Source organism: Patiria miniata, unplaced genomic scaffold (genome assembly GCF_015706575.1).
Source record: "Patiria miniata isolate m_02_andy unplaced genomic scaffold, ASM1570657v1 HiC_scaffold_20, whole genome shotgun sequence".
Lineage (NCBI taxonomy): Eukaryota > Metazoa > Echinodermata > Asteroidea > Valvatida > Asterinidae > Patiria > Patiria miniata.
Genome location: NW_024037059.1, coordinates 605,235 through 855,461, shown reverse-complemented (window position 1 = coordinate 855,461; position 250,227 = coordinate 605,235). Strand labels below are relative to the sequence as shown.

The following is a 250,227-nucleotide window of genomic DNA, read 5'->3' as shown; positions in this document are numbered from 1 at the left end:
CGACTGGGACACAGTTGCTTTTCGACCTTGTGGCCAGTACCCAGCTGTCAGCAAGTTAATGATTGACATACTTGATGATCACAATCTTCATCAGCTAGTGAAAAAGCCGACGAGGGATCAAAACATCCTCGACTTGTGCCTTACCAACAGCCCATCATCTGTAGACTACGTTCGGGTACAGTGCGGAATTAGTGACCACGATATGGTCATCATGGGAGTGAAAATCAACCCCAAGATCTCCAGATCACCCAAGCGTAAAGTGTTCTTCTACAGCAAGGCAAATTTTGCTGGTGTAGATGAAGACATGTCAAAATTCAACAAAGGACTAACAGATAACATATTGAACTCTCACAGCATTGACGAACTGTTCGCCTCATTCAAGGAATCCCTGAGGAACTCTATTGATAAACATATTCCATCTAAAATGAGCTCCTCCCGGTTTACCTACCCCTGGGTCAACAGTTCCATCAAACGGGACATAAACATCAAAAAGCGACTCTACAACCGAGCAAGAAAGCATGGTACTACCTCCCACTGGTCAAAGTTCAAAAAATTCCGTAGACAAGTTGACAGAAAGATCAGGAGAGCCCACAAATCCTACATCAAAGACGTCATCGGGGCCAGTCTTAAATCAGAAAACACCAAACCATTTTGGAACTATGTCAAGTCTAAGAAGCAGGAAATATCTGGTGTCTCACCACTTCACATTGCAAACCGTATCATCTCAAGTGCAAAAGATAAAGCTGATGCTCTAAACCACCAATTCTGCTCAGTATTTACACGTGAGGATCGAACCAACATCCCAAACCTAGATGAAAGCCGTTTTCCTGACATCTCCGACCTGGTCTTCACCACCGAAGGAATCCAGAAACTACTGGCTGACCTAAAACCTCACAAGGCACCAGGCCCAGACGGTATAACAGCTCGAGTGCTGAAAGCCTGTGCAACAAGCATAGGACCAATACTCCAGAAACTTTTCCATAAATCCATCTCCACAGGAACTTTGCCTTCCGACTGGTTGACTGCAAACATCACACCCATCCACAAAAAGAATGACCGGTCTGATCCTGCAAATTATCGCCCAGTTTCTTTAACATCGATTATCTGCAAGATCCTTGAACACATTATTCATGGACATATCATGGGTCACTTTGAACAGCATGGGATTCTAGCCGACCAACAACATGGTTTTAGAAAAGGCAGGTCCTGTGAAACACAACTGTCAGCTTTGGTCAACGATCTACAAGTAACCTTAGATAAACGCAGTCAAATGGATCTCATCATCATGGATTTCAGCAAAGCCTTTGATACTGTTCCTCATCACAGACTCCTGGCCAAACTTAATCATTTAGGAATCCGGAATAACATTCATACTTGGATTGACTGCTTCCTCACCAAACGACACCAGAAGGTGGTCGTTGATGGCGAATCTTCACAACCATCACCAGTTGTGTCGGGGGTCCCACAGGGAACAGTGCTGGGGCCCTTGTTATTCTTAGTCTACATCAACGACCTGCCGAATGAACTATCGTCATGCGTCAGACTTTTTGCTGATGACTGCATTTTTTATCGGGAAATAAAGTCTCCTGAGGACTCTCAAATCCTGCAAAAGGACATTGACCACCTATGTACTTGGGAATCTATCTGGCAGATGGGTTTTAATCGGTCCAAATGCTTCTCCATGCGAGTGACACATAAACGGAAACCAACCTCCAACCAGTACACGATGGGTGATGATATACTTAGCGAAGTCGATCATCACACATACTTGGGAGTTGAACTTACTTCTGATATGACTTGGAATCGACACATAAACCAAATTGCAGTCAAAGCAAACAGAACCCTTGGTCTACTCAAAAGAACATTATCCAGCTGTGATAAACACACCAAAGAAATAGCATATAAGGCACTTGTTCGACCACTTCTGGAATATTGTCAAGTCATATGGGACCCCCACCAATCGAATACCATCAGCGTGCTTGAAAAAGTTCAGAGACGTGCAGCCAGGTTCGTCCTGAGGGACTACAGTTACTCATCGAGCGTCACTGCAATGCTCAAAGAACTAGGCTGGGACCCCTTGGAAGATAGACGCAACAGAGCCCGACTATGCACCATCTACAAAGAAATTCACGGTATAATTCCAAGTAATATCTCCCACCTGCAAATTCATCTACCCAGTGACCAGCAAACCACCAGACGTACTACCAGACAATCCAATAGCACTTTAAATCTCCAACGCATCCAGTCAAACAAAAACAACTATCTCCACTCATTATACCCATGGACAATCCCAGAATGGAACCTCCTACCTGACGCTACTAAAAACCAACCCACACTGAACGCCTTCAAAACCCAACTAGACAAGATAAACATCGGCCAACTCTCCACCCATGCGCACTTCAAAATTTAGTCATCAACCAGCACCATGACAGCGTTACCTGCACGTGATAGCCCCACCATAGGCGTTTGTGCAGTAGCATACAGATACAGAAATATCCCCGCCCGCCGCGCCGATTAAGTGAACTGTTTTTTACTTGTTTTCGTCTGCTGAGTTTTAACCAATCAAATTGATCAGAATAAGAAGCCGCGGTCAATCTTCACACTTCTGACCAATCGCAATTGCCCGTTAGCATTACGTCACCGGCCTTCCATTGTCTGACTCTGATTCCGAAAAAAATAGAGCCTAAAGTTTGGTGAAATAAATGTTATTCATTATAAATTTTACGATTTTTCTTATTTTCTAATCGACGGCATTCATAACTTAATTTATTTAAATATTTCATTAAAAAATGTACTTTAAAGACAAAATAATTGTAAAAACTGCATACGCGGAGTAATACACTCTGGACCGTTAGCCCTATAGGTACGTGTGCAAAACAAAACTGCCCGTCTTGTCACTTTTATCTCACTCCGCAGATGAATTTCAACGGGACAGGACCTCAGAAAGTTTGCTCCTCGTTTCGGGCTCGAATTTTTCGCTTCATCTCAAATTGTGCACACAAATCCGTTAATTCATCCTGGCATCCTCCATTGTCTTTTCTTAACTGCTGGCTGGTTTTCTCTTCAAAAAGCATCGTTCAAGCCGCCGTACCAACACAGTTTTCTCCCGGCGGAGAATCCCGCCCGGGCCTGGTGAGTCGGCACGTTTACAAGCTCAGAGCGGAGTCCGGAGATAGACCACCAAGTTTTCCATTCTTTGAGATTTTACCGAGCATCACAAATTGCGTAAAATTGAACTTGAATTGAACTTTGATGAAACGTGAAACAAAGTAGGCCTACTAAAGATGTTGAACTTGAACGTATACCATGTGTATACCCACTGAACCGACGAATGGAAATATACTGTGGATCTTTTTGTCACGATTTTGGAGGATGATCCATCTTCACGCATGAATATGACCGCCAGGGATTAGTCTGTAAAACAGACTCGAGGTGAGTGAAACCTAATTTTTTGTTGTCTGCGAAATAGGGTCATGCGTTGAATTTTTCTTATGAACACGTTTTGTGCAACTTTCTAGATTCTACTCCTCTTAGCCCAGGCCTATGAAAACTATTTGACATCCCCTTTTTTGTTAATTTTATTGAAAAGTGCAGTTCTTTAAACATTAAAAAATGTCCATACTTTTCCGGACACGGTCACTTTTGCTGTGATGTCATTTCAGGAAGACATGTTCAGTTTAGAGATTTCTGTTCAAATTTTCCCAATGATACCATTTGTGAGAAAGTTTTGCTCATTGGCGTATGGCCATGTACTTACACAACAAATCACCAAAGAAAAGACAATTTATGACGGCAAAATATCCAAAACCTTTTGTGCTAAAATAGCTGTAACATTGTAGGTTTCTGCCCAAAATTGCATCACAGTTTTGCTCATGAATATTGAAATTAGAATTAGCATAAAAAACAAAAAGGCACTAAAACCCCCTTCAAAATGGCAAAACAAAAATTGAAACAAAGTTGAATGGGACAAAAAAAATCCATTTTCAAGGATAGAATTTAAAATTACATTACATGCCCCTTTAAACTTTAATAGGCAACAGTTTTACTTACATTCCCCTTATTTTGTGTCATAGTGTTAGACTGCTACTACTTTTACTAGCTAGTGCCAAAATTGAAGTCAATGGTCATGGGTCTACATTTGCTGTTAGCTTTCATTTGCATTGCCAGGCATTAATTGCACAATACAAAATCCATCCTTGTAAACTAAGTTTCATACCATTGAGTATCTAAAGCCAGCTCTTGGGCCTTCCTCAAATTAACTTGTAAAGGAAAAGAAAAGTTATTTTAAAATATATGGATTTTTTCTTATGTAAACATGTCAAAACACCCCTTATTTTGTGCTTGTGTTACACTGTTTCCATCCATGGGCCTCCATTTTTAAAATTGTCAGTTGCATTGCAAAGCATTAACAATACAGATTCTTCTCAGTGATTTTATGGAACTCTTTAGGCCTTTGTACTGTGTAGAGTATCAAAAGCAACTCTGTAGCCCTCTTCAAGTAATTTGCATATGAATAAGTCTGGCGCGTGCGATGACTGTAATTGTGTTGGCACGTGCGAACAAACTTGTAGGCGTGGCTACATCCCAGAAAGTTTTTGAAGTTATGCCAAGACTTTGGAATGTGGCCACAGGTGGCCAGGTGATGTTTATATGCTGGCCTAGGAAATATATTTGTCCGGGGGCGGGGGGGGGGGGGGGCGAAATAATTGACTAAAAAAACTAAACCCCAAGCATGTTGTAAAAATAATCAGTTGGTCAACAAAGACAGAGAACTACTTAACATTTATTGTGATGTCTATAAATTTATTACTAATTAGTTTGTATATTTTTACTGTTTGGCTATTAATTTACAGTTCTAAAAACGTTAAATCAACTGTTACTTTGGGTCGATTCTATACTTTGAATTCTCTACAGTACTTAGAATAGCAACAGGTAGAGAATTCCTGTGGAAATTATAATTTTATGTAGGATTTTCGATTGCTGCCTTTGAAATTATAGCTTGTAAAAAAATCATTTGATAGCATCAGTACTTGTACAGCAGTTACTTCAAATAACTAGCAAAAATATATTAATTAATTCTAGGTACTTCTAGATAATGGCATTAAAATTCCTATACAGATAATTAGCGGTAGGACATTAGGCAGGACAGTCAGCGAAACTCGGGAAACTAAGAAAAAATGTTGTGAAATTAGTGGACAATGCTGAAACTTGAAAGCAAAGTGACAATGTCTTCGGTATAGTCACTTCATTTCTTGCTTAAAAGTTCTTGTAGTCAGGCCCATGTTTTTTTAGTACACTATTTGAAACTCTTAGGATTTAGTATGAATACCTCAACAAGTTCAATATCACTTGATACCATTTTTTTCTGACCATTGTTATGAGCAGGGACATGCCAACATTAAAACGTGGGGGGGGAGGCTTTCGCCCGCAAAACCGATTCCAATAACATTTTATATAAATCGGGGAGGGCAAATGATGTTTACAGAAAATCTTGCAGTAACAGGCAATCTTGAAAATGCGTTTTCAAGGATAGCATTACAAAAAATCACATTGCATGCCCTTTAAACTTAGGCAGCAGTTTTACTTATATTACCCTTATTTTTGGTTAGTGTTAGACAGCTACATGTAGTACTTTTACTATAGCTAGTGCTAAGATTGAAGTCAATGGCGCCATGGGCCTAGTATTAGCTGTCATTTGCTTTGGCATTAATTGCACAGTAAGAAAATTTCATCCTCGTAAACTGAATTTGCAATACTATAGCATATCTAAAGTCAGCTCTTGGGCTGTCCTCAAATTAAGTTGTGAAGGAAAAGAAACGTTATTTAATATAAGATTCTTTTCTTATCTAAACATGTGAAAATACCCCTTATTTTGTGTTTGTGTTTCATTGTTTCCATCCATGGGCCACCATTTTTTCCCCTTCAAAACTAAGTTGTCAGTTGCATTGCTTAGCATTAACAAACTCCTCAGTGATTTTATTGAAGTGTAAACCAGTTTAGGCCTTTTTACTACATGTGTAGAGTAGCAAAAGCAACTCTGGAGCCCTCTTCAAGTTAATTTGCATATGAATAAGTCTGGCGCGTGCGATGACTGTAATTGTGTTGGCACGTGCGAACAAACTTGTAGGCGTGGCTACATCCCAGAAAGTTTTTGAAGTTATGCCAAGACTTTGGAATGTGGCCACAGGTGGCCAGGTGATGTTTATATGCTGGCCTAGGAAATATATTTGTCCAGGGTGAAAAAATAATTGACATTAAACCAAACCTCAAGCATAATGTGAAAATAATCAGTTGATCAACGAAGACAGAGAACTACTTAATATTTATTGTGATGTCTATACATTTATTATGAATTAGTATGTACATTTGTTTGGCTATTAATTTACAGTTCTAAAAATGTTAAAGCAACTGTTACTTCGGGTTGATTCTATACTTTCAATTTGTCACAGTACTTAGAAAAGCAAAAGGTAGAGAATTCCTGTGGAAATTATAATTTTATGTAGGATTTCCGATGGCAGCCTTTGAAATTATAGCTTGTAAAAATGACATCTGATGGCATCAGTACTTGTACAGCAGTTACTTCAGATAAACCAAAATACAGAAATTAATCCTAGGTGTATAAATTGGCATTAAAATGTTGTGAAATTAGTGGACAATACTGAAAGCAGAAATCGGTGACAATGACTCCTGCATTGTCACTTCACTTCTTGCTTAAAGAACCTTCTTGGTAGTGAGTGGACTTGTGAGGCCCATGTTTTTTAGTACAATATTTGAAACTCTTAGGATGATTAATGGATACCTCAAAAAAGTTAAATATCACTTTATACCATTTTTTTCTGACCCTTGTTGTGAGCAGGGACATGTTAACATTAAAAGGGGGGGGGGGGGCCTTCGCCCGCAAAACTGATTCCAAGATAAAACCTTATTTTTGTATTTGGACAGCTTTCCCAAATGCTACATCATGTATAAATATTTCTAGAATTGTACCTCTGTTGGAGGTGGGGCAACATTTTATATAAGTGGGGGAGGGCAAATGATGTTAACAAAAAATTCTAGCAGTAACAGGCAATCTTGAAAATGCGTTTTTAAGGATAGCATTACAACAAAATTGCATTGCATGACCCTTTAAACTCTTTTTACTTATATTTCCCTTATTTTGGGTTAGTGTTAGACAGCTACATGTAGTACTTTTACTAGCTAGTGCTAAGATTGAAGTCAATGGCGCCATGGGGCTAGTATTAGCTGTCATTTGCATTGCCAGGCATTAATTGCACAATACAAATTATAACATTGAGTATCTAAAGCCGTCCTCAAATTAAGTTGTAAAGGAAAAGAAAATTTATTTTATATAAAAAAAAAAAATCTTATCTAAACATGTGAAAATACCCCTTATTTTGTGTTTGTGTTACACTGTTTCCATCCATGGCCCTCCATTTTTTTGTCAAAAGTTGTCATTTGCCTTGCTAAGCATTCACAAATTCCTCAGTGATTTTATTGAAGTGTAAACCATTTTAGGCCTTTTGACTGCATGTGTAGAGTAGCAAAAGCAACTCTGGCGCCCTCCTTCAAGTTAATTTGCATATGAATAAGTCTGGCCCGTGCGATGTTAGTAATTGTGTTGACACGTGCGAACATACTTGTAGGCGTGGCTTCAGGCTCATTATCCCAGAAAGTTTTTGAAGTTATGCCAAGACTTTGGAATGTGGCCACAGGTGGCCAGGTGATGTTTATATGCTGGCCTAGGAAATATATTTGTCCAGGGTGAAAAAATAATTGACATAAAACCAAACCTCAAGCATGTTGTGAAAATAATCAGTTGATCAACGAGGACAGAGAACTACTTAATATTTATTGTGATGCCTATACATTTATTATGAATTAGTGTGTACATTTGTTTGGCTATTAATTTACAGTTCTACAATTTTTAAAGCAACTGTAACTTTGGGTTGATTCTATACTTTCAATTTGTCACAGTACTTAGAAAAGCAAAAGGTAGAGAATTACTGTGGAAATTATAATTTTATTGTATGATTTTCGATTGCTGCCTTTGAAATTGTAGCTTATAAAATGTCATCTGATGGCATATGTACTTTTACATCAGTTACTGCAGATAACTAACTAAAATACAGAAATTATAGGTGTCGAAAATGGCATTAAAATTCAAATGCAGATAATTAGCAGTATGACATTAGGCAGGACAGTTCAGGATTTTTTTTGTGTAAATTTTTTGGACAACACTGCAAGCAAAAAGCAGTGACAATCTTCTGCATTGTCACTTAACTTCTTGCTTAAAAGAACCTATCTTGGCAGTCAGTAGACTTGGGAGGCCCATGCTTTTTGGGGTGCACTGTTTGAAACTCTTAGGATCACTAATGGATACCTCAAAAAGTTCAATATCACTTTATACCATATTTTCTGACCCTTTTATGGGCAGGGACATGCCAATATTAAAAGTGTAAGTGTGTGAGTGGGGGGGGGGGGAGGGGGGGGGGGACTTCGACTGCAAAAAAACCCCTGATTTCAATAATTTACTTTTTTGTTATTTGTACAGCTTAACCAAGTGCTACATCACGAATATTTCCAGAATTGAGATTGAACAGTTAAGGGTCCTCTAAACAACTTTCAGGAGTTGTCTTGTAGCATTAACCCTCAGGTCTGTAAATTCATTGTAAAATTTAAGTCTATAATGACTGAATTGATGCGTAAAAATGTTGGAATATACTAGTTCTGCTCACGATGATCAAATTTACCGACTTTTCTTATTTTTGTTGTTGAAAATTACAAATCACTGGAATGCCGCCCTCTGCAGTTTACGAAGTAGGTCAAAGGCATAATTTCAAGTGCGCTCGTTGAACAAGAAAAGTTATGATTGTATTATTGTAGTAATGATTGAAAAATGATACAGCCTAATGTAACTTGAATAACAATATATTCGAAGGAAAATTTAATTGTATGTAGAAGGGATCCACTTAACAGTACCACTATGACAGTGTCTGGCATGTATAACCTGTTCACATAATTAGCGGTAGGACATTAGACAGGACAGTCAGCCACACTCGGGAAACTAAGAACAAATGTTGTGAAATTAGTGGACAATACTGAAAGCAAAGTGACAATGTCTTCTGCATAGTCACTTCACTCTTACCATACTTTCATTGGGGGCGCTGTTCAAATCAGACGATAATAAATTAAAGGGTAAATACAACATTTGCAAACATAAAAAAACCGAAATGATCAAATTTTCACGAAATACCTTACTGAATTGTTAGGGACTGACAGTCTAAAGCATCCTTTAAAATCGTGGCTCCTGGTGGGCTGACATTTTCAAGAAAAACTGTATTTTTTCCAACGCTGGTCGGCCGACCAGCGTTGGAGAAAACTGGCTTTTTTCAAAACTGTTCTTAATTTTTCATATTTAGTTATTCTGACTTTTCTTTGCAATTGATCACACACCTGTGAAGGGGTACAAGCCTGCTAGACTGATTCTCTGACCAATTCCCCAAAGTGTATTAATTGCTTCGTTTCATCTTAAGTGGTGTCAGGGAACCAGACTACAAGAACATGATAGGTTTTCTTGGTTTTCCAGCATCTACAAGCCCAAAACATGAAACAAGTCAGTTTAACAATGTTTTATATAACATACTAATCCTCCAAATCCATTTATTTCTGAAAATTGCAGCAAAAACAAATGTTGTACATTCCCTTTAACACTATACAGAGTAGTGTACAATTACACCCTAACCAAGCTGGCTCTGTCCGTATTTTGTGTAGTAGGCGGACATCATTACATTTCATTGTTTTTGGTGTCAGAGCGGGGGGGGGGGGTGTTTTGCCATTTTTAAAAATGAATTTCTATGTAAAAACAAATAATATTTTGACGGGGGGGGGGGGGGCGCTCAATTCATATGCCAATCTTTACTCGTGTTAAATGTACTCCAGGTGGTGATTATGAAAGGAGCTAGGTCAGTCTCCGTTCAGACAAAAGATATTGATTTTCTGTCACTCTGTGGGAGGAAACCTATACTGAAATGAAGTCAATAGCTGGAATTTAAAGTCTCTTTTTTAAAGAGTGAAGAGTTAAAGGGCATGCAATATCATTTTTTAATATAAAATGCTTAAAGGGAATATACAACATTTGCAAACATCGAAAAATAAAACTACCAAGTTTTTACGAAATACCTTACTAGGATGATGGTAAATGACAGTCTAAAACATTCTGTAAAATTATGGCACCTTATGTCAAGTCATTTTCAAGAAAATGGTATATTTGTATACATTTCCAACGATGGTCGACCGACCACCGTTGGAAAAAACTATTTTTCAACTACTGCTCCAAATTTACAAAATTTTTTCAGTCCAAATTTTGTTTGCTATTGGTTACACGTTCATGAACGGGTGCAGGCCAGCTAGACTGGTTCCCTTACCTTATAATTTTCCGACATCTATAAATTGATCCATTTTATCTTTAGTGGAGTCAGGGAACCAGACTACTTAAACAATTTTGTTTTTCTTGGTTTTTCAAGCATTTTCGAACACGAAACTTCAAACATGTCAGTTACACAATATTTGATCTATTATACTAACCCCTCAATTTCTGAAAATTACAGCAAAAGCCAATAATGTACATTCCCTTTAACAGTGCAACTGTTAAACCTTATTTAACCTTATTTTCGTTTTGCATATTCAAGGTTATTTGGTGCTTTTACGTTTTTATGCTCATGCGAATTTCCATATGCATGAAAAAAAAGTTTGATGTCATTTTAGGTAGAAATCTCGCAGCTATTTCAGCTCCAAAAGTTGCCAAATGAGCAAACTTTTCAAACAAAATGTTTTGAAATTGAGCACATTTTGGGTTCACAATTTGAACAGAAATACTAAGCATAACAGTGTCTTCCTGAAATGATATCCCAGTAACAGCGCCCTCGGGTTTCCGGAAACTTATGGATTTTTTTTTATAGGTTTGAAAAAGTGCACTTTTCCAATAAAATTCACCAAAAAAGGGATGTCAAGTCATACATTTAAGAGAAGAAAGTTGCAAAAGATGTGTTCCTCAGGAAAAGTAAACTCATGTACCCTTAAGGGATCCTCTCAATGTAGGAGTCGTCTTGTGGTATCCACCCTCAATTATAAAAAATATATCATATATTTCTAAAATAAGTATACAAGTGTAAGAACTGCATGGTGCCTTTTTTGTTTAAGCTCATTAAATTTACTGACTTTTCTTCGTTTTTGGTTGAAAATTACAAACCACTAGACTGCCGCCCTCTGTTGACGAAGTAGATCGTAAGGTGAATTTCAAGTGCGTTCAACAAGAACAAGAAAAGTTCTGATTAAGCTATCCATATTTGAAATAAGTGGTACAGCCTAAGCTGGCTTGAATAACAAGATATTAAGAGATAAATATATGTGGAAGGGAGTCACTTTAAACTAAACTACAACAGTGTCTGGCACACTGTTGCATGCATGGAGAGAAAAACCCAACTAAGAACACAAGAATCATCCATTATAATTGTATAAAATGATGTCATATCAAGACTAGTTTTCACTCTTCTGGTCAGGTTTCCTCTTGCAGAATGAAGTGCGTCTCTTGCCAATCCTGATTTTGAACTGTTTTCTTCTCTCTTTATTTTTGATTTTTTTTTTATAGAAAACGGAGCCTGTCATACCTGGGCGAGAGTGGTCAGATGAAGAGGCTTCTGGTTGAGGCCATTGCTGCCAGGAGGAGGACGCAGGGAGGAGAACCTACGGAGCTAGGAACTGTGGACTCTGCTTGCTGAGCTTGCCAGGAATTCCTACAAACTTCGGACACGATTCTTTATGGAGTGAAAACCCCACTGAATAATTGGGCAAGAAACTTCATTATTATTAATTAAAAAGTTATTTTAAGAAATGAAATGAACTATAGTGACATGCTTCTGGATGAAGGTCAGACGCCCTGAGCATTGCCAGAGAAAAGGCTTTATGCCTTATATGATTTACTATTGAACTGTCAGTGATACTCCAATGAATAAAATTCAGTGAAGACGAACTGCAACGAACATTAGTCACACTACTTGGAATATGATCCAGCAGTCAATAATTAACAAAACGTATATGACTTATTCCATGAGGAATGCAAAGAAGAACTGAGAGATCACAGCGTCTTAATTCAGTGAAGACGAACTGCAATGAACATTATACTACTTGGAATATGATCCAACAGCCTTATAATAAGGTTGATCATAAGTCAATAGTTAACAAAACAGGACTACTTATATGACTTATCCCATGAGGAATGCAAAGAAGAACTGAGATATCACAGCGTCTCAATTCAGTGAAGACGGACTGCAGTGAACATTAGTCACACTACTTGGACTATTATACAAAAGCCTTATAATTAGAAAACGACTACATGTGTGACTTATTATTCCACGAGGAATACAAAGAAGAACTGAGATGTCACAGCGTCTGGGGCGCTGTCCTTATACACATTTAAAGATATAATATATATTATATAACGTTCCAAAGCAAACAAGAGTAACAACTATGAGTCATTAATACGGGCATTGGCTGATATTTTGTTTCTATAAATGTAAAGAAAGAAACAGATACCATCCTGCCCGATAATCAACATGAAATTCATTAGAGAGTCCAACTATAATTTGTGACCTGAAGAAAAAGAGGTTGCTCTTTGAAAAGGTGATGATTGGAAGTAAGGAAGAAAAAAACCAATCATCACTTTATAGCCCAGAGTAATGACTTTGTTTCTGAATTGCTCCCTGTGTATGATGTGATTTTCCCTGTGTACGGTGTGATTATTTCTTGTGTACGGTGTGATTATTTCTTGTGTTCGGTGTGATTATTCCTTGTGTGCCGTGTGATTATTTATTGTCTAAGTGTGATTATTTCTGCGTATGGTGTGATTATTTCTGTGTACGGTGTGATTATTTCTTGTGTCGTGTGTTTTCTTCTAGTGATTTTTTGATATAGGCCTACCCAAACGAAAATAGCGCAAAATCAAAACTGTAGAGAAAGAAATAATACTTGAAATCAGTGTTATTTATTTTCTCAAAGTAACAATACGATACGATACGACACGATACGATACGATTGGGTACGAAACGATACGAAACGATACAATACGACACGATGACGTTGGTGAGACAAACAAATATTTCGAAAAGTGTTATTCTCACCCACAAAAAAGACGGCCAAAAAAAAAAAATGATTTACGGTACGATACGATTATACGAGAGCGGTGAACTTCGAAATTTTTTTGTCGAAAAACGCAGCCGTGAAAGTTAAAGAAATTAAACTGGAAATCATGCAAACAAAAGAAAGAAATGCGAGGAAAAATTTAATTTCGGTATATTAAAACAAAGCGGCGGTGAGACGAAATGCATTGAAAAAAAGTAAAGGAGTTATGCCACAATACGACACGATACGAAACGACACGAAAGCGGCTGTTAGAAAAGAAAAAAAATGTTTGGAAAAAAGTGTCATTTTTCTCACCCATAAAAAATGTAGAGAAAGAAATATTACTTGAAAATCAGTGTTATTTATTTCTCAAAGGTACGATACGATCCGACATGATCCGACACGATACGATAGCGGTGGTGTGAAAAATAATATTAGGAAAAAGTGTGAGATTTCTCACCCATAAAAAATGTAGAGAAAGAAATAATACTTGAAAATCAGTGTTATTTATTTCTCAAAGGTACGATACGACACGATACGATCCGACACGATACGATACGACACGATACGATACGACACAATGCGATACGACACGATACGATACGACACGATACGATACGATACGACACGATACGATACGACACAATGCGATACGACACGATACGATACGATACGACACGATACGATACGACACAATGCGATACGACACGATACGATACGATACGACACGATACCGGTCGTGAGAAAAATGATATTTGAAAAAAGTGATACTCACCCAAAAAAAAATGTAGGGAAAGAAATAATTCTTGAAAATCGGTGTTATTTATTTCTCGAAGTGAGAGATGACACGCCACGCCACGATACGACACGGTACGATACGACACGATGCGATACGACACGATACGCGTTATTAAAAGTGTTATTATTCTCACCCACAAACAAAATACAAAATGAAAAAAAAAATGCCTTTAGAAACGACTTTAAATGATTTGCGATATGACACGAAATGATACGAAACGAGAAAATTCCGAATTTTTCGAGTTATTATTATTATTTCTTTCCTCAGCGAACTCGGCAAAAAAAATTCGGCCGGACAAAATCATGCAACCAACAAAAGAAAATAAATAGGACGAAAATTGAAATTATGGTAGAATAAAAAAGCGGCGGAGCACGGCACAAATAATAATGGCCACAAAAATAACTGATTCCAGATTGCAACTCAAGAGAAAAAAAACAGAATTTTTTAAATCAGTAAGATTTTTACTGCAAAAAAGTGAAACGAAATAAATAAGGACAGACTAAAAAAGTCGGCTACGAATTTATTTTACTGGTAAAAAAGCGGTAGTGACAAGAAAAACCAGTCATGCCGCATGTTTATTGTCAAGTGTATTGCCAAGCCGTCTCTCGCGAATTGTTTCTTCGTCGAAATGTTCAGATTTCTTCCTCCATTTTTGGTCTGCATCTCATGACATGTCACGTGTCACCTTCAAAAGATTTAGTTTAGCTGTGTCTTTTAATTTTTAATTGAAATTAGTAAGTCCGATCTATAAATGCATCGGCAGAGATTCCTGTGGCTTATAGTCACCTTCAATTTTTTTTCCAGCCGTGTCTTGATTTTAAACCAGTAAGTCCGATGTTCAACGATCGGCAGTAAAACTTCTGATATTTGTCTCCTTCAGAATGTTTAATTTTGTTGATAAGTGTAATGGCACTATGCAGTCTCCAAAAGTAACTTTTAACATTTTGAATTAGAAAAACATTGTAAGTCCGATCTTCAACGATCGGCAGGGAAACACTTGTGGCATTATGTCGCCTTAACCGTCTTCGATTAAGAGTAAATTCAGTGTGCAAAGGTTGGCAAAAACGCGTTAGACTTTATTGTCTTCAGTATTCATACATGTATGTTCATGTATTGATAGCATTAATGGATTTATCAAAGTGAGCCTCTTTGTTTCTCCCTCCCCCCTCAAAATAACTATGACTATTTTGTTGGCCGGGTTTAAAATAAGTACCGGGAGTCTTTTCTAACCATCTGTGGAGATACGGTGTGACCTAGCTAGGCTGGGTCGAGTTTTCTTTCTCCCTGTAGCTCATTCAGCCGAGAGATGAACATCTACAAGCCTAAGACTGACTGGATGAGGAGAGGCTGCTTTTTCAAGATGGAAACGAATCCCTCTGAGGAACCGGAAGCAGGGAGGAGGACCGACGGATGAACGGATGACTCTGCTTGCAGGGCTACCCATTTCTGATTCCTAAGGTAAGTTTAAAAACAAGTTCCTCTCATTAATGAGTGCATCTGTGATCAATTCTTTTTCTTTAAGTCTCCTTTCCTCTTTCTTTTTGATTTTCTTAATAGAGGATGGAAACTAGAATACCTGGATGAAAATGGATAGATGAAGAAGCTTCTGGTTGAGGATGACCTTCCCTCCCCACCCCACTTCAGCTGGAACTAAGGAGCCGGAAGCAGGGAGGAGGACCAACAGATGAACGGATGACCTGCTTGTCGGGCTTCCCATTACTTATTTTAAAAGTAAGTTTCAAACAGGAAAACAGTTGAATGCTAATCTGTCATAAAAAGACAATTTTTCACTAGTCTGGTGAAGTTACCACTCACAGGATGAATTACATTTCCCGTCAATCCTGATTCTGAAATGTTTTCCTTTCTCTTTGGTTTGATCTTTTAATAGAAAATGGAGTCTGGTATACATGGATGAGACTGGCTGGATGAAGAAGCTGCAGGTTGAGGATCCCCTTGCCCTTCCCACCCCACTTAAGCTGGAACTAAGGAGCCGGAAGCAGGAAGGAGGACCAACAGATGAACGGATGACCTGCTTGTCGGGCTTCCCATTTCTGAGTTTGCAGTAAGTTTTAAAAAGGAAAGCAAATGAACAATCATATGGTAAACTGTCATAAAAGACTAGTTTTCACTCGTTTGGTCAAGTTCCCCCTCAGAATGAATTAAATATCTCGTCAATCCTGATTCTGAAATATTTTCTTTTCCCTTTTTTTTTTTTTTTATCTTTAAATAGAAAATGGAGCCTGGATGAGAGTGGCTAGATGAAGAAGCTTTTGGTTGAGGATGACCTTTCCCTCCCCATCCCACTTCAGCTGGATCTAAGGAGCCGGAAGCAGGGAGGAGGACCAATAGATGACTGTTGACTCTGCTTATTGAACTTGCCGTTTGAGATTTGTGAGGTAGATTTACTAAACCAAAATTACTGGTCACACATTGATGTAAAAAGGACGGCAATGCCTGGAGCATTGCCTTCACAGCTACAATCATGAAACAAAGTGCAAGAGTTTTTTTAAAGGACATAGATAAGGAAGCACAACTTACACAAGAAAATATCAAAATAAATGAAAGTCTCTTTTACTTTGTTCCTAGCCAAATAAGAATTGTTACTAATGTGACCTAGTTCGCCTAGGCCGAGAAGCTTTTTTTATTTTACAGGATGGAGATTGTTATAGGAAACATCTCAAGCCATTACTTCAGGAGAATGAAAGATGTCTGGCAACCGGAGGCAGGGAATGACTGATGAACCTACTTGCTCAACATTACATCTGTGATACATGAGGTAAGTGTACTCCCCACCCCAACAAAAATTGTATTTTGAATTTTGACACTTGAAAAGTTTGACAGTGTGACAAGCCTGCTTAAATTGTCAATTTAATGCTGTGCCTTTTGGTTTTTATACTTATTTGCAGATTCGCCAAGATGTCAGCCATCAACGACATAGGAAGATGGCTTACCGGCTACCGCTGCCAAGCCCACCACTTACCAGAACAAGAAATTAATTAAAACCACCAACCCCACCCCTTAGCAGAACAAGAAATTGATAAAAATTCACTGCAACAAATGAAATTAGAATATAATTCCTGACTTTGGACTAAGTACTTTTTTAAGGCTATGGGACACCCCCGTCCTGCCTAGTTGAATCAGCCTGTCTCATGCACTAAAAAACGGTGCTCAAACCTTTGAGAATTCTTTTCAGTCAAAAATCATCAAGACATGGAAATTACACTGTGCTTATGTTGTTGCTTTTGTTTGCATGTTCGCATGATTTCACTGTTCCATTTTGGCATGTGTTGTTCCTGCATGTTTTATCAGATCGCACCTTTTTGTTTTTAAGAAGCAAAAAGATAACCACAGTGTATGGCCATAGTCTGACAATTATTACATTAAAAAACTCAAAACATATTAAGCTAAATTTAAAACTAATCATTGAAAATAACTAAAATGAAATCAACAGCATTTCATTGCATAATGTATTTTGAGGGGGGGGGGGGTCATCCCATAGCCTTTGCCTCCCTTTCGCACCTAATTCTTTGATGTCACCAAAAGCATCGACATAAAAAAAAATCTGGAAAAAAGCAGAACTATTTTGGTCACGTTGGTGGTATTGATATTTTTTCAGGGAAGTTGCTTTTTCATTGAAAAGTCTCCCTTTCGACAATGAAAAACCACTGACTTATTAAAATATTTAAATAATTGTTTGAAGTGAGGTTCCTTCTATCATTTTCCTTAACTTACTATTGACCATCCTAAATCAAACGAGGATGACAACGGATACCTCTGATGAGGAAGAAGCCACTGGTTGAGGATGACATTGCACTCCCCGTCCCAGGAGCCAGAAGCAGGGAGGAAGACCAACAGATGAACTGATGATTCTGCAGTGAGCTAGCCATTTCTGATTCTCAAGGTTAGTTTCCTCTATAAGAAGAGAAAAGAAAAGAAGATGATGCCACAAAATGAAAAGGCTAGTTTATCTCCTTTTCAGCTTAATTGCCTCATATGATAATGACACGAGTGCAGATTATTTTGCAATTAAACTAAACTTTGTTTCGCTATATTTTTTTTAGTTTTATTTTGAAATTAAACTTAACTTTGTTTCGCTATATTTTTCTTTCTATCATGTTTAGAAGTGTGGATGAGTCTTGGATTGATGGAGACTTGGAGATGCCGAATTTGGAGACACACCAAACCACCATCACAGATGTACCTTTAGAAACCGGAAGCAGTGAGGAGGACCGACAGATGAACTGAAGACCCTACTCACTGAGCTAGCCATTTCTGATTTTCAAGGTTAGTTTCCTCCAAAGAAAAGGAAGATGGTGTTATAAAGTAAAAAGAACCATCGGTAACTCAACTGGTGGTATTTTGCTGCTGTATTGCCTTGCAAGATAAAATGTCCCGAGTTATCCGAGTATTACATTAAAGTGTTTTGGCATTTTGTTCTCCTAATAATTTATTCTATTTAGAAACCTGGCTGAGTATTGATGAAGACCTGGATGGAGAGTCTGTTTGTTGACTTGACGCCTGAAACCATCATCACATATGACTGAGGAACCGGAAGCAGGGAGGAAGAACGACAGAAGAACGGAAGACCCTGCTTGCTGGGCTCTCCTTTTCCGTTTTTTAAAGTGAGTTGAAAAAGAGCTACAAATAGATAATAGAATAATGTCATATCAAGACTAGTTTTCACTCTTCTGGTCAGGTTCTCTCTTGCAAAATGAAGTGCGTCTCTTGCCAATCCTGATTCTAAACTGTTTTCTTCTCTCTTTGTTTTTGACATTTTAATAGAAAATGGAGCCTGTCATACCTGGATGAAAGTGGTCAGATGAAGAGGCTTCTGTGTTTACGGCTGACTTTGCCCTCCTCACCCTACTTCTGCTGACACGAAGGAGGAGGAAGCAGGGAGGAGAACCTTTAGAGGACTGAACATTAGCCACACTACTTGGAATATTATCCAAAAGTTTATCACAGGTTTATAGTTAAAAAAAACTACTTATGTGACTTATTATTCGAAGAGGAGGACAAGGAAGAACTGAGATGTCACAGCGTCACAATTCAGTGATGACGAACTGCAGTGGACATTATATAGTCACGCTACTTGGAATTAATCTAAAAGCCTTATAATTGGGTGTATCATAAGTCTTAAGTTTAAAAAAAGACTGCTCATGTGATTTATTATTCGATGAAGAAGACAAGGAAGAACTGGGATGTTACAGCGTCTGGGGCGCTGTCCTTATACACATTTTAAAAGAAATATAAAACCTTCCAAAGCAAACAAGATTCAAAAACTCTTGAGTCATCAAAACGGACATTGGCTGATACTTGTTTGTATGAACATTAAGAAAGAAACAGATACCATCTTGCCCGAAAATCAACATAAAATCATTAGAGGGTCAAACTATAATTTGTGACCTGAAGAAAAAGAGGTTGCTCTTTGAAAAGGTGATGATTGGGAAGTTAGAAAGAAAAAGTCAATCATCACTTTATAGCCCAGAGTAATGACTTTGTTTCTGAATTGTTCCCTGTGTATGATGTGATTTTCCCGGTGTACGGTGTGATTATTTCTTGTGTTCAGTGTGATTATTTCTGTGTACAGTGTGATTATTCCCTGTATAGTGTGTTTTCTTCTAGTTATTTTTGATATACTCCTACAAAAATAGCGCAAAATCAAAACTGTAGAGAAAGAAATAACGATGACGTTGGTGAGACCAAAAATATTTCGAAAAGTGTTATTTTTCTCACCCACAAAAAAGACGGCCAAAAAAAAAAATGATTTACGGTACGATACGATTATACGAGAGCGGTGAACTTCGAAATTTTTTTGTTGAAAAACTCAGCCGTGAAAGTTAAAGAAATTAAACTGGAAATCATGCAAACAAAAGAAAGAAAAGCGAGGAAAAATTAAATTCCGGTATATTAAAACAAAGCGGCGGTGAGACGAAATGCATTGAAAAAAGTAAAGGAGTTATATGACACGCCATGCCACAATACGACACGATACGAAACGATACGATAGCGGTGGTTAGAAAAAAAATAATGTTTAAAAAAAGAGTCATTTTTCTCACCCATAAAAAATGTAGAGAAAGAAATATTACTTGAAAATCAGTGTTATTTATTTCTCAAAGGTACGATGCGATCCGACATGATCCGACACGATACGATAGCGGTGGTGTGAAAAATAATAAATGTATTAGGAAAAAGTGTTATTTTTCTCACTCAAAAAATGCAGAGAAAGAAATATTACCTGAAAATCAGTGTTATTTATTTCTCAAAGGTACAAAACGCGAGGGTACGATACGACTCGATACGATACGACACGATACGATACGACACAATGCGATACGATACGACACGATACCGGTCGTGAGAAAAATGATATTTGAAAAAAGTGATACTCACCCCCCAAAAAATGTAGGGAAAGAAATAATTCTTGAAAATTGGTGTTATTTATTTCTCGAAGTGAGAGATGACACGCCACGCCACGATACGACACGGTACGATACGACATGATACGTGTTATTAAAAGTGTTATTATTCTCACCCACAAAAAAAGTACAAAATGAAACAAAATGCATTTAGAAAGACTTTAAATGATTTGCGATATGACACGAAATGATACGAAACGAGAAAATTCCAAATTTTTCGAGTTATTATTATTATTTCTTTCCTCAGCGAACTCGGCAAAAAAATTCGGCCAGAAAAAAAATCCTGCGACCAACAAAAGAAAATAAATGGGACGAAAATTGAAATTATGGTAGAATAAAAAAGCGGCGGAGCACGGCACAAATAATAATGGCCACGAAAATAACTGATTCCAGATTGCAACTCAATAGAAAAAAACCAGAAATTTTTAAATCGGTAAGATTTTTACTGCAAAAAAGTGAAACGAAATAAATAAGGACAGACTAAAAAAATCGGCTACGAATTTATTTTATTGGGAAAAAAGCGGTAGTGACAAGAAAAACCAGTCATGCCGCATGTTTATTGTCAAGTGTATTGTCAAGCCATCTCTCCTCGCGAATTGTTTCTTCGTCGAAATGTTCAGATTTCTTCCTCCATTCTTGATCTGCATCTCATGACATGTCACGTGTCACCTTCAAAAGATTTAGTTTAGCTGTGTCTTGTAATTTTTAATTAATTAGTAAGTCCGATCTATAAATGCATCGGCAAAGATTCCTGTGGCTTATAGTCACCTTATAATTTTGTCCAGCCGTGTCTTGATTTTAAACCAGTAAGTCCGATGTTCAACGATCGGCAGTAAAACTTCTGATATTTGTCTCCTTCAGAATGTTTAATTTTGTTGATAAGTGTAATGGCACTATGCCGTCTCCAAAAGTAACTTTTAACATTTTGAATTAGAAAAACATTGTAAGTCCGATCTTCAACGATCGGCAGGGAAACACTTGTGGCATTATGTCGCCTTTAACTCTCTTCGATTAAGAGTAAGTCCAGTCTGCAACGATTGGCAAAACGCGTTAGACATTATTGTCGTCAGTTTTCATACATATATGTACATGTATTGATAGCATTAATGGATTTATCAAAGTGAGCCTCTTGTTTCTTCCCCCCCCCCTCCCCCTCAAAAGAACTATGACTATTTTGTTGGCCGGGTTTAAAATAAGTACCGGAAGTCTTTTCTAACCATCTGTGGAGATACGGTGTGACCTAGCTAGGCTGGGTCGAGTTTTCTTTCTCCCTGTAGCTCATTCAGCTGAGAGATGAACATCTACAAGCCTAAGACTGACTGGATGAGGAGAGGCTGCTTTTTCAGGATGGAAACGAATCCCTCTGAGGAACCGGAAGCAGGGAGGAGGACCGACGGATGAACGGATGACTCTGCTTGCAGGGCTACCCATTTCTGATTCCTAAGGTAAGTTTAAAAAGAAGTTCCTCTCATTAATGAGTGCATCTGTCATCAATTCTTTTTCTTAAGTCTCCTTTCCTCTTTCTTTTTGATTTTCTTAATAGAGGATGGAAACTAGAATACCTGGATGAAAATGGATAGATGAAGAAGCTTCTGGTTGAGGATGACCTTCCCTCCCCATCCCACTTCAGCTGGAACTAAGGAGCCGGAAGCAGGGAGGAGGACCAACAGATGAACGGATGACCTGCTTGTTGGGCTTCCCATTACTTATTTTAAAAGTAAGTTTCAAACAGGAAAACAGATGAATGGTAATCTGTCATAAAAAAAGACCATTTTTCACTAGTCTGGTGAAGTTACCACTCACAGGATGAATTACATATCCCGTCAATCCTGATTCTGAAATGTTTTCCTTTCTCATTTGTTTTGACCTTTTAATAGAAAATGGAGTCTGGTATACATGGATGAGACTGGCTGGATGAAGAAGCTGCAGGTTGAGGATCCCCTTGCCCTTCCCACCCCACTTGAGCTGGAACTAAGGAGCCGGAAGCAGGAAGGAGGACCAACAGATGAACGGATGACCTGCTTGTCGGGCTTCCCATTTCTGAGTTTGCAGTAAGTTTAAAAAAGGAAAGCAAATGAACAATCATATGGTAAACTGTCATAAAAGACTAGTTTTCACTCGTTTGGTCAAGTTCCCCCTCAGAATAAATTACATATCTCGTCAATCCTGATTCTGAAATATTTTCTTTTCCCTGTTTTTTTTTTATCTTTAAATAGAAAATGGAGCCTGGATGAGAGTGGCTAGATGAAGAAGCTTTTGGTTGAGGATGACCTTTCCCTCCCCATCCCACTTCAGCTGGATCTAAGGAGCCGGAAGCAGGGAGGAGGACCAATAGATGACTGTTGACTCTGCTTATTGAACTTGCCGTTTGAGATTTGTAAGGTAGATTTACTAAACCAAAATTACTGGTCACACATTGATGTAAAAAGGAGGACAATGCCTGGAGCATTGCCTTCACAGCTACAATCATGAAACAAAGTGCAAGAGTTTTTAAAGGACATGGATAAGGAAGCACAACTTACACAAGAAAATATCAAAATAAATGAAAGTCTCTTTTACTTTGTTCCTAGCCAAATAAGAATTGTTACTAATGTGACCTAGTTCGCCTAGGCCGAGAAGCTTTTTTTATTTTACAGGATGGAGATTGTCATAGGAAATATCTCAAGCCATTACTTCAGGAGAATGAAAGATGTCTGGCAACCGGAAGCAGGGAATGACTGATGAGCCTACTTGCTCAACATTACATTTGTGATACATGAGGTAAGTGTACTCCCCACCCCAACAAAAATTGTATTTTGAATTTTGACACTTGAAAAGTTTGACAGTGTGACAAGCCTGCTGAAATTGTCAATTTAATGCTTTGCCTTTTGGTTTTTATACTTATTTGCAGATTCGCCAAGATGTCAGCCATCAACGACATAGGAAGATGGCTTGCCGGCTACCGCTGCCAAGCCCACCACTTACCAGAACAAGAAATTAATTAAAACCACCAACCCCACCCCTTAGCAGAACAAGAAATTGATAAAAATTCACTGCAACAAATGAAATTAGAATATAATTCCTGACTTTGGACTAAGTAATTTTTTTTAAGGCTATGGGACACCCCCGTCCTGCCTAGTTGAATCAGCCTGCCTCATGCACTAACAAAACGGTGCTCAAACCTTTGAGAATTCTTTTCAGTCAAAAATCATCAAGACATGGAAATTACACTGTGCTTATGTTGTTGCTTTTGTTTGCATGTTCGCATGATTTCACTGTTCCATTTTGGCATGTGTTGTTCCTGCATGTTTTATCATATCGCACCTTTTTGTTTTTAAGAAGCAAAAAGATAACCACAGTGTATGTCCATAGTCTGACAATTATTATATTAAAAAACTCAAAACATATTAAGCTAAATTTAAAACAAATCATTGAAAATAACTAAAATGAAATCAACAGCATTTCATTGCATAATGTATTTTGAGGGGGGGGGGGTTCATCCCATAGCCTTCGCCTCCCTTTCGCACCTAATTCTTTGATGTCACCAAAAACATCGACATAAAAAAATCTGGAAAAAAAGCAGAACTTTTTTGGTCAAGTTGGTGGTATTGATATTTCTTCAGGGAAGTTGCTTTTTCATTGGAAAGCCTCCCTTTTAACAATGAAAAACCACTGACTTATTAAAATATTTAAATAATTGTTTGCAGTGAGGTTCCTTCTATCATTTTCCTTAACTTACTATTGACCATCCAAAATCAAACGAGGATGACAACGGATACCTCTGATGAGGAAGAAGCCACTGGTTGAGGATGACCTTGCACTCCCCGTCCCAGGAGCCAGAAGCAGGGAGGAGGACCAACAGATGAACTGATGATTCTGTAGTGAGCTAGCCATTTCTGATTCTCAAGGTTAGTTTCCTCTATAAGAAGAGAAAAGAAAAGAAGATGATGCCACAAAATGAAAAGGCTAGTTTATCTCCTTTTCAGCTTAATTGCCTTATATGATAATGACACAAGTGCAGATTATTTTGAAATTAAACTTAACTTTGTTTCGCTATATTTTTCTTTCTATCATGTTTAGAAGTGTGGATGAGTCTTGGATTGATGGAGACTTGGAGATGCCGAATTTGGAGACACACCAAACCACCAACACAGATGTACCTTTAGAAACCGGAAGCAGTGAGGAGGACCGACAGATGAACTGAAGACCCTACTCACTGAGCTAGCCATTTCTGATTTTTAAGGTTAGTTTCCTCCAAAGAAAAGGAAGATGGTGTTATAAAGTAAAAAAGAACCATCGGTAACTCATCATTTTGCTGCTGTATTGCCTTGCAAGATGTCCCGAGTGACCCGAGTATTACATTAAACTGTTTTGGTCTTTTGTTCTCCAAATAATTTATCCTATTTAGAAACCTGGCTGAGTATTGATGAAGACCTGGATGGAGAGTCTGTTTGTTGACTTGACGCCTGAAACCATCATCACATATGACTGAGGAACCGGAAGCAGGGAGGAGGAACGACAGAAGAGCGGAAGACCCTGCTTGCTGGGCTCCCCATTTCCGATTTTTAAAGTGAGTTGAAAAAGAGCTACAAATAGATAATAGAATAATGTCATAATTATCAAAACTAATTTTCACTCTTCTGGTCAGGTTTCCTGTTGCAGAATGAAGTGCGTCTCTTGCCAATTCCGATTCTGAACTGTTTTCTTCTCTCTTTGTTTTTGACATTTTAATAGAAAATGGAGCCTGTCATACCGGGATGAGAGCGGTCAGATGAAGAGGATTCTGACTGAGGGTGACTTTGCCCTCCTCACCCACTTCTGCTGACACTAAGGAGGAGGAAACAGGGAGGAGAACAAACAGAATGACTGTGGACTGTACTTGCTGAGCTTGCCAGGAATTCCTACAAACTTAGAATTAGGACAGTGTCTGACACACTTCATTATGGAGAGAAAACCCCATCGAAGAATTGGGCAGGAAACTTCATTATTACTAAATAAACTTATTCTAAGAGATGAAATGAACCTCAGTGGCATGCGTCTAGAACAAAGTCAGACGCCTGGAACATTGTCAGGATGAAAAAGCTTTATGCCTTAAATATTTTACAATTGAACCGTCAGTGACATTTCAGCAATTCAGTGAAGACGAGCTGCAATGAACATCAGTCACACTTTACTTAAAATATTATCCTGAAAGCTCATGCATTAGGTTTGTCATAATTATAAAGTAAATGAGACACAAACTACTGATAAAACTTGTAATTCCTGGAGGAAGACGAGGAAGAACTGAGATGTTTGTTTTCATAAAGTTTTCCAAAGCAAACACGATTTACAAAAAGAACCCCGGAGCAATCAAAACGGACATTGGCTGGTACTTTGTATGACCATTGAGGAAGTAACGGATTCCATCCTGTCCAATAAACTCGCCCCCCACCCCAAAAAAACCCCAAACACAATACAATCGGTTTCTTATAACTGTCTGTTAACCAAATAAAGTGAAGTTACTCTGTGAAAAAGTGGTGATTGAAAGTCAAAAGAAAACAAAAGAATCTTCAATCGTCACTTCCAATCATCATTTTACGCCCCGATTCGCATGCTCTCTGTACTGCATGTACTGTGTGATTATTTCATTTGTACGGTGAAATTATTTCTTGTGTACAGTGTGATTATTTGATGTGTTGTGTACTTTCTTCCAGTAATTTTAGAAATTTCGAGTTTCTGACTATTCACAGATCTGCAATACTCGGACAAAACCAAACAAAGTCAAAGTTTTAGAGAAATAAATAAAATCAGTGTTATTATTTATTTCTCAAAATTTAAGGTGCTATACGATACGATACAATAGCGGTAGTGTGAGGGAAATAGTATTTAAAAAAGTAATACTTTACTCACTCAAAAACGAAAGAAATTAAATGATATACGATACGATACGATACGAAGTGATACAAATAATTTCGATTCTTCATTGAAAATTTCAGCCACAAAAATGATTAAATGACGCGTGTGAAATAAATAATACTTGAAATTTTATAATCGACAAAAGAAAGAAATATAAACGCAACAAAAATAAATATTGAGGTTAAACAAAGCGGAGGTGAAAAAAAAATTGAAAAAAGGGTATTTTTTTTCTCATCCCTCCAAAAAGGGAGAGAAAGAAATTATACTTGAAAATCGGTGTTATTTATTTCTCAAAGGTGCAATACGACACTTTACGATACTACAAAATACGATACATACAACACGATGCGGTACGCCACTACACGATACGTTACGATACGTTACGATACGATAATAGCGGTGGTTAGAAAAATGCTATTAAAAAGTGTTATTTTTCTCAGTACCCACTAAAACAGTTACGAAATGATACTAAATAAAAAACGAAATGATTTACGATACGATTCGAAATGATACGGGGAAGGGGGGGGGGGGGGGGGGGTAAATACCCCCCCCAATATTTTGTAAAGACTGCCTTTTTCCATTCAAATGCCCCTTTTTTTCAAGGGGCTTACCCCCCCCCCCAATGATTTTTAAAGAGTGCCCTTTTTTTACGAAGTGCCCTTTTTTTTACGAAGTGCCCTTTTCAAAAAAGAAGTGGTGCCCTTTTTTGTGGCATCTGCCGTTTTGGGTGACTTTTTCAGAATTTCGCACATGTATCGCCCTGAAAAGCACCATATATTGGCCCTTTGTGTGCATAATTGTCGGTTTTGAACAGCGCCCCCATCGACAAAACCCCCTCCCCTGCTTTTTTTATTTTACGGAGGCCAAGTGTCCGGAGAAAAAAAAAAATTCTACATTTCACAACGGATGTACAAGTGCCCTTTTCAAAAAAAATTGTCCCCCCCCCCCAATAAAAATGACCGTGCTACGCCCCTGCAAGCCATCTCGATGCTCGCGAATTTTTTCTTCGTCGAAATGTTCAGCTTTCTTTTTCCAGTCTTGATCTGCATCTCATGACATGTCACGTGTCACCTTCACAAGATTTAATTTCAGCTGTGTCTTGTAATTTTTAATTGAAACGTAAGTCCGATCTATAAATGCATCGGCAGGGATTCATGTGGCGTATGTCACTTTTTTCCTAGCCGTGACTTGATTTTTTTTTCAGTAAGTCCGATGTTCGACGATCGGCAGTAACACTTCTGATATTTGTCTTCTTCAGAATGTTTAATTTTGTTGATAGGTACTGTGGCACCATGCCATGCCGTCTCCAAAAGTAACTTTTAGCCCCATTTTGAATTAAAAAAAACCGATCGGCAGGGAAGCACTTGTGGCATTATGTCGCCTTAATTGTCTTCCGGATTTAGAGTAAGTCCAGTCTGCAACGAGTAGCAAGCCGCGTTCGACATTATTGCCTTCAAAAGTCATACATGTATGTACATGTATTTGTAGCTTGATAGATTTATCAAAGTAGGCCTGATCGCTAAGTATGCAGCTTTTTTGACACACTTGTTTCTTTCCCTTTTTTTCTCAAAATAACTATTTTGTTGGCCGGGCCAAAATAAGTAGGCTAAGTCTTTTCTAACCATCTTTGGAGATACGGTGTGACCTAGCTAGGCTGGGTCGAGTGTTCTTTCTCCCCGTAGCTTACTCAGCCAAGAGAATATGAACTGACTGGACTAGAGGCTACTTTGAAGGAAGGAAAAGAATCCCTCCGAGAAACCGAAGGCAGTGAGGACAGGCGGACGAACTGGCGACCGTTCTTGCCATGCAAGCCATTTTTGACAGGTTGGTCAGAGGTGTGCAAAGGTCATTTGTATTTAGAGGGGGGCCAGACGTGAAAAAAGGGCGTTTCTCCTTCTCCATGCTCGCATCATTCGTGCTAAAGACTTTTTAAAAGAGTTTCAGAGGCCCCTTACTAAAACAAACATGAACTGAGTATCTTGGGAGACCGCTTAGAGGGAAATGCGCCCTCTCTGTCATGCACGGAGCGCATTATCTCAACTCGAATTGTTGGCACTTGAGGGCGCTACCGCTCATGTACGATACCGTCGTCGGCTTGTTGTTTCTAAGGTAATCAAATCTTGCATTTACTATTTTTGGATTCGTTTCTGAATCCTATTCGGGTCCTTTATGATATGAATGTGATAATGGGATGCTTTTACGAATTTCGGAGTGTGTGAATATGAATATGAGCATGTCAGCTGGAGTTACTCTAGCCCCATAATGTGGCCTATTTACTGGACTGCCTCCGTAAACATAGGCCACACGTCCACATGTACAAAAAACGTGTCGACTTTGCCAAATTTTGATTTTCACATTTAGGCTTAGTTTGTAGGATTTTTTTGCTTTAGAAGCATACTCACCCACTTTATAGGCTAGTCAGAAAGTGCTGCCTTTTTCAGATGTCTAATTTTTGTGAAATTTCATGTTGAAATTTTGATACGCAAACGTGTAAAAATGAATCTGGAAATTTCACGAAAAATATACATCTGAAAAAGGCAGCACTTTCTGATTAGCCTATAAAGGGGGTGAGTATGCTTCTAAAGCAAAAAAATCCTACCAACTAAGCCTAAATGTGAAAATCAAAATTTGGCAAAGTCGACACGTTTTTTGTACATGTGGACGTGTGGCCTATGTTTACGGAGGCAGTCCAGTAAATAGGCCACATTTATGGGGCTAGAGTTACTCAAGCTAGCGGCTCGGCACACTGATTAGGGCCTAGTGACTAGCGCCATAAATGTGGCCAATTTACTGGACTAGCCTAGGCCTACCGCTGTAAATAAAGTCCACACTAGAAACATGTACCCGAAAATGTAGAACTTTGTCAAACTTTTATTTTCACATTCAGACTTTGTTTGTAGTTTATTTACGCTTTAGAAGCACACTCCCCTCTTTAATTATTAAAGCGATAGAAAATTAGTGCCCCCTTTAATCAGATATCTATATTTTGCGTATTTTCCAGGTTCGTTTGTGCACGCTTGCTTCTCTAAATTCCAACACAAAATTACACGATAACTAGATGTCTGAAAAAGGGGGGACTAATTTTCTATTGCTATAAAGAGGGTGAGTATCCTTCTAAAGTGTAAATAAACTACAAATAAATTCTAAATGTGAAAATCCAAATTTGACAAAGTTTACATATTCAGGTACATGGTCCAAATGTGGCCTTTATTTACGGAAGTAGTTCTGTAAATTGGCCACATTTATGGGGCTAGCTCAGCACCCACTGCCAACTCAGCACATCGCGAACTCGGCACCTACCAACTCAGCACCTTGCCAACTCGGCACCTGCCAACTCGGAACCTGTACAAGAACAAGTCAGCATGAAGCAACAATCTGATTGTGCACCCGGCCAACTCGGCATCTCTGGTGTGGTATCCAGTATCACAGCGTTCTTCGGCAGTGCAGTTAGGCCATGAGAATAAAAGTCTCAGCGTCCACCGCCCGCACCTTCCTGCGAGAACCACACGATAATTTTGCAAAACTTCCATTTTATTTCAAAAAATACTATTTTCAATTACAAAAGACACCCCAAAACATAAGTTAGTCTAAAAATTCTTACTAAAGCATATTTGCATGTACATGTACATGTACTATGGGTGTTTGGTGTGCATGTTTGATGCCATGCTAGAGACTTAGGCCAGCACACTCCAACTTCGTGATCCTATCTGCAAAGCGCAGTACAGTACACATCCTGTGTATGTACATTCTGTGTGCTGACATCATATTTAAAACGGACTCCTGTGAAAATCGGACACATTTTCCCTTTCATTGATTAATCCCTCACACGTGACCAGTCACTCTAATTGAGTGCCACGTTAGCAGACTCTACTATTCTAGGATCCTTTTTATTAAGACTAGTAAAACAAAAGCAGCCAGACAGCTTCAATAAAAGCCTATTGTTACTTTGTAATGGCCAAATGTTGCATGTTTTACTTTTTTCCCACAACAGTTCCCTGAATTGCCCTCAAGATGGACCTGCCTGGTGGAGGAATCACAGCACTTGCACAACTTCTCAAACCTCCTGACCAAGAAAGTGGTGATGAGGATGACAAGGTGGCTCAAGTATTATGGCTCAGAAGCCGTTTGACGGATACCGTCATTTTAAACTTTTTTGGGGGGGGGAGGCATTACAATGAAAATACGTCCCACCATGCAACTGTAGTAGAGCATGATGGGAAGTATTGTCATCATAAACCCCCCCCCAATTTTAAAGATGGTGCTATCCACGAAACGGCTTAATGCAAATAAGTTCTCAGTTGGCTTATTTACCCGTTTACACCTGTATTACACTGTACTGCATTGTATTACTTTGAATTGCGCTGTGTTTATTCCCTGTGTATGTCTTTTGGAAAAAAATAGTACTGGGGCTGTTTAACCAGTTCGCGCCAGGATTATTTTTGCCAAAAATGTACAAGACATAGCAGCCAACTTTTGATTACAGCCAAACACCACAAATGCTGATTTGCAAGAGTCATTTCAGCAGTATTTGTACGATATTTCTTACCGCAACCTCACATCTTTCAACACTCCGAGTTGTGCCCATGGAGCATGAATGCCATTACAAATGGAAAAATACTGTTTAAAGTCTGATGTGGTTTAGAATTTCCATGTTTTTTTCAAAAATGCCAGTTGCATAGCGTGACCACAATTGTGTGTGTGTACAAAACTAATAGGGGATTAGCATGTGAAGACATCGTCTGGAGATGGGTCTAGGCACGCTTGACGTTTAAACCCGTCAGCCGTGCCTGTGCATAGAAACAGCCAGATTGTGTTAACGCGTCATCCGATGCGAACTGGTTAAAACATTGGTTAGGGACCAACGGGTTAAGTTGAATGGGTGTGTATGTAACTTCACATGCTGTAGTTATGCACGGGTACGCTCCCAAAGTTGCCTGTATTTTTATGATAAATAGGTGCCACCTGATGAAGTCTGCCTTCATTTCCCATGATATGCTAAGGATTGATGACAGTTTTCTGTCTTTGCAACTTCCTTTTAGCCAGTGACTGCTTCAGCCAAACTCGGCCCAGGAGCAATAGGCCTATCTGCCAAGAGTCAAGCCGCTACAAAACGTAAGAATGGTGTTTCCAAAATTAATAAAATATGGATTTATTTATTTGTTTTCTTTGAAGTATTTTAACGTTTCTATTTTATATATTGTAGACCAAGACACTTCGAAAAAGGAGAGCAAAGACATCTGGGATGCTGATGAGGTTCCCGAGGGAGCAGAGTTTGATGACACTGATGACCCAAGACCTCAACCAGAGTAAGTGAACATCCACTCCCTCACCCTATCTCCCTACCAACAACGTGCCTCCCACTGCCTTGTTTTATTAATGGTTGAGCCTGGAAATCAAGCATGACCTTCACAAAGAAATTGGAATAATGAGGGTTTGCGGCTCACAATGCATATTTTAGTGTTATTAAGGGGCATGCCTCCTGTGAGGTGCAGGCACACAACTTTGACCGAGACAAAGTGTCTATGTTAATAAGGTTGAATTTACATTGGGGTGATGTAAATTCAATATTGGGTTTGCCCTTCACCGACGTATTTAAAAAGAAACCACTGTATACTCTGTGTTTTTTTGAGTGATTGTGAGAAAAAAATCACTCGGGTTGGACATAAACCCACGACCTCCTCCTTACTAGTGCCGACGTCTTAGCACTCGACCACCGAGCTTGCTGGGGTCAGCTGGCTGGTTCAAATCTGAATTATGAATAGTTTGGCTTTGGTAGCCGCTGCTATATCAGGTTCGAACCAGGCAATTGACCCTGGCAAGCATGGTGGTCAAAGTGGTAAGACGTCTTCAGTAGTAAGCAGGAGGTCATTGGTCTGAGACCAACCTGAGTGATTTTTTTCTCACCAGCACTCAGGAAAACACTGAGTATATGGTGTTTATAAAAATGTAAAAAAAATACTGTATTTTGATGTTGTCTTCCAGATATGATATTATCTTCAAGCAAGCAGTTACGACAGAAGACATGTTTCTGCAGATGAGCAACAAGACACCGAGCTCAGTCAGCTGTGAAGATATGGTGGTGAGTCTTGAATACATCCTGCTCCAGATTTGTAGACAAGTCACCACAAGCAGCAATATATGCCTCGCTTGTTTGTTTGTGTTTTGCTTCCATTTATTTCCATAAATGTTGGATCCGCACTGAAGACTCAATCAGAAGTCATCAGGATACATCATGTCATCCACAAGTGGTCACATGTCATTATGCCTAGGGAGTTCAGACTACCATAATTTCATTAAAAAAAATTTAGTTGTTAATTCATGGAAGGCTTTTGTTTCGTGAAACTTTGTTGCATATATTTGTCATTGGTTGCATCATACAGATAAAGATAAGTTTGCCAGACACAAAGATGGCTGATGTCGACCTGGATCTCAAAGACAAGTTTCTCAGCTGCAGAACACCAAACTAGTAAGTAATTCAAAATTCAAAAGCTCCCAAACTGTTGAATTGTGAGAAAAACCTCAAAATCCATACTTCATTTTGTTTGCCGGTTTGAAGATAAAACCATGTCATCCAATACAGTTATTTAATCAAAAAGTTACAACATTGCTTTGACAATCTTATTGAAATTTACAGGTATCGCATTCACCAAAAGAGGTGCACTTCATTTTTTTTCTGTTCTTACAGCAAGCTCGGTCTTCACCTACCACACCCCGTGGACAGCAAGAATGGCAAAGCCCAGTGGATCAGCGACAAGCAAACGCTGGTTGTAACATGCAGGATGGTTCGAGAGTATGACTTCCTGACTGCGTGACCAACACATGGCGCTATATAAGATATTGGCAGTTAATTGTGTGAATGCTAAATTGGGCATTAGCAGCACATAGAATCACCATTTACATAAAATGGTTCATTGTCATTTCTGTGTACAAGGGTTTGATAACAGAGTGTCAGAATATCTGCTTTGTTCACCAAAGGAACATTCGAAGTGAAACGGAACTTGAGGTATCAAGTGTCCAGACAAGTTCTTTGTAGCTTTGAGTGATTCTATCGTATCATTTCTTTCCTTGTGTATACACAAAACAGGACTATTTTGATGAAACTGTTTTCGCATTTGAGATTTTTTCTAAAGATTGGTTTTAAGAAATAAAAGCTCAAGTGTAGAGGTGAACTTCATAAACCCCTTAGTTTACTTATTTTGGTTTATATTACTGACAAACATGTAATTTAAAAGCCTAAAAATAGTGGCAATTCATTCAAATCCGTCCTTTTTTATGAAAATGGAAGCAGTTTTGTTTTTATAGTGGTTTTTGTACATGTATATATTTGAACATTGAAAAAAAAAGCACAGAAAAGAAATTTGAGTTGTCTTTCATTTATTCAAAGAAACTGAGATTAGAAATTATTGATCAGCCATATTTTGGAAATAGATTCTTATCCAAATGTCTCAAAGACAAGAACTTAAAGGGAATATACAACATTTGCAAACATAAAAAAACCCAATGATCAAATTATCACGAAATATCTTTCTGGATTGTTAGGGAATGACAGTCTAAAGCATCCTGTAAAGTTGTGGCACCTGGTGTGCTGATATTTTCAAGAAAAACTGTATTTTTCCAACGCTGGTCGGCCGACCAGCGTTGGAGAAAACTGGCTTTTTTCAAAAAGTGCTCCTAATTTTCCATATTCAGTTCGTCCGCATTTTCTTTGCAATTGATTACACACCTGTGAAGACTACAAGCCTGCTAGACTGATTCTCTGATCTAACAATTCCCCAAAGTCTGTAAATTGCTCCGTTTTATCTTAAGTGGGGTCAGGGAACCAGACTACAAAAATATGATTGGTTTTCTTGGTTTTTCCAGCATCTACGAACCCAAAACGTGAAACAAGTCAGTGTTACAATATTTTCTATAATATACTTATCCTCCAAATCCATTTATTTCTGAAAATTGCAGCAAAAGCAAATATTGTACATCATCCCTTTAAGACGAGCTTTTCAACAGAAGTTCAGGATTATTCCTAAATTATAATCATAACTTCAACCCCTTTTAAAAATCTTAGACAAGCCACGCCCATAAGAACTGTATGAATTAATATTAGAATGAGAAAAGGTCTTATCCTGATGTAACAATGGTGATTGTGTTCGCCACTGACTGGCAAGAATAACAAATTGACCCCAAAATCCAATATTTTAATATTTTTAATAAATAAAGACGTAGAATACGTTTTGGCCCTTTTTACGACCCGTCTCTGATTAAAATTCAAGAACGATTAAAGTAAACTTTAGACCAATCACCGCCGTCCTTAGAGAAGGACAAATCGGCCATCTTGAATTCAGGCTCAAGGGTGCGGACCAGTAAATAGGCCCAAATTGCCCACGCAAGCCAAATCACGATTTGCATGCCCTCAATTGTTTTTGCTGTTGGAGCATTTTGGGGGCCATCAACTTGAAAGTCTGTAAAAAAAAAAATAGAAAGGTGGAAGCCGCGCACGGGACTACAAGCTGATATTTCTGTGAAATTGGGCCCGAAAATTGCTCTATTTTGCAAAATGGCAATGAGCTAAACGACTACTTTTAAGGACGAGCATTTTTGGATGGAATGTTTTCCAAAAAAGTCATTGCATAACCCCTTAAAATTGAACAGAATACGAAAGATGATGAAATGAGCATTAATTCGATTGGTGTCTCAAAGACCTTGGAGAGTTGTGAGCATTTGAAATATTTTTGGAACTGCGCGTAATTATCACTGAGGTCTATTACGGCGGTCGATTTGCATTTTGCTTGCACCGCCCTCCCCTCCCCACCTTTTCGATATTTTGCAGTTTGCATCTTGGGCAGTTTCTCCATCCAATTGAGGAGGAGGAATGTTCTTGCACAAACAGACAAACTAAACAAACGGACAGCGAGTGGGTAAATACTGCTGCTGTGTTGCTGTCCATATCACGACCTACCACCATGCCATTTATATTTAACAATGGGATTAATAAGTAGATATGAATGACATCGCATGAGGTGGTGTAAACATTACAGTTCAAACAATAATCCCATTCCGAGGTACCGGTGGCTACAAATAATAGTATGTAAGTCCCCCCCCCCTCCCAAAGAGTTTCTCCACCTATTTCGGCATTGCAGGCAGTGATCTTACAGTCTTTCCGTGTAATTCTTTATACTGTACACAGTCGATGAGAAATTATTTGAACGCCAATTTTGAGATTTGCTTCTGGTACATTTAACGCTAGCATTTACAGATTGAAATTATTTTTTTTAAAGTATAGGTCTTTTAAATCTGCCACTACCAGGCTGTTGCTTCCTGTAGTAGTTAGGGCTAATTCAATTGATGAATTTGTGCATGTCGTAATGTTGATAGAATACGAGAAACGGTTTGTATAAAATCCAAATTTCTCCTTAAGGAAAAAATCGTATTTAATTCCCACACTGATTTAAACTTCTTTGTTGGGGTAGCTTATTATGACCGAACCTAATCCCAGACGACGTTATCTTTCTAATAATTTGTTTTTCTTTGTGAAGACCTGTTTCTGATAAAGCATTTTATGGTGCTAGACATGGCGTTTAGTGCCCTAATTTTGTTGTCATGATTATATCAGTGTGTCATTAGGCCTACTTTTGAAGTCGATCTATCCGTAAAATCCGCCACTCCACCAAGCTTTTCGACAAGGTGACACCTGTACATGAACACAGTGTACTTTGGTCACCTGGGATACAACCACCAGTCGCCTATGAATGTTGACATTTTTTATGTTGACAATCTTTGCTTATCACCATCAGAAATCAGCTGCAAGTAGCGGAGCAACATGATAAGGCATGTTGCCTATCTCGGAAACGATCCGTCGTTAAATGACAGCTCAAGTTCGGGACTTTTGAATCGGTTTGGGCATTTGACATTTTCGCTTCAGGGAATAAGTGTGCAGCGTAGTATTCCCTCCTCCCCCCCCCAACCCCCCCCCCCCCAACTGCATTGCTTATGCTTGGAATTAAAGGAAAAAGGAAAACTCTGTATTGTCGCTATTCTATCTTACAAAAGCATGTGGTTGGTATCTCGGCCTATTAGATTTTGCCCCAGAATAAGAAGTTTAGGAGAACTGCAGCAATTTCTGATTGAAATTAGCGGGTTTGCAAACCCAAATAATTGTACCCCTCGCGTTAAGTTATTGCTTTATTTCAAGAACTATTTTGTGCAAATATCGCCAAGGATGCAGCACCTCAAACTGCCACAAGGACTGTCGCCCTCGGTCCAAAAATAGACCCAAATCTTTTCAAATAAAATGTCTTAAACACTTAACAGAAGCATTTCACTGTCAGTCAATAGTTGTTGTGATTGAGAAGACAAACACTTGTGACCGCGTTTATCGAGTGGGCATGCAGGATGGGGGGCGGGGGGGGGGGGGGCATGCCGGGGGACGAAATGGGCCACTAATCCGATAGCTGAGGGGGTAACACCGTTACCTGGGGAGCAGGGTAGTTGTGTGACCGACGGCAGTTCTATGGAGCGTTTTTTTTAAATGCATTGTAAAATATTTCATTTTCAAGACTGAATTATCCTGTACTTACACCAGTAAAATTATTTTTATTGACACTTAAAATGAGAACAATCTTGAAGGATTTCAAAGAAATGTATTCCATGAGTACAATTTGTTTTGTATCAAGCGCCTGGTAACACAATCATACATCGGCCGTCGGAGTTGGTGACCGCCGCAACCTCACAACCGACAAATTTGCCATCATTGCTATCATGACTTTATTAGCTGATCTATTACTGATGCATCTCGGCCGGCCATGATCGTTTTTCGTTTTGCTCTTCAAATAATGTGGCATGAAATACCGTAGTTCTTGGGATTTTGAGAATTCCAGAAGAATGTCAACTGTGTACGCTTTCATCATCAAATGATCTTATACAAAGGATTTGGCGGCATGGTGCTAAAGTTTTCTGCAGTAGCCCCTCAGGCACATGTTGCGGAATGTATTCTATACTTGGCAACCTTACAAGTGTCATGGACACGGTCTTTCAGCCAAGAGGGAGCAGTGGATGGAGAGACTAAATTATGCCTCATTTAGGCCAATCAAAAGGCGACATGGAGCTGACAAGGAACGCTGATACGAGACGATGCCATTGTTGAGCCGAGTCACACATCACCGAGGAGAGGGGAAATGGGAAGTTGGATCTAAGAATCGTCCTCGGACACAATAATTATTTCGCTGACAGCCAGAAAACTGATTATTACGGAGAAAGCAATCTGTAGGTTGAGGAAAGACGAAAATGTTTTCAATTTCTACCCAATGCTGAGAAAGGTAACATTTGAAACCTCTTTATATATCCATGTTTTTTTCCGAACACGATTCCAATTGATGACGATGTCGTTAACCCGGACACGCCAGGTTTCGGTTTGATTTTTGAAAATTTTGGAAATTCGCCGCTCCGACTTGATTAACTAGTTCATTCATATCTAGCATGGATGGGGAGCGACTCTACAGGAAGGAGGGATATTGGATCACCGTGCCTTTCATTGAAACCGTTTAATCCGCACAGCACAGGCTACAAGTTGGTTTTCAGTAAACTTGAATGAGCTTTTGTTGTGCAATAGCCTAGATATTTACCTGATATTAAGGTGTCGATGTTGCTGATGTATACGCGGTCTGAAATTTTCTAAAGGGATTTGGCGGCGTTTGTAATAGACCTTTTCCAAACCTTTTTGTCATCCATGTTGCACTTTTTACCAGACTTTGTATGTTGGTCCCACAGATCCTGTTTCAATCCCGAAATGGATTCCGAACTTCACATGAAGTGACGCAAAAGTGAACACAGCCGCCCCATGCACCCGGATTCAACATGATAATAGAGTGTTTTTATCGAAGTGTCAAATAGCACACGATATGACAATACCGGGTGAATATCCGGTTTGGTTCCAATTTTGTGAACGACACAGGGTGTCTAGCCAATGACCTCTCGCTGAAGTATCCATTTCGGGGATTTCAAAGTCTCACCATGAAAGAATCAGGCACATTAGTTACCGACAATCCAAACTTGAATGGGCGACTCAGTGCCAGTTTGTCCAATGCCAAGGAGAAGTCGGCAAGCAAAGCTCTGATGGGGCTGAAACACCTGAAGGCAGACGACATCGGTGTGTTAAGGTACACCCGATCGTCGGAGTTTGGCACGCAGGTGAAATGCAGCAATCACGCCCATGATGTCTCTTCTCGGAAACAGGTGAATATGTGGCACCGAGATCAGCGGATTGCCGTGGACAAACTGGCTCGCGGGCAGCAGAAGATGTTCCGCAATCTGATCCGCGTCCAGAATGAGAAGAGACGCATACAGAGACAGGCTCGCATCAGGAAACAACGAGAGATGCAGATTGAACTGAGGGAGAGAGCAGTGCGAGAGAGGGAGGAGGCACAGAAAAGACTGAGAGATATGATCATGACGGAGGTACACAGCAAAGAGGTTCCAGAAGATGATGAGAAAACATCACCTCGGCCGTTACCTGGGATCAGAGAGGAAATCGACACGGAGATGGGAGATGTAAGCAAAGGGGATGCAAACAACTCGGCCTTGACTGACTGGTCCATTAACTCAATCAGATCTTCTCTCTCTGGTGATAACTCACCAGTTAAAACCACGAGACAGAGCTCAACCACGCCCAAGACGACATCAAGCCGGTCGCCATCTGCAACTCAAACTCGAGAAGTGTCACAGGTACTTGAGACAGTCAGCAAAGCCAACTTGTCTCTTTTCCAATATGACAAAGAAAAGTCTGTCATTAAAGAAAGTGGTATGGGACTCGTTTCCAGGCCTCATTTCTCCAGAGAAGCCAAACAATCAATGGACTATAATTCAAACGTAGCTGGTGACACAGATGTTAGACATTCCGTCCTCGATTTCGAAAAAGATGACAAGGTGCTCGAATTAAATTCAAACATAGTCCTACCCGGGATTGTCACCAAAATCCCCAAAGACCCTCCAAGCCAAACATTTGAGGATGGAGCGTCTTATGAAAGCAATGATTCGGTTTTTGAGGGAGATGTCCCAACAGCGGCATCTAGAGCCAAAGATCAGACAACAACTGAGAAAACAAAACGCAAACCAAGCGAACGGGCTGGACCGAAGAGCAAGTATCACATCGGTATCGCTAACCGGACCTTCCGCCTGCCTGAGTATCAAGCCCCGGTCGTGACGAGCGTGGTGCGGTATCAGCGCAACAGCGCGGGGAGTTTGGTACCGAGTGAAGTGGCAGTCAAGCCGGCATCGGAGGAGTACAAGTTACCGTCCCGGCGGGCTGAGTACATGGTGGAGAAAGCTTTGGAATGGGAGAGGAGGAGAGAAGATGTCCGAGAGAAGAAGCTACAGGGATTCTTGGAGAGGATGAAGGAATTAGGTAAGATTAAGAAGAAGCCTTTGAATGAGTGGATCCGGGGGGAAAAGGAAGTGGCTAAAAAGTCAACTTATACAGTCTATTCAGATGAGTACAGGAACAACAAATAATTGTTTGCACATCCTGGGTTCCATCCAATGTGTTAAAGACATTCCTTTATTAACCCCTTTAATTGCGTGTCTTGCAAAAAGTTAATGAATTTCACTCTTGTTGTTTAGTGTAGACTGCTGTTATCAATATTTGTATAAATCCTGTTATAATTAGTTAAGGGAAAAGATCTACATGTATTTTCAAAACGCGTTAACAGTTCAATACGCAATTTCATCTCATCCGTATATCATCAACGTCTCGCTTTACAGTAGGGACCGCACGCACGAGGGAATGTTTTCGCCGTATAATTTTTCACCAGACAACAGCGCTAAATGGAAATATTTACTGCCCGTCTGGTTTCAATCAACAAAAGAAAAGTGAGGATATTTTTGGCAATTTGGCTGCAGTTCGATGAAACAGTGTGAGACGAGGTCGTCTCTCCGACCCACCCTTTGATAGCTTTGCGATCTTGTTTCAGACCTTGGGGATAATTGCTGTTGTCGCATCCGGGTTTGTTTTTTACGAGTACTGAAAACGAAATCTTGGATTCAGTTCCAAGCTATGATGTAAACAAATGTTTATAAATACATTTCTGCATGTCTGGCTGCATTAGTAAGCCAACCTTTATCGCATCTGCCATGGTTTACGAGCTGGTGCACTTTCAAGAAATACTTTCGAAACTAAACATTCCGAGTTTTTTGTGTTATACTTTCTAATTTAGCCCCCCCCCCGTCCCAAATACACTGTGACTGTTGACCACTATATTATACATTATTTCATATTGCACATTATAGTTTTGGCTTGATTTGCAACCTCTAATTATTCCTGCATAGTAAGTGTGGAGATATTCCGAATTCACAATGCTTGCTCCTGTAGAGTCCATCCCTTCTTAATTAAATCCTACATTATCGATTTTTGAAAAGCAGTTATTTCAAATGACCATGCAACCATCTGAACTATACAGCAGATCCTTAAAGTCAATATTGTGAATTAACTCATCAAACTTTCACCGAGAATATCATCTCGAAGTAATTACAGAGTGTTTGCTGCAATCGATGCACTGATTGCTACCTCATTTTTAATTAAACAAGAGCTTGATGCCTCGTTTACGTGCTATCAAGTCTTTATGTTCTCCTCTTGCCATCAATTAACGCAACGAATTTGCTTTCTGATTGAACCAGAGTTTGGACAAATTAACATGTCGGCGATGAAAGTGATGCAACTGAGATCATGGGTGGATCGGGACTGGGGGCAGATGGATCCAAACCACTTTTATTTGGTTAATTTGTATTTACAAAAAAAGGAAGTAAAAATGGAATAGAGACAGTTCTTTGATGCGCATAATTAAGCCCATACACATTCAAAAATGCAGTTTTAACACCTTCAAACCTATTTTACTCCACGGGGGCGGAGTTAGGAGAAACTGAACTTGTGGGGAGTCCGGAATTTGGAGTAAGATCTGAAGTACATTCTGATCCTGATTTTTTTCTTATTTGCAGAGCGAAGAGAGAAGATGGAATCCCGGCTTGCTACGAGTCTAGACTACGCAAGACACGATGCATTTCACCATCATCATCAAGCCCACCATACCGTGGATCGGGCCACAAGCCCCCCGCATCCGCCGACGTACCGCACGCTCCACCGATCAGCAGGCGAGGCACTGGAGAAGTATCACCTTAAAGGAGATGTGCAGGACGTGAAGAATTGCCGGTATCTACGGCTGAACGACAAGGGGGAGGCATCGAGAGAAGACAGGGGAAAGATGGGTGGGGAGAGGGGTAGAAGGGGTCGGCGAATGTCCAGCTGGGGGATGGTGGGTGCGCCTCACGGGGATGGCTTGTCAACGAGCAAACTGCCACCCAAGCGTGGAGGACAACATAAGGGTCTTGGATTTTGAATACGACAGTATTATACTACTACATTTGTATCTAGTATTTTTTGGCATGGGTGTGACTCCACGGACTGAAACGGGGATCAATATGGAGTGGCGTTTTTTAAGAAAAGAATGAAATCTAACAAGTTATAAGGCTTAAACCATTATGTGTCCAAAAAAATAATCGTTTTAGTTCTTAACTTCATAGGCAGTGTGTGTGTGTGTGTGTGTGTGGGGGGGGGGGGGGGGGGGAGGGGGTATCCCCGGAAAAATATTCCACTTTTTAGGTTGGGGTGAGCTCAATGGTATCCACCTACGCCAATTTGTACTGTTAAGTGTATTAAAATTGAAAATTCGTCTGGTCATAATGACATTTACGTTCAATGAAAGAACAAATAATGAACATCCTGTCGGTCACTCAAATTCCTATTTAACAGTGCAAATTATCAGTGCAGACTGCCTGGAATATATAGGTACAGTTCATGTAATGAACAGCGCCCCCAGCCTACCTTTGAAATTATCCCCCAGTCGACTAGTCTGCGGCCTTGCCTTCCCCTTTTAAAATCTGGAAATCATGAACTCCCTCCCCTGCAAAAAATATGCTGAAACTGCAACTCATCATGTGAGAGAACAATCATTAAACCTTGGACTGGAATAATTTTACTTGGGACTTCAATACTTGTATTTAGCCCTTATTAATCAAATTATAGGCTTTGCCCTTCATTATGTTCATTAAGCCCTTATTAACTTAAAAAAAAGGAAGTGAAGGAATTAAAATTTTGATCAGTCATGTTATCTACGCAATAAGAAAGGCTGACAGTACGCTTTTTCAATATTTGTTGTGTTTTTATTTCTATTTTCTACACTGTACATTGTATTCAGTGATAATAGACTGTACAATTTTTATTTCAAATACTTGTCAATGTAATATGAAAATAAGCACAATTAATGCCAATGCCAAAGATGTAGGACATACATGTATGTGTGGATGTGTTTGTATATAGCAACAAACTTAAGTAAACAAAATACTAATAGTAATAATCAGTTTCAGATCTTCTTGGTCTATCCTTGCATTCTGCGGCCTGCCTCAAAAATTGAAAACTCGATTTTGATCCCACGATACAGCTGGTAAGAAGTGTCTTCTTCATAAAAAAAAACCCAAACAGTTAAATGTCAAATTCAAGGCAGCTGCAATTGTACACAATAAAAGTGTAACAATTTAACAAGACAAACGTTAACAATCATTCTGAAAGAAAAGAGTTTAAAATGAAATTCATCCACATTTGTGTCTAAACAGTAGATTGTGTGATTTCATTTTACACTTTGACTTATACATCTTTTTGGCAACAATGGATTCGATTTTGTGCTCAGTTAAAAATGTGTCATTGTTTTGCTTAATGACACCTGTTTTGACAGTTGTTAAGAAAATAATTATACATACATGTATGTTGCCAAATGAACATTAAATGTTTACACTAAACGAGGAAATTCAAGATTTGATTTGTCAAATGGATGTTTTTCACATGAATGCAACATGGTGTCAAATATAAACCCCACATTTATTACAGACAATACTGCGACACAAGCTATGTTTAGAATGATGAATGTGTATAAGCATAAAATAGTGACAAAATACATGTACGGAATACTAAAAAAGGATGACCCACATATCAGAAATGAATGGAACAAGGGAGGAAATTCTGGAGAAACCATTTAATATGACTGTTATTGCTAACCTAAAACTATCCCCCAAAGTATCCTATGAAACTTTTATGTTTGAGGAAGGCTTGAAAGAGCATGTGCATTATACTGCTGGCCGATTGTATGTCTGATCTTCACCACCAGAGGGCAGCATTCAAATTGTACAGTGGCAGGAAACACCAAATCCTAGCTTGCAGGAAAACAAGTTTAAGATGGAATTTAACCAATGTTAAATCCATATCAACGTCAATTAATGGAAAACATAATTCATTATTTTAACAGTAAGTGAATAAAATTTTGTCCAATCAAATAATAGAAAACAAGCTGTATTTCCCAACATGGCAAAACATTGAATTTACTAAAAGTGAATGTCTGAAAATATTTCAAACTCATTGTAATTATTGCGAACAGCACAACCTCAAAACAAATTTACCATTGAATGAAATGAACTCCAACCTGTGTGCTACATTCCAATTTCATTTGATTTATATTGCCTGGAACTTATACGAAAAATTATTTTCATTTTTCTGTCTTGCCTTTTTTCTCGGATTTTAATTTGGATACTGTCGTCAGTTCAGAAGAAATGTATAAATTCAATTTAAATGGAAAAGTTACATATATACAATTAATTACTATTAATATATAGTACAAAAAATAACTATGGTTGTAAACGAAACCCTCGCTACTTTTTCTTTGCGTCTTGCGCTGGTCGACATCTTGGACAGTACCATTTTCCCTTGGGTTTGAGGGTGAGTCCGACACAACCGAAGTGAAACCATTCAAATGGACAGTCTTTGTTGTCACATCCGACCATTTCACCATAGGAGACTTGGTTGCACAGGCAATAGGTAGGTTCGTTGGGATCTATTGGTGGATCAATGGGGGATGCTGCCCTCTCAGCCTTGTTGACTTTAGACCTCTTCTTCTTCTTGGCTGGCTTGACAACCTCATTGGTAGACACTCCTATCTCTTTATCTTTACCATTATCATGGCTACGCTGTCTCCTGGGTCGCTTCATGGCTTTCTCCTGGTTCCCCTCCACAACTTTCTTGACTACTTTGTTGTATGTCGCCTTCCCATAACCCGGTTTACCATAACCTGGTTTACCATAACCAGGTTTATTGTAGCCCTGCTTAGTGTAACCTGGTTTAGTATAGGCAGGTTTGGTGTAACCAGGTTTAGTATAGGGAGACTTGATGCTGACTTTGCTTGCTTCTTGGGCGCGTTGTTCCGTTCGTTCCCGTATGACCAAGCTTTCTGAGTTGGTCTCCATCTGTCTGAGTCGGTTCTCAGTCAGCTCTACAATCTGCGATGCTAGATGAAGCTTCTCATCGCCGAGTTCTTGGCTGCGGACGAGGGCATGTTGCATCTGTAGCAGACATCGACGACGAGCTGCTGCGTCTAGTTCCTTGTTGCTCAGAGTCTCATAGTGTTGATGAATCTCTTTCAGAATGGCTGTGAAAAAAATTTAAATAACACAATATTTTATTTCTTCCGTTATAAGTTACTTAAGGAGAATCATTTAAAACCAATACCTCCGGTACCATTCTTTTCTTGATAGCATTCCTTTTTTACTTAGACTGAGACTCATTTGGAAAGAATGTTGCAACCTGATGCCACTTTTTTTCTTCATGCATCACCTCAATAAAGGTCAGTGATTGCAAAAATGTTTAAAAGACATGAATGTTGGGCTGAGAAACATTTCCAATTTTGTAAGGAAATACAATGTACTTAGCAAACTTTCTTGACTTTCCATAGACTTTGTACGCAACTGCTGAAGTGGCGCGTCTGACTCTGAATACTACATGTGTATTCTTTCCCTTTTTTAATTATTTTATGACTATGCAAATAATTAATAGCGATATCTTCTTTGCGACTTTGGTCTTCTTTCCTTTTTAAACATCACTAGACAGACAAAACAGGAAAAAGTCCAACCCAAATAACCGATGCTCTATGATTATGTTTCAAAAATATGAGAAATCAACCACCATCATGACCATCGGCCCTGCCACCATCTTTAAAATTATTGCAAATGCAATGAAATTTATTGAAAATGAATGAACATCACAATCGTCGTATTCGAACGTCCAGAAAATCTTGTTCTATCTGAATTGTATAAAAACAAACATTCGTTACTTAGCACCACCTACTTTGTCCATTGAAGAAACAACTCTTTGACAAAAATTCAATGTCCACACCCCTGTAATTCAGACATTTTTGAACGTTTTACTGACTTACATTGATACAAACTGTCCACTTCCCGCATTTGCGAGACATTCCGCTGTAAATCGTTGGGCAGCGATTCTATGCAGTCCAAATAATCCTCAACGTACACCGTTGATTTGGCGGTATCCAGGGAGCCTTGACCAAACATGGCTTCTTCACTTCGTTGATAAAAGCTGAAAAAATAACTTCGAAATGGAAAATGTTCTTTGGGCAGATTTTTGAGGCAGACAACACACAAATTCGTAAACGACATTCACACAAACAGTACCGCTTCTGCTTGTTTAGCCTGGATTCCGACCCTCTTTGTTCGTACGCGCGAGGTTAACTAGGGCACAATATGCACATGCAATTTCTGTGCGGAGGCGGGGATACGACGTACATAATTTTTTTCCCCCAATGTTATTTAACCGAGCATGCGCTGTGACCTTAAGATTATCCTCGTCGAGTTGGGCTGTACTATTATTTCATACAGAGGGATGATATTTAAAAAATATTATTGAACATGACAAGTAGTATGAATATCTGTTCTGAAATTAGTTAATTTAATTTTTTTTTATTTATAAATACAAAAAAAAGCTTATTTTCCTAAGTTTTTATGTCCTATTTTGTATTATGCTTTATAATAAATATACTTTTTTTCGTAAACATCAGCTCAATAAAAATCGATTCGTCAGGGTCATTCAGCTGGCTGATGACCTCAAGGTCAATTCATTTACCAGTAAAACCTATGCCGAAGACGTGACCGATGTGGGAATGGGCGGCTAAAAATGTCAAACATTCCGACTGAAAACATCATTAATTCGCAACTAAATTAGACTTAAGCAGTGAGAGATGATACCCCGGGTACCTAAAGGTACAATTTGGACCGCTAGGCATGTTTGTAAGTTGCTAAACGTGGGGCAAACATCAGGCGGCGGACGGCCATGGTGTTCCCCGTCAAGTTTCAGCAGACAAACCATTTCGTGCGTGCATGCAGCAGCATCCTGTTCGACATGTTCGAGAAGTCAACTTGACGTCCATTTGGTTCAGAAGTTCACTCCCCAGCGGAAGGGGCTTACGAATCGTGAACAAGGTCACGCAGGTGCTGTGTACATACATCGAAGACACCACAAACCTTACCCTATACGATGCAGTTTGGCAAGGAACTTGAACATGTTGAACCTGAAAAAAATAACAAATTGTGTTCGATATTTGAGCACCAGTAACCATGGAAATGTCAGACCGCTTTTGTCTCAGAAACAAAGTAGTGATGTTGTCAGTGTGAATGTTAAAACTCGCAAGCAGGGCGGAAACCTTAGCAGAGAACGGACACTCGAGCGTGAGAAACTAGCTGACTTGAAGAGATCGTCTCCAGTCATTGCTGGACCTAGTTTGGCGAGTGGAGATGTCGTCCTTGAACGAGATGGCCACAACACAGAAATTATGGTTGTGAACTCGCTAACAAAACAACTACTGAAAAAGGAGCCTTTGGTTTTACGGAATCAAAATGTGGCAACTTGGTAATCAAACATTTTTTTTTTTTAAATAAATATTTTCCTGAAGCGTGCCTTTTGAAAGGAAAAAGCCCTTAAAAGGCTAGCTGGAGTTACCTCAGCCCTATATTTTATTTTTGATAAAATATAGGGCTGAGGTAATTCTAGCTACCTCAAAGCCAAGCAGGTGACAGTGTTATCAGCATTCAATGTTATTGCTAAAAATGCTTGTGAATGATCTTAAAAATCCATGTATATGTTCCAGTCATTCCGGTGTCAAAAAGAATGCATTATCCCAACACACGAAACATGTTTTTATAATGAAGGACATTCCTCAGAAATATGTTGACGAAAAGTTGAATTTTTACACTGAGAAACGTTGGCAATTTTTGGAGAGAAAAACTCTTGTGGCAGTGTAACTTGGTCTCTGCAATTTGAAGTTTTGTTGTAAAACTCGGATATCTCCAGCATTCTGCAAAGATAAGCATGAGAACTTGGGTTTTCCAAACTGCACTGACCAACACATACAGTCATACAGACATTATTTTAAAGGGGACACGGCTGGTTGACTATGCTGTCTAAGTGTTATTATTAAAAAATATAAAGAAAAAGTTGCCATCCTCTTTCACAATTTCCATTAATTAGAATGTAAACAAACTTGTTATTTGTTGAGCGAAGGTGTTCGTAACACAGCCACCAGCCCTGGATGATATATGATACACATACATCGAGACATTAATTAATAATGGGATTTCCCAGCTGCTATTTCTCACACTGGCATTTCCCAGCCAACATTAAGCATATTTCAGTTTCCTGGAATCGCAACTTGTGCAAAAAAAAGTATAAGGTTTTAGTATTTATGTGCTTCCAATAAAAATAACCTGAGATCCCGCTGCAGAAAACAATACATGTACACGACAGTGGCTGGTTATCTCAATAAATATCCGTTTTGCTTTTCCAGATTTGCTACAGGTTTGCAACCTGTACATCCCATAACAGGAGATTGCTTGCAGTACTGATCCAGATCCAGAACTCTGCCATATTGTGTGCTCATAAAAGTTATGTGTATAACGGAGTCACATAATCAGTAAATGATTTAAAGAATTGCATTGACTTAACTTGTTCAAAAAACCCAAGAAATTACATTGCATTGATTTTGTCTTGTTTGATGTTTTTAGGTATTCCTGTGGTCCGACAGTCTACGATAGTCCTCATCTTGGTCATGGAAGGTAATAAAATTATTCTCTAAAAAAAATTTAAAACAAAAGAGTAGTTGTAGAAGATTTATATTTGTTATTGCTCTTTTGTGTCCAATTTGGAGGTTCCCAAAATTTGACTCAAGAAAAAAGAGTGAAATTATAATAATAAAAAACCTGTAGACAAAATGATGGTATACAGTCAATTTTTAGTTTTTTTAATGCACTTAGAGTACATGTATTTGTGAGGATAAGTGGGTATAGACAAATGTATGGTCAGTGAATGTCTGCTGTAAAGTTGTAATGTCATTTTCAGAAAAAAAAATGACATCTATGTGCTCATATTTACAAGTTTTAATTGATTGGTGCATTAATTAAACCGGTTATTTAACAGAATATTAACTGCCTCTCTTCCAGCTGTTATGTCCGCTTTGACATCCTTCGGCGCATCCTCTCTGAGTTCTATGACATCAATGTGGTTCATGTCCTTGGCATCACAGACATTGACAGTAAGATCATCCAGAGATCTCTTGAAGAAGGCATTGATTTCTACAAGCTGACAAAGAAATATGAGACCGAGTTCTTCCGTGATATGGAGAAGTTACAGGTAAAATCACAAATTTAATTTAGGAATAACAATAAATTACCAGTATTACCAGAATTTTTGTTTTTAAATAATATTATTTTTTGGGTGGCGAAAATATAAAACCCGTATTTTCCTATTTTTGCCATAAGCAAAAATCTTGTATTGTTTTTGTCTTTCCTTTGCAGGTTGAATACCTTTTTTTGCAGAAAATCTCGCACAGTTCAACAAATAAATAAGTAAATAAATTAACAAATAAATAAACCACCCTCCCAAAACACCCTCACAACTTTTGATCTTGAACAACAACTGGTCGGCTCTTACAAAAGGAGAAGACGTTTAGATATTTAATAGCTATATCTTTTTCTCCTTTGAAGGTTTTGCCTGCCACTGTGAACCCACGAGTGACGGATCATATTCCACAGATTATCAACTTTATTCAGAGGATAATAAAGAATGGCTATGCTTACCCAACTGAAAGTGGTAAGACACTTACGAAGTTTGTATTTAGTAAACTAGTCTAGATCTAGAATTGTAGTTTGATTTTCTTATTATCTAAAGCATGAACAATCATGTTTGGACATTGTTTGATCTAATATGTACAATAAGCGTAGCTATTTTATGAAGTGTATTGCATCATCCTTGTATGGTCCTACTTTGCATGTGGAAATCACATTAGTTTGTGTATGCATGGCTATGCACATTAATGTGTTCCAGGGTATGTACATGTACATGTACATTAAAGTGGTGATATCAATTGGAAGGGAGCCAATATTGCAATTCAGTAAACATACATGTACATTTGTACATAGGAATACAAGTCACTAGTTTGTGATTCCTTGTTGATCAGATATTGCCTAAAGAGCTTTGATTTGTGGAAGTCTAATGTTTATGATACCAGAGCATAATCGTTTTATAAAAAAAATTGACACCCTTCCCATTTGTTTGTACATAAAATGGGGAGTGACCTTTGAGTTTTCATTCTTGAAGGTTATTTTAAGTGTTGTGAATGCATCAGCCATAAACGCCATGATTGAAATTGTGTCCTTTTTACATCTGTTTTTCATCAATTTGTACTTTATCTATTGCTTGACAGGCAATGTGTACTTTGACGTGCATGCCTTTGGCACACATCGATACAAGAAACTAGCCACGCACTACATGGAACCAGGGACGCGGGATACCGAGAAGAAGTCGCCCGAGGATTTTGCGTTGTGGAAGGCTGCTAAGCCAGACGAACCCTGGTGGCACTCACCGTGGGGAAGTGGGAAGGGACGACCTGGCTGGCATATAGAGTGCTCTGCTATGTCAAGGTACAATGTGCTGCCATTAAAAGCACATCAATTTGCTTAAATTTAATTGAAATATTTAACTTACCAAGTGCATTTTGCTAGCGAAAAAGTCATGAGTTGTTTATTGTCCGACTGGTTCCAGACACAATTTTCCTTGAGGAGAAAATTGTTAGGCCTTTTTTTCTGCATAAAAATTTCTATGAATTGGGGTGGTTAAGTTTAATTAGACTTTGTGCTTAAGTTTCAAGTCGTTCAAGGAACTGTGTATCCCGAAGCAAGAAACTTTACTGCAACTTTTTTTGTTACACAAAACACCTTGATTCAAAGTCTATAAATTTATCTTTGCTTTCTACTTTAGCGAAATATTTGGAGAGAATCTGGACATCCATACTGGAGGTCGCGACCTTGCCTTCCCCCATCACAACAATGAGATTGCCCAGTGTGAAGGCTGCTTCAATTCAAACTCTTGGGCGAGGTACTTCCTCCATTCAGGTAAATAGGGGTGGGCCAAAATGGAAAACACCCTTTAAGTGAATATCTCCAAACTTATTGTCAGAATAGCTTTTTGCAAAGCTTTTATTTGATAAATGCTGTAAGAAGAATTTTAAAATCCAAAATGGGTCTTTCAGTAAATCCCCCAAAATAGACTGACAAAATTAATGACCAAAACCTTTGGGGAATAATACGGATACAAATTAAATGATGAAATCATTTTGTTAGATCTCCCTTACACATTGCTCATTATTAGAAACTTGTATAATTTGGGTTACAGCATTTGATTTTGAATGATGCTGTTAATGAAATTGTAAGAAATACATTATCTTTTCAGGTCATTTGTTCCGTAAGAGTGACCCTAACAAGATGTCCAAATCTTTGAAGAACTTTGTGACAATTGAAGACTTCTTGCAGTCCTATTCAGCCAACCACTTCAGAGTTCTCTGTCTCATGTCCAAGTATAGTAATGGTGAGTTGTACTTTGTATTCCTTATGACAGAGTTCTACTGTATCTGTTAGATCCAACAAAAGCTAAGAGCTAGAAAAAAATATAACAGATTGCAAATTGTTTGATTGCAGATGGGTTCAGTGGAAATAGCCTGGACATCACCTCATTATGTTCTTGCATTGTATAACATGAGCGAGTGAAATATATTTTGTAATTCCCAGGTTGAGATTTTGATCTTCAGTGCATACATTTTCTATTTTAATTGGAATCACTTTACCAAAACTAATGTTGGATTCAAATGTTACTAATTTTGAATGTATCGAGAATCTCCAGATTCGACAGGGTCAATCTTGACTGTGTGAAAAGTTGCCTTCAAAAGTCTTGTTTGCATTATTTCTAGTTTGTGATTTGAGTGCTTTGAATTGTCCCTAGATATTGAGTATTCTGAAGAAACTGTCCGTCATGCCGTCAAGATATGCAGGCAGCTATCTTCCTTTCTCAATGATGCCGATGCTTATGTTAAAGGTCAACTCATGGCCCGGGAGATCAGCGAGGCCGCCCTCATGCAGAAGTGAGTCAAAATTATGTCTAAAGTTCAACTCAAAATCTTTCTTTCATTTGAAGAGTTTATTTCCCAAATGCGCTCTATCCATTTGAAAAAGTGACAAATTTGCACGGTTATCAAAGTTTAAAGAATAAAAACAACTTAACAGCTGTTTCTAAACTTGTTTGCTTTGTTGCCTTCTGATATTGTGTTTAAGACCTGGGCAGCCAGGGGAGAGCGGAAATCAACTGTTCATTTGATACTACATGTATAAGAAAGTGATTGAAAACTGCACTTTTTATGAAAGTGTTGGAAGGACCTGATTAAGTCAGGGATCACAATAAAACATCACTTTTGGAAAGCTGCCCGCTATTCTGTTCTGTCCGAAATGCTGTTTTACATTTGCGACAGCCTTGGAGTTTCCAGGGGAACATTTTTCTATTTGTCTTTAATCTTCCAAATTCTGAACTAGTTTGGTACCCTGCACAATGTTCCAAAAAGAGAGTATTCCTGAACCAACGGGTATGTTCTAACTGATGTTTTCATATCTTTCTCTTTTGCAACTCTTTCTGTGAAGACTTGCTGATACCCAGACCCAATTCATGAAAGCAGTAGCTGATGATTTTGACACCAAGCGGGGACTGGATGCAATCATGGAGCTGGTCCGAGCAGCAAACATGGCGATAGGTGGTAAACAACATCAGGTAAACAACAGAACATAGATTTTGGTTCTTCCCAAATTAACATGGTTCACCTTTTGTACTCTGTGAACAGAGAAATCTGTCCTGACATGTTAATTCACCATCCACAAACAGGGCTGAAATTCTGAGTTTTGTATTTTAAGATTTTTCTGGGACGGTCAGATATGAGCACTTTGTACTGATCGTGTGCCATTATGAAGCCGAAAACTCATAAAATATTTCTTGTGGTTTCAGCCCGGTTCAGGGGTAATAGTTCACAAATTGAAAAGGTTTGTGTCAATCGTTGGCACAAGCACCATTCAATTTTTATATGAAGAGCACTTAATTTCCCCTCAGATCTTGTCAAAAGGGGGAAAAAAACGAGGCTTAAAGCACTTTTATTTTTTAAGAAGGGTCTTGTGCATTGCTGTTTTGAATGTACATGTATGATGCAAGATTTTACCGGTTTTGTTCTTTCTTTTTCTAGCAACACATGAATGTGCCTAGATGTGCTGGTGCTATTGCTGGAGTTGCATCCTACATCGATCGGATCCTTCAGGCGCTGGGAGTCAAGTTCCAGAGTAGAATGGTGCAAATCTTTAGTTTTTTAAAATCCTTTACAATCCCCAATCCGTTTGGGAGATTTTTTTAAGTAAAAAAAAATTGATGACATCAGTTTACCCATTAGTATCTGCAGTACACTGTTTTAACATTGTATTCATTTCCTGATTTATACAAAATACAATAAGGCATTGCCCATGTGGTTAAAGGCACGGCCGTTCTTTACAATTTTATCTTTCTCTTTTTCTAAAAATGTGTGAACTAGTGCAAAACTAGTGAATTGCATGCAGTGCATAGATTCATAGTCACTCAGTAGACTTCAAGCCTGAGTAAAACAATTGGGCATTTTTCTGCCTGTTCAATTTCCAGGATGTGGCAGCTAGCAGATCAACCAAAGCACTGTCTTCCACCATGGATACCTTGATCAACTTGAGGAGTGAGGTCAGAAAGTGGGCACTGGACACGCCCCTTGAAGATGACCTCAAAGGGTCAGAGGTCACACAATCAGGGACAGGTTAGCACAAGAGAAATCTGCATTTTACTGTGCAAGTTGCCTTTTTTGCAGTGGTGGCCTTTTTGTAAAGTATTTGAATGTTGATTTTGACAAAGAGTGATCGTAAAATAATTTACATTAAAATTTAACTTTTCAACATTGGGCTGGGTAGCTCAGTTGGTAGAGCACCGGTATGGTGATCTATAAGTTGTAAGTTCAAACCCCGCTCCAGTCAATTTCTTTGTCTACCTTGGAACTGTAATATATGAACCCAGTCATTTTATTTTGATTAAAAAAAGTCCGATTTTATAGCCACTTTTCTTTTTGTGATTTCACTCTTCCGATGAGAAGAAATACATTTCTTTGGTTGTTGTTTGTTCCTGTCTGCAGCAGACAAACCTAAACCCAAGAAGCTGATGTACAAGGCTCTTCATCGTCGTGCTGAGCTGCTACAGAAATGTGACAATGTCCGTCAAGATTTGCTCCAAGCTGGAGTCCAGATTAAGGTGAGTGTTACTGTGGCATATCTCAAAGCATGACTTGTGTCCATCTATGACTTCACCTGCAGGCCCAGAACTGTTTCAAGGCTTGTTTTCCCACCTTTGGTTTAAACTGGTATAATTTGATATTCCTGAAAATAAAAAAATCATCCCATACTGAGACAAAATCTCCAAAAATCATTGCGGCAGTTGTATTATGTATTGAGATCTTTGTTTTGTTAACTCTAGTACTTTCCATGAAGAAATTTACTAAAAAAAACTTCTTGCTTTGATGCCGTCACAGGACCGAGGAACCTCTGCAACGTGGGAGTATGTGGAAAAGAAAGCAGGAGACCAGCCTTAAGCAGAGTACCAGGATGCCATCAGAACTTGACATCTGTCTTCAGTGATTGTTACAGGACAAGGTATATGCAGACGTTAGGGGCAACTGACTCTGAATATTGTTGGCACAAAGCCTAATCCTCCCATGTCTTTTATAATCCATAACGAGGATTTGGAGGACTGTGCAGGTTTGGAGAAGGTGGAGGCAAGCCACTTTCACTTTACATGAGGCTTGATTTGATGCCCTTTAAAAGTGCTAATGAATTTGGAAGTTCGAGGTTTGAGAAGGTTTGTAGCAAAAATAATTAACAACAGCTAATCATTGCTCCTGATTTATTGCCATGTTGGCATGATAGGACTCTGTGCACAAGTATTGCCTTTATGGTCACAAAGCGTGACCGTTGGGAGGGAACTGAATTGCATTGCTGAAGGCGCCTGATGCTCACGCGAAGACCCCATGGGTTTGTGTAAATGCAGAATAAAATCAGCTGTGCATACTTAACCACTATAGGCACAGGATCTGGTAATGTGTCTCCCCCACAAGTATTTAAAAGTTTCAAAAGTGCTATTTACTGTCCAGGCACCGAGACCGTAGCTGGTGATCCATGATTGCAATTGATATTTTCCAGACACCAGACTTGTGATATATTTTCGGACAAAACATGTTGTGGGGACAGGCGTATGTCTCATTGGCACATTAACAATACCCACCTAAACTAAATTTGGATGCCTGAAATTTCAGTCCGTAGGAATTGTATATTTATCGTGCTCTTTATTCTTATTATTCATTTCGGGATGTTTGAGAATTGTTTTTAAAAATGAGTAAAGACAACCTTAAAACTGGTTTCTTGTATTGCTGTACATAGTTCCTTCTATGGGAGAAAATATGATAATGGTTTATAAAAAAAAGATTTTTTTTCCGAGTCAGAAGCAGCAAAAGGAAATTGTGTTTGAAATGTAATTTTGAAGCCTTCCACCTTAGAGGTTTGGTCGTTCAAATCCTGCATTAGACATTCATCAGGTTTTGGCCCTTCATTGCAAAGACGTCCTGTTTGTCCAAGGGAGGTACAAGTTGTGTTTGTCCTAGTGATGAGTTACGAATAATACCCACTTCAAAGAGCTGATAATCATTAGATTTCCTCAAAGGACGGTAATTGGTGGACAATGTTCACGGTATCAAATTATCCTTGTATATTGACAATGTTAATAAAGTGTAGTAATTTTCTTATGATTAAATCAATTTTAAAGGTTGAATCTTGCCCTCGGCCAGGTTTCTATTTGACTTGTGAATTAGACATTAACAATACATCCATGTAGATTACACGCCAGTATTTTCATAGTATCTCAAAAATTAGAGATATGCAGGACAGCCCGTTCTTGGAACAACAAAACACTGTAAATATTGCGGGTTTTGATTCGCGACGTTCTTATTTCACGATGCTGTATTCTTTTTTTAACGAATACTCTACATGTGTGCAGTGCAAACCATTCTGATTTATACTTCATCAGATTTGATGTCACGTTACAAACATTGTCTGCTAAGACTTAAAAGAAACATACTATTACTGACCATTTCACAAACCTGGGTTCATCAGCAGTTTCGGCTTGACATTGAACCTCCTGACTCAATAGGGATCGGTTTCCTACCTCAAGAGCATGCCGAAGTCTAGAATCGTTCTGAACATTACCATACAGACTGACAAATCAATGGACAAAGATTTTATTTCAGTAATGGTCATAGCTTTAAAGATCCCAGCCAACTTTTTATTTAAACAAAAATACAATGTCGACACAGTTTACAAGAAAACAACTGTACAGTTGAAATAAAGTATCCAACGAACTAGAACACCTGACACCGGGTTATTTTGTAGTTCTTTGTGTTAATATGAGGAGGTTTTTTTTTGGCATTTTTAAAAATCGGTTATGAGGCAAAAAAAAAAATAAGTCGGTCTCTGGTCAGCGCGCGCGTCGATTTTAATCATGCGCGTCGATCTTTTTTTTTTCCAAAGCTCCAACAGCGCCCTCTATTTCCGCACCTCATTTTTTTTTTTACCAAAGAGCACCAAGGAATGGGAAATTGCACCAAGGCAAATGATCGAAAGCACCAAGGCAAATTATGGAGGACACCAATGTACATGAGGACACTAAAAAAGCAAAATAGTACCCACCTTGTCTGTACAATCCAAGCTTGAAAAAAAAAAAAAAGCCAAAAAAAAAAAAAGGCCGCGTGAACGCGTCAATTCCGGAACTTTGGTCTGACCAGAGACCGAGTATTTTTTTTTGGCCTTACCCCTGGGAAAATTGAAACATTTGAAACATCGGTCGAGTCACAGGGATATGATTTAGGATTTTTATGGGTGGCTTGAGTTTACTATATCCCAGTAGCAACACTCCCACCCCACCGGTCCACCTCCATGATCCCCCATCTCCAAAACAGAAAGCTTAGATTACCGCAGGAGCTAACAGCAATTTACTACTGAACATGTAAAATACGAAGGGGAATACCCACGTACTAAAAGTCCGATGACCTTCTGTGCACTCGAAGGACGCCTTTCGCACTATATTCATCCTCCATTATATAACAGATCTATTCCAAGTGGATTATTCTGATTTTACCATGAAGAGAGTACAGCCGCGATATGAATGTAACTTCCATTATTCCTTTCACAATGTTGAATTGTACATAATGTTAGGATAGCTTTCCAGAAGGAATTTTCTTTTCATGCGGAGTGATATGTTCACAGTGATTGTCGGTGATGTGTTAATAGCTTTATCTTTACGCCAAATTAATATTGTGGGATTTTATTATCGACAACTACAAGCAGATTTAACTCCATTTCAGGTATTTTGGGGGTGATTCTAATGAAGGATATAATTAAAGCAACTGCTGATTGGGAAGACTACCAGCCTGCCAGGATATGCGGTGAGTCTCTTTAGTTTTCAAAATTATGTTTTAAGGCTAATTGTTGTGTGTGATAGCCTTTAGTCAAGTCCCACGCGCCTACCCGCACACGTGACGCACCCCGGATGCTGGCACGTAAAGAGACTAGCACGAGCGGCAAAGCCGTCGTCTGGCGCCAGACAGCACGCGCGCCATTTAAAGGATTCATTGTTCACTTCAAAGTAAAATTGGAAAATCACGCTAAAATTGTCTCTGTAAAGCGTAGGTATGTACAAACAGGAATGTTTAGAGCTTGAATAAAATTTTCATTATACTGCGAAATTTTTTGGAACATTTTTTTGCTCTAAAGTAGTAAGGCACTAAAGGCGAAAAAATATCAAATTGCACCACGTTTAGGGGCCGTTAGAAGACATTACATGCATTTAGGACTTGGGGACATCAACAAACGATAGTCTAATTCTAATTGTATTTTATTCATCTTTAATTCGTCTGGACAACGTAGGCTAATTAGTTGTTGTTCACCCTTTTCAAGCTGCAAATTAATTTGCAGTTTATTTCAGTTTATTCTTTCGATAGATTTATAGAATATGAATCTCTGCACCGAATTTGGCAAATTTAAGGTGCCGGTGTGTGAGCGAAATCATCAAAACAACCAAAAGTGTACATTGTTACCACTTCATCAGTTAACAGTTGTATGAGGGCGCCCTTTCTCTTCAATTATTCCTGTGCTGTGCTTTTATGCGAACGACGTTGTCATAATTATGAAAATCTGACTCCTATGAAAATCGGACCCATTTTCCCTATTATTGATTAATCCCTCGCACGTGACAGGTCACTCTCCCGTATGTGATCCTAAAAATAGCATATTCTCGTACTTAACGCATGCGCAGTACTACCAATGAGTCAACATTTCACGGAGTCGGATATATACGTTATACCGGCAATAAATGAAATCTAATACAGCCATACGCCAAAGAACCTTGTAACAAATTGCAAGAGGCAACATTGCCATGTTGTAAAACCTTCCACCCCCCCTTATTTTTGAGTAAAACCTGCCAAGGAAAACACCAGAGACGTTTCTAGAGAAGACACCTACGGTACAATAATATCATGGACAAATTTTGACTTCAAAATAGCTCAGTTAAGTTTTATTTCCATTTTGTTGAATCCTGCTTTTTACTAACTACTAACTGTGTTATTTGATAGCCTCATTTATGCCATTATTTATCTTATTGTATTTGTAATGTTGCCTTTAGCAAGTACTATCCTCTCATTTATAATTTCGTTATACAAGCACTGATTACAAAGAGTTGTCATATCATCATCAATTTCCACTTTACGAGGTATGCTTTACAACCCATATAACACCATAACACTTATACAAACCGAAACCACTGTTGAATATTTCAGCAGGCGACATAAACAAAATGCATCCTTTGCTGCTCTTTCTTTCAGTATAAACTGAAAGAAATTATATGATTATGTTACAGTAACACATACTGTTAAAACGTTGGGGGAAAAAATAAGAAAAAGTTAAAAATCATAAACCTTCAGCCGTACAGTTATTCCAGTGAATTCATATCAATAAAACAAATCTAGATTTATGGCACATGTGAACTTTTTACTCCTTCATATTAATTGTTCTTAATCTTCGACCTTTAAATAGTCAAATAATATCATAATCGACTCCTGGTTGTTTGCAGATGTTTCCAGTTTAGCCACAGGAATCATTCAAAGTTCAAATCTCAACAGTTCAGTGTTTCAAATGTAAAGGCATGGCCAGTGTGTTTTGTTGATTATCGAAATGATGATGAACGTTTTTAAACAAATCTCTGCGTGTAGAAGGAAAACACTTTATAAGCCTTTCATACCAAAAATTAAACATTGTATTTCAGTATTTACCATTAGGCTACGTCTACAGTTGATGCGTTCTTTTTGAAACAACTCTATGGCATGATATTTCATTGTCTTTGCTTCCCATAAACTATATTTCTTTCTCACATGCAAGATATATTTACATGTACATGACATACGTACATGTATATTATTTGTTACTAACATCAATCATCGTCAACGTTCGCTTAAGTTTTACGGCTTTAGTTTCATTAATTTCTTAGCATCAATTTGTAATTGAAACCAAAATTACAATAAAAACTTTCTTTCTGCATGTTCTTTATGCGGTATACAAGGTAATCATGAGAATATATTGCTCTACTACAACAGTACATGAAAAAAGCTAAAACAATCCTTAAAACTAGAAACATCGTATACGTGTATGCTTAATGACTCCCAAACATGACAACCGATCTTAACTAAATGCAAATAAATGATATACAGATTAATCAGATGCAAGACACTTCCCTAGATTTACGAGGCAATTTCTTGGAGGTTTACTCCAATTAATGCATATAATAAAGTCGAACTACGTAATAGCAAATTACCAAACACATATTCCTTCCATTTTTTCCCAACAAACAACTGAACTACGATCTGTACATTATTTCCAAAAATAGTTATAGGTTTTATGTGTTATTGATTGCCTCATATATGCCATTATTTATCTTATTTTATTTGTAATGTCACCTTTAGCAAGTACTTTCCTCTCATTAATAATTTCGTAACAAGTATTGATTACAAAGAGTTGTCATATCTTCATCAATTTCCACTTTACGAGGTACATGTATGCTTTACAACAATACAAGAGTACACAAACTTCATCCCATATAACACCATAACACTTATACAAACCGAAACCACTGTTGAATATTTCAGCAGGTGATAAACAAAATGCATCCTTTGCTGCTCTTTCTTCAGTGTAAACTGAAAGAAATGTAGGCCTACATGTATATGATTATGTTACTACAGTTACATACTGTTAAAATGTTGGGTTAAAAAATTAAGAAAAAGTTAAAAATCATAAACCTTCAGCCGTGCAGTTACTCCAGTGAATGCATATCAATCAAACAAATCTAGATTTATGGCACGTGTGAACATAATATTCCTTCACATTAATTGTTCTTATTCTTCGACCTTTAAATATCCAAATAATATCGTAATCGACTTTGCAGATGCTGCCACAGGAAAAATTCAAAGTTCAAATCTCAACAGTTAAGTGTTTCACATGTAAAAATGAACAGTGTGTTTTGATGATTATCGAGATAAACGTTTTTAACCAAATCTCTGCGTGTGGAAGAAAAACACTTTATACGCCTTTCAAACCACACATTAACATTGTTCATGTTTATAACCTGTATTCCAGTATTTCCCATTACGTCTACAGTTTATTTATTTTTTTAAACAACTGTATCGTATGATATTTCCTTGCCATATATTTCTTTCTCTCAAGATATATATTTCTTTACTAACATCAATCATCAACGTTTGCTTAATTTGTACGGTTTTAGTTTGATTAATTTCTAAGCATTTCCAATACAAAACTTTTCTCTGCACAGCTTGTGCGCGATATACAAAGTATTATTATGAACATTTATGGCTCTACTGCAACAGTTCATAAAAAGCTAAAAGCAATTCACAAAACTAGAAACATCGTATAGTCATGTATGCTTAATGATTTTTAAACATGACTGATCAGTCTTAATTGATATCCAAATTAAACAGATGTAAGACAATTCCCTAGATTTACGAGGCAATTTCTTCATGGGTATACTCCCATTGATGCATATAATAAAATCGAACTACGTAAGAGCAAAATTACTACCAAACACGTTTTCTTTCCATTTCCCCCCAACAAACAACTGAACTACGATCTGTAAATACATTATTTCCAAACATGTATAAAGTGTGTGCCCGAGTATAAAACATGAATTTCTCAAGATCCTTTTAAAATGATTCAAAACTACGTAACTGTCATATTTCGACAAGCAAAAAAGTTGACCATTATGCTTATGTACATTTTATCACATGAATGTTTGGTACCGCCACAATTTTAAACACGAAAGTTTATAACACTCGACAAAATCTCAACCTAAGATACTGAAAACAAACTCTTCTCTAGAGTATCTCAATTAAGCTCGATACTTTTATTCAAACCAAAATCCGCTGCTGTTATCTACTCAAAACAATGATCAGCAAACTAAATATTGGCTTCCCTTTGAAATTATTATTGTATCAAATTCACGATTTGTTCTTTCAAGGAGGGCGCGGAATCAATTCACACAACAAATTTTGAAGTTCTGTACTTGCGTCAAGCATATGTATGACATGCAGACACTCGTACAAGTATTTGATGGCCATATTAAGCATAGGATATGTTTCCCTTCTTTTACATATACTACTTTTAACACTTTTATAACACGTGGACCTTTCACGCTCTAAAAATTACAAAGCAAATAATTATAAATCCTTACGCTTGATTGTTTTTTTGACAATTTCTTATAGCATTTCTTTAATCCTGCCTCTTGTCCATGTAACTTTAAAAAACCTACTGTCTACAGTTAACAAGCTGGAGCCTCTCTTTGAACATATCATCTACTATTTCGCTACGAACAGGCACAAGACAGACTCAGGCATAGTAATCTTCGAAAAGGTTTCGACAGTGTCAACATTTATTTCAAAGTAGCATCCGCTTATCTCAGTGCGTATAATGTACAGATGTAAATAAGAAATTATTTTCATACGACATACTAAAAATTAAGAGAACAAAATACGCACTAATTAACAGTCAGGCCCTCCCAGCGACATGTTCATTTATTTTCATAAGGAAATAAAGCTTCTTGCTTCAGCTTCGTATCATATTGTCTAAAACAACCTGATACCGATTATGTCTTGGACAAGGTTCAGTAGTTCTCCACACTTCCTCAAAACGTCCACTGTGCTGAAATCACTGTATTCCTGTCCACTTGTCTTTGAGTTCCTCTGTGGGTAGCGAGGTTTACTGAAGTCGCAATTCAGATGAACTAGTTCAAGTGTTACTTCAAATACTCGGTCAGAAGTTACGTCTCTGTGTCGGCAAACTGTTCTTGCCAGAGATATTACATCATTACACTTGATGTCTGGACGTCCGTCCAGACTGTACTGAGCTGCTTTAAGCGCAGTTTCTGCAGCCTGGTGTACCTGGAAGGCTATCCACTGAGCTGGGACTGGCTCGAGTTGCCACGTCTGCTCGGCAACCTTAAGGTGTTCCTTGGCCTGACGGAACCATAGCCGTGCTTGTCGTGGATCTGGGGTCTCTCTGGTAAAGGACGGCGGCACAAAGTTACCTTCTGATGTGTTTGATCTGGCGCTGGACTGATTTTGATAATAACTCTCTTGATATCTTCTGGCTTCTTCCCTGTCCCTATCGACCTCCGACTCCCAGTTCGAATACTGATCAGAGCACCGCTGGTCATGCCCCTCAATTTCCTGTTTGAGGAATTGGAATGCCTTATTGGCACGGTCCTGCTGGCCTGGATTCTTATCGGGATGCCACTTGCGATACAGACGGTACAAAACTCTCTTGCGTTCCTCCGGCGGCATTTCAAATACTTCGTCAACCTCTTTCCTAATCTGCTCTTCGTCGTTCTGCATGTCTTCTGGAAGAGCTTGTTCAAAAGGCGCTGCAGTTGGAACATCAGATGTAGGTTCCCCGGTAAAAGGAACGACTGTCATGTCTGGTTGTTTCTTTGGTCGCAGGAATTTATAAAGTCTGTTCACTTTAACAATGATGGGATCCTTTCCTCCAACGTCAATTTTGTATCGTCTCGATAAGTTGACTGTCTTATCACTCTTGTCAATCTGCTCAAGGATTTTTGCATAGATTTTCTCAGTAGCACCGTCCGCCGGTGTTTCTGATGGTAACCAATCACCAATTCCCAAAGCAAGGTTGTCACTGTCATCATACGGCAACTGGTCTGCTTCGTCAATGTCTCTTTCATAACCTACTATCTCATCTACTAGGAAACGGTTGTAGGGATCTTGATCAAGGAGGTGATGAATATCTCTTGGTATTAGAGTTCCTGGTCTGTGCTCGTCCGGTTGGATAGCTCTTGTTGTGATATCATACTCAGGGATGTCAGACTGGGAAAGAATTGGACTCATCTCGTCCAGACTCTGACAGTCCAACACACTTGTGTAGATACCTAAATGACAAAAATCCAACAGATGTTCTAGGAGTGCATTGCAACTGTTTGCGATTTGTCTGGAAGTGAGACCCTTTTGTTGAGATGGTGAAGAGTGCTCTAGGTATATTGTATTTGTCGATTTGTCGAAGTACGCTTTCCGAGAGTACTTCTGCTCTGCAATCTTTTGTCCATTCTTGTCGTATAAGCCAAGTTTCAATTCTGCTTTGCAGACAAACTTGTCAAATTCCTGGAGTTGTGTTATGCGCTCTTTGATGTCAGCACTCAGTTGTTTGTTTTCGAGCTGGTGTTGTTTAAGTCTCAACAACACAAGAGTCATTTCCTCTGAATTCACCTTACGCTTGATGCCTTCCAGATACTCACAATGCTGTCCAGCGGGGCAGTCTTTATTGGTGTCTAACGGCTTCTCATTCATCTCATCCCCAATATTTTTAGGTCGGAGAGCCTTTGGAAGAAGTTGAATGAGACGTACTTCGTCCTTGACCACAAATCCGCACTGCTTTAAGGGAAAGATGAATTCTTTGTCTGTGGATGCAAGGTTGAAATGCCCCATTTGAATATGGTCAGCATAATACAAATTAGTTGACCTCCTCAAGAAGTACGCTGAATTAGGTAAATACAGCTCGGATACAGAAAACGTGGATTGACCGCCCGCATTGTGCAACAGAAGGAGCATTTCTCTAACAGCACCCTCGGCTGTCTTCTGTTCGTTTGGGCCTAGACGTTCATCACCACATTCCCCTTTCATTGACGCCAACACTCCTGCCAGCTGGTCCAAGGAGCATGACTCCTGGGCTCCAAGCAGACTAAGGATAGTATCAAACTCTGCCAATTCTCGTGGTGCTTTGTACAAGTACGGGCGCAAATAAGGTTCAAGATCTTTGTCTATTTGAAACACCAACTGATCCGCTCTCACCAATACACGTCCTTCTTCCACAAGACATACTGGAGTGCACTTCAACCGACGTTTAATGTCCTCACCATGCTTAGCCATGTTTAGATCTTTCAAGTAGCCCAATATCTCGCCCATGACGTCTTTAAACGTCTCTCTCTGTTCTGTTGGCAGCATGTCTTCCTTGTGTATTGCATTCTTTTTCTCCATCAGCCCACAAATGTTTTGCGTGTGCGAAACAACGTTATCAGCAACCACATTTTCAATTCCAAGGCAACCATGAACAGTAACATCCTTATTAATTTTCTGGTTTGTCGGTATGGCCCAATACGGTAGTATCACACAAACTGACCATACAAGCTCCAAATATTTCTCCGACACTGATCCTTGATATGCAATGAATGCGGGCGTTTGGTTGTTGTGACTGCCCGTCAAAGAACATGCAGGGTGGATGTGAAGCAGGTTTGTCTTGATTGGGACAGACTGAACGAACTTAATCGTTGCGATTTTCTTCAGGAAGTTTGGGTCGAGGAGCTCTTCGTTTAAGTTCAGTTGATTTGTCAGAAGACGAGAGATGCGACATAATGCCTCTCTTTTTTTCTTGTCTTTGACTGTACCAGACTTTTTTTCCACGTCCTGTGCAAACTGAAGGAAGTCGGCTTGAGTTACTGTTGAATGGAAACCAATTTTCACGAGGAAATACTTCAGGTTTCCCATGGATTCAGGCAGTAACTTTATTGGGTCAATCAACGCTTTGAAGACAGGATTTTCACCGTCGTAAAAAAAGCTTGCTTGTCGAAGTATGCCAGTTGAGTCTCGAATGAAGGCAATGTAGGAAAGACGCTCAAGAATTTCTTTTTCCTCCTGTTCTGAAGCTTCGAGTAGCACATGGTCTCTGATGAATTTGACGTGCTGCAATTGACCCTCTGGACTGAGCAACAGAAAGCTTGGAAGTAGGTACTTCAAGTACATATCGACTTTGGTAATCGGAGTTATTCCAAGCTGTTGATAGATGAGATTCAAGCTACGATTGGGCTCCAGAATAACACAGTGCATGTTGTCCATCCAGGTCTTGGCTTCAACCATCAACATTCCGTAGCCTTCTTCAGTGTGGTAGTGATCGAAGCGGTGAAGATCGGTGGTGTTTTTTTCCTTTAGAAGTTGGAAAACTGAGAGCTTTTTGATAGTCTTCATACTGTCCTCCGACAGATTCTCGTCCTCTTGGAAATAATGAAGTAGAGTATCGCACTCAGAGAGTATCAGGTGACCAATGCCTCCACCTGTGTTTTGCACGAATGCGATCACATCTATCACATCTTGTATTGAGGTTGGCAGGGCTAAGTGTTTTTCAAGTAGTTTGCCAAGTCCTGGTTGTGCATGGCGTACTTGAACTCGTGTACCCCTGGGGAAGGTTGTTCTGAGCTCACACATAAGGGTCCGCGAAATAAGAGGGAGACCAAGTTTGAGCAGCACCTTGGCTATTTTCATCCCTAACCCTTCTTCGCTTTGCAGGAGTAATACGGTCTTGGATAATATAGGGGGCACCAGTTTACCTGACTGAGTGGGGAATATTGGCCAGTGGTTGATACAATCCAGGGACCGCTCCTCCAATGTCTCACTGCAGATGAATGTCCATAGGTGTCCAAGCCACAACTCAGAGGGATGGCCATTTATGTCTGGTGTCCAGTCTACGTGCTGATTGCAACCGTGCCAGCTCTCGGGAAGATGCTTCCAAAGGTGTTGGGCAAGCTCAGTGATGGTAAACTGCTTAAACATACCACTTCCATAAGCTGTTTCGGAATTCTTTTTCTTCTTGAACCAAGCAATGCAAGATGAAACAAGCCCGCTGTGAAGGAATATACTCTCCAGACAAGGTAGCACTCTGGAGTGGTCTGTCACATATGAACCATCACTTGTTGAAAACTCACGCAGCATGCCATCATTGGTAAGACGGATGGGTAAGCCATTCAGTTCAGCTGGATTTTCGATACCTTCAAGGCAGTAATCGAACACCGTACGTACAGTCCGGATGTTCTTGAATTTGGTTTTGTTCAAAGGAGCGGGGAAGGCCTGTGCCACCTGGTGAGATCCAGATGAAAGATGCTGAACTACTGATTTTGGATCAACAAACTTTGCTCCAACATCACAAGCCTGAAACGCCAAACATACCTCCTGGGAGCTGGCCAGCAGGTTAAAGTTGACCCTCAGCAAAAAGGAGCGTATTAACTCCCGTGCTGCATCATCTCTCACTAAGCTCTCACCTGCTTCAGGCGATGCCGGATCAAAGTTATCAGTGAAAGCAAGACTGTCATCACTGTTTGGATGATGCCAGGTGGTTGTGATAGCTTTGGTTTGACGAACAACAGGTAAAACCTTCAAGTTTTCCCTACCGATGTACCGGAACGTAGCTTTTGCTAGGAGTTCCCACTCTGCTCCTTGATAGCTCTTCAAATGCCTTGGGAAAAGGTCATCATACCGCCCAAGGTGCTGTTTCAAGGACTTGACATCAGCTTCTCCAAATATTATTCGTCCCACATGCTCAATTAATTTAGCATAGGCTGGGGCAAGTACATGTTCCAGTAGGATTCGGTTCCATCTATGGATGAGTCCACTCTCCTCAGACATATCATCAGATATCGCATAATCGTCACCTTTGGCAAGATTCTTTCTTGCCGAATCCAACTCAAACGTCCCATTCACATGCACTGGTAATCCAGTGTGAACTGGCAGTGGAAGAAAGCAGTAAGCTTTGCGCGGCTGTTTGTGCAGCTGAATTGCTGCCATGTCCGCTCTGCTATCCTTGAGGAGAGCCGCTACTCCACCACGTGGAAGAGACCTTTTTAAGGTAAAAGCTCTTGACACCGACTGACATTCAAGGGGGGAACCTTCAAACCCCAGCATCTGAGAAATGAGCCATGTTTGTTCAGTGCCTAGTGAGTCACTTGTCACGAGGGTGTACACGTGGGACATGGGCTCAACTGTCTCGCAGGGGTTATATGTGAAAAGCTTGAGGTGCTCTGCCAGCTTTGAACGTCGTTCTTCGTCTTGTTCTGAAAGCTTTGCACTGATGCTGTACTCTGTTGTCAGTTTGTTGGTGTGTTTATCAATACACGAAACACTGATCGATTTGATGTTGTTAAGAAAAAGAAGAGCTTCCTGGGACACTTTTTTGAAGTCACCAAGTAATTCCTCTACTCTCGTTGGTGAGTAAGTCTCTCCGGAAAGCCCTGACGGCTCTTTTCTGAGTGGGAATCGAAAAACTGTTCCGCCCTTTCCATTAAAGTCAGGTATGTCTTCCAGATATCCTTTCAACATGTCAGGGAATTTTCCCCGGAATTCCTTGTCTGTATTAAATTGTTTCCCAGGTGAAGTATTCCGTGTCACTGGAGAGAACATCAAAAGCGGATCAAACACACAAAGGGTGTCACTGTTGCTAAGGAAACTCGGGTAATCAGTCAGGTGGTAAACTGCATTGAAACCGATTCCAAATTTCCCAGTTGTTGTTGTGTCGTCTCTCTTTCCTCCAACTCCTACTTTTTGAATGCCTTTGATGTCTGCCTCAGTGAATGGCTTGTCATTATACACACAGAGCGATGGAAGTTTTCCTACGGCAGCCCAGGAATCACATACGACTTTCTTTGCTTCGTGATGGCGTGGATCATAAACAAAATGTATCTCTGTTGATCCTGCATCATCGGCATTTTGAAGAAGCTCTTTGAATACATCAGAGACGTTTGGATACGACCTCAGTATGTTTTTTAGACGATCCGTTAGTTCCTCACTCTGGCCAAAATCTATTGCAAATCCCCGCAACGGCTTGCAACTATCAATGCACTTCTCTCTCTGTGTAATGATACCCAACGCCTTAGCATCACGATATGAAATAGCTGGATGTGTGTACTTTTCTTCATCACGACTTCCCTCCCATTCCATATCGTTATATGTCAGCTCTTTTGGTGACCGCAAGACCCCACAGTTATCTGGGACAGAGATTAAGTCTATGTGTAAGCTACTTTCCTGGCTACCTTCAGCGTGTTCTCCTTGCTTTCCTGCCAACATTGAGACAACTTCTGACAACATCGACGTTGCAGTTTTCAGATCTGATTTATTTAGAGGTTTTTCGCCATTGGTGTCCTTCAGAAGCTTGATAGCGTGAAGGAAGTCCTCCAGCTGAAAACGATCTCTTACACCGCAAATCCGTAATAGGTTGCTGAACTGTATGAGCTCATGGGACACTTCGTACAGGTATGGTCCTTTTTTGCCTTCGTAGAGAAAAGCAAGTTGCCCACACTCTCTGAATTGACCATCACAGAAGACAAATCTCTTTGAACAAAGCTGGTCAACAGCAGCACGGTGCTCTTCTTTGATAGTAACATCACCATTTGGAGACACTGCACAGAGTGTGTCCTGGAGATATGCATATATGCTGCGAACCATGGCAGATGTTTGATGGGCCATGGGTGCTCGATCAATTAGAATAACAAGCTGTGCAATGACATCACCGACTGCAACTTGTTTGCCCGTGAAACCAAGAAAGGTTTTGACCTTGTTACTCATTGCCTCAGACCCTAACCTCCTCTCGTCCAAGAGTGGTCGAACTGAACCAAGAAGGTTCTTGTGTTCTGGTGTATGAAGCAAGTCTGCTGGCATAAACTCATCTTCAGAGTGACACCAATCCAAAGGATAGCCTGGAGGCTTCTTCTGTACCGGAAGGAAAGTTGCTTGTCGGATTTGTTTCTTTTGATCGGGTGTTGGCTCGTCAGACCTTCTGAGTTTTTCATCTATCAGCTTGAGCAGAGTTACGCACCTCTGGTCAACATTATCACCCTCTGACAAGGATTGTGCTCTCTCGCAGATATCTTCCCAAGATAAGTCATTTGAAGCCATCCCTAGCTGGGATAAAGACAGAAGACGTTCCTGTTTACGATACAGCTCTCCATGTGGAAACCGACAGTCAGTTTTGCTATACAGTGTACCAACTGGTGATTCGGGATTCACCAAATCCTGAGGTCTTGCCAAGTCTTCACCTTCTGGGGAAGTCGGTATACACTCTGTAGCCTTTAGTAATTTATCATAATCTTCCAGTTTTCTTTCTCCAAGACGAAGGTCCAGCGTGTAAAGAACAATCCTGTTTCTGTGGTTAGACTCGATGTCTTGAGGGTTATTCTCCAACATCGGAAAGAATACCTCAGACAAGAAACGCTGGATGTTGAATGTGTTGCAATTGAAAGCCTTTTGAGCGCCTGCTTGCTTGATGCTCTCAACTACATCTCTTTCAAGTTCCACACATCGTTTCGGGTCCTGATGCTTGTTAAGCACGGTTTTAATGCTTCCTCTCAGTTCTTCGGGATCTGTCAGACCCCAGTCAGTGAAGAAGCATTGATGCACTGATACCCACTTACTTTGGTTAAAGAATACTTCTGGGGCATCGACACTGCTTCCTATGTTCTTGTAGTAGGCATTAACGAAAGGATGAAAGTCACTTTCAGACTCACTCCATCTGGGCCACAGACACTGGAAGTTGCGAGCATCAACATCACCTTGTTCTTGCAACATTTGAAGATCTTTCAGTAGATTCATAAAAGCACGCAACAGGACTGATTCCATGAAGCAGATATTCCAACGGGTCTCAAATTCTCCCGTGTCAGATGAGGGTTTGCTCCACAGCTGGCGGCGGTTAGGTTGAAGAAGGAAGTTGCCATTGACATGAAAGCGTAACCCTGTGGAGACATCAAGAGGGAGATAGCTAAAGGCCTTGCCTGGTGTGGTTCCAGGGGTCAACCCTCTTTCACCAGATACTAGTTGCGCAGCAACCCCACCACATGGCATAACTCCAGATTTGATACCCTCCTTGGTGAGGGCGAGATCTAGAGGTTTTCCTGTTGACATACAGGAGCTGATGATGAAGTGAGATGTTTTTTTCTTTGGTTTCTTTTTGGCAGCTACGCCTATGCACGTTTCCTGATCTATCTTCACAATCATAGTCGACTCTGGAACTGGCGAACCATGGCCTGGGACTTTCAGACGTTTTGCTGTTGCTTTCAGGACACCACGTTGATTTTTGAAGTCATCAGATGGACCTGTAATTGACCGTGGCAGCTGTCTGACTTGTGAAACCGTGACAGACATTACTGGTGTCATGTTCCTGATATTTTCAGACTCAAGCTGTTCCACAGTAACTTTAACCACGTTCTGGGTAAAGAGAAGCAGAGTAGACGCCGATTTCTGCAAAGCCTGTGACAGTGGCTCAGTACTCTTCTTGGAATCAAAGACAGAATCTGAAATTTGATTTGGCTGTTGGCCATCAGCTTCCGCTTTCGTCCGCAGTGGTAACCTGAAAAGTGTGTGCCCGAAGTGTGCAGCCTCTGGCAGCTTACAACCAAAGATGCCATTGTATGGTTGGAACTGGTTCGGGTAACTCTCAAGCGTCCGTCTGTGGTTGTCATTTGTCAGATCAAGTTTGATACCTGGCTGAGCTGGCTTGACACGGGATCCAAGATGGGTTGTTCTGGGATCACAAATTAGCACATACGGTCCGCTGACAACACTTGGAACATCTGTCAAGTGATAAACTGATGTGAATCCCAATCCGAACCTCCCAACTTTGTCCAGCTGATCTTTCTTGCTCTGGGCCGCTATATTACAGATATTTGTAATATCATCTTTTGAGAAAACGCCATCATTGTAAGCCCAGAGAGCAGGTCCATGACACGTTTTCATTCCTTCACCCAGAAGGTTGTGGGCTGTGTGCTTGTTGTCTCGCCAGTCTAGAAGGAATTTGACTTCAGTAGCTCCAGCATCGTCAGCATTTTGAATCAACTCGTTAAAGATGCCAGGCCCTTCCTTGTACATATCTAGATTTCTCTTGATTGCATTCACTGTCGTCTCGTGTGGACCAGAAATCTCGTATCCATATTCTACTCCTTCAGCAGGTGCAATCACGTGACTCAGTGGTTGTAATTCCAATTTCTGCGCAATCCAGTTGGAAATTTTCTCATGAATTATTGGCCTGTCGAAGGTTTGGGAACCTTTGAATATCTGCCTAGCAAGTCTCTCCTCATCAACATACAGGCATTGAGATGAACATGCCATATTTAGCTTTCTTTCTCGTCCTCTCTGCATTCTACATGGAACAAGTATCCCCGACATCTTGTTGTCAAATGTTTCTTGGCGGACCATGTGTCCTAGGATGTTGCAGACAAGATCTAAATCTGTCTCGTAATCCTCTTGACCTGAAACCGAATTAGCTTCATGCTTTTGACTGACAATTCGCAGCACTTCGCAAAGAGCGCTGTCTTGGAAGGTCTCCTGGACACCCATGCTGTTCAGGAAACTGCCGTACTGGAGATAATCCTGAGGCACAAGGCGTAGATAAGGGGTCAAAGTAACACCAAGTGTGCCGTTGCTTAGGGCCATCTTGTCTGGAGTGGCGAAACCAAAGCCATGCCACACCCATGGTTGTGGAGCACTCATGTGCTCATGAAAAAGGTGTCTCAATTGTACATTCTCTGCTCTTGTGAAGAAGGAATATATCTCGGACACTGTGTGAGAAACAATATGCACATTATCATGAACATTCTGGTAGTTGTTTGCAACATTCTTCAGATGACGCACTACCCGTTCGACGTGTTGGTAGTTGCTCGGATCAAGACGCTTTGTCCATCCAAAGGCATTCAGTAGTTCATCTTTGACGTCATGTGACCTAACAAGAGGGAGCACAGAGCCTTGAAGCAGAGCAGAATCAATGATCCCTACTTGTCTGGGTGAGTAGAGTGTGTGGGAGTTTCCAATCCAACCAGCCTTATTAGGGTAGTCAGCAGGCGGTGAAGCTTCACATGGAACCCAAGACAGATCTTCAAGAAACTTATAAAGTGCCTTTGCAATCCTGTTGCTTGTGACCTGCGCACGTAAGATACCTGGATAGTGGTTGATATGTTGTAAAAGGACTGATCCCCTTTCAACATCCAGCTGGGAAACCTCCTTTGCACACTTCAAAACATCATCTGGTGTCACTAGTGCCTCTGTTTTGAGTCCGACCCGTTTCAAGTTGTTAAGCAGTCTGCCTTCAGAATACTCTCTCACTGGAAACTCGCTGCTGCCTCTAAACATCACTTGAAGGGTTTGAGAGGGCTCGAACAGTTCCTTTGGACTTGCTCTGCGTCCAGAAATTGGAATAAACTTGAGGTCTGTCACCAAATGGTCAAATTGTGGTCGCTCCAAGACCCACCTCATGATTGACAGTGAATCGGCGTCACAGTAGAACCCATCCTGTACTGCAGGGAGGACGTTTCTTCGTAGAAACTCATCAACTGGTTGCTTTTCAACCTTAAGTCGTAACAGTAGGTTATCCGATTCGTCAGATTTCATAATAAGACATCGAAGTCTAACAGCTCTCACTGGTAACCCAAAATAGTTATCAGGAATTGATGTTGCACATGTCTTAGCTGAGACATCTTTCCCATCACTTCCAAGAAAGAAAGGGAGAGACTTCAAGATGTCAAGTTGGCCGGTCGTTAAGTGCTGAAGTAATGCGAGGAGAGCTCGTAGTTCATGTTTTGTGCTCGCAGCCAATCTTTGAACCTGTGCATTGAGGTTATTGCGGCTGCATGCCTCTATGATGGTCATGACTCCTTCAGGTGTAGGAGCACCAACAAATCTGTTGATGCATGGGTGATTACTTACATAAGGCGGTAGATCCCGTATAACAACAGCTCCGACAGACTCCAGAAAGGAGCAGACGTTATCGGATAAGGGTACAGGATAACGCCCATAAGAGTTCCCCGCCTGTACTTGGCAAATTAACTTATTATGTTGTAGTCTGGCAATGTGACCGTGTGCTACCGGGACGAGGGGAATACCTTTGAATGCCTCAAGGTCTGTTTTCGCCAACCATCTCCAAAACTCCGCCAACCACTCCTTTGTTGGTTGTTGGCTGCATCCCGGGGTCCATGGCACGGTGTCATCTGTTCCTCCTCTCCATGTGCTTGGAAGTATCTCTCTCAATAGAGGTGCAACATCATTAACGCCCAGACGTTTCAGCTGTGTGTACGCCTCTATTCTGTGATCTGTCAGCAGTGTTGGTTGTAGATCACTCGCAGCAAATCTTGATGCCCCATTTGGGATCAGAGAACTTGGATTCTCTGTGGTCGCAATATATACTTTTGGTGCATTGTTATGAAATGCAACAAATTCGCCACTCTGCAAGGGAAGTAGAGAGAGGTTGTTCAGATCACAAACTGTGTCACTGGTCACATATTTAAGAAGCTCGAACTTCTCGTCACGTGACAGGAACTGCAGTGCATCCCCTCTGATCCTGTTTCTCACGAGTACAGGTGTAACCGTGTTGTAACTCACACCTGCCCATTTAAGAGACTCCAGAACGTGGTTTGGAGGCTGTGCAACAGGACAACCTATGATTCTCAGCACTTTTGAAACCAAGGCGTTTCCGTCGGGGACAACATACAGGTCCGGATTCGTTGGCCTCATCCAGTAGCCACCTTTATGTTCTGTGTAGAAGATGGGCTCGTTCGCTACCAGCTGCAAGAATTTCTTGACCCCAGCTGACCAATTTGCCGTTATGTGCCCAATTGAAGGCCATGCTTTATACACATCTAACGACTTTGTTGGATCAGATGGATCTTCACTCTTCTTAACAGCAGCTAGAATAACCTTTGCATAGACTTCAGGAAAGACTTCCTGTGTGAGGAGCTCGTTCCAGAGTGCCTTGTTGTCATGCTGGGACTCTTTATCTGGCCACTTGATACTGCGACGGTTGTCTCCAAGACCAAAGTAGCCATGTACGTGGACTGGCAAGCCTGTCTTCTCGCTCTCCGGCAATGGCAGGAAGCAAAACACACGACCACTTTGCTGTTCGTCATCTGAACCTGCTGTACAACTAGTTCGGAAGGACATCCCCATCCATGGCAGCAGCTTCAGTTCATCATCTTTGCACAGTTCCTGGAGACGTCCGGATGTACTCTTGTTCTTTAAGCTGTTAAAGGTGATGTATCTGCTTGTCGTTTGAGCTGTCTGTGATCCAGTTTGCTTCTGGATTCGTACACAGCTCATGGTTTGAATGTCTTGCTTCGAGAGAATCTGGCTCAGGAATGTTGTTCTGTCCATACGAATCTGATGACAATCGTCTGGGTGAATCTGTACCTTACAAATAAGTCTAGGATTCGCATCTTGATGATCTCTTTCATACACAGCTATGGATTCTACGTGCTTGAGAAACAACAGAGAGATCTCTGCATCTCTCTGGAATGATGCAAAGAGATCATGCACACGCGCATGATCAGTGAAAACCGACTTACTGATCAGTGATTTGCTGGTTCGCAATGGAAAGCGAAAAATAGTACCCTCTAATTTACCATTTTCAAAGTTGTTTTTATTACAGTGAAACAAGTCAATTAGGTAAGGTGAAAACTGGTCTGGAAATTTAGCCAGAAGATCGGCTTTCATCTCCCACTGCTTACCACGTCTGCCTTCGTAATTTGTGTTGGTGTGAGGGTCGTGGTTGAAGTGCTTCTCTAGTGGGTCCAAGAAACCGATTTTGTTTTCACTGACGATGCAGGGCATGTCTGTGACAAGAAAAATGACAAAGGTTTGATAATAACTTCTGCAATAACATGCACGATATAAAGGAGTTTATTTGATGAAAAAGAAGTTGCCAGATTGTTACTCACCTGTAAGATGGTAGACGGATATGAATCCCAGGCCGAACCTCCCAACCTTGGAAAGGTCTTCCTGCTTCCCACTCTGCTCAGGGTGTTGAAGGTTGTACCAGTCTTGCTCCTTAAAGGTTGCATCGTTGTAGGCATAGAGAGCTGGTCCTTGGAAGTCCTTCAATGTCTCCGACCACAATTGATGGCTTGGATGTTGCGACTTGTCGTAAAGGAAAATCACATTCTTTGCTTCTGCATCATCTGCATTTTGCACAAGCTCCTGAAATTGACAGATGTCTATATTCAACATTGTCCTCACATAAATGCCAAACTCGTGAATAAAGAAAATAATACATTATAAATAAATTATGTTAAATTTTTTTTTTTTTTACAAACAAATATAAAAACCCTTTTAAAAATATCTAACATTAGTCTATTTTCTACCTTCAAGATCTGTCCACCTTCCGGGTATTTGTCCAAAACTCTCTTAAGGTAGATGTGCAGCGGCGGCAACTTCTGCCCAAAATAATCGTCCTCTGTGAAATGAAAAAATAAGACATTTACAACACGAAAGATGCCAATTTATGATAGTTTTAGTTCTTTTTGCAATTCAGGACCCATATCTCATCATTATCATCATCATCATCATCACTCATAGTGGATGTGCGCAGGATGCAGTTTCCAATACCATGGATACTCAAAAACATCTTACGTTGATTCAATTGTGGCTCATCTTACCTTGCTGTTATATGAGAATGTCATTAATTATGGAGTCCCTAACAAAAAGAAAGTAATTGAACGAAACTTTTCAACAATAGGATTTACCGCCGCTGGGATATGACATCATGTTTCAATTCTGCACTAGATGAGCTCGAAGCAAATGTGCATAATAGTCGGAATTATGTCCTCTCTCTGCAGGCGAGGTCTGTAAAAATGATGTTTGTTACGAAAGGATTCATTATACAGGGTAACAAAAAACGAAACCCAAATGGCGGGACCAAAGTTTGAATGACGTTTTGCCTGTAGCACTTTTAAAATCGAAGATATGAAAGCCCAGTCATTTAGCTTTCTTTTAGTACAAGAATCCTTCAAATCACTCATGCCCTTTTCAAATTACGGAATTTTGAACACAAACACCGTTTTTAAGTTCTATCCACGGATCACAAAAAAGGAAGAGTTCGTTCAGCAAAACGAAAAAAATGCTCATGGGGATGCGTGTGAATTGTTTTCGTTTAGCTGAAAGAACACTTTTTGGAAGTGCTACAGGCAAAATTTCATTCAAAAATTGTTCCTGCCATTTGAGTTTCTTATTTTTTTACTCACCCTGTACAGACTGAGTAAAAAAACATGGAAACCCAAATGGTGCCGCCCTTTTTTTTAAAGGAAGTTTTGCATGAAGTGCTTTCCAGATCCAGGATGTGAAAGCCCAATAAATAAGCTTGCTTTTTAGTAAAAGAATCATTCAAATCACTCACGTACTTTTCCATTTACAGTTTAATAAGTTTGTCCACTGATTACATTTAAGGTACGTGATATATCATTCCCCGGAGTAGCCAAGTAGAAGCCAGGGTAAGACTATAAGCTCTTGACATTATAAAGCATGTTGTTTTAACAATGGAAGCAGAAGGTGTTTGAATAAAGGTTCTGATAACTACCTATACCAGTACTAGTTACCATGGTTATGAGAGTGTTCCGATGTGTTTTTTTGATACGTAAATTGTTTTCGTTTTGCTGAAATATCAATCACCTTTATTGTGATCCGTGAACAAACCATAGAGCTGTATAATGAAGAATTTATTACACAGCTCTATGGGACAAACTACTCTGTGTTTAAAAGTCCATAACTGGGAAATTACATGAGCGATTTCAATGATTCTTTTACTAAAAGAAAGCTTATAACTTGGGCTTTCAAATCCTAGATTGTGAACGCGCTACATGCTTTTCTTAGACTCGCCCTGCACAGACCATAAATATATACTAATTCATGCAAATCAGGCTTTTGAATAACAATATTTGAGGTCGCCATCATCTGGCACGGTTGCAACCATTACTTATATTTTGTTTTAAACTAATACATAAACTTTCCCACCTGATAAAAAACAAATATTTCAGTGAAAACCGGTCAACAGAGAACAAATGCAAGAGAAAACTTAACCCTAAAAGGGCCGGGTTATTTTGACCATCTCTCTGCCGGGGGGGGGGGGGGGGGGGGGCAAGATCTCGGCAATCGAGTGACGTAAAATTTAGAATCTCGGTACATGCATAGAACAACCGGCCCTTTTAGGGTTAAAGGGCCCATTGACATGAATTTTTCATCAGAACACATTTTGTGCAATTTTATACTCCTCTTAAATGTATGAAAACTATTTGACTTCCTTTTTGGATTGTGAACTCCAAATTTTCGCGCTGAAAACATTTGTGAGAAAACTTTGCTCATTAGCCTACTGTAATATACTGAAACAACGAATCACCAAAGAAAAGACAATTTACAACACCGAAGTTTCGAAAATGCGGGCAAATTGAGGTGCGGCAATAGCTGTAACATTAAGGTTTCTGCCTGAAATGACGTCACACTTTTGCTCATAAATATGGAAATTTAAAGTAGCATAAAAACCAAAAGGATACAGAATTCCCTACGCAAAATGAAAATTCAAAATAATGTTAAATGAGACACAAAGGTGTATTTACATGGACTGCATTAAAAAATACATTACATTGGCTCATTAAAATTCGCCTTATCAAATAAATAATAAAACTGAAAAAATCACAAAACAACCTTATTTAAAGTGTGAATGAGAATCTGAAGATGGATTAAACACACAAACTTTCATATTTTCTTAATGATAATACTTCTTTTACTTTTGGTTGAATGTTATAGGACCTGTGTTGATTTTCTTTGCATGTTTTTCTACTCTCGATGTCTCACTGTGGCATCACTGGAAACGGGAGAACAAACCTGGTTTGGATACACTCGCAATTTTACTGCGTTTCATTCTCAACTGATACCGGATAAGGGTTGAACGGCTTTAGCAACAAATAAAATACGAATTTCATGCTCAGGATATGTCCTTTAACACGGAACAATGGCGATAATCAATAGCTGGTAACATTATCACGAAAGTTCATCGATCCGAATCAATAATGTACAGTAAAAACACATGTGTACTCAAGGTTTTTTTCCTTGGCACGCAATTTCACGCCCATGGTCTGTCCCTAAACATGTACAATGAATAATTTTTAATAAATGTACAGTCAAAATTATTGCGTGCTCTGGGTTCCCCCTCAGCATGCAATACCATTCGAAGGCAATAGGAATCACGCCCCGAGTTCGTGCCCACACATCCGGCTTTTTGGCAACTCCAACTGCGCGTGTGCACATCAAGATTTTCCGACGGATAAAAAAAGCATGAGACTAGTGTTTACACAGTGTATGGACATGCAATAACGAAATATGAAATCTACGTGTAAGAGGGTGAAAAGATTGTGTGGACAAAACATTGTGTGGACATATTAAGTTAAACTGATAAAAATAACCCTGTAAAATGGGATGCATACAATGTACAAAATGTTGTTAAAATATCGAACAGGATTGTATTAAGTCGTGTTGAACTTTTGCATACAATAATTAAAAAAAAAAAAGATTGATTTCATCCTTCAAGACTTCTTGGAATAGTATGTAACTGAAGCATGAATAGATTCATGATCAACATTATACATGGACGGATTTTAAGCAACCCAAAACAGCTGAAAGTGCTCTCCCTTTTACATCAAAATGAGTAAAAACGCATTTCATCTCCTGAGAGCGGCCGATTGTGTTTTTTTCTAGGATTGTGCATGCAGGAATACTGCTTTGAGTTTGACACCTTCCTAAAAGTGCAAACTATCTGCAAGTCAATTTCGGGGGCCCATGACGAATAAAACCACAAAAGCATGCAATGAAGATCATATGCTTCGATCTGCATCGGGACGGTTCGACTATCGGCACATTTTAAACCTCAATTTATTTCACGACCTCCTATGACATCATGTGGTTGAGGATAGAGGGAGAATAGGGAAGTTTATTCCCGAACACTTCAACTTGTGATGAATGTCCACAAACACAGAACATGCATGCATATTCAACAATTTGTAATTAACAAATCGCCATTTAAAATATACTGTAATGTATTAACTGTTTAACGTGACATACTGGTGAAGTGTCTCGATGTAAGTAGAGCTTGAGTTTGAAATGTATAGAAACAGCCAAATGACAATATGGGAAACACTTCGGAGTAAAATCGAGGACCACATAAGAAAATCAACTATCAGACGACTGAGGGGCGTGGCACTTCATTCTGTTTTCCAGACAGTTATACGCAAGATCGTGGTGCATTAATGAAGCTATATTATTGCACATTAATAGTTCCACTCTAGTCTACCAAGACCACAACATGTGTAAGGTGTAGGCCTAGTTCTAAGACTTGATGGTAGAAAACAAGGACTCACCAATCATCTCAAGATGATCGTCGAAGACATCAATGGAAGCTAGTTGGTTTTACGAGTGTTAGTGTTACCACTATGGAGGAACATGAGCATGACTTGGCTCCGACTATTGCAATTTTACACAGGCCTAGAGTTGTCCAATCCGCCGATGAATTTGAAAACGCAACAGCGTGTCCACTGTTCCAACTGAGATGATGGCAAGAAAATGAGGAAAAGAGTGTTGAAATTGAATTTTCAGTAGATATATGACAAGTCTGCCCGCCCACGCCACGCGTCACGTTGGTTTATTTCTCATTCGGGAAAATCCCGCAGCACGCAATACGTCAAGTCCATTGCCAATGTGCCTTAAATAATTTTTTTTTTTAAACTGGTTCCCCCAGTCTATGCTTAATGCATTACCGTTCTATGTGTGCTTACCAGTGAATAACATGTGGCGCGCCGCTATTATAACCATAGGGCCTAACATTAACAACATGGGATTCACATTAAAAATGTATAGACGGCGCAAAGTGGGCCAGTTCAAGGTCAAACTACGCCAAAACTAGTGGTCAAAAAGTGATTGTTTCAAAAATCATGACCTTCAATTTTTCTTAGTTCCCAATGGTCCAGGGGTACTCTAAAATGCATGAATTAGGGACAAAAATTGTTTAAACATGGGCGATACTCTGATGTTTTCACTTATAACAATCCAAAAATAGCTGTTTAAACGTAGTGCGTTATATAACTAGCTGTCTCGGTCGCTATGAAAGATATCGCCACGAAAATTTACTTGAATGTTGTTGATATCCTATATTTCATGGAAATAAAATTCATAATCCGTTTAGTTTTGATTCAGTACAGATTCAAATAGCCTGAAAAAGTCATGTAAATCGTCTATTAAATGGTACTTGTTATGCATAGGAAGAAAATATGTATTCCCGCCGATTCCCGCTTCAGCTCTTGCAATTTTCAATAGCCTGAGGCTGAATCGTTTAAAAAAAAATGGCTGCGACTTTTGGAGACATTCCATTTTGAAGTGGTACGCGACGGCGCTTAGGCGGAACTGTTTTGACTCAACCACCCGTAACGACCTGTGCGTATGACAGGCTGTGTATTCCCATGAGGCTTCTACTACAGCAGCAAAGACAACACTGCTCTGTAGGCCTGGCTATCATTCACTCTAAGTTGTTTTAAGGTGGACAGAAAACCGTATATTTGTAAATTATTTGGAGTCACCGCAAATACTAATTAAATAACAATAAAAAATATCAACATATTATGTGCTTTATTTTCAATTATGACATAGAGTAAATATGCATAATTCTGCTGCTTAACCGATTTGATTTAAAACTATTTTTTGACGCACTCATATTTTGTACAAGCATTTTTGTAAACTATTACATGGAAATAACAAACTGGCGTGAATAATTTACAGTAAATAAAACGCCAATAAAAAAAAATAAATAAATAAATAAAAAAGAAAGAATGAGAGCCGGTCCTTAAGTTTAATCAAAGTACATTTTCTTTATTTGTTTATGGTCAGGAAACACAACAAGAAATGTTGTTTAGAACAGGTCTATTAATACTCTTCCGAAATTTGTTTAGGCTACTCGTTAGATTCCGAAATATTATATTTGGGAACAATTAAGGATCGAACGTGGCATCTTTATGGTTAGGCAGAATGCGAAAACATTGTTGCATATGACATACACGAATCATTAAAATACAGTTGTATCACAATTTAAAAAAACATAAAATTAAATTATAAAGTTATATCAACATTCTCCTCATTATAAAAACAGTTTAAAATGTGCGTATTATGTCAGCCAAGCAACATTCAGCATTTATGACGTCACAGCGTTTGAAAATTATGCCCACTGTCTTTCTCGGGTCAGAAAACCCCTAGATGCTTATTAGTCCAATCTTAGTAATATAAGTCCAATCAGCGACTCGAACCAATTTTGGCGCAGTTTGACCTTGACCTAGCCCACTGTGCGGCGGGACAGCACATCACTTGTATGCAATTACTGCAGTAACGTGACGCATTGCTCTTGCAAGTCTTGTTCTCGCAGTACATAACTTACGAAAGTCTTACTAGACGGTACCCAGTTGCTCAGGCATAATCCTTATAAACACATTTTACGCTGTCTGTCTGATGTCTGTCTGTCTGTCTCTCTGTCTGATGTCTGTGTGTCACGTTTTTTTGTAAAAGGTCTAAGAGTGTGCGCATGCAAAAATTACAAAGAGAGGAGAGGCTTGGTTATTGCATGGAGCTATGGTTATTGTATGTAGTTGCTCAAAATATAAAAGTACTCTGATAACGGTCCTCTGAAGTCACAGTTGACCCGTTAAAAAAAATTATTGTTGTTTTGTGTTGCCTTTTTGACAAACTTGTCTCTTTCAGACTTTCAATAGTAAAATGTTACAGCTGATCTCTGTGAAAACTCTTCAAAACGTATCAGTATCGCTGACGCAAAACTAAAATTGATGATGAAAAATGTGGCCGCTAGTGTGCGACCGACGTCTTTGCCCGATGTTTTGCATGCTCCATAATATATAATTGTAATGATGACAAATCCAGTCTTTTGAACTTTGGCAGCATGTTCCAAGAAATTACGAAAATACCTCACGCGTATGCTCCACGGTTGAAATAATGATGATAAAATAACTTTGTTATGTAGATCTGCCATCAACAACCGCGTCCGCAAAATGGAACAGCCCAATGTAATTTTACTGAACTTGGCTTCGTTTCAGCTTCGTCTCTATCCCTAAAACCGATTGAAGGACTTGTAGTTTGATTTAAAACGACCAAACCCAAATGTCTGGCTTTGTATTATCAACATGGCTTTTCTTTGATCTAAAATGGAAACATAATGAGCCAAATAATTCAAGGACGTACAAAAAATGAAGCCATCCGCAAAAGCCTAAGCGCTGACAAAGACAACGTTTGACCTGGACCACGTGGTTCATGTCCATGATGCAGTGCGCGCGTCCCATGCTTTTATCAAAATGGCGGCTTGTTCGAACAAGTTTCCATTTATTGTCAGAGAATTACTTCCTTTACTCCGTAAAAACGACAAAGACACGTGGATATTGGCGAAAAATATCTGCAGTAACAAAGGTAAGTACCTCTTTGGAAATTGTTTGCAATTGAGGTCGAAACATTGAGTCATTAATAGGTCTTCTTGAATATAGTCGTGTACCTAGCTGGAGTTACCCAGCCCTGAGTTTTATCATTGGGTTGTCATCTAGGGCTGGAGCGTATTTTTCTCGTAACTTGTAGTATATTCAAAAATTTTTGGAAAATGTTCAATTTTGTCCCCGTTACACACTAATTGCAACTGCAACTCACTCCAAACTTGCCTGGAATAACCATTACACAGGTCCTTGAAGTAAAAAACGATCCACGATGAAGATTCAGCCTACAATTGCAGTGAAAACAGGAGGAATAACCGCTAACTTGACAACCTTGCTGGATTGGCCAGGACCGCAATTGGTTTGTGCACAAAAAAAATTGTGTACAATGAATGGCGGTCGATTAACAGGCACAGAGAGCGATCGCTGTCAACTACTCGGTTTTGCTGGCTGCGCTGGCTGTTGGCGCATGACGTCACGCGGAAGCGTATGACCCGATGACTGTTTCATGCACTGATATAAGGTTTACCACTCGCATCACAGCTTTGGTACTGGAACCGCAACCAATAGTGCATGAAACAGTCATCGGGTCATACGCTTCCGCGTGACGTCATGTGCCAACAGCCAGCGCAGCCGGCAAAACCGAGTAGTTGACAGCGATCGCTCTCTGTGCCTGTTAATCGACCGCCATTCATTGTACACAATTTTTTTTGTGCACAAACCAATTGCGGTCCTGGCCAATCCAGCAAGGTTGTCAGGTTAGCGGTTATTCCTCCTGTTTTCACTGCAATTGTAGGCTGAATCTTCATCGTGGATCGTTTTTTACTTCAAGGACCTGTGTAATGGTTATTCCAGGCAAGTTTGGGGTGAGTTGCAGTTGCAATTAGTGTGTAACGGGGACAAAATTGAACATTTTCCAAAAAATTTTGAATATACTACAAGTTACGAGAAAAATACGCTCCAGCCCTAGATGACAACCCAATGATAAAACTCAGGGCTGGGTAACTCCAGCTATCGTGTACCCTAACGTGGCGCACTTCGAAGCTTACCCGACTTTCCTCGTGTAGTGTTGCCAAACCTCTTTGTTGACAAACCTCAAATTCATGCAATGAAATACTAGTACTTTAACCTTATCAACGCTTGCTATTTTACCTCTGTGAACAATTTCAGTTTCATAAAATTTAATCCGAAATTCAAAAACAGTGGTGTCCGGAAATTGGGCACAAATTGGCGGAGTGTTCCCTAACGTGGCGCACTTGAATACATCTTGGAAAATACCAAATTAACACCTACGAATTCCTGTAAACTTGATAAATTCTGATAAATAATTAATATCCTTACTTACATACCCAGCCAAATGTTTGTCCGAAAATTATTTTCTTATTTTTCAGGGCATTTTCAAAGGGTTCACTTTGCACTTGAAAATAAAATCGGAAAATCATGCCAAAATATTTTTTCCTTCTAACTTTGTTACGGGTAAATAAACTCGCGATTTATGAACAGGACCGTTTAGAACTTGATGAAATTTCACTTTCTGTGAAATTTCAGTTTAAAATTTTGCTCTAGCTAGGCGCTACCGGCGAAAAATCCAAGTGCGCCACGTTAGGGGACGCGCCACGTTAGGGTACATCAACAATATTAGGCCTTCGGACATGTCAGAAATCCGAGTCGACAAAATGGTCGATAACCGCCCCGGCCCCCCACACACACACGTAGGGCCGCAGGCCCCCACACGGTTCTATGCTGTGTTGATGTACCCTAACGTGGCGCGGCCCCTAACGTGGCGCACTTTGATTTCTCGCCTGTAGCGCCTACCTAAAGCAAAAGTTTTAACTGAAATTTCCAAGAAAGTGAAATTTCATCAAGTTCTATTTCTAAACACTCCTCTTCATAAATCGCGAGTTTATTTACCCGCTACAAAGTTAGAAGAAAAATTGTGCAAAGTAAACCCTTTAAAAATGCCCCGAAAAATAAGAAAATTATTTTCTGACATTTGACAAACATCTGGCTGGGCATGTAAGTAGAGATAATAATTAATTGTTTATCAGAATTTATCAGAATATCTAGCCCCATAAATGTGGCCTATTTACTGGACTGCCGCCGTAAACATAGGCCACACATCCACATGTACAAAAAACGTGTCGACTTTGCCAAATTTTGATTTTCACATTTAGGCTTACTTTTTACGTTTTTTTTGCTTTAGAAGCATTCTCACCCTCTATATAGGCTGAGGGCAATTCCACACCAAAGTGGACATGACACCAAAAAATTCAAATACATGTGACTTAAACAAATTTGGCATCAAATGAAAGCTAAAAGTCTATATTTTCAAGATTTGAAGTCGGAATTTAATTTTTTATACATTTCGGTACCAAACAATAGGATTATGTAATAATCCTGTTTTAATCCTAAAAATGTGATTAATAGTGATATGAAAGTATTCTACCAAAACACACCCAAAAATATGTACTAATGCCATCAGTTTCTGTCATGAGAAAGTATTGGTCTTGAAAAACCGACTAAAACTTGTTTTTAACTTTTTGCGTAATTTGCTTCGCTTCAGTGACTTCTAATATTTCAGCCTTCGAAAATGTCCTTCCGTTACCGAAAAAATACATATTTTTAATTTATTTTTAAAACTTGCAGTATGAATGCATTGAAAGTTATTGTGCAAAGCAAGTTTAGGTAGGCCTTCAATATGACATTATAACTGACACTGCTGTACTTCTCGTTTTTAAATTACAATTAATTAAATCACGTCCTTCCGTTACCAAATTGGTAACGGAAGGACGGTAACGGAAGGACAAATCGTATTTTTATCAAATGTTACGACATTTGCGCTCATGTTTGAAAAATGAAAACCACTGCAAATACATGCATGTATAATGAGCATTGAAAGGACATTCATGTGACCACCTTCACAAAAGCGGGATAAGCAGGGCAAGGTGTTTATTACAAAGGAAGGCACAGGCATGTACAACATGTACAATGTACATGTACATATATGCTGATGTACCAGTACTTGTACATGTATGGAGTTGTTGCAGAAAATCAAATCATAAAGTTGCTGCCATCAGCATTCATGGACAATAGAGAAAGATACGAATTCTGTGAAGCCATTCCAGAAGCAAGTTAAGTCAAAAATGAGATGGCAGAAAGTACCGGTACTTTGAGGCACTTTCATTCAATTTACATGTGTAAGACATGTGAGGTGCAATCTTTGACAAATTATGCCCAAGTTAACAATTTCAGTTTGGATGCTTATAAATTAATTGTTACTACTCTAAATCATTGTAATTTGATTTCAAACATTGATTTTAGAGTTCAATTAAAAGCAACACCTAACTGAAGCAATCAGTTCTACCGGTAGATGTTTTTACCTTAAATGTACATGTAGGCTGGTCGCCCCCCCCCCCCCCCCCCCCCACCCTTTAGGTAAACCACTGAACCTACCGGTATTATTATTAAAAGTTGTTGGTGAACATGTAACCAATATACTCAAGTGCTCAAAAACTGTGTATTTAAACTTTTAAGGATTGAGGTGATGGGTTTGAAGTCCATTTCTGTAGTTGTCTTGTGTTCGTGAATTATGTGTTTTGGGTGGTTTTCGTTTTTCTTTTGTTATCATTAATTAGCAGGCTTCTATCTTTATCTCAATAGTTTCTTGGGTATAATTATTTATGCCAGGTCTGCATATTGTTGATTTCACATTCAGTTACACATTTCACCAATTTGTTTCATTTGTATAATTAGTGTAAATTCACATTTTGTTCATGCTATAATTGAGTAAACCTTTTGTCCTTCCGTTACCGTCCTTCCGTTACCAAATCATAATCTGCTTAAAACGTCGTAATTATATTACCGAAAAACTTAAAGTCAAATGAAAGGCGGCATAGTATAGATAAAGCTTCAGGGATTCCATTTCTTACCTTTGAAATATAATTGCCCCATAAAATTCACAGAGTTTACGCAAAACGCGAGTAAGTTGGAAAACCCTTGTCCGTTTTACCGTCCTTCCGTTACCGACCTCATTAATATTCATAATTCATAAACGGGAGGCATTCATGCCCCCCAAAAGTGTGGAAAATGAAAGTAGCATTATAGCAATACAATTGTGACATTTGTTTGCTGTAACTATGAACAGTGTCTGTGATACACACATTTGAAATTTTGTTTAATGAGTGAAAACGTCCTTCCGTTACCGTGGAATTGCCCCTAATCAGAAAGTGCTGCCTTTTTCAGATGTCCATTTTTCGTGAAATTTCCAGATACATTTGCACACGTTTGCGTATCAAAATTTCAACATGAAATTTCACAAAAATTAAACATCTGAAAAAGGCAGCACTTTCTGATTAGCCTATATAGAGGGTGAGAATGCTTCTAAAGCAGCAAAATAAAACTACAAAGTAAGCCTAAATGTGAAAATCAAAATTTGGCAAAGTCGACACGTTTTTTGTACATGTGGATGTGTGGCCTATGTTTACGGAGGCAGTCCAGTAAATAGGCCACATTTATGGGGCTACAGAATATCAAGTTTACAGAAATTCTTAAATGTTAAATTGGAATTTTCCGAGATTTATTCAAGTGCGCCACGTTAGGGAACACTCCGCCAATTTGTGCCCAATTTCCGGACGCCACCGTTTTTGAATTTCGGATTAAATTTTATGAAACTGAAATTGTTCACAGAGGTTAAATAGCAAGCATAATAATAAGGTAAAAAACTGAATGAATTTGAGGTTTGTCAACGTTCAATGAAGACGCCGTTCAACCTGGGCTAGAATTGTCTTATCTTTTGAGTTGTATTACTCTGATGATCGTGTAGTGTAGGGCCCGGTTCCTAAGGAAACAAAATCCACTTTATAATAAGTCAGTCATTGAGATGATATAGGCCTTAAGTATGAAGAAAACAGTGGTTTCAGGTTGCAACATTCTTTCCTGTCGAAGTGGTGTACGTTGGCTGCAGTCTTCATGGGCGTTGTCAGGATTTTTCTAGAGGGGAGTGAAGCACATTTTCCACCGAAATCCCTGTACTTTTTCAGCATATTCTCGATTTAATATATCATTTTTTTGAAGGGGGCAGGGAGGGAAAAGATGTTGCAACCAATAGGCCACTTGACCAACATTGACCAAGTAAAAGCATGTTTCCATAGGAGGGTTAGCTAAAGAGGTACAAAATTGTAACTTGCGTTGTGTGCTAGGCACATCATCGTTGGTGTCCGCATATATGGAGCACTCACAATCATGTAAAGTTTTGGAAGGTTAAACTTGCCCACATTTTGTATCTTGAGTTTGTTTTTAAATCCAAACGGTAGAACGCGATTATAACGAATATGGGGTCCATAACAAATGTTCCTTATCGTGGTCTGTGTAGTGATTGTGCATTATAATAGAATTTAATATTTTGGTAGCCAAATGGATGTTCGTTAGAGCCAAATGTGACAGTGTTTATTATAGCAGGGTTTTACTGTGCAAAGTCACACCCTAAACTGAGATATGCAATCAGAAATGAGCATTTCACTTTGCTCTGTCTGTGCACATATACAGTGCCAGAACGCGTGTCGGATTTTGTCCATCACGCTCATATAATGCCGTGCAGCCACAGTTGTAAGTTGATCTTGCTTGTTTAGCTTTAAAGCTGTAGTCCATCATTTGTAATTAGTGCATTTTGTTCGTTTGAAGCAACAAAAGTGTTCAAAATCTAATGAAGGATACTGAACAACTTAGGCCAAAAAAAAGAATAGTTCTGCTTCCGATTACATGCCTTTAAAAAATAGGGTTGGTCGGTCGGATTTTTTTTTTTTTGGCCAATTTTTTTTATGCAGATCAGCAGATTGAATGGGGTATTCAATTATATGCGAAGTTTTAGCCTGAACTATTTCCATTGCACTACGAAAGCTATACACAAAATGGCCACAAAAAGTGAATAAAATCTACCTTAATTATTGTAAATATACTTACGGTCGATAATTCGTAAAAAAAATTGTGGAAAATTCAGGTCGTTCGCACCATATGCACAACGCAACGCTAGTCAAGAAGGGGAGCTGGGCAAAACTCCGAAGTGTGTGATGCACTGTACATGTACATGTGCCCGCAGCCAACGGGTCGAACATTTCGGGAAACACGCTGCATGTATCACTCCAAATACGAGTAGTGTGATCTCAAAATGAACTCTTGACCACGGAAAATACATACACAGACAAGCTAGATCAAATCTGTGAATTAAGTTGCAAAAATGTTCTTTCTCCATCGGTGTTTTTTGGCATTTTTACGATGTCTTTCTTGGCATTTTTACGATGTCGAATCCTACCAGTTGACAGAGCACGTGCCTGCGCCTGCGGAGCTGCATAGCCGGGCTAGCGCTATCGATCGCATAGCCATGCACAGACTAGTTACCACATTTTCATCATTGGTCCCTGCGCGGCGCGGCGGGAACCAGTCGTCGCCGCTTTGCGCTTATTACGCACGTGATTATAGACATCGAATTGCGAAGTAGTTGAATCGCGAAGCGAACTTGTAAAAATAACGAAGGTTTCTTTTGAAAAAATAGCGAATGTAAGTAAGAAAACAATAAATACAACATTTCTTTATGCAAAAGGGTTGTTGAAAGGTATTTTGTGTAGACAGACAAGACATAAGGTTTTTATTTTTATTTATTTTATCATTTTTTTTTTTTTTGGTTGGAATTGCCGATAAAATTTTTAGGGTCGCAGCCTAAAAATAGGGTCGGTCGGGTAACCGGAAGCAGAACTATTCTTTTTTTGGCCTTACTTGATGAAGTTTCAACTCAGCTTCAGCTTCATATTCCGAAGAAAACAGCATTCGAGGATCTCAATTTAAAATCAAAAGTTGCTAAATCATGTTTCGAATTGTTTTGAATTGCAGCTTTACGCGATGTTGTGCACTGATCCAACGAATTATAGCAACCGCACGCGTCTGTGCTTCGTTATAATGCTTGTGCGCGCTGCGCCGAATAACAAAAGGAACAACTAATTTAAATTTTCCTACGGTGCTTCTTAAGAAGCACCGTTGGAAATGCCTTCTTTCGTTGATTTCTTCAAAATGAGAGCTTGCCAGAGAGGATAATTTCACAGGGAGTTTAGTCCCCGTACTATCTTTCAACCAGTATGTTTTTCAACAATAATTACGCGAGTTACTTTTTCGGATGGCTGCAAATGATGGACTCGGGCTCTAATTAAGCTACCTGTAAAATTTCATTCCATATGTATACATGTACGTGTACATGTACATGCACATGTAGTTTGAATTTGTCTAGGATCATGTATTCACTATTGAAGCTACTCACCAGGATAATGACCGGGAAAACTAAAAATGTCACAGGTGCACAAACCATGGCCTCAAAAATCCTGCAAAATTCCTGCAGTTATTTCAAGACAATCTCCCTCCAAATTTCTCCTGAGAATTACAGGATATAAGTCAGGTGGATGCATTTAAAAATTGGTTGTAAAATTAATATAGGGTACATGCTTTAAAATTGTTTTTTGAACTTTCTTTGTTACATACAGATCAATTATCCTCAAGACAATCACCAGTCACCAACCCACCTGCAGCTGTTAGATGTATCCACCCAGGCACCCAATCTTCACAACTGCCCATCAACTGTCGAGTATCATGGCAGTCAGAGGAACCAAAAGACACAGGGTAAGTCCATGTACTTGCTTGCTGGTGTATGGTGATAGTTTTTATGTGATGTAAGAATTTGGTAACTTTGTATAAAACTAGTCTGACAACACATCATTTGAGCAAAAATGGGTAGAAAATGTAACAGACTTCTGTTCCAGGATAGACTGTGGTAGATTTCATTAGATGTACACAAACCAATTGCATATATCCTTCTATTGTTTGTTTGTCTGATTTGACACACAGATTCTGTGACTCGGCACCACTCATGCAAATCAGCAGAGGTTAGCTCCCCACCAGCCCATCCATATACTTTGAGGACGCTCTTATCTCTACATGTATGGTCAAGAGAAATCCTACTTCTTCACACGCTGCCGGACATCACTGCAGCAGGCTGCTCACTGAACTGCAAACTATTCAACAGTTGATCTGATGAGCTACATGGACACAGTCTGCGACGAACAGGAGATATGTCTCGTTTGGATGTCGTGGGGTACCATTGATCAATACCACACACATGTTCCCTTCTACTGTACATCCCTATTGCCTGTATGGAATTCAGCAGCTACACCGCAAGACCTGAACTCACTCGAATTGACTTCCTCCAAAACTCAGTTGCCTTTAGACTCTGAATCTCACAGTGCCATGAGTTGCTGTTTCTCATTTTTTGCCGAATAAGTGGAAGGTCTGCAGGAACTGCTTGAAGAGCTGTGTTTTTTTTCTCCAACTGGACAACGAGTGATTCCAAGGATGCCCAACTCTTGAGCTGCTTGCTTTCGCCAGTCACACCAAAGACTTCCAAGAACTCTTCTACCATTGACCTCTTTTGCAATGGAACTCTTTTGGAATGGAAGTCTTGACACAGAAATCTTTTGAAATGGAACTTTTTGAAACGGAAATCTTTTGAAACGGAACTCTTTTGAAACAAGACTCCTTTGACACAGAACTCTTCTGCCATTGAACTCTTTTGCAATGGAACTCTTTTAGAATGGAAGTCTTCCTTTTGAAACGGAACTCTTTTGAAACGGAACTCTTTTGAAACGGAACTCTTTTGAAGCGGAATTCTTTTGAAATGGAAGTTCTTATATTTAAGAAGTAGAGGTCTCTCTTTCCTTAAGTTCACTAGAGGTCTTCAGAAATCACCTCTGTGGCCTTTATGCAAAATGGGTTGCCTCGGGTAACCACAGTTTGAAAGACGTCAAGAATATTGAAAAGCTGATGCAAAATTTGTCGTTCACAACATTTGATGATGAATTAGCACAAAAGTCATCATGTAAAAAAAAATTGGACATGATCCTCTAAAATATTGTCTACAAAGAAAATTGTTGCACAAAAGCCTTTAAACCATAACATTCTTGTGGTGAATCTATGATTGATGGCACTCATAGCTGAGGTCAAATCAAATCACAGTTCATGAAGATGGAGGAGAGGCCTCTACAAATGCCACGTAACCAGCCTCTCACAGCAGTCAGTTGTTCAGGCACGGTTCATAAAAGTGATAAGGCAATGGTTTCATTGACCAAATTCAGTTCTATTCATTAGCTTGAAACGGTCACTTACTGCAAAAAAAAAGGACAGTAAAGCGCTGCATTTCAATTTCGTAAAGTTGCATTCTTTTTTGGTGCCTTCTTGAAAGAATCAAACAATTTCTTGGACAAGATTCGCTAAAACCAAGGACTGCTCAAAATGCAGAAAATCTTGACGTAGACGAATGTTTATGGTACAATGTTTATAACAGAGAGAGCTGGTTACGTTCGATTAATTGATATTTTAATCTGAAACATTTCTTTATGGCATTGCCTGATTGGTAATAGCTGGGTGCAAGATTGGTTTCTCCCTAACAACATTCTTTAGAAACAAACTATGTTTACACACAATTTGAACCCACTTCTTTGAACCAAACTTTTGATATTTACTGTATTGAACCCAAAATCTCTCATTTAGACTAAAATTTGGTTCAAATTCAAATCAAAAAAAGTTTTAGATTCTCAAAAGTCCAAATTTCCTTGCATTAAAACTATGAGCTGGAAATACTCTACCAAAAATCCAATGTTGCCAACAAATATACAAAACTTACTTTTTGTTTCTGTATCTTCAAATTTGTCTTCAGAAATGAGTTTTTGAAATCCTTGATGCATTTTCCAGTACATCATAACTTAGCTACTTACTATCAGCAGCCATGCCAATCTTGTACCCAGCTTTTGTTTATCAAGTATAGCCAGCACTGGTCCAATGTAGAAAGACAAAGTTTGGCTGCGAATGAAAAATATTGGCGTTAATCACACATTTTCCAAAAAGTTGGAAACTGCGTATTTTCAATTTCAAAGCACAAACACTCAGAAAATCACAAAAATAACTGTTATTTGAAAGTTTCCTTTTCACGAAGCTGTTTTTGCACCAAGTGCGCATGTTGACAACCTCAAGAAAGCAGTTTTTACTTGTTCATTTGTCAAGCAATACAAAAACAAATGCTAACCACTGTTCATTACTTACTGAGTGCCAATGATCAAAACAATATCCTCGCTCTTAAAAATGAACAAAAAAAAATGATGCTTCCAGTGCTGGCTGTACATACATGTACATTACATAGTCTTTTATGATAATTTGTTGAGTAACCAACCAATTTACTTGACGTTTAACCAACAGGCAATGTTCTGATACACTCGAGCCCAACGCATGCAAGTCCCCCCGGGGCGTGCACGTGTGGTGTTCCCCGCCCGCAGATGCCGGCTCGTCTGGTGGGTCGTCCCTATCTGCATTGACGAGTGGTTGGTTGTTCAAGGTGTGTGCTAGCTTCCTGAACTTGTGGTCTGGATAATCGTGGATGACTTGGTCGACTTCAACATGGTAAGGATCCTTTTGAACTTTGACAATTAGTTTGCCTTTCTGCAAAGGAGATGTCTTTTTGGCTGTTTCTTTACTGAGTGTTGCTGTGGAAATTATGTACCATCTATCAATCTGGAGATTGCAAATCTAGAGATCAATCGAGCATCTACTCTTGATGTCCCGCTTGCATTTCAATAGTTCCATGGCATCATGTTGATCCAAATGATCTGCTAACAAATGGGTACTGTTGCTGGTATATCTGATGTTCTTCAATGCGGTTTGATTTTCGGACAGGTGTTTCAGCCGCTATTTATGTGAATAACTTCCATGGTATAACTCTGAAATCTCAATGCCTTTTATTGTGTCATCATGTACAATCAGTTCTCTCATAGAGTGTGTTCAAATCTTAGACATGCACGGATAAAAATAAGAAAATATCAAAAGGAAATCGTTAAAATTAACTGAATCTAACGTCAAATCTGCTCTAAATTCAGCATCTGATGTATCACTTTAAAAAATGAGTTTGCAAATAATATTTGTTTTTTGGCAGCATACGAATCTGAACTTGATAAACATAAGCAAGTGATATACAAAATTTCCAAATTTAAAAAATGGCAGCTTCTCTGCCTGAAATATTCAAAATGCAAAATTTTGGTGTCGTAAAAAAAAGAGAAAAAAACGAAGAAGAAAATCATCCTCACTTCAAAGCAACTTTAAAAGAGACTTTTAAAAATTCAACGCTCTTTTAAAAACACAAAGGAAACAAATTCTCATTAAATTAAAAAAGCAAAGAATGGGCTATTGCCATCATATTTATCATCAAAACTGCAGTACGAAAGAAAAAACGGACAGAAAATTTTAAGAAACTTTGAAAAAAAAAGGAGAGAAGGCCAAACTCTTCAAATTGTAGGGGAGAAGTTCTGGTGTGCAGAGGGGGAGAACCATGCTGCTTCCTGGCCAGATGGAAGATGTGGTGGACTAACAGGCCCCCTGCATCCTAACAAATAGAAGCTGTGGTGTCAGACACAGGGAGCCAGTCCTGCCAGATGGATCCATGGTAAGTTTAATTGAAGTTTGTAGAATGAATTCATGCACTGTGTACATCCTCATTGCTTGCTAAACCCAACAGTAAAATGTGTATCTCATGGCTAGGAGTAAACGCTATCTGTCTGCATTACAGGAAAACAGTATTGTGCATTATAGTCTTCAGTCTGTGGCAATACCAATTAGCCTCAATCTGGCGCTTGGAAAAATAGAGTAAGAGAAACGAAATGTCAGCTTTTTGTCATCTGTAGTCAAAGTTGGACAAAGGCTTTGACATGACAATTCTAGGAACTGATCAGTCTTCATAAACTTTTGATAGAGATGTCAATACTCTCCTTATGAGTGTCCATTGAGTCCTACAATCATACAGAGATGCAACCAGTGTACTGGTGTGCAAACATCTCACTCAATCTCAGCAAACTTTCTGGACTCGACACTCACTGCAAATACTCAAAGTGCTGCTACTCAACTCATGATCAAATGTTCCGACTTCTGCACTCCAATCCTATGATTGGATAAAACCTTGGGCTTGAGCAATCACTGCAGCCTCCCATACATTCATCACCCACCTGATAGGTGGTTGCATGGGGAAATCCCCTGCCAGGTCTGTTTAAGCGGACCTTTTTGTGATCACGACTTTGTGATCTGAGCTGCTCACTTGTCTGCAGTGATCGAGAGCCATATCAAAGTGTGCTCTTGAGCAATTGGAAATTAATGTGCACTTTCAAAAAAGCCTTGGAAATCTAGGCTTGCAATAAAAGCAGTTCCATTCTTGTGATTGACACAGATTCAGCTGAAAAGCCTTGAAGCAAAAGCTCTTTTCAGATGCGCGACTCCTTTCAGCGCAAAACTGAAATTGTTTTATTCTCATTCTCTGTCAGTATGCATTTTTTAAGTGAGATACGAGACGTTAAAACAAAGGCCGTGCCATTGTGTCCACCTGTTAGTATTCGTTATTCAATTGATTTTAAAAACTAAGAAGAAGACATTTAACTTTGAATGTCTTTGAGAGTCCTGGAAGATCTTCACCTTAGCTTTGACTTTAAATTAAAACTTTGAAATACTCAGTTGTATTTTGTCTTATTGGCCAGTTTGCACCTTTGCACGCTACCTCAGAAAAGAAAATTCAGTATTGTACACTTCCATTCAGAAGAAAGTTATCATATGCTGTGAGTGTATCGGTACTAGAACATGTACTTGAAAAACTATCCCATGTACTTGAAAAACTATCTAGGCTTGCAATAAAAGCAGTTCCATTCTTGTGATTGACACAGATTCAGCTGAAAAGCCTTGAAGCAAAAGCTCTTTTCAGATGCGCGACTCCTTTCAGCGCAAAACTGAAATTGTTTTATTCTCATTCTCTGTCAGTATGCATTTTTTTAAGTGAGATACGAGACGTTAAAACAAAGGCCGTGCCATTGTGTCCACCTGTTAGTATTCGTTATTCAATTGATTTTAAAAACTAAGAAGAAGACATTTAACATTGAATGTCTTTGAGAGTCCTGGAAGATCTTCACCTTAGCTTTGACTTTAAATTAAAACTTTGAAATACTCAGTTGTATTTTGTCTTATTGGCCAGTTTGCACCTTTGCACGCTACCTCAGAAAAGAAAATTCAGTATTGTACACTTCCATTCAGAAGAAAGTTATCATATGCTGTGAGTGTATCGGTACTAGAACATGTACTTGAAAAACTATCCCTGTGTTCAACATCTCATCAGAGAGCAGCAATTGAATACAAGTCTGATATCTGACAATTGTAAATCTTCCTGCAAAGAAGTCAAACATTGAGTAGATGTTACAGAACCTACCATAAAGTTGGTCTGCTCCGAGATAGACCAAATTGGTGCCACTCACCAAGAATCACTCAAAATTGTGAATCTTTCGAAAGGTTGCTAAAACCAATCTGACATTGAAATTAATTTATCTTGTCTCACTAGCAGAGGACTTAAATTTATTCCTCACTATCTCATGACTTTGCCAAAATAAAAAGTGCAAAGTGATATTGCATTTTGCATCAAACTGACACACTTGAATCTAATTTCAACTTGACCAAAACTGAAATTCTAGAAATATGGTCTTTGGGGCGTAACGGTAGTGTGTCATTTGTCAAATAAGGTGAAGATCTTTCAGGACACATGTTGGTATTGCCACAGACTGAAGACTAGCTATGCTCCATGCTTTAACCCTTTAGTGACCACACTTCTCTCGGTGTACAACGCTACTTCTCCAAGTGCATTTTCCAGACTGAAGAAGACTAGGCTGGTATTGTGAATTGGGACGTATTCGAATGCTATTAAAACCAACTAAAATCCTGTTGAAAATGCAGTTCTTATTCAAGGCAAATATGTGAAATGTGATTTTTTTCGAATACTAAAATAGCTAATCAGCGATAAAAAAAAATCAGAAAATGCTGGTCATTCTTTGTCACAGGCAATTCAGTTCTCTAGTGGCTAAGGTCACTAAAGGGTTAAAAAGAAAAGTCAAAGGTTTTTTGAGTCATTGTTCAGGTCAAGTTTAGATTCCGTTTAGTACTAAGAGGGCTGCAAGAACATGCAAATGTAGGGCAGGTTTCTAAGCAAATATGCAATCTCTTCAGTCTCTATAAAATTGATCAAACTACACTTAGTATTAATTTGTTATTATCAACAAGCTAAAAGGTAATATTAGCAATTCTGTTAAAGGCAAACTTCAGCAAACCTCTTTAATTCAATATTGCAGCGAATAAATACGTCACAGAGTTTGAATGCATTATATTAAAATTGAGCAGAGCGTGTAGCATCTGAATATTTTTCCCTGTCATATGTAATGATTCATTGCATTTCATGTAAATATCGCTAAAGACCATATCCGAGAACATTATTGAGTACAATGCAGTGAACAGTGAATTAAACATGATGTGATAAATAAATTATACAAAATTGTACGTAGGGTCAAAAACTGGCAAATAAAATAAATTTAACCAAATTACAAATGTAGGTACATAAATGATAAACCTAATTACTAAAAAATTAAAATGTTGAACACTTCACATAATGTTCAGTAGACGCCTTTGAAATGACTGAATTAAGGAGTAAATATACTCTTAAACAGACAACTCAGGACAGCTCAGTATAATAAAATGAAAATTGGAAAGCTTAGCCATTTTCTTAGCCAGAAAATAACATTAGGTTCAAGTGTTGAATAATTTATAGAAATATAGTCAGCCCACTAGGGGAAAAACAAGCTGTTTTTTTGTCTCTATAGGGTTTGTTCTATAAACTACATGTACAAGTGAGTCAAACTAATTTAACTTGATAACCAACTGGGACAGGAATATTTCCTTTTTTCCATGGAATATTTTTGCAAGCATGCATTTTTACAGTGTTCCTAACTTTATACCCATTAACCTTTACTGGGGTATACTCAGAGAGATCTAAAATAACTAGGACTTATTAATTTTGTTGACGTCAATTGGGTTGAATATCAGTTTATGTACATGTAGGTACATTGTACACAGGGCTCTATGCAACTGCAAGAGGGATACATTTTATATCATTGTCCCAAGAAAGAAACATGTAGGTTTAGCATGTTTAGCCTGTAAACTTAGTACCTTTTTGTCATTCCTCTTTTAAGTGTTTCAAAAGTGTTTCAAAAGTGAAAGGTCGGTCTTGTCTTATACATGTAGGTTGTAAGGGGCGGGTCCCAGGATCAATCTTAAAATGAATGGCAGTTTTGCTGATTGAATGATTTCTGACAAAATGCATACTTTGAAAGAGCCTTATTTTGAAATTCTGCTCTTTCATTTGACTAACTTAAACTTGCAATTCACTGAGCCAAAAACGACCGTGTCAATCCTTCTGATACGCAGTCATCTTGATTCTAAATTATGGCAGTGTTCCATTTTCAAATCCTGCAGGAGCACTCAATTTTGTTTGCGAGACAAAATGGTTGGTCCAATTCAATTGCTAAACAAAGTGAAGATAAAGTGAGTGTACTTTTCAATCCAATCTGTTTTGGTCAGTCAAGAAACCAAGAACATTTTTTGCCCAGTTTTGCATGCTGCATGCCTAAATATCACTGAAATTCCTTCTGAGTCAGTAGCAAGTGTCTTGTTGCAGAATCAATCTCAGAAACTGCCATTAATTTGTCCTGGGGCCTGCCTAGGTTTGCATGTGAGCATAAATGTGCAATATCTGTTGTAATGTAGACATGTAGCAATACAGGGTGAGTCAAAAAGAAAGTGACCAAATTAGAAAAAAAGGTTTTTAAAACACGTTGCTTGCTCCATTTCATAAAAAAATAACATAGGATAAAGTATGTGTCATTGACAAGTAACTGTGAAAATTTCTCGCAATTTTGCGTTCTCTATTCCCAAGTTACGTCTATTTTAATAAAAAGATCACAAAATTCAGCTGTCCACCACTGATCATTTACCGTTGTACGAATTGATGAATACGCATTAAATACAATGAAACATGGTCGTTTTCCCACCTTGATGAATGAACGAAAATTTGCAAAAAACTGACAAATCTCGTCATCACTATTTCAGGAAAATAAAAGAGTTGACTTAATTGTTCCTCAGATTCAAAACACAACATCTGACAGAAAAAAAGATAATGTTTCAGTCTTCACTCAAATGATCAAAATCTCATTTGTATTTCAATGCCTGTGTGTAATCTGTAATTATCACTCCACTCAATAGCTTCCAACAGCATTCCATGAACAGCTATAGAAATAGGTTCCTCTGGTAGCCTGGATCAATATCAGTGATTAAGACATATTTCATTGATGTATAAAATTTGATCGCTTTTTAAGAAAAAAAAATCATTAATCCAAGTCACTTTCTTTTGACTCGCTCTGTATGTTTACTCCGAATGCCATGATACACATGTGGGTTTAGCAAGCAAAACAGATGAGGATGTATGTTGTCATTGTACAGTGCATGAATTAATGAAAGCTTCAATTAAACTTGACCATGGATGGCCATGGCGGGACAAGGCTGTCCCTGTGTCATGATGATGCCACAGCTTCTGAGGATGCTGAGGGGCAGATTGCCACCACATCAACAGTGGCGTAGCTAGAATGAAGGAGGGGCCACAAAAAACAGGAGGGGGCAAATTAAAGCCCATGCAATTGTCCATGTGGGGCCAACATGTAATTCGACATTATCATTTGAATGTTCATGGCTGGTCGCCATGTTTGTGGCTTCATTTTCATGGGCCCATCTTGAGTTGGCCAAAATATGGGCCGAGCATGGAATTGAGATAGATCCCAGTTTGTCCAATTGGACAGACAGCCCCCTCCAAATGTTAGAAGGCCCCTCCCATCCCCATGAGCTACGTCACTGCACATTAACCAGGAAATAACATGGTTCTTCAGAAGCGCACATCGGGTTGAAAATGGGGGGTGAAAAAAAACTCCCCCTCCAAAAAGAGACCCCAAAAATGTTCTTTTACAAAAGTCTAATTCATTTGAGGCTGGCGTTCGGCTTCAAAGAATATGACATTATAGGCTAGCAATCATTCTGTGCACAAAATGTGTGTTGATTTGGTTTGCCTATTGTCAGTTTGAAAAAACAAACAGATTTGTGAAGAGTTTGGCCAGATGTCGGTAGAAATGAAAGTGATCACTCAGTATTGAAATACTGTGTGAAATCCAAAGAAATCCACAAGAAAAATTGTGAATGTGTTTCAGTCCAACCAATTTCTCTCTCGTAAAACTCCCAATCAAAATGTGTGGGTTGTTTTAGATTGTAACATGCGCATCATGTACATCAAGTGCACGAATTAAAGACAGTTGTCTTGAAGACATTTATGATGGCACAAAGAAAATATATTCCGTTTTGGTGTACTTGCCCATATAAATCAGGACTGTTTGAGAAATGTCGAAAATTGACTCTTTATTGTACAAAATTAATGTGCACAAACTTTGTCAAAAAATAGGAGAGAAAAATAAGTGGAAAATGTGCTAAAACAATAACCAAAGTGCTATCTTTCTGAGTACAAAGTAGATAAAGAAACAAGTTGCTTTGAAATTGGACTTGTCCAACCTAAATGTTGGTTGCAGTTTTGGCTGAAATATCTCACTTCTTAAAACCTGTAAATCCTACCAAGAACACTTTGGTAAATTTGAACGTGCAAATTGAAATATTTAATGAAATTGAAGTCCAAATACATTGGTGTTATTGCTTGAATTTACTCGGCACAACTATAATCTTGTCTGCAAAATCTGACGTTCCTAAAACTAGTGTGAGTGCTGCCAGAAAACGACGCTTTTTATTTGGTCAAATATATCTGATGGAAATGTGTTGTACATGTACAGCATGTACATGTACATGTACATGTACATAGCATGTACATGTACATGTACTTACTACCCAAGTACAAAGAAGCTTTCTAAAATTGGCAAGGCTTTAGAGCTTGAAGATCAAATTTGACGATAATACTGTTACCTTCTCTTAAAAGGTTACGTCTGTCTCCTGTTAAACTTGTCCTGAATTGGTTTTTCGGTCTTTGCCAGTTCAAGTTAAACGTGCATGTCCGTCAAAACCAAATATATACTTACAATTTCTTGTGAAAATCTTACGAATAATATGTATTTTGAAATGACACACTCATGAGATGAACTGATTACTGTACATGTTGATGTGATTAAACGGCAGGGAGATTTCAGAGTTATATCGTGGAAGTTATTTACGTAAATGGTAGCAGAGATAAATGTCGTAAAATCTTATTGCGTTGGAAATATCGGAGAAAGCTGGCAAATTGTAGCCTGTTTGTAATGCATTTCATTTAAATGGATCAGAAACATGATGCAACAGCGAACAACGGAAATGTTGAGTGAGACAATCATGAGTAGATGTGAGAGAGATTTCTACTTGGGCAATTTTTGGAGTGATAGTTGGTATATAATTTCCATGGCAATACTTAGTAATTGAAATGGTTAATAAGGCATCGACTTTGTCAGAAAAGTAAATTGATTGTTTAAAGTTCATAAGGATCCTTATCATGTTGGAGTTAACCAAGTCATTTGCGATTATTTGGACTTGCAAGTTTGGGGAGTTAGTGCGCACTAAGATCAACTGATCATGAGTTGATGTAGATAGAGGGCGACTTGCTGGACTTGTCGGTGTCTGTGGGCGGGGAACACCATGCGTGCACGCCTCGGGGGGACTTGTATGCGTTGGGCTTTTTTTTGGCTGGGCCAAGTTCAAGTTCAAGTTCAAGTTCAAGGCCAAGTTCAAGTTCAAGTTCAAAAAAAAAAAAAAAAAAAACGAATACAAATTGCCATGTCTCTGTTTTCATTTATTCCAATAGCAATTACAAGTCTTCATTAAAAATTATGACACAAGAGGGCGCCCCACACAGCATTTATTTTATAAAGTTAAAATAACACTTTACACAAGAGGGCTCCCTAAATTTTTTACATTAATTTAAAAAACAAGTAGAGTATAAATGGCACCCTCTTCTGCAAAATGCAATTTTAACTTTATACATTTAGTTGCAATGAAAGGCGCCCTCTTGTGCTATTAGCTTATTTCAACTAAAATTGATAATTTTAAAAGGCGCCCTCTTGTGTCAAGTACAATTTAAACTATATTTTTTTTAGTATTGGTTCTAAATTGTTTTTAAGATAAGGGATCACAAGAGGGCGACATTCTTAATATACTTTTAAAAAATTCGTTTTTAAAAGTGCATCTTTCAGCAAAAATTTAGACCAAACACAAGAGGGCGCCATTTATTAGTTTTGAGTTAACTTCAGTTGGACCCCCCGACTCATCTCACTAAAGTCCAAAGGACATATCTGCTGTCTACTTAGACCAAATTTGCAGCAAGTCTAAATTAGTTTTTTTTTTCGTTCTCGCAATCATATGCAAAAATTATTCGAGTTTTAATAATAGACACACCAAACTCTTATTTTTCTCTAGTTAAATACCTCAATCAAAACAGGTCAAATTGAACTATTTCGCAGAAAATTGTGTCAAGTTAGCCCAACTAGCATTTTGAATCATAGAATAAAAAATGAACTTATCTAACAAGATATAGCAATGTTCTATGCTGCAAACATGTAAAAGTAGAAAGCAGATATGTCCAAAAGAAACACACCATCACACCAAAGAAAACCTCACTTTAATGTAAGGAACAAATGAATCTACAATGGCACATTATATAATATATTACCTTACATAAATAACCATGTCAAATAAATTCAATTTGTAACTAATGGCATAACAAAAAATGTTACGTTCTTTTTACCTCAATAAAATTGGTAATTTTTTTCTCTCATTTATATAACTTTTTTCTCTGAAATGTCTAATCAGATTCTTGACAGTTATGTAATCAACAAAATATTTAACGATTTCAAAGTAAGCAATATTTTAACTAATGGTATCACTGCTATCCAAAATTCTCAAAACTCGAGCAGTAAAAAGATTAAAATGGCAGACATCAATACGAGCATCATTATATCAGCATTCAAATATCAATGTGTTATTAATATAATCTGTACTTTTATCTATTTTTAACAATTGAACAGTAATAAACACTGCCATATTGATCAATTTAAGTCGATCAATCTTTATAATGTGCCATTGTAGATCTATACAATTGTAATATTGCTTTTATTGTCTGTCTAGTTAACTTTTTTTCAGTTAAAGACAACAGCCCAGGCACATGTCAACAAATTCGTCTGGGAGCATAGTTAACATTATCTAACTTTTCAGTTACTTGTCTAATTTTGTGAAAATCAAAGTGACTTTTAAGGGAGTTTGGTATAACAAGTTTTAGACCTTCTTTGTGAGCTACAAACACTCTGAGTAAAACATGAAAAGTCTAGACAGCATCAGAGATAATGCATGTCTTATCCACGTCAAGACAAAACAACTCCAAATAAGGTTTGTACTTTTTCACAAGTTCAAACTTGTCTTAACAAAAAAACTTTAAACTGGGGGTGTTGGTTTCAATGTGATTATTCTTGTTAATTTTGAAACATTTCAGACTTTTGTGACATGTGCCTGGACACCTAATTATACTAATCAATAATAATAGCAAATCCTTGGCAATCAAGTACTGACCCACAAATGCAAATAATCTAGATTTGGAAAATTTGAGATAAATTTGAAGGATTGCATGGTGAAGAACCTCACAAGCTCACAAAACAGTTTTCACAATTGAAATGAGTGACTTATTCTTGTCTGGTTTTTCTCTTTCATTTAACTTTTTAGACTCGGAATATTATAATGCACGATTGGATTAGGACCTCTCATTGCCAAGGATTTGCTCAAAGTTTGCTCCAACAGCAGCCACTTGATCCAGTCCAGCCAAGTCCTGTCAGCAGTCTTCCAAATGAGACGCAAGGAAACCTCCACCAGGACTAAGTATCTCAGTCATGTGATCAGTCACCTGATGAGGGAAAACAAATTATGAGCCATCAGAGTGTCCTGAACATTGAAATTAGATTTAGATCAAGTTACAATACATGCACGTCAAACGGCTGGTTTTAACACTGTCTAATCGTGCCAAAGATTTTTTTTAATTTAATTGCACAAGAAGTATTGCAAATACATGCATGTCGGCAGGAAATTGTGAAGAAATTCACATCAAGTAGGCCTAGTCATGATGATATTAAGCCTGAGATCTACAGTTAAAGATGAAGTCAAGGGAATAATGACATTCATTTTGGGTTTTTAATTAAGAGCCATGATTATTCTTAGCACCACATCTGATTTTCTGTAATTTATTTGAAAAAAATATTGGGTGTAAGATATCCATTTCATGAATTTGAAATAAATTTTAGAAAGTTCATTGTATGAGAGAAAAAATAATTTCAATCAAAAGGTCAAGGGTCAAAACCAGCCGTTTGAAGACGCCCTCTCTAATGTCACGAGCAATTTGACTAAAGACATTATAGACACAAAAAGTACACACATAGCTCATTTTGGTTGCAATTCACCACAGTGCAGACTGTTATTTTCAATGAGGGAAAATGAACCCAGGATTTTAATCAAAATTAAAATGAGAACATTTTGTTTGTTTAGTAAAAAAAGACAAGTCACTTTACTGACAGAGTGATAAAAAGTATGGTACTTTGAGAAGCCAAAATTCAATACTTTTCTATAGACTAGTTCATGAAACATTACTGATTTAGTCGTAGTGTGCCAGGCTTGGATCTCAGGAATAACTTGAAGGGAAAAGGGGAGGGCAAAGGACAGGACATGATGAGTCTTTGATGATGGTAGTTACAATCAAGCAAGTCTTTAGACAGACACAGTTGAGACAGGACACGATGAGTCTTTGATGATGGTAGTTACAATCAAGCAAGTCTTTAGACAGACACAGTTGAGACAGGACACGATGAGTCTTTGATGATGGTAGTTACAATCAAGCAAGTCTTTAGACAGACACAGTTGGGACAGGAAATGATGGGTCTTTGATGATAGTTAAGATCAAGCAAGTCTTTAGACAGACACAGTTGGGACAGGACATGATGGGTCTTTGATGATAGTAGTTACAGTCAAGCAAGTCTTTAGAAAGACACAGTTGGGACAGGACACGATGGGTCTTCGATGATGGTAGTTACAGTCAAGCAAGTCTTTAGACAGACACAGTTGGGACAGGACACGATGAGTCTTTGATGATGGTAGTTACAATCAAGCAAGTCTTTAGACAGACACAGTTGGGACAGGTATTTTGTCATCAACCATATGCAAAGATATTCCTGATTTGGCAAAGAAGCCATGTGGATTTACCAGTACCGTTGAAGACTGATATTAGATGTGCATCATTAAGTTGACTGAGTTAAGGACTGCATCAAAATTATATTCTTAGTGATGACTATCCATGAAAAAATAATAAAAAGTTACCCCCCCCCCCACAAAAAAGCGCAATTAAAAAAAAATATATTCTTTTCACAAAATCTTACAGTTAACCAGGCATGCAACTGGGAATTTGGGGGGAAAACGAGGAAATTCCAAACCCCACAACACTTTGTATAGTGTTTTTATATTTACAGTAATGGCATTCATGAGAAGGAAAAAAAACCAAGGAAATTAGTGGATCCGAGTATAAGCTGCATGCCTGGTTAATGATAATGCTTTATATTCTCTCAACAAACACTTTCAAAATCCAGACATCAATATTTATCAAGCAAAATACAACTTTTGTATTAAAAACCTTAAGTACAGCCCAGTTATTTTTTCATATTCAGAAATTCCACGAGCAGTAATTCAAGTAGAAGATAAAGGGAATGTACAACATTTGCTTGTACCCCATGACAGGTGTGTAATCAACTGAAAAGAAAATGCGGCATAACTATATGAAAAACAAGGAGCAGTTTTGAAAAAAAGCCTGTTTTCTCCAACGCTGGTCAGCCGACCAACGTTGGAAAAATACAAGTTTTCTTGAAAATGTCAGCACACCAAGAGCCATGATTTTACAGGACACTTTAGACTGTCATCCCCTAACAGTACAGTAGGGTATTTTGTGATAATTTGATCATTTTCTTTTTTGATGGTTGCAAATGTTGCACCTTCCCTTTAAGCCCAAGTTCCCCCACTGAACCTCAGGCACACTAAGCAAACAGTGCTAAGAATATGAAAAGAATTAATAAAGAGTTTTTTTCCAAAACACGACATATGTCCATTTGAGTGAAAAATTTGCAAGGTTATGAAACTTTAGATAAATATTATTAATGTAAACTGTTTCCAAACTTCATTTTTTTTTTCAAATTACTGTGAACATTATGAATTGTCTTCGACTATATAACAGCCAAGAAAACTGACTTTGAGCTGCCAGGAGAGGGCAGTATTCCAAAAGGGAACGAAATGGCGATTATCGCATTTTGGAAACAAACACTTCAAATCCATTCCACTGTAAAGAAAATACTACAGCTTGACAAATTCTCATGTCAATGTATTAAAAGTTTTAGCTGATGGCAGGATGTTTTTGCAAGACCATCCCCCATCAATTCCAAACATGTACATGAAAACTTTGCAAGTATAAAGTAAGCTTAATTAGTTAGCTTTAACCTTTAGTTACAATAAAATACTTATTGGTAGACAATAATGTTTTACAACAACCTGAGAACTATCGGTATGTCTAAGTAGTATTTGTTGTTATGATTGTGTGAAAACTGAAAACTCAAAGTTTTGATTAAGTGTTAACAATCCAAAATCATCAAATTTTAATGATTGTTCACACACCCAATTGAACATAAAATACATGTACCCTAGCATAAAAAAATACCTCATTTATGTTTAATCAAAGACCAGCGCATCTTTAAGAGGAACAAATAGCTCCTAAAGTGTCAACTTCAGACTTTTTGACCACTCACACCTCAAATTGTAATGTTACAATTATAGCAGCTTTTAAATTTTAATACATGTACTGGCCCTATCACTATGCCAACTGGGCTCCCAAACCGCAGTATGGGGTTACGCCATCTCCAGTTACCAAGGTAATAATTACCTAGGCAACACCCTGATGTGAGGTTTTTCCAAGGATCTGGCGCCTCCTATAACAAAATACTTGAAACAACCAAGAACCAACCACAACAAGTATCATGAACAGCTTCAGAAAAGTCTTCTTATATATTTTTGCAGATATTTCCTTTATGCTCTAACGGTAGATTTTGAGAAATGCAGGATCAACGACAATGATTGACAGTCTCTCCTCAATGGTCGACACAGAGTACATATTGTACTTATCTGCTGCTAATGACCCCTCTGTTTCTAACAACTTCTGGAATGTCAAATTCTCCAGAGATGAAGTTTTCTTGTAACTGATCAGCTTTCACAATTCTGTAGCACCAGAAATCAATTGTATCTCAAATGACAAACTTTTCTGGTAATCATCAGGACCAGTAACAATGATTACAAACAGCAATCCACCTTCTCCACAATCAATACATTTTATCTGCTATTTGTCAGTCCACTGTTGACTTCTAGCTGTTGTGACATTCTGCTACTTTTCATCATTAGTAATGATTCAATACGAATGATCATTACTTTCATATTGTCGATGGTGCAAACATATTCAACATCAATCTCTACGATCTGTGATGTTTCACATTTATAAAGTGATTTTTTTCCCACTTATTCGATGGATAGTTTTCTAACTAAACCCTCCTTTTGTTGACAAGTCATCACAGACAGTCAAAATTTGATTCTGTTCCCCTGCCATGCCTTTTACACAGGCTAGTCACCAACAGTCAGATCTTATTTTTTATCAGGTAACTGCTTGGCACAGCTGGCCGATCAATCTCCTGCAGTCAAAGCATAGCTGTATCAGGTTTCATAACAATCACAACCTGTCAATCCTGCTTTATAGCAGCGAGCACTCAACTGTTAAAAACAGTCACTTGATTTACTTTGACTGCTGGGCTGGCCTTGTTGAAATTTCCAACAACAACTCATCAGATTCCTCGAGCAATTACAAATATATGCCCCTACAAATGACAAACATCAACATTTTATGTCATTTTGTACTGGCTTCTATGACCAGTTAAGTTCCAAAACTCTGATTCCAAAGCAATGCTCTCCACAAACCATCACCCTCATCACTGGTCAGTTTATGATCAGTCCATTTTAAATTCAGTGATCAACCTTTTTATCAGTTACCAAGCACTGCTTTTCCACAACTGATCAATTTCTAATCATTGCTCAACGATGATCTTAATCTGTAATTATTGAATAATTAATTTCAACTGCAAGTTTTGAATTAGTGACTGCTCTCTTAACTCACCAATCACATATTAAATTAGTGAAAAACTTCCGTCAGTGAAACAGTCTCAATAAGTGACAACAAGTTTATCCTTTCTCCGTAACTGACTGACATCAGCATCTACGGCCAAGTTCGGGCAAGGACCATTAGTCGACTAGTGGTTGATTTGTGACGTACCTTACGCCTGCGCACTGATAGCAACGTGCGAATGTCTCTAGTCAAACGCTGGTCAAATTGTCATCGCAAAACTTCTGGATCCTGGCTCTCTGCTAGCGTTATGAATGCGCACGGCTATTGGTTACCAGCGATGCAACCAGCCCCAGTAGGCTGGTTCCAAATAGTCGACTAGCGTAGTCAACCACCGTCGACTAGACAGAGTTCGGGCAAACGTTAGTTAACCATTGGTTAACTATAGTCCTTGCGCGAACTTGGCCTACTTTGTCACAAATACTGACTAGCGTCCTCAAAATAGACTTCCAATAGTGGAAGCTTTATCTTACTTCATCAACATCAACTTGCACGATAACTATATTTTTAATGAAATAGAATCTATGACTCAAACACAATACCCTTCTCCATCAGTGGTCAACTGTGCAAATCAGAGACCAACTTTTGTAATCAGTGATTAACTTATGTCGCTGGGGAATTGAGATAAATCAGTTTACAAACTTACTTATGTTTCAAAATAAGTTTTTAGTTTTGTCATCATCAACTTCATAAAACAGTAAGTGTTGCTATAAGTGGCCAAGTATAAACTCATTTATGTTTCAAAACAGGTTTTTAGTTAATCCTTAACCTTATAAAACAGTAGGCGTTGCTATTAGTGGCAAAACAAACATCATGGTACTTTCAAATCAAATGTAACTGGGCTGACAACAATTGTGTGTTTAAGGTAACACCCTAATAACTATCCAGGTAGAAAATAATGTATTTCGTAACTTTTTTTGGATTTTTCTCTCCGTCATTTATACTTAATATGTTTACTTTAAGAAGCCATTAAATGGTTTTATAAACCAATAACATACAAAAAGACTCTCAAAGGAAAGACTTTTTATGTTTAAATACGCCTTATTTTTTGGCAAAATGTGGAAATAAACAGTTTGAAGTTGGCAATTCGGCTGCAAAAAAATTCATCTAAGTTGGGTTACAATAAACACACAATTATATTATTGGCCTGATAGGCCTAACCCATTGCACTTTCTGGTTTTATTTATGGGGTGTTTCTTTATGTTATTTTTAATTGTTTTTATCTAATTAAACCTTTAGATGCATATTGAGGGGAATGATAAAGTCCAGTTCAAATAATGTTTGCATGTGTTCAAAAGTTCTTATAACCACTGAGGTTTGCCAAAAAACCTTTAAATTGAAAGAAAATATAATGTTCTTTCTACATATTCAAAGTGCATGTGTTTACAAACATTTGCATGCAAAGTAATGAAATTATTAGTGGCTATGCCACCAAATTTAGAATTTTTTTGAGATATATACATGTATATGAGTTGGTATTTAAAGTTTCTATCATTACCTCTTAGCATAGTTAGTTTTAGGGACTAGAAAACTTACTTGGACTAATAATTGTCTAATTACACTAGGTTTTTGCTTAGTGATAATTGATGTCTGGAGATTGAGAACTTTTTTGGATCAAAATTTAAAGTTGCATTCCCTGTGCTCTTCAATATAGATTCAATTTATTTCTTAATAAATGTTCAGTTTGCATTTCTTATTCCATCCAACAAACTCCTTCTATTGTGGGGCATCTGCAATCCTCAAAAAAAAAACTAGAACGCGGTCCGAACAATATCAACACTGATCAGGGGCAGAAACCAGCCTACCCAACCAGAATGGAATTAAATTGTACGGCCATAAGTATTTGAAATTCCTAAAGTAATAATTAATCATCACACCAGCCATGGACCAATTTTTCGATTCATTTCTCGTTCAAAAGTTAATAACTTGGATTACTATTAAAAAAATGCTCTCTGGAAAAGTACTCTACATGTGTTTAGGGATAAACTCAAAACAGCACGGGACATGCAACTTTAATGTTCAACAAAATAAAAATGGATAAAAATTATTCTCTCAATTTAACACGGCAAAGAAAAAACAGCAGTTCCACTTAATTCCACAAATGTTAAAAATCGATTGAAGCTGACCGACAAGGAAACAAAATTTCCTAAAGCTGAGTTATTAAAGCATCACTGAACTAAACTAAATTTTGATGCAAGTCCAATCAGTAACTAACTACAAGTTACAACATCAGCAGTCTTCAAAGTTGTGATTAATCCACATTTTTGTGATTCATGCCTATGACAATAAAGCTTGCTTATTCATCAGTACAATAACTTGTAGATTCGTTTACTTTTGCCTCAAATTTCACTTTGGAAACAACTTTTAATCCTCTTGGTGGTTTTGGAGGATTTTTGGAGGATTGAGGATGAATGGTGTTTGAGGATTGTGTAGGATTGAGGATGAATAGTCAGTGTTTGAAAAGAAGGAGGATTTTGGAGGATTGAGAATGAATGGATTGTTTGAGGCGGGACTGTCTGATGAACTTGAAGGATTGAGGCGCTGGGTATCCTTCATTTGAACATTAGTGGAACATTTTGGAGGGTGAGAGTTTCTTTCATCTCCCTAACAGCCTGTCAATTTTAAAACAATGATTGTTTGTTTCATTTAAAGAGTCAGATTGGGAGTGGACACCGCAATCCAATTCATTTATTTGTTCAAAATAGTATGATGCATTCATTTCTTTGGAGGGGAGAACAGGATGAGGAAATAATAGAAAGGACAGTAATTGCAAGGTGTAGAGGGTGGCTTCTGTTTAGTCTAGAAAATGACTAAGAAGAACACCCAAGGCAGAAGAACAAAGAAGAATGTGTATGGAGATGAACATGTATAGCAAATTGTTAACTGCAATAACAGCAAACAGAGACGAATTGTAATAACTGCAATACTTCAATCAGAATATAGAAATAGAAAATCATTTAACTATTGTTCAATAATAATAATCAAAACAATACAAATGAAAAACCTTACAGTTACACACATTGGTAACCAATGCATTTATGTAAGGCATGCCCCTATAAGCTTTGGATTTTAAAAGAATGCCTCCATCTTTATATAGAAACGTATTGTTCTCATGGTTCTTTTACTCTGTTTTAGATGGAAATAAATGTTACTGTTGAATTGAAATAAGATCAGAAAAGAATGGAAGGCAAAGGTATCTAAGAAAGATGGCATAAAGAGATGAATAAAGAATAGATACTGAGGGCAGAGTACCAAAGAAATGGTTGCCCAAAAGGAAGGGAGGGGATGACTCTCAGAGATGGCTAGCAAGCAGCTTACATGACCAGGTCTGTCACAATATGAACGACCACTGATATTCAGTAATAAAGTTATGTGCACAAGACCGACAAACTACGCGAACGCCCCTAGCATTGTACTTGCCATGAGTTAAAGGGACTTTGTAATTAACAGCATGCACCAACTACTAACATTTATTTAAATAACCAAGACTTTTGAGACATGGTGAACCAAAGTGATGACTTTGGCTGTACATCATTTGGTTTTTGGTATTCTTAGCTAAAGAAGATCATTTGTCAAACTTTAAATCGTTCATATTTTGTGATCCACGTGATTGACAATGGGTAGAATCCAAAGGGTAGAATAGCAACACTGTAATATGCAGAGGATTTTAAAAAGTTTTTTTTTTTCAGTTGATGGTTAGGGACTAAAAGGTCTAGCAAACGTGGAGAAAAAAAGGGCAGGAACATGTAAATAGGGTGAGGAATTTTTGAAATTATTTTTGAGTATTTAGAAAAGAAGCCAAAAGTTAGCCATAGATTTAAAAGGAGAGCAACAATTTTTGCAACTATTGTCAGCTACATGTTATCCTGATGTAGCCTGGCACCTACAACATAACAGCATACATCTCAATATTGTTCTAAATCGTTTGCAGAAACAAGAAACATTTTCACTTCATTATGTCAGCAAATGATCATCAATATCAACATTAATAGTTACAATGATTTTTCCCTTTACCAAAATATTCAATCCTCATAAAAACAGGCAGCTCAGAGATTTGAAGTGACTTAACTTTTCCATCAATGATTAAAGAAAGGTAAAAACTTGTAATTTTTGTCGCATATTATGCAGTGACAGAAACTACATTTTACATGCTCAGACAAAAAATGTTCACATATTATGATTTCAGAACCAAATGATATCAGGTAAACAAACTCATGAATTTTTAAAACAAAATGAAATCAGTAGGAAATGAAACAAATCTTTTCTAGCAACCAATGATAGAGTAGGCATATGTGTGTACCATTTGCCACGGAAAACTATATGGCAACAGTTAAAAGCATATATAGGATCATTTGCTGTTTGTGCATTTTCTTTATCCAATAATAACATCACTCAAAATCAAAAGAAGAGTGTTCAAAACCTAATTTGTTGAAGTTTCAGTTCAGTGAATAGTACACTTTGTAAGAAAACAGTGAAAAACCAAGCATGACTTTTTGATTGTGTTTCATCAGCACTTTTTATTCCAAAAAAACATGCAAATAACTGCTTGTTGGAAATCACCTACATTTCTTGATATTTTTGAAATGACAGCATGTCAGACACGATAATTTTATGGGGTGTTTAGTATCATTACTATCGCTAATTAGTCCAAGTAAGTATTTTATGATAACGTGGGAGGCTCATTTGGGGACAAATGCAAATGATCCTATATGCCTTTAAATAGTTTGGAGAAAAATGCTTCAATTCATAGTAACTTTTCCCTTAAATCTCTCATATGAAATGTTAAACCTGCTCCATCAAATTAAGAACATGTGCACCATACTGTAAGAGGTTTGCAACAAAAGAAGCCATAAATTTAATATCAATGTGACAGTTTTATCTGCTTGCAAACCACTATGAAAGTCACTGGACACTTAATGCAAATAATTCAATCTCAATATTGCATTTCTCTTTGACGGTTCACACAAATAAAATTCTGGTTTAATAACATTTATGTATATCAAATCACACAGTAATCATTTAATAAGGGGAACTTGTAATTCCTCTGTGTTTCAGAAATGACTGTCATGATCATTGTTGAGAAATTATTTTCATTTCTCTTTCTTCTTCAAATTACAATGTATCGTCCAGGATGCCGACAGGTTTATGTCAAAGTTCTCCCAGTCGGACTGTTGAGGACAAAACTCCAATTCACAAGAATCAAGTGAGAGAATTATGGTCATTTACAAAGGAGGTTGTTTGGTGCACATTGTGATGAGTTTTGATGGAGCAGGTTGTATTCTTGGTTTGACTCACCCTTAAGGTCATCCCAGTCACCATGGTGATGGTCATCCAGCCTGTCCTGCCTAGTCTAGGCACTGGTCTGGTCCAATCCAGCCTCAGCATGGTTTGCAAAGGTCAGTCTCTTCTGAGATTTAAAACAAACATTCAAACTTCATTAATTTGCTAATCATAATTTTTAATTCAGAGTGTGTCCTCATTTAGATCACCAGGGAAAGTTCGAAAGGGATCAGAGACACCATTTTAATAAGAAAGTCTGGTATCAAAATTTTCTTTTGTGGACATAATTAAACGACAAGACAATGATTCTTCGGTCCAACAAGTTTTCTGATGTTTGTCATATTGATAAATGTTTATTACAAAGAATTCATTGACACACTCACCAGTTCGGAACTCTCAATCGTCCTGAGAGAAGCCAGAGAAGACCTCAGGATGGTGCCTCATCCCTCACAGACATCCTGAACTGCCTGTCTGCACCTTGGTTCCCATGGCAGAAGATCAATAGGTACCATCTATGTAGACAGCATCTGTCCAGATAGAGCCTCCCCCAAAGAAGCTATGGCGTTGTTCACATGAACCGCTTAAGTTTCAAGTTGCACGTTTTATGCACCTCCTGCACTGCTCATGGTCAAGTAGTCTGTCAGCATTACATCAAGTCTTGTGAATTCTACCGAGTACCAGAGAAGAAGTAGAAGTACTGCAGACTGCCACTGTAGAAGTTCAAGCAGCAACCTTTCAAATCGTCTGAACAGTCTAAACTCCAACATGTACAAGGAACATCAACATCATCTTTGCAATTCAAGTTCAAGACAGAGTGAACCGCAAGCAACTCATGGAGCAACTAATAAGTTTGGGTTTTGAAAGTAAAGACCAGTCAAATCTCAGTTCACTGGTTTCCCATGCATGTAAAACTTGAGCGCAGTGAACGTGGTAGTCATGGATGTGCGGTCATGGCGGTTGATTTTCAAAACAGCCGTCTCACTCTCACCAGGTTTGTCATCTTCAAACACTCCACTGTGGTCCTAGCCCGCCATGAATGAGGCCTCTGTCTCTGAAGTCAAAATCCTTACAAGAGATGATTATTTTGCAAGCTTTTTGTAGTGCAAAACAATTTCTTCATGCAGCGCTCGGGCTGGTGGAAAACTCAGTAACACTCACGTGACATGTGTACTGTAATGGATCGGTCTCATAGATAGAGGGCACACGCAAACAGTGTACAGGAGCAAGCTGAATGTTTTTCAAGTGTATTTCAAATTTGGCAACTTTCTCTTGTCTCAATACGAAATTGCATGAGGAAAACATGAAATTATCATCTCGATCTCCATTATAAAGGGATATTAAAGCTGATAATCGTTCAAAATGATCCAGTGTACTAACATCCCCTATTTGACAGCTTTAGTTCAGGAAATTTCCCTTTAGCAGGAAAGCTTCCCTTAACAGGATCACCACCGGGAAGGTAGCTGTCATGATCCCATGTTAGTAAAGAAAGGAAGAAGGGGAGGGGCAGAAATTAGAAGGTGCGTGCGAGAGATGGAAGGGAGGAAAACAGAGGAAAGAGGAAGAGAAAAGGAAGATAGAAATGAAACGGTGCGTGCATGTGACAAAAGGAAAGTGTAGGTGAAGAGAGGAAAGAGAGACAGAAATGGACCAGTGCGTGCAAATGATGATAGAAAGGGGATGGCAGGCAGGATGGAGGGCAGGGTGGAGGGCGGGGAAGGAGGGCGAGGAAGGAGGGTGGAGATATGGGGAGGGAATGTACGGTGATGAGCCAGTCACGAATCACCAAGGGGAGTAAGGGAAAGTCTTGTCTCAACTGTGGCTGCAGTGCAATGACTAGCTCCAGCGTTTCACAGGTGAGAGGCAACTCAACTAAATGCAGGTCCATATACTCAAGCAAATGGTTACTACATAAAAGTCACTGTATGCTTACCAGATAGTCAGTTGGCTTGTGGTATAAATCAAGAGTACACAGTTGAATAGCCATTTTCTCCTACCTTTTGGTGGGTGGGGTTTTCTAATGGAAATGGCAAAATAACACAACAAAAAACTGAGTCATTTATCAAGACCTCTCGCAGTAAGCTAAAAAAAGAATGAAGTTCAAATTACATGAAAACCACAACATTTGAGCAAACTCCCTCTTTTGTGGGCAGGACACTAGTCATAATTTGGGGTTGGAAAAATTACAAATTACAGAGTAATACAATATTAATCCCAACCGATATCATTTTTTTCTGTTTTTGGCCTCAGCAGTAAGCAGTAAATAAAGAAGCACATTTCAATTTTATAAAGGGAAAAGTCCAATTTTTTAGCTTAAAAAAATGGTACAGTTTTGATTTGAAAAAAGTTTTGATATAAACAAGCAATTTTGTCCTTGAAATCCACCTTGTATCAATTAACATGTATTTGAGCAAAGGTTTTTAAGATAATTTTTTTTCAAATAACTCTTGCTTTTACAAATTTTAACTTCAACTCTGTACTTCAAAGTCTTCATATTTTCTTGCATTTTAATTTGGGAAAGGTGTTTTGTCAAAAGTGAAAAGTTTACTTTATAAAAGCTGTTGCAACGATGCATTGGGGCATTTGTTCCAAGGGCTAATGTGAGCACGAAAGTCTTACGGTGACGTTGTGGGTGTGGGGTGACAATTAACACAAATGGAATTTCTTGTTTGTTTATGTTTATGTATATCAAATCACTCAGAAAGGGAAACTATCAATTTCTGTCTTTCAAAAAAAATGACTGTGCTGACCATTGCTCAGAAATTATTTTCATTTCTCTTTCTTCTTCAAATTACAATGAATTGTCCAGGATGCTGTCAGGTAAAAGTATCAAACTTCTTTCAATCAGAATGTCAAGGACAAAACTCCAATTCACAAGAATCAAGTGAGAGAATTATGGTCATTTACAAAGGAGGTTGTTTGGTGCACATTGTGATGAGTTTTGATGGAGCAGGTTGTATTCTTGGTTTGACTCACCCTTAAGGTCATCCCAGTCACCATGGTGATGGTCATCCAGCCTGTCCTGCCGAGTCTAGGCACTGGTCTGGAGGTTTGCAAAGATCAGTCTCTTCCGGCAGACAGACAGGCAGACTTTCAGATGAGATATGCTTCCTTCCACATTCGCTGCAGTCAAAGAAAACATGATTTAGTATTAACAAGTTCTGTAAAAAAAAGGAAATGTATGCAATAAGAATGTACATTTTCAGAGTAGTTGGGGTTTTTTTTGAAAAAAAAACAAGCAAATACTAGTGAATGCATGGCTTAGTGTATAGCATGCCTGCCTCATAGGCAATGCCCCTCAAGTTGGAATTCTTGCACTACCGATGTTTTTGAAACTTTTTTTTGCCTCCAAAAATGAGAATTGTGTTTTTTATTATAAAATTAAATTGAAGGAAAGATTCCCATATCTGGCCATCAGTATTTTTCCCTTAAATGACCTTTCAGCCATCAGAAAGTGATAATGTCGTAAAAAAGTCTAAATTAGAAGGGACACATTTTGAATTTTTACTGAGAAAACACAGAGTTTCAGACCAATCCCATAGGGTTTGTGCACAGGTTGACAAGTGATCGCCAGATTTGGGAATATTTCCAAACTGAATCCAAACATTTGTTTTGATTCATGACCGTATTGGAAAGATTCCCACATCTGGCCATCACTTGTCACCCTGTGCACAATTCATTTTCAAGCGCCAAAAGTTGCATCCTTTATGTTATTCCCTACTCTCACCCTCTCATTTCATTTATTCCTATTTAAGTCCTCAATCCTTGGCCTTAACCGCTTGGCCACGCATGATCACTGTTGCAATGATCAATCTTTGGACGCATTTGAAGTATCCATTGAAATAAACTAATATTCATGAGAAAATAAATATTCATAATGACGTATTGCACTATCATTAGCCGGCTCATGCGTTGTCATGGTTGTCGATGTCATGCGTATAACGTACAGCTGTCTTCCAGACGCTTAAATCAGTTTTGACTGGCTGCTTCAACTTAGTTCTGCAAACATGTGCATCCAAAATATGCTCTAAAAACACATTTTGCCTAATTTTTTTTTTTTGTGCTTTTCTAGAGCTTCCTGGATTCCTCTTGGGTGAAATCACAAGGTGAGGTGAAAATTGATGTGTTTGACGTCAGGTAGCCAGTATGGAATATTTACCGGGAACAATACTGAAAACAATCAGGAACCGGTTCACGGTCAAATATAAAAAAATATATATATTTTGGTAATCCTTACTTTTAGGACCCCGTTCCTACATGTATAGGAAGGGAAAGACTCACCAAAACAGTTGACTAAATGACACTCAAAATTGACATTCTGATACTTCTTGGCATATCTGAACAATTGGCAATGACACCTTCTTGAATATCAGTATGTTTAATTTTGTGGAAAAAGGGCAGGGCTTTGATTTATGAGGGAAATTCAAGGGTAAAAGATGACCATGACAACCAGAAAACAGACTCAAAAACCAAGATGGCAAACGTGAAAGCTCGATGCAATGAAAGCTCGTTGCTGATTGGCTGGTAAAAAAATAAACATCTTATTTTTTTTTTAGCAGCCAATCAGCATCGGGCTTTCATTATGTAGGGCTTTCACTGTGTTGTGAGAACTACAACATGAACGTCCGACTGCGAAAAAAGGTAGGAAAGTCACATTTTCTTTGAAAGTGCTTTCAAAATTACAACTAACATGAGTTTATATGAAGAAAAAAGACTGCTTTAGCCTGCAAAAGTCACTTTGGTACTGGACAGACATCTGCAAAAGTCAGTTTTGAACACAACTCGTAAAAAATAGAGGTGTCCTAATCCTAAAAGTAAGGATTAGGCCAAAAAAAAAAGTCTCCGGTTTCTGGTATGCGCGCGCGTCGCCGTAGCCATGCGCGTCGGCAAAATGAAAAAGTTTTTTTTTCAATGAAAGATGTAGCCCCATAATGTGGCCAGTTTACTGGACTGCCTCCGTAAACATAGGCCACACGTCCGCCATCTTGGAATCTGACTCGCCGAAATTTTGAAAGTGATTTCCACATTGCGACTTTAAACCCAGTTCATTTATGCTTTAAAAATACACTTACCCTCTTAATAACAAAATTAGAACCTGCTGCCAGTGTCAGTTGCCCAGCTGCTGCGTAATTTACGACATTTTCTGGACCATTCTTGGCAACTTGGTCCAACCGTGGAGCTATCTCCATGGTCCAACTGAACAATGCCCTCGCGCAGATCGTTCACCTGTCAATCACGCGTGCAGGACGCACGAGCAGGCCCAGTGGTAGTCCGGTTCCCAGACCAAAAGATTCTGACTATTCCTGATCCTAGGAATATTTTTTTAAAAACTTAGCCCAACATTAAAAAAGTATCACCAAAAAAACCCGAAAAAGTAGGCACCCCTCGTATTGCCACGCCACGCCCCTCCCCCAACCTCAAGCAGGCTTTTCAAGGCGCCTCACGAAGCTGACGTGGCTATTTTTGCATCATAACTTTTTGACAAAGTTAGCATTAAATAAGGTATATTTCTACACTCACCTTGTTGGCGAACCATTAATTCATCAAACTATTGTAATTTGAAGACTTATAAAAGTCATTTACGGTGTAAAAAGGTTTCCAAAATAGGATGACGAAACGTTTCAAATCTCCCAGTCTAGGCGAAAAAAAATAAAATGGCCGATGACGGCCGGTACGTGGTACCTGGCGGATTGCCATAAATTCAACGATAGGTTGATGTATACCAGGGAAACACGTGGTATAGAAATTCAAAGCTTTCGGCGCGCGCAGCAGTGCTGATAGTCTCGATTAAAGCCTTGGCAGGATCACTGCACTGCCTTGCTGTTTGCCCTTCGAGTAAAATCGACCTTGAATGATGTTCCAAACCGACTTGAATAAAGACAACTTATGCAAAACTATGAAGATTCTTTAAAATATCTTTTGTCATTTAAATTTTCTGAGAGGAGCCGCGTGGCCATGAGGTATTTTTCAAACCGTGGTTCTGTTTCCTTCCGGCTGAGGCTTTAGGGGCTTGTTTCATGGTTTTTACCAGTCTCTGACGATCACGAGGAAACTCAAACCAGATCACAGTATCGGACCCCGTTTTCTGCCACTGAATAACTAAAGTAATGAAGCCACAATTTCATTTTTGAATAAATTTAAGCATTCAAAGACTTTAAAATCTTCCAAGCTGAACAGCAAGCAACTACGAGTTTGTCAGAGGGGACCCAACTTATCCACTGTGTTAATATGACAACCTTTAACACGATGGAAATGGTTATCATCATGAAAATACATTGATAAAAATTATTTATAAACTTATTTGACTGAAACATCTGCACTTCAAAAGTATAACGACAAAGCTCCCTTTGATCCGTGGTTTACCAAAAGTCTGAATTGCGCCCTCAACAGTTGTACCATAATCATGATAAAGAAAGCGGCCTGGATTGCAGACCAGTAAATGAACTGCCATAGATCTCTGTGATAATCACCCTCACTTCCAAAAATTATGAAAAAAACCTCTCAACCCGTCCAAAGAGGATCACACCTAAAAGTGGTTCTGAAGCCCATCGCCCTTTTGAAAAAGAACGCCTTCGCTCATTGCAAAATATTAATTTTTGGTCCCAATTTCACCCGAACTTCACAGAAATACGAGCTCGCAGTCCTCTTCACGGTTTCTACTTTCTACCCTCCTTTCCACAAACCATCAAGTTCAAGGCCCACAAAATGCAGAAATACTGGAGAATTTGAGGTCATACAAATCGTTATTTGGCCGGCGTAGGCAATGTTGGGTCTATTTACTGGCTAGTACGTCAGCCTGGTTCTCGTCAGAAAATTTAACTATCTGCCATTTAATACGCGCGCAGCGTAGCAGCAGCACAAAGACATTTAAGTGGCGGTCGTTAGACACGCAATTTCAAATTCATTCAACTAAAGAAAGTCGTGGACAAAGTCGAGTCCCCCCCCCCCTAAAAAAAAATCAATATTTTCAGAGCATGAAAACCAATGTCGAAACGGCTCGATTTGAATGATTCTACTTAAAATGGACTTTTGTCCTTTCAATTAAGGGGTACATCTCACCACATTATGCGCCTATCACCCCCCCCCCCCCGCCCCGCCTTGCCCCAGGTCCGATGTCGGGATTTGGTCGCGTTTTTCATGCCCCAGGGTCGGGATTTTGGGCATTTATGTCGGGGATTGTCACTTAAATTTTGCCCGAGGGTGGGGTTTTTGTCACTTCAAAAGTGACAATCCCCACGTTTTGGGTTGGGAAGCCAGGGGGCCGGGGGGGGGGGGGGGGGTAGGGGAAACAATTGATGGGCGCATTACGCATCTATTTTGGTTGGAATTTTACGGGTTACTATAAAATCAGTCGATAGTCCGCTGACATTGAAACTAGCTTACATTTGATGAACAAATAATTCACCTCACTTCAGGAAGTAATTCCACAGAGCTGTGCTGCTCAGAATTTTAATGTGCAAATAGGTGGGAAAGAGACAAGGGTATAAAAGTTGTAGGAAAAAAGTAATTAGAGGATTGATCGTCAAAATGGGCAATTTATTTAAATGCAAAAATAAAAAAGTAAAGTGGTCTCTAAAACTGTAATGGAAAAAGGATATCGACTGGTACTGGTAACGACTTTAAATTGTTTTTTAATCTAAACGATTTGTTTCTAATTTCATCAATATAATTTGGTGCTTATTAAAGTATAATGATTTATGAGTACAGAAAGGGATAAAAGACAGGGAGTTGCTCTTTGTTTCGCTGAGCATAGAAACCTTAGATACAAAGACCTTTGACGACGCAGAAAGACAACGTGCAAATAGTGGTAAGTACATGTACGTGTACACGTGTGTAATGACTATGATATTAGCTGAACACGGGAAGTAAATTCAGGCAAGTCTACAAATGGACGATTTTTGGGGTAGTTCTACATGATGATTATATATGGGACCAAAGAAAAAGTCCTTTAGGTCTTGACGGTATTAAATCGATCAAGATATCATTGTTTTGACATTAGACATTCAAGCTTTTGCTACTTTTGCCCAAACACAACAGATGCCGGGCTAAGTCAAATGTGACCGAAATGAATTTGTGCCAGTTCAGTTTTTCTGAGCACTATTTCCCCTTCTGAAATGAAAACACTACTTTTGGAGGTGTTAGGTTACTTTATTTGCATCTATCAATTTCGTTTCTTTCAATTTACATGTGATTCATGCACAGGCAGAAACGTCATGACTGCTTCCAAGTCTTATCCACGATCAACTGTCACCATGGTACCTACTTGGTGGGTTTTATGAAGTTAGATTTTTGTTTAACATTAATGGCCGTGCTTATGGGCTTTACTAAGACTGCATTGGTCAAATTAATTCAGAAACAAAATTGCTGTTTAGAAAGAAGGACTTTATTCAAAGTATTTAAAAACAATCTGTCACTATTCATAATCTACAGTCAAGTACACCAGGTTAATGTTTGTAAACTTTGCTTCTGATTTTATGTTGGGCAAATAATTTTCCAGCCTCTCTGCAGCTTCACACCGCGCACGCATATAACAAAAAGTTCAAGTTAAAGTATTACGACCTTTATAAGTGATTTTAGTGATAGGGCCTACCATATTATTCTCATGATTTTCACCCTTTTGCTTTGTATTTAATTGACAGTTTGAAGCGTGCGATGGTTTTGTTGGTTGCCTTCGGGATGATGGCACACTGCCAAAGAATGGAGGAGGATCTGGTTGCCGAGGAAACTGATATTCTGGAGGCCCAAGCCTTAGATAGTCCTGCTGTCGCTGCTTACTGGACCACCGTTGGCGGGACTTATATTATTCGCATGTCGGTTGGTCGTTGTGGTGTTTGGGTAGTTAATATATATTATTCTGTATTCTATCGCAGCAATACCTACGATTCACCGAAAAGCTTGGGAGATGCATGGCTCGGGGTGCCGAACGACAAATTGTTAAAAATCAGGCAAGTTAGCGTGGGTTACAGTACAGTCTGGGCGATCAATCAATACTACGGTGTGTATTATCGAGAAGGTATCACTGCCTCTAAGCCTCGGGGCGATAAGTGGGTGAAATTGTCTGATAATACAAAGATAAAATGGATCACTGTTACTCAGAAGGGTCATGTGTGGGGTCTGTCTTCATCTCAGAAGGTAATGTACCGTGAAGGGGCAAGTAACACCAATATTGCTGGGACTGAGTGGAAGACAGTGAGTGGGGTGCTATTAGATACAATAACAGCGGGTAAATCGGGTGTGTGGGGTTTAAATTATGGCTTGACTAGGAAAGTTTGGTATCGTGAGGGTACATATGGCGACCCAGAAACTAACACAGTGGGGTCAAAGTGGACGGATGTCCAAGGGGTATTTAACTACATTTGCGCAGGAGATGATAAGGTCTATGGTGCCAATTACACCAGTGAAATATTCTATCGTAATGGGATGACGGCTGCAAGTCCAGTGGGGAGTAATTGGGGACAAACTGAAACAGGTGTCAACGGCTTGTATCATGTGGCTTACGTGAAAGACGTGTTGTGGGCTATCGACTACTCTTACACTGTTCGTGCCAAGGTTTTTTAGGAGTCACAGAATGTAACTCAAATAGAGCCCATGACTGGCTATATAATATTATAGTGGTTTAGTGGTAAAGATGATATTCGATCTTATTTTTTAATTAAAGGACTTTGGTAAATTGGAAGCAAACAGCTTTGTTTGAGGCCTTCCCAGTCCTCCCCAGTCTCACACTCATACCGGTACCTACATATTACTTGGATGTTGGCAAAGAGTTATTTATTAGTATAGGTGATAGGGTTTTTGCTTGTTAAAGTTTAATACATGACAAAGAGCTAAAGATCATTGTGATATATTGCAGAAAAGTCAACATCACAAGCCTCCCGTAGAAAATCAAATAAGCATGTATGTAAGTAAAGATACCAATTAAAGGTAATATCGGTAAACTAAGATATATCACCCAGACGCAAATTCCATCTTATGAATAACACATTGTGGACTTTCGTGAATGCTTCATATCACTATTTCACTATTAGCATAATCAGGTACTTTTCAGTTTTAAAATTCAAGATACAAGAGAATAACAGATCGTTACCTTGCTAAATAGCCTCAGACTGAAGGTGGTTAATTATTCTACATTATACATGAATGGTTTATTACAGCCCATATGCTTTTGGATTGTACTGCCGTAGTCCAGACATTTTGCATTTATTACTTGGTTGCATAGCATTCCTATAATATAGTGTTAGATTAAAAAAAAAGAAAAAAAGAAGTGAAATAGATTCAATCACTATTCGAATAAGGGTGATTTTCATTATTTCTTCAAGTAATTTGAGTCTTGAGTAGATAATATTAATAAATGATATATAAGCACATATTTTCTTCTTGATGTTGTTTCATAAGTGATCTGGTGCTTGTAATCCTAATGCTGATTGGAAAACATGCAGCAGGTCGTCGCAGTTGTTTTCTACACGAAAATCTTTGTAGCTTTTTTTTTAAACCCTAGGAGGAGTCTAAGCCTCATGTTTCAATACCGGGCAAGCCCGTAAAATCCAACGTACGTCCGGCCGGCGGCCGACCACTTGTCAGGACCTTGCCTAGGCCATAGCTTAATACATACAAGATGAGTGGTTTTTGTACCTTAGTTTGGTATTTTTGTTTTCTAGGAAAGAGTTCCATAACTGGACATTACTTGACTCCCTGTGCACAAGCCACAAACCCAGTCATGAGACTGGTCTGAAAAATGTGTTTGGAAAACCAAATGCTTCAATATTTTCCCTGCTAAATATGACTTTTTAGGACATGTTACTGCTTACTGATGGGTGCTAGGTCACTGCACGGAAAATAAGTAATGTCCATGTGTGGAATTCTTCCAGGGTCGGGCGTGTAGACCTACGTCTGAATTTACGCAACTGTCCTAAAAGTATTCAAGTTACATCAATGCATTACGCATACGAACTCGCTTGTCCGGAAATCGGGCCATATATTTTTCGACGCCAACACCTAGTCACTAAGAAAAATAGCTTCAAAAACAGCCACAGTTATTTCTAAAAGGTGTATCTATTGTAATTACCTGTAGCTTCCGGAATGAAAAACCACCACTTCAGGCCAAAACCAGAAATCATGTTAGTAAAAAGCGAATCGAATTTGCCGCAACCTCACTTACGCAAAGGGTGTTAGTTCGTGAAATTTACATGCATGCATGATGTACGTACTTTTCTTACCTCCAATTATTGTCGATACGCCCTCTATTGAAAGTTAGATCAGTGTTTTTTTTTTTGGGGGGGGGGGCGGGGGAGGGGGAGAAGGATGGTGCATTGACTATACTGAAATAAATGAGAAGGTGAGTATTTTTCAAACATATCCGGCTCCGAGTGATACTCATGAGAAATTAAAGAAAAGAGCTGCTAGACAAAGTTCGGAATGATTCCAATTTTATTCAGAATGCCTATCAGATTCTGTTGATTTGAGCATCATCTTTAGACCTAGGCCTACCCTTCACTTAAATGTTCAAAACTCCTGTTCCACATTGCATTCAATCAAGACGATAAATGATTAAAATCATATCCAAAAATGGAGTTCAAATTTTAATATAAAAAATAGGATACATAAGAACTTGAATTCGTATAGCCCCCGTCCAACAGTTTTCAGTAGTTGTAAAAATGCCCATTGATACAAAGTAATGAAAATTATATATAAAAGTCTCATAAGCGAGACCACCTCCTCCATTGTCGTTGTTAATATAATCAACAATCATACATGTATATATATATATATATATGACCCCTTTTCGCGCTGGACTTATGGAATACTTTATTCCTTTACAAAAAATGGGTAGCTAAAAACTTTAACGGATGTCGAATTTGGGATTGGTTCATCAACCTCCCCCCCCCGTTCCCACCCCACCCCCTCTGGCTATACGAGCTGACGGAAGTGGCGTGTTAGCTCCGGTGCCTTTTTGCACACTGTGTTTTTGTTTTCGTAATTAAAGTATTCTTCTAATGCATTGTATAACTCTGGAAACATGCACTTCGTGGTATCGTAAGTTTTTGTGTGATAACTAAAGCGCTGTTTTTGGTCATTATTTTAAATGACAGAAAAGTGAAGATAATAGAACCCTCAATCATTAACACAGCTACAATCTATAGAAAAAAAATGTTAATAGAAAACAGTCATCGTTGCATGCTGGCTGCAAGTGGGACTGTTTTCTATAGTCAAATCTAACTAGTGTATTTACAGTGTATAGTTCCAACAAAATTCCTCTATTTTATTTCATAACATGATCCATCTTCTAAAGAAACATAATACTGTCTGTGCTCTTCAGCTCTGTGTTTTGTTCTTTTAAATTTTGTTAAACTGCCTTGTTCTATTTGGCAACTGCAACCCAAAAGAGGCTCACATCATTAAATTATGTGCATATGTACCACACTCAGAACTCAATTATTCGCGGGCCACAAATAAATGTAGACTTGTAAAGTATTACTGATATTCAAATTCTAAATATGGACAGATATTTTTTTCATTCTATTCAAAAGCAAATAACTAGAAATTATAGGAAAATAAAAGGATACAAAAAATACCCACAGAAAAATGGGGGTAAAAAGCACAAAAATGTAAAAATCTCAAAATACTAATTATAATGCTACATGTATTTACAGCAAGTTCAACCAACCACAGGAGGTCTAAATAATGTTTGATAACTTGCTCTAAGATAGCAAACATAACTTTGCCATCGCCAAAAAAGCAATTATCGTCATTTCCTCAGAATCTTTTTTGTTAGTCTAAGTTTGCGTTTCCACGTGTACAGTCTCAGGACCGGTCACCTCTGTGTAAGACGGTGGCTTCACGTCTTGATCCCCAACAAACACGCTGTTGGTATGGCCCACATCCAGGCCCATGATGTCCCCCTCCCCAGGTCTTGAGCGCTTGGGCATGGGTGGATATCCCACCTCCGCTCGGTCCTTATCTTGGGCTGGGCCCCACTCAGGGCTTGACCTGATGGCGAGCTTTACTCTCTGTTGTAAACAAAGGCAACAAAAATGATGATTGTAGTATTATAGTCACTAGTCAGTTTTTACACACATATGATTTCCTGTTGAAAAGAACCCCAGAGGTTAGGAACAATGTGTACTCTAAACCGCTCTCCATTTGAAATTCCAAAAAGATGATGTGGTTTCAAAATTATAAAAAATATAGAGTGATCAGTACTAAAATTACATAAAGCGGTCAAACGAAATCAGTGACACAAGAAATTTCTAAGGAAAACCAGGCGAGACAAGAAACATGAGAGACAAGAAACACGAGGGACATAAAGACAGTAAGAGGAATGAGACAGGGACAAGATAACAAAATATTGGAAAAATGAGGGCCAAGTGACGGGACAGGGTCCAGTTTTTACCTCCAGTAATGTGCCTTCAACCTTGAAGATGAGGTAGTATATAGCATAGATGATAATGCACATCAGTGATGAGCAGGTCATAGTCCAGCCGATTGCCTCTGCCCAGCCTGGGAAGATGTAACCAGCATAGGATGCAGGGGTGTACTCCACAAAGCCATACACTGTGGGGAACTGTACAGGTGCAAAATCAATCAAGAAAACAGACGTATTAACGAGAAAGAAATAAGCACCAAAATGTTGAAACTTAAACCCAGATACTGGCCTCAGAACTACTAAACACATATGCAGTAAATACACAAAGTTTTATAACAAGTTGCAAGAGTCCAACATTTGGACTTGGTATGAAGCATGGAAACAAAACTATTTCTCCCAAATTCTGAGACATTGTTAAATTAACTTACAATTATCAAGACTGGAGTGATTAAATACCACATGATCTTCCAGAAGACTTTCCAGATCTCATTATTGATGCCAATCATAAAACCAATCTCCCGAAGAAACCTCTCTTGTCCTAAAAGAAAAGAAAAAAATTAAGAAATGATAGCCAAAGCATGATCATTCTTGGGAAAAAATACAAAAAGTGCTAAAAGCTAACTTGTGGTGTTTGTCAAGATTTTAAAGCATAATTATATGAGCGAGGGAAGGTTGATATTCATACAGAGAAAGTAAAGATCACTCAATCCTCACCGTAAATGAAGTTAAAGACACACAGTTCTGTCAGTGCTAGGAGCATTGGGCTGTAGCCGGCAGAGTACCAGTCAAACAGCGTCATCAGGTAGATACCTCCCTGGAAATATGAACGTGAAAACTGTGGTTACCAATTATCAAAACATAGAGCAAGTTTAATTTAGCTATAACTTACTCGATTCCCATTCCACCCATCCCTTCTCAGAATTGTAATTTTCTCAAGAGAGAGGGGGATCCAGCTTGTTGACTGTGCCCCCTTGCGCCCCCTACTCAAAAGTTGGGGATTAACAGAGCTTTTGAAACTGTGACCTAACTCATCGAGTGCCCAACTTTAGACAATATGGGACAACAAGTTCCCCTTCCCAGTGAGATGACATTAAACAATATCAAAGTTCAAACTTTTATGAACTGCTTTTTAAATTGTAAAGATAAGTTTCTGACCATGATCGGCACAAGATTTGTTTGATTGTTTCTTACATTCATTGTGAAAGGCAATCCGATGAGAAACATGAGGAAACACACAGTGAATATGATCCATGTCTTCTTCTTGCGGATGTTGGGGAGGAAGTCGGATGCTTCATCCATGACGGCAGTGATGATGGTTTCCACGGTAACAAACTAGAATCAAAGACAGTGGAACAATTAATGAGCATTATATAATTATTTCACCTTTTATTCTGTTTGTTTCAAAATGCTGTAATAACAATAAAATGAATCTTCATCAAATCAGTTATAATGTCCATTTAAAATATTGTGTAATTTATTTTGGGGAAAAACAATAACAAGTTCTTATATGGATACTTTCTCGGATAGTTTACAAGACAACTGGTTAACCCCAGGTGCAGAGTAGTTGGGGAAATTTGTTAAAGCAAAAAAGAAGGATGAGGGTTTAGATAATTACAAACTTGAGGAAAAGTGACAAAGAGTAGCAGATGCCATAAAAATCAGCTCGATGGGTTGAGACAAAGGCCTATTCACAAATTCAGTTCAAATTTCAGTGAATCATTAAAATCATATTTGCTGATGTCATTCACTCTGATATTATGCATGTGCCAAACAAAATTCGAATTGAGTTTTAAATTTTTTTTTTTTAACAAATAAATGTTGCAGTAAATTTGCACAAGGTGTATTATACCCATGGAGAGTAGAACCATGAAAATAGAGTGCTACATTTAGTACCTGACTGTCCAATCCAAGTGTGATAAGCATGAAGAAGAATATGAAGGACCAGAGCTGAGGTACTACAGGTATCCGTGAGACAGCCTCAGGGTAAGCCACGAATGCTAATCCAGGTCCTAATGGAAAACATCAACACCAGAAACTCAATATTTTCATATATATGCCGATCTTGTAGTATCATGCTAATATAGTTGTCTAAGAACAGTGCTTCTTTTCTCTGAAAAAAAAAGTAAACGTGGATTAATAAATGAATAAAATAAAAAGAAAAAAACTATTCACTTTCAGTTCATCAAAATACAATTTTAATATCAAACAGTCATATTCCCAAGTCAAAATAGAATAAATATAATTGATTAAACAAATTGAAAGTGCATTTCTCACGTTTTTTTAATAGGTGACTGATAATGAAAACAGATGCCAATATTATAACAATACACCGATTCAATGACAGAATTAAAGTTTAGCGGCAACTGTTTATTTTACATCGGGGACCATGCACTCTATGATTACAGGAGCTTGAGCTTGTTCTAGTGCTTTGTACCTGCATCAATAGCGTTTTCAATAGGCACTTTTGCATCACATGCCATGAAGCCAATGATGGAGAACACAACAAATCCAGCTAAGATGCTGGTCAAGGCACCTCCCAGTACAATGGCAATGACATCTCTGCAATAAACCAGCAAACACAAGACTGATCAATGCTTTGTTTATGTTGTTCAGTTGGGCTCATTTGATTTGATTTCAACTGACTTTACCTCAAAAGTTCCATTCAAATACAGGATAAATGGCATTGTAATTAAACATCACTTGTTGCTTACGTAATGAAAACAAATTACAATTTATCAAACCTATGCAAAAGACCAATCAAATATCAATTATATTGATGCAAAATATCCACATATTTAAAAGTACATTTCCTGATAAAAGAAGAGCACCTTAAAAAAATTAACATAACAAAAAAAAAGAAGACGTTTAGAACACAAAAAATTGTTTTGCATGAATTGATATCAACACTGAGTACCTGAGCGTATTGTTGTGGAACTTGTTGTAGCTTGCCAACGTCTGTAAACCTCCCCATCCCGCGCCAAACGAAAACACAACCTGATTGGCTGCCGCCTTCCAAACCTATGACGTCATAAGTGGTACATATTTTAGCCAAAATGGAGGTATCAAGCATGATTTGAAACAACACCGACACCAAATGCCGGCACCCACTGCATGAAACGTAGGGAGTGACGACTAATTGGTGTCAGTGACCAATTCATATTGTGCATACATAGACGTGACCAAGATGATCAAAATCGGACGATCGTGTGTGCGATATACGGCTTTCTGAAAAATTAGCATGACAACAACTGAAATAGATTCGATCCAACAAACAAACAGTTGAAATTTTGAAGATTTCATACTGCTTGCAAGACCTTGAAACCAAAATTTGCCTTTTCGCATAATCATGTTCTCTCCAGGATTCAATATATGGGCTTACTTTGGTTTAATACTCATAACTTTTTTTTTTAAATGGGAAGATGAAGTTCACACATAATTTTAATAGCTTTGATTTTGATGCACGCTGGTCACGTTTTGAAAACATTGATGCAGATATCATTAAACTGGTTCCCGGAGTAATGACCGTGAAGTTCTAAACAGAGTGTTAACTGCCTGAATGGCTGGGCAAGTATTTCACCACAAATCAGGAATTAAAAATTTACACGTGCTATTTTCTGTGTCGGCTTAGTCCAGATCTTGTTGGGCAGGGTACCAGTTTATAATCAATCTTGCACCAATAGTACTAACATGTGCCTTGACCATTGCAAACAAGAACAAGCACAACGATATTGACATCTCAAATTGACCTTTTTCAGTTTTATCAAAGGCAAATATTGCCATTACACTGTTTCAAAAACTCGTGTGCCTGAGCTTTGTTTGCAAAGGTCAACAACTTGAACTAATAAACAGTAAATCTTCAAGTTTGTCCTGTAGTGTATACCGTATACTGGTCGAGTAGTCTGTTGATGACGCATTTAGAGTCGCTGGTTCAGCTCCATTTGGACTATTGAAAAACACATGCAAAGTTAAAGAATTCGTGTTCTTACGAGGGATGGGTTTTTACACCGCCACTTTTGATTGAAATATTTGGATAGATTCATTTCCATCATAATTTAAAAAACCACAAAAACTAAAGCACATTCAATGTCCGACCTTCTGCTTTGTCCCCCAATCAGTCAACCTAGGCCTGAACGGTTTTGCGTATGCAAAATATGTCGCAGTGTCGGCTGCCTGTTTAACAGCTGTTGCCAAAAATGATTTTCATTGTTTTCCTCTTTCTTTATAAAATGTTGCTTTGTTTTAAATATTTTGCCTTTACTTGTAGACGGCCACGTTTGGCAAACATTGAGGGGCGACCTAAATATGATCAACATGACGAGAGGCGCTTATGGAAAAGACAAAACTGAAGTGTGCGCATAAAAACCCATCCGTCTTTCTAAAATGAGTCAAAATAAAATAGTCATTTTGCACTTTCAATATTTCAACAACGACCTTATCAATCCTGATTAAATTTATTTATCATTTCTCCCAACAATCTGACAGATTTTCGTGCAGATTAAATTTTAAATATTTATTAGTGACAAGGTCGGATGAACAAAGCTGTATGCTTTATACGGACAGTTCCATCTATATATAATAATATTGTTCAATTTGAAATTTCGCGTTGTTAACATTCAAAGTTTCTTTCTTTGATTTTGACTCATTTTATGTGTATTGTGTTGTGTTGTGTGTGCTGTGACGTTTGAAGCATTTATTTTGAGGTCGTGAGAAGGGAGTGCTGTTTACTCTCTGCAGAGCGAAGATGCTGAAATTAAAACAAAAGAAGATAGGAGTTTATAGGCAATGATTGCATCTCAATGGTGTGCATATAAAATGAAAATATAAACAAAGAATGGAAGGTTTGCGGTAACACCATGTGCATATTGTCTCTTTTGAGTTGTGTGGTTCTGATAAACAACAGTTGTTTTAACTCGATGTTTCGAGCAGTGTGCTCCGTTTGTTATCAGGAGTTAAAACAACTGGTTCTTCTCTGAACCACACAACTCAAAAGAGATATCATTCACATGGTGTTACAGCAAACCTCCCATTCTGTGTTCATGTCCACCATGCAAACCTTTAAGACTCATTTATTAAAGGGGCCATGCAATGCAATTTTTTAAAATGCGATCCTTGAAAATGCACCTTTTTGTCAAATTTAACCTCATTTTCAATTTTCGTTTTGCTATTATCAAGAGTATTTCGGTGCCTTTTTGGTTTTTATGCTTATTCCATTTTCCATATTCATGATCAAAACCTGTGATGACATTCCGGGCAGAAACCCCAATGTTACAGCTATTTCAGCACAAAACTGAGATAATGCTGAGAATTTTGGATATTTTGCAGTCTTCAAGTTTCTTTTCTTTGGTGATTCATTGTTGTGTAAGTAAATGGCATATGAAGTCAATAAGCAACCCTGTCTCACAAATGTTTTCAAGAACCAAATTTTGGGTTCACAATTTGAACAAAAAATCTTTGAACTGAACAGTGTCTTCCTGAAATGACATCACAGTAACAACGCCCTCATCTGTCTTGAAAAAAATGTCAAAGAGTTTTCATACATTAAAGAGGAGAAGACAGTTGCAAAAAAATGTGTTCCTAATGAAAATTCATCGCATGACCCCTTTAAGAATGATAACAAACAAGGAAAAGTGAAAAGCAGATGAGAAAATGTTAGGTATGTACGCCCATAATTAATGAAGTTAGTTTTCCACATAACCACAAAGCGAATGTCAGGTCTATGGGGAAATTACACGACGAACAGTATGCAAACTTTTAATGAATCGGAAAAACGGAACACCTCACAAAAAAGGGTTTGTCAAAATTTCGTATACTCAATTCTTTTTAAGGTTTTCAAGAAACGTGTTGCCGCAGTAACTACGTTGTGCGAATTGTGCGAACTTTTTGGTATAAGAAAAAAAATTTCAACTCCATCTCCAATTGGCTTTCTAACTTCTATCGTGTGCAAAATGTTAACATGACAAGTTTAACCCCCCCCCAAAAAAAAATGTATAAGTAATCAGATATTGATAAATCGTATTATAAAACCCTGCAATTACGCTTTTAAACAACCCCCCTTTGAATAAAAATAATATCCAAAACTGAGTTATCAAGCCCCACATCATGAGGACTTTTATTAATATTTCAACACTGAAAAATTGCCATTGTTTAATTTGATCTTGTATGACCACAAGTTTGGGTTAAATATAACAGAAATTCTAACCCACACAATTGGGTAAAGGACAACCCAAATTTGGGTAGTTGCAGTTTTCACCCATCCTTGGGTAAAATTAACCCAGGCAGTTTTTTAGTTAACCTTATTTCCGCATAAGATCCCACTTGCAGAACTCTCCGTGTTTTTCTCTTAAAGGTAGAGTACATCATTTTGTCATCTGTGCATTTTATTGTTTGAAGCAACAAAAGTGCTTACAATCTAAAGACGGGTGCTTAACAACTAACCTGATGAACTGTTTGCTCCGTGAATGCTGTCAATTCTGAGAAAACAATATTATAGAATCCCGACTTCAATTCAAAAGTTGCCGAGTCATGTTCTGAATTGCGCCCGAAATCAGCATCCGGGACACGTTCTCATTCAGCCGATTGCAGCTACGCGATGAAACTATAATGGACGAATTATAGCTACCGCCCGCGTGTGTGCGTCGTGCAATGGCGTCGTGTCAATGCTTGCGCGCACCCATTCACGGGTTCACTTGACGCATCTTTGGAAATGGCCTACTTACATTGTTTTCTTCATAAATGACAGCATGCCACAAAAAAAACCCCAAAAACAATTTCACAGGGAGTTTAGTGCCACCTGTAAAGCAAGAAAGCTTTTCAACAATAATTTGGTTGGTTACTTTTTTGATAGCTGCACATGACCTACTCTACCTTTAACGAGGTATTCTAAAACATTTTTTTTTAAATGTTAACGGTCTTTTTTTCTGTTTACCTGTACATCTTTGAGTTTATCAAACTGTGGAGTGATGAAGTACAGTATCCCATTGATTGCACCGGGCTGAAGAGCGCCAATGATGAGTAGGGCTATCAAAGCCACATACGGGAAAGTTGCAGTGAAGTACACAACCTATTGGAAGGAATAGGAATAATATGGTTACTATGGTGGGCAAGGTGACTGGGGAATGAAATGAGGTATTCCTTTAGTTTGCTTACACGGTGCCCAACGTCTCAGCCCATGAAGGCACTTACAGATGCCGTAACAAGGTTGCTTTAGTTTTGAAGCGAAGGTGGTACGTTTCAGGAATTGTTTTCCCTACGGCCAGAAAGTCTACAATAATTGAATTCCACTTTGCCCGAAACAAGACCATTTGGAGGCTCTTTTGTTGAACATTAGAGGTAGACAATAAAATATGATTGAGCCTAAAACGATATAAGACTGAAACTTTTTTTTTTAGAGTGAAATGTTTATGAGAGAAAACTCCTTCAAGACCTAACAATGTCGCCATTTTGTTACCTTCCCTGACGTCTTGATACCTCTACTAATACAGATAAAGGTAAGTAGCCAGGCGAAGATGAAGCAGAGGAGAATTTCCCATTGAATGGTTCCCATGTCACCTAAAGAGTCAGTCATCTTCAAGACGCGATGCCTACAAAAAAATTCCATCAACCAATTCACGAGAATATATTACTCTTTTTTTTACCATCATCATCATCACTGTCAACATAATTTTCATTATCATAACCCACATCCTCGTTGACCAAAACCTATCATCATTTGTCTTCATTGTATTGATCATGGAACAACTTTTGCATTTTATACCATTCATAATCCTCAAGTAACAATCAAAACTCTGTTACCACTATTTCCAACAAAGTTTACAGACAAACTTACTTGAAATACTCCTCGCTGGCAAAGATAGGCCTCGTGTTGTTGGCCGTGTAGTTGACAAGTTCGAAAGGACATTCCTTCAAATCGTCTCCCTGAGATGCAGCAAAACATGCCTCCGTATTGAAGTCTGTGTGGTTGCACCCTACCCATGGTAACGGGTTCAAGACAGAGGCGAACATGTAGTAAGTGGAGTAGGCTATGATGATATTGTAGTATAGACAGAAGTAAGCGGACATCAGAACCATGCCGAAACCGATACCTACGGAAAGAAACATGGTTTACGATTATTTAAAAACGATATACGTTAGAAAGTCGATTTAGAATTGCAAATAATTCAAGTTACGTAATATTTAAACCTGGGCCTATTTGTAAATCTATACCATCTGAGCTTTTTTTTTTACCATACCGATACAAATATAACCGAAAAACGCCAATGATATCAAAAGGTAAACATTTCTTCACAATATTTTGATCAGAGACGATTAAAAATACATTCATGTTTAACTTAGATACTAGGCTTGAAAACCAAATGCAAATATTTATCAAAACCACGGGGCCACTTATGGCAACCCAGTTCTTCGATTTTAAGAGGTACATACCGGACCCTGGGGCCATTAAGAGCACTTGAACCTGTCTTTGTTGTTGAGAACAACCAAATATTGACACAGACTTGATCGTAACTGATACTCAGACAATGCAACTTCAGCCTTGATGCTCGCGCGATTTAAAGGATTAAGGGGCAAAAATTAACACGTCAAAATGGAGTAGTAAATAAAGACGATCAATTGAAGATGATCGAAACGTCTGTTTTTAAACCAATAAACAATGCTTCAAATGGTAAAGCCAACTCTTTCTTATTATGTGCAAGTGCAGTATAGTCTTGAGTTGAGTTATGAAATATAATTTGGCGGGAAAATATAAGATTGAAAGGTTACCTTTGAAGAGCGGGCTGATCCGCCACACTGAGATGCAGCCAAGACTACCGAACTGACCGAATGATATCTCCAGGAACAACATCGGGAAACCAATCAAGAGCAGCATGATTAGATACGGGAAGAGAAAAGCCCCTGTAAAGAAAACAGGACAAAGTCTTGGACTTACTCAGTTATGTTGTTAAAAAAAAAAAAAAAAAAATTCCAAGGACAAGGGGTAAACATTTGAAACAAGCGGATAATGGATACATTATGTACATTTGAATTGAAGACCGAGAGTGATGTTTTACCCCATTTTCTATGAGTAATTCTGGCACAGTATTGTATATCAACGCTACAGCGCAAAGTTCATCGTGCATTACACGAATTGATCACCTGCGGCGCGAAGCGCCTGCGAAACAGGCATTTGCGACTCGTCCGCGTATAATATAAATAGCGGGCCACGGGCGACAGGTCATAGGTCCAAGGGGTAAATGCCGGAACATTTCATTGGGGGGGGGGGGGGGGGGGGGGGGGGCGTCATGTAGATCAATGATAATTGTTTTAGAAACTCAAAATCTCAGTGGGGGGGGGGGGGGCGACTGGGGGGGGGGCGACAAGGTTTCATGGGGGGGGGCTGTCCGCCACTGCAGGTCATACCGTTTAAGTTTATGTAAACTTGTATGAAAAGTCAAAGAAAAGTAACTCCCATGATCTATTTCACACCAAGTTTGTGTTAACTTGCCGGTAACGCCCTAACTTGAAATTATCCAGACAAATATGTTTATTTTGTAACATCTTATGTTCGTCTGTCGGTTTTCTATGCTGTTATGTCTACTTTTAGGTACCTTCAATGGTACTATGTTTCATTAACCTGTTCATTTGTTTAATTAAACTAATAACGCACATATAGTTGCCAAATATGGCAATAACAAGTTTGAGGTCGGCAATTTGGTCTTTAAAAAATCTGGGTACGTCGGGTTACCGTGCACACAATTGTCCTGGAGACAACAGTACCACAAGAGCTCCCCAGCAAGTATCGCTGACGCCATTATGATTCCAAAATTTCTCACTGTGTCACACAGTGAAATAACTAAACAGCGTCATTGTATTGTGAACACATAAAACATTCAAGTCGCGTTCTTGCACACTTTCTGCAGGTCGACATAGATATCCTTGAACCACTGCCCCTGCATGCTTTGCATAACAAGTGCACATGAATGAACGATTCGACTTTTATTCAAAGAAATTTCTATGTACAGTCACCAGACTCTATTCAGTAAAGTCCCCGTCGAAACGAAAGTAAATAATCCACGTTCATAACGCACGGCTACACCATCGTACAGTGTGGCAGGGACACCAACAAGTAACACTGAAAACAACTAATTTTTTTTTAAATTGATAAATATTCTGATTGAATTTCGTTAAAAGATACTTGTTGGTGAGGTATCACATATTCTAGCGAATTGATAAAAATGTACAATATTAAAATATGCAATTTTGAGGGAAATGGGCAAAATACTACATAAATAATTTCACTTGATCATATTCATAATACACAAACCGACAAACTTCATTTTCAGACCCACAACGAGAGAAATATTGTTAACACTGGGCTTATTGTGAGGATTTAGGCTGGGAATACATGAAGATGTTATTTTCAACATAATTTCTAAACAATTTAATGGGACATTCCTGTGAAATGAGCCTTCCAGATGAAAAGTTTATGTGTGGGAAAGTATGACACGGATATGTAAAATTAAAAAAAACAATTGTCATCAGACGATTATCTAAACCCCTGCCAATAAAACAGATTTAAAATTCCATTCATAAAAATTAAAGTTCTATTGAAAAGTAAATTGTACAAATCATACGAAACCACACGAGACGAGACATGACGAGACATGACGAGACGAGACAAGACGGGGAGATGAGACAAGACTCAGCAAAAAAAAATCATAGAGTGAAACATTAGTCAAACCAGACAGGTACAACAATATAAAAACGAACTAATAAATAAATACTCTTAAAACCCAACAAACAAAGAAACAAACAAACAACCAGACTCAATAACGGGAATGAATGACAAACGGGCTAAAAAGATTGATACAAACAAAACAAAACAAAACCGAGAAACAAAAGCAATCCCATTCCCCAGAGAGAAAAATGCAAACCATAAAAACAAACAACCTAGTTGACATACATAGGTCTACACTCACATTAAATACACACACTAAAGAAACAACAAGAAAATACCCGGGAACGAAATGAAATAAGACACAATTTTACATTGACGATAAAATAAATATGACTTCAATAATTCCTCCCTCAGTTTTGAGAGAAGAGATTCACAACCTTCTATAGTTAAAACTTTTTCTAATTTTAACACGGTGACTTCGGAGAACATCAATGAGGCAATCGAACAGTTCTCGTATCTTGTAATCCATGTGTCTATCAGTTCTAAGTTTCAAGTGGTGACACGTTAAAGGCTGTGCGACGGAGCTGCCCTGCAATTCATTCCTGAAATTATTGTTGCATTCCCTATTAGTTCATTAACTTTATATTAGAATCAACATTATTATCTATGATAACGAATTTGGCGGGAAACACAGCTTTCACACAGTGATTTTACTGGTTTATTTAACTTTGTGGGGATTCCTCCAACGTCAAGCTTTTCCTTAGTTTCAACACCGGTGCTGGAGTCTCACAACACTTAACTGGGGGAACCAAGTAAGCCAAAGATTCTCTGAACCGAGTGGGCACGGTACGAGCTATCGCTTCGCAGAGACGGCCGGACTGAAGCGGGAGCGGACCGCTACAGTGACGGGGAAGCAACAGCTGGACGGGGCCAGCGAGTGTACCGGATCACACTACAGTTCGAGCCATGGTGTGCATGGTCAACCGGGCCAGTGGCGTAGCCAGAAATTTTTCAGGGGGGGGGGGGGCGCTGGGGGGCTGGAACGTTTCATGGGGGGCGTCATGTAGATCAATGATAATTTTTTTAGAAACTCAAAATCTCAGTGGGGGGGGGGGGGGGGGGCGACTGGGGGGTGACAAGGTTTCATGGGGGCTGTCGCCCCCACGCCCCCCCCCCCGGCTACGCCACTGCCAATGTAGTTGAATGACCAGATTCTACTTGATTTTCCCCTCAATTATCATGATATGTTGGAGCGTTACATATACAAAAGGATATAATTATACTCAGTACGTTGCTGCGTTTCTAACATTACACGAAACTGTTATGACTTATTTGCTCAAACACTCAAGGCTATAAACGTCTCTATAAAACATCTGTAGTGGTCATTGCAAACTCTACACCTATTAAGTTATCAAATGCCACCCAACTCAAACAAAAATATCAACGAGCCTTTTTTACACAGCACGAAATGATTGACCTTACCCTTGGCAACTAATTGCGTTGCATGATACAATCACGAAAGAATAATGATTAGGTTAAGTATTGTGAATTTCGGTATCGGCTGAATGACACTGTATAGTCCCATACTGACTGCACCTCCTCAGTGCACCAGTCCCAACAAATTCTTGCAAATATTCAGGCCTTGGGAAATTGTAAGATTAGGATAGTAATAATTGACCAAACAGTTTGAATGAACGTATCTCATACCTCCTCCGTTGCTGTAGCAGAGATAGGGAAATCTCCAGACATTGCCTAACCCAATGGCGTATCCCATACTGGACAATATGAAGTCCAGTTTGCCTGTCCATTTACCACGACTTGCCGAGTCACTGCCAGTGGCATCCATGTCTCCCTTAATCCCTTTGTCCGTCTCCATGTCTGGCTCGTGTGTACCTTCAATTCCTTGCTCTATGGTCCCATCATACGACTTGCCACTCTTCTCCTCACAATGACCAATGGGAATAGCTTCCATCTTGAAGATTTGATTCGAATTAAACTACTAACCAAAATGACAACAGACTAGGCACGTCCGCTAGAGCTGGTCCACGTCTAAGTCAGTGAAATAGGTACAGAGATAGCACCTTGTTAGCACTCTGGGGTCGGCAAATACTCGGTATGAAACTGTCCGTGACAACACGCACTTCCCGCATGCACGCAAACCACGTGACCGCGTCGAATCAATCACATCAAACTTCACTTATACTGATGTGTTCTTTGATAACGATCGCTGTTTGCTCGGTTACCTTTGAGCTTTTTGGGTCATTCAACAAATAAAACTTTTTATTTCTGTTTGTTTTGTACTGAGCAAGCATAGAGATTAGGTTCACTATTTGCCAGATCGTAAAAGTGTAAAGTTACTGAATAGAGGGCGAATTCCCTCCAAGTGGGGCGGTAGGCCTATCGTATGACTTGAATATTAAGTAGTGTGCAGTCACTATGCATGAGATCTATTTCAAACAGGAAAATAGGGCCTATGGAAATGAGAAGTTTTAGAATAGAGCGCAATCAAATGTTCGCGATAAACTCCACCCAAATAAAAAATGTAATCCTGGGCAGAAGGATTTTTTGGGGGTCATGGGGGTGCACGCGAACATTAATCGAATCTTCCTTTAATTCGCATGACATCAGAATTGCAACAAATGTTCTATTTGAAGAAAATGACGAAACGGTCAAAGAAAGTTGCTCCGAAGTTAATGAAATTAAGAGAAGAACGTGTTTACGTGATGCTTGATTTAGTAAGTGCTCAATCATTACAGAAAGCAAAATTTGAGATGTCATCATATTGATCAAATGAAAATAAGATCTACTCATAGTTTCTCACCATTTTAAAGCATTTTTAACATGGGATTTTAGTTAAAATATCCACGAGGGTGATGTCTAGTCTTGTATCAAGACTCATACATAACATCTGTTAGAGATTGTGGTGTGTTACATGAGGCCAATCAGCGTGAATGGAGACTATCCCGCCAAGGTGCGTCGTAGGGGCGCGTCTCCATCCGTGCTGGTCTCCTTTCAAGATACCGCTATTAAAATATTGTATGCTTGCATGATACTTGAATCACTATGGGAGATGACCCTTGGTAGACCCTGTCTAAGGTTTGTGTGGACAAAGGTCTTGCTTAGTAATCTGCCCTTCATATGCACCCTAAATCAACCAGCAATACAACAGGATTATTTCAGCAAATAGGCATAAGTAAGTAAATAGCTGTGCACATTCCAATATCGCGGCGTGATGCATGATTTTCTGCTCAGCTCCATGCAGATAAAAGGTTTAGGTTTTTTCTTTATCCTTTTTAGAAAGGTTTCCATCACATACATATTTTTTTTCGAATTTTAACGGAGAGGTCAGATTTATTTCGCACCTCTTTACCCCACCGTTGTCTGAAATGGGGAGTGCAACTTTTGACATTTAGTTTTTGATTTTATTCTCTCTAAGGTGTTTTGCTACCAGCATGCATGTTAATACATTATCATTCAATCATTCGTCTATAATTAGACGAATGATTGAATTTGTTTTTTTAATAATAGCTCAAATCGACAGCAATTTGCAAGCTCCTTTTCGAGATCAAACTGTGTGAGAGCGCCCCCATGCGGACGAACATAAACAGGAGCAGTTACTACTGCTGGTGATGTAAAACACGGTGGTATATATACATGACATTATGAGAATCTATCAGCGACTGAGCTGATGACTGATCATGTAAACACACGCAGAGTGCTTGCCGGCCAGCAATATATTCTTTAATTTTATGAACGCAACATTTTTTTTGGGGGGGGGGGGGGGGGGGACTCCGCCTCTTTAAGTTTTATGTATTATAACAATCACGTGTTAGTCAGTCATCAGCTTTTCATTTGGCCAGTTTCGTTTTGTTTAATACTTTTAGAGATTGTAAAGATATTTTATTTGGGCGGCGAAACTGTAACGGATTAAATCTGTGTGCACGATTCAAGTCACGTTTTGAGGTTATGTTGAAGGTAATTAAATAATAATTTTCTAATGAAAAGTAGCCGTGATGTTGTTTGCATAATTTTTATCATTATTTGTTAAACACAATTTTAACAAGAAACAGATTGGCTAGTTTTAGGAATGGTGCATGTGATATCTGTGTTTGCACAGTAATTGTATAATGTATTCAAAATGTTTTCGTTACATTAGTCGGAACAGAACACGCCCCTTGAAATGATTGATAGTACGGAGGGAACAAGGATCAATGATTGAAATAAATGAAGCATATAAGACTAAACCGAGTTGGCATTAACCTATTGACGTCAATGACTCATAATCCAAACCGTACAAGTCCTACAAGACTATTGATGGATTGTAATTATGAACAATTTACTTGCCATTTTGCTTTCTTTTGGTATTTTTTCGGCTAGATTGTTTTTGACATTAAATGTTTGCAGTATTTTCAAGCAAGGTACCATTTTTTTCGTCAAGCAAAATCAATCAAAACAAACCCCAAAACGAAGATTCGAATTTTATAGTTCATATTTAGTTTATTTCCCCGATTTTCCTCAAATAAAAAGATGCAATAAACTGCATGCTTAACCGTCAATACATTGTAAGAGTTACCATACCTTTTGAAAAGATGTTGAAATAATCTCTATATTATGCCTTCGAGTTCACATTTTAATTTTCTTCCAGTTCATAAAATATATCGTCTTGTACTGAGTAAAATGATGCTGATAGTCTACCCTATGATGCATATATTGACCAAGCCTCCATAACCACCGAGTTGCTACGAATCAAGCAAAACACATGCAACTCCCCACTGCCGACGTCTGACATACCCTTGTGTCTATCCTCCGGGGAATACTTTTTTAATAACCGTTCCTTCAGTCGTAGATTTTTTAATCTTCGGTGAGCGTTGGAGTGTTTTTACCCTTCAATTAACAATCGGACCATGGAGGTAGTATTGTCTTAAGGGACTTTCATCATTGGTTTCAGCCTTGCTAATAAGAACTCGACTTGTGAGTCAACAAAATCCGTCCATTTGCCATTAGCTTCAGCCTTGACCGTCCACTTAACAAGCCCATTCAACCGATAAACCCATTACTACCGTCAAAGTCACTCCTTATTCAATTAAGACGTGATACCTTGAAACGTACAACCTTTAAATTACCTTATAATCAAAGGGGGAAAAAAAATCTGTTTTAAGGTTACAGCGTTTTGTGATAGTGAATGCGTGAATTGTTTTGTTGCCCGAACCAGTTTCGTTATGGGGCCATCATCCTGTAAATCATCAACAAACTGTGTAAACTTGTTGAACATTGCAACCGCTCATTCTGTTAGAATGCTTCCTTGCAAAGTCAACAAATCATGCCTTTAAATTGTGCCCTGGTATTTGTATACACTCTGGAGACAAAGTGTAATTGAGTCTAACTTTTCATACGACTACTCTGATGGATGAATGCTTAAACGGAGAACGGACCCCTTTCATTTTCATTCACTTAGTGCATGTAGGCTATATATCCAGCCCAAATAAATGCATGTTTTTTAGTTCATTTACGAAAAACCTGCAAGAGGATTTTTAGACGGCGGCATATTCTTTACTCTGTTTTCACACTTTTCTCTATCTTTACCTTATATCAATGGCCATTCACGTTGACGATCCCGAATAACTGTTAGTTGGTTTCGGTTTTTTTTATCGTCATGCCCTCAGATGTGTCCATACTTCTATATAGACATAAATGCACGGTCTGGTGGAAGCATATTACTGTTCCCAGGTAGGTCGGTATATTAATAATCAGGGAATACTATTGTAGCTGTCAACTTCACGATCTCCCGATGGTTGATTTCAATTATGATAGCTGCAACCCATTACAGGTGTTTGCTGGCTCCCACATTATCTCTACATATCCCATGGTAGCCTGGTAGGTTATTATGTTAATAACGATGTTCGACGTGATGGGCCGTAATTAAAAGGTGGAGTCGCTGGCTCAGGCTGTGAAGCCTATATCGAGCCGTGCTTCACACGCAACACATTTTCGCTTAAGGTAGACCTACTGCCAAAATTTAAATGAAGTTTCGGAAAAAAACCGCCTCTAGTGTTATTTTACTTACATCAGAATTTACATTCTTAGACAGCAAATATTCTGTTATGTGTTTTGAAAGGTAAACTCTAATACAATTCAAACTGACGTTTAAGATATTTTCCCCTGGGTACGATAATTTTAAGTATATACCAAACTGTAGCGTGTTGCGTGCTCCTGAGAGAGATACTGAATTACTGATACCTATTAACTGAATTGTTACCATTCCGAGCACTGACGCCCTGGCTTCATTATCCATTACGTGTATTAATTGCCATAACAACGGCTTAATGCGTTTCCATTTTTAATACAATATTCACTCTGTTGCAACAAGTTGAGGTCGAGGGTGTTTTTAGCTGCGGGATAGCAGCTCAACAAATCATCATGTCTCTCCGTTAGTTAGTTATAGTTATAGTAACAAACAATGACATTGTCTATTGCTCATATTTTGACCGATTTCAACTAATCTTTGTCAAAAGTATCAATAGCTCAGCCCCAACATGTCACATGACCAAACTGGGGTCAGAGTTCATCTGGGGTCAATAGGGTCAAACAACTGACTTTCTTTTACTCAAAACACTATACTCCTTCCAGAAATTACATGGCACAATCACGTGACTCATGCATGAACACGAATTCGTTGGCCCGCAGCTTCCGAGATATTTCCAATCGGGCTTTTTTTTTCTCTCGATAATTTCAAGATAACCGAAACACCATCTCAAACGTGACTGATTTCATTACGTCTTGGTACTGTAATTGAAAACGATTCAAAGTATCTTGTCCTTGTAGACAAGACGACTATTCAGAAAAAAAGCTGACATTAATCGAATGTTCCTTTAATTCGCATGACATCAAAATTGAAACAAATGTTCAATTTGAAGAAAATTACGAAACGGTCAATGACAGTTGCTGTGAAGTTGATTAAATTTAAGAAAGAAACTGTTGACGTGATGTTTGATTTAGTAAGTACTCCATCATTACAGAAAGCACCATTCAAGATGTCGTCAAATTGATGTGTTACAAATCAGAGCTTGCAAAGTCCCCTTAACATTCTGAACATTATCTCAATATAAATGGATTTGGTTACTGTAGTCCAAAGGTAGAGCATGCAACATCACCGCATGTGTGGAAGCAACGTGCATGCTCCGATGAAATTACGTGTAGGCCTAATCGACTTGCTTGATAACGCATAAACAACGACACAGAAGATTAAAAGCTTTGCATGATAGAAAGTGTACTGAGCAAAATGTCACACGGTGTTTTAAGATCACGTGAGAATCGGAAAGCACTGCCATTCTTGATGCGGCATTTGTCGAAGATCACTGCCTCGATAACAACCTGCACCGCTTAGAGGTTCATTGAGATATGTAATCAGCAAAGCGTCTGAAGAAGATCAATATACATAAACAAGACGATATTTCACACTTACGTTCTTATGGACGCAGCTTAGAGACGCAATGGTGTTTTAATGGAGAATGAACGTGTTGAGAATTTATTGACGCCATGAGCTCCACGATGTGCATCTGAAGCAATCCGAGGAGGGATAAATGCAAGGGAGACAGAGTGGCCCTTGAACGGGTAGCTACCTCAGGAGAAGACCCAAATGAATCATTTACCATCGGCAAGTTTGATGTATTACACGTCTTTATTAACGGCCGGTATCATGTGACACAACGTCTTTTGTTGAGAAAAAAACTCTGCAGGATCGAGGATAGTGAATAGCAAACTATGTCAGACAAGCAGACACAGAGAAACATGGAGCAGGTTACGAGACAAGGTACCGGCCTAGCTATTATCACTGAATCCCCATCAGAGATGGCTGGATCAGGACGGAAGACACCGAGAACTGAACAGGAGACAGAGGAGAGAGAATGCACCTCACTCAAGGAACATATCGCTAAGTTTGGAGATGGTACAACCTTTCATGGGGTTCGTTTCGTCACAGACTATAAACTCCATTTTCTTAGAAGGTAACTTCAATAATATTAGTTACATTAATAACGGTGTTCTTATCAAACCTTTTCTATGTATTACAGGGAAGATACAACATTTGCAAACATCACAAAACGAAATCATCAGATTATCACAAAAAACCTCACTGGATTGTTATGGAATGACAGTATAAAGCATCCTGTAAAAGCTCATGGTGTGCTGACATTTTCAAGAAAATTGTATTTTTCCAACGCTGGTCGGCCGACCAGCGTTGGAGAAAACTGGCTTTTTTCAAAAACTGCTTGCAAACTCTTTGCTGCAAAAACTGCAAGAAGTCTTTGCAATCGATTACACACCTGTGAAGGAGTACAAGCCTGCTCTTCTGATTCTCTGTCCTTACAATTCCCCAAAGTCTATAACTTTTCCGTTTCATCTTAAGTGGGGTAAGGGAACCAGACTACAAGAGCGTGAATGGTTTTCTTGGTTTTTTTCCCCAGCATATACAAGCCCAAAATGTGAAGCAAGTCAGTTTAACAATATTTGCTATAACATGCTAATCCTTCAAATCCATTTATTTCTGAAAATTGAAGCAAAAGCAAGTGTTGTACATTCCCTTTAATGCTACGCGTTTATTCGAACCTCAATGAGGGCAGTCTTGCATTAGCAAGTACTCTACCTCCCTGTATTATCACTTCCATGTTTAATACTCAATCTTTTTGGGGGTTGCTTGCATTCGTTGGTTCGTTGCACGCTTGTTTGATTAATGGCTTCTTTGGCTGTTAATTTTTTTTATAAAAGGCATAATAAATATGAATTGTGTTTACCGATCAGCAGCTGGATGCCTATAGAAACACCTCTTCAATAAAAAGCCACTCACGAAAGCTCAGTTCTTCCCTCACGGAAGACATCAGTATGAACGACAACGATATTGCTGATAAGAACTTTCAAACCAGTACACACCCTTCAATTGACAAAGAGTATGAATGAAATACATTTGTCAATTGAGGTACAATATCAGAGAAGATTCTGATACTTTTCAATACCCATTTTTTTTCCTATTGATGATCATGTTCATTACGAACAATGTCGTGTTGAAGCAATTAAGATTTGCAAAACTCGACATGCCGGTACCTGATTAAAGCGAGCTGCCGTTTTGCAATAACGTGGACGCAATACATATTCGCACGACATTCTTTACACGGATGCCCTGACAATATAGTGTTAATATTGTTTCGTTTACAGGTTAGTATGGGTCTGTATTGTCGGTGGTATGACAGGATATCTCTTGTATGGAATCTCCATCAGTATCATGACCTATTACCAGCGACCAGTGTCGAGTGTGGTCAAAATCAACTACGTTCGTGAGATTCCATTTCCTGCTGTGACATTCTGCAACTACAACCAATGGAAGAAATCTCAAGTCCCACCCGACTTCTTAGATGCTGTACGCTCCTTGAATCCAGCCAACAAATCACCTGTGGATGTGGAGTACTTAAAGTCACACAATGTTATGAATCTGAGGGATCGACTCATTAATGATACACATCAGATTGAAGACATGCTGCTGGAGTGCACCTTTAAGGCAGCCAATTGCTCCGCTGATAACTTCACTCGAATCTTCACTGATTTCGGCTTGTGTTACTCGTTCAACGACGATCCTGAAGACGTGTATTACATTCATCAATCAGGGAGCCATAATGCGCTGTTTATGAAGATCAACGTGGAACAACAGGAATACATCTTTGGAGAGAATAATGCTGCAGGAATTAAGGTACGGTATACACACGAATAAATGCTGTACTTTGATTGGTCATTACGGATAAATGAGGGATTCTGATTAGTTAGAGATGCTCACGTGGCAAATTTTAAAAGCAATATGGTAAAGGAGTTAATCAAAAACTTAAAAAAAAAATCAATGCCGAAGAAATAAGTCAACTTAATAAAATGAATGATTCAAATTTTTCAATTTGACAATTTGAGATGCTCACGTACACATTTTTGAACCTGATATGATTAAGGAATGAATAAAGATCTTTTCAAATCCAAACCGCGGATACTATTAACGAACATAACTAATTTCCGAATCGGTAAACTGGGTTACTTTTAACCCATTCTGATAATGGTTGTTGGTCTATGCACTAAATAAAAACATTTCGCATAAAGGATTAAATCAGAACGGAACCTTAATTGAAAATATATTACTTAATCAACTCAACCACACGCCCTCGATCAGAGGACCTGCAAACATTTGAACAATCTCACAGCAGAACGCTTGGTAATTTATCAAGGCGTAATGACCCAGCGCTTTCATCGGCAAACGTAACTAAGCAGTAGTTAACGCGGCAATAGTATAGAGTCGTTTGGTGTGGTCTTTATAATTTATTTACAGGTAGAAATTACAAGAAAAATGTGGTCGACATTTAGGGTAAATCAGTTGTTCAAATATTAACTATTGTCCTTAATAACTTATTATCTACGGCACGTGACGAGCATGTTTTTAATTAAGGCAATACATGCCAGGAAGTCTAGAATGCACACCCCCATCTGTTTATGTCACGATAATGTTTCCTGTTAATGTTTTGAGGTTTCGTTTATGTTTAATGTAGTTGCTGGTTCACCCTCAAGGACAGCGCCCTCTTGTGAAAGAATTAGGTATCGCCGTCTCGCCGGGCTATGAAACACTAGTTGGAGTTCAAATAAAACAGGTACGTCGTCATGACAAGTTCGTTTTCCATCCTTATTTTCCCCAAATGAACAATTAGGATAAGTGCTAAACTGGACAGTGTAATCATTTCATTTGGAAATTAACACATTTATCTCCAAATAGGTGTATACAGTAGGCGCAGTAAAGCTTTGATTCAGTTTTATTAAAGTTTATTGATTATTTTCTTGGTGTATTATTGCACCATGAAAGGTTTTTATTTCAACGTCGACGACTTAAGAGACCTATAGAACAGTTACACTCAATAAACTTAATGTAACAAGTACAACCGATGGTTTTTAGACAAGACTTTGAAAGCCAGGCTGCAGATTGAATTGAATTTGAATGTTGTGTTTCTAGGTTTTGAATTTGAAGGAACCCTACGAATCTAACTGCACTGATGGTGATCTGAGGTTTTCTAACAATTACACAGTTCCACTTTGTCAGTACGAACACAGGATTAAGAACATCCAGGAAAGATGCAGCTGCAGAGACATGAGACACCCAGGTACGGAAGAAAACTCTGTACAGTTGTTCTGATGTAAAGGAAGAAACGCTTGTTCAATTCTGAACAATTTACCGAGATAAACAAAAACAATTGTCAATTTAACCAATCAAGATATTGAAAAGCTAGCTGTTGTTAAAAACGAACCACAAGAATGTGGTTTAAAATTGTGTCTGCTTATTATTTCCATACATTCTGTACGCATTTTGGAAGACTGTAGAGCCTGTCTAAAAAAAAAATGGTACAATCAGAATTTTTTTTGTTAAATATGAAATTTCAAAATAAGTCATTCTTACTTGGCATAATATTAAAGAACAAAGACTGGGCTTTCCAATATTGTTTGTTTGATCTTATTTGCTTTTGTCAATTCAGGGATATAATTAATTTAGTGCGATACATCAAAATCGATTTTGTGCCACTTTCATGCATGAGCAGAGTTGTTTCGAGTACTATGGCACAAACTTGATTTTTGTGTTCCGCAGTAAACTGGAGTTATCTCTGGATTGACAAAAGCAAATGAGATGAAACAAAAAGTATTGGAAAGCCTGGTCTTTTTCCTTTAATGTGATGCTCAAAACGACTAACTTATGTTGAGATTTAAAATTGAAAAAAAAAAATCCTTTTCGATTGTACCATTTTTTTTGAGACAGGCTGTATCCGGTTCGTTAGTAAAAACGTCATTCACGCGCGTCCACCATTGATTATTAGCGCCCATTGGCTACAAACGCTCTAGCTGCGTTAACTTCCGGTTCCAATCTTGCAGAAAGTGCTGGAGGTGACGTCACACTAACGAACCGGATAATAAAAAAAATATTAGCTGGGGTATAAGTCTCACCATAAACAGTGGGTCCTATCTAATACATTTTACAATATATTTTCCTACTTTCAGGAGATAAAGACGAAGACGAGTGTCCCTTGTCTAAATATTACACCTGTTTACTGCCAGCTGAGGGTAAAAATAACCTTTTCAAATTACATTAGTAAATTCTGTGCGTTCTACATTCTGTGTTTTACATGAAGATTCTGTTAGGATTTAAATGTCACGCACTTTAAGTTTTACGGTTTGTATATTGCAGGCCTGCCCATGAAAAGAATCGGTATCTTTTATTTGTCCTGTTCGACTCTGATAAATACTGGATTGGTTTTGTCAGTTGTGCGAAATGAAATTTAGAAACTATATTCAGCGAACATAAAGTAGGAAATTGACTTAAGGAGTTAAATATGTGGGTTTTTTTTTGTTTTTTTTTGTTTAAGTTTCTCCCTTGTATGAGCCCGCCTCTGCTGCCAAATCGTCCACAGGCTAATAATAGTAATACCTCTGTGATGAAATCAACAAACTACATTTACCTTTTTAGATAAATTGAACATTTTCATTCTTTTCAAGTATAACTCACCTGCTTTTTAACGACCATGGCGTATGAACACCTGCGATGACGACACGATTTCCTTGGCAACCACGGCCTATAATAAAAGTTAAAACCAGGCATATCATTACTTCTTCTTGCAGCCAACTTCGCCGCCAAAGACAAGTCTTATGACTGCCAAGTTCCCTGCAATCTCACCATCTATGACACTCGTGTATCCTTCGCCTATTATCCCGGTCAACATCACTTAGACGAACTTACACGGATGACCAACCGCACTGAGAGTGACATCAGGTGAGACAATAATAGAATGGTTTCCTGACGCTTTCTTTGACGTTAACGCGATTTAGGTGACTGGACGCCAGCCAGTCTTTTGACTGACGTACGTAGAAGATGCATGGGTGCCCCGATTGCAACTATTTATTCTCCAAAATGTTTTCTTCGTGCGGTGACATGTCCACAGCTACACTAAATGATTGTAAGTCCAGTTGCTGTCCACTATGCATAAAAGAAAGCTCGTTTCAGGAGAACGTGAATTCCGTCGTGGCATTGCGAATCGAATTCGAGTCCCGCGACGCACGGGTTAAGTTCACGAGATGTCATCATTTGAATTGCGCCCTCTGCCGTCTGCACTATACAGATTCGGTTGCGATTTAAAACATTTAAAGCAGGAGTTCTGATATTTTGTTATATGTTGATACAATTCATTTTTTTTTAAAAGTGTGTTTGTTGCAAAGTTCAAGTGACCCCGAGACTGGCGATTAATTTGGTTTTAAATTTATACATGTGATTTAATATTTGGGTTTTTATTATATATGAAACATTTACTGATGGGGGGGGGGGGGGGGTTAATACTCGTTTAAATAACTTTATCTCTGGTCGTCTTTGTAACACAGGAAAAACGTGTTGGATGTTAGAATCTACTTCGAAGAACTCAGCTTCCAGAAGATACAAGAAATCCCTTCCTACGAATTCACAAGTTTACAAAGTGAGTGCATGAACGACTTTTTATATCTGTACTAATTTATCTCCAAATCTATTACTTCTTTCTGAAATAAAACATTATACTTGTGTTCATTATGGCTATTAATAGTTTTAATCTATAGCTAGCTGCCACTATGCTGCAGCTACACCTACGTACGGTGTCACGTGAGTATGTAGTGATCACGTGTTCAGGCCTCTCTCTCAACAAGCAAACATGTCTGGTTCCTTCTACAGGTAGTATTGGCGGCTATATGGGCCTCCTCATAGGCGCCAGTCTAATCACGATGTTCGAGTTTTTGGACTTCATCTTGGTTACCACGGCAACCTATCTAATGAAGAATCGAGAGGTCAAACGACTGAAGGGAAACCGAGTGAGGGGAAAAGAGGATCGACACGAAGGGTCTACTACAAACACAGAGGAAAGGCCTTACTTCATTCAAAAGTAAAGTATACTGGATGGAGCGCCCTCTCCTCTCGTGAACTCTGCCAAAAACTGGCAGCTACAATTCACTGAGAGCAGTTTTTTAGAGCAGTCCGGACGCCTCACCTCACCCAGACTGTCCAAGCACATTCCAGATAAAATCGCTCGCCGTCATTTGACAATTTGCAACATTTGTTGTAGTTTCTCATCGCTTATAAAAAGACTCGAAATATTACAAAAACAACAACAAATTTTATGGCTTGTAAACATCATTAGGTATGTAAAAAAAAAGAATCAAGACACAAAAATATATAAAATGTATAATAAAAAACACATAATAATTACGATCACATAATAATTAAGATGTTTGTCCGTCTTAATATTTTCTAATTCAATTCTTTTGCACTATTTTATTCAATTGAGCGATAAGACACGTGTATGAGTTACTAAGTGTATCAAGACAGGTTTCACAGTTAAGTAAATATACGTTTTGTTAATTTTAGGGCGAAATATATTATTCCGAGAGTTGGTGCAGCATGGCTCATTACTTGAACACTCAACACCAAATTCTCCTTTCGTTTTGTATTAACTGCCAACACCTTCCTCTGTGTTTCAACAAACACGTTTAAAATATTAATTATTTAAACTAGAGATGGCAAATGAACGCATTATGAGTAAAGATGCTGGTATTTAGTTCCAATGATCATTCAATGCTTTGTCTAAACATCTCCCATCATTAATGTTGGTAAGACCCATAATTCGTTTTCACTGACACTTATATATTTTTTTTATATATAAGTATATTTTCCCGATAGTATGAAAAAGAGCGCCGTGAAAGCGTATAAATAAATTTTGTTCAAAAGAAATGCTTTCATTCGTTTTAAGTCGTTTCCATTTTTATATAAAATATTCTGCTGTGTTTTATTGACGTCAAATGTGTTTTGTCCTCTCAATAGTTTTAAGATATACTGTAGTATATATCTGAAACGTGACCGGTTTTATCACGTAAATTTATAATGATTCAAGGCATCTCGTCCCTGTAAAAAAATCGATCGGTTCGTTTAATTCGCATGACACCAGGTTGCAACAAATGTCCTATTTGAAGAAAATTACGAAACAATCAAAGAAAGTTTGCTCAGAAGTTGATGAAATATAAGAGAAAAAATTGTTTACGTAATTTTGATTTAGTTAGTACTCCATCATTACAGAAAGCAAGGTACGTCGTCTGGCACATTGATCGTGTTTCAAAGCAGAGTTTGGAAAGACAATTTTACAGTCTGAACATGATATTTAAAATAAAACAAATTGGTTTTGGTTACTGCAGTCCAGACGTCAGCATGCAACAATACCGCATAACGACCCGAGCCGAACATCCAGACTCCAAACCGCGACCTGTATTAATTCAAACATAGTCAGCCTCGACTCCAGGGGCGCGTGCTCGTTCCTTACACTAACCCCTGGCTGTGATGATGACGTAAATGACGCTGAATGGATATTCACAGCGTACTGCGCGGGCATTTCGAAGATTGCACGCCGGGCGCGCCCATAATGCGCTCGCGCTCGCGTGCTTAGCTTTGCACGTAACGTCACGTACGAAAAAAATAATTATGATTCAAAAGTCGCGATGCCTGTACGATATGGATTATGTCAGCCGCGTTTTTCGCTAAAAAACCCCTGTATCTGTGGTTGTAAAGGCACGAAAGGGGTACGTACATTTAATACAATTAATTAACACAACGTCCAAACGTTGTGTTTGAAAGGATTGATTCTTCAAAATCACAACTTTTAACACTTTAAAGATGGCGTCGGCACGTAAAACGGATAAACTGCAGCCCTAATTATAATGTACCGTATTTTGGTATATTTAAATTACACAATTCCAGGGGTTACGATCGCGCAAGGCATGATGGGAAACAACATGGCGCTGCAAGATCGTACCCACGGGGCACGAGGTTGAAACATAGTGTTTAAAAACGCTCAAACGCCAAAGAGTTCCATAATAGCTCTATGCAACGCATTTATTTATTGCCTTAACACGACACCACGAATATCATGGCACGCGCGCGTATTTAACAGAATTACGTTACACAGAAAAAAAAAATATTCTTAAGCTATGAAAAATTACAAATACATGTATACATTTTTTTTATAAGCCAACAAACGTGTACGGATGGATTAAATTCGTGTCAACTCTTTCAAAAGCGATTTTCTCAGCAACATGCTTGCGCATCATCTGCAGTTCGTCAAAGCGAACAATTAATTGTTCGATGACGCTTAATTCAGTGTCCGATGTGCGCGCGCACACCCGGGTGTCAGTTCGTGAATCCAAAATTGTTAATTACGCGGTTTTCACGAACTGACACCCACTTACTTGCGTGCGAGTGTCAGTGGTGATATTCGGCAAAACGATGTCAAGTTTGATGAATTACAAGGCAAGATTGATGAGCTAGTATGAGGTGACACAAAGTCCTGTGGAAAAACAAACCTGCAGGATCGAGGATGGAATAGCAGACCGTGTCAGACAAGCAGACGCAAGAGCGAGAGAGCAGAGAGAGCAGGTTACGAGACAAGGTACCGGCCAAGCTATGATAGCTGAATCCCCATCAGAGATGGCTGGATCAGGACGGAAGACACCGAGAACTGAACAGGAGACAGAGGAGAGAGAATGCACCTCACTCAAGGAACATATCGCTAAGTTTGGAGATGGTACAACCTTCCATGGGGTTCGTTTCGTCACGGACTATAAAGTTCATTTTCTTAGGAGGTAACTACATTCAACTTTCCACAAAACAAATGACGGTTTTCTTAAAAATATATATTTTACCAATATTATGCGATTATTTTAAACCTGTATCTTTATGGCGAATTTGAATTAACATGCTGTCTCGCTCTTCATTATCGCATGAATCATTTAGGAATTTTTTTTTCGGTTTTTAATTGGTTTGTTGGATCGTTGCATACTTGTTTGTTAAGTCATTTCTGTGATTGTTACAAAAAATGTAATAACAAAAAAAATAATATTAGTTGAACAGGCCTATATACCATCGGCGATATGCTACAATCGTGTTCAGACTAAACATAATTACGCAAGCCCATCGCGAAAACCTACCCGTAGCTCTTAAAACCTATCGACGTAGGTGGTATGAATCTTTGCAATGTTTTTATGTTTGTTGATGTGTTTATTCGGGCCCAAAGTAGGCCCACTACGCCACAGTATTTTGACGAAGCAAGGCGAGCAAAACTTGACAAGTTCATGTCATATTGCAATGGAGAGGTTCCCTTTAGGAGCCATTGGACAATCTATACTCCGAGACAAAATACATTAATTGAGATTTAAGCCAGTGCTAATTGTGCTTCGTTTACAGGTTAGTATGGGTCTGTATTGTCGGTGGTATGACAGGATATCTCTTGTATGGAATCTCCATCAGTATCATGACCTATTACCAGCGACCAGTGTCGAGTGTGGTCAGAATCAACTACGTTCGTGAGATTCCATTTCCTGCTGTGACATTCTGCAACTACAACCAATGGAAGAAATCTCAAGTCCCACCCGACTTCTTAGATGCTGTACGCTCCTTGAATCCAGCCAACAAATCACCGGTGGATGTGGAGTACTTAAAGTCACACGATGGTATAAATATGACAGATCGACTCATTAATAGTACACATCAGATTGAAGACATGCTGCTGGAGTGCACCTTTAAGGCAGCCAATTGCTCCGCTGATAACTTCACTCGAATCTTCACTGATTTCGGCTTGTGTTACTCGTTCAACGACGATCCTGAAGACGTGTATTACATCCATCAATCCGGGAGCCATAATGCGCTGTTTATGAAGATCAACGTGGAACAACAGGAATATATCTTTGGAGAGAATAATGCTGCAGGAATTAAGGTACGGTATACACACGAACAAATGCTGTATTTTTATTGGTCCTTACGGATAGAATTATGAGGGATTCGTTGCAATTTTTAAAACCAATAATGGTAAAGGAGTTAACTTATCAAGAATTTAAAAAAAATCAATGCCGCAGAAATAAGTCTAAAAAAAAATTGCAGGGTTCCGATATGTCAATTTGAGATGCTCACATGTTTTTTGAACCTGGTATGGTAAAGAAATAAATGATATTAAAAAGATATTTTTAAAATGCTGGTAGCAGAAAATCTATTAATGCACAATTTTCGAAATGTTAACCCGGTGAACTTTTAACCCATCATGATTATCGTTGTATGCACTTATAAAAAGAAAAAACGTTTCGCGTAGGATTAAATCATAAGAACGGAACCTTAATTGAAAATATATTACTTAATCAACTCAAACTATACCAATATACGCTGACGCTAAAAGCCCTCGATCAAAGGAACTGCAAACATTTGAACAATCTCGCAGCAGAACGCTTGGCAATTCATCAAGGCCTAATATTGACCTGACACTTTTTTGGCGGCGTAACCATGGCGTAACCAGGCAACAGTTTATAATTTGTTGATGGGTAGAAATTAAACCAGGAAATGTGGTCGAAATTAAGGGTAAATCCATTAGGGTATATATATTATTGATCATTACCTTTACTGTATTTAATAATTACCGCACGTGATACGCATGTTCTTAATTAAGGCAATACATGCCAGAAAGTCTAGAATGCACACCCCATCTGTTTATGTCATGACGTTAAAGTTTTAAGGTTTCGTGTATTTTTAATGTAGTTGCTGGTTCACCCTCAAGGACAGCGCCCTCTTGTGAAAGAATTGGGAATCGCCGTCTCGCCGGGCTATGAAACACTAGTTGGAGTTGAAATAAAACAGGTACGTCGGCATGACAAGTTCGTTTTCCATTCTACTTTTGACAAAATGAACATATTAATATCATTTGGAAATGAATAAATTTATCTCAACATTGGTGTAAACCGTAAAGACGGTAAAGTTTTGATTCAGTTATATTTGAGCTCATTGATAACTTTCTAGTGTTATAACAGGTTTTTATTTCACTTTTGATGACTTAAGAGATCTCTAAAACAGTCACAGTCAAGTACGCTTCATATTGAATGTAACAAGTACAACCGATGGTTTTTAGACAAGACTTTGAAAGTCAGGCTGCAGATTGAATTGAATTGAATGTTGTGTTTCTAGGTTTTGAATTTGAAGGAACCCTACGAATCTAACTGCACTGATGGTGATCTGAGGTTTTCTAACAATTACACAGTTCCGATGTGTCAGTATGAACACAGGATTGAGAACATCCAGGAAAAATGCGGCTGTAGAGACATGAGACACCCAGGTACGGAAGAAAACTCTGTACATTTATTCTGATGTAAAGGAAAAAACGCTTGTTAAATTCTGAAACAATTTACCGAGATAAATACAGATAAAATTGTCAAATTAACCAATCAAGATATTGAAACGATAGGCTGTTGTAAAGCACGAAGAAAGAAACCTCAAGAATGTGGTTTAAAATCGTCTCTGCTTTTTATGTCCATAAATTCTGCACGCATTCTGGGAGACTGTATAATAGAAAGTTATTGGCTAGTGTATAGGTCTCACCATAACCAGTAGGTCCCATCTAATAAGCGTTCACAATTTATTTTCTTATTTCAGAAGATGAAGACGAAGACGAGTGTCCCTTGTCAAAATATTACACCTGTTTACTGCCAGCTGAGGGTAAAAATAACATGTTTTTATCACTTTCATCAATTTTTGCTTTCGTTAGTCATTTTGCCTGAAGATTCTGCCGGGATTTAAATGTCAGGCCCTTTTAAGTTTTACGGTTTGTATATTGCAGGCCTGTCCAAAAGAATCGGTATAGTTTTATTTCTCCTGTTCGACTCTGATAAACACTGGATTGGTTATTTCAGTTGTGTGAAATGAAGTTTAGCCTCTATATTTAGCGAGCATAAAGTGGAAAGTGGACTTTGGGAGGTGAGAATGGGTTTTTTTTTTCTGGTAGTAATTTCATTTTGCTGCCCCGTGCCCGCCTCTGCTGCCAAATCGTCTGTAGGCTTTGCATCTGTGATGAAATCACCAAACTTCATTTACCTTTTAAGATAAAATGAACATGTTCATTCAAGTATAACTCACCATTGCGTGTGAAGACCCGTGGTGATGACGCGATCTCCTTGGCAACTACATCCCAATAAAACCAGGCATATCATTCCTTCTTCTTGCAGCCAACTTCGCCGCCAAAGACAAGTCTTATGACTGCCAAGTTCCATGTAATCTCACCATCTATGACACTCGTGTATCCTTCGCCTATTATCCCGGTCAACATCACTTAGACGAACTTACACGGATGACCAACCGCACTGAGAGTGACATCAGGTGAGACAATAATAGAATGGTTTCCTGACGCTTTCTTCGACGTTAACGCAATATAGGTAACGAGACGCCAGTCTTTTGACTGACGTAGAAGATGCATGAAACTTTGAAAGCGCCACGGATGAAACTACATGTATTTTATTCTCCAAAATGTCCCCATAGCTAAATGTCCAAGTAAAATGTCCATAGCTACTTTAAATGGTTGCTGTCCACTGTGCATACTCCAAAGAAAGCTCGTTTCAGAGCGTGAATTCTGTCCGGGCATTGCGAATCGTTTCGCGCGCAGTACATGACAAGTTCATGAGCTATCAATCAGCATTTGATAGCGCCCTCTGCTGTCTGCACTATACACACACGGTTGCGGTTTAAAACTGTTTAAAAACATTTAAAGCAGGTTTCCTAACATAAATTTTTTTGATACAATTTATTCTTTAACAATTTTTTTTGTTAATTTTGTCGTCAAAGTTCAAGTCACTCTGAGACTGGCGAGTAATTTGTTTTCAATTTTACCGTGATGTGATGTAATATATATGATATGAAACGTTTACTGCACCCCCCCCCCCCCTTAAAGTGGGTACTTGGGGTCCTACTGGTTAAAATAAGTTCATCTCTGGTCATCTTGGAAACACAGGAAAAACGTGTTGGATGTTAGAATCTACTTCGAAGAACTCAGCTTCCAGAAGATACAAGAAATCCCTTCCTACGAATTCACAAATTTACAAAGTGAGTGCATTCACGGCTTTTTTATCTGTACTAATTTATCTCGAAATGTATTATTTCTTTCTAAAATAGAAAATGTATACTTGTAAACATGTCTGGTTCCTTTTACAGGTAGCATTGGCGGTTATATGGGACTCCTCATAGGCGCCAGTTTAATCACAATGTTCGAGTTTTTGGACTTTATCTTGGTTACCACGGCAACCTATCTAATGAAGAATCGAGAGGTCAAACGACTGAAGAGAAACCGAGTAAGGGGAGTAGAGGATGTACACTAGGGACCCTCTAATAACACGGAGGATGGGAAACGCCGGCCGTACTTCATTCAGAAATAAAGTATTTCCGGATGAAGGGCCCTCTCTTGAACTCTGCCAAAAACTGGCAGGTAAAATTTAACGAGAGCAGTTTTCAGAGCAGTGAATTATATCAACGCGTTTACTCTATTGCTAAGGCAGGTACTCGGATACTGTTTACCAATCAGACAGCATATGGCGACGAAGAAGAAATCAATAAAGTGATGCGTACAAAGTACCCAGGATCATTTTCCTGTAAATATTTAGCACATGCAAATACACACAGGTTCAACAGATAGAACATTCGTGTTTTCCATACCCAATAGTCAAAAATAAGTAACTGCATACATCGATTCATACTTTGATTCATATTTTCATCATTTTCTCACAATTTCCATTGCATATCTTTTTCCTTAATATGGATGTAATATGTAAGAGCTTTATTTAGGATTTTTAGTGAGGGAGCTCAATAAGACCTTTGGTTGTATTACAAAAACACGAAGAGGAGGCCATTATAATATGTCTACGTACGAATTTAGATTCAAAGCACTTGCGACATATGCTGTTAATGCAATACCAGCAACAATACAATAATTTATAATAACCATCGCTAATGTAATGATCCAATTTTTGTGTAGCACACAAAGTAATTATTGTTGTGTCTGTTAATACCATCAGTGCAACAGGTGCTGCGCCTATGGCCATGAATGATGATACAATATTGAACGGTGATTCCACAATATTTTCAGAAACTGTGCAGTATTTTGTTGAATAACTGACGAGACGACACTACTGATTGGCTATCGGTGCGCCGTGCAATTTTGGTCCGTGCAATTTCGATCATTACATGTTCATACAGCGAACTCTTCGATCTGATCAAACGGATCCCTGCCAAAGCAGTGCCAGTTTGAACATTAAGATTGAGAGACTGGTTGGCTTGCCATGTTGCAGGCGACAGAAATCAAAGTTGTAGCCATTTTCATCCTTCTGGGCGCAGCTTTGCTCTTTGGGCTTGCCCCAGTATGTCTGTTCTCCAAGTCCTCCATGACAGACCCCAAGCACCGAGCACGACTGAGACGCGTCGTGGGCTGGCTCAACGCGTTTGCCGGTGGGGTCTTCATGGGAATCGCGCTGATTCACCTCCTCCCGGAGGCTCGTAGACTCTTGATAGATGCATTCAAGATGCAAAACATGATGTATCATTTCAACTGGGCCGAGTTGATTGCAGCATGTGGGTTCTTCTTGATCGTCTTCGTTGAGCAGATTGTTTACCTGTGTCAGGAAAGACTAGGTAACAATGATGAAGCATCAGAAGAAGTTGCCTTCGCCGACAAGGATCGCAGTCCCAGTGATAAAACATACACCAATGAAACATCTCCAAAATCGAAGTCTGACGTTAAGTCAGCAGCAGCGGAGCCTGACATCGATGATGCGGGGGACAAGACGGCGTTAACCCCGGCTAGCTCCACCGAGGATGATCCGATGAACCTCCCCGTACGCCTCACCACACTCCGGGCTGTCATTCTCCTCATATCCCTCTCTCTTCACTCCATCTTCGAAGGCCTTGCCATCGGACTACAACTCACTCGTAAAGATGTCATTGATATCTTCATCGCTATTGCTCTACACAAAGGCATAGAGGCATTTACCATCTCAATCAGCTTTGCTCAGACCTACGCTAGCCACACGGCCAAGACCGTCTACTGCGTCGCCTTCGCCTTGATGTCACCACTAGGCGTAGCCATCGGAATACCCATAGCCATGTCCACTCGTAACCAACAGAAAGCTGTGCCTGGATCAAGCCTCATGATCAATGCCATTCTACAGGCTTTGGCTACCGGTACTTTCATGTTTGTCACTTTCATTGAGATTCTACCCCATGAACTGAACTCCAAGAAAGACGGCTTGCTCAAATTTGTCTCAATCGTGGCTGGTTTTGCCGCCATTTCGGCACTCAATGCTATCGAACATGACATGTAAAGGCGAAAATTCAACTTCACAATTGACTTCGTTATTTTTGGCATCCATTCCTGAACCGATGAGCATTCCTGAATTTACAACTAATTGTTTTCATTTCAGAAAATAGAAAAATCCAAGAAAATTTCATCTAAAGCCGCTCGCCGTCATTTAACAATTTTCAACATGTGTTATACATATTTCCTCATCACTTATAAAAAAAAGGCACCGAATACTGTACAAAATAAATAAATTTATGACCTTAAAATGTTGTAAATATCATTAGGTATGTAGCAAAAGCTTCCAACCAAAGAAAGTATATACAACATGTACCATAAGTAGCGTTATAAATTTTGCCAATCTCATAACAAATAAAGATATTTTTCCGGCTTTCATATTTAATTCAATTCTTTTGCGTTCTTTTATTCAATTGAGCCATAAGACAGCGTAGTAGTTATTAACTATATTAAAATAGGCTTTACTGTTCTAAATTAACGAAATTTTGTTCAGTTTGTTTTTCGAGATGACTCCGATACTTGGTACAGCATGGCTAATTACTTGAACACTCAACACCAAATTCTCATTTCGTTTTGTATTAACTGCACACACTTTTCCTCTGTTTTTCAACAAACACGTTTAAAATGATTTGAAGTTGAACTGACATTAAACTAAAGGAACGCATTGTGAGTAAAGATGCTGGTATTAGTTCCAATGATGATTCAATGCTTTGTCAAAACATATCCCATCATTGAATGTTGGTAAGACAGATAATTCGTTTTCACTGACAATGCTATAGGCCCTCTTACGCCCATTTTTTTCAATGCAAGGTCAACTTGTATTAAGTACATTTTCACCGATATAATAAAAAAAACCACAGTGGGGTAAAAGCGTATAAATAATGACGTATTTTAAGGGAAATTCTGTGTAAAAGAAATTCCTTTCGGCGATATATAATTTTCATTTCATTCGACATTTAAGCAAAAAGTCGATAAAAAAGTGGTGCCGATACCAGAATGCCCTAGAGACTAAACATATTAAATACGGATTCGTAATATGTAAGATAATAATGATACTTAATGTTAGCAAATTATTAGAGTAATTCCAATGCTTATGGGTTTAAAGGTAAAATAATGACTTGTAGTATCAAAGCCTACATTTTGAAGAAAAAAAAATCTTGCATAGTAAGGCATGTCGTTTTGTACTGTGTAGATTATATTTACCAGATGTTACTCCTCTATCTTATTATGCTTACATACCAACAAGGCCTATTAAATAACATAATGTCCCGACTTAAAAATGCCATTTTCTCTTACCTCCCACACAAAAATTAAACGCTATCAAACTCTCCCTTATGGTTACAAACATGCCCTGTTTATTAATCCTACAGAGTACCTTGTAATCCATACCATTGCCTTCCAGATAACAAAATGACATACGCTAGCAAAGACGAAAAATCAATAAATATCGATCACTGCTAAAGAAACCCGCAAAAAAACATTATTTTTCGACTCATCAATAAAGAATAAAATATTTTACCAAATAAAAGTACTAGGACTATAATTACCTGTCACTGTGCAACTCAGGATTTAGGATTCTATATTCTGTGTAGCCATAAATACATGTTGATAAAAAAAAACATGTTTGACTTAAAAATGACACAAAGATTTGGACATACAAATGTAGGGCATCTCAACAAATTATATGCATCGTTAATAACATACAGAACTCAATGGTATCATTCCAACTTCTTCCAAAAATAGGCTATATAACTTACTTGTCGAAAGGGTACATAATAGTCATGAAGATCAAAGTCATAATTAAGTAAAGAAGCAGTTTTCTTGAAATCAAAACCTTGCATATCAAAATGACAAGAAAAAGAAAAACTAACCCCCATTGGAAAATCTACGACCGTTTTCAGTTTTATTAAAATCGTTTCAGAAGTCTCAGAAACTTCAAGAACTTAACAAAAAGAAATGGCAAGTTTATTTATTCTCAGCGTGAGATTGCAATTAATAAAACAACCTTGACTAATATCAACTGCACTTACTAACTAGAAGTGTTTAACAGCCTAATGTTCTATTTTTGCTAAGTACCCAAACGCTATGTTCTGAGTAGTTTTGTATGTAAAGCAACCATGCAGACGAAGGTTCTTGAGTCAACAATCATCAATTACAAAACCAAGAAATTAAGTACTAAAAGGAAGTTGTCACTTAGTTTCTTGCAAATAATATCAATTGAAAATTTAGAAAAAAGAAAAAAAGTCCCATAAGAAATCACTGCATTAGGTATTCTGAATGAATTCTTGTCTGTTAGAGTTAGGTTCTTTATACCTTAATTAATAAAATCAGAGTTTAGGTGCCTCAAAGCCCACATTATCAACTGCATAACAGTGACCTACTTTGAGACATTATTTGGCCCACCGTCTCTAAATACTTGCATTTTTCAGGTTCCTTCAAATGAATAAACACTTTTGATTGATGAAACAGAACTGATTTAAGTTCTGATAAAGGAAAAAATGAGAACTTGCTGCTCCCAAAATTTCCTAAAGAATATTCATAAAGTTATTAAAACATATTACCAATATCAATCATTCAGGTACCATACATCTGTAAAGTCTATCAAGATATCAGTTTAACTGGAAATATCTACACCACTTCATGTAAATATCAATGTACACAAAGGGAAAGGTATGTATAAATCTGCATCATATCAGGAAGTCTGCATACATTACTGTTGTTGTATGATCCATCTTCCGAGTTAAATAAGGGGAAAAAATACATTCTACAAATATAAAACCAACAAACTTCCACAGGCAGAATTTACAGATTTCAGAAGAACTGCATTAAAACTAAAACTGTTAGAATTACAAACCATTATATCCCTCCTTTACATTTTGAAACTATTTGAAAATAATTATAAATCATAATTTTTAGTATTCATACGCAAAATGTAATGATCCAATTTGCATCAACGAAATAAAACTAAACCTTTGTTTTTTAAGAATGATTTTTACCTTGATATACTTCAAGCTTGATGTCTAAACAAAAACAACCGAAAAGTGATTGGCTTTGAATATGCAAGGCAGCAGAAATACTATTTACATATGTTTTGCATAAATTTAACTTGGAGCAAAAATTGCAAACCTTACATCAGAGGTCTTAGCATGGACTTGCCATCAGTCCATATGTCAAGATGGCTTGAAGGCCTATCACAGACTCTCGTGATGAAACACAAAGGATTATAGGTAATCCAAGTTGACAGCAGTAACAAGTTCAGAGTGGCATTAAGATCTTGCATATTTACATTGCATTGAGCTTGACAGCCAATCACAGTGCTATGATCCGCCCAAGCCTAGGATTATTGTCCAATGAGAGTACTTTATAATTAGCTTGTACCAGAACATGAGTTAAGGTAATGAGTTGTAGTGGTATCTCCACTCTGCCTGTGCAAGGACATGTAGATGGTGCCCCGTCTGTAAACTGGTGCCCAGGTGTTCAAGCACCTGCAGTACACTAATATGGACATGCATAGTCTGCGTCATAGTAGATCCGTGTCTTACCAGCTAGACATGGGTACCAGTCACTCCAAAGAATAAAACGCTCATGTCTGCAAGCCAGGGTGAGTTCCAGCCTCTATAACCGCTGGGCTTCCCTTTAGTTTCAAATGTCATGATTCTTACAAAAACTATCCTGATTAAACAGAAATCAAGCAGGCCGTAAAACAGATCATGACTAGGAACGATCCATTGGTACACCTTGTCTTAAGTAATAAAATATCAGTAGCATAAGCTTATATTAAATTATTTACATATTTACATATTTAAAGAGGCACTCACTGCAAAGGATAAACCTGTCATCAGGCTTGGGTTGGTCTGCTCCTTTAACCGTCATCCGTGGAAGGGGCTCGAGATTTCCTCCAGAAGCTCATCTTGCTTGTAATGTTGCTCATAGGAAAGTTGCGTGAGGCACGAGAAAATGCACCCTCGTGTTCCTAAACATCAAGAGCAAAGAACATCTAATGAATTACAATTCTTTTGCAAAGCCAATATTAAAAAATGCATTAATGAAATAAAATGCCCTATTTGATTGTGATCATTTTCAGTTTCAGATCTCACATCTGAAGCAATCAGTAGAATACTAATCAACCTACTATTCAACATAACAAACAAAATTAAGGTACATCTGTAACCGTGTATTTTTGCTTAACAATATTCAAATTCAAATTGTGATAATGAACTTTAAATAAACAGGATTCTACACTGTGGTAAGAATGTGAAATTAAACAAATAAAGTTGAAATCAATGCTGAACATCTTTCACTACTGCTGCAAATACTTTATAGACTTTTTCCTCCAAGGTAGGCATGTACTTTTAGCACAGGCAAATTTGTAATTGCAACAGTTTATGCAAATCAAAACTTTCGCCATAGAGAAAGCATTGCGAATATTAATGAAATGTGCTTTAGAATCCATGCAACATAGTGATTATGCAAACCCATGTCTATCAGATCCCATGCAATAGAGGATGATAGTATGCCGCTTGCAGTGATAAGTGTCAGGCAATGCACAGACAAATTAATTTTATATTATTAAAAAAATATGAAAACATAAAAATGGAAGTTATAGTAACAAGTACATCCAATATTAAGTGTTTAAAAATGAATACGATCCAATTACAAATCAACGTGTACTTTATATGGTTACATACTGGTGTACATCAACTCAATACGCATGTTAGGTTTGTTCTCAATACAATATTTGTCCACACTTGTTTTCATAACATACTTACAGACTTGAAGGAGAGGGCATGAGGTGAGTATGTCAGTGATGAGGGGTCAACCACCTGTCATATCCAGGAGTCCGAGGGAGGAGGGGGGCGGGGTGGGGAAGGGAAGAAATGCAAGACTGATTTACAGGGTCTGTGCTTCCAAGTCACAAGTGAATGAAAAGACGTCGACCAAAGGACAAGAGCACAACATAAAAGTCTGTGCTTTGTGTCCAGCCATCATGGATGATCAAAGATCGCATTTGATTGGTTTGAGACCATCCAACGATATGCCAATCACATGCCTAGAGTCTGAAGTGGAAGACCATCACAAGTCTCATCACAAGACGAATCACAAGTCATTCACAAGTACGGTCACAAGTGAATGAGATTGTCATACATGTAGTGCTCACATGAACTTCTTGCAATCCTACGGCACCCTAGGAAGAAACTGTTGTTTTAATTCCAAAGGAAACATAACAATGTATTTGAAGTGAGGGTGACACTTTATTTAAACAGACTGTAAACTACAGGGTCAAACTTATTATAAAAGGAACATGCATACATGCTCATGAGCAAGCTAGAGATCAAATAGTTTCGACATCAGTCTAAAGTTGCTTAAAGCTTAAAGCAACACACAGCATGAGAAAACTGAGGTCTTATAAACTCACAGTTGAAGCAATTACTTGCAGTTGAAATTGACAGTTGAAATTCCTCAATGAATTGAGCAGATGATACTTAGTGACCCCGTTTGGAATAGAACCCAGGTCAAATGAGGTGGAGGTCAAGGACAGAATCACTGTACCAAACAACAAGCACAGACCACTTTACAGATAGCTCCCAGAAAAGAAATGTGCTGTGTAGTAATGTTACGCTGCGTGCTGGGACACTTTGCAGTGCCCAAAATACCTGTTCGTCGCGCAAACTATCCAAAGATGCAACGCGCAGTTTACCTTCACTGCACACGCTCTATCTATCCGTAAAAGGGTCCATGCTTTGTGAGTGACACAACTAAGTTAAAAATGAGAGAATGAAGGAAAGATACGTACAGAGTTGGTTGACAAGTTGCGAGTACCTTCTCTCTAAGATCATCAGTGCAGAAGGACAAAACGGTGAAGAAAAAAATGAAGATGAAGGTGGACAAATGTTAGGAAATAGTAGCCATAAGGAAATAGTACAGGAAAAGGATTCAGAGGACAGGTGAAAGTGATCAGGAGAGATCTAGAAAACATTGGCAGGGAATGAGCATTTGAGAGTAAACAAGGAGTGCAACCAATGGTAGATGCAGCATACTTTCAGCTAAGCATTTGAGTTTCAGCTTACAAAACCACTGTCCAATGTATGATGATCATATAAGCAGTCAGCATAGCATACAGGATGTTAACTTAGGTGGTCGAATGTGCATAACCTAGTGAAGCAGCACTGCAAAATGTCAATGAACAAAGAAGCATTACTACATATATACACCGTGAAATATGCATCGGGGAAGAAAAAACAATTAGCTGCAGTAGCCGGCCAAATTTTCTGCAAGAGCTCAAGGAACCTGAACAGCAAAGTGGGATTTAAAGCTCACTTGAATCTTTTCACTCCTATCAATAATATGCCACAGTCCTGGTCTTGGCTCCCGATTTCTTGGTTTTTGAATACAATTTCTTTTCAGAAAAGAAACATAAACCATGTAGCCCCTTTTAATATAGCAAAATTAGCAAATTTCAGGCCTATAAATGAACTGGTGAAATGAGAGCATATCAATAATCTGACATCAATTAACTGTGTAATAATATAAACTGAAGTCACAATATGTATAAAGATATCAAAGCTTTATTTCTGGGGAAGACTATCAGATTTCGGCTGTTAGTGAAATCACTTCCTTTGTATCGAGCAGTAATTAAACAGTACAATTTCAGTGTTTTCTGTCAACATGCAATGTGAATTGTTCAAATTAAGACAGTGAAGCATATGGAGTTTAGTACAGCAAACCTGCCTTGCAGTGCATGTTAATATGTGATATGATAACTAGTGTATTATACAGACATGGTAGCTCCATTTAGTGTGCAAAATACAAATATTTCTACAAAGCTTCAGGAATTTCTAATCAATCCATTTTTGTGATTTCGCTTATATCAAGGTCATGGAAAAAAATATTGTTCATGTCATCTCAAAACATTTGTGGGGTCTCCTTTTGTCCAACATTTTGGGAGATGTTGGCTGATTTAGAACATTTTTCATTATTATTTATTTGTTCATGTGTCTTTTTAATTACTAAAAGCAAAATGAGTCGATCAAGACAGGCACATTCTCGTTGACTTTCAATGTTGCAATTTAACTATGAAGAAATTCTGACAAATTTGGCAAACTTCTGAAAAATTTCTGAAAACTTGACAAACCCAGGATATGGTAAATGTCTAACAACGTATTCAGAGGTTAAGCTTTGATTTGTGGAAATTAATCAGAATTAGGAACTAGAAAAACAAAGGTCAAAGTTACAAAAAAACCATACCTTAGATTTGAGCAGACCAGCTAACCAGAAGTGATATGAGGGTTCGTCATTAAGACACATTGCTCTGTTAAAATAAAGAGCATAAATAGGTTGACTGCTGCTGTTGACCACCATCATATAGATATGATTCAACCTTTATTTTGAAGGGGGGGGGGGGGGAGGTACATGCATTATTACTTGAGAAGCATGTGAATCAACCCTTCAGAAAACTTGCTCATTTCAAAAGTTTCTTATGATGTTGTTGCATTCTATTTCCAAAGATCTATTTCAAACAAAAGCTTGGTAATATTTCTAATTAAAAGTTGAGCATTTGAAAAGGATTTTATTTGAATTGGACATTATGTTTTCAACAAGGCTGCAGACTGTAGGCTTTCTTGTATTCTGACTAGTACAAACTGAACAAAGACGATGAAGTCTGGCACATGGACAATACATGTAACAACAGCTGGCTATGTTGGTACAGCATCGCAGTGATATTATGGAGGTCAGAGGTTCGAATCCCGATTCAATCCATTTTCATTGATAACGGACTTCAGGATAAGTTTAAATGAATAATCTCAATGATGCCATTGATACTTACCTAATGCCTTCTTCGTTGTTCAGATTGAATGAGATACCCCATCTAATGAGGAAATAACAAAAGGTTTGATTCGAGAAAATGACACAGAAAACAGTGATTTTTACAAAAGGATGGCTTTACACACGCATGTTATTCTCTTAGTAACAACAACCTTGTAGCACTGCTGTGTAGCTCTTAGACCAGAAACCAATATAAATCTTTTCATACCACAAAAAAATAAATTGCCCAGTGTCCACTGGAGACAAAGAGGACATATACCGGTATCAACTCAATTTGTAATTCTTCGTTTCTAATGCCACCTCCTCTTCTTGTTTTTCGTAACAGAAAACAGGAATTTTTGGGGTCAGTTTAAGAAATAAAACATCTTTATAACATGACCAAAACTTCACAACTCAAGACACTTTGCCATGTTTATTCTGCCCTCTAATACAAAAACTCCCTAGCTGAAAAAAACCCAGTTACAATGATTTGAGGTTTGAAAGTTAAAAAACTGTCTTCGGCTTACTTTGTTGGCGGTGATCGTTTCTTCTCAACTCCCACATAAATCTTCATGTCAGCAACCCTCCAAGTATTGGCTGCACTTGTATTCTGTATAACAGATGGACATGAGAATTGTTTTTGCTTAAACTGTGAAATACTGACACGGAAAGGCACACCCTGGATCTGCACAATTACAAACAATAAATATTTTTCAAGTGATGAAATGTTTTCTTGGAAAGGTTTTATCATCTTCATCCAAAGTTAACTGCAAATATGAATGTTGCTGCACTACTGAGAAATGATGAAAAACCATTACATTGTTTCAGTTCGTGCTAATTAGCCTACAAATCATAAGAGTATTAAACCGGAAATTTGAGAAAAGACAGACAGATAAACTTGAGGGAATTCTGTGCAAGTTTCACCTTTTCCTTGTAGCATGTGACCATGTTGTTCATCAGCTCAAACGTGTACTTCTTAAATGACTTCTTGCTTTCACTGTATTTAACCGTGTCCGTCAAAGTGGCTTGCTCCATAAACTGCACACAGATTAAAAAGATGAAAAGAGACTAAAAACCTGCCATGTTTTCAATCAAAGAATCCAAACAGTATCTTTGTGGTTACAACGTTGAAATATCCAGCAGCATACAACATGAATTACTTGAAACTATAAACTATGTCACAGACTGTGTTGTTTTCTTAAATTCTGCATGTTATTTACAAGAGTTGAATAGTAAACATAATGGTGGCAGGAGCGGCCACTATTATCAACGTTTTTGGAAAAATCTGGCAATTGTTTAATTACCGGTTCTATCTTGAGTATGAGATCATTGTGTTTGAGACAGATGTAATTATCTGGAGCCATATCTTTGCTCCATTGTAGGACCTGGGGCAGGACGGTCTCGTATCCATGAATCCAACGTTCTGTAACAAGGCAACGAAAAACAAAAACATAATGGCAAGATTCTACTCATGAAGTTTCTATCAGCATTTCTTTTATCAACATGTGTGGTTATTGTAATCTTTATTTCGTAATATCTTCTTTAGCCTAATGAAGAGAAACAAATCAAACAACAGGCCGAGTAAGAAAGCAAGTCCAACAATTTTCCAATCACAAGCAATTGATCTCATTTCTTTGTGTGACAGCTTTGTTACTGCATCATTAATCACATAGGCATCAAGGTTTTAGTACAATGAGATATTTTTGTAAATTGTTGAATTTAAACAGGGCATATTTTGGGTAGATACATACCAAGTTCTCCTTTAGCGATGATTTCAAACAGCCCCCATGAACCATCGTTAATCTTCCTCTGTTGCTCTAGAGCCATGCGGATGACTTGATCGGCAGTGTGCTCCAAGGAGATCTATCAAAGACAATGAGGATGAGTGTTACAATACAGACTCTTAGTAAACCTTCAATGGTGCTAAAGACAGATATGACACATACTTGACTGCAGTTTCTGTTGTATGCACATCAACCAAGCATAAATGCGTTTGTGTTCCTCTAGAAAAGACTATATTGTGTGTACCCCATGCAGTATACATGGGCAATTGCAGGGCTTTGCAACGTCCGTGACAGAGTTTTTATGAGCTCAGTTGATTATCTGAAAATGTGTTTTCACGTCATGGTCAAGGAGATTACAGACTAGAAGTTTTTGATCATTTTTTTGCATCATTATTTAGATGAGACGTATAGGTTTGCATGACGGGCATGAAGTATGGAAGGTTTGTGGTAACACCTTGTGAATTTTATCTATCTTGAGTTTTGTGGTTCTGAAAAGAGCCAGTTGTTGAACTCGATGTTTTGAACAGTGCGCTCTGTTCGAAATGTCAGGTTAAAACAACTGGTTCTGAGACTCAAGCGAGATAAAATTCACATGGTGTTACCACAAACCTTCCATACTTTACTTCATTCATTAGATATCACGGTCAACTGGCTCTGTCACGAACATTCACTTCCTTTCATAACGTTGGAATGGTTTTTGGTGAATAGAGTTCTGGGGAGGATGACAAACAGCACCCTCTATAGTTTACGCATAGAGTCCATTAGCTCCCTACACACCGTTGCCTTGTAATGTCAAACTGAGAGACATTGAGTTTGAGTTGTATAACTTGCCTTGATGTTGATACTGTTGCCCTGATCTTTCTTGCCCATGTAGATCTCCATCATTATCAACTCCTCAGAGAATGTCTGTCAAAAATAATCAAACCATATCAAGAAAATGAAATTCTTTTCCTTCAAATGTTTCCAATAGTCAGAAATTCGAATATTGTGTTTAATTTGAAGACGGCAGACAGCATTTTAAGTTGTTTCTTGAATGAAAGATGCAGAATTTTACTATGAAACAAGCAATTGTAGTAAAATGTCCTCCTCAAGGACATGAACTCTACACTGATTGCACAGTTGCTGACCTCTGATGCCCTGGCTGCTTTAATCTTGGCAACGCCTTCTTGATATTTCTGTTCCTTCTCTCTTTCTTTGGCCATTTCTTCTTCCGACACCTGGTAGAGCCAGTTGTAGTAGGTCAGGAGGTCCGCTATGACTGCTATCTCACGTTCGGCATGGACGTAGGATGACTGATAAGATCAACAACAAACACAGCAAACGATGATTGCAAAGTCTGCGTCGTGGATACGACTATAACCATTTGGTTCTAGCTGTAATTGTGTTTTTTATGTCGTTTTGAAGCAAATTGGATAATATGGTCTAGTTCAGTAACTACAATCAGAAGGTACTACTGATATGGTGCCCCGATCATGTACATTTCACACATTTTTAAATTTGCTATGGGTATATGCTATTTGGCAAGTTAGTGTGGCAACTATTAGTTGCTACACTGATCAAACCAATGACTAACAGTTATTGGTTGAAGGAGTGTCTAATGCATGTGAATGACCTGTTGTGAGTATTGAGCTACCAACTCAGTCTAACAGTTTTTATGGTGACAACTGGCCTTGGTATAGATTTCTATATTAATGAAGTGATGCTATATCCTCATCCTCAATCTATGGCATTTTCAAAAGGCAATCCTAAACAGTTAACACATCTGGTAAATGATTCAACCATGTCAATGCCTCTGTCTACTTACATCACAAGATGCTGCCATCAATGTTGGTCCAAATACTGCAGCGAGATTACGGATGTACATCTTGTTGAAATCGCTGTGCTCTGAAACACTGGTAGTTTGAGAAAAAGATAAGTTATTTGAAATGAAAGAGAAGGTCAAGTCTTTTGCAATAGTGTTGTTTTCCTGTATTGTTGAAGATTTGTTTCTACTTCTCCTGCATGGTATAAACCCATGTGAATGTTTGTAAATTCTGTCAATGAAGGACAAAGCTCGACATTGACATGGTGAGGTGCAAACCCTAACATTAACCCTAACCCCCTTGAGTGATTTACTATATACTATATGCAAATTCCAACACCACATGGTAACTCTACACCCAAATTGTTAGACTCTGATTATGGTGGTATGCCTGACCCCATGTAAAGCATAATCAGTTTACTAGTGCAGTACTCACTCCAACAGATTCCAACAAAATATTTAGAAGGGTTGGTAGTTAGGGTTACAGTTTACATCTCTCCAATGCAAACTTCCATCACGCAACACAGACAATCTTATCATTATAAATGTTTTGAAGTCTTACTTCTTGAGATGGCCTATCAGCATCTTGAGTGTGTGGAAGTTGACTAACGGCAGTTCACTTAGAAGATGCTGATACCACTGAAGACGTATGGAATGATCTTGATAGGCTGAGGAAAGACAACACCGGAGAAATCAAAGAAAATAAATTATAAGTTATATAAACAGACAGACAGACAACATAACTTGCAACTCAAAACCAGTACAAAGATGAGCAAACAGGCTGAGAATTGGATAATCAAACAGCTCGCTAAGGTGCACTCACAAGCAACTTCTGTCCACTTCTGATACAACTTGGATGTCAGCAGAGGATCCGGCAGCTCACGGAAGAACTTCTTGAGTGCTCCGGTCACATCATGGACCGAGTATTCTTCCTTGAGACGGGCTGTGCGTGAATCCTCCATGAAGGAGGTGACTATCTTACGGATGACGCTGCTTGTACCACTCAGACGATAGATTCCTTCTGTCATGACACCTGCACATTGAACAAACAAGGAACAAAAGAAGAACTCAAGTCAATTCCTGGTCTTCGAGATTTAACCTTTATTCTCATACACTGATACTGATAGAAAAAAGTTTTCATGTACGTCATTACCTACGCTGCAAACTGATACTCTCTACGTAATAGAGTTCTAATCTTTTCCAAGTTTGATACAAATATTGTGATACAAGGTGATGTAGCAGAAGTTGAGGCTACGGGTAGGGAATGTTGGTTCTTACCTTCATGGGTTGCAACGAAGTCAATGCACTGACTGACAATGATCGGTACATTATCAGCAGTCAATGGTTGATCTTCCAATGCCATGCCACCTTGCTGCAATGTCAGGAAAAATACACAAAATCTAAAATTATCCTAAGAACCTAAACCATCATCTCAATCATAAAACTAGAAATTACCAAACTGTGAGTTTGAGTTCATGACTCAGGTTACATGAGAACCCACTACCAGTCATTATCCGGTGCAGTCAAGAAGTGAAACTTTCCTCACCTTCCACCTCTTGTAACGCAGGTGAGAATCACCACCAGGGTGACATGTCAACTGGGTTTTCAGTCCCTTCATGATACTCTGGGTTTTAGCCTGAAATATCACGCCAGGGTTTCCCCCAAACCTCTATAGTTTCTGTTGTCTTCTTCCTACGTTACTTCAGACTTCTCAGCTGCAATGCCTTTGCATTTAGAGGATATGTGATGCGATCAAGCTAAATGAGTCATTTGTTGGGAATTTTTATGTAGAGATACAGGCCAAAATAGGGCCACTTCATCACATCACTTCATCACATCTCTTGGTGTTTCGACTTCCATAATTTTTGATCTAAAGATGGTATCAGCATGCGTATTTCACAGCAGCAATGCCGAGATTGTGCTCTTTTGAAATCTGTAATAAAATATTTTTTTGACCAGGGTTGACAAACGACTCATGTAGCTTGATCGCATCACATATCTTGGTTTCATTATCAGAAAGACTAAAGTTCAAATCTTACCGATGCTACTTTGTTGATGGCTTCATACCAGCAGTCAGCTGCCTGCTTAGTCTCTGCACGTAAGTAAATATTCCTGAAGGAAAGCAAAAAGTAAGATTGCATGAGTTTCCTTTCTTGTTTCCTTTCAATTTCAAGTTGAACCTGAGAGAGAAAAGTACCGAGGCATAGAACAGGATACAAATAACCAACCTCTACCTCTGTCCAACTATTCTTTCCAATACCACATATTCCCTTTGCTCAATTATTATTAATACTTTAAATTTTCATACATTGCCAGTTATGCATTTTCAGTCAACTTACTTTCCAGGGAGGACTATGGAGAGTGTGTGGTTATGGTCTGTTGCACTAGCAATGTCAGAATCTTGACGACCTGGGATGAGAATGAGATAATAATCAGATTAGCGATTTCTTAAAACGAACGTGATTTATACATGTCAAAGCAAAGCAAATATCTCGGAACTGATAACAAATTTTCCAATAAATGTGTGAAATCCTGTTGATCATGTGCTGATTTCAGAAGACCTCTTCAGTTTGACTTACTGAAATTGATGGATAAATGAAAAAAAAATTGTGCCCAGTGCTTTAATAGATATTTTTTTTTTTACCAATGAGGGCTGTTACATGTAAAACCCAATAGGAAAAGCATGCTAAATTACATTCATCAGGTAAGAAAATCTTAGCACAGACAATACTTGAACCACACACTGCATCCTTGACTATTATTTGTATTATGCTCTCAGTGGTAAAAAATAAATCAGCGTGTTGTCCGCTTTCGTACAAAGTACCCGGATGACTGCAATGTTATGTCAATAAAGTACCCCGATGACTGCAATACTATGTCAATAAAGTACCCCGATGAGGACAATATTATTTTTAAATTGTCCTCATGCGGGCACATTAACACATTTCACTGGTTCCCACACAATCAACAGCATATCACAGTTGTCAACCAGTCAACAGAGCGTAGTGCGCAGTATCCTCGCACGTGGACGCAGTGTGCAGCAGGGTGTATGCGCACTGTTGTCAACGGCAGCTTCAGCGAGCAAAGAATATTCAACGAAATTAAGAAATAAAGACGGTGTTCTGAAATTTATTTCCTGCGGGTCAAGTCAGCCTGATATAAATAATAGTAATATTGGATGGCTTGTTTTCAGGATGCAAGAATGATTGTTATAACTCCTGCAATATATTCTTGTACCCCAAAAAGCCATGCACTATATGAGTCAGTGTTTATTATCAGAGTGAGTTGAGACTTACTGAGTGAGATGAGTTTTCTCAGATCAATTTCCTCCAATTCATCATTGGTACTCGAGTAGGATACCAGTGATTTTCCCTTCAGTATGAACCATAACCGCTGCCAGTTGGTCTGCAAAAGACAAAACAATTCTTCATCAGTAGAGAGGGAATCAAAATCTACTCAGTGCATTTATGTTTCCTCACATTCTACTTCTGTGGCACAGGTTGGAATCTCATCCACGCCAATATGTGGTTTTGGGTTTCATTCAATTACATTGATTTTTCCTAGAATATCTTTCAGGTTCCCCTGCAAAATCTAAAATGAGTACTTCATCTTTAAGCTTCCAAGCATCAGGTTCTGCCTGTGCACCTTTGAGAAATGCTAGGTGCCAGAAAGAATTAACATAAACAAATGAATATACAAGTTTTGTGTTGACCTAATAATAAAGAATATTGGGAGAATTAAGAATGAAGCAAAACCTACTGCTGCAGCTCCTTCTTTCTTGTGCAGGAATCCAGCTTGCTCAAAATCCTGCCAATTAAACAAAAATGCAAGCAGTTTAAGAAAAGTGCTGTATCAAGCATTATAAAGCCTGCAAAACAAGAAAAACAAAACAAAACACAAAACAGAACAATTCTGCACCGTCAAGATAAAAAAGAACCAGGTGTGGCCAAATTCTCAGGGAAGCTTGGGCACGTAGTTTGAGCTGTGAAAACGAATTATATATAAATTTTTAGTTAAAAATTTGACAATCACAATTTTAATTTAGTTGGATTATGATGAAGTGTAAACAAGTTATCTCCATACATCGTGTAAAACAACCTTACCTCAAGAGACTCCCACATGCATTCCAGTGAGTGAATCTAAATTGTGAGAGAAATTAAGGAAAGATTACAAGAATTAGTTTTAGTGCAGACGACAGAATAAACACAGTGCATATACTTTTAGGCAGAGTCATTCTCAAGCACTCTTGTCATTTCCAATTTCAAATAAATGTACATGTACACTTAAAATCTAAAATGCTGTAGCCAGTGGGGTGTAAGGTACGGTATTTACCCCCCCCCCCAATATTTAGTAACGAGTGCCCTTTTTTTCACATGTGCCCCTTTCTGCACGAGTGCCTTTTTTCAACGAGTGCCCTTTTTTGGAATGTAGCATGAGCATGAACGTGGGCAATGGCGTTGCCATGATAGTGCTCATGATTGTCCACTTAAACAGCCCCCCCCCATAAAAATGACCCTGCTATGCCATTGATGCATCAGATCATCCCATCACCCCATTCAGCATATACGCTGAAATTAGTAATGATTTATCGTTATGACAACCAAATATCAATTCTTCATAAAAAAAGACTTTTGTGGACAAATTGAATTTATTAAAGCTTAAGATATAACTCAGGGAATGTCTGGTAATGTTTAAAGCTGCATTAATCAAATGTTGGAAGCAGTTTCAGTGGAATGAAAGTTGTTGTTTTTTTTTTCCCGATATTGCTGAATGAATTCACATGATCACCTTGGCTAGCGCTTTCATCCACTGTTTTCTCTCTTCTTCTGTTTCTGCTGACATGAGATAGGTCCGACCTACGGAAGTGTAGATCTCAAAACAGTACTTGTGTCTGCAAACACAGACACACAAATTGATACAATTTTTAGTTAAGTGATAACATGGGCTCTGTGCACATGTACATCCTCAATGAACACAGCGTGAGAGTTTGGCACAATTCTTGAATGCATTACAGTCATGCGCCTGGCATTCACAACACACAAAAGCTATGTGCACTTAGAGATGTACAGCGCATTCTTTGCACTAAACGTGAGCAACAGCGTGTCCTGCACACAGATGACTACTCAAGAGTCTTCATAAACACCATTTTCTATTCATTTACCGAGTCCCATCAATCTTAGGATAGCCAATGTGACAATTGGAAGTAGTCAGTAACCATAGTTCTCACCCTTGTCTTGGCTCGGTTAAAGCAACCAGTACCATGTCGATTCCCTCTATTGTGTTTTTGGCTGGTTGGTTCTGTCAAGCAAACATAGATAAGTTAAAAACACAAATTCACAACAATCAAAAACAATTCCTAAATTCTGACTTTTTATATGAGAAAGTCAGCCAAAGTTACCTCCAACTCCCCCCCCCCCAAAAAAAAAACCCTAAAAAATACAAAAATAAGCGCAAATGCAAGATTTGACTGTAATTCCCATTTTAAACATCAAACGTTTAATAATGATGTTGGTTTCTTATTGTATGTGTATTTGAGTATGTGTATGTGTATGTATCAATTGATTTTAGGCATCACTTACAAGTAACTGTCAAGAAAGAGGGATACAACTTTCAACAATTAGCTAAAATTCATTTCTGAATATAAAAGTTATCAAAATAAAGACAAAGAACAAACCTTGTCTTCAAAATAACTGAAGATGCCATGCTCCAAGGTACAATATCGCTTCAGGAATTCTGTTAAAAAAAACATCATCACACTAAAATGATCAAACAGAACTTTGTCTCGAGATCAAATAATCCCCAGGCAATCAAGATGATATAAAGATTCTTCACAATTTACGATACTTGCCTTTCTTGTTATTGCCCGTCTTATGCAAGTAGCCAGAGCACTGTATGTTTTCTTGCTTGCTCTCATGAGCTGAGTGTCTCACAATGGAGGCGGTCTTCTGAGTCTGAGCAGATACTTTGGATGCAGCGTCGTTCCTCGCAGATGACGATTCTACAAGGAAACCATGGAAACAGTGATCAAATATTGATATCATCTAAGTTCAAACACCAAAGCTGACTGACACTTGATCCCGCAACTATAGTTCAAATCCCACTGCTGAACAGTTTTTATGCAACCACAAATTATTAGCTTTAGATGAAAATAAATTGATTTATACAATGCCTAAATAAATCTCCGTCATTTGATTGGTGGGTGGTTGATCATATGTCATTGAATTATTCATCCCAACCCATTGCCCAGCCGTACTGCAAAAGTAGAAGTTCTATTCCACAGTAAATAGAAATTCCATTGCATGGTCGCACTATTGGTGGATGTGACCAATCAGATGACGAGGATTTATTCAGGTGTTGTATAAAATAAATAAGAATGTATGTTTCACATTCGTGCAATGGAAAGAATAGTTTCATTCAGTGACAGATGGACTATTCCATTCTGCTCGGCTTCACCTTGTGGAATGGAACATTCCATCTGTCACCTCATGAAATTATTCTTACCATTGCACTCATAAACATTCATTATTTGTATATTAATACATGTAAATTGGAGATGTTGTAAAAACTGACAATAATACTCACGTATGTTAATGTTCTGGTTCAGGAATTCCTGTAAAACAAACAACAAAATTGAAACTGTAGTAGACTAATAATTAAAAAAACCTAATGAAAGTGTTGAAGCTTTTGTTGTGAAACCTCTGTCTGTTTTTTAAAGGTAATATACAACATTTGCTTTTGCTGTAATTTTTTAGAATGGATGGATTTTGGGATTAGTATTTTTTAGCAAATATTGTTACACTGAGTTGTTTGAAGTTTTGTGTTCATATTGTGTTTTGCTACTAACTTTCCCTCTGAAATATACATTGGTGAAGTTAAAATTTCTGCAGAATGATTAATTGAACAGTTAATGAAAGAAATATGACAAAGTAATGAACATGTCACTTACTGCAACAGTAGGGAAGTTGCATGCTTTTGCCACATCAAGCGCTGTTGAAAAGAAATTGAGCCAGTCAGTTAATCATTTCCTACTTGATAACATGTTGATAAAACTGTGAAACATTCTAATGCATAAGGCAAGCAAAAGTACATGCAAGTTCATTTTTTGAAAAAAAAATTGATTAACTGTTCAGAATTTTCTTGAAGTGTCCTTTCTGTTCTACAAAACATGATTGGTGTGTCTCTTGTGTAACTGGGTTGATGATGTCAATTAGTGTACTCAGATGTACAAGAAACGCTCCTTTGGCTTAACAGACATTGCCTGTCATGTAACAATTTAAAGCAAAAGCAGAGGATTATCTTACCAGTCTTTCCATCCTCCCGTTTATGAGAAACCTGCAGGACAATGGGACGCATACTGATTTAATCTTGCCACAAACAATCATAAAATGAAACCTACTTGTCAAAGTCTTAAACTCGTGTGCCTACAATCATCAATTTGAGACAACAACACTTGAACTTCTCAACTTCCTCATAAGTGAGTGATAAGACAGTCATGGAAAGGACATTATGTCATTGTGGTCAGTTAAGATTTGACCTTAGTGAATGATTTACATACCAAGGACCGATGACTAAAGACAATTATACCATTGCCCTCCAAAACCACACTGGTATAGTTCAATGTAAAGTCACACCAGTAAATGAAATAGAAATACACGCTAACCCTCATTGCAGTACTACCTGTCTCGTCTTTCAATTATAGCGAACCGTGTTAACATTCCACCTGTTCACTTTACCAATTAGAGATATCAGCACCTACTTGATTGCATAGGCTTTCCTCCAAATGAACCCTCTTGTGTTTTCGTCCCAAATTTAAAACAGTTATTGCTTTCATTGTTAGATTCTCAGTTAGCTTTTTGTAGGAAATGCTGGTGAAATTCATTCTTTTATGAGTTCTACTTATGACCAGAAATTTATGATTAAACTAATTCTTCCTGATAAAGCAAAGCAAACTTTATATACTAACATGGGTGGTATGAATACTAAAATAGCTCAATAAGGGAATATGAATATGACATAATTATGCAACGACAAAAACTATTATATTTCCCCTCTCTTTCAGTTTAATTTCACTTGATATGCCCGCATGGACCACGTAATTAGCATCAACCATAAACATGGAATATGACTCATTATTAAAAAACAAAAATGCATGTGTCTATCCCTCCGCCAAATTTGGCATTATGCCAAAAAAAACAACAGGAAATCTACTTCCTGTAGTAGTCTGTTTCTAAAAGAAAAGTGTGTCTATAGACATAACTGACAGAGGAAACGTCCCCATAAATAACAGCACGGTTGGTTAACTGAAGTGAAAATCCTGTCAGTGTCTCATATGGCAATTCCTCTTAATAGAAACCACAACCAAAGGAACTTCAATATGGAAACCTCAATCAATGACCATTTTGGATTTCCAACGTCTGCGCGAGATAATGTCGCTCACTTCTTAAAGATGCTGTTGCTCATGATCATTAGTATTTATTCATAGCTGACGTCAATTAACCCTAACACAAAACCCCTAAAACATCCAACACCTGGTTTAGATTGATTTTGATAAAGTTTGAATTGTTGAGCCCTAATGTACGCTCGGGGGAGGGGACTACGTAAGCTATATAGCCTTTACTTGTATAAGTTATATAGCCTATCTTCAAGAAGCTAACGTTCAATAACTAATAGCGGAGCTATGTACGAACTGTTCCTCCAGGATTTCTTGAAAACAACATTTTTTGAAAGTACTCTTTCAGAGGAGGGAGATGGTCTGACAAAAAGAGTATGTTGTGTACGCTTTTGAAACTGTCGATCATCATGAATGACCCATTAATAGAACGTACAAAGACTATGCTGGATTTATTATGGCTCCTAGAATTAATTTTCTTGAAAAACATGAATATTACTTACATTTGCACCAGAGAAGACAAGCTGTACACATTCAATGAGATTTCCAAGGGAGGCCGCTTTGAACAGAGTCTGCAGGAATTAAAGTAGGAATGACAAATCATTCGATAAATTTGGGGTCCACTTTTTTCCTGTCCCTGTTACATCTGACATCTATGATTGTATAATTCTGATACTCTCCGTAATGCAGTCACCCTCCAAGAGTGATTATGATTAGCAAACTACCTACCCAACAAATAAAAAATGGTTTGAAGTCATTCTTAATGATACTTGAATGGCAAATTACAAAGTACCAAGGTAACAGGGACAGGAAAAATGCCACACTTTGGACCCTAAATTTATAGAATGACCAAGATACAAAATTGAATTCAGAAACTGGAAATGATTTACTCACAAAAATGATAGTAAAAGGTAGGACACAGGTATGACCTCAGTGCAAACAAAACACGAGTTATAAAATCAAAATGACCCTCACTTACCTTATCCATGTTGTTGTCCGTTGACAGCCGTGATTGGCAGTATTTTTTCTTGCTGTACTTGTTCACAATATACATTTTCCTTCTGTCTCTGTAATGCAAATAAAATTGATTTCTTTTTGAGTATGTGAATAGGTCCAAATTGCTTCAAATAAAAACTCCACTTGCTTATCATAAACTGGCAAATTACAATTTAGACACTATTATTTCATTTCTTGTTAGAACAATTCATAAATAATCAGTGTGCAATAAGAAGAAATAGTTCCTTTTAGAGGTGACAGGAATACCCAATTTCTGTTACATAGGAACCCTTAAAATCACGTTCAGACTGAAGTCTTCATCCAGCAGTATCTATCATGCCAGTTGGAACAGGAAACCATGAAATAACATCAGTGTTTTTTAAAACTGAAAAAAGTTTTCCAAAGTTGAACAAAGAAATTGACTGGAGTGGGGTTTGGACCTGGACCTCCGGATTGGCATTCCAGTGCTCTACCAACTGAGCTATCCAGCCCTATGTTGGTGGTGCCCCAATTTGTCAGTATCCTAGTTCAAGGGGCACTAGTCAGAAGTTATAAGCCCGTATATACCATGTAACTGGGGAACAGGCCAAAATTCACGATGCTATAGCAACATTAACAATGCTGCAAACTCAGGAAATAGCAAATGGGGATCACACAAAGACGATACGGCTGTAAAATGTAAAACCTCAACTGCAAAATGTCCAAACTTCACTTGACCTCAATCATTTTTCCATTAACTTTGCATTATTTCCTACGCGGACAAAACTTACAATGTATCGTCGGGCATAGCTTTCTCATCCTCATTCAGGTTGGCTTCCCAGAATGCATTGGAATTCTTGTTGCCGAGCTTTAGCATGACTTGAACCAACGCCGGTGTCCATACTTTGGTGTCCATTTTCAATGAGCGGACCTTGGACACATGCACACCAAGATTCCTGTGCAGGCCTGGTTGGGGGAAAAAGAATGAAGTTAGTTTTCTTTCAGATCAAACCTCGATGAAAAGGATTGAGCATTATAATCATTTTAATGTCTCATCACAGGCTTTTTTATGTATCTGCTGTAAATTGCATTTGTCTTCCATGCCACGGTGATAATAATATACCACAGATTTTAGAAAAGGGAAGCGGTTTTTCAAAATTAATTGATTTATACATTTCCTTGTTTGTTTGCTTGTTTTGGACAATGGTATTTTGAAATATATCCAGCTGAAAATCATTTACTTAAAAGTCTTTCGCGAAGTCAACGAAGACAATGTCCGTTTAAAGTGAAGGATAAAAATGTCAGAACAAAGTTTCTGGGGAAAATGCACACACTCCAGTCATTGCCAGTAAGGGCCTGACAGAACAAACAAACATTGTGTACCAAGTAGGAAACGAACAGGGGTCAGAGGAAATACCAACATGCCAGCCTGACACCAGACCCTTTTGTGGACGTGGACCTCACTTACCGGAGCAGTTTTTGCAGACACAAATACCCAAGTTGATAGACGCCCAATCTGGATCTGTCAAAAGAAGAATAAAGAGAAATGTGAATAAAATTCAGGATTATAATAAAAGATTTATGATCTGATTTCGCATATTCCCATGATAAACTAGCAAAAAGTAGCATTTAACAAACGCACATGAAACACCTAAAATGTTTTATAGACATAAACTGGTGATAGAGTTCATTAAACTGACATTTTGTTGAGTAAATGTTGACAAAGAAACTACTAAGAAAAATCAGCTGAGAAGCATTTAGTCATTTACATCCATGGATAGTTGGGCTAGTAACCAATGACAGTAATCTAAATCTAAAAAAGATCAATCTATTCGAATCTACCTTTCATTCTGCATTCTGCACAGTACGTATTGGAAGAGTTCTGGTACACCTTATCCAAGATCTGCAATGACACACAATCAGTAATAAAAATGTGATGCACATATATGTGACGTGGTATAAAATGTCTGTAGCTGTAGGTTACATGCAGGAACATGGATGTGTTACTCTAGGGGCTCACTGCCATAGTACTAAAGGCACTGTCAACCATTAATAACATCCGAAGTGACATATGTCCAAAACTAAGCCACAGATTACATACTTTTGAGAAAAAAAAAATTCCGAAGCAAAATGATTTCTTGAGGCATACTTCAAAGCTTATTAAAACTAACCTTCCCAAATCCTCAAAAGTTCTCTTTGCAAAATGGAGGATTTTACAGGCTATGTGGCAAAATTCTGCTGCTGATTTTGGAGGATGCACTGTATCAAGGTCTTGGGTTGGACCTTGTGTTGTTTATGCTCAGCCATACATAAATGTAGGCCTAGATTATACTTGAAATCCTCTGCACTGCTCCAGGATGTCACTGGCTCTGCCTCAACATATCGACAGTGACTGCTGGATGATTTTGCAGGATTGAGGCAGTGGTCACCCCTCCAGGGACCAAATTCAAGAAATAAGGCACAATTTTGGAGGATTTAGGCTGTACGTAATTTTTAAAAGGAGGCAGTTGGAAGATTTTGCAGGATTGAGTTTGTATCCTAGCAAAAATGCCTAGGGAGTTGGGGTTTATGATACTTACTGAATGATCAGAGAGTCCTTCCAGTATGGCCTCCTTCATAGCTTCAATCCATTCCTTGACCTCCTGGGGATTCTCAATAGTCATTCTGTCAGGTCAAAGGTCAAAGGTCGTAAAAACATGCTAAGCAATGTTTCATATCAAATCTATATGTATCAGCTGGTTACATTATAAGAACGATATTCTGCAAGTGACAAATTCAAACGCAATTTCAATCAATATTCTTTTATAACCTGAAACACCTTGACCTTGTCTGTACAGTTAGCCCGGTGCTCATTTATGTGCTGATCCTTGTTAATGATGCAGCCTGAGCTACTTACATGTATATCTTGCCAGGAGTAGCTAGCTGGATCTTGTTCTTGGGAAGCTCCTTGACTGATGCCAGCTTCATCTCAATGTCCAAAATGGCCACAGCAGACTCAAAGTCCTAAAACAAAGCACGGGAATAAGTAAATATACATAACAAAAAACTATGGCAAGTCTTCTGACAGGCCAAACAACTTCTCAAGAATATGGTAAACCTTCAATACACAAATATGATAAGTAAACATAAATGTGTGAAATACATTGACATTATTCTACAAGCCAAATTGAGGATTACAAGTTTAAACTGATGTATTTATATCTGTTAATGTTTCTTACCATTTCAGTGTTGTATATGAACAACTTCTCGCCTTTAATTGCAAGAAACCTATTATGAAATAAGACAAACAAGATTAATTATTTATTCCGAATTACATTTTGGCAGTTATCATAACTTATGTGGACAGTTTCAGGCAATGTTGTATTGTATGTGTCCATATTCATATTACATGTACATGTCCATGAGTTGAATCCAGTGAGCAAAAGTTAGAATGGGTTTCAGATGTTAGAAGTTTGCTACTTGTCATTCCTTGCTCTTTTTCAATCTTTTGAACAATATTCTGGCTCTGTTTTATATGTCAACGACTAAGTTTCCTGAAACGCTGATGATAAAGACCATTTCTATTTTACATCAAGCCAAATCAAAACCTGTAATTATGTTACATAATATATCATTATGTGTATCAGTACAGTATTTCATTTTCGATTTGTTAATTTAAAACCATTTTGTTTGACACCGTACCTTTTTTGGAAGTACCCCTCAATTTTCACATAGCCCTGCAGGATGATAATTGCATCAAAATTTTATTGAAATTTACAAGGACCTTTCTTTGAACAGAAGTAAATAAACGTCACGGTGGCACCACTTTAGTTCAGTCTCTAAAAATAAATACACAATATGCTGAGAAATTTCCCTGCAGGCAACAAAAAAGAGAGAATGAAAGTCCCCCAGTACTGTTCCACATGAGAAGATTTGAATGAGTAGGCCTATTTCCTGGTTTTCCAGAGGTCATCTGGGATATTGTGACAGACCATTATTCAATTAGGTAGCTAGCATCATGAAAAAAAACACGTGTTTGAAACCAATAAAAACTTCATTTGTAAGAATGACTTGCAACGAAGGCAGCTTTTTTACATTTTCAAAGAGCCAAATATACAAAAATGCAGCTGTCTAACAGTCAGGGTCAGCTTATGTTGAATGTGACAATACTTTCATCCAATGGACACATTTAAAACTTAATTTCTTCCATGTTTCTTGTATCTCAAATTCAACAATCCTGTTATTTTTTACCACCTACGTTACATAAATTACCACCCACCACTTTGTCATATACACCTGTATATACACAATTTTGAATTTAGTTGCAACCCCTTGATCAAAACCATATTCGGATTTAGTTTCTTGGAACTCTTTTGTTTTTAACCACAAATGTGATCCAATCTACCACCCACCTTTTTGTCAGGACAACTCATATCTCCTCCCACAGGAAATCCACCAGGGGGAGGCTGTGTAAGACATGTTGAGATATCGATTATGGAATATCAATAAAGCTATATAGGCACACAATCAAAGTTGAAAAAGTTATTATCTTCATCATGTTGTTGGATTCTAGTGAACACAGTAGTGTTTCCTACTCTCTTGGCACAAACTGCTTCTTTTTTGGTGAATAAGGAAAAACCTTGTTTAAAAAAAAGTTAAAACACCACTGTAACATGTGTTTTTGGATTCAATTGAATTTCTATCTGACCCATTTCCTTGATCTCAACCACAGAACTCAGGAATGGAAATTCCATGAAAGTGTACGGATATTCATTATCCCGGGAACTTGTTTTTACGCACATTCAAGATTCTCACCTTATATGACAGAATAGCCTGCATCAATATGTTGGCCCATAATGTACCCTCATCTGTGTAAATAGGAAATAACATATGACTTAAATGAGTTCCCAGTTGGCAAAAGGGCAAATTTTTATGGGGAAAATGTTGCAATCTAACACCACTTTTTCTTCAAAAATAACATCTCAATGAAGGACAGTTATTGCAAAAATGATCAAAAGACATAAATCTGGGACTGAGAAACATTTCCAATTTTGTTAGGAAATACTATAGAATTTGTACACAATCGCAGATGTGGCGTCAAGTTGCAACTTTTTTTTTCAAATTTGGAAATATTTATGTAAATTGTTTTTGGAATTAACTGTCCTTTAAAAATTGGAAACTGCATGACTTGAGACATTGTTTCACCTGTGCATTACTTTTTAAAAGGTTGAAAGCAGGGGTCAATATAAATGTAAGATGGTTTGGAAAATTGTGTTCTTACAGGATAGACTAAATGTTCTTAGTCTGTTGCTGTTCATAAAAGTTCATGTTGAACTCCATAATTGTAATGTGGCAACCAACTGCAATGGCAGATCTTTTTTGCAAGGGATAATAAATGGTATTAATTGATAAATCAACCTTTTTTTGAAGAAGAGAGGAACAAAGTTACACATTTGTAGAGAATGAGAAATAATTACCAAGAGTTTCTGCTGCAAAGTGGAAGGACCGTCCAGTTGTTTCTAGTGTAATGCGGTACTGTTTTGTGTCGCCAAACTGAAAGAGAATTCAATACAAATCAAGGTAAGTAAAATGATAAATTATTTCAAGAAAAAAACTTTGGTAATAATTGAAAAGAGAAACTGGGAACTATTTTTACACAAATTGTTAAAACCATAAACCTCCATCTTTGATATTCCTTGATCGTTTGTTTCGGTTGTACAATGTTAGCTCTTTACTCACACTGAGGTAATATATCAGCTCTTAATGGTGCCCACTGACAAAGATGAGTCAATATATTGCTAGAATGACGTTGCGCATCGTTATAATTCCACCTGAAGTATGTGGGCAAAGACACCTGAACCTTTTAACCACTACATGTTTCAGCCACGCGCGTCCATGCGTGTTAGGCTTTCGCGCACGCACATCAGATGCTGATCACACTTGTGATTTGGTCAAGACACCAAGGAGAGGCTTAGAACTTTAAACCCAAACATATTCAATATAGTCAGGATATCCCAAGGAGGACAGGAACGTTGGGGGAGGATTCCTATTCCAGGAGTGAACTCACCGATGGTCTGGATGTTCCACACAGATTCTTGACATCTCTCATTGTGCCCACGGGAATAATGCCCTTACACTCTGACATCTAGAAATGCAGACAAATGGTTACACATGATCACATTAGTTTACTTATGCAAACTTAATATTTTTTTCATCATTGAATAAAAAATTTGAAAGGGATGCCTTAATTACGACATTCCCTGGCAGACTCCATCTCATGGTAGTAAGACATCGCCACTAGTGAGCACTGAGGAGGCTGTGGATTTGAGTCACACCAGAGAAAACAGAAGTCCACAATTTTTAATGAGCCAACTTTTTTTTTTAATGAATGAAGTACCAGTATTGTAGCGAAGCCCATTACAAGTCAACCAGTCCCAAGTCATGTCACATGCATTCCTGATTTGCTTTTGTTATCCAACTTGTAAATTGATCGACCGGTTGACAGTACTTGCCTTTTTCTCATTTTCATAGTACCTCATCTCCACTCCATCAAAGTCCATCCAGCGTTTCCTGAACCCCTTGTTGTTCTGCTGTCTGTTATCAACCAGAACAAGAACGAATTTTGATGATAAATCAGGGCATGTAAGTCGTACGAGATAATCACACACACATTGTTTGTTACGAACGCACAAGTCGCTTTTTCTAAAATGTGAGGATATTTAAAGTAGACACTCCAGAAATGCTTCTTCTGTTTACTCAACGTTAAACAAACATACTAATAATTGGTTTTACTCACCCTCCTTGTTTCCAGAGATATCCTTTCTTCTTCAGAACAGTTACCTTAGCAGGAATCTAAGACACAACATATGGTCAGTAGGCCTACATGAAGTAATCTTTCCATTTCAAGTTTGGAGAACTTTAACAAATCATCTTCAGCATGCATCACAGTTCCAAGCACAATCATACTCATGGCACATTTTCCATAATTCAAAAAGACATTTTCTATGCATATCATTCAAGCTTACAAGACTATGAAAATGAAAGTAAATGCATATGGCTGATTTCCCAAAATTTGAGGCATTTCTACTAGAAATGGTATTATCAGAGGAAGTAAAAGTGTCCAGAAGCTATTTTCACTTGGTTCTTATGTTAGCCAAGGTTATGCATATACTTGACGCAAATTGAAGAGTTAGGCATACAGTATTTGTTATCAAGCAGTCAACGTCACAATGAAATTGCGATGACGTCATTAGATTTGCTTCGCTTTTACTTTTGGGTCATTCAGTGCCAAGTCGCTAGAGGTTTTACTGAGGCCCACTAAAGTTATGTGTTCACAGATGTAAGATCCATAGTTAAATTGACAACCCAACAGTTTAAAAAAAAATAAAATTGGGCTAGTTTGGCAGAGCATTTTGGCATTTAATTAATACCAGCTGTCCCTTTATGACTAGCTGCCAAGACCCAAGTTTCAAACTGCTTCCTGACACTTCTACTCCTGATCACCACCAATAGTATCATTGCTGCTTACCTCAGCTGTGCTGTGGCTATCTTGCAGAGATTGTGAGAGTTTATTGGAAAGTCTTCTTCTAGTGTTTTCCTGATGTTGGCATGCCATAAAAAAAAAATGTAGGATTAGTATACCATGCAAGAACCCAGCTCAACCAGTGATTACATTATCATGTTCACTTTTCGGTTTGCTTTGCAAGACTATAATTCATATGTATCTAATTATGAGAGCAATTTTTTGAAAGATTTATTTAAGAAAGATTTATTTTGAAATTGGCAAGTTAAGCTACAAAAAACTTGTGTCTTAATAAATTTCAGCCCCAAATTGTATTAAAAATGGTTCTTGTAGAAAAGTGACCTTGTTCTCAGTTCCCACAAAAAAATGACCAAGTTTCAAAAAAAGTATTTTCTATCTTCAAAGTCAAAGGACTTTGTGTTTAACTTGTAGCATTTGCAAGGACGAAAAAAATAAAATTCCAAGACTGCGCACTGCAATGAGCCAAACAATTCACAAACAAGAAAAAACGGGCAAGAGGACAATGAATATTTCGCACTGAGAATTACATGTACGAGTCTGATAGTTATAAAACTGGCCAATCTAAAAGTGAATTTCATTCAATGAGCTCGTATATTTGCACTGCTGATGTATATGTCTCTTACGAACCTAATTTTTGCAAACCAATGCATGTAATCAAAACTAAATTGTTAATTTGATACTACATGCTACATTGCATCAACTAATGCCAGTGCCAGTGCAGACCATTCAATCAATTTATTTTCCTCATCACCTCTACACATTCCAAACAATGTTATTACATGGCAATTGTCATTTGTCTCTGGTAATAAGGTGCCATCTATTGAATCTGATCAGACGGTGGCAGGTTCTCCAACTTGAGATAACCAAAGCCAAAACATATACATGTAGATACCATAATACCTTCATGTAGCCATGTTTAGGTATGGGGTTTACATGTACATGGCACAAGGGCGAGTTGACAATGCTTGCAATTAGTAACTGCTCGCCACTGTCCAATCCAAAACAATAGAGGGCGCTTAAACTGTATACAAATGTCATCATCTACATGTTGTGAGCTACTTACATCAACTGAACGGCTATGTGTTCTGGCTAGAGGCCTGTGAGGTACTTCTGGGCGATATGCCTGACCCATGCGTAAAACATGACCGAGGTCAATCTTACTGCGTCTGTCTGCCAGGCTGACTTTCAAGTTTAAATCTTGCACCTGAAAAAAGAAGAAGTTGGTCTGTAGTGGAAGGGCTAAAAAGGAATATATTTGATGTTTTAAGAAGAGACGTGTACATGTAGTTCATTTGGATTGAGTCCTTGTGTTTTGACAATCATATATAAATCAAATGGAAGTGTGTATCCATCAAAGTGATTACACTGTATGCCTTCATTTCAAATACAAACAGTTTTTTATTTTGGCATAGGAGACGCTTGAACTTAAGAAGCAACAAATATGTCCCATGATGAACATGCGACCTGGAAATATAAAGCATCCATGAAAATCATAAGTACCTGTTTAGCAGTTGCTTTGCTGTAATCCAAGCTGTCCATGTCAAAGCCAGAATCATCATCATCTCCGCTCTCCTCACTCTGAGCAAGCTCCTTGAAGGCGATTCCCTCTGGACTGTCTAACGACTCATCCCTCAGGGGACTCGTGGAGACCATTCTGCTTGCATCCAAGAGGTCATATTCACCCTCTTTCTGATTCGGTGGCGGCTGTGGGATGAACTCTTTCACTGCAGGGACTGGTCTTGCTGGTAGTTTAGGTATATGGGCTGAGGACCTGTCACGTGGTTTTGCAACTGGTGGAGGAGGTGCTGGTCTGGCTGGTTTCTGGGGCTCTCCAGACTCATCTTCCATTTGAAGAGAGTCTTTTTCACTAGGCTTATCCAGTGTGCTTGAGCTGACAGGAGGTATAGGAGGCAGAGATCGATGCTCATGAGGCCATATCTTCTCATCTGAAGTATCGTGAGTGCCACTGGAAGACTCACTCAGTAAGATGTACGAGTGTCTGTCAGAACCCTCACTGAGTGCTGAGGGGGAGACAGGGACTTGTAAACTTGACCAGGAGGTCACTCCTTTCTCCTCAAAACCGGAATGACTGAAGACATCATCTTGGGCCGTAGATCCTATTGGAGATGGCCTCTCAGGTGCTGCAAAGGTAGGCGAAGCTTCTCCTTGTGGCTCTAGTCTTGGAGGAATCCGAGGTGGCCTGACTGGGATTTGGGGAATATTTGACGGTTTGTCTTTTGTGTCAACCATAAGCTGTTGTGTTTTCTGAGGTACGCGATGTACTTTAGAGTACTGATCCTCGATGTCATGTTGATCGAGAGCAGGTAAGGATGGACTAGGAGTACTTTGAGTTGCCTCATGAATTGAGTCAGTATCAAGCAAGAAGTTCTCCTTGTTTTCATCTGGGACATTTTTGAATTGGATCATGCCAGTATCATGAAGTGACAGGTCAATTAAGTTTGATGTCTTGTGGGGGAGACCAGCCGGCATGGATGGATCAGCCCCAGTTGTGTCTGGTCTTGTTAATATGTCACCGGTGCCTTGTTGTTCCGAGCCAGCAGGTATTCTGGCTGGCAGTGCTGGAGTCTTCCTCAAGCCACTTTGAGACACTTGCCCTGGTTGCGGGGATAAAATCTCATCAATCCCACTGAGTTCTGGTAAGGCTTGAGACTGATTCTCTGAATGAGTATAGTCCTGGCGGACAGGTGGTATCGGCGGAATAACATCAGATGCTGCGGTTGATGGCTTGCTGTCAGGTTTCGCTCCTGGAGGCAAAGGAACTGGTCTGGATGCTAATGACAGATCGGGAGCAGGTCTTGATGGAAGTAAAGGAACTGGATGTTCACTTACGGAAGGCAAAGCCGCTGTGAGTTGGGGTAGGTTGGTTTGTGGAGCAGGATATCTGAGTAGATCTTCAGGTGTGAGAAAGAGTGATGGAGGCCGGAGTGGGGCATCCACAGAGAATGTACCTACTGTGTCATCTGCATGTGCAAATGGATCAAACTCAAATGGGTCAAAGTTTTGCTTTGCAGAGTCAAAGATATTAACAGTGTCTGTCTTGATGGGCTGGGTTACATCTGGATGTCCTTGCATCTCTTCCAGTGTTGGTGGAGGTGGTGGCAAATTAGAGGGAAACTGATCTGGTGCTGATAATGGAGGTGGACGTGGAGGAATCACAGGAATTGATGAAATGTTAGAGACAGTTTCAGAGTCTTTTTTGAAAGCCGAAGTGGCATCAAGATGTCTTGATGTCTCTTTCTGTGTTGGTAGGGATGGTGACAAATCAGAAGGTATCTGACCTGAAGCAGATGGTGGGCATGGACGTGGAGGAATAACAGGCAATAACGCTGGAGAGAATGGCATAATGATTTCCTCTGTGCCAACCAGCTGAACTGCACGAAGATGTCCAGATGTATCCTTTGGTGGCAGCAGAGGAGGGGGTATGTCAGAAACAGGTGGCTCCGCTAACGATGGGGGCCGGGGAGGAATCCTCGGTGTTGGTGCAACCGAAGGAGGAGGTGGAGGAGGGAGGCTGGGCATGTTGTCTTCTTCAATTTCTCTCGGAGTCACAGACTGAAAAGGAAGTACTGGTGGTGGAGACAGAAAAGAAGGTTGTAGAGGACCATCCCCGGGCATCTGCAGTGCTGATAAACTAGGACCTACATTATCTGTCAGGCAAGGTGGTTGCGATGGTGGTGGGTCTGAGCACGGGGGATCTGGAACAGTGTGATGGTTGGGATGTGGAACAGGTGGTAGGCTTCTTTTCGCAGGTGCTGGGGACGTTGAGCCAGGAATCCTTTTAGGAGGCGGGGGAGGAGGCAAGTCAGGAAAGTGTTCATCGATTTCATCTTGTGCAGAAAACTGAGAGACAGGATTGGGAAGGATAGGTGGAGGGAACAGCGATTTGGATGCCTCTGGTTCGGGTGGCTCAACACATTGACAGGGGTCATCATCATAAATGTTTGAAACTGTGAATGGGGCCGGGAAATGATCAGACGAACGGATTGCTGGAGTCATCTGGGATGGGCTTACGCGTGGAGGTACTTCAGGAGTTGAACGATGCCTGGGCATGGGTGTCTCTGATTTCTCATCACAGCCAGGCAAAGGGGGAGGCCTGGCTGGCAAACTAGGATCTGACCTCACTCGGGGTTGAGGCATAGGTCTCATTCTAGATTGCTTGCTGGGAATCTCAGAAGCTACTGCCGTCCTGTTGCCTTGGCTGCCAGGTGTTCGTGGCGGTGGCACAGGGACTGGCTCAGAGTCAACTGAAGATGCTGGGAAGTTACTGGAGGACTTGTCTGGTTCTGAATGTGGCCTCCTTGGTGGTAAAACAGGATTAGTTCCTGAAGTTGGTCCATGAAATAAATATGATTCATCATCGAATGTTGGTTTCTTCTCTGTTGGGTGCCCATTTTCTTTACCAAACTGTTTAGGGATGCTCCTACGAGGGGGCATTGGGGGTGGTACCTCTTCTGCTGGAGTTTTAGTCTCTGCATTCTCAGAGCTGGATACAAACTCAGACAAGAAAACTTCTGCCTCTGTGGGTAAATGGTTCAGAACTCTTTTCTGGTAACCTCGCTGTGTTATGCCCAACAAGCTGAGTTGATCTTCAGTGAGATGACACACATGTTGGAGCTCTGTTAGACCGTTATGGAGGAAGTTGTTGGTGAAATGGCCCAAATCTAATGACTCTAGCCAGTCCTGGATTGAAGTTGTCTGCTTCTTGGCTGCCATCTTAAAATGTAGAGATATCCCCCTGTTTAAGTGAAAACAGGTACTTCAGAAATTCCAACAGTCAACCAATGAAATTTTCCTTCGGTTCATGTGAATAGGTCATTGGGTATTTCACAAGTACATGGAGAGTCTCTTTCATTTCTACAGCTATGAAGACATCTCAAGATGTTTGTATGATGCCGACATCTGTTGTAATTCTACTGAGTTGCAAAATGAGTTGTTCACTATTGGTCTGTCATCAGGTCTTGTTGCTGAATTTTAACACATCATTTCCTTGTTATGTTTCTGGCAAACTTCCTATCTGCAAAAAAAAATAATAACAAATACAAAAACCATAAATAAAGTTTGCTAAAGTATGTACGTACAATGCCACTAAATCCCCGTCATCTGATTGGTAGTGTCGTTGATCCCATGTCATTGAATTATTCATCCCAACCCACAAACCGGCCACACCGCAAAAATTAAAGTTCTATTGCATGGTAAATAGAAGTTCCATTGACAAATCAGATGACGAGAATTTATTCAGGTGTTGCAATTAAACAAATAATGAATCTTACACATTCCTGCAATGGAAAGAATAATTTCATTCGGTGGCAATACACTCGTGTTGTCTAACTTACCTTCTGCAACAACAGCAAATTTGGAACATTCCACTATGGTAATATTCTATTCCATGTCAATTTTGTGTTAACATGTACGTATGTAAATCCTATATAAAAAATAGGATACTTCTGTGCTTTCAGACAAGTAATTTGTTATCTCCAAAGATTCTCTGCTAATACACTACTATTCTGGAAACAAGCACAAGTGCACAATAAACTCTGGCCTGATTCCGGAATGTCTCATTCATAGGCAAAATAGACGTGCACGTGCATCGATCGAGACAATGGGGCGTGTTCCGAAAACTTTCGCCACTTTGTGTATTTACTGAAGACGGCATTGCATTTGGTCACATTTTGTCAATTAGTAGTTATATATTATGGGAAACTTTAATAAGGGGGCTCGATTTTGGTCATTTTTTTTCCCGGGGACAGACCTACGGACTGACCAACCACGAAAAGACATGTAGAAACTCCTGCCAGGGCTTCAACATGTCTATTTCTACACCTGAACAAGTTCATTAGTATGTACACGTGTAATTGAGACACTGGACACCACTTCTGTGTTTATAAATCCAGGTTTGTATTTCCCTTTCATTCCACTTCACTTCTGGACAAGGAAGTTTTCTTATATTATTTTTTTTTCAAAAATAAAAATTCAGTGGTTGTGGGTTGCACGATACTGCAACAGGAATCTGGCCATGATTCTAGATAAAAAGCTGTGACACATGCATTGCATGCATGTGAGCTAGGCCTACCATTTTTGGCACAAAATGACCAGTTCACAACATCAATTTGAATATTACTGAACCACAAGTGACGCCCATAAAATTTCTGATGAAATTTCAGCAAGAATAAAAATTGCTGCTCAATGTTTCACCGTGTCAGAAACTCAGAACACCATGCAGGATGTACGTTTAATGAATGCATGCATAGTGATAACAATCTACTTTAGACCACAAGGAAATGAACACAGATCATTTTTTAGTGGGTCGCTTCCTCTTTTTTTTTTAACTGGCCGTGACTTAGATTAATTCCTGGTCAGACTTTCCACGGAGTATACAGGCATATATGACCTCTATCATGTTCATAGTCTATGTAACAAGAATACAATACAATGCTACATGTATGTGCCATACAGCTTTGTTTCCTTGTGCATAGAGGGAAGTCAAATATCTTACGCTCCAGTTAACTGCCATACTTTATTTCTTGGATTTTAACAACCTCACATTATATATGACTCATACCACGTCAGTCGTCAGCTGTTATACACATAATATGATAGTTTAATATGAAACTGATACCCAATACCACATGATGCCAAAAGCCACATGATAACAATATCATTTATTTATGTTATATATTTATTTACGAGTCTGCTGGAAAATCAAAACTACGGCACATGTACAATGTATGAGTACATGTAGGTTTATGGTGTAAATCGAGGACACAGGTGCAACATCAGCGATGAATTAATGACAGGAGTCAAATCGAGGACGACCTCGATTAGAAAACATGTACAAAATCAATGAGAGCTGTTGCAAAAAGTTAGAGTATAAACAAAGAAAAAGGGAAGAGGAACAATAGGAAATCCTCGATTTAAACAAACGTGCAGGTACATCCGTATGCATATAACATTGTATGCAGCTGAACTCTCTAATTAACAGCTTGGGAATGACAACAGAAATGCTCTTATGCTTCACTATCCTGCATCACAATGAGCATATTCTATATTTATGTAAAACAGAAGGCATTTTTTCCCTACGCCCCCCCCCCCAAAAAAAAAACCCAACACACCACTAGCCCCCCCTGAAAAAAAACCCCCAAGACCAAACACAGTCAACTAGGCAATGTTGGACTGATCAGGCGCAATATTGCACAACATGTACAAAGGAAAATTAAATGAAGTTTGCCCTGAAAAAAAAGAACAATGTAGTGTAGTCAATCACACGTATTTTGAGCTGTCCCATGCTCTTAGGATTCACGTACATACACACTACAAAACTTGTTTCCTACCTCCATGTTTAAACAAAATGTGGCAAACAGTTGTTAAATAATTGCCAAATTGTAATTTTCACATTATAGAAGCCGGATATTGTGTAACAAAGAAATACTAGAGGAAATTAGAGGGTGCAGCATGAAGATTACTCATATTTTTTGCTAGTTCAAGATGAAACTTAGCATTTTTCATTACATTGCATTTTTCATCAGGTGTATTTGTATTTGTACAGACTTTAGAAAAAAACACAGTCGAGAATAATGTTTGTACCGGTACATGTTTGTACATGTACAATTTGTGTTTATCTTTGCACTCACTTAATTTATTCACAACAGGTTGTGGGTTACGGATTGTGATTTTCTATGAAATCCACAGAATAACAATATGACAACAGGATGTTTGTTACACTTTACATGTATACATGTACCAATTTCCACATGTGTGGAAGTGATATGTGAAACGTACACTGTAGATTTAGACATTATAAGACTCCAAATAATTAATTCAGAGTGCCACAGTTCTCATGTTCTTAGGCAAGGTACTCTACCACAATCGACCATCAAGTATTATTGAACTACATGTAGATCTGTGTATGTGTGTCTACAATGTCAGAACAGACTTTTGTATTTCAAAATTCTTTGTACACAAATGTGTCAAACTACCAATTTCAAAAATTCCCAGAATACACATAAAAGAAAGCCATCTGTCATGTCTGTATTTTTAACTACAAAACATAAGTGAGTAAACTTAACTGCTTTGATGGGCAATACAGTAAGATTCAATGCAAACTTGATGTGACCTACCGGTATGTCAGTACCGGTATGTCAATATTTACCTTGAGAAACCTTCATCCTGTTCCTCTTCACATTCAGGAGACGGGAATCAGACCTACATGTATGCAATATCGGACTTTACTTCCCCTAAAAAAAATCCTCCAGAGCCACAAATCAGAAAAAGGTGAAATATTCTGCAATTAAATGTAGGATTCGATTTTAAAAGGATAGAGGAAGAAAACTCATACTTTTGGGAAAATGAAACAACAAAATTTGCAAAGTTGGGCATGCGTCTGCAACTCGTATCACCAGCACCGCAGTGCAATGCTTTTCCCATCCAACCACACATTTGCTCGTTTCCAAACAGCAAGTTCTTATTGTATATTATGCGTAAACATTAAGCATATGTGCACATGCAAAAATGAAGTGCCTGCACAAGAGCGAAAAATGAGGGACCCGATGTATTTCACGGCACCAGAAACACTTTGTTTTTCTGACGTAAATTTTCTTTTAAATTTCTAATAATGTAAAATTGGCCTTTCAAATCATTTACCAAGTGCATATTTAGCCGTGAACCAGTCTCACATTTTTTCCATTCTTACACCAATAAATAAGTTATTAATAATGTTGTTGAACGAACGCGTGGCCTAGTGGATAGCGCGCCAGCCTCGGAAGCAACACCGCTTGAGTTTGTGTCCCAGTGTGACCGCTGTTTTGAAACTTTATTTTTTTCTGTCCCAAACAATAAGAATTGTCTTCTTTTATTGTTTTAAATTGAATCCTACATTTAATTGCAGAGTATTTCATCTTCTTTTTCTGATTTGTGGCTCTGGAGGATTTTTTTTTATTAAAGGGAAACAAAGTCCGAAATTGTAATACTATATAATGTAATACTATGTAATATAGGTCTGCTTCCTATCTCTTTAACATTGTTTAACATGAGGTCACAATGACAATGTTACTTAGCGCGGACCAGACAAAGATTCGTCACCATGGTCACAAAGTAAAAAGTAAAAAAAACCTGTCACTGTGCATGTTCAGTGCCGTACCACTACCGGTACAATACTGAAAACAATCGGGAACAAGTTCACGGTCAAATATCCACAGGCACTGCCACTGCCACGACTGCCAATAATATGTATGACTCCCAATTATACCAACATGACCAATTGATTAATTTAAATGGTCTATGTAAACAAGTAATCAGGTATCCGAAAAACTAACCACATCTTTGTCATTTCTAACTTTATGCAAGGTAATGTACGTAAAGTCTGTCGGTCAATGTAGGCCTATAGGCAATCGTGTAGTGAAGGACCTGTCATTAGTTTTGATCAAATTCGAGTCAAGGGTGATTTTTATCATTCAAAAATGACCTATTCAACCTAAAGCAGACTTCTCTAAATTCTTTGTAATGACACATTTTTTTGTAAATTTGAACAGTTTCTGGGGTAGAAATTATGATTTTCATACACTGTTTACGGTTGGTGCCATGCGTTTCAGCGCGCCTTGCGCATTCAGGGTACATCGCGGTGATCGTCATCTTCATTTTTGTGTTGCTTTTGGTGGTCAAAATTGTCTTTTTACCCAGATTTCCCTCAAAAATTTAAAACCCTGCCCTCTATTCATGACATAGGCCTACCTGTTTTTGGTCTTTAAATCAGTCCTACTAAAATGCGTCAACAAGCGTCAACAAATTTTGTAGAAGTTTTGGGAAATCAAAAACAGCTTTATATGGTAGAAATGGCAACAAAGAACACCTTCAGAATATAAATTAAAGTAAAATCTATTCCAAAAGTTTTTTTTTTTTTCAATGCGAAACGTACGACGACTCTGTCGAGTTTGTGTTGGCCGCCATTTTGTTTACGTGAAGCTAGCCGACCTATGCATGCGTGAAGTGTACAGAGCCATACTACGCATTCGCGATGTGTACAGCGCGATCCAAACAAGATGGCGGCAAACACTACTCACTCAGCAAATTCTTATACGAGGCAGTAATCAGCGTAGCACTAGTAGTACTAGTACTAGGACTACTTAAGGCACGGCCTACGCACGTAATACTCCTAGAACTATGAGGCTCCGCGTGAGCGGAGCCCCATAGATCAAGAAGCCCGCAAAATTGCCTGCAGCACAAAACACTAATAAAGTTCAAAAAACGTCCATCAAAATGCAGCCATTTCACACAGAACCGCTGCACAGTTTGCCCCTATACTCCGTACTTTATCTCTTGACATACTCACGTATCTTGTGCAGAACTAACATAGGGGGATTCTGTCGGTTTTTAGGCCAAAATGATGAAAAATATGCCCTTTCCGCATTGAGCCAACCTGACACTTGAAACGTGCACGCATTATGATCGAGCGATGATTTTCGGTTCGCTCGGAGCGCGCCGCGGGGGGTACGGTACATGCACTTGTACGCATGCACATCATTTCGCTTGTACCGTACCCCCCGCGGCGCGCTCCGAGCGAACCGAAAATCATCGCTCGATCATATGCGTGCACGTTTCAAGTGTCAGGTTGGCTCAGTGCGGAAAGGGCATATTTTTCATCATTTTGGCCTAAAAACCGACAGAATCCACCTATGTTAGTTCCGCACAAGATATGTGAGTATGTCAAGAGATAAAGTACGGAGTATAGGGGCAAACTTAGCCCGACTGCGTCTGGCCGTACAGTACTATCGCAAGCTCTGTAGTACGGCCAGACGCTGAATGCTTCCAAAAAGACTGAATTTTTTTGGCCGCTGATGTAGCGATTTTGCTACATCTTTTGATCGAGATTATCTTTTCATCCAGGACAAAAATTTCCACAGTTAAGGTTCTTAGTCGTAGAGCAACTCATACCTTTTCGAAAAAACTTTCTTTGGTCTCAATATTTTCATCCATCTGGCCAAAAGACGACTTTCAGTCATCATCTTCCACAAATATCGTCCCGAAAATGCTTCCCCATGCGATTTCAAAATGGCGGCCGCGCTGTAACTCATGAATATGCATGAAAAGTCTGTGACGTATGACCTCGTGTTTTTGGACGTGCGCGCGGCGGCGCCGTACGTACATATGTACATGTACATTACTTGTAGACAACAGCCCAGTACGTGCATGCACACGTACGTCCGCGCGGCGGTGTGCATGCACGTACTGGGCTGTTGTCTACAAGTAATGTACATGTACATATGTACGTACGGCGCCGCCGCACGCACGTCCAAAAACACGAGGTCATACGTCACAGACTTTTCATGCATATTCATGAGTTACAGCGCGGCCGCCATTTTGAAATCGCATGGGGGAGCATTTTCGGGACGATATTTGTGGAAGATGATGACGGAAAGTTGTCTTTTGGCCAGATGGATGAAAATATTGAGACCAAAGAAAGTTTTTTCGAAAAGGTATGAGTTGCTCTACGACTAAGAACCTTAACTGTGGAAATTTTTGTCCTGGATGAAAAGATAATCTCGATCAAAAGATGTAGCAAAATCGCTACATCAGCGGCCAAAAAAATTCAGTCTTTTTGGAAGCATTCAGCGTCTGGCCGTACTACAGAGCTTGCGATAGTACTGTACGGCCAGACGCAGTCGGGCTAGGGCAAACTGTGCAGCGGTTCTGTGTGAAATGGCTGCAGTTTGATGGACGTTTTTGTACTTAATTAGTGTTTTGTGCTGCAGGCAATTTTGCGGGCTTCTTGATCTATGAGGCTCCGCTCACGCGGAGCCTCATAGTTCTAGGAGTACGCACGTAATACACCGATTGACATTTTTTTGTGACATTGACAGATGACAGTGATGATTGATTGTACAAGTTTACATCATCATGTAATATCAAATCACACGTATAGACTAGCTAAAACCTGAGCAATCATTGTGAAATCTTACCTTAAATGGACAAGAATATTTACAGCTTAAGATCCCGTGAGTTTTGCACAAAATTTGTCGATGAATTATGGAGAAAATTAACTTTACTTTCCATCCATAAAGATACTTCCGCCTTCCTCATTCTATGCAACAGTCTATTGAAAAGCGCCCTCTGTTGGCCAATACTGTTTAGACATGACGTCATCGAAACTTTTATGCGCTAGTTTGGCATCGTTAAACGTTGTCTGCGGAAATCACATTGAGGGTAATATCAACTCAAAAACTAGCCTTTTATTGTTTGTTGATGTCATGATGCCGACTGTGTACAGACAGGATGTAGTCAGATTTTTTAGGCAGCTTGAATTTAAGTGTTTTGTCCCTCATTACAAAAAAAATATTTTCTAAAAAGCTGACACCATTCGAAGTTTTTTGTTTTGGGTATATATTTTACCGGTACAGAATTATTCATCCACTTGTCTGACATTTTGGTTGTAAGCCTTTGCGATGTACTGACCAGGGCCCGCGAAAAACTCGTAGACTAGAAGAATCTACTTTGCTGGTTTTCATAACCAAGTTCTAATCCTTCCTCCATTATGTTCTTACCAACGATAATATTATGGGGTACTTATAGAGGGCGCTATATAACTTTAACGGTAACGTTTCTAATCTACAATAGCTAAATAGAGGGCGCCATATAGCTTTAACGGTGTCCCTTTGACTGTCACGAAAATAGAATAGAGGGCGCAATAACACATCAACGTTCCTGTTTCAAAAGTAACAATACAATAGAGGGCGCAATGACATTTTAAAACGGTCATTCTTAAAATGATTCAATAAAATTGAGGGCGCTATGTCACTTTAGCTTTTCGGGCTCCTCGTGCTCTCCCCCCCCGCCCCCCCCCCCCCCCCCCCCCCCCGGCAACTGCATTATTTTTTGTGTATGATTATAATAACATTTTGTAAGGTATTTCGTTGCTAGGAAAACTAAATATGTAAAAGAAAATCACGTCTGGGTTGAAATGTCAAAGTAAAGGTATTAATAAGGAAAATTTACAACAGAAATTTAGATAGAACTATAATTAATTGTCGAATTGAAGCGTAAAGACCTGAAATAACAATATTTTGGAAGCCCTGATCCTTGCCCCAATCACTCGCTAATGTGAATGGCGCCCTCTATATGTACAGTTCGACCATGGGTACGAAAAGCAGGAAGGACTGAGAACCAGTCTAAGCTTGAGACCGTTAAAATGAAATGGCGCCCTCTATTATATTTCATCTGAAACTTTTGACGAGACCGTTAAAGTAAAATAGCGCCCTCTATTTTAATTGACTTTTGAAATGGGATTTCAAGTGATTGGTGACCTATATTTAATCTGCAACACATCTGAAAGCGAAAAGAGACTGTTAAAGTGAAATAACGCCTTCTTAGTTAATCCTTTTCAAATAAACCACAAAATGGTACCGTTGAAATCAAAGAGCACCCTCTAATTTCTATAACGTTTGAAGCAAAATGGGATTGATTTATCGGTTCAAAACAAACCAGTCTCCATTAAAGTGATATGGCGCCCTCTATTTTTTTTAAAGTTTGCGGAGAAACCGTAGACTGGTTCCCAGTCCTTCCATCATCGATTCTGCTCAGTGGGGACCGTCAAAGTACTAAAAGGACTCCCTCTTATAATTAAACAATTTTCAAAGTGGGACCATTTAAATGAAATAGCCCCCTCTATTTCTATCTGTAACATCCGAAGTGAAAAAGACCGTTCTCCAAAGAACCCTGCTTTAATTATTCCTTCCTCTCCACAAAAAAGAACATTTTAGAGAGGAATTAAACAACAGAAAATTCAACAAAAATCTCTTCACACGTTTTTCGAAAAAGCCACTTTCTATAATTAAAAAAAAATAATTGTTTGCAGGTCCTATGGCAACATGTAACAAGCAATTACGATGTAGACCTATATGTTATTCATCTTCAATTGTTTTATTACAATTTTTCAGTTTCGGTGCTTTAAATAACACTCTTAGATCTGTTTAATTTATGCAACAAACATTAAACAAACCACAGATTTCTCAATCAATTATATACAAACAATCCAGCTTAAAATCTGAAAATAGTGAAAGTACAGAATTTCATTACACATGATGCCAAGAAAAATTTATAAATATCCAAATCAAATCACAAATAAGCTTTAATGAAACTCCTGGAATTTGTGCGGTTTAGAAGAAAAAAACATAAGAGTGCATCTAAATTACAAAAAGATGTTGCGACCAAATTTAAAACGACTTTTGTACATTTGCACTCATTCACAAATTCTCAGCTAGTAATGAAAAAATACAAAACAATTGCACAGGCACATTAAACTGATACTTAAACTGATTAATGTACTTTGAAATAATTACCAGAACTTAAAGTTTGAAATTAGCACCTATAAGGCAGTTTAAAGTTTTATATATCAACCTGATCTTTTCCAAAAGCTGAAACAGAGTATCCTTAGTGTGACGTAAATGTAATAAAAATGTTGAAAAATTAAGTCATTGAGGTCTCATCAAAGAATTCCTTTCTGAATTTGTTTTACCTCAAATGAGTGATATCAGACACATACAATGCTCCCTTCAGAAATTGCTCTACAATCTGACAACACTTGTAACACATTTTTGTCAACAACTTATTACTTATTTTTGAGAGACAAGTTCACCTGTCCACTTCAGATTCAAACTTTTTCCTGCAGAAAAAGTTGCCAACATAATATAAAGCAGTGTTCAATGTTTCAAGAAGCTGTTCTGGAAAGTGCATGGAAACACTTGGTGTAAGTTCCAAGGCTGTTTCAAAGTTTGAAGAGAATGTGACAACTGTATTTTACCAGTCACGATAGTTATCTGAGTTTTCAGAAACCAATTTTTTAAGGAATTTTGAAAAATGTTTGCTTAAAACTTTGAAAAGATCAGAATATAGACAGTGTGAAATTCCGCTGTCTTTGATAAATACTACTTGTAACGAAAAAAGGAGATTATTCATGTACCACTCGTATGCAGTGAAGGTTTAGATACTGACGCCAACATTTCCTGTGTTCTGTTCAAGGCACCCATTCTGGATGGATAGTGAAGTCTGTGCGTACATGTTTTGGGTGAATCTTGTGATGTACTTTGCTGTAGTCGGTGATATGGAAGTGAGGTCCACTCATAGGAAGCGGACGAGGAGCACTCTCAAGACTGTCATATAACTTCTCAGCTGCTCTAGACTCTGCAAGGAAACAAACACAACAGGCAATGTTAGATGGCTTTCCTCTTTACTGTTCATTGATGAATTCAAATTCAATACAGTGTATAAAAACAAAAATTACAGAAACTTTTCAGCAGTTTGATTTCACTGGATGCATTTTGTTTTCTTCAACAGAGACAGACTTTTATAAATAATTCAGATACCGGTACATGCAGTTGATTTCCAGACCAAAAAAACCCCCTAAGAAGCGAGAATATTTCATCCTGTCCTACCTTCATGGCCTGCTCCTTTCAGGAAACGATGCACAGAGGCCTGGTATGGTTCCCTGACTTGCTCACTCACATTTCTGGTGGTTCTATCCTGGTGCTGTCTATTTGACTTTGGACCTCTTGTGTGTGCTTCGTTAACCATTGTCCTGACAGCTTTTCTGTCTGTGAAATGAATGAAAAGCAAGATGGTTTAGGGTGGCTCAAATGAGCTTTGTAGGGAGCAATAATTGGGAGCAGGGATTGTAGATCCGTATCTAAATGTTAAAGGTCAATGCACTGTGCTACAGTGGCAATGTAAATTGCCAATTTGATCAGAACCATTAGACCAGATCAAGAGTAGAGATTTCTTTGAAATGTTTTCCATCAAAGAGTTTATTGCCCCGTTCCGACTTCGGTGAACAAAGGATTGATTTCCCTCTGGCTCAGTGGGTGGTAGTCTTCTGTCAACTGAATGGGCAGACAGAGATTCTTTGTGGCGATAAATCCAACCAATTACAAGCAGCTATTTTGCTTTTTTGTTTTCTAAAAAATATTGATTAGGAGTGTAGGAATTATGGGGTGGCTCACCAACTCCCTTTTATTACGCCTTGGTTCCAAACCACTTTTTTTCTACTTCCATTTTCTACTTACTTGTGCTTCCAGCTAGTTTCATCCAAGCTTCTGCCGCCTGGGCTGACCACGGATCTGATATCACTTTCTTCATCTTCTGTCGCTGTCCGATATAAAAAGTCAAAAAACAAAATTAATAAATTACATCACCAAATGAAATTACATCACTAAATGGATGAAACATTGAAAAACTCATTTGTTTGCACAAAACTGACCCTGATGTTTAGCAGTTGCATGCCAGACCTCATATAAAAAGAGTCTGAAAACATTGATTAGACATTAAATAAAAATTGATTGAAGTGACACAAAAGGTTACAAATAACTACCGAAATACATAAAAGTTAGAGACCATATTTACTGTCTCTGTGTTGCTATGGTTACCTCTTCATCTTTATACGTCATGACGTTAACTGTGCTTGGTCGACCGATGTATTTGTGTCTCAAATGGCGTCTGTCGTGTTGTTCCCATTCAGGACATAAAGCATCAACTGTGAAAACATAGGGAAAATGTTTGAATGATCCTGTAACAGATAGATGGTTTGCTAAATTTGTTGCTTTTTGGTTGTACATGTATATCCTGCATTAACTCACCTAAATAGACTTCTTCTTTGATTCTTGCGTCAGGATTCTGAAAGCCTTGTACAGCACCAATCTCTTTACCCATAGCCGAGGAAGGATCATAATAACCAGGAACTTTGTGAAGTCTGCATGTCATGAAAACACTGCAAAGGGAAAGACAATGATGTTTATTAGAAATCATCCAGATAATCCGTTACTTGGTAAAGAAAGCTTACAATTACGTGGCATAATTAGGAACACAATGATATACTAGACAACACCTTTGAATGCAGTGCAATGTGATACACATTATTTCCTATTCACCACCAAGTCCATGTGGTCTTTGTATTGTAATACAATCTCCACTGACTTTTGTGTTTATTAATGAGCACTTTCCACAGCTTTTCTATTAAAGACACTGAAACCTCTGAAAGAGTTGCAGCTATTACCACTGCACTCAAACATTTTCATGTTTAAAGTTTACTTTCAGAATTTAAAGTTTAAGAGGGCCTTATGTTTCGAGGGAAGGCTTATTGCATGTCGTGCAAAGCTACCCATAATTGTAGAATTAAAATCTGGCTCATAAACTTTCTCAAATTCGCAGATCCACTTAAGTCTGCTTAAGTCTTGAAGAGAAGAGTCGCCAGTTGTTTCCAAATAAATGCAAGCCTCAAGTCTGACAGAAATTGAAGAGTTGTTTGGGGAAATATTTTAATCCTCAAGAAGTGGCTTAGCTGAGCTTAGAAAATCTCTAGCAACTCAAAAGGACACTCTCACAAAAAGATTATACGCTCTTTTGAAGTACATTCCTTCACTCACATCCAGACACCATTGTGTGAAGACTAGGCATCTCCCAATTTTCAAGAATCTTCTTAGAAAAGAGATCCTTCGGAAGACTTCGAAAAATCATTCAAAAACTTACCCTGTCAAAGTTTTCGAAATACATCCTCATCATTTGACTCTCAATGAGCAAATGATGAGGCAGTAGCTTTGTGCATATAATTGGTTCTTAGTTAATATTGATCGGGTCGAGAATATAGCCCTCTCCTTCACAATTAACCCGCCCTCTGCAAATCTAATAAACCCTTTGAGATGCTGTAGCTATGGTTATAGCTACTTGACGAGGATTAGTGAGGACAATACAATTCTTTTGCCTTTTCATCCTGAAAACTGACCACCATAGGACAAATTGATCTACCACGGAAGGTAAACATGACTGGAGTCAGGAAGGGGCAGAAACAAGTTTGGGATTATAGTTCAATATTGGCAAAGCAAGCTTAAGACATTCTTCAAGAACTCATGAGCAAATCATTGGAGTTGGTTTTATCTGTCAGCAACCACACAAGTATGTGTTTTCTTGCTGTGGTTTTGATTTACAATCTAGATCGTTACTAATAGAATAAATGAACGCAGGTTTGAAACTTCTTCTTTTTAATGTGTTGGTATAGTTATGAGCTCTATCATATTTGACATTCATCATATCAAAATAATTTGCAAACATACATGGTCATTGATGAACACCAATTTTATTTTTTTGTAACTCCTCTCAACACAAATTGTACATAATTAAATATCAAGACCACAATACATTTCAACCCTTTACCCTACTGAAGTGCGGTCAGCCTAAATAATAACACAATTAACCTTTTGCTAAATTTAGTTTTTGCTGCAGCATACTTCATGTACCTGAACACTGCATGTACCTTATCAAACGATAACGGCAATAAATCTTGCAACCTGTGGACTTTCCCCTACTGTTTGACAGATTAATTGGGCAATAGTTATAAATTGTTTTGGTTCCAAAAATTGAAAATATTCAATTAAGACTGATCTTGAGCAGAATTTTCTGTATAAGTATACATTACTTGATATTCATCATTTCAATGACTTCGAATGTGACAACACCAGCTGATCTTTTCACATGAAAAATGTGAAATATTTCAAGAAAAAAATAAGCATTCTTTTACGGACTTAACACTGCAAGAAAACAATGTCTGAACATGGCTGTGGACTAAAACCACCAAATTAAGAACACAAGACTGAAAATCAGCTATATGTATTGAAAAATATTTTTACATTTTCACATTTATCACAAGTTATAGTAGGAGATCCAAAAATTAAGCATTCAGGTTTTTAAATTAGCTTCAAGACTGGTGTAATAAATCTTCAAGTTCCTCTTATGACACTGAAAGTGAAATCATTTTATCCATGAACATAAGTAAGATTCTGGCAACTGCTTGGGAAAATTACTTAAACAACTGTTGACAGTATTGGTATATGTTTGTAAAAGGTATAGGGTAAATTTATTATTTTATTCTCTCATCAGCAATATTTTCATAATATTTGACAACATCACCATCATCATCTTAATTCATCCCCATCATCATCGTCATCGATATTAATTATTGAATCATCATGAAAATTGCAATTGTCACAAAGATCACATTTATATGCCATCATGTCAATCACAAAAAGCCAATAAACTAAAAACATCTCCACAAAAAACAACAACATGAGTTCCTTAACTTACTCTTTTGGGTGTGGTTTATTTCTCCTGGTAGGAGATACCGGTCTCATCTTTGCTCTATCGTCCGACTTGACTCCTTTGTTGTAGAAACTGTGCTCATAAGTTGTCGGTCTCTTATTTGCTGATTTGGTCCAATCTTCTAACTCTTCATTCCAAGCAAGTATAGCATCTCGCTTTATTTCCACGAGATCCCTGGGGCTCGTTTGGTACTGCGGCCGGCCGTACGTTCCCCGCCCAGCCAGGCGACCCTCCTTGTTGTACCGGTAACTTGACATCGTCGGGTCGGCGGACTTGGACCGGAATTTAGTGACAATGCTCCCCCGTCCCGGCAAGATGTGTCCAGTTGCCATGATAACTGGCTTCTTATTTCTCACAATTCTATTCACTAGACTCTAATAACATTTGATCCAACTTTTATCCTCCAGAAGCTAGAGGGAAAACAGTTTATTATGAGGGGATTTCTGAGTCAACATTTACGTCCGTGATGTGTGGTCTAACTCATTGTGTACAACAGGTGACCTTTCTAGCTCTAAGCAACCAGTTTCTCATTCATATGGTAATATCCACTTACGTATGCTAATTTTAGTGACCCCTGAGTCACCGATACTGCGCAGATACTCAATTTGACGCTTTGCGCAAAAAATGGTCGCTCCCAGGGTTTGTTACCGATGAGTGGAAACGGAACGATTTTCCACGAAATTTGCGGTAATTATCAGTTTCTAAGCAATTTCGGATACATTTCTGTGTAAATAGAACTAAACTGAATAAGTTGTATCGTTGTTTGTTGAAATCTGACTTCAAGAAGTGAGAAGATCGCAAGTTATTTAGCAAACTTTACTTGTTAATGTGTTTAGCATTAGGCTCCACCGCACCAGTCTAATATTAAATGTTGCACAGTATTGCTAAGCAGAGGGTGCAGTCTGGATACCCGACCAATGGGGAAATAAACAAAACCAACCAACAAAAAAAACCCCATATTATTTTTTATGTATCCTCGATCCTCCTATATCTGCGCAGATAAGGCTTTGCAACCAAATAAGTAGCTTAAAAACCTAGCAAAGCAACCACTCTTTTCCTCAGCTCTACAAAACTATTTTGTTGGCTTACGATCATCCACCGGCCGTACCGAATAACAAAACGAATTCTCTTTAATTATTTATCCTGCCTAAGCCGACCCATGTAGATCCCAATGATATTGTTATTCTGATCATCCCAATAAACAGAGAAAGTTTTTAAGATGTCGGATTTTAAAACTTATGACCAAAAAACTTCCAAAATAATATCAGAAATGTGTCTTTTTAGTTGCACCGTAAGTTTTACACCGTTGTAGAAACTGCAAATTCTTATCTATGACATCTTAACTATAATACTGACCACAGTGGGAGACCAAGAAAGGTCACCTTTTGGTCATATTTTCGACTTCTGTAGGCCCGGAAGCATTTGCCTGCATTTGTACTTAGTAATTAGCTGTAAAAAGCCGATGTTTTTCATATTGTGCCTGAATTTCCGGTAAAGCCTTCAATTTCCAAATTTTTTTCGGCTGCTGGTTAAAGTTCGTGCATCAAAGGATACGATCCCAGTGAAAGTTTGTCATTTTTTAGGATGCATGCCTTGCAAAATATAACTTAAAGGAGGTGCGCAAAAATAGGAGCGTGTAGCTTTAGGAGGTCTGACGATATTAATATTACTAGTTACAAAAAGATTCTGTAAAATTAGTTGTCGCCAAGTTGTATAATATTTTTGGTTTAACACATGTATCTGAGCAGTCAAAAAGTGAAACAAGATGACAGCCATTCGTCACACACTCCAGCGGGATGTATTTCTGCCCAACGATGAGAGGCTCATTGGATTTGTACACGTCACCAAGACGGGCAAGAAAAAGAAAGTCAGCTTTCTCTGTGCCACAGGTGAGTCCAAATGTCTTGCCATTTGTTTCAAGTTCAAGTTCATGACAAGCTTATTTTGTTATGCTCACTTATTTTTCGTCTGTTTCCATTGGATCAATCTTAATTAATATTTAATAATCTCTTTTGTCTTTTCGCTTGTCATCTCTGTAGCTTTTCAGATGTATCTGACATTTTAATAATTTCTAACTACTCATTGCTCCACTCTCCACCAATTTGGCAATTCAAAATATCCCGCAGGCAAATGCTTTTCTACTTATATTTTTCTTCAGTGACAACTGACGTGCCAGCTCAAGTTTCAGTTCACAAAGTGAAGAAGGTGGATAAGGATACATACAAGAAGCGACAATCCTGGAACCTGGCCGAGCTGAGAGAAGTGGACGGCAAAGATTCTTGTATTGTACGAAATTAACATGAATTTTTCTGTGAAAATGTATTTGTTTGTGAAAGACTTGCTGGAATACAGGTAGAAATTTGAATAACAGAGGTAAACAGCTTTCATTTTCCATCAACAGGACATTCCAGACTTTGATTTGCATTTTGATAAGTGCTACAAGTGGATAGCCAGCAACCCTGCAGAGAAGAACTCCTTCATTGAAACGTTATGGAAACTCACACAGCGATACCTGAAACAGCTCAAGAAACCAGACTTTGTGAATATTAATGAGTCACTTCTCGAGGGTAAGCATTTCAAAATCAAACTATTCCTCTTCACATCTCACAAAAACGCATGCAAATCTTGCATGCAAGTATAAAATACAGAGACTGCATTACAGACCATAAGAAAAGTGTAGTGATTCTGGGCCAAACTGTTATTTGCTTTGGTAAAATGGTTTTGTTTTTCCTTTGCTTGAATCTCCAGAGTTTACCCCCGTTGGTGATCAGTCTCGAGTCCAGCATGCCGAGGATGATTTAGGTACTGGAGATGACTATCAGGTCCTAGCTGCCAGGGAGGAAGCGGACTTGGAGCGTATGATGGCAGAGTGTGAGTTTGCTATCGGGAACGCTGAGGCGTTTGTTGAACGACTGGCCAATGATCTATCGGTCCTAGATGGGGTAAGATTGAACATTAAGCTCTTAAACATTAACTCTATTCTAACAATTTTGAAGGGTTGAGGAAAAGGGATTTTGTAGAATGCAATACGCTTAATTGTTATTGAAATCTTGATTTTGATTAAAAAATTCTGACATCTGTGATGAAATGTGGCATGTATGGCACAGGTCTCAAATGAAATGTTTTTGTCTTTGCCTAGTAACATTTCACTATACAAGTAGATTGACAGCATTCTAAAAATCAGGATTAAATTGGGTAAAAATTATCGAATATTGTTTTGTGACTTTTCCTTTTGCCCAGGCCAACATTCATTCCATCATCGAGTCCCAGCAGGAGGTTGCACGTCTCATGCATGTCCTGGATGAATCCCTCCTTGAAGTCAATAAACTGGAGAACAATCTGGATGAGTATGATCGCATGCTGGAGGTACATGTACACTCGTTAATGTGGTTTGGATATGACAGCACTCACAGGGGCAATTCTGCCGGGAAAGGAGAGCTCCTTATCATAATCTTCTCTTGTAGCTTTTTCTAAATGAGGAGCATTTTTCCTAATAATTTTCCTGACAATTAGTTAAGGAATGTTCCGACTTTTGAGACGCTCCCTAAAGCATCTTCCAAATGTTCACTTTCTAAACTGATTCTGTGAATTGTACTAGCAGTTTTGGTTTGCTGCATTTCGGAATCACAAATAAGTTGCCAGAATGACAACGAATAGCAGAAAATAATTACTAGTTAGATGTATTTCTAATGTTTTATGAAATCAATGTCTCTTGTTTAACTGTAGGGTGTTCGAGTCCACATGGAAATCATGGAGCAGAAGGATTCCATGATCCAGATACAGAGCCAGAATCACTCCAAACTGATTGACCAACTCCGCAACATCATCGGCCAGCTAGACATGCCTCATCATTATAAGATGGCAATTATAGATAGTGACTTGGGCACACCCAAAGGAATCTTGGATTGTACGGATGCTACACAGTGTCTGCAGGAGAAAATGGAGGCGGAAATACATCCAGGTAGGAGGAGGAAGATTGAAATCACCACAAGACCGTTGGAGTGCAGTTCAAGTCTTAGCTGTTTCCTCTGAGTCACTGAGCATAAAGAATGTCTGAATTGAAATGTTGGGGCCTGGCTAGGCAAGACTAGACCTGTTTGGAAATATTGTCCATTTCTGGTAGATATGTTGAGCAACGTACCCCTTTGTAGAGATGCATTATGTACATTGAGAGCTAAATGGCTTTGTTTTTAGAGTACACTATTCGCTTTGCATTAGTTATAATTTGTCAAGTTAATGCTTGTTTAGTTTGACCGAAAATCTTTACAAACAATTTCCAGGTTTGAATAAACTTCGGGCGATAATTGATCAGAAGGATCTACTGACAAATCTCCAGGAGAAGTTTGCTCAGCGACTAGCCATTCATCTCAACAATATCTTTGTGCAACAGGTAACTGCTTATTCAATCTTTCTTTCCCATGTTTCATAATTCAGCGCTCAATCTTGATTTTTGACTTGTTCCTCCCCTCCCTCAATATTGATCAGTCTGACAGACTCAAGGCCTTGATTTTATTCTTGATTATGTCACAGGGCAGCATGACAGGAGATAACTTAGCCTACCAGTCTGGGCGTCTAGCCCTGCCCAAGCATCATAACTTCCATCGAGATCTGATTCCATATCCTGAACTCATGCAATGGCTTAAGAAGGCAGACTACACAAGCTTTAAGCTTCTCTCAAGGGTATGCACCATTAATTACCATCTTAGGCCAAAAAAAAAAGTCTCTGGTTTCTGGTATGCGCGCGCGTCGCCATAGCCATGGGCGTCGGCAAAATGAAAAAGTTTTTTTTTCAATGAAAGATGATGTCTCAAAACTGCCAAACTCACTGGTTTGACAGGAATTCTGCTGCTGCACAATTTTAACGTGTTTTTAGATTGGGTTATGGCCGAGAATATGCTTTATGTGGCCTCTCTGGACTCCCATATATTTGCACTAAGTTTAGTCGGGCACCATTTGCAGTCATCGGCCGACATTTGAAGCAAAAAATTCAGGTAAAAAAAAAAAAAAGCCGTGTCGCCGCACACTTTTTGGGCAAGCTCCATACCAGAAACCGGAGACTTTTTTTTTTGGCCTTTGCTTTGGATGGTCCTCTATTGGTTAAGACTCATTTTAATAGTCATACGATCATAAACTTCAGCTGCCTACTCTGGAGAAGCAGTGTTTTCATTCTGTATTAATTCGATAAATAGCTTGACCGTACTGGAGAAAGTTTCTTCAATGTTCGTCTTTGCTCTTCTGCGTTGCAGAATTACACCAAATCCCTGCATAAACTCTACAGCCATGAAATCAGTGAGTTCTTTGAGCATGCCAAGCAGGCATTGATCAGTAAGACTAAGAGCACACTGGATCCTAAGAAATTTGGCTTTGGTGGGCGGGGTCAACTCCAGGGATCAACTGGTGACCTCTCCAAGTCAGGGTCAAAGAGCAAAGGTCAAGAGTTTCATGGGTCGGAGGCTGAGTTGACAGACAGGCAGCGGTTTGATATGGTAAGTCATTGAATGATTGTCAATAAATATGGGAAGGCTGTTATATGGAAAGAAAGAATTCAGGTCTCATGGGTAGTGAGAATGTGTCCAGGCTATATACTGGTTCTGTGATCGAATTTATTATACTGTCTTTAACGTTAAAGATGAAAAAAAAAAAAAAATAAAGCCTTAACATGTGTATCCAAAAGTACTGATTAAGTCATCTTTTACTTGATTCTGCTTATTTCTCCTTTTGAATTATGCATGAGAGAGATTCTTCAGTCATTGTCTCTGTTGTGTTAATTGTCATGGCAACAGGTCTTCACCCAGGTACTGAATGAAGTTGCACCCATGTGCCAGGCGGAGCAGGATTTCTGTGCCAAGTTCTTTGGTCTTGGGTCAGACACAGACTATGTGGTAAGTAGTCGTTAGCAGCGTTACTTGAGCTCATTTATAGGACAGTATGTCATACATGTAGTAATTATGTCTATACTCCCAATTATAATCTCTACACCCAAAGTAATATATATTATAGCACTTTGCTTTTCTGTCTGTGTATTGTGCACTTGGAAGTTTCTTTCAAGCTTTGACAGTTTTGGTGTTGCTGACATACGTGAAATTCCAATACGGTGTCTAGGATAGTTTCACATTTTTGAAAAGATTACTCATTTATTTCAATTTTAAAACTAATCACATCAACAATTAATTTGTGTTTTCTGAGCATTATAGGTACCGAAATAGTCTTGTGTTGATCAAAGCCAATTGCAGTTATGTGTGCTGCTCAAGAACACAAACACAAGAATACTTGATTTGGCCTTAAACCTAATCTCCGTAAAAAAAGACTGTATTAAACATTACACTTATGAAAATGGCACACAAGCTTCTAAAACTCTGAAAGGCGTGCATTTACACACACCAGAATCTGTGGTTACCTCGTTTATTTTAGCCTACCTACAACATCTAATGTTGTCATTCATGTTTAATATTGACAGATTTTAGCCTTAGTTGGCTGTTGTCCAAGTTGGCTGTACTTGAGCTTAAAGCTAACAGCTTGAAATATTGAGTTAGAGGTTTTATTGTATCATGTATTATTGAAGAATTCCAATACGACATACAGAAGATAACTGTGGATGTAACGGCATGGCTTTTTAATGTTGAGTGATGACATCACTAATTTATGTCACTTCACCTTAACGCTTCCAATCAATGAATTTACATGTATCTTTGCATATTGACATGTATTTCTTTAGGTTTCTAACACAGACTTCCTCCAACAGGTTCAAATATTTGGGCTCTTGTTGGAAAGAAATGGTATAGATTTAATTAAAAAAAATAAAACCCAGAGAATGTGTGACTTTGGCTGAGTTCTAACCTAAAAGTGTTTGCGTGTTGGATGTGTGTATATATCCTCCCCAGCAGAGCGCTTCAAGCTCACGTCACGCAGAGCATGGCAGTAACCCAGGCGGAAAGGTCAGAGGTCATTGCAATATTGCACCCAACTGCTGTTTTATGTTTGAAATGTTGCATGAAATGAAATAGCTGCACGTGTGTTGGTTTGTCAAATAACTAATTTGAGTGCTAATCGCATGCTAAAAGTTGTGTACTAATAGCGTCGTCTTGCCTGTTATTGGCTATGTGCTAAGCTGTAGAGGGCAGTGTCTAAGATTTTTGCTTATGATGCATGGAAACTGACTTGTGTGCTATTTTTGGAAATATTGTAGTTCTATTAGTGCAAAAACCAGCATTAGAATTTAACTGTATCATGTAGTTGTAAAAAGCTACTACATTGGATATGAATCTGCCATCGTTGCGTATGAGCAAAAAAGAAACATGTCCATAAATGAATGAAAGGTTTGCGGAAACACCGGGTGCAAATAATTTCTCAAACTAAGAGAATGGTTCTGAAAAGAACCAGAGGTATAAACTCGACGTTCCAGTCAGTATGCTCTGAGCATCTTCACTTTCCTTAAGACACATGGTGTTTCCTCAAACCTTTCATTCATTAGTATCTCCACCATGCAAAGCCTCAAATCTTACTCATGTCCATAAACTGAAAAATTGTGACTGAAAATGTGTGACTGAAAACTTGTGACTTACAATATACACCCAAGCACATGGTCATGAGATGGCCACACAGTTTGAAGGGCTGCAGGATTCTGATGTGCATGGAGCTATTATTTCCTTCTTTTGTTTTATTTCATTATTCTATTGCTTATTCGTCTTACTACGCTCTCTAAAACTGCATGTTTCGGGGTATGGCTTTAATAACTTTATTGTTCCCCTCTCTCAAAACCAAAGTCACCTGAGCAAAAATCAACAAAACTTATAGTAGATTTCAACAAGTGATTACACTTTTGGTTGCAGGTAAAACTTATGAAATGCAAATTGTACTACAGTACATGTATTGGCTTAAAATGACGAATCATTGCGTTCTGAATTACATTTTGTAGATGTATTAGATTTTCAAAATACTCGTAGTAAAAAATGGAGTAGTCCATATAAGCATTAGTACTTACTGCCTTAGATAAAACTTCATGGAATTGTAACATTCTCTTGCATTGCAACCTTTTTAATTGTTTTATTTTGTAAGGGAAGCAAAGCATGCTTTTGATACGAAAGTAAAAAAAAATATGAATTCTTGTTTTTTCCCCTCATTTTTTGATGGTCATGACATAACATTTTGTTGTTTGAGTTGACCCAATGCCTTGAAATTCACTGATTGTAATACTTTTCAGACAAACACCTTTACATTAGTATTACACTGTGACTAGTCAACCATGACTTAAGTATTGACCTATCAGAATGTATCACGAGACTAAGACATTTTATAATCGTCACATTGAATGTTTAAAACTTGTAAGGTGAGTTTTTGTGTAGTTTGTGATTATTTCAATATTTCACAATTGTTTTCCTCCAACATGCCTGATTAATGTTTTGTTTTGGATACTTGTTGTAAATCTTTGGTAGGATCCACGATTTAAGATTGCAATTGAAGCATAGTGTTCCATGCCTCTTCCAGTCATGTGACAAACTTGAAACATTCCAAATTGCAAGAATTTTTTTTTCGGAGTCATCGTTTGTAACAAGTTGAGGCGTTACACTCAGCACGTCAGCTTAGTTACTTTCTCAACATAAGTCTCTGGTACCTTTAATATGAATACATCTTCCTTTTGAGGTGGTATGCTTTGGTTATACTAATACCTAAAATTAATGGGAAATTTTCTCTTTGAACTCTTGAAATTTTCTTTGCCAGATTTCTCCTCTCCTTTTTAAGTCTAACGAAATTCAACAGTACACCATTTCTATTGAATCTTGTTAAATAATTCGAACAATAAAAGAACTATGCCTCACATTAGTACTGTTGGATTTTGTTGAATTTAAGGTGGCTCTATATTATTCTTTTTCAATACATATTAATACTTGATGATTTTCCTGTTCTCATATCTGAAGGATTTTGTGATGGAGGAATTGATGGGAACTATTGATTCTACACCGGGAAAACAAAAGAAAGAGTAAGTTTTAAGTTCTTTAATATTTTGTACCAAAACACAGGGTAGCATTCTCCTCACAATGTATGATGCAATATGTGATTTCATCGTGACATTAAACATGGAGCTATCACAGTCACAGCTTTGTATTATTTTCTTCTGTATACAGGGACAAGAAGGCAACCATTCTTCCTAACAATGAAATGAGGTGAGTACATCAATTTTATTTGTTTTAATCAACTATAAGCTACTGCTACGATGTAAACATGTACACTAGTTTGTACTGTAAGATATTGCAATTAAATACTTGAAGCAAGGTTATGGATGGAGGTTGCCACACTCCTAAAAATCCCCATATTACAGATGAAGTTGTGTTATTTTTCCCGTTCTTATTTGCAGGGAAGTGATGGCAGATCTTTTCCAAACCTTGGAACCAGAGCTCAAGAACTTCATTGCGTTTGCTGAAAGAGTGGACAACTTGTGAGTCCCCTTAATAATAAATCATTCATAATAATGATAGTAAATTTGTATTCACGACCTTATAAATCAAACATTAATGCCACGGTTATGCATAGGGTGGTGTGACCCTAGGGTGGTGCGTCCGCTTAACTGTGAATTAAGGATCAACTTCTTTGGCTATTAAAAAGAAGATTGTGGTGAGATAATGGTATGCTGATGGGCATTGTGTAAACCCACTCCCTCCACATAAATCATTCATAATAATGATAGCAAATTTGTATTCACGACCTTATAAATTAAACAGTAATACCATGGTTATGCATAGGGAATTAAGGATCAACTTCTTCGGCAATTAAAAGAAGAGAATGCTTGGGAATAAACAAGAATCTACTCCAACATTTACTGTCAAGATGGATTTCATTGATTTATTGCTAATTAATATTCACATACACGGAACAAAAACGAAACATTGCTCACAAGACAGCTTGAAATTTGTTGGAGTAGATTGTACATTGTACAGTAATAGTATGGCAATAAAATAGTAGAGTATTACTCAGCTATAGTAATGAAGTATAGTAGTGGCAATAGGTCATAATAATTACTGGGTTACTACAATGGTAATATTAAGCTAATAGTAATGGGCTCATGGTTGGCTAATGGTGAGATAATGGTAGGCTGATGGGCATTGTGCAAACCAGCTGCCTCCACATAAAAGAGTCAACATGTGCAAGAAATACAGGGTCACCGAAACAATAAATGAAACAGCCGTCTAGGTAATACAGTACATGAAACAGTGGCGAAGCCTCACGTGAAACTCACACAATGGAACTTTCTGCACAGAACTTTCTCGAAATGCAACAAACAAAACTTGGCCAAAATGACAGATTCTGACTAAAGTCTAAGTCCACACTTGGTCAATATGTTCTATGAACCATGGGCGTCGCCAGGATTTTTTCTAGAGGAGGGCAAACATATTTTTGCCCAAAAAAATCCTGTATTTCCCAACATTTGCTCGAATTATCAATTTTAGAGGGGGGCAGGGACATTTTGCCCCCCCCCCCAACCCATTAAATGTACACCACTATGACTTCACGCCTCTTTTTCTTTTCTTTTTTTCTCTTTTTTCTTATTCCCTTTTTTTTTTTTTTCTTTTCTTTTCAGGGGGGGGGGGGGGGGCAAGTGCCCCCCTTGCCCCCCCCCCCTCGCGATGCCCATGCTATGAACCTGCATTCATAACATGATTGGGACAGAATGATGAATTTCGGTGAATTAAATGTGCAAAATGCTTAAGATCTGTTGATAAAATGACACTTGCGTCTGAGCAAAATTGTCTGCTGAAAGAGACAATACAATACAATACAATACAATACGTATGCCACGAGGAAGTACATCGCGTAAGCTTACAGGACTGAGCTACATTCGACATAATACGACAATATACAAACATTGTCTCATAATTATAATGACATGAATAGTTAGACATAATAACCAAGATTATGAATAAACACCAGGATGTATTTCATAATTCGTATGAAGGAAAGTTGTTCACATCTCAGAACTATTTTATTTGTGCAAGCGTACTGCAAGTCTTCGTGATGTGGTTAACGTAAACAGTACATTTTGTTCACAACAAAAGTTAGGCTTATTTCAAGTCAGATCGCCACATTAAAACAACAGCACTACAAATAAATTAGATCTCAAAACTCCAGCTAAAAATGAGACAGTCATAAACTCTTTATTTTTGTCTTTCTTTCTGCAGTTTTTCAGTGTACATGCTCGTACGCATTGGCTACCAAGTCATGGCATCCCCTAACAAACAATCCAGCTCCTACCTAAGGATGGTCCTGGCTAACTGTCTCATTGAAGTCAAGAGGAACTTTGATAAATACATCGTAAGATATTTCACTTTTTTGGTTCATCTTCTTCTTTTGCAATAGATTTGCTGTTTTCAATGGCAAACCCAAAGTTGTAGCCATGAAGAGGAAATCTGTATGTGATCTCACTAGTTTTGTATTTGATTTCACTGGTTTATAATTTATTCTGATGTTGGGTTAATGTTATTGGACAAACACTTACACCAATCAGCTAATAAGCTATAGAAAGCTTGGCGGAGAGCCTTGTTCCGTAAATAATAAATAACAACATCCAACCAGCTGTTTGTCAACAAGATAGCATCTGTCAAGTTTTCAGCCAAGTAGCCGTCGTATGCAGAAAAATCGGATTGCTGTGTTAGTATGGCTAACCAAATCAAAGTTGGAATCCAGGCAATTAAGACTGCCCCAGTTATGATGATGATGGTGGTGGTTGATCGGGTATTAATCCTCTGATGTCCCTGTTCATTTCCAGCTTGGTTTTCAGCAGCAATCCGTCGGGCTTGGCGGCGAGCAATCAGAGAAATATGAATATACAGGGCAAATATTGTGCCAAGAACAAGTAGAATAGAAATTATGGATATGTAGCCTCCTAAATCATTAGTTGATGCAAGGCATAAATGCGGACTGGACTGCTGTACTGAGCTGTGGTTATAAACCCCATACACTAAAACAGCACCGACGATGGTGATCAACCATGTCGCACTGACCATCAACTTGGCTCTGGGCACAGTCATCAACATTGGGTAACGCAGTGGATGAGAAATAGCAATATAACGATCCACTGTTAAGAGTAACAGAGAGAAGAAGACAAGTCCCATTAACATGTAGACTATTACACCGTACACTGCACAGAGAAAATCACCCAGCAGCCAGTCTCCTGAGAGAAGTTCCGGTAGTTTGAAGACCCAGAATACTCCAGTGAATAGATCGGACAGGGTGAGAGAAGCCATGAAAATCTTGGTTGTCGGTTGAATGCTGGTGACACGACGTAAAGTAAACAGCATCAGTGGATTCAGCAGAAAGTTCAAAATGAGCGCTAGCATTATGAGAGTTGCAACAACAATTACGAATGGTGTTAGGGTGACGCTCTCCGGGACAAAAACCGTCGTGTTTAACATTTCTTGTTTGGGTTCCATGATTGTAATAGCTGTGGGCAGAAAGTTGAGAAAATATATGCTCCCTCGATGCTCTTGCTATGAATTGGATTATTCCACGTCCTGAGATATTGCTTGACCGGTCTGATGACTCGTCTGATACGTGAGAGAAGATCCACCTTAATTACTTCACAGGCTCCGTCAATATAATTCAGCCAGCTTGGCACACCAACGCCGTGTGCACTGTTTGCATTTCCCGGTCCCTTCAATACTATTCAACAAGCTTGCTAAAGATATGGCTGGAGTTACGATCATCGGTTGACCTAATGCTAGGACGTCATCAAGGACAACGTAATAAATTTTTAATAAATTATGAGCAACGTTGTCATTTATTTCTGGCAGTGCGGCTTCCTTAACTTCCCTTTTTTGTCTGTCTGATCAGTTTGACAGCTATTCATCATCCAATCCAATGCTTCCCATTCATGTGCACTAGTACATGTAATTACATTTTCCCCCGAGTGATTTCAGTAACCTTCAGTTTCCATGTCATTCAATTTATTAGTTTCCATGACAACCGTCTGAATTGTAACTAGAAGGTTTTGGACTAGCTTACCTAATAAACCGAATAGACTGTGCATGAATGCATCCGATTTCCTGTCCATGCATCCAATTAAGAGTCCACGTCACCAATGCGGATAGTTTCTCGCAATTTTGCTACAACTGCAGAATTTTGTTTGTGCAGATTCTGACGCTAAGATTTTGTATGCAGCAGTGTAGCCACTAATGATCACTTCTAACACAGCTAAATTATTACGTTGAAATTGACAAAGAAAAATAATCTAAAAAAGAACAAATTAATAAAGATTTTAAATCCATTAAGTTTCATGTTAGGTTTTGCTAACATTAAAGCTACAGTCCATCATTTGTTATTTGTGCTTTTTGTTCGTTTGAAGCAACAAAAGAGTTCAAAATCTAATGAAGGATACTGAGCAACTAACCTGATGAAGTTTCAGCTAAGCTTCAGCTGTACATTCCGAGAAAAACAGCATTCTAAGATCTCAATTTCAAATCAAAAGTTACTGAATCATGTTTTAAATTGTTTTGAATTGCAGCTGTACGCGACGTAGCGCACTGATCCGACGAATTATAACAACCGCGCGCGCGTGTGCGTTGGTCCAATACTTGTGCGCGCTGCGCTGAATAACAAAACGAACTACTAATTTAAATTTTCCTACGGTGCTTCTTAAGAATCACCGTTGGAAATGCCTTCTTTCGTTAATTACTTCAAAATGACAGCTTCCAGAAAGAATAATTTCACAGGGAGTTTAGTTCCCTTACTATATTTCAACCAAGTTTGTTTTTCAACAATAATTACACCAGTTACTTTTCGGATGGCTGCAAATGATGGACTATAGCTTTAAATGAAATTCAAATATTAACATTGACATAAGTGTGACACAGTTTCTTCCAACTTCTGTTTTGAATGATTCCTTCTATCGATAGGATGGCATTGTAACATCAATAAGAGAAACGAAGATGTCAAGGAAGAGCAAGTGCGGAATCCTGCCATTCGTCAAGGAATTTGAGGTGATTTAGGACATTTATTTATTTTTGTCTGCCGTATTTGTTAAAAATGTTACTTATTTTGAATTAGTTATTAAAAATACATTTATGGCTTGGAGCTCTGGACAAGATTCAGATGTGTCTTTGTACTTTCCAGGGCCCACTTGGATGAAATCCATATTTTGATTTGCGATAAAAATTTGTCAATGATAAATTGATATGATGTCATCAACATTTTTAGCTGATTATAATTTTTGTTTCATTATTTCTGCCGCCTCCAGTGGTTTGCTGAGCAAGCAGAGACCGTCTTCAAAGGATCAGATCGTCGTGGTGATCTGGACAAAGCCTACTCTAAGTTGATCCAGGCCCAGTTCAGTGCCATCCACAAGATTGCCTTAGATCACCAGAAAACACCCAGTGATGTCGTCATCTTTGGTATGTTACTCAATTTGGTTAAGTAATCTTCAACTGTATTTGGTTTACACAAATACAATCTCCCCAAAAGACTACTGTGACTCCAATGCAAAGCCAAGTTGTGAGTTTTTGGGTTATATGGTTTAAACTTTGGCATTTTTTCAGCAGATATTATTTGATGTTGAATTCTAAATAAATTTGTACCGTTGTGAATTTCCTGGAGTGCTAGATAGGTCAGTTAGAAGAGTGTTGCTATGGTTTTTTAGAGGTTTATGAGATCCAGTATTGCATTTGTGTTTGTTGGGTTTTTTTCATCCGAAGTATTAACTTTATGTAACATATTATTTGTATTCTTTCTTGTTTACAGAAAACTTCCATCATTTACATGGTGAGTTTATTAATATTTTCTTTCATTGTTGTATAAACTATTGGACCACAGCACTCCATTTATTTTTGTTTTCTTTTGGTGTTCATCATCCAGTGAATGGTATTCAACTCATGTGCAGTGGTATGTGATTCGAATCCTGACGGGGTGCTTGTGTTCTTTAGCAAGACACTTTACTACAATTATCTCTCTCAACCCATCAAATTAATGCTTAAATGATTTCTCTGTCATTGTTCACAATCAAGTCCTGTCCGTGATATGTACATCACCAGAGTCATCTGATCACTAATTTTGTTTACCCCATCTGGCCGGATGCCTCACATGTTTACAGATGTCAAACTGTAGTCTGGCAAACATCAAGATAAGTCAATTAGTGGTCTGTCTGGGCACGTAGAACGTTCAATCATTAACTGAAGGCTGCAGGTAGCATTGGATCGTTGGGTCTCGCACTTCATATATTTTTACCCAACGGAGAGTAATAGTTGTTCTTAATCCAAACATTTCATTTTGTCATGTTAACTGCCTGCAATAATCTGATAGACTGAGAGTAAATTTACAGTAAACCCAGGGGGTTTAATATGACTGTTTTTGTACTCTGTTTATTAGAATTTAATTGTAATTTTGATGTTCCTAGCAGGCCCTGGATATTTTATATTTATTTTGTTGTGCTGTTTGTATTGCAATTTTGTTCTGTTTTATACCTCGAAATTTTCTGCTTTTGATGATTTGCTTACTATATTTTACTTGGTTTATTCCTCGGACTCCCATGTATTTTTTCTTTAATTTTATCTTAATTAGTAATTGTTAATTCTTTTAATTTCTGTATCATATTTGTAAAGCGCCTGGGAGCATTTTATTTAAATGGATTTGGCGCTATATAAATGTATTTTATTATTATTATTATTATTATTATTAAATTTGCATAAAACATACTTTTGGTTTGCAGATTTAGGGTTTGCAGAATTATTACCCCTACCTACTTATTTTGCCAGCATCCTGAAGTCACAAGGAAATTGTGATTGATTTATTTGTTTGACTTGTTTGCCTCTCAGGAACCCTTTCACGATTGAAGATCACTTGCCTAGAGGCAGAACGCAAAGAAGCCAAACAGAAGTACAATGATCATCTACAGGCATATATCAGAGTGTCGCTAGGAAGGCCTATGGATAAACTCAATGTAAGCTGTCATGCCATCTCATGTCTGCATTGTATAACATCCCCCACCCCCACCCCCACCCCCACCCCCACCCCCGCCCCCACCCCTACCCCCACCCCCACCCCTACCCCCACCCCCACCCCAGAAGGACACTTAAGTGCGTTTTTGCCTTGTGCACACAAGTGTGTATTTGCCTGCAATCAGGGACCCCCTATTGTCCCTCTTTTGTTTGTACTTTAACTTTTTAGGGAGACCTCCCATATGTTTTGTACACCATAAATTGGGGACCTTTGGGAATTGGGGACCCTATTGTCCTCTATCGTTCAACGTCCCCTATTGAATGCAGAAACAAAGTCATTATGTGAGACATTTAGAGTTGATACAAGCAAACCAGTGCACCCATGTGATGTGTAAGGGTATATGTCAGTCTTTCTTCCACATTAGAGCTTTTTAAAAATACACAATTGTCTGCAAGTGTAATTTATGTACTTCAATTTATACACATATGGTCTGGTTCCCCTTTATTACAGCAATTCTTTGAAGGTATCCAGGTGCTGGTATCACAGGGAGTTAAGGAAGAGGAGGTCGGGTACCAGATGGCATTCAACAAGCAGGAGCTACGCAAAGTCATCAGGGAATACCCTGGGAAAGAGGTATCAACTTGTGTCCACTTTCACCCAAAACTCATACCATCACATCAAATGTCTTAAAGTACTAGCACACAATTTTTACTTCAATTTTGTAAAGATAAGGAAAAATTGTCTTGATTTGCAGGTGAGGCGAGGACTTGACAACCTGTACAGAAAGATGGAGAAGACATTGTGTGAAGAAGAAAACCTGATGCAGGTATGTGCTTTCTCAAGCAGGTGGGTCAGGACTCAAAGAGGGCGCCCTTTACATCACCTGTAGACCATCACACATTCAAGTCTGAAGGTTGCAAAACAGTAAAAAGCTAGTTAAAATACTTGCAACTCTCCAAGGTGTTTGAGACACACATCAAATTAAAGCTTTTCTGTGGGTAAACAATGACTTTCAGGAGAAATTTGCATCCAAAGAAAAAAATAACCTTAAAGTAGTCCCATAGCCCATTGCCAGTTTTAAAAATGATTTTTACGCTTCATTGCAAACAGAATGATTTAGAACCCAATGTTATCCAAATTTCACAGAAACAAAGTTTGCAGTCCTGTGCACGGCTTCCACCCTTCTTTTTTACAAACCCTCAAGTTCATGGCCCACAAAATGCTCAAATAGTAGATGGTTTTAGGGCATGCAAATCGTGATTTGGCCGATGTCAGCAATTTTGGGCCTATTTTACTGGCCTGCACCCTGACAGATTTGTATTTCAATATTAGGTTTTGCCCTTCACCGACGTATAAACACTGTATACTCAGTGTGTTACCCCCCCCGAGTAGCAGCGGGTACCGCAGTAAACTATTCATAAGATGGAATTTTGCATCGGGGTGATGTAAATCACATTAGGTTTTGCCCTTCACCGACTTATAAACACTGTATACTCAGTGTTTTACCTACAGAGTGAAAGTTGGAAAAAATGTCTCGGGTGGGACTCGATTTGTATCTGCTGACTGTATGGCGCCCTCATTTGACTTGAAGACAGATGGCATGTTAGATAAAAGCCATTAACTGCGCGTAGATGGTGGCAATAATGGACGATTACATTTACCTCATTTTTACACCTTGGATATGTTTATAGAAGCCTGGGGGGGGGGGGGTCCATCAAGCAACCTTTGTTGACCTCAAATGAACTTCGTGATGATTAGCTTAGGGCAGGGAGTTTAAATACTACGTGATGATTGATTTTTAGCAATATTTGCTTATATTTTGTGCCTAATGTGTTTTGGTTATTGCAGTCATGAGGAATGTCCACTTGTTTCAAGAAGACAAACAAATCATGACTCACTTAACAATTATACACAGCTTTTGACATACATGTATTTGAAACATGCCTCTCATCCTACCACTGGTAATATTGAACTAGGAATAATGAATGGAAATATTGAAAATAAAGTCCCAGTTTGTTGTGAAGACTCGTATGAGATAAGAGGTATAATCCTAACTTGTGGAAAAACCTTTCACTTTGCAAATTGAATAGCACTAAACACCCATAAGAATAAACACTCCTGGATATTTTCATAGTTTGCGCTTCGTGACATGAAAACAGTTGTTTGGGTAGAGGCAAAAACAATTTACTGTGAAATAAAGGAAAAATGTACTATTCCCAGGAATGTCACTTGGCAATTGTGCATTGATTTTTGAGTTAGTAGATAATTAGTATTAGTAATTTGTAAAGATCTAAACACATTTAATACTTCGTCCAAGTATGACTCCCTTGTAGTGCTCACAATCAATCAAGAGACAAGAAAGATAATAAAATAGCGCATGCTTAAATCCGAAGCATGTATATTATGTCTACACTGACAATGGGAAATATAGAGCAACTGATGGTTCATATTTGATCGTTTTTTGTACATGGCTTGAAGCTGTTGGAAAAACTCATCTGTCAATCCATGTACCTGGGAGTGAAAACTTGTAAAAACACTCAGACTCTGCTGGTGTGTTTATTCAGTAGCCATATGCCTACAGTGTTTGTTTGCTTGAACCTAGTATAACACTTGTATACTGCCCTCTGTTGACCTTATGGTGGGTAAATAAATGAAGGAATAATACATTACCCCAGACGTCAGTGGAACTGAAGTCTAGATGCCTTTCTGAACATGCTTGCTTTTTGATGCACATGAAATGGACTGTATTTGTAGGATATCATTTGGGGTCAGTTTTATTGAGGTCGGTTTTCATTTTGGGAGGGTGGAGCACACCTTTCCCTTAAAACTAGTATTACATAAAAGTGAAGCTGATGAAGTAAGACTTGCCGTCATGCAGTGTTCGGCATATGTAGGGTCATTCGTGAAGGAGCACATTCTGTGTATGTTTGTAATGGTTTTAACCTGAACTATGGGCTTTTTCTGCCATCATGTCTGGCTTCAGAACCAATAGTGAATCAGGAAAGCTGTCTTGTCAGGCAGCCTCATCAAGAGCAGCTGGTCAGTCCATACTAAACAAAGAAAACATTAAAAACCGAGACAATTAATACCTTAAATTAGGCCAGTTGCATTGAACACAGTCGCAGCTTATTTACATCAAAATTAGTCATCCTTTCTTACGGATCTGGCGTTTTTGAAAAAGATATATTAAGACTGACCTACAAAGTATGACCCTTCCTACTGCCCTACATCTAACATCATCTTACAGGTGTCCACTGTGGAAAGAAATTCCAATGACTTGTGAAAGTCTTTATTATAAAGTAGCTCTCTGTAAGAAATTCCAGAGTGTTTGCACATTGGGGCATTTGTCCAGTCTGTCTTCATAGTTGGACAGGTGTGCCTAGTCTGTCCCTAAGGTGTCCATTTCTTCAATGCCCCACACAAGACACTCCAGACACAGTCTTGTTTGGAGTTTTCCAACAGCTACAAATGTGGGGCACATTAGCTTAACAAAATTAGATGATTTTATTTGAAGATAGACTAATTTGTCCTTATAAACAACTTGTTTTTACACTTTTAATTTGAGGATAAAAGAAGTAAAATAGATCGCATACATTTTCACACAGCCCTCATCAGCAACAAGACAAAGCACGTAGTGTAATCCAATAAGGTGAATCAACACTTATAACTCTGCCCAGAGAAACAATTTATTGCTCAAAGGCATATCTGGTTGGTTTTGAACGCCCCAATCTTTTAAAATTATCAACACAATTTATACTTTTTGTGTAACTTTCATACCGGTTTACTTGCATACTGATATATGGTGGAGCAAATTCCATGCAGGGATACTCTTGTTTTTGCCGTTTTACAATGCATTGTAACATAATTGTATCTCACAATCCATGGATACATGAGAACCTATTCAGGCAGTGTTTGTCAATATGTGTATGGATGAGGACAGCTCCATAGGAAGGCGAGATAGATCCTTGAATCCTCAAGCCCATCAAACAGGGGTAACAATATCACAGAAGACAATGAATATCTTGTAGATGCACTTCTTTGGTTCTTAGGTCTGTAAAAACTCTTTGATTTCATTGCAGGTGTCCTGGCATTTGATGCAGGAGGAGTTTATCCGTCAGTACAAACACTTTGAAGATTTGATCAATCGTTGCTACCCCGGGGCCAATGTCACCTTGGAATTCAAAGTGGAGGATGTACTTCAGTTCTTCTCAGAAATCGCTCAATCACATTGAGAAACATCAGCATCAAACACAGGGATTCTCTCCAATGATGTGAGGTATGTTAGTTGAAGAAGAAACATGTGGATGGGAAGCTTATACCAATAGACAATTTGGCAAATATCTGCAGTTTGATTTTATTATTTTTTTATTGTTTTCTTCAAAATGCCAGAACAAATAATTTCACAGGGAATTTATTGCCATTACTATCTTTAAATCAAGTAATATGCTTTTCATCAATAATTTTGTCAGTTACTTTTTGGACAGCTGAAAATGATATACCCTGCCTTTAACTATATGTGATCACTAAGCCATATGGATGTAGCATATCATGTCCACTGATTGCACAGTATCTGCAGAGTTTGTTTTTCTACCAGATGTGACAGCAAAGGAGGTCACTGTGAGTGTCATAGTACAAACGTTTGGCATAGTCATTTCAGCAAAGATTGTGAGGAAATTTGGCCCTGCGTCAAGAAATAAATTCGGCTGCAAAATCAGCAATGATCGACCAGAATTTTCTCTGAATGTTCACCTAAGTTTTGTGCAGTAAACACTTTAGCAAAAATGCGTGTAGAGAGTATAAAAATTGTACATTTGTTGTATATTATTCAAGAATGAAAGTTCAAATTATATTGTTATGTTATGTTACTTTGTATAAATTGTATTTCTTTTAATATTTAGTAGCGTTTCTACTAAATATGCTTTACATTTTTGGTTCAGTTTTTAAGCAACTCAAAACCTAAATAAACTTGTTTTGTTTTATTTGATTTGATTGTGTTTTATGTTGTCACAATCATTATTGCGCTTGAGTAACTCTATCTTTGTCCTAAAAGAGGATGCATTACATAATACTTTGTATACATAGTGCTACAAAAATAACTTAATTAAAAGACCAATAATGGAGGAAAAAACTTACCAAATAATTGACAAAATTGTTTTGTGGTGTAAATGTTGGTATATAAGTGACAAACACCTTGTACTTTGTGTTGTGTTTTTAGTATGTCATAATTTTGAAGGAAAAAATAAATAGTGTGTCACTAAAATGTTCAGTTCCCAACTTCATGTGCATTGTATCCCATCGTCGATGGAGTGTTGAAAATTAAAAATAAATGGAACTTAGAGATTACTTTTACCCAAAAAAAAGTAATGGCGAATAAAAATCGCTCTAAAACTGATGGCGTCAAAATAATGAAAGCAGAATTTGAACTTTTCAGTATGTCTTTCACGAGTAGTATATTGTACAGAAGATTGTGCAGTTAGTCTAACCTAATGATGAAATCGGACTCTTATCATCATTATTATCATATCGTCATTGGCTAAATCATTGTCCTTCCTCGCACGTTTCTACCGCTCCTGCATTTCTGCTGACCAAACAAATATCCGGCTACCTTTCTCATAACACCTCATCTCACTGTAAACGGTAAATAGAGGTGTCTTGGTTGCCATGGTGACGTTCTCCATGGCACTTATCGCGGGAGGCGATCACATCACTTCAGATATTTTGTCAAAACAACAAATCCAGAGGGATTTCACGTGCATTTATGTCCAGCGTAAAATTGATCTATTTGTGAACTACATTCAAATTTGTCCAGATTTGTTTGTTATTTTTGTTGAGCTTAAACTAATTAAATAATAATGATGGATCTTGCCAAATATTGTTTCATAAGTTTGTCATGAATGTTTTTGAGTACTTGCCACTTGCTTCGCTGAATGTGTTTGAATATTGCATCAATTTATTGTTTCAAATTTAGTGTCTTTTTTTTAAACCTTGGACGTAGTCCTGTTTCGGTTTAAATTGTCTGTTTGTGAAGTAGTTTCTTATTGATATAATTATAATTCTTTCATATTCATCTGAAGCAGGCTAAGGGGTCGAATTGAATTAACAACAATCTTTCATGACCTAAAACAATATTTAAAACAGAAATGAAGAAGAGTTTGTTTTTGAATAAACTCCCCATTTGGAGCATTTCTTTCGAGCTGTTTAAGCAAATCCTGACATGAATTTCAAAGTTGTCATATCGACAAAAAAGGGCAATAAATCTCCCAAAATGAAAGTGTTGGAGATCCCCCCAGACTCATCATAATGGCTTGTTTTACGCCCTCTGTCTCCTTAACATTCCGACCCGCCTATATGTGTTGATTCATCCCCTGGCCCAGCATCTTCTGGGAAAATTGCCCCCACTTCGACAATTGCAAAATACCTTTCTGATATGTCACGACATGTCACAATAGGTACTGTGTGGGCCCCTATGGACTGCTCGGCTTTTGTCATTCAAATGAATGACATGATACAGGTAATATAGGCTGCTTGCCTCGCTTGAGCGAGTTTTGTGCACAGTCAAAGTTTGTCTAACTCAAGGCTATGGAAAGCTTACCATTGTCCACCTGTTGTTTGTTATTCAAATTATTTTATTGTGTTGGTTGGGCTGGGGGAGACTTCGTAATAATGATTCATTGACGCGGTTTGAATCCACCCTAAATCCACAGGCCGAGTTGGTATAAGCCGTGTGGTCAAGCTTCTTTGCACTCAGTTTTACAACCATCATGGCTGGCAATATGTCTAACTCAAGTCAGTCTCAATTTCTGGTACTTTTCTCTTGGGTGCTGATAGCTTTTCTTGGAAACGTAACTGCCCAGGAAGGTGAGATGGTTGGTTCCCCGTGCGAGGAGACAGTCGGAGGGCCACTAAACCTGACCCCCGAGGATGCTGGAACGGTTGCTTTGATTGCATTAATTGTACTAGGTGTTGTAGGATTAATACTCATTGTGACGATTGCTGCAATGTGTGGATACAGAGTCCAGGCCAACACACTCCAACGAAAACTTAGAGATGTTGAAATGGCGTCAAACTTGAAAAAGAACGGAGGACCGACAACCGTAGTCTACTCAGAGATTGATGACATGGATTTACCTCCTCCTCCACCCGAAACGACCCTCCCTCCTGATGTGAATGAGAACAAGACGGCGGCTGATGAGGATGACACCAAGCCGCCTGTATGTCAGACTCCGCCCTCCGAGGTTCTCACAACTGCAGATGTATCATCTGAGGCTGGGCTTGATAACGAGGGTTACACGGATGAGGCAATTGATGAGGCGTTAAATGACATGGATGCAGCTGTAGACGAGTCGGAAACATCACCAGAGAAAGCTGACGAGCCGGACAATGATGATGCGGTAGAGCCACCTGCTGAGGCACCAGAGTCACCTGCTGAGGCTCCAGCTGAGGCTGAGGAGCCACCTGCTGAGTTACCAGAGGCACCTGCTGATGAGGCTCCAGAGGCACCTGCTGATGAGGCTCCAGAGGCACCTGCTGAGGCTCCAGCTGAGGCACCAGAGTCACCTGCTGAGGCTCCAGAGCCACCTGCTGATGAGGCTCCAGAAGCACCTGCTGAGGCTCAAGAGCCATCCGTTGATAATTGAGGCTCCACAAGGAGAGAACTGACGTGACAAAATTTACTATTTTAGTTCATTGTGGTGAACAACCGTCCGAAACTTATCTGTATATCTTGATACTTAACTTGATATCTGTACCTCAGAATGGTCGGGTAAACTGTAACCGCTCCATCAGATACTTTCGCGGGACTTAAAAAGGATTTTTTAAACCGTTACTGTTGTTGTATTGTCTGTGTTTTGAGATTCCTCGTTCATTTTCCCTCATGTTTGACAGAATTGTTTTTAAATAATTTAAAATGTTATTTTTAAAGTGCCACATAATTATGTCCATTGGTTGTTTTTTTTAAATTTTATCTCTGCTTTCAACCCAAAGGGCAGAATATATAAATGTACATGTAGATTGTGTTTCGAACCATTCACCTCATTATTTTAAATCGCATTTGATTTGTTTTTCACCGTGACTCTAAATGGGTAAATTACATACAGTATCATGACGACACTTTGTGCACGTATGACCTCAATGGTGATCAATCATTGCAGGTGTAGGCACATGTACATGTGTTGAAAAACACGAATTCGGATATAGGTAGACGATTGATTATAAACTATGTTTGCGAGTGACGATGAGCGTGCCGATATTTACAGTGTCCTCAGTGAAGTATATGTACATGTATCGGTTATTCATCCTGTTTTGGTGGGATGATATAAAATACATTGTGAGTATACATGGACATGTGCAACCCATGTAGATGTACTTTGTCGTGCTTCAGAAACGTCTTTGTTGCAAAAGACAAGGATAAACACCAGTAATTAGTTTCTTGAGATGGTATAGAGAGAGGCAAGGATGTTAGGGACAAACAGACGTAAATGCAAATTTCTCAAGATATTTGGTACATTGTTTACATCTCTCGTCATTCGTGGCTTAATTTAAAACGAATCTTTTGAATTTGATTTGGGAGAGGTCCTGCGTGGAAATGGGATCAGATAAATTGATCTTGTATTTTATTTAGTGCGGCATTTGAATATATCTATTTCATTGTAAACGTGCTTAATTATTCTTCATTGTAACCAATAGTATCCTAGAGACTAAATTTCAGAAGATTCAACGACTCTTTCGTGTGACATCTATTTATAGTGGCTAGTGCATTAATTTCAAAGTGTGTTCTTGACCCATATACGTGTAGTTGGGATGTTGTGTTCTTGTAGTTGACAATTGTGCTTTGATCTTACCCCAAAATGTTTGAATGTAAATAAAAAGCTGTTTTTACATCTGATTGAAAATTAGTTATATGAAGCTACATGCAAGTTTTTAAAACTGTTTTGAAGAATCACCTTTTAACCCTATAACATAATTTGTAGTTGTTTCAAAACATGTATGGGACGGTGTTCTTACTTAATATGTACATGTATTAGAAAAAAATATAATCCTAAGCCCCAATATATATTTTCTGTCGTGATTTTATTTTTCATGAAACGCCATCAATTATGATATATTGCAGCAGGAACCGGCCCTAGTTTGCCAGTAAATGCCAGGGTGTATTAATACTTAAGTAGGAAATCTGGCCGAACTGCACGTACCTAACTTCTCTGTCTAAATGTTGCCGCCAGCGAGCTTTATTCCTAGTCACGTTCAAGACTGCATCTCGTGCCTGCCTTAAGCCGTAGTTCCGTGTCAGCAATAGCTCCATGGTGTGAGCAAGCTAGAAACCTGATATGGTCTCCTCTCGTGTCTCACGCTGCAACACCCCCCCCCCCCCCGCACATAGGGAAGTGCATCAACAGAAGACAATTTGATAAAATTTAGAAACATTAACGGCACGGAACCGCGATCGTTTAATCAGCACTAATGCATCTCATAAATGATTGATTTTTATTGAGTCTTGTGATTGAGTGCCGCCATAGTTTCCCGAATTGGCGTCTGTTGCCGAAGGGAGAATAATGAAATGATCAGGAGCGGTATTCGGAGGAAGCCGGGGCCATATTTTTATGAAGCTTGGAAGAATAACAGTCCGGGCAAAGTACATTTGTAAATGCTTGACAGTGATGAAGTGGAAAGAGCGTTGCGTCGGAAAACGGGGCAATCGTCAGAATATCCATCGGTGTGGATGAAATGACTTGTGAGACATCTTGTCTGCTCACTAGTTACCTTTTTTTTTGGGGGGGGGTTGGTTATGGAGATTTTACTTTATGTGCTCCATCAGTGTTTATGCCCATAACCTTCAGTTTTGTGGTGTTTCGAAATGCATACTTTAAAAAACTGAATTTGCGCTTGACGAGGACAACAGAATAATTGAAAAATAGCAAACAACTTTTTAAAATAGCAATAAAAATGAAATCAAGTTAATAGTATTTAAAAACAAAACATGTCAACATATAATAATTATATGAAATGTAATTATGCAGTCCTTTTCAATGAGAGAAAGAAATTCGTTTGCATTTCATTTTACATTTGTTTGGGGTAGTTTTATTTCAATCGCTTGTCATGCAATATATTCGGATGGACCAGTGAGTTGCCTGTGGGTTGAAAACGAATAGCACGTAGCCACAGCCCGCCGCTAGAAATACGTCATATTATCCATCGCTCACTCACATGTGTGCATCATAAATTAGCTTTCATTTTGCGCTCAAGTTTCCTGCTCGGACATAACGCTGCCTGTTTTTGTCTATAGACAGACGCCGCAGAGTTTGGAGGCGAGTGGTTTTACCTGCATGGTGGGTGAAGTTAGGCTATCCCCGGTCCCGCGTGATAAATAGATTGGATGGTGGTCTGTGGGGAGTAGTTGCGCAGGCTTACATCTTGATTATACATAGGGAAACGGGGAAGCCATAATGTATACGCACCCCAGAGGCATCGAACTCACTTAGCGCGCTAATGCACTTTACACACAGCGACGGGAATCGGAAGCTTGCCAGCACGCGAATTGCTTAATCCTGGACTTGCAGAGTTTCGGCATCAACATCCAACATGGTTGTGAGGATGTTTCTGTGGCAATTTTTCGTTGTGACTCTGTTTGTTTGTGGGGTGGTTAGCGTTCCTGATGACAGGACCGAAGTTCGGACATCTAGTGGGAGATTACGCGGTGAGACACGGGTCCTGGACGGTCGAGAGTACCGGGTGTTTCGCGGTGTTCCCTACGCGGAACCACCAATAGGAGATCGGAGATTCAGAGCACCGATTCCTAAAGTACCCTTGGAAGAGACACTTAATGTAGTTGAGTATGGCCCTTCCTGTCCGCAGAATATCGCAGATGTTTCCAAATACTATCCCGATTATGTGGTCCGTATCCCTGACTCGGCTATGGTAATAAGCGAGGACTGTCTGACATTGAATATATTTTCTCCAGTTCGTAGACGAGGTGAGGACGAGCATAGAGCTGTCATGGTTTGGATTCACGGTGGTAGTTTTGAGACTGGACAGGGTAGCGGGTATGACGCGTCTGCTCTGGCCGTCCGTGGTAGGGTTGTCGTGGTCACTATCAACTATCGACTCAATGTCTTCGGGTTTCTCTCCACCAATGACGAGAACGCACCAGGAAACTTTGGTTTGTTGGACCAGCAGCTCGCCTTGCAGTGGGTTCATGAGAACATCGCAGGGTTCGGTGGCGACCCATCCCGAGTTACTATCTTCGGTCAGTCAGCCGGGGGTGTGGCAGTCATGACACACCTCACTGCTCCAAATAGTCGACCATTCTTTCATCGAGTTATTGCTCATAGTGGGATGTCGCGTGGAATGACACCGTCATTATTCCGAAGGCAAACGAAGATGTACGCACAGAGAATCGCTCTGAAAGCTGGTTGCACGGATCAAGGAAAGCCGATGGAAAACACATTTCATCTGGTGACTTGCCTAAGGAGTAAATCCACTCAAATTGTCTTGAGGGCGGGACTAGAAGTAGCCAAAGAAGAAGTCGTTCCAAGGGTATGGTCTACCGTCTTTGATGCAAATTACTTCCAAAGAACACCATCATACTCTGATCCTGCAGCCTTCGAGCAATTTGACATCATAGCAGGAGTAACATCAGGTGATGGTTCCCCGTTATTGCAACTACTGCCAGAGATCATACCCAACTGCGACCCTGAAATGACTGGATTATCCAAGGCGGATTTTGGCACGATCTTATCCATTTTTGCCCCTAGATGGCAAAACAGCATCGCACAGGAAGCTATAAACCTCGAATACATGAACTGGACCTCACCACGCATGCTCAGATCTCACGATAGACTTCTTCAAGCAGCAAATTTCATGTTGGATTATAACTTCCTAATGGGAATGACACTGTTGGGAAATCTCTACAGAGGAGCCAGATCCAGGCGTATGTTTGTTTTCGATCACAGGAGCGCACCTCGCGTGAGGTACCCATACTTGGCCGGGGCACCTCACTCTGAGGAACTCTCCTACGTGTTCGGCTTGCCGTTTAACGCTTCGGGAATAGGACACATCTTCAGCGATGAGGAACGCATGCTGAGTGATCATATGATCACCTATTGGTCCAACATCGCAAAGTCTGGGTAAGTCTGATGTGATTTTTTTATCATAATTGGTGAGGGTTGGGTTGAGTCTATCAGATGTTGTTTGACTGGGTCAGTTTTAAATGACTCAGTGAAGGTTAGATAGATTTTTGCATGATGTAGACTGGACATCTGTGTGTTAGTGAGGTGTAATATAGCTCCGACAAAACGTAAGAGTCTTCTCCATTGAAAAAAAGCCTATGAGGTTCAAAAATTGCCGGCTGAGGTTGAGATTACGTCTATGAGGCGTCACGGAGCCAATTCAAATGACCGTAATGTTCAAGACAAACTATTTCTGACTTACCGACGGTCAAGACAAAACGAAACCGTGTATTGTGGTATCATGCTTTATCAGAGAAGTAAGATTTCTTTAAAATGCAGTCAAACAGGAGCAACACACAGCTTTGGTTTGCTTCGATTTACTTCGTTAGCGTGTACTTTTGTTTTAAGGGCTTGTGATAGGCCTTTTTTTTAATATTAAACAAATGTACCAATGTTCACACACTTGGTCGATGTAACCTCTTTTCTCTCATTGCTTCAGATGTTTGTGATGCAATTGCATCTCTTAGTATTTCGCGGCAACGAAAGCAAGTTACCCGTTATAGCGCATGTACTGATTCGCTGTGAGATAAGTTACGCCCTCTTGCGACAGGTCCGCAAAAATGCAGTTCGGTCAACTTTGAGATTTCATATTTTTACTATTATTTATTTATTTATGAGGTTTTTTTTTACGAAGCCCTATGGCTGGTGTCATTAGTTGAAAAGGCAGTGTACCAGTTACATATGTTTGACCTTTCACCCGTGGTTCAAGTCCAACAGTGATCGTCAACTGGGTGGTCGGTTTTGTCGATTGGATTTTCCATTAAATTAAAATTCGTTCTCTGGGGCCCAGCCTTCATCCTTAGACTCGCACACCAGCCTTTCATCGGTTCCAGATAGGCTCATGGCCACATTGTTTTTATTCGGACATGTACATGTATTGGATATTTTCAAATCTCATTTCGTAACCATAAACTAAAGTATAATACTGGTCAATGTTGGTAATGAACTGAATTTGATCATTATATAAATTCACCCCTTACAAAATGCGATCTTTGTCCGGTCTCTCATGAAGTTTGCTCAACATTTAGACCCTATCTCATTGAAGAATCATTGTGTCAGGCAAACAAATCAATATTTGCAAGACCCAGAGTGGGTCTGTTATCACTAAAAAAAATTGGAAACATCTCAACAACAATGTAGTGGAATATGTATGGACCATTGAAGTAACAGTGGCTACAAAGTAAGTGCCGCTTATTGAAAATTCCCATGTGTGCAGTAGACTTCGACCCCAATAAAAGCCATTTTATGTAAACTTTTTATAAAATCTATATAAAATCAATTTGGATCTCATATCAGCTGCTTGTTAAACGATTTATTTTGGAAGAAAGTTGATCTGGCGAGAAATAACGACAAACAGATTGCCAAATTGCCACGAGCGCTGTCAATCTTTCTGTGAAGTTCAATGCTCCAGTCAATCAGAGTGAAGCCGTTTCGATTTTGTCAAAAGGGATATATAGGCCTATATTATAGACTGATGACAAGCAACCACAGTCTTTCCTGATACGCAAACGATCAGGTTTGCTCAGCTATGGCATCTATGAGATTTGTAATCTTGACTTTGTTGATGACATTAGCTACGCTGTTAGATGCTCGTATTGCGAGGACGGCATCCGGGCTGATCAAGGGAGAACGGTTGGATGTGGATGGGCTACCGTACCATCGGTATCTGGGTATACCGTACGCCGCGCCGCCTGTCGGTAGACTCAGATTCCGAGCCCCGGTCCCTGTAACACCATGGGACTTTGTGTTCAACGCGACGGCGTATGGACCATCTTGCCCACAAAATATTTCAGGAGTGCCTGTCTTTTACCCGGAGTATATGGTGAAAATCCCTCTCAATGCTCAAAATATCAGCGAAGACTGCTTGACGCTGAACATCTTTGCTCCCGTTTCCTCTAATGAGGCTGAACCCGGTTTGACAGTGATGTTTTGGATTCACGGTGGGAGTTTTGAGACTGGACAGGGTAGCGGGTATGACGCGTCTGCTCTGGCCGTCCGTGGTAGGGTTGTCGTGGTCACTATCAACTATCGACTCAATGTCTTCGGGTTTCTCTCCACCAATGACGAGAACGCACCAGGAAATTTTGGTTTGTTGGACCAGCAGCTCGCCTTGCAGTGGGTTCATGAGAACATCGCAGGGTTCGGTGGCGACCCGTCCCGAGTTACTCTCTTCGGTCAGTCAGCTGGGGGTGCTTCAGTCACACTCCACATGTTTGCAAATAAGAGTCGTCCTCTTTTCCAACGAGTGGCTGCTCACAGCGGTTACACCGCACCCTTCCCTGGATTCATAGTTGAGGATGTCGCACGAGAAACCGCTAAGGCAGTTGGGTGCGTCTTGGAGCCTAGTTTGGATCTTGTGGAATGTTTGCGGGAACAATCCATGGAAAAAGTTCTGGAAGCTGGACAGAAAGTCGCTAAGGAGGCAAGAAGACAGGTATGGCTACCACGTATTGATAACATCATGTTGTCTGACAACACAGGGAGATTGGATCTACAGCATGACTTAATGTTGGTCTTTACTTCGGAAGATGGTTCAGTCGGTCTGGAAGTCATCAAAATGATCCTACCAGGCACCTATAATTTCACAGTTGGTTTAACTGAGGAGGAGTGGAAATCATTTAGTGAGTTATTCTTCAAGGAAGTCGGTGTGCTTGCTTTTAATCATGAGTACATTGATCCAACTCTGACCGACAGAGACTTTGCCCGACTGAAAGCACTTGTCGACATGATGCTGGATTGGAATTACCTCAAGAACATACCGTCATTCTTGAGCTATTTGCCCAATTCGCCATCCATACGCATGAGTGTCTTCGACCACCGATGTTCAGTTAACTCCAGGTTGCCAAGGCTCAACCTTGTTCCCCACGGTGAGGAGTTGCCGTTTCTTTTCGGATTGCCCTTCAACGGTTCAGGAATGGGTTCGCTCTTCAGAGACGAGGAAAAAGCTCTCAGTGATCGAGTTATCGCCTACTGGTCAAACTTTGCTAAGAGTGGGTAAGACATTGATGTTTGATAATAATTGTCATTCATGAGTTGATTCGTAGGCATTACAATCTATAGGACGGATGCCTTTTAAATTCGAGCTATTGCTTTTTGATGTTAAAATATTGAAGATGAATTCACAAAATTACACTTGGAATGTCGCATGTATAAAATGTAAACTCTGCAACGATTTATTGGTCGTAAGTGAGTGGAATAACACCTTGTCTAAAATATGCCTGCCATTTTGTCATTTATAGCAGTAGAGGGCGTTACTTTAACAGTAGGTGAATAAAAATGCCTCATTCAAACACTATGCTCAAGTTTATCTTGAAGTGCAACAAACTGAGTTGATCTTAGACCATGTAGTTGACCAACTTTGCTTCATAACTCACTTTATATATTCTCGTTGTCTGTAGCATCGATGTGCGTTTGCTTTTGGTAAAGCTCATGCACTTTTTTGTAGAGTCACAGAAATGTTTTTTTTACCTTATTTCATTCAGTTTGCTCAGCTTTTTTTTTAAGCAATGATTTCGAGTGCTTAGTTGTAATGATTTCGAGTGCTTAGTTGTTTTCGCTTGTTATTTTATCATTTAGATTTATATATTTTACTGTCTGGGGAAAATCTTATTTAAATTGAAACGCTCCGGGATACATGCAATAATATTATGCTATGAGTTCTTCGCATTCCCAGCTGGTAGTTCGAGTATGGCAGTATCAGCATGTTTTATTACTGGTAATTGGTCTACCGCGCTGCGGGGTACTCGGATCCAAATAGTGCTGACATTTTGCGATCATATCACGATAAATTATGCCCTGAATTGGTCTACCTGAGGGAGTCTGGCTTGCAAGATGTCGGGTTTCCGTCTTGAACTAAACCCTGTGCAGCATCAAGGTCACTGACCTCAATCATGGTATGTTAATGACGTCCACAGTGTTCATTGGATCTAAAACCACAGGAATGACTGAGAAATCGACGCCACAAAACGTTATTACCCTGAAATCTGAATCTCAGAAAAACAATCATCAGTAATACTTGACCAAAAAACTGACAAATGTGTTCTACATGTTAAATAGTACGAAGATGTTAAGCTTTAAATTAGACGAGTTTCAAATACCCCATGACTTGGATGATGCTTAAAAAAAGTGCACGCGTAGGAAAATGTAACATTTCAATAACATTTTGAGAGTCGCAATTTAATATCATAGTGACTTTGCAGGTTCATATCAAACCAAGATTTCATGAATCTTGACGAGCCATGCAGTTCCTTTAAGGCATTGTAGTCAGAGAGTATAATCCATATCAAATCCCATGGGGTTACTGATCTACGAGTATCAGTATTCATTGGTTCCGTGATGATGCCAATAAGGTGTTGTTGATTGGTGTCGTGTCAAAGGCGATACAAACACACCTGACTGTGTGACGATACTGGAGGTCTTTAGACCGATGACATATTTAACACAGTGGTAAACTTGACATGTACCGCGTCACGTCAAGAGGTAAGCACCGAACAATATGAAGATGCTACGGTCTTACTACTTCATGTTTCTTGCTGCGATTATTGCAGTTTTCTGCCTTTTGGTGGAAGGGTTTATTGTCCGGACTTCAGCCGGAAAAATTCGTGGTGTACTACGAGATCTTGACGGTGTGGGATACCGCTTGTACGCCGGGATACCGTACGCAGAGGCTCCGATCGGTAGGCTACGATTCGCTGCACCAGTCGCAAGAAAATCCTGGCAGGGAATACGCAATGCCACTCGGTACGGGCCGTCTTGCCCGCAAAACATTTCAAACGTAGCTAAATTCTATCCCGACTACGTTGTTCGGATACCAGATGAAGCGATGGTCGTGAGTGAAGACTGCCTATCACTCAATGTGTTCGCTCCTGGTGATTGCTCAAGTTCATCTGGTTTAGCGGTTATGGTTTGGGTTCATGGCGGGAGTTACGCCACGGGACAGGGTAGCGGGTATGACGCGTCTGCTCTGGCCGTCCGTGGTAGGGTTGTCGTGGTCACTATCAACTATCGACTCAATGTCTTCGGGTTTCTCTCCACCAATGACGAGAACGCACCAGGAAACTATGGTTTGTTGGACCAGCAGCTCGCCTTGCAGTGGGTTCATGAGAACATCGCAGGGTTTGGTGGCGACCCATCCCGAGTTACTCTCTTCGGCCAGTCAGCTGGAGGGGCGGCGGCCACTCTACACCTTTTCGCACCAAACAGCCGGCGGCTTTTTCAACGTGTTGGAGCCATAGGGGGATATTTTGAGCCAAGTCACGCCGCCAGTGGTCCACGTATGAGGCAATATGCAAACGTAGTCGGCCGTAATATGAACTGTACACATGACACGACGACGGACTTGGTGCAGTGTCTACGAGAGAGAACAATGCACGAACTACTTGCGGCAGGGTTAGAATTAGAGCAAGCATTGATTCTCCCAGTTATATGGGGACCAGTAATTGATGGCCATCTCTTATTTCCTCATCATGTAGCATCCAATGACTCCTTGGACCTGCATCACGATCTCATGATCTCCTTCTGCACAGGTGATGGCTCTGTCATCTTAGAGGCACTACCTTTCATCAGCCCCCGAGAATTAAACCTCTCCGTCGGCGTCACGCCTTTGCAGTGGACGCGATTCTTGACATATTTGTGGAGAACACCTCTCCAACAAGAAGCCATCGGCTTTGCCTACCCTGCCCTTGATGACCCTTCCCGGGGCAGGGCGATCGTCGACCTTATGACTGACTGGAACTTCCTGGCAGATGTTCCATCAACTCTTGATAAAGTCACCACGGTCCGATCAGTGTACATGAGCGTGTTTGACTACCGGAGCAGTGCCAACACCAGGTACCCCTGGCTCCAACCTTCCCCTCACTCCGAAGACCTGTCTTACATTTTTGGCCTTCCATACAACGCATCAGGCCTTGGATCTCGATTTACCACTCAAGAGACAGCATTGAGCAACCGCCTCATCACGTACTGGTCAAACTTTGCAAAGAGCGGGTAGGTAAAGAGCGTGTTTCCATGCATAAAATAAACATATCAGATCACTGTTCAACTATTCTCAAGTTATGAAGAAAAAATAACAGTTTTATTTTACCACTAAACAAAATATAATCAATTAAATGACAGTTCGAATGCATTTATAGACATGCGTAGATTGCTACTGTGGTAGACCATTAAGGACTCGAACCTCTTACACTCAAAATGAAGTGAATAAAAATACTTCATTTTGTGATTTTTGGGGGACACTTACCAGTCCGACTGTATTCCCGTTGATGTTTGTGTGTTAAAGTTTAGGTTCAGTTTTTGGAAAAAATGTGTAACTTGTAGTTTCATGAGTTTTGATGAAACTTGGATGCAGTGACCCTTTTGAGGGAAGACACAATCCTTAATCGTATTACTGAGATGAGGTCATGCAGGGGTCATTGTTGAAATATGCTTCGAATGTTTCTTTGTCTATACAGGATTTGATAGATTTAAATGTAACAAGGATGTAGTGATCCTTGGGTGGGGGTTCATGACAACTCTTCCGAAATTGGAGCTCAAAGCTCATGTATGTGGGGGTCATTTTGAGGTCGTTGTTGAAGAATGCACAAAACGTGATTTTTTTTAAGAACCCAAAACATATCAAGATCGACCGCGACAAAAGGCGACATGTGCGATCCACGGATCACCTTGTATGAAATGACTGTGTGAGTCACAGCGATATACCTAATTAATAAATATGTCCGGTTATTCTTATACATCCGTTTAAAAAAGGGCTTTCTTACAAAAACCTGTTGGTTTCTTAAATTTTCGTCCCAATGGATTGTGAATACTCGGTGATCATTTACACAGGATATAGTGAGAATTTTCATTTTCAATAAAAAAAAACCTCGACATTGGTAGTAGCCAGCCATGCACAAATGAAAATACTGAGTAAACTGCTGAAAAAATTAATTAGTGTATGCCAAGTTTATTCACCCTTCAATTAGCTGTTTAAAAGTCATTCCCCGTTGGTTATTTCGAGTTGACCATTCCTCAGTTTGTCACTTTTTACAATTATTTTTTTTTTCATTGTAACTGCAGGAAGTAGATGATTTTAGAGACTTGTTTCAGTTACTTTGAAACGTAGCCACGCCATTTTGTTACGCCCTTTTGGAAAATGTGAGTGACTGTGCTATATTTTGTTAATGATTTAGAGAGAAAGGGTGAACCAACTGAAATTAAACAGTTTGGATGGATATATAACAACACTAGTCTCACTATTATCAAGTAAAAATGAATCATGAGTAACGAGGCATCGTAGAAGTAATAAACAAACCTACTCTGGCGCGGAAAATTCCATGGGACAAAACAATCTATAATACCCTTTTTTGAAAGTATTTGGACAATAAAATATTTGTATGCTTGAATAAAATCCTTGAACTAAATGTGAAAGGAACACAAGCGCTTATGACGTAGATATAAATAGTTGAGTTCACACTGTGAATACAATTTAGGTAGGCCCTATTTTGACCTTTCTTTATATAGAAATTCAATGAGTACATGCCGGTTTAAAGCCAAACTTTAACAACGCGTGTTTGTGCAGTTGGCGGGGTGTGTGTGGGTGCTGACAAGGAGATTGGAGCAGTTTGCCTGAGGCCTAGCCTGTACATAGAAGTTAAATTGATGCAACGAGACAAACATGGCCGTTGCACCATCTCTCTCGCAAATCTTCGCCTGTATTTTTGCAGTATTTCTCCCGTGGCTTGGTAATTGTGACCCGGTCGTCAACACTACCGCGGGAATGATTCGCGGACGTCACTTAACTTACGATGGCAGCGATTCAACGCATGATGTGTATGTCTATAAGGGGATCCCATACGCCGAACCACCGGTGGGTGGGTTAAGATTCAGTGCACCTGCTCCAAAGTCACCATGGAATGGGACATTTAATGCTAGTACATTCGGACCATCGTGTCCACAGGATGTGTCGGGTGTGGCCACATTCTATCCCGATTACGTTGTTCAGATACCCAAAGAAGCGACAGTGATAAATGAAGATTGCTTGACACTGAATGTGTACAGTCCATTCAATATCAGTAAAGGTAGCACCCCAGTCATGGTTTGGATTCACGGTGGGAGTTTTGAGACTGGACAGGGTAGCGGGTATGACGCGTCTGCTCTGGCCGTCCGTGGTAGGGTTGTCGTGGTCACTATCAACTATCGACTCAATGTCTTCGGGTTTCTCTCCACCAATGACGAGAACGCACCAGGAAACTTTGGTTTGTTGGACCAGCAGCTCGCCTTGAAGTGGGTTCATGAGAACATCGCAGGGTTCGGTGGCGACCCGTCCCGAGTTACTCTCTTCGGTCAGTCAGCTGGTGGGGCGTCTGCTTTCCTTCATCTTTTCGCTAACAACAGCCGGCCGCTGTTCCGTCGTGTGGCAGCTCACAGCGGTGTGTTTAACCCGTCTTATATCGTCGGTAAAGCCAAGGATGAAAGCAAAATAGCAAGAATGATCGGCAAAGCTGCCGGTATCGCCTCGGTATCGACCATGGACAATGTTGAACTTATCCAAAGTCTTCGGAATTTGTCCATGGATGATCTGCTCACTGCTGCCCTGTTTGTAGCTCGTCAAACTCCCCGACAGATCTTCACTCCTGTCTTAGATAACAATGTCTTGTCTCTGACTACAGGACTGACTAACCTCCAACATGACGTCATACTCCTACACACATCAGGAGATGGCTCCACAGGATTGGATGTATTCAAAATCCTCTTAAATGACGAAATTGACCCGGAAGCTGGGGTCACTAAAGACCAATGGATCAGTTTGTTGCATGCTCTGTTTAAAAGTGGTGTGTCAAGTGCTGTCATAAGTCACGAGTACATCAATGACGCTATTGAAGACGAGAACTTTGCAAGATTGAAGGCCTTAGTGAACATGTTCCTGGACTTTAACTACCTGGCACCAATGCAAGCAGCACTGGCAGCTTTGCCCAATTCGTCCTCCATATATGCCTGCATTTTCGACCACCGCAGCACAGCCGATACCAGGTTGCCAGATCTCAACCTCGTTCCCCACAGCGAAGAGTTATCGTACTTATTTGGCTTGCCATTTAATGGGCTGTCTCGATTGGGGTCGAACTTCACCGACCAGGAAAGGCTGTTGAGCGATCGAATAATTACATATTGGTCCAACTTTGCGAAAAGTGGGTAAGTGGAAACAATGTTGAGCGTGAAAAGTGCGGGGCAAAGATTACCAAATTGTTTTGACAAAATAATATCTCATTAACAAATCAAATAATTATGACTCGAACAGCTAATGTCCATGAAATATCTATCCGAAATCTTTTGACTCTAACAACTAACGATAAATGACTATGAAGTTCAGAATATGTTCAAAAAATTACCAATGCGAATTGAGTTGGAGATTACAACTTGGAGTTGAAAGTGTTTGTTTTTTTATTTGCTTAACAGGTGTCGTTGCACCGCATGTAGTTTCTTACATAATGAGATTTTGATCCAAAGCTGCCGTTGTGTTGTTTAAGCTAAATAAGCTTTTTGATGAAAATTTGGTCAGTAAGTGTAGCAGCGAAGTTGAACAGGCATTGCAGCAGTCACTGTGTGGACCTATAGTGCAGGTCGTGAATACGTTGTGTGGACTTGCCCACGTCCCCACAACGTACCCCTCAATGAACATCAGTTTTAGAGGAATTTCGGGATACTGGTTATGGGTCGCAAAATGAAGAGGAACACTCAAGGAAATCATGATCAATTGAAAGAATGTTGAGTGAAATATTGTTTTTCTCCGCTTTTTGTTAACTACACGGAAACAATGGTATGTCCCTTGCAACGTAAACATGCGTGTGTATTTTGTGCGCTAAAATTATTTTTACCTTTGTTTGTCAGTGAAGTTTAACTGTCCGTTAAATCGTTGTGGCATTATATGTAGACCATGCAGTCAAGTAAAGATTACTGTGTATTATGGAGTAACTGGACTCTCCCGATTCCCCAAATGGCCACCGGAAGGCATCCAAATTCACAGCGTAGTACTGCGTCTATTGAAACTATTTGCCATTGAACTTGTGCCGTTGTACTTTCCCATGGGAAATCACGCACGAAAAGGTATGCTTTTGTAATATTGTGTTTATTCAGATTTGCAAGGCAATGCTTTCTCAACCATAGAAAAGAATACCACAGTTCAATTACGGTCTTTGTGCTGTTTTTCCCCTGCCCATAGGCCATCGTGCAGTACGCCTAACCGATAAAATGGCGGCACTAGTATTTGTTTGGTGCGTAATGCTATGGTTTGTTTCGACGGGGGTTAATGGTGATACGATTGTCAATACAACTCTGGGACAACTCCTTGGGACGAAGCAAAAACTGGATGGGGCTGATTACTACATTTTTAAGGGAGTGCCTTATGCTGAGCCGCCTGTTGGGCCACTCAGGTTTCGTGCACCTTTACCCAAAGTGCGGATGACCCGGGTATTCAACGCTACACGCTTTGGCCCGTCGTGCCCCCAGGATGTATCGGGCGTGGCACAGTTCTACCCGGCGTATATGGTTCAGATCCCAGAAGGGGCAAATGAGACGAGTGAAGAAGATTGCTTAACGCTCAACATCTACACTCCCGTGGATTTGGCAAATATGACTTGGAAGTCCGATGCTGGCCTCGCTGTGGTGTTGTACATCCACGGGGGAAGTTATTTGACAGGCCAGGGTAGTGGGTATGACGCGTCTGCTCTGGCCGTCCGTGGTGGGGTTGTCGTGGTCACTATCAACTATCGACTCAATGTCTTCGGATTTTTCTCCACCAATGACGAGAACGCACCAGGAAACTTTGGTATGCTGGACCAGCAGCTCGCCTTGCAGTGGGTTCATGAGAACATCGCAGGGTTCGGTGGCGACCCGTCCCGAGTTACTCTCTTCGGTCAGTCAGCTGGTGCTGACGCGGTCTCGCTTCATGCTTTTGCCAACAAAAGCCGTCCGTTCTTCAAGCGGGTAGCCTCACATAGCGGGCCGTCGACCTTAGCGTTTGTACCCAGTCGTAGCTATGTTGCGTCAAATTCTCTTAAAGTAGCTCAGGCGCTAGATTGCAGTTCCTCAGCCACAGAGGAAATCCTTGACTGTTTGCGAAACAGGACAACTGAGGATATTTTATCCACAGCATTAAGTTTTCTTAGTCCGCTCAGCCAGTTTTTCCTTCCTGTCATTGATGACGTCTTCTTGTCGTCATCAGTGGGCTATGCAGATTTGGCGCACGATTACTTGATCCTTCATACATCCGGTGATGGTTCAGTTATCCTAGAGGTTGCTAAAGATGTTTTCTCACCCGCCAAATTCAACGTTACAAAAGGCATCACAAAAGATCAGTTTAAAGATGTACTTGGTCTGTTCATTCCTAACTCTTTATCAGTGACTGCAGTTACCAGAGAGTATGCTAGTGAAAAAGATACAAATTACATGGAAGCTCTGGTTGATTTCATGTTGGATTGGAATTACATTAACTTGGTTGGTCCTGTCGTTGAAAACCAACCTAAGTTATCCTCGCTTCGATGGGCCATCTTTGACTATCACAGCCAAGTCGATAGTAGCAGGTACCCGGGTCTTACGCGGGCTCCTCACGGCGAAGAGCTGCCTTACGTCTTCGGATTGCCCTTCACTATGACGTCATCTTTTACCGATGAAGAAAGAAAGCTGAGCGATAGGGTCATGCGGTATTGGACTAACTTCTTCAAAACCGGGTAGGGGTCATGGCGTCATATAGTACACTGAAAATCAATATTTATCGTCTTCCTATTAAAATCATGAAGTCGGGACATAAAGTACTGAACGGTATAGCACGTCAGACATGACTGAGTTGGTGCCGAACTCGAACACAGTTTGCACGCGCGCTTAGTACTGATCAAAATTATTAACTTAAGCTGTGAATCAGTCTCAACTCAAACAAAATGCATCCTATCCCACTTTGATTAACCTTTTTTGATCTGTTGTTCAACTATTCTGTGGTCAATTGTCTTTGTTCGTGCAGCAGCTCCATGTTGGAATCATCCTCAATCAGATGCAGATTTTGATTGGGAAAGTTGTTCTTTCTCTCTCCCTTTCTCCCATGCAGAGACCCGAACGTCAACCCGGATGTGAACACCACTAGCAACTTGACCTACTGGCCTGAGTATGGCGACTCAGAAACCTATCTCCTCATTCAGCTCAATGATAGTAGTGTTGGGCAGGGATATCGTAAGGACAAGGTCATGTTCTGGTCAGACTACTTACCCAAGCTAACAACGGCAGCTGATGAATACTGCAGCAACCAGCGGGAATCAATGGAGCCACCAACTTCTGACAAGCCTGGATGTAAGATCTTCATCGGTGAGGGGTTAGGGCTCAAGTTAACCCAGCAACAAGCCGAGACTCTGATCGAGGTTTTCATGTTCGTAATAATCGCCCTGCTAGTTATCTTGATCATTGTGTTTGGCGCCTTGATGGGTTATAAGTTTAAGTACAAAGATAGACAGGCAGCAATTAAGAAAAACGGTGTTCAGACAAATGGCGACCTTAAAAAAAATGCAGCCTTTGAGGTGAACGAGGGGTTCACGCCAGAGTTCGAGGATACAAAAATGTAAAAACCACAATGATCAACCAGTCAAACTAAGGTCTTTTCAGATTGAATGTTAGGGCGCCCTCTCTATAGGTTCTTCCAAATAGTGAAACAATTGAACATTTTGACAAATTTATCTGACATCATTTCTTTGAGGTGCTGTTTTAAAATAGAACTGAAATGTTGGAACTGAAATATGTTTTTGATTCACGTATCCTAGGAGTTCTAAATCGTTGATGTATCTTAATCAAGCGAAAATTGTGTTGTTTCATTGTCCATTTTATTGTCTGACCATGAGCAATAGACTCCACGTTAAACGAGAGCGTTAATGTGTAAAGTTTGACCTATGTTTTGGTCCAATCTTCTTGAAGTCAGTCTTTTGTTTGCAGAGTTCTGCACTGTTCACGAATCTGAAGTTTGTGTCCTTGAATCCTTGGATAAACCAATTTTTTAATTGTAATTAAAGGGAATGTACGTCATTTGCTTTTGCTGCAATTTTCAGAAATAGTTGGATTTGGAGGAATAGTATGTTATAGCCAATATTGTTACACTGACTTGTTTCATGTTTTGGGTTCGTATATACTGGAAAAACTTGAAGTCTGGTTCCCCAACCTCACTTAAGATGAAACGGAGCAATTTATAGACTTTGGGGAATTGTAAGATCAGAGAATCAGTCTAGCAGTGTTGTAGTCTTCACAGGTGTGTAATCAATTGCAAAGAAAATACAGATGAACTAAATATAAAAAGGAAGGAGCACTTTTTGAAAAAAAAGCCAATTTTCTCCAACGCTGGTCGGCCGACCAGCGTTGGAAAAATGCAGTTTTTCTTGAAAATGTCAGCACACCAGGAGCCACAACTTTACAGGATGCTTTAGACTGTCATTCCCAAACAATCCAGTAAGATATTTCGTGACAATTTGATCATTTCGTTTTTTGATGTTTGCAAATGTTGTATCTTCCCTTTAAACTGAAGAATAATTGAACTGAAGAATAGTTTTAACTGGATCTGTTAATCTTAACAGAGTTAGTCAATTTCTTCTGAAGAAACCTATCCATGACTTGTCTCGTTATCTAATATTGTGTGTTATATTGGGATGTCTAAAAATTTGTCACAAACGATAATCAAATTTCTAAGGCTTGTACATACTTCTAATAATCACAGAATCTCAATGTGGTATTTTCTTGTACTTTCTTGTACATTTATTTCTTATTGAAAAACAAAACTTTGGGTGTCAAGTATGCTGCTTATCGTACTCGCATAAACTATATACGTAATATAGTCTTTAGATTAGGAAAACTTTATTTTTTCATTAAATCAGATTTTTTTATTTTGTATTCTTATGATAATTATAGTAGTGACTCTATTCAGATAAAACAATTTCTGCCAGAGAGGGAGAGAAATTATTTTTTTTTTTCGCTTATAAAGCCGATGGTATTTTTCTTAGTAGTTGTATTACAGCTTGTATTCCGTATTACCTGGAATAGATTTAAAAAAAAAAAAAAATGAATAAATACATGTAACTATAGTAACTGTTAGGGCATAATGATAACACCATAGAGTAAAATCACTGGACAGCGTCATTTGATAGTGAAATGAAACATGTATCTTTACAAGGATTTCGTCTCTAGTTGAATTAGTTAACTTTCGTAAGTGATCTATCTATATTTGATGTAGACCAATAATTGAGTTTAGATTGAATGGCTCACTATTGTTCATACATTTTTTGGTCAAAAGAACAGTTTAACGTGTCTATTAGCGATATAACCGTGATAAATTAATTTTGGGAAGGCTGTAGTATTTGAGTGACGATGCTGTTAATAAATATAATCACGTTTAACGAATGAAATCACATAAATACGGGCAGGAGAGGTCAATGTCCTTAAAGGACAGTTTACAACAATTTCGGTTCCCCACGTGGCATGTTCAAGCAAGTTTGGAAATAATTATAACGAAGGCTTAGCACTCCGACGCTACTCAAGTCGAGGGTATGACCTTTAAGCCACGCTAGATACCGGAAATCAGGTGCATTATGGTCTTAATTGTATGTGAATTTATTAATCAGTTGTGTTAAAGTGTAGCTGCTAATTATCTATTCTAATGG

General features: G+C 38.8%; 16 protein-coding genes and 4 long non-coding RNA genes across 34 annotated transcripts; 14 read left to right on the top strand and 6 right to left on the bottom strand.

Moving 5' to 3' along the window:
* Positions 1-15,147: 15,147 nt before the first annotated feature.
* LOC119728371 lies at positions 15,148-19,739 on the top strand. The gene is made up of 8 exons (XR_005271042.1): positions 15,148-15,433; positions 15,533-15,706; positions 15,864-16,037; positions 16,206-16,751; positions 16,882-17,876; positions 18,097-18,259; positions 18,436-18,597; positions 18,758-19,739. It is a non-coding gene; the product is annotated as an uncharacterized LOC119728371 (long non-coding RNA).
* Positions 19,740-20,300: 561 nt separating this feature from the next.
* LOC119728372 lies at positions 20,301-23,794 on the top strand. The gene is made up of 5 exons (XR_005271043.1): positions 20,301-21,839; positions 21,938-22,111; positions 22,272-22,445; positions 22,611-23,154; positions 23,285-23,794. It is a non-coding gene; the product is annotated as an uncharacterized LOC119728372 (long non-coding RNA).
* A 28-nt stretch (positions 23,795-23,822) lies between these two features.
* LOC119728373 lies at positions 23,823-26,788 on the top strand. The gene is made up of 4 exons (XR_005271044.1): positions 23,823-24,281; positions 24,454-24,616; positions 24,782-24,943; positions 25,108-26,788. It is a non-coding gene; the product is annotated as an uncharacterized LOC119728373 (long non-coding RNA).
* A 1,122-nt stretch (positions 26,789-27,910) lies between these two features.
* Positions 27,911-33,611, top strand: LOC119728370 (dynein assembly factor 6, axonemal-like). 5 transcript variants are annotated; one of them, XM_038200590.1, is made up of 7 exons: positions 27,911-28,092; positions 30,260-30,363; positions 31,308-31,380; positions 31,472-31,574; positions 32,251-32,347; positions 32,649-32,734; positions 32,954-33,611. In XM_038200590.1, exons 2-7 carry the CDS (start codon positions 30,280-30,282, stop codon positions 33,078-33,080), a joined length of 570 nt encoding a protein of 189 aa, XP_038056518.1. In that variant the 5' UTR covers positions 27,911-28,092; positions 30,260-30,279; the 3' UTR covers positions 33,081-33,611. The 5 variants fall into 5 exon arrangements, with proteins under 5 accessions (XP_038056518.1, XP_038056520.1, XP_038056515.1 ...); XM_038200592.1 differs by lacking the exon at positions 27,911-28,092 and adding an exon at positions 28,295-28,377 and having other exon boundaries at positions 31,478-31,574; XM_038200587.1 differs by lacking the exon at positions 27,911-28,092 and adding an exon at positions 28,295-28,377.
* A 3,383-nt stretch (positions 33,612-36,994) lies between these two features.
* On the top strand, positions 36,995-41,846 carry LOC119728889. The gene is made up of 3 exons (XM_038201323.1): positions 36,995-37,574; positions 38,026-39,658; positions 41,245-41,846. The coding sequence occupies exons 2-3, from the start codon at positions 38,269-38,271 to the stop codon at positions 41,640-41,642; spliced, it is 1,788 nt and encodes a 595-aa protein (XP_038057251.1). The 5' UTR covers positions 36,995-37,574; positions 38,026-38,268; the 3' UTR covers positions 41,643-41,846.
* Positions 41,847-43,158: 1,312 nt separating this feature from the next.
* On the bottom strand, positions 43,159-45,859 carry LOC119728408 (inhibitor of growth protein 1-like). The gene is made up of 2 exons (XM_038200636.1): positions 45,558-45,859; positions 43,159-44,774 (listed from the first exon to the last, which is right to left on the bottom strand). The coding sequence occupies exons 1-2, from the start codon at positions 45,796-45,798 to the stop codon at positions 44,002-44,004; spliced, it is 1,014 nt and encodes a 337-aa protein (XP_038056564.1). The 5' UTR covers positions 45,799-45,859; the 3' UTR covers positions 43,159-44,001.
* A 386-nt stretch (positions 45,860-46,245) lies between these two features.
* Positions 46,246-55,983, top strand: LOC119728168 (probable cysteine--tRNA ligase, mitochondrial). The gene is made up of 13 exons (XM_038200256.1): positions 46,246-47,044; positions 48,196-48,246; positions 48,631-48,820; positions 49,174-49,279; positions 49,893-50,109; positions 50,447-50,580; positions 50,918-51,052; positions 51,464-51,602; positions 52,153-52,279; positions 52,743-52,844; positions 53,186-53,330; positions 53,700-53,815; positions 54,093-55,983. Exons 1-13 carry the CDS (start codon positions 46,377-46,379, stop codon positions 54,150-54,152), a joined length of 2,190 nt encoding a protein of 729 aa, XP_038056184.1. The 5' UTR covers positions 46,246-46,376; the 3' UTR covers positions 54,153-55,983.
* A 5,074-nt stretch (positions 55,984-61,057) lies between these two features.
* LOC119727195 (sacsin-like) lies at positions 61,058-76,342 on the bottom strand. Its single transcript, XM_038199056.1, has 4 exons — positions 76,327-76,342; positions 75,110-75,201; positions 74,687-74,945; positions 61,058-74,581 (listed from the first exon to the last, which is right to left on the bottom strand). The coding sequence occupies exons 1-4, from the start codon at positions 76,340-76,342 to the stop codon at positions 61,791-61,793; spliced, it is 13,158 nt and encodes a 4,385-aa protein (XP_038054984.1). The 3' UTR covers positions 61,058-61,790.
* A 34,108-nt stretch (positions 76,343-110,450) lies between these two features.
* Positions 110,451-114,798, bottom strand: LOC119728469. The gene is made up of 2 exons (XR_005271067.1): positions 113,159-114,798; positions 110,451-112,902 (listed from the first exon to the last, which is right to left on the bottom strand). It is a non-coding gene; the product is annotated as an uncharacterized LOC119728469 (long non-coding RNA).
* Positions 114,799-120,529: 5,731 nt separating this feature from the next.
* Positions 120,530-123,007, top strand: LOC119728467 (tectonin beta-propeller repeat-containing protein 1-like). 2 transcript variants are annotated; one of them, XM_038200720.1, is made up of 3 exons: positions 120,530-120,579; positions 120,979-121,038; positions 121,412-123,007. In XM_038200720.1, exons 2-3 carry the CDS (start codon positions 120,986-120,988, stop codon positions 122,328-122,330), a joined length of 972 nt encoding a protein of 323 aa, XP_038056648.1. In that variant the 5' UTR covers positions 120,530-120,579; positions 120,979-120,985; the 3' UTR covers positions 122,331-123,007. The 2 variants fall into 2 exon arrangements, with proteins under 2 accessions (XP_038056648.1, XP_038056647.1); XM_038200719.1 differs by having other exon boundaries at positions 120,536-120,579; positions 120,975-121,038.
* Positions 123,008-124,182: 1,175 nt separating this feature from the next.
* On the bottom strand, positions 124,183-138,902 carry LOC119728756 (sodium- and chloride-dependent glycine transporter 1-like). The gene is made up of 13 exons (XM_038201135.1): positions 138,491-138,902; positions 134,890-135,021; positions 133,958-134,213; positions 133,580-133,712; positions 133,058-133,192; positions 129,047-129,150; positions 128,567-128,691; positions 128,026-128,141; positions 127,324-127,464; positions 126,847-126,946; positions 126,561-126,670; positions 126,160-126,330; positions 124,183-125,776 (listed from the first exon to the last, which is right to left on the bottom strand). The coding sequence occupies exons 1-13, from the start codon at positions 138,753-138,755 to the stop codon at positions 125,543-125,545; spliced, it is 2,022 nt and encodes a 673-aa protein (XP_038057063.1). The 5' UTR covers positions 138,756-138,902; the 3' UTR covers positions 124,183-125,542.
* Positions 138,903-144,144: 5,242 nt separating this feature from the next.
* LOC119728755 (acid-sensing ion channel 1-like) lies at positions 144,145-151,031 on the top strand. The gene is made up of 8 exons (XM_038201134.1): positions 144,145-144,786; positions 145,991-146,519; positions 147,355-147,453; positions 147,810-147,957; positions 148,844-148,906; positions 149,462-149,612; positions 150,215-150,306; positions 150,537-151,031. Exons 1-8 carry the CDS (start codon positions 144,545-144,547, stop codon positions 150,746-150,748), a joined length of 1,536 nt encoding a protein of 511 aa, XP_038057062.1. The 5' UTR covers positions 144,145-144,544; the 3' UTR covers positions 150,749-151,031.
* Positions 151,032-152,965: 1,934 nt separating this feature from the next.
* Positions 152,966-158,026, top strand: LOC119727194 (acid-sensing ion channel 1C-like). The gene is made up of 8 exons (XM_038199054.1): positions 152,966-153,487; positions 154,089-154,617; positions 155,427-155,525; positions 155,850-156,014; positions 156,335-156,377; positions 156,884-157,034; positions 157,663-157,754; positions 157,863-158,026. The coding sequence occupies exons 1-8, from the start codon at positions 153,309-153,311 to the stop codon at positions 158,024-158,026; spliced, it is 1,422 nt and encodes a 473-aa protein (XP_038054982.1). The 5' UTR covers positions 152,966-153,308.
* Positions 158,027-158,707: 681 nt separating this feature from the next.
* On the top strand, positions 158,708-160,535 carry LOC119728754 (zinc transporter ZIP1-like). The gene has a single exon (XM_038201133.1). It carries the CDS (start codon positions 158,984-158,986, stop codon positions 160,019-160,021), a length of 1,038 nt encoding a protein of 345 aa, XP_038057061.1. The 5' UTR covers positions 158,708-158,983; the 3' UTR covers positions 160,022-160,535.
* LOC119728753 (arf-GAP with Rho-GAP domain, ANK repeat and PH domain-containing protein 1-like) lies at positions 160,395-200,386 on the bottom strand. Of its 6 annotated transcripts, none has more exons than XM_038201127.1 (46): positions 200,258-200,386; positions 189,789-193,323; positions 189,352-189,492; positions 188,274-188,342; positions 187,542-187,597; positions 187,258-187,339; positions 186,813-186,890; positions 186,223-186,298; positions 185,561-185,613; positions 185,158-185,211; positions 184,448-184,482; positions 183,985-184,033; positions 183,663-183,769; positions 183,346-183,430; positions 182,609-182,669; positions 182,235-182,288; positions 181,558-181,732; positions 180,771-180,858; positions 180,295-180,363; positions 178,704-178,734; positions 178,349-178,389; positions 177,985-178,012; positions 177,251-177,400; positions 177,077-177,135; positions 176,630-176,700; positions 176,191-176,293; positions 175,506-175,541; positions 175,162-175,209; positions 174,699-174,807; positions 173,742-173,811; positions 173,442-173,514; positions 172,681-172,774; positions 172,226-172,435; positions 171,965-172,070; positions 171,406-171,493; positions 170,729-170,893; positions 170,433-170,507; positions 169,569-169,680; positions 169,122-169,240; positions 168,742-168,855; positions 168,345-168,427; positions 167,840-167,881; positions 167,260-167,323; positions 165,809-165,841; positions 164,784-164,837; positions 160,395-163,987 (listed from the first exon to the last, which is right to left on the bottom strand). In XM_038201127.1, the coding sequence occupies exons 2-46, from the start codon at positions 193,020-193,022 to the stop codon at positions 163,877-163,879; spliced, it is 6,855 nt and encodes a 2,284-aa protein (XP_038057055.1). In that variant the 5' UTR covers positions 193,023-193,323; positions 200,258-200,386; the 3' UTR covers positions 160,395-163,876. The 6 variants fall into 6 exon arrangements, 5 of the variants coding, with proteins under 5 accessions (XP_038057055.1, XP_038057056.1, XP_038057058.1 ...); XM_038201128.1 differs by lacking the exon at positions 200,258-200,386 and adding an exon at positions 196,456-196,475; XM_038201130.1 differs by lacking the exon at positions 165,809-165,841.
* Positions 200,387-202,193: 1,807 nt separating this feature from the next.
* On the bottom strand, positions 202,194-207,923 carry LOC119728496. Its single transcript, XM_038200758.1, has 6 exons — positions 207,420-207,923; positions 204,923-205,053; positions 204,713-204,819; positions 204,353-204,434; positions 203,726-203,884; positions 202,194-203,474 (listed from the first exon to the last, which is right to left on the bottom strand). The coding sequence occupies exons 1-6, from the start codon at positions 207,764-207,766 to the stop codon at positions 203,308-203,310; spliced, it is 993 nt and encodes a 330-aa protein (XP_038056686.1). The 5' UTR covers positions 207,767-207,923; the 3' UTR covers positions 202,194-203,307.
* Positions 207,924-208,036: 113 nt separating this feature from the next.
* On the top strand, positions 208,037-229,222 carry LOC119728493 (exocyst complex component 1-like). 3 transcript variants are annotated; one of them, XM_038200750.1, is made up of 23 exons: positions 208,037-208,121; positions 209,183-209,323; positions 209,593-209,720; positions 209,836-210,001; positions 210,183-210,376; positions 210,675-210,800; positions 211,161-211,395; positions 211,715-211,824; positions 211,965-212,114; positions 212,681-212,920; positions 213,218-213,316; positions 214,316-214,369; positions 216,350-216,411; positions 216,557-216,595; positions 216,787-216,867; positions 218,606-218,738; positions 221,318-221,401; positions 221,659-221,812; positions 222,159-222,179; positions 223,229-223,353; positions 223,863-223,985; positions 224,107-224,178; positions 227,432-229,222. In XM_038200750.1, the coding sequence occupies exons 2-23, from the start codon at positions 209,200-209,202 to the stop codon at positions 227,582-227,584; spliced, it is 2,673 nt and encodes an 890-aa protein (XP_038056678.1). In that variant the 5' UTR covers positions 208,037-208,121; positions 209,183-209,199; the 3' UTR covers positions 227,585-229,222. The 3 variants fall into 3 exon arrangements, with proteins under 3 accessions (XP_038056678.1, XP_038056679.1, XP_038056681.1); XM_038200751.1 differs by having other exon boundaries at positions 214,319-214,369; positions 227,432-227,584; XM_038200753.1 differs by lacking the exon at positions 214,316-214,369.
* Positions 229,223-230,012: 790 nt separating this feature from the next.
* Positions 230,013-232,103, top strand: LOC119728497 (translation initiation factor IF-2-like). Its single transcript, XM_038200759.1, has one exon. It carries the CDS (start codon positions 230,114-230,116, stop codon positions 230,987-230,989), a length of 876 nt encoding a protein of 291 aa, XP_038056687.1. The 5' UTR covers positions 230,013-230,113; the 3' UTR covers positions 230,990-232,103.
* Positions 232,104-232,538: 435 nt separating this feature from the next.
* LOC119728494 (acetylcholinesterase-like) lies at positions 232,539-248,274 on the top strand. Of its 3 annotated transcripts, none has more exons than XM_038200754.1 (2): positions 232,539-235,471; positions 247,644-248,274. In XM_038200754.1, exons 1-2 carry the CDS (start codon positions 233,928-233,930, stop codon positions 248,149-248,151), a joined length of 2,052 nt encoding a protein of 683 aa, XP_038056682.1. In that variant the 5' UTR covers positions 232,539-233,927; the 3' UTR covers positions 248,152-248,274. The 3 variants fall into 3 exon arrangements, with proteins under 3 accessions (XP_038056682.1, XP_038056683.1, XP_038056684.1); XM_038200755.1 differs by lacking the exon at positions 232,539-235,471 and adding an exon at positions 243,142-244,738; XM_038200756.1 differs by lacking the exon at positions 232,539-235,471 and adding an exon at positions 245,783-247,272.
* On the top strand, positions 239,905-241,562 carry LOC119728495 (putative inactive carboxylesterase 4). Its single transcript, XM_038200757.1, has one exon. It carries the CDS (start codon positions 240,069-240,071, stop codon positions 241,560-241,562), a length of 1,494 nt encoding a protein of 497 aa, XP_038056685.1. The 5' UTR covers positions 239,905-240,068.
* Positions 248,275-250,227: the final 1,953 nt, after the last annotated feature.

Excerpts from the sequence above, each read along its gene's own strand:
- LOC119728493 (XM_038200750.1), top strand. The coding sequence starts at position 209,200 with ATGACAGCCATTCGTCACACACTCCAGCGGGATGTATTTCTGCCCAAC. Across the intron at positions 218,739-221,317 it reads GGAACTTTGATAAATACATC|GATGGCATTGTAACATCAAT; the intron begins GTAAGATATTTC and ends TTCTATCGATAG. Across the intron at positions 223,354-223,862 it reads GGCCTATGGATAAACTCAAT|CAATTCTTTGAAGGTATCCA; the intron begins GTAAGCTGTCAT and ends CCTTTATTACAG.
- LOC119727195 (XM_038199056.1), bottom strand. Across the intron at positions 74,946-75,109 it reads AAGGTGGACAGATCTTGAAG|GAGCTTGTGCAAAATGCAGA; the intron begins GTAGAAAATAGA and ends TGTCAATTTCAG. Across the intron at positions 74,582-74,686 it reads ATCCGTCTACCATCTTACAG|ACATGCCCTGCATCGTCAGT; the intron begins GTGAGTAACAAT and ends TTCTTGTCACAG.
- LOC119727194 (XM_038199054.1), top strand. The coding sequence starts at position 153,309 with ATGATAGCTGAATCCCCATCAGAGATGGCTGGATCAGGACGGAAGACA. Across the intron at positions 154,618-155,426 it reads ATAATGCTGCAGGAATTAAG|TTGCTGGTTCACCCTCAAGG; the intron begins GTACGGTATACA and ends TTTTTAATGTAG. Across the intron at positions 157,755-157,862 it reads CGAATTCACAAATTTACAAA|GTAGCATTGGCGGTTATATG; the intron begins GTGAGTGCATTC and ends TTCCTTTTACAG.
- LOC119728408 (XM_038200636.1), bottom strand. The coding sequence starts at position 45,798 with ATGTCGTTTACGAATTTGTGTGTTGTCTGCCTCAAAAATCTGCCCAAA. Across the intron at positions 44,775-45,557 it reads AGTGGACAGTTTGTATCAAT|CCATTCTGAAAGAGATTCAT; the intron begins GTAAGTCAGTAA and ends TTTTTTTCACAG.
- LOC119728168 (XM_038200256.1), top strand. The coding sequence starts at position 46,377 with ATGATACCCCGGGTACCTAAAGGTACAATTTGGACCGCTAGGCATGTT. Across the intron at positions 47,045-48,195 it reads AATCAAAATGTGGCAACTTG|GTATTCCTGTGGTCCGACAG; the intron begins GTAATCAAACAT and ends TGATGTTTTTAG. Across the intron at positions 48,247-48,630 it reads CCTCATCTTGGTCATGGAAG|CTGTTATGTCCGCTTTGACA; the intron begins GTAATAAAATTA and ends CCTCTCTTCCAG.
- LOC119728753 (XM_038201127.1), bottom strand. The coding sequence starts at position 193,022 with ATGGCAGCCAAGAAGCAGACAACTTCAATCCAGGACTGGCTAGAGTCA. Across the intron at positions 168,428-168,741 it reads TCACATGCTACAAGGAAAAG|AATACAAGTGCAGCCAATAC; the intron begins GTGAAACTTGCA and ends TCTGTTATACAG. Across the intron at positions 167,324-167,839 it reads AACAACGAAGAAGGCATTAG|AGCAATGTGTCTTAATGACG; the intron begins GTAAGTATCAAT and ends TTATTTTAACAG.
- LOC119728494 (XM_038200754.1), top strand. The coding sequence starts at position 233,928 with ATGGTTGTGAGGATGTTTCTGTGGCAATTTTTCGTTGTGACTCTGTTT. Across the intron at positions 235,472-247,643 it reads TCCAACATCGCAAAGTCTGG|AGACCCGAACGTCAACCCGG; the intron begins GTAAGTCTGATG and ends TCTCCCATGCAG.
- LOC119728754 (XM_038201133.1), top strand. The coding sequence starts at position 158,984 with ATGTTGCAGGCGACAGAAATCAAAGTTGTAGCCATTTTCATCCTTCTG.
- LOC119728755 (XM_038201134.1), top strand. The coding sequence starts at position 144,545 with ATGTCAGACAAGCAGACACAGAGAAACATGGAGCAGGTTACGAGACAA. Across the intron at positions 146,520-147,354 it reads ATAATGCTGCAGGAATTAAG|TTGCTGGTTCACCCTCAAGG; the intron begins GTACGGTATACA and ends TGTTTAATGTAG. Across the intron at positions 148,907-149,461 it reads CTGTTTACTGCCAGCTGAGG|CCAACTTCGCCGCCAAAGAC; the intron begins GTAAAAATAACC and ends TTCTTCTTGCAG.
- LOC119728495 (XM_038200757.1), top strand. The coding sequence starts at position 240,069 with ATGAAGATGCTACGGTCTTACTACTTCATGTTTCTTGCTGCGATTATT.
- LOC119728889 (XM_038201323.1), top strand. The coding sequence starts at position 38,269 with ATGAAAGAATCAGGCACATTAGTTACCGACAATCCAAACTTGAATGGG. Across the intron at positions 39,659-41,244 it reads GGAGAGGATGAAGGAATTAG|AGCGAAGAGAGAAGATGGAA; the intron begins GTAAGATTAAGA and ends TCTTATTTGCAG.
- LOC119728370 (XM_038200590.1), top strand. The coding sequence starts at position 30,280 with ATGGACCTGCCTGGTGGAGGAATCACAGCACTTGCACAACTTCTCAAA. Across the intron at positions 30,364-31,307 it reads GTGGTGATGAGGATGACAAG|CCAGTGACTGCTTCAGCCAA; the intron begins GTGGCTCAAGTA and ends ACTTCCTTTTAG. Across the intron at positions 31,381-31,471 it reads GAGTCAAGCCGCTACAAAAC|ACCAAGACACTTCGAAAAAG; the intron begins GTAAGAATGGTG and ends TATATATTGTAG.
- LOC119728756 (XM_038201135.1), bottom strand. The coding sequence starts at position 138,755 with ATGGAAGCTATTCCCATTGGTCATTGTGAGGAGAAGAGTGGCAAGTCG. Across the intron at positions 127,465-128,025 it reads CACTTGGATTGGACAGTCAG|TTTGTTACCGTGGAAACCAT; the intron begins GTACTAAATGTA and ends CTTTGATTCTAG. Across the intron at positions 126,671-126,846 it reads TGTCTTTAACTTCATTTACG|GACAAGAGAGGTTTCTTCGG; the intron begins GTGAGGATTGAG and ends CTTTTCTTTTAG.
- LOC119728467 (XM_038200720.1), top strand. The coding sequence starts at position 120,986 with ATGACTGCTTCCAAGTCTTATCCACGATCAACTGTCACCATGGTACCT. Across the intron at positions 121,039-121,411 it reads GTCACCATGGTACCTACTTG|TTTGAAGCGTGCGATGGTTT; the intron begins GTGGGTTTTATG and ends TTTAATTGACAG.
- LOC119728497 (XM_038200759.1), top strand. The coding sequence starts at position 230,114 with ATGGCTGGCAATATGTCTAACTCAAGTCAGTCTCAATTTCTGGTACTT.
- LOC119728496 (XM_038200758.1), bottom strand. The coding sequence starts at position 207,766 with ATGGCAACTGGACACATCTTGCCGGGACGGGGGAGCATTGTCACTAAA. Across the intron at positions 204,435-204,712 it reads TGACGTATAAAGATGAAGAG|CGACAGAAGATGAAGAAAGT; the intron begins GTAACCATAGCA and ends TATATCGGACAG. Across the intron at positions 203,475-203,725 it reads GAAAGGAGCAGGCCATGAAG|AGTCTAGAGCAGCTGAGAAG; the intron begins GTAGGACAGGAT and ends GTTTCCTTGCAG.